This window comes from Felis catus, chromosome E2 (genome assembly GCF_018350175.1).
Source record: "Felis catus isolate Fca126 chromosome E2, F.catus_Fca126_mat1.0, whole genome shotgun sequence".
Classification (NCBI taxonomy): domain Eukaryota; kingdom Metazoa; phylum Chordata; class Mammalia; order Carnivora; family Felidae; genus Felis; species Felis catus.
Window position 1 is genome coordinate 45,295,828 of NC_058382.1, and position 288,358 is coordinate 45,584,185.

General features: G+C 38.6%; 1 pseudogene; it reads right to left on the reverse strand.

Annotated features, from left to right (window-relative positions):
* Positions 1 to 21,943: 21,943 nt before the first annotated feature.
* On the reverse strand, positions 21,944 to 22,942 carry LOC101084155 (annotated as a pseudogene).
* Between the last annotated feature and the right edge of the window lie 265,416 nt (positions 22,943 to 288,358).

Below are 288,358 nucleotides of genomic sequence, written 5' to 3' on the forward strand. Positions count from 1 at the left end.
AAAATAAGCCCACAAAATGGAGAGGGAAAGAAGAACCAGTAAGTGAAGGCTCTAAGAGTTTGGGACTCCCTTGTGGTGGTGGTGGGGGGAGCAGGGGAGTTCATACATATTTCCAATGTAGTTGTAAACCTGTTAACTAGACAACACAGCTTTTATTTGGTATTTCTGAAAAGGAATCCTCTCCCTTCTCACACCAGGGAATTCATACTCTCAGCCCTTTGGGTATGGTACTGTGGCTGGAGAAAGTCCACAGGCAGTGACCCAGGTACTTGTAGTAAGAGGGGCTGCGAGAGAGTGTGTGTGTGTATGTGCATGCATACTTCGGTTACCATATGCCTGTTGGTGGGCGCTGGGGGAGATCTGTAAACACCTTGAGGGTAGATACCTTGCATTTGTAGGTTTAAATTTTACTTGTAAATAACACCTAGTTGATTTTATGCATTCATGAAAGAAACTGCCACAAGGAAGAAGCTTCCTGAATCTTAGGTAGGAACTGTCACCTTATGTTTACATTAGAGCTCTACTTTCAGGTATTAGCTCATCTCAAAGTTGTACATGTTGAGAAAGAACCACAAATCTTCAATTTGTAACCAGACCATCAGCTGCATTATCAGCACACCTTGATTGAAGCCCCACAGAAATACAAAGTGAAAATTTCCTTGATGCCTTTAGCTGCCCAGAAGGGAAATTAAAATCGTATGCCTAAACTTTTCATAGACACAAAGCAGAATGCTTCAGAAGTTCATGAACAATGACAGGTATTAAAAGAAAAGATAGATTAAAAACCAGCAAGCTGTAGGAGTTTCTTAAAACAATGGGCCAATAGACAGAACATGTTTAAATAAAAAAGCAGTGATAAAAATGGAAATTAGTGGTTGCCTGTGGATCTCTTAACCAGCAGAAAAAATTGAGATGGAATCAACTCTCCTCCCTCGGATTAAGGCTGTGTTTTCATTAGTTTGAAAGCAAAGTGATAGCAAAGTGGAGAGTTTTATAAGTTATTGAGAAGTGACTTGTCTATTTGTTAAAGCCATTAACATTTAGGAAGTTTCTCTCCCATTCTTGAATCTAGCCCAAAACTCCCTTGGGGCAGGGCTGGCCGCCGGATCTAAACCATTTTAAAGACTTTTCAGTTACTCCTGCCCCTCCAAACAGGCCTTGGTAATCACTGTTATAGAAGTTAATTACAGAAACTTGACTATCACTGCCTTGACCTCTATATTCTGGGTAGGAAATGGTATTTAATCGTATCTGGCATAGTTTGCCTGTTCGGAAAGTGACAGCAACTTATAGTTTGCACATACCATCTTGCACCTTCTATTTAATGCCCTCAACTCCCCCTGCCCCCCATAATCCTGACTGTTTTTTCATGGACAGTGTAAATTTATGCCAATCTTGTCACCTCTTGGAACCTCAGTCTCCTTGGCTATCGAGTGCAGATAATAACAGTAGCTATTTGGGAGTACTTGGGAGAATGAGATGAGAACATGAGTGCCAATAGCTTCCTGCAGAGGCTAGACACAGTAGTGCTGAATAAATGGCAGCAATTGGGATGACATCCATGTCCTTCAGCTCCATTCATCGGTTCAACAATACTGTGAAAGCCTTATCTGAAAACCCTGGTTTTGAGCTCACCTAAAGAACTTACCACCAGTATTTTGAACGTTATGAAAGGACCCTTGAAAGACTTGCTAGAAAGTCCTCATAGCAATTTTCTCAAATTGTGAGTCAGGGGTGAATGCATGGAGAACGTTCCTCCATTATTTCTCTGGTATTACCAAACAACATGAAATATGCTGAAGCAGAACAGGTGCTGGTGCTGTGGTCAGATGGTTTCTGGTGACAAAAGATTGTTGAGCAGAAGTAATGATTACTATTTTGGTGAGGAATTCATTCTCTGTGTGTAACTGTATCAGTGAAGGGTGTTAAGTGGCTTTGGCTCTTTATAATTATGTACATATTAAAATCAGGATTTTCTGTGGCTGTTAAGGGAGAATTGTCCTGTTGGTGTGAAACTTCATCTTTTTTTTAAGGTTTATTTTATTTTGGGAGAGTGTGGGGGAGGGGCAGGGGGAGAAAGAATCCCAAGCAGGCTCTGTGCTGTTAGCTCAGAGCCCCATGTAGGGTTCAGTCTCACAAACCACGGGATCATGAACTGAGCCGAAATCAAGAGTCCAGTGCTTAACTGACTGAGCCACCCAGGTGTCCCTGGAACTTCATCTTTAAAAAAAAATTTTTTTTTAATGTTTATTTTTGAGAGAGGGAGAGACACAGAGCGTGAATGGGGGAAGGGCAGAGAGAGAGAGAGAGAGAGGGAGACACAGAATCTGAACCAGGCTCCAGGCTCTGAGCTGTCAGTGCAGAGCCTGATGTGGGACTTGAACTCACAGACTGCTAAATCATGACCTGAGGCGAAGTCGGACATTTAACTGACTGAGCCACCCAGGTGCCCTGTTGAACTTCATCTTTTTAAACCCAGTGAAGATAAGCCAAAACTCCTTTATTATAATTAGTCACTGAGAGTTCCTTTCTTATCACTGAGCAACTTATTTTCAGGTTTTTATAAACCAGATTTATATATTGGATCTGGATATTTCATAGTTAAGATTTTTCATTAAAAATTTGATAAACATTTTAGGGATACAGTTATGGCAAGCAAGATTTTAATTTATAATAATGATATGCTTCATTTTGAAATAAATAGAGACAAGTAAAAAACAAAGATGACCTAATAAAATTTAAAATAAAATATAATAAGATTGAAGAGTGGGTGGCTTACAGGTGTGAGAAAAATTGTGAATGGTGGTACGTAACAACTAAAGTTTAGGACCACGGGCCTTACTGCATCCAAATTCCTCAGCATACCTTCTATGCTGAGTTGAAGAGTGTGCCCCAAACTACTAGAACCTCAGAATGTGAGAAAAATAGAGTTGTAGATGTCATTATTTAGGAAGAAATCCTATTGAATTAGCATGGGCCCTAAATTCAATGACTGGTGTTTTTATCAGAAAGGCATGTAACAATAGAGACAGAAACTGGAGTATGCTGCTACAAGCCAAGGCTTGCCAGCAACCACCTGAAGCTAGGAGAGAGAAAAAACAGATTTTCCTTCAGAAACTTCAGAGGGAATAAACCTCACTGACAATTCGATTTCTGCCTACTGGCCTCTAGAACTTCAAGAGAGTAATTGCTGTTATTTGAAGGCACTCAGTTTGTGGTACAGCAGCTTGTAGGAAACTAATACCGTCTCCCTTCTCAGTTATGTTTATCATTACTATTTAAGTTTATTTTATTTTGAGAGAGAGTGAGGGAGCAGGGGAGGGGCAGAGAGAGAAAGGGAGAGGCAGAATCCCAAGCAGGGATTCTGTGCTCTCTGACAGCACAGAGCCCAACTTGGGGCTCAATCCCAAACCGTGAGATCATAACCTGAACTGAAATCAAGAGTCAGACACTCAACCCTCTGAGCCACCTGGTGCCGCCCGCCACCCCCCACCCCCAGTCCTCTTTATACTCATTCTTTCTTTCTTAATATTTCTTGAAGAGGTATGGTGCTTCACGCTTCTGTTCTGGGCCTTTTCCTTTGTTTGGAAGATGCCTTATGCTTTCCTTCTCCTGCTTCTCTCTCACTGTCTAGTGAATTGTGTTATAGGCTTTGCTCTAATTGACTGCTTCAGAATCTTTCTTCCTCCCCCCTCCCACTTCATGTGTACACACTCAACCCTTCATTTGTATCACACTCTTGTATTTTCTCTTCCCACAATGTTAGGGAGAGTTTTTTGTTCAGTGTCTGTATCTCTATTCAGCCATGACCTTCCTGGGAGTTTGTCTGTTTTTTTCAGCTCCTGTACCTTGGGATGTGATGGGCACATAATCAATTTATATTAAATATTTGCTTAATTAATGAAAATTTCTCTTTTTGTTTCTATCTTGTAAAATCCTTTTTAAAGCTTTTGAAAATTCTCTTTGGAGGATGTGTATAAAAATGAATGTTACTTTGGCTGTCAAAACAGGCCATGGTGAGATCAAAAGTTAAGTCTTTTTGCCCTTGCTGTTAGAAATTGCTATTTAAAATTTGTTTAATTTATTACTTATTTTATGAAGAAAAATGGCAGAATAAAAGGAATAAACGAATAAATAACTGTCTTGAAATTCTGGAGAGTGAAAGCTTTGGTGACTTCATTGAAGGCCATTAAGAGTAAGGTCACTGTCAGCAAATTAGAGAAATATTTCCATCCGATTAATTGAGGTGAGTTCATAGTATTAAAGACCTGAAAAGCTTTTATGCCCAGAATTATTCTTCATGCCATCTCCTGCCACAGTGTGTGGGAAATAGTTTAGGGAGAAAACTTGTGGGAAGAGGTAGAAAAGTTTTTTTTATTCCAAAATCAGTTGAGGATGATAATAAGACAGCTAAGTCATTGAAAGACCCAGAAAGAGTTGTCCTCTAAGGAAAGAAAGAGAATTAAAAGGGGAGAAAACCAAGTATTTCAAAGATTCTCTGTCTCTTGAATTCTTGTGTGTTTTTAGAACTATTTTCTGGCATGACAGCATTGACCACTAGTTATGGTGATCTTTTGTTCACAGAACTTGATTCCATCAGGTTCTTAAAAACCATAAATCAAATCCCAATGAGATTATGAATTTGAAAAGGCTACTTGTGGTTGTGTTCTAAAATATTAGTTCTATGTAGTGAAAGAAAAAAAATATTAGCAAAGTGGCTTTTGGTAATAAAGTTTCCTGTAAGACATAATTGGCAAGTTGTTTTTGTGTAATCTTTTCCAGAGAAAGCTTTTTTACAAACATTATTTTATTTGTAGGTGAGAAAGAATCACCCCTCTGGGGCGCGTGGGTGGCTTAGTTGGTTGGGCGACTGACTTCGGCTCAGGTCATTGTCTCATGGTTCGTGGGTTTGAGCCCTGCGTCGGGCTCTGTGCTGACAGCTCGGAGCCTGGAGCCTGCTTCAGATTATGTGTCTCCCCCTCTCTCTGCCCCTCCCCTGATCATGCTCTGTGTCTCTCTGTCTCTCAATAATAAATAAACATTAGAAAAAAAAAAAAGAAAGAATCACCCCTCTACTAGAGGTGTTCTTGGTGCTTTTACTGTCTGGGTCTCTATTTGCGGCCCCTGTCCAGTCAGTTAATCATTTCCCTGCAAAGAGAATGTTTCTGAAATTGCAGCTCTCCCTTCTACTTGTGGGGGTGATGCTCATTTCCAACATTGTCTGAAACTCCTAATACAGACAAACTTCTGAAAATATGTTAAAGGAGAAAAGATAATTTGAACATCTCTGAAAGTCAGAGGCTACAGATAAATACAGTTGATAGTTGGCAGCTTTAGTCTTCGTTTCAGTTCTCTTTTGCCTGGAAGTTAAAATGATAGATTTTTCCCCTTATGTTTCTGTAGGTTGACTGGGCTTACTTAGCTGGGTGGGTCTCCCGCCTCATAGGATGTCAACAACTAAGGTTACTCCGTTGGTTGCATTCATTTGGCATCTTGGTTGGGAGGGAAGTTCCAAGAAACCTTCACTCAAATGTCTCATGTTTTACTGTTTCTCCACATGTTCTCTTCATGTGACTGGCCTGGGCCCCTTAAAGGCTAGGGCTGCATTTACTACAGTGTCACTTCCACCTAAGTTAAAATCCAAATTCAGTTAGACTCCATTTCTTGATGGGGAGAGTGCCTTGTTCATACACAGAGAGTAATAATTGATGGCAGTTAGTTGTTTTGTTTTGTTTTGTTTTTTGAGAGAGAGAGTATGCATGTGTGAGTGGGGGAAGGGCAGAGGGAGAGAGAGGGGGAGAGAATCTTAAACAGGCTTCACACCCTGTTTGAAGCCTGACCTGGGGCTTGATCTCACAATAGTGAGATCATGACCTGAGCCAAAATCAAGAGTAGGACACTTAACTGACTGTGCCACCCAGGTGTCCTGATGGCAGCTTTCTTTGGAGCATACTTGCCACAGCCTCATTATTCACTTTAAATTAGCACTATTTAATTTTGTAAATCAGATTTTTTTTTCATGTGTCTTCAGCTTCTTTGAAAAGAACAATCTTATGTTTACTTGCCAGTGTCAGCCAGCATTTTCTGGTTCTTTAGGGAAGGTAGCCCTAATTATTCTTAGTAATTGGTACTGTTGAGTTAGGCCTTACTGTGTGCTCAGAACTGAGTTTAGTTGTGTATGTATGTGAGCAAGTCCTTATAGCAAGCCTATGAAGAAGGTATTACTTCTGTTTTCTTGGTTTAAAGAACTGAGGCTTTGGACGGATAAGAAACTTGCCCAAGTTCTCAGAGCTTATAATATAGTAGAACCAACTTTGAAAACATAGAGGTGTCTGATTTCAAAGTTGGTACTTTTGTACTGAAATATTGTAGCTCTTTTTTAGGCCCATTATGAAATTTCTTTTAGAAACTGCTGTCAAATTCGTCTCCACTAGACTTGTTGACTTCACTGAATTCTCACAGAATTTCCGTGAAATGGATGCTCCTGTCCTTGGCACGCAGACTAGGACAAAGGTCTGTGAAAGGATTTTATTAAGAAATCCTCCCTCCTCCCCCTTTCTGATTTCAGGCTTGTCTAACAGCAGAAACATTTTTTGGGACTTTGACGGTTTCTCCATACCACCCCTTGACATCTCCTTCCCATGCTCACATATTACCCACCTGAGCAACGTGGGAGACGTTTCCACATCCCCAGGTCTTACTATTTTCTTGTCCAATATTAGCATATTTTAATTACATTTTCATTGCTGAAGTCTTAGACTGTGGCTATCCAGACTGCAGAGAATTTTTCAGTAGGTTAAACAAATATAAGACTGGCTTTTACTATTTTGAGTCTTAGATTCTTGTCATGTTCTCTTGTGAACTTTACAGTCTGTTAAATTTTCTACTGCATTCCTTTAGGCCATTGGTACTTTCTGAGACTTTCTTTATTTCACTTTGATGTTAATATTTTATCTTTCCGGTCATGTATTTACTGTTCACCATCATTAAAAATAGTTAAATTGCTCAGTCACAGGCATGGATTGTTATGAATACCCTTGAATCCCCTGAAACCTGTTTTGGTGATAAAAATGACAAATATATCCAGAAATTGGTCAGATTTGGCTATTGGTTTAAATTTGTTAAGTTTATTAGAATTTTTCTGTTACTTTTTGGAGAGGACATAGAGGTAGAACTAGAAATGACCATAAAAAATTGACTTCCTCTCTTTTGCACCATGACTACAAGAGCTGGGGAGTCATGATGACACCAACTTCTTTTTTTAATGCCAAGGTGAAGATTTTCATTCAAGGTTGAAATTGGTACTGCATCTAAGACCTAAAATACTGGATGAGGTTCCTAAATGTGACCCTAGTTACCTCCATTGTCTTTGGAGAAGTTCTTTGCCTAAGAAATACAATGCAGAAATCCATAAATCGTGTTTTTATTTTTAATTCAAAATACTTTGTAATTTCTGTTTGATTTCTTACTTTCCCCATGGATTACACACCATGGATGTATCTTATTTTGTTTCTAAATATTGGGGGATTTTCCAGATATTTTTCTGCTACTGATTACTAATTTAATTTCATTGTCATTAGACAGCCTACTTTGTGTGACTTGAATACTTAATAATTTTTTAACACTTCTTGTATAGCCCCAATATAGTCCATCTTAGACTAGAGACATATGAGATGAATGTATATTTTTCTCTCTGGATGAAGTATTATATGGATGTAAATTAAATCAAGTTGGTTAATATTGTTTTTCATATCTCCTATCTTATTGATTTTCTACTGTTCTGTCAATTACTGAATTACTTTATTTCATGTATTTTGAAACTGTATTATTAGGTGCATAAATATTTGAGATTTTTATGCCCTCTTAATGAAGTAACCCCTTTATCATTATGATATGACTTTCTTTGATCCTTGACTGTCTTTGTTTTAAAATCTACTTTGTCTAATACTAACACAGCCACTTCGACTTTTTTCTCAATTTGCTAGTACAGAGTGTCTTTTTCATTCTTTTTACTTGAAAAAAAATTATGGCAGCATAGAGTTTGGTGTTGCATCTTTATTCTCCCAATTTAACAATCTCTAGCTTTTAATTAGGGTTTTTAGACCATTTACACCTAATAAGGTTATTGATATGATTGTGTTGGAATCTACCGTCTTGTTATTTGTTTTCTGTATGTTCCTTCTGTTCTATGTTCCCTTTATCTTCATTTTCTCCTTTTTATAAAAAAATATGTTTATATTTAGTTTTGAAGAGGGGAAGGGGCAGAGAGAGAGACAGGGACAGAGGATACTAAGCAATCTCTGCACTGACAGCAGTGAGCTCAATGTGGGGCTCAAACTCACAAACCATGAGATCATGACCTGAGCCAAAGTTGGACGCTCAACTGACTGAGCCACCCAGGTGCCCCTCTGCTTTCTTTTAGATGAGTTTTTTATTTTTATGAATCTATTTTGTCTCCTTTGTTGTCTTATAGGTTAAAACTGTTTTATTGGTTGCTTTGGGGTTTATATTACACAGGTTTAACATAGCACAGTCAACCTTCAAGTGATACACGTACAGTGTAAGAACCTTACAGTGGTATTACTTCCTTTTCTCCTGGCCTTTAAGCTGTTGTCAACACATTTCATTTTTATGTGTGTTCAAATCCCTACAGTAAATTGCTGTTATTTTTGTTTCAAACGGTTGATAATGTTTTAGAGATTTCAGTTAAAAAGCAAGTTTTTATTTTTATTTACCTTTGTAGTTTCTATTTCCAGTCTTTGTGTGCATTGAGGTTTCCATCTGGTATCATTTTCATTCTGTTTGGGGCACTTGCTTCATTTCTTGTTCTGCAGGTCTACTAGTGATTGATTGAGTTTTTGTAGGTCTGGGGAAGGTCTTTATTTCACTTTCATTTTTCCATCTATTTTCCTTTTTTACAAATTTTTAAATTTTTATTTATGTAATCTCTATACCCCTTATGGGGCTTGAACTCATGACCCTGAGGTCAAGAGTCACATGCTCTTCCAACTGAGCCAGCCAGGTGCCCCTCTTTTTTTTCCCCCTCCCAGTTAGTATTTTAAAGATCTTTGTACACTATTTTGTAGCTTATGTTGTCTTTAATTAGAAATGTACTGTCCTTTTTATCTTTATTACTCTGTATGTAATATGTCTCCATTTTCCTTCTGTGGTTATTTTTCACATTTTTCTCTTTATCACTGATTTTAAGCCTGGTGATTGTGGTATGCTTTAGTTTTCTTGTGTTTTTGTTTGTTTGTTTGTTTATTTTTTTGTTTTTGTTGCTTGGGGTTCATGGGAGATTCTTCTATTTTTGTGTCCCTATGAGTTTATTTGGGCAGATGTGGGAATGGGGAGGACCTTGCATCTAAAAGAAGGTGTTGGGGCTTTTGGCAGTACACCTTGGCCTTTACTGTCAATCCAAGACCCAGTGTGGCAACAAAACTTAATCTTGAGGTTGTGGAACTGCTTGACTGGCCATGAACTCCTCCATCCTCATGATATGGATTGTATGGGATTGGGTGCTGTGCTGGGCCCCCATGTCATGATAGCCCTGGGTGACATTGTCCACAGTGGCTAGGTCCCTGTACATCCAGCATATGTGGGTGTCATTACAGGAGTTGTACCACAGCTAGGTGCCAGAGTTGTGTAGCTGCAGGGGAGGTATCTTAAATACCTGCTGCCAGTAGACCACTTTCCTTGAAGACTTCTTAAGCTGAGACAGAAAGTACCAGAAACAGGACTTGGCTGTGACATGATTAGGTGCAAAGATTGGCATGTGGTAGAGTGCAGGGAGTGGCATTTGGGAGTGAGTAGGCAGTACTCCACCATCTTATATATTCTTGCAGTCTATCTGAGGCCTTCATGGTGCCCACTTTATGCTTGCTGACACCCACAAAATGAGCTTATGGTTTTCAACAAACTTGGAAATTTTTCAGTCATTATTTCTTCAAATATGTATTGCTTTCTCATCCCTTTAGGGATGCCAGTTACCTTATATTTGGCCCTATGAGGTTGCCCCATGGTTCACTGATGCTTTGTTAATTCTTTTTCCTGTCTTTATTTCTATCTGTGTTGCATTTTGTATAGTTCTTATTGCCATGTCTTGAAGTTGACTAATCTTTTCTTCTGCTTGGTCTAGTCTCTTCCATACAGGATATTTCTGATCTCCTACATTGTAGTTTTCATCTCTAGAAATTCAGTTGTGTCTTCTTAAAGTATCGTCCAGGGGTGCTTGGTGGCTTAGTCAGTTAAGCAGGTGACTCTTGATTTTGGCTTAGATCATGATCTCAGAGTTCATGAAAATTGAGCCCCGTGTTGCGCTGTGCGCTGACAGCATGGAGCCTGCTTTGGATTCTCTCTCTCAGCTCCTCTCCTGATTGCTCTGTCTCTCTCTCTCTCAAAAAATAAATAAAGAAACTTCAAAAAAAAAATTTCATGTCTCCATTTAACATGTTGGATCTTTCTTCTATCATTTTCCCTTTATAATTCTGTCAGTTGTGATTTTTATGTTTCAAAGCCATGTGTTGGGAGCATACAAGTTAATACTTTGTACTTATGTGTGTATTCATGTGGGCATATATGTACTGTGTATGTACATGTGTGTATATGTATTTTTTCCTGTATCTAAATAAATATTTAACATAAATACTCTAATATATATCTATGTTCTTACATGCAAATACATACATTCTTTCCATGTATGTAATAATACATATAAATTCCATATTTATGTATATAAATCTTGTGATTTTTCCCCCTTTATTTTAAATCCTTTTGCTATATTTTCTACGTTGATTACTAAAATTACTAAAAATCACTAAAATTACTACACTACCAGTCTTCTAGTTAGTATTTGATAAATCTGTTCCCACATTTTTATTTTCAGTCTTTCAAGACCCATTTTTTTAGGTCTATCTCTTGTAAGCACCATAGAGCTGCATTTCATTTTGTTCTTGTATTCTTTGAATTAGAAAGTTTAATATGTTTACAGAGTTTGCTCTTAGTCATTACAAAGAATTAAGGAGTTATAGCTAATACAGGGGGAAGCATAGATGTTTAAGAACTCTCTTACAAAGTTCTTGGTCCTAGACCCACTTTTAATGATTTTTCTGACTTCCTTTCTTGAGTGGAGCCTGGAATTCCAGTAGTGTCCATGACATTATCTTTATTTATGGCATATAAGCCTGAAGATGCTGCTAGAGAAAAATGGGTCTTACTTCCATAAAGTGGGAGACTGTATGCAAGGTACTCTCCTGGTCTCTTGTCTCACACAGGAACTGGTCTCTTAAAGCATTTATGCATAATATCATTTTGTACTCTGCTTGGAAATTAATTTTAAATAATTTCTATCTTTAAAATAAACTTATTTCTTAGTGTTTAGATTTTCGAATTGTCTATCACTGCCATATGATTTAGTTTATGAAGTTGCTTCTTTTCAGATGATCATAAAGTTTACTTGACCCGTGTTACAGTGAAAAAAACCTTTTTTTTTTTCCCCTAATAAACCATGCAGTGTTCAGGGTCGTTTATGATGAATACAAGGTAACATGCCTGTTACATAAAAATAAAATAATTGTTTTTGTAAAATGAATTGGAAGATGTGGCATAATTAGGCAGTAGGCATTTGTATTCTCCTATTATCGCTTTAGAGCTGCAAAAAAATGGAAGTAATTTATTTCATCTTGGTAATGCTCCTTCTTTCTGGTCCAACAATTTATCAGAAATGTTAATCCAGCAAGCAGTAAGTGGGGGGCGGGGGAAGAGGAGGAGAGAGGGGATTTAATATTAGCCTGGAAATATTGCACAACTCATTAAAAATGTAATCATGCGTAAAATGAGATCAATGAAAATTTATCTAAAAGTGCAAGGAAAAGGCATTTTCTAGTATGATACTGGATTTAATAGACTGGATTTTAATTTAGTCAGTTTGCTACAAAAAAATCCCTCCAGGCTAAATAAAACAGTTTTCCCTCCCAGTCATTGTACAGACAGCTAATTTTCAGACCCCTTCCTTCTGATATTCAATCTTATCTCTTGCTGGATATGGGTTTTGGTATATTGCAGAATTTGTTTTCTTTACATTTTCCATTACTGCTTTCATTTGCATGATAAATGATTAGAAGTAGAAACAGGAAAAAAAAAACCATGCAGAACATTTCTTTATTAATTTTGTTTAAATTAGAGTATCTTTCTTATTCACACTTCTGCTGCCCTGTTTAACAACCAGTGTATCTGAGAATTATTTTAATAATTTGTTGTATAGTTAGAGAAAAGGGGTACACACTTTTTACTTTGTTTATGTAACATTTTATTTTGTTCTTACATTTATAGTTTACATTTTGGTTCCTATCTTGTGCTGTTAATGATGAGTTTTCTCTTAAAAGAAACCCTTGTATTAAATGTGAGCCTGAGATGCAGACTTTAAAATATGTTGACATTGATGAATTTAAGGATTTGAAGATTTATTTTGCAGATGATACCTTTGTGATTATTAATAAAAAGGATTTGTAAAATTGTGCTTTACTTGAGGCTTCTCCCCTTTCCATTTTAGCTGTCTTTCTAGTCTGATAATTTAGAAATCTGATATAACTAAACACATCAATGAAAATCGTCTAATGCCTTATGTTCACCTAAGGTTGTAAATGGTTAAAAAAAAAAAAAGGCTAGCTTCATCAATAAAAACTTGCCTGAGCAAAAAATTATGTAAGCTGAATAAACGGTTCCTGCAAAATCTGTCTATAAGAGAGGAATCCTATATGATGATTTTAGGATAATTCACATAGGTAACTTTGTTTTCTATTATACAGATTTTACATAAATACTCTCATGTTGTAAAAAAAAAAAAAAAAAGTTAAGGGGTGCCTGGGTGGCTCAGTCGGTTGAGCTTCCAACTTCAGCTCAGGTCATGATCACGTGGTCTGTGAGTCCGAGCCCCACATTGGGCCCTGTGCTGACAGCTCAGAGCCTGGAGCCTGCTTCCGATTCTGTGTCTCCCTCTCTCTCTGCCCCTCCTCCCACTCATGCTCTGTGTCTCTCTGTCAAAAATAAACGAACATTTTAAAAAAAATTTTAAAAAAAGTAGTACAGTTAATTGAATGTTACATCGGTCATTCCTCTTATCTACTCTTTTCCCTAAAAGTAACACATTGGCTAGCAGCTACTCTTCCTGACATTTTTTTCTGTCAAATAGATATGTACCTCTAGAAATACATTAGTTTTCATTTTTGTTAAATTATTCTAACATAAAAGTATATGTAATAATTTTGTATGAATTAAAAATTTTTTCACTTAATATTAAATATTACCTCTTGAAGAATTTTCCATTTCAATACTTAGAACTGTATTCTGTTGAACTGTTGTGTAATATTCCATAACGTGGAGCTAGAAAGATCTGGAAAGAACAAAGTGTCCAAACAGAGAAATGTTAACCATGACAGACGATGGTGCAATAAAAACCTCTGTGCATATTTCTGTGCACAGTGGAAATGTTTCTTTGGGAAAGATGACAAGAATCGAGCAAGGTTAATGAGTGTATTTCAGTTTTTCTGAAAACTGTTTTACCTGAATCCTACAGGTTTCACTTGGGTCTCAAGTCATTTTAAAATAGTTTACAGGTTCTATACTGATTTTTCTCTTAAATATAAGAGTTATTGTCAAAGGGTTTTACAGTTTCTGAGTCCATAGATATTTTTGGCTTTTTGATGATGAATCTAATTTTATTTTATTGGGTCCAGTCAATAAGCCTTATATGATTTCTGCTTTACGGGAGTTGATGATATTTTTTCTTCATTACCTAATGTGTTATCAATTTTCTTTTGTGAGAGTCCCTGACTTTTTGAGAAAAATGTTCTTTAATGTGCTTAATGTTCTATTTTATATCTGTTAGATCAAACTTGTTAATTAGATTATTTAAATATTCTATATTCTTAGTTTTTCTTCATCTCTTTTATCTGCTGGTTCCAGGTAGCTGTGTTGTTAGACATACCCCAAAGTTGATGTGCTCTTTTTGTTTTTTTAGTGCATTTGGCTAAAATTTTGTATTTTTTTCTGATACTAAGAATTACTTACTATATCTTTTCTTACACTGTTATTGTTACTATTTCTGTGTTGTCTTATTTTAGATATGTGTTTTACATACAACCTATGGAGTTTTTATTGTAAAATGAAAGTTTCTATTTCAGATTTTTATTTTAATTTCAATTAACTAACATACAGTGTTATATAAGTTTCATGTGTACCATATAATAATTCAAAAAATTCCATACTTGATCCAGTGCTTATCATGATAACTGTACTCCTTAACCTCCATCACCTGTTTAATCAATTCTCTCATGCCCCACCCCTCTGGTAACCATCAATTTGTTCCCCATAATTAAGAGTCTGTTTCTTGATTTGTCTTTCTCCTAGTTTATTCCCTTTGTTTGTTTTGTTTGTTAAATTCCACATGAGGGGAATCCTATTGCATTTGTCTTTCTCTGACTTGTTTTCCTTAGCATTATACTCTCTAGCTCCATCCATGTCATTGCAAGTGGCAAGATTTCATTCTCTTTAATGGCTGCATAATATTCCATTGTATATATATACTAAATCTTTACCCATTCATCAATCAATGGACTCTTGGGCTGCTTTCATATCTTGCTTATTTAAATAAGGCTGCTTAAATGTAAGGGGGCATGTATTCCTTTGAATTAGCGGTTCTTGTATTCTTTGGATAAATACCCACTAGTGTGATTGGTGGATCATAAAATTGTTCTATTTTTTAACTTTGTGAGGAACCTCCATACTGTTCTCGAGAATGGCTGTACCAGTTTGCATTCCCACTAACAGTGCGTGGGTGTTCCTTTTTCTCCATATCCTCACCAACACTTGTTTTTGTGTTGTTGTTGTTTATTTATTTTAGAGAGAGATACAGAGTGGGGGAGGGGCAGAGAGAGAGGGAGACACAGAATCTGAAGCAGGCTCTGGGCTCTGAGCTGTTAGCACAGAGCCTGACGCAGGGCTCAAACTCACAGACTATGAGATCATGACCTGAGCTCAAGTCAGACACTTAACCGACTGAGCCACCCAGGTGCCCTAACAGCTGTTGTTTCTTGTGTTTTTGATTTTAGCCATTCTGACAGGTGTATGATTATATCTCATTGTAGTTTGGATTTGCATTTCCCTGATGATAAGTAATGATTGTGTCTCTTGTCCATCTGGGAGTCTTCTTGGAGAAATGTTCATTCATGTCTTCTGCCTATTTTTAATTGGATACTTTGTTTTTTGGGTGTTGAGTTTTATATCTGTATACATTTTGGATACTAACGCTTTGTTAGATAGGTTAATAGCAAATACTTTCTCCCATTCCATAAGTTGCCTTTTACTTTTAATTGTTTGCTACACTGTGCAGAAACTTCTTATTTTGATAAAGTCCATAGTTTATTTTTGCTTTTGTTTCCTTTGCCTCAGGGGACGTATCTAGAAAGAAGTTGGTACAGCCATGTCACAGATGTCACTGCTTGTGTTCTCTTCAAATTTTCTATTTTTAAAATATGTTTGTATTGATTTATTTTTGAGATATAGGGAGAGCACAAGTGGGGGAAGGCCAAAGAGTAAGAGAGAGACATAGAATCTGAAGCAGGCCCCAGGGTCTAAGCTATTAGGACAGAGCCTGACATGAGGCTCAAACCCACAAACTGTGAGATCATGACCTGAGGTGAAGTTGGATGCTTAACCCACTGAGCCACCCAGACACCCCAAATTTTCTATTTTTAATAGAAAATTATTCTTCACCCATACTTACAATGTGTTTGGACTTACCTTATTTATGTTTTTTGTTACAATGTGCCTTTTTTTGTTTTCTTCCTTTCTGCCTAATTTTGGTTGATTGGATTATTTTATTCCATTTTTTTCCCCTCCACTGATGGTTTGTAAGTTATACTTCCCACTTATTTTCTTTTATTAGTTACATTGATAACTTTAACAAACACATTTATTATATATCTTTAGACCATCAGGTAAAGTACCTGTTGTTCCTGAATGAGGTGACTATCTGATATGTTTTTACTTACCTCACTTTCCATCTTCTTTGGCACTTCTCACGTCTTGAGTTCCAAGTTGTTAAAGTATTTTTGTTTGTTTAAAATCAACATGTAGTGACATTTGATTAATTTTGCTGGTGTCTTTGCTCACCCTTGCTTTTTATATCCAACCTCTCTGTCTCTTTTTTTCTGGAGTACCTTTTTGAGAAATTCTTGTTAGAGAAAGTTTGTATATGGTAAACTGAAATCTTATATGTCTGAGAATGTCTTTATTTTGAAAAATAATTAGGCCTGTAGAATTTTAGGTTCAAATCCTTTTCTCTTAGAACATTAGTGATACTGTTTCATCAGAAATCTGAAATAATTTCAGTTTTTACTTCCTTTCAGGCCATGTCTTCATGTGTGTTATTTTTCTCTCTGGAATGTTTAAAATATTTTTCTTATTCTAGGTAATAATAAAAAATTAAAAAAAAATTGCACTTAGAATTCTTCTATCTCTTCTCTCCTGCCTGTTCTCCTCTCTATAGATAAAAATTTTTATGAGATTTCTGGTTATCTCTTCTATATATCTTTATTCAAAGGAAAGGAAAAGCAAAGGTGTATTTCTGTTTCCTTTTTGTTATAGAAAAAGTAGTATACTACATAACGTTTCTGAATAGGATTTTTAAAATATAATTTTAAATTTCATTATAGTTAATACATAGTGTTACATTATTTCAGGTGTACAATATAGCAGATGTGTGTGTGTGTGTGTGTGTGTACATGTATGTGTGTATAATACATATATTGGAATATTATTCAGCCACAAAAAAGAATGAAGTCTTGCCATTTGACACAACATGGATAGAGCTAGAAAGTATAATGGTAGGTGAAATACATAGGCCATTTTATATGTGTACAGTTATATCTGTGGGATAGATTCCCAGAAGTAGGACTGCTGGGTCGAAGGGTAAATGCCTCTGTATTATTAGTAGAGATAGCTAGATTACTCTCCATGAGGGTTGTACCATTTAACTTTCCCATTAGCAGTGTACCCTCTGAGCCTGTTTCACTCCAACATTAACAGTTGTCAAAATTACGGTGATTTGTATGTTTTTTTTCTTTTTACTAAGGACTCTGTATCCTTTGTCCATTTTTATTTTGGATTGTTGTTCATGTATTCTTGAATTCTAGGTAATCTTCATAAATTAGAGAGATCAGGTTTTATAATATAAATCTTAAATTTCTCCCTTCCCAGATTAGTCATGGACTTTAATTTTGCTTATGGTGTTTTGTTGTTGTTGTTTGTTTTTGGGGGGGGGCATGGATAAGGTTAAGATTCTTACTCATTCAAATTTACCAATTTTACATTGCCTTTGGATTTTGCAGTCTAACTTCTAGGGACTTCCCCACTCCATTGAAAAAAATTTTTTCTTAATGTTCATTTTTGACAGAGAGAGAGCGAGTGAGCATGAGTAGGGGAGAGGCAGAGAGAGAGGGAGACACTGAATCTGAAGCAGGCTCCAGGCTCTGAGCTGTCAGCACAGAGCCTGAAGTGGGGCTCAAACTCATGGACTATGAGATCATGACCTGAGCCAAAGTCGGATGCTTAACTGACTGAGCCACCCAGGTGCCCCTTCCCCGCTCCATTTTTCATGTATTTCTAGTATTTCATTTTTTACCTTTAACGCTTGGATCATTTGGGAGTTTTTCTGTACAGTGTGAAGTTGGGAAACAACTTTATCTTTTCCCAAACTGCTACTCAGCTGTCCAGACATTTATTAAAATGTCCTTCTTCATCTCAGTAATTTGAAATGTTATCTTTATAATATAATAAATTCCTGTTTACATTTTGGTCTATTTATTTTTATTTTTTCTTTAATGTTTGTTTATTTTTGAGAGAGAGAGTGTGCAAATGGGAGAGGGGTAGAGAGAGAGGGAGACCTAGGATCTGAAGCGGGCTCCAGGCTTTGAGCTGTGATCACAGAGCCTGACGTGGGGCTGGAACCCACAGAGTGTGCACCGCGAGATCATGACCTGAGCTGCAGTCAGACAGTTAACCGACTGAGCCACCCAAGTGCCCTATTTTGGTCTGTTTGGTCTATTTATGACCATTTTGGCCTGTCTCTTCAGTCACCAGTTACACATTTTTAATTAGTGTGCTAATAGGTCTATTTCTTACATTTCTTCTCTTCAGAGTTTTCCTAGATATTTTAAAATTTATTTTTCTGTATGAATTTAGAATCAGTTTGTCTAGTTTTAGGTAAAAACAAGACAACAAACAAACAAAAACCCCACCTTGTTGGTATTTTATTGGATTGCATTAAATTAACTGAGAGAGAATTGACTTTTAAGTCTTTCTTTCCAAGAATACAGCATCTCTTTTTCATATTACTATTTATCCTTTGGTAGTAGTTCTTTTCCCCTGTCATTTGGTTTTGCACATTTCATATTAAGCTTGTTCCTAGCTGTGAATAGGCTCTTCCTTCCATTATACCTTTTAACTGTTGTTTTATTATATAGAGTGTATTGATTTCTTTTTAATTCTACATACTGCCACCTGATTGAATTATCTTGTATTTTGCTGTGGTATTTTAGTAGATTTACTGGGTTTACAGATACAAAATCATATCTCAAAATAGAGATAGCTTTGCCTTGTTTCAATCTTACACCTCTCAATTCTCTCTCTAGCCTAATTGCGTTAGTTCAAGTTAGTGTTAAATATGGTGATGACATCTTTGTGCCTAACGTTAGCATTAATGCTCCCAATGTTTCTACATTATATCAGAAGTTGACCTTAGGGCTGATTTTATGTGTGTGTAGATAAGCACCTGCATGTACTCATCTACCCAGATCTCCCCAGCTGCCCCAGAGGTCACCTGTGGACAGTTATTTTCCATAAGTCAGGCTTCCTGGCTCTCTCTGCTTAAGCACATTCACTAACTGTGGGAGGGTATTCTTGGTCTTTGTGAAGACGAGACAGGGTATCCTGTGGGACTCTTGGTTCCAGAGTGGCCCCTTCACCCAGTGAGGTTTGGAAGTCAATAGTTCAAATATTCAAGCTTCTTCATCTCTTCACCTCTTTAAGAGATGTGTTCCACAGTCTATCAGAACACTATATTCTAGAAGGTTTAGGAAAAGGAGAGGATAGAGAGTATAGCTGTTACTGTTGCCCAGCATCTGGCATATGTTAGACACTCTGCATATTCTCTCTGTGGAGAGGCTGGTTAGGGATAAAGGAATACAGGTGCTAATCTTACCCAAATGGCCCTGGGTGCCCAGGTTTGTTGAGTCTTGGGTAGTCTTCTGTGGAATCCTTGATCTAAGGGCAAATGGAATGGAACTCCTAGTGCTGCTCTTAAATCAAGGCATCTTCTGTGGCACATGTATTGGCAGTTCTCATAATGGAGGCAGAACTTTATCTGGAATCTTTTAGGATTTGCTTCTTTCTTTGACATTAGGAAAACTTGCCAGAATTTGTGTGTGTGTGTGTGTGTGTGTGTGTGTGTGTGTGTGTGTGTGTGTATTACCTCCCCCACCTCTCTCACTCTTTTCTTCTTTGCCTCCTAGCAGACAAATTTACAGTTACTGGATCTGTCTTATAAATCTTTTTTCTTCCTTAATCTCTGAGGTTTTTATGTTGTGTTTTGAGTGAATTCTTGGGCTTTATTTTCAACTTGAAGATTTTAATTTTTAGCTTTGTCTATTTTGGTTTTAGATAACCAATTGAGGATTTAATTTCATTGATTTTTTTTTAATGTTTATTTTTTCAAAGAGCAAGAGACTGAGCTGTCAGCACAGAGCCAGATGTAGGGCTCTAACTCACTAGCTGTGAGATCATGACCTAAGCCACCCAGGTGCCCCTAATTTCAGTGATTTTTAAAAAGATTTTATTTTTTTAAGAGCAGTTTTTGGTTCACAATAAATGTAAGTGGAAGGTAAAGAGATTTCCCATATTTCCCATATATCTCCTGACCCCAGCATGTGCCTAGCTTAAGCCATTATCAACATCCTCCACCAGAGTGGTACATATCTTACCACCTGACCTTGTAATGACATATCCTGCTTAAAGTCCATAGTTGACCTTAAAGTTCAGACTTGGTGTTGTACATTTTATGGGTTTGGACAAGTGTGTAATGACATATTCATTATTATAATATGTATGTGTAATATTATATGGAATATATTATTGTACGGTAATATAGTATCATCCAAAGTATTGTCACTGCCCTAAAACCCTCATATTCCCCATCCTCTTACCCTCCAACTCCTGGCAACCACTGAGCTTTTCATGCTCTCCAAAGTTTTGCCTTTTCTAGAATGTCATGTAATTAGAATCATAGAGTATGTAGCCTTTTCAGATTGCCTTCTTTCACTTAGTAATATGCATTTAAATTTCCTTAATGTCCTGTCATAGCTTGATAGCTCATTTCTTTTTACTGCTAAATTATATTCTATTGCCTGGATGTACTTAGTTTATTTGTTCATTCACCTACTGAAGAACATCATGGTTGCTTCCAAGTTTTGGCAATTATGAGTAAAGATACTATAAACATCTGAGCGCAGATGTTTTTTGTGTGGATATGTTTTCACCTCCTTTGGGTAAATACCAATGAGCAAGATTGCTGGGTTGTATGATAATTGTATGTTTAGTTTTGTTAAGAAATTGCCAAAATGTCTCCAAAAGTGGCTGTATCATTTTGTGGTCTTAATAGCAGTGAATGAGAGTTCTTGTTGGTCTACATCCTCACCAGCATTTACCGTTGTCAGTGTTGTGGATTTTGGCCATTCCAACAGGTGTGTAGTGGTATTTCATAACTGTTATAATTTACATTGATATAGAATATGATGTGAACATCTTTTCATATTCATATTTTTAATATATGTATCCTTTTTGGTGAGGAGTCAAGGTCTTTAACCCATTTTTAATTGGATTACTTTCCTATTGTTGACTTTTTTTTTTGTAGTTGAAAGTATCTAAATTATTTATTGAAAGAATTTTTAAAAGACAGGTTGAATACAACCTCAGTCTATCATTTTGGTATATCTATGTTCCAGAAAAGGTTTAAGATAGTTAAACTGTTACTATGTTATATTTTGCTGTAAATTGTAGGCATAGAAATAAGTCTTCACCGAGCAAATGAAATGCCACTTATGATAAAATATTACTAGGAACAACAGAAAGTTGTAAAATATGAAATTTTGGGTATCTGAATGATTTACAATCAAGAATGATCCATATATTTACTTTAGCATGCAAAACAGGAATCATGTTCAGCACTCTAATACAGTTATGCAGATAATTGTGGAAAAACAAGGACACTTGATCCTTTTCCTGAATTAGCAATAACAGACACCTAGAAAGGAGTGAGTAGGTTCCCTCAAAAAGGTCTCAATTTCCTTATGAAAGAAAATGACTAATGTGCTAATTAAGGGAAAGGAAAATAATAATATAACAACTCAATGTCCATAATGTCTTTGCTGTTTACAAGGACCTTCCATATATTGTTGATCCTCACAGCCACCCTATGAGGTAGACAGGTTTCAGTTATGCATGTAAAAATTTTTTTAACATATTTATTGTTGAGAGACAGAGACAGAGCATGAACAGGGGAGGGGGAGAGAGAGAGGGAGACACAGAATCTGAAGCAGGCTCCAGGCTCTGAGCTGTCAGCACACAGCCTGATGTGCGGCTCGAACCCACGAACTGCGAGATCATGACCTCAGCCGAAGTCGGACACTCAACTGACTGAGTCACCCAGGCGCCCCTCAATTATTCATTTTAATGAAGTATTTTCTCCATAAACACTGAGAAATGCCCAGAGAAGTTTGCTCCTGGACCCTAGTATCCATGTATTTAAATAAGTAAAGCTTTAAAACAGATGTTTTTCTTACTACCTTTAGTTTCAGAGTTGCATTAAACATTTATTTTCACAGTGTACCCTTTACAAAGATAGTAAGAAATTTCTGAAGTCCACCTTTGAATTCTTTTGGGATTCACTCTGGCTAAGCAACATTTTTTAACTGAGAGAAGTGTTTCTTAGTTTTGCTCGCACTCTTTGAGGAGCAAGTGAGTGTTGAGTGTTGAGATGTCGGTGTCCTGAATATCAAGGTTGGGCTCTTGCATTTGGAACCACACGTATGATTTATGTTTGTAGAACTCAGAGTCTTTCTGGTGTCTTCAGGCCAAGTTTAGTCATAGGAGTGGTAGGACTGCTCTTCAGTGTGGATAGAAAGCTTCTACTTTCACCATGATATTTAACTGTTCTGTTGCATGTTTTACAAGTAATCAACACACTTTTGGGGTCTTTGTATTTTTTTCTCAATTTTTGCTTCTTTAAAACTGAGTGTGTATTTTCTTGCCTCTTGCTAAGAAGTTTCTGTATTTTGGGTGGCAGTTTGGATTTGGGTTTGAGGTACTCTTGAGAGTTATCCAAGATGAGCAACCGGAAACAGTGTGCACATGTTCCTTCAAAAGTGATGTTATCATTGTGTGATGAACTGTAGACCCAGAGGAGATAGTGGGCCTGGCCTGGCCAGCTCTCCTGTAGTTGCCATGCTGTAGCCTCAAAGTAGTGCTTCTGCCTCTTGGCTATAGCTGCTGGAAGCTGCTCCCTGCAAGATAGGAGACTCCAGGATCTGGCAGCCTGCTGGACTTTGACCTCTGAATCCCTTCCTATTGTTGACTTTTAAATTCTTGGTTTATTTTGGACAGTATACCTTTATCAGATGTGTCTTTTTGTTTTTATTTTTTTTAATGTTTATTTACTTACTTTGAGAGTGAGAGAGAGAGCATAAGTGGGGGAACATAGAGAGGAGAGACAGAACCCCCGAGCAGGCTCTATACCATCAGGACAGAGTGTGATGTGGGGCTCGAACTCATGAACCATGAGATCATGACCTGAGCTGAAATCAAGAGTTGGTTGCTTAACCATCTGAGCCATCCCGGCGCTATCAGATGTGTCTTTTGCAATCATTATTCACAGTCTGTGGCTTGTCTTCTCCTTTTATTGGTAAATCTTTCTCAGACCATGAGTTTTAAATTTTAATGAAATTCATCTTATCCATTATTTCTTTCATGGATTGTGGTTTTGATGTTGTATCTAAAAAGTTACTGCCATTCCCAAGGTTATCTAGATTTTCTTCTACATTATCTTCTAGTTTTATAGTTTTGTATTTTATATTTAGGTATGTGATCTATTTTGAGTTAATTTTTGTGAAGAATATAATGTCTGTGTTAGATTTATGTTTTTCTATGTGGATGTTCATTTGTTTCAGCACAATTTGTTGAAGACACTATGGTTGCTCCATTATATTACCTTTGCTGTTTATTTATTTAGAGAGAGAGAGAGAGGGAGGGAGGGAGGGAGGGGGAGAGAGAGAGAGAGAGAGAGAGAGAGAGAGAGAGAGAGAGGAGAGAGAGAGAGAAGGAGTGGAGGAGGGGCAGAGAGAGAGGGAATTCCATTCCTCTGGGCTTGAACCCATGAGTTATGGGATCATGACCTGAACCAAAATAAAGAATTGGATACTTAACCAACTGAGCCATCCAGGCACTCCACTGCTTTTGCTGTTTTTTCAAAGACTGATTGGCTGTATTTATGTAGGTCTATTTCAAGGCTTTTTATTCTGTTCCATTGATCTGTTTGTCTCAGTGACAAATTTTTGCTTATTTCATTTCTAATTTGTTTTTATTCATAGTTGCCTGCTCTTATTTTATGAATGCAATGTTCTGTCAGATGTTTGTGTGTGTGTATAATTTGTGCATGTATAAATATATATCAATTTATATACATTATACACATATATGTAAAATATTAAATATTAAAAAATATATAATATAAAATATTAATGGTGCAACAGTGATTTCAGGAGTAGATTCCTTAATGCCCCTTACCCATTTAGACCATCCTCCCTCCCTGTTTTTATATCCCTCCAGCAACCCTCTGTTTGTACTCTATATTTAAGAGTGATACATGTTTTGTCCCCCTCCCTGTTTTTATATTATTTTTTCTTCCCTTACCTTATGTTCATCTGTTTTGTATCTTAAAGTCCTCATATGAGTGAAGTCATAGGATATTTGTCTTTCTCGAACTAATTTTGCTTAGTGTAATACCCTCCAGTTCCGTCCAGGTAGTTGCAAATGGCAAGATTTCATTCTTTTTGATTGCTGAGTAATAATCCATTGTATATAAATACCATGTCTTCTTTATCCATTCACCCATCGATGGACATTTGGGCTGTTTACAGAGGCTATTGTCGATGGTGTGGCTATAAACGTTGGGGTGCATGTGCCCCTTTGAAACAGCACACCTGTATCCCTTGGATAAACACCTAGTAGTACAATTGCTGGGTTGTAGGGTAGTTCTATTTTTAATTTTTTGAGGAACCTTCAGGCTGTTTTCCACTTTGCATTCCCACCAGCAGTGCAAAAGAGATCCTCTTTCTCTGCATCCTCACCACATCTCTTGTTGCCTGAGTTGTTCATGTTAGCCATTCTGACAGGTGTGAGGTGGTATCTCTTTGTGGTTTTGATTTGTCTTTCCCTGATGATGAATGATGTTGAGCATTTTTTCATGTGTCGGTTGGCCATCTGGATGTCTTCTTTGGAGAAGTGTCTATTCATGTCTTTTGCCCATTTCCTCACTGGATTATTTGTTTAAAGGCTGATTTCCTTTTTTTTTTTAATTATTTTTTAAAATATTTATTTATTTTTGAGACAGAGACAGAATGCGAGTGGGTTAGGGGCAGAGAGAGAGAGAGGGAGACACAGAAGCCAAAGCAGGCTCTACGCTCTGAGCTATCAGCACAGAGCCCAACGCGGGGCTTGAACTCACAAGCTGTAAGATCATGACCTGGGCCGAAGTTGGACCCTCAATCGACTGAGCCACCCAGGCACCCCAAAAGGCTGATTTCTTAATGTAATGTTAATGTTTCCAAGTTTCATCCATGTTGTAGTATCAAAACTTCATTCCTTTTTATTGCTGAAAAGTATTTCATTGTATAGATACACCACATTTTATTTATCCATTCATCAGTTGGACACATGACTATTAGGAATAGTATTGCTGTGAATATTTGTAAGTTTTTGTGTTGACATGTATTTTCAATTTTCCTTTGTATATACCTAGGAGTGAAATTTCTAACTCATATGGTAACTCTAGGTTTAACATTTTGAGCAACTGTCAGACAGTTTTACAGAGTGGCCACACAATTTTACTATGCCACAGTAAAGTATGAGGGTTTCAGCTTCTTCATGTGTCAATTCTTCCCTTGTTTGATGCCTTTTCTTTTGTGATGTTGGTTTTCCTAAAATGTTCAGTGATTCTTGGTTGTAGGCTCCTTATTTTGGAGATTCTTGGTTGTTGCTGTATACTGTTAAGTTTTGGATGTTCTATAATTCAGCAGATAACTATAATATGTACATAATTTTAAGCTACAATTAACCCGAATGCTCAGAAAATGGAAATGCATCTTCCTAATTAAAACAAAACAAATCAAGAACACAAAGCAAAAAACCAAACCCACTTTGCTTAAATTCACGTGTTGAAAATTCTTTAAAAAACATTTACATTTTTGTAAAAGGATATTTACATAAATTTATGTTTTACTTCGAAACTGTGTTTGTAACATAAAATAACACTGGAATTTTGGGGATTTCAAACATCTTAATGTTGGTTATGTGAGTATGAGTGGCTCAGGTTGGAGATGATGATGATGATGATTTTTACAAGTTCCCTTGCTAAATGAACTCTGTCATCTCCCAGCAGTTCACTGAACATGTTAAGTCCCTTCCAATGTTGGAGCATCTTCCATGCTGATGCCTGCCGAGCATGCTCCTGGCCACTTTTTGTGTCTTGATTCCAGCCTGCTCATTTGATAGAGAATAGAGTCAGTGCTGAGAGTATGCAAGGCAGTTTTAGGCATCAGAGAGAGGTACTGTTGAGAACGAGTCATGATGTCTGTGCCTCAAATAGGCATTCAGGAAACAAGGACATGCTCTCAGTGTGGCACATAGTTGTGCAAAGGCAGAAGGCCAGTACAACTTCCTGGACAAATTTGGCATTACCTATGGGTGAGTGCTGTAGACTACAGTTGTACCTGGGTCTGAGAATGGTACCTGGTCCCGGGGGATTCAAGATTAGGAAAGCAAAGTGAATTACAAATATAAGTGACTATGGAGCTGGATCTTAGCTGTGAATCCTGAATGGGCCATACCTAATTTATTGAATTGGTCTTTGTTTCATGTGCATAAAGTGGAGGTGGTGCCCTTCTGGGTGTGCAGGAATAACATACCCTACCAAGGCCACTAGAAAATAGGGTCTGCAAGTAAAGAATTTCCTGCTCAGAAGTCCTACATGTATTCCTATTCTACTCTGAACCACAGGTAGGCACAGTAGCTCAACTTTGTTTCATAGAAGCTGGATCATCTATATTTTTATGCTAACTACATTTCCCACTGTGAGGTTTTCTGCATGAATCCATATGCTACTTTTCTCCCCCAGAGTAAGAACTTCGCTTTAGGTCAGGAAATTCCAATCTTATGGTAAGTTAATGTCACAAAATTTCAAATATTACTACTTAAAAATAGTATTTCCTATGTGGTGGCCATTCCTTGTGGTTACTACAGGAATATACATTACATTGCAGTACATTAAAAAATACATTATTTGTACACCAATATAATTGTTGAACAAAATGGATTCCTCTCTTGTGTGGGTTGATGTGTTCTTTTCTTCCCTGGCATGTTTTATTCCAGTGGTTGTCTTTTAATGTCTAATGAGAGATATTCCACAATGCATGCCTCCATTTGGCCAATTTCTTAGAATGTGAGTGTTTCAGGTCTGTAATACAGGAAAAATAAGAATCATGCTTTTTCACTATCAGTTCTGACTACTGGTGTTTGACCTAGGAGTTGGAAAAGTACTTTGTGATTGTTGGAGAACAGGCCCTTCCTAATATATGCATGGTGTCATTATTGTTATCTTGTGATCTACTTAATGTTATCAGATTATGTCCACCACTTTCCCCATCTGTTCTCTATGTTACCTTTTGAAATATTCCCCTGGGTGGACTATGTGGGATTTGCCTTTATGGCATTGTGTTCTCGCTTTTGTCTATCAGCCCATTTTTCTACAAATGGATTGTGATCTCACTGCTTGTTGAGATATCCAGATTCAGGTTGTTTTTACAGTTACATGTACTAGTCTGTAATAGTCTTGTTCCCAAAAGACTGAAAAATAAAAATTTCCACATTGTACAATTAAAGACAAAATGCTCTAGTGGGAAGGCTTTCTGTTTTTACATGGGAGGATATAGTATGTATACACATAATTTGAATATCTTTTTAGAAAACATGCTGTTGACTTATTAAAAATGCAAATGGGGGACACCTGGTTGGTTCAGAAAGTTAAGCATCCAACTTTGGCTCAGGTCATGGTCTCATGGTTTGTGAGTACAAGCCCTGTGTCAGGCTCTATGCTGACACCTCAGAGCCTAGAGCCTGCTTTGGATTCTGTGTCTCCCTCTCTCTTTCTCTCCTTCTCCTACTCATACTCTGTCTCTCCCTTTTTCAAAGAAAATTATTTTAAATAAATTTTTATTTATTGATTTTTGAGAGGGGGAGAGAGAACAAGAGAGGGAGAGGCAGAGAGAAAGGGGGACAGAGGATCCAAAGTGTACTCTACATGGACAGCAGAGAGCCCGATGTGGCACTTGAACCCATGAACCATGAGATCATGACCTGAGCCGAAGGCAGATGCTTAACCGACTGAGCCACACAGGCACCCCAAAATTTTATTTTAAAATGAAAATGAGGGATGAGATCAGGGATAGAGGAACTTCTATTTTAACAGAACAGCCATAATTTTCTTCGGCTGCTAGTGATGGGAATGTAGATACTCCTTTGTAGTTCTTCTAGAGTAATTCTGTAAACACATTTTCTTTTGGTGGAAAGAATCCTATCTCTCTAAGAGTACTTGTGTATCTTTTCTATGGACAAACTTAGTTGACTTTCATGGACTTTTAATGATTGAAGGATATTACGTTAACATTGTAGTATAAAATGGGATATTTCAACATTTTTTGGTTGCAAGTACTAAAAAACACAAACTAATATAAACAAATAGGGAATGATGTCTCAACTGCCTGAAAAGTCCAAGTGGGCTTTAGTGCAGGTGGATCCAGGAGTTCAGATTTCATCACCAAGACTTACCAAACTCTCTCTGCCTCTTTGCTGTCTTATGTTGGTTTGTGCTCAAGTAAACTCTTACATGTGTTGGCAGGATAGCTCCCAATGGTTCCAGACTGATAGACATTTTCCAGGGGAAGAGATCATTTTTATCTTGAATTCTCCAGCAGCAAACTAGGAATTAAGCTCTATTAGACTTGGGTTATGTGCCCATCACTATTAGGAGGATGTATGCTGATTGGCAAGGCATCACTTGCTCCTGGATCTGGAGGTATAATCCTCTTGAACCACCTGAACCACTGCACAGAGCATTGAAGTAGAGTGATACCTAAGGGAAATCCCACCTGCAGGATGCTAAGCAGGCAAAAATAGCAACTGTTTACTACAAGTGGTGACTTGGAAGACACATAGGATTTTCCCAGAGCACAGAAAAACTTCTGTACACATCAAGGAAAGCAGTACATAGAAGAAACACTGAATTTTTTTAGTCCTAGTGTTGCCTTACAGAATAATCAGAACTGATTCTTTCATTATGATGCACCTTATTCTTAATAATTAAATATATAACAAATAATGACTTTTACACTCAAATATTTAATTTTTGTTCCAGAATATTAAGTATAATTTGTTTAATACCAAGGAAAAATGATTAGCTACCTACACACCAAATCTTGAAACTTGACTTAATTATCATCTGCCACTGAATATTTTATTCTTCAGGTGAGAAGTCTGTGAGGCAGAGAACTATACTCCCCAGAAACAGTTTATGCTTAGAAGCAAATTTTGTATTTGCTGCTATCTGACTTAGAATTGAAAAAGGTGAGCCCAGTAGGGAGAAGGGAAGTACTGACATTTGCAAATTAAGCTGCTGAGAACAGTACTTTAAGTTGATCTGTGAATTTTCCTCATCATGGTGTCTCAACCCACAAACATGGTTGAGAATGACTGTCACATGGTTGATAGTCATTTAGTGAGCAGGAAATAAATGGGAGAGAAACATGGTCAGCTAATACAGACTCCCGTTATTGCGCTCCCCTTGCCACAGGGGGAAGTTGGTTTGCTGTCTCTGGTGTTGCGCAGGTGTAGGCAAGAATCTGATTTCTTGGTGGAAGGAAACATTCCTCATTGTGGGTAGCAACTGCAGTACAACTTGTGGAGGAGGAAATTTCCAGGTGCAGCGGTTGCAAGAATGGGAGAGGACAGTCTGTGCCAATGTAATAGGATCACGGAATCACAGAATGTTAGAGGTAAGAGGGATTTTTGAGATCATCTAGTCCCACATGTCATTTCATACAGGAAGAGAATGAGGTGATGTGACTTATGTAGGGAATCTTTTGCTCAATGTGAGTGGCACATGGCCTAATGGGGAAAGTGTGACCTTTGGAGGCAGACAGACCAGTGTATACTTGCCTTTCTTCTCCTAAGAGTGCAATCTTGAGCCACTGACTTAACATCAAAGTGCTTGGGACATGCAGTTGTTTAGTGGGGCATTAATAGTGATAGTGTAGGTAAAGCACCTACTGGAGTGCCTGGCAGATAGTGTGTGTTCAGGAAATACTAATTGACTTCTCTCATGCTAAGAAACACCTGACTTTTTTTTTTTTTAATTTCCTTTAGTTAAATATGTGATCTCTATCTTGAAGAGCTCTTGTGAGCCTTTACTTTACAAAACCTAGCACAGTGTCACTGATGAGTGCCAATAATCCAATCATATTTTATTGATTTGACTTCTTTGAACCTAAGCCTTTTTCATGAAGCAGGGGGATAGATCTGAGTTCATATTTACTTGATAATATTAGGTGCTTTGTTTCACATCTTAACATGGAAGTCAATGCAAATATAAGTAGAGATGACCATAGTTACATGTAACACAAAATGATTTCAGAACCTGAACCTGGTTTTTCCCTCCTTATTTTTAATCTCCCATCTACCCACTCACCCTCATTGCCAAGTTCCCACCTTACTGGCTTTCAGTACATTCCTCCAGAACTACGTTTCTCCTCCACAACCTTGACGCTCTGCCTGAAATGTTCATTTCCCATTCTGCTTGGCTCTTTGTTGTCATTCAGCTATTTTAAAAGCTCTTTGCTGATCAGCTCTCTGAGATGGCCCTTAGTCCTTCTATATCACATGAATATGTTACATTTTCAGTAGAACACTGTTTGCTTGTTTATTGATACTGTTTGCTCCCAATGAACTATTAACTTATAGTAAGTAGTTACCATAGTTATCTCTGTTATATGAATAACTACATAGTAACTATGTAGTTGTCTCTCTTGCTTCTGATTGCATAATCAGTGCCTAAGGCAAATGCCCAACATACCGACAAGTGCTCAATAAATATCTGTTGGGTTAACAAAGGTTGATTTGAACGACCCATATAGGTGGCACTGTGCATTATTAAAAGAGATCTGGGCCAGTATTCTAAAGCTACTTCTACCCCAGATTATGTAATTTGGGAAGAGAATTCCATCTTTTGAATCCTGATTGCTTTTCTGATAAGATAAGGAAGTTAAACTAGATCACATAAGGTTTCTTTCAGCTCTTCCATTTTGTGATTCTGTGTCTTTTTTCTTCCCTGCTGGACAATTGACAGGGTTCAGAACACACTACCCCAAAATATGACACCAAATTTTAAGCTGAAGTAATTTGAGAAATAGCTGGTACAGAAAGGACTTTGTGACCTCTCCCTTCTTTCCTGAAGAAGGTACTAAGATCCTCATGTGAGAGGTGCCCTTCTTACACCCAGAGGAAACTCTTATCTGCCAAGATGGCGGAATGCTGAGAGGAAGTCCCTACCAACAGGCCTTGCTCAGTTTCCTCCAGTTACTATTTTTAGCTCATACCCTTTTGCCCTATGAAGTATTCCCACCATTGTTGACTTTTTATCAAACCTAGTATAAAAACTCAGGCTTAACTGCTTATTCAGGTCTTTCATTTTCTTATGAATGCTTTAGTGTAGGGCAAAACTTAGATTAAATAAATACTTACATTTTTATCCTGTTCATTTGTTTTTGTCAGTTTATTTTCAGGCCCAGCCAGGAATCCTAAGAGGATCGAGGAAAGTTTTCTTTGTCCTATACTATCTAACAAGAATTTACTTTTGTAAGTACAGGTGATCTTTTAGATGGCTTTTGTGTATCAAAACACAAAGCACATGCCAGCTGGTAGCTGATGAGAAAGAGGTATTATCCAAGAAAGAAAGAGTAGCTTTACATGGGGTGAATTGTTCCAATACTAGTGGAAGATACATCCATAAGCACTAAATAATTTTTCTGATAAATGGAAGAACTGTAATAGAAATTAAAATAAATATACCATTCAAATTATTCCTTACGATGTAATTTTAAGAAGAGTTATATAGGGGTACCTGGGTGGCTCAGTTGGGTGAGCATCCGACTTCAGCTCAGGTCATGATCTCATGGTTCAGGAGTTTGATTTGAGCCCTGCATTGAGCTCTTTGTTGTCAACACAGAGCCCCCTTTGGATCCTCTGTCTTCCTGTCTCTCTGCCCCTCTCCTGCTTGTGTTCTCTCTTTCTCTCTCTCTCTCTCTCTCTCTCTCTCTCAAAAATAAATAAATACTTAAGAAAGAAGAGTTATATAAAATTACAGGTCTTTTGTGATTTCCTTCATGAACAAATACTAACAATTTGTGGAATTCTTTTCCTTTCTCACACCATTTGCCTTTCACAATAGAGAGTACTATTTAAATACTCTATTTAAGTTTCCTATTGCTGCTTTAATAAATTAACACAAACTCGAGAGTTTAAAATATCACAGATTTATAATAGTTTGGGAAGTCATATATCTGAAATGGATCTTATTGGGTTGAGATTGAGGTGTCAGCAAGGCTGTGTTTCTTCTGGAGGGTCAAGGGGATAATTTGTTTTCTTGGACTTTCCATCTTTTAGAATCCGTCCACATTCCTTGGCTCATGGCCCCTTCCTCCGTCTTGGAAACCCACAACGTCCATATATGTCTTTTTCATACCATGTCACTTTGGTACTCACTCTGGGCCTCCCTCATCCACATTTGAAGATCCCAGTGATTACATTGAGAATTCCCAGTGTAATCTCCGTTTTAAGGTCAGCTGATTAGTAGCCTTAATTCCATCTGCAATTTTAATTTCCCTTTTCCAGATAATATGTTCACAAGTTCTGAGAAACAAGACATAGATATCTTTGGGGGCTATTATTCTGCCTGCCACGCACTACTTATGAGAAATGTGGGACCCAAGGAATTTAACAAAAATCCCCTACCCCTGGACAAGCAGAGCAAGACTAACTCCATTTTGTGCTACACCCACCATCTCATGTATGACCCCCACATGACCTACTTATTGCTTAAGACACTCCCCACCCTAGTCAAGCCACTGAGCACACCCTTACTGGAAACCGGCTCATATAGGAATGCGGAACCCCTAAACGCCAAAGAATGTAAACCCTGCCTTTTGCCCGCCAATTCTGACCAGAGTGATAGGCTAGTTCAAACAGTTACTATAGGGTAAATTGTAATTCAATTGGCCACCTGTATGTGAACTGACATGACTATGCAACTTTCTGTGTGTGTTACAATCTCATTGGCCACTGGTCCCTATAAAACTGCTACGCCTCTTGACCTAGGGGTCCAAGTCCCTGCTCCGCTGTGTCAGGTATACTTGGGCCCAAGCTCGAGCTTGCAAATAAACCCTCGTGTGTTTGCATCGGTATCGGCTCCTTGGTGGTCTCTCGGATTCGAAATTGGGGGCATTACAAGAAAAAGAAGAGCCTCTAAAGAAAACCCAATTCCAAGGCATCTGCTGAACTGAAAACAATTTATGTATTAATATGTGAGGATAGCCACATTCTTGATTTAAAAAAAAATTTTGTAATGTTTTTATTTATTTTTGAGAGAGAGACAGAGTACTAGTGAGGGAAGGGCAGAGAGAGAGAGAGAGAGAGAGAGAGAGAGAGAGAAACACAGAATCCAAAGCAGGCTCTACTGACTCCAAGCTGTCAGCACAGTTCAGGGCTTGAACTCACAGGTTATGAGATCGCGACCTGAGTGGAAGTCGGTCGACTGGACTGAGCCACCCAGGTGCCCTGCCACATTCTTGACTTAGGAAGAAAGGTGATTTATGCAAAAATGTACAAATATGACCAACTGCACGATAGCAACTGAGGAGAACAAAGGCAAAAGAAAACAAACTTACTTAGAACTTGCAGCCCATTAACAAGTACTTGAGGCAGGCAGAGTGACCTTCCTCCAGGACCTCAACTGCCTCATTGTAAATACTTTGCTAGACGCAAAAGGCAACCTTAGCTTGGCAGTAGCCGGACCTCCAGGATCCTGTAAGTCTTTAACATAGAAAAATCCCTTTAGAAACTTTTTTATCTCTACCTCCCCAAGATACAGGTGAGCAGTCCTTCTCCAAGTATATGGCCCTCTGATATACATCTGAGGGATCTAATGAACTTTATCTTAGCAGCTAGCCCCTCAAGGTCCTGTAAGCCTTGCTTCCAAATTCCTTAGAGGCTTTAGGCTATCCCTAACCCCCTCCCAACTTGAAAGTGTGCAATCATTCACTCCTTACAATCCCAGGGCAGCTTTTTTTGCCCGCTGGTCCTGTCCCCGTGCTTTAATAAAACCATCCTTTTTGTGCTGAAGATGTATCAAGGATTCTTTCTGGACCATGTTGGCTCCCGGACCCCAACATCTCACAGCAGAATCTGCTAATATTCCCCTGTGGAACATCAAATGTAAATTTCTACTTTGCCTAACCGGTAGCCAGATATACAGAGGAAGGAAAAGTTAACTTCTGGCTCTGATTCATCACTTTTATTGAAGTTAAATTCTTTTGTTTTAATGCACACTTGATTGAGCAAGCATTTATTGAGGCAGTTATGGTTTGTGGGAGAAAGACAGTTGAAGAAAGAACAAATGAATATAATGTAAATCAAATACTTGGCCCTTTTAAAGTAACTACAAAGACTTAAATGTGTGTTCTTAATGGTAATTTTTACAAAACTCCAATAGGAGGCTTTGACAGTGATTGTTTTGGTGGGGAGATGGGTTTTCTTTTCACATGCTAATCACCTGCTCCTGGCGATATTTCTCTCCTTGACTGCAGTCACAGAATTGAATAATTTATGGAGTGAATTTTGTTGTAAATTTATTGTGTCACAAGCAGGTTGTAATTTCACTAACAGTTCACTTAAGTTATTAAGTTAAAAAAAATGTGGTTGATAGGATAGTGCATTTTGAGGTGTTTTTTTTTCCTCCCTGCAAGTTCACATCTTACATATTTTCAAAACAGAGTACTTGCCTAATTTTTATTCAGAATCTGATATGCGAGAAAGAAGCACACATTAACATAAGTGGAATTGCATTTGCACACTGTTGTTGAATTTTAGAAGTCGTAAACAAATTATTGAAGATTTTATGGAGACAGAAATAACATTAAACCCCCAGTGCTGTGGAGCTCCTGCCATTGTTTTCTGAATAACTGTCCCCCGCTTGCTGATGACGAATGAAGAGTTGGTGGTATAAAGGTGAAGATGCTCCTGGGAAGGGAAAAAGCCGCATTAATTCCTTTAAATTTTGCTTCAATTCCGAGGTTAAGATAATGACAAATTATCACTCCCCCAAATCTTATCCAATCCAAATGGAATACAATGGAGAATAGAAAAAAATCTTTAAAAATCTCTCACAGGGGTATCTGATTGGCCTTCATCTACATTCAAGACATTCTTAGGGCTTCTCTTTTAATGACCATTCTGCTGTGATAAGAGGAAACATTTGGCCACTGCAGAAACCTCTGCTTAGTTTCTGCCCCCAATGATTCAGCATTCAGCAAACACACATTTAAGGTCTCCCGTTATTTACATTGAAATTTTTCTATTGACCCTGCCAGTGTGAATGAATTTCAAACAAGTCATTTCTTTCTCTGCATAGATGATTTCCCTAGGTTCCTGGTGGGGGTCACTTTTAATTCCTCTAGGAGTACCCTCTATTCCTGTTAGCACCCTGAGGATTTGCTTTCTGTTTTCCACCCTGTTGCCTGCATGTGGCCCCCCTTTCCTCACACCCTACCCTGAGTATTCCAACTCTTATGTGGGGGACGCTGAATAATAGCCACTATTCTTCAACAGGAATACTTTATAGGCCTTCAGAATAGACATTTTCACCATCTGTTACACAGAATCTGGAAATGTGATGGGAAAACAGGTTATAATTAACTAAAAAGGGGCAAGACTGTGTATCTTAATGCATTTAGAGTTGAGGAAATAGCCTCTCAAATTTTCATGAAAAGAAACGCAGCTTGCACTTTTTTTTTTTTAATTAGTAGAATTTTTTTGGAGCCATTTGTGATTTACAAAAAATTAAGGGGAAAGTACATATACTCCCTCCTCCCCCACCCAGTTTCTCCTGTTAACATCTTGCCTTAGTGTGTACATTTATTACAACAGATGAGCCAATGTTGACACTAAAATCATTAACTAAAATTCATCATTTACATTAGGGTTTACTCTTGGTGTTGTATATATTCTATGGGTTTTGACAAATGTATGACGTGTGTTCACTATTACGGTATCCTCTTGAAGCACAAGTCTGTGAAACTGTTCATCTATTTATCCCTACCCCTAAAGCTTTGGTAATCACTCTTCTTTTTATTGTGAAGGGGTTCAGGACAAGTCTCTCTAAAATGTGCCACTTGGGCGTGTGGAATATCTTGAGTTGAAGATAATCGAGACCCTGTAGACTCAAGAGAGTCCCTCACTTAACTACTTAGAAGACTCTAAATTAGGAGTCTTTCCCAGAGTAAGCATTATCACCAGAGATAAACTTTATCTGAGTCACCCATCTGTATGGTGAGACAAACATTTAATTACCAAACATCTGCTCTTCGTATTGTCCTGTGAATTACCTTCCTCCCCTTGAAGTGCCAGGCCCCTATTCCATTCCTTAGCTCAGGATGGCATATATTCCTCATTTTACCTTTCTGTCTTTGAACTTCTTTATGTGATATTCCTATATGTATGCAATGAAATTTCATTTTCTCTGTTAATCTGTGTCATGACAATTTAATGCTTAGACTAGCTGTAAGAACCTTTGAAGTGCAGAGAAAAAATTTTCCTTCCCAACAACTGTTTCCATAGTTGGGCCTTTTCCAGCATGTCATATAGTTGGAGTCATACAGTAGGTAGCCTTTTCAGATTGGTTTAGCAACATGCATTTAAGATTTGTCTTCTGTGGCTTGATAGTTCATTTCTTTTTAATTGGTGAATAATCAACTTATACTTTTAATTGTATAGCATTAAGTTGGAAACTCAGGTTTTCTGATACAGGTGAAAAGGAAAAAGATTAAACTTTCACTCTCCTGGGTCCAGGTTGGCATCTCATTTAACTGATTTAACAATCCACATGGGAAATAAGACTCATTAATTTGATTAGGCTTCATATATTCATATTAACATTTTCCCTTGGTTAATTAAAAATGGCATACAGTGTCTAGTCTCTTGGTCACTAAGAAAAAGAGACTTGTTTTTAATGCTTTTTATACACTTTATCTGAAGCCAGTTCGGGGAAGTTACAATTCTGTGTGTCTATATTTGTCCCATATGAGGCACATAGTCAATCCACAATTTTTTTTTGAACACATACTGGATATTAGGTATCAGTTTGTACACTGCAAAAAGAATGGTCAGTAAGATTGGTGAATAAGGCTTAAAACATTTTTACTGTAAAGAACACAGAAGCAATAAATAATAATTTAGGTCCTAAAAAGTTCTATGAAGATGATAGTTCAATGGAGTGGAGAGAGCGTATGTGTACGTAGTCTGTGCAGGTATGCATAGGTGTGTGTAGTGTTTGTGTATAGTGTGTGCATTTGTAGTGTGTGTGAGTGTGTGTGTGTGTGTGTGTGTGTGTGTGTGTGTGTGTGTGTGTCAGGAGGCAGGTTGCAACTGCTTTTGCTAGGGTGTTCAGGGAAGGCTTCTAAGGAGGTGACAATTAATTTGATGAGCCACAGACAACCATATGAACATCTGGGGAAGGGCATTGTAGGCAGAGGGAACAGCATGAGCTGCAGCCCTTATTTGGGAGCTGTCTTTATCCTAGGAACTGAAAGAAGGCAGATGTGATTGGAGCAGAGCAAGTGATGGGGAAATGGAGATGTAGGAAAGGCAGGTAGGGGCTAGATCTTATTTGGCCTTATAGACCAGGAGTTTTGGTTCTGAATGTACTGGAAACAGTTAACTTTACCCAGACAGAGGTCTGGCTTTTGCCCTCAGCTCCTGGGAGCTCTACAGGATGCCCTGCCTGATAAGTGTCTTTGTTTACCTGGTGGTCCTGAGTCACACTGGATAGTTAAACACTGTGATTTATTGTGGTTGTTTTGGGCCATACAGTAGCAGCTCAACTTCCAGAGGGACTGGAGGCTAAAGATCAGGCATATAGATAACCAACCATATGTAGATGATTGAACCCCAATAAAAAGTCTGGATACCAATGCTTGGTTGAACTTCCCTGCTTGGCAATAATACCATGAGTATTGTCACATATCATTGGAGGGAAGAGTTAGTTCTATACATGACTCTCCTGGGAAAGGACAACTGGAAGCTCTGTGGAGAGCTATCCTGGACTCTTTCCCATGTTCCTCTTCCTTTTGCTGATGTTAATCTGTATCCTTACTTTGTAATAGACCAGAACCATGAGTATAATAGCTTTCAGTGCATTCTTTGAGGTTTTCTAGCAAGTTACCCAACCTGAGGGTGGTCTTTGGGATTGCCAAACTTATAATTGGTGACACAAGTGAGGGTGGTCATGGGGACACTAGAACTTTGTAGTGGTGTCAGAAATGAGAGTGATCTTGGAGTCTCCTTATATCTGCAGAAGCCATTGGAGTTTAAGCAAGGGAGAATCTACATTTGATTTGTACTTTAAGAGGATGGCTTTGACTACTCTGTTACAAGGCTGTTAGAGTAGTCTGGAAAGAGGTGGTAGAGACTTAACCAGGAATAACATCAGTGGAGATGGTGTAGTTAGATAAGGCACATTTTGTTGATTAAGTTGGTAGTATTTACTGATGAGTTGACCATCATATTTGCTGTCACAGACAAGTGTCTATGACTGGCAAATAAACACCACCATTAAATACCAATAAGTTTTAAGCTGTATAGCAGGAAGACTTTGTGAGTAATCTGGAAAACTGTTGCTGAGTTTTTTAAGCAAGCCCTTTGAGCTCATTGTCTCCTTAGGAGTATATATTTTTTTGTTATTTCAAGTTTTTATTTAAATTCCAGTTAACATACAGTATAATAGTAGTTTCAGGTGTAGAATTTAGTGATTCATCACTTCCTTAGGACTGTATTATAGAACATTTTTAATGCTGTACTATTAGTATTCACAAACCTTCCAGTAACAATTCTCTTTAAGTGTATAGTTTAGGAAAATTGGAAACGACCTGGATTTTATGTATTGGGTGTGCATTTGGGAGGTGGTACTGTTTTTAAGGTTGTTGTGCTATTGTGTCATGCCTCTTTCCCTGGGGCATTCAAGAATTTCATCAATCTTCTTTTCTTCTGCATTGGATATAAAATGAGTGCCAACTTTGAAGAAATGTGTACAATTTCTAGCACTGGGTCTGGCATATAAAAGGTACTAGATAAATATTGGCAGAATGAAGGAAGAAATAAATGAGTGGCATTTTAGCCTTGACCTTCATCCTAATAAGCATACAAAGAGCTCACAGGTCTTCAGGTGTTAAGGTTTGGGAGGGGGGCAGACAGAGGTCCTCACTACTATAATCTACCCTCTGGGTAACAGCCTAAAGTTGGGCTCAATTGAAAAGGATATTATGTGAATAACGCCAATACTTCTATTAGTTCAAACCCATTGCCTTTTTTTAGATTAAAAAAAATGATTTTGTGTACTCACTATATCTTCCTGCTGGGTACCAAGCATTAGGCTGGATCTGGGGATTATAAGAGCAAAGAAGACCTCATCCTTACCTTCAGTGATCTCATGTTCTCAATGCGCAACACTTCCTTAGAGGGTAGGGAGATGGAGAGAATGGGAATAGTTTTACATGGGACAAGATATTTCCTGAGGTTGAGGCCCAGATGGCATGCTTTGGGGAAAAAAATAAAAAGCAAGAAGCAAGAATACTGGAGTTACTTTTTATTTCTTATGTGACTCACTTCTATGTTGGGTAGATAAACAGGATCAAACGTTCAAGTCTGTCACTTCTTTTCCTACTTAAAGACATACATTTCATAGCACTTCTAAGCAGCTAAAAACTCTTCCTAAACATTCTCTATGAATTTTTGTTTTTCTACTCCATCTTGCTCTGGGCCCTGGGGAGTTTATGACCCCTTCCTCGAGTTCTATAGTGTCTGGGGCATCCAGGTGGCTCAACTGGTTAAGTGTCTGACTCTTAATCTCAACCCAGGTTATGATTTCTCTGGTCATGAGATAGAGCCCTGCATCAGCCTCCATGCTGAGCTTGGAGCCTGCTTGAGCTTCTCTGTTTCTCCCTCTCTCTCCCCCTCCCCACTTTTCCACGTGTGAGCATTCTCTCTCAGATAAACTTAAAAAAATTCTACAGGGGTTTTAACAAGGAATAAAACAATGAATTATTTTCAAATGGTTTTTAATCTGTGGGTAGATAAAGCAAATTCTTAACTATATGATGAGGGGGATAATAAAGCAAGTTAAATGCAAAGTGCTCTGAGGGGAGAGGTGGTTCTGGGTGGGGGACACAAATGATATCTGCTGGGAGGGGAGGTGGGAAGATGGGAAGTGGAGGGGAGGATTAGGAAAGGTGCTATGCTACAGAGAGCTATGTTGCCTGTTTGTAGCCTGTTGTGTTTTCTGGAATTTTGCCTGCTGGCTGATGTCAGTTTAATGGCTTGAAATGCACCACAGTGAGAATATTGACCCTGAAGCTGGTAAATGCTACAACTCAGGGCTTCCTCCAACCAGTGCCGATTGTTGTTGTTGATTGTTTATGTTTGTTTATTTTTGAGAGAGAGAAAGATAGAATGTGAGCAGGTGAGGGGCAAAGAAAGAGGGGGACACAGAATTTGAAGCAGGCTCTGCACTGTCAGCAAACTGCCGTTTGCTGTTACAAACTGCTTGAAGCCACAAACTGAGAGATCATGACCACAGTCAGATGCTGACTGAGCCACGCAGACGCCCCAGTGCTGATTGTTAAACATTGACCATCACCCTACTGGGTGTCGGGAAACCTTGGCTCTGAGATGAACCTGAGATGGGAAAGGGAAAACTCTCTAGGTAGAGCACCTAGCTCACATCTAGGCATGGAGGCAAGTAAACGTGTGTGTGTGTGTGTGTGCGTGTGTGTGTGTGTGTGTGTGTGTGTGTGTGTGTGTGTGTGTGTGTGTAGAACAGTGCAACGGTCAGTATGAACGAAGGGTAGGATAAACCTAGAAGAGGATCAAGAATAAGCTGGAAGGTAAGTTAGGGTCTTAGATGTCAAAATACTCAGCTAAAGGGTTTTATAAGTTAATTTGATAAACAGTGAGAGCCATGGAAGGTTTTATATAAAGCATAAGAGTGAGACAAGCAGAGATGATGTTGCACAGTTTATTTAGTCTGTCATCCAAGATCAAGGTCTGAAACTCCTTGTCTAGGGTGCTCCATGTGCAGTCACTTTACAAAGCTTACAGCTCCTACTTTCACAATTTCTGTTCATTCCATCCCCTCCTTTCCATTGAAGGTGAGGAGCCTGGGAAGGGACCTTGGGTGTAGGAAAGAGTTTCTGTCTTTGGAAGCCTTTCCACATCAAAATGACATCTTTGGCATTTGTAGGGACGTGAGGTAAGAGATCGAATTTATTACTCTGTCCCCCAAGATGGTCAGCAAGTTATTTCAATTTATTGACTAGTTCTTCCTTTCCTCATTGATTTTAAAAGCCAGGATACAAACAGCTAATAATGTTACGATCCAGACTTAGATCATCAGACTGTGTGGTGCTTTTCCCAGTGAGTTCCAAGTATACTAGCATCCCTAAGATTATCTAAAACCCTTTTCTTTACTGCAGAGTTTTCTAACCTGTAAAATCAATTGGCTTGTTTTAATTGGGTTCCCCTACAAACAGGCTCTGAGACAGAGTAGGACATTGGGGAACTGAAACAAGGAAGGGAAGGAAGTCAACAAACATTCTTTTATGATGCAAATTACCATTGTGGGTAATTAGTTTTGGTCTTAATCTGTGTAATAAAAATGATAACAGCTAACACTCACATAGTGCTTATTATGTACTAGGTACTGTTCTAAATCCCTCCTAAATCTTAATACATTTATTCTTTAAAAAATCTCTTTTATTGTAGTTGACATACAATGTTACATTAGTTTCTGGTATACAACATAATGATTCAGCAACTCTGTATGTCAGGCTATACTCACCACAAATGTAGCTACCATCTGTCACCATACGATGCTGTTACAATAACCCTTGACTATATGCCCTATGATGAACCTTTCATCCCCTGATTTATTCATTCCATAACCGGAAGTCTTTATCTCCCACTCCCCTTCACCCATTTTGCCTCAACCCCCCTCCCCTCTGGCAACCATCAATTTGTTATCTGTATTTATGGTTTTGTTTCTGCCTTGTTTGTCTGTGTATTTAAATTCCACATATAAGTGAAATTGTGGTATTTTTTTTCTTTGACTTCATGTAACATAATACCCTCTAGGTCCATCCATGTTGTTACAAATAGTAAGATCTCATTTTTTTTATGACTAAGTAATGTTATATATGTATGTACCACACCTTTATCCACTCATCCATCAATGGACTCTTGGGTTGCTTCCTTATTGTAAATGATGCTACAATAAACAGGGCAGTGTGTACATTTTTTTGAATTGGTGTTTTTATTTTCTTTAGGTAAAGGGCCAGTAGTGGGATGGCTGGATCATATGGTACTTCCATTTTTTATTTTTTGAGGAATTTCCATACAGTTTTCCACAGTGGCTGCACCAATTTACATTTCCACCAGCAGTGCACTAGGGTTCTTCTTGGTCCACATCCTCACCAACGCTTGTTATTTTTTGTCTTTTTTATTCTAGCCATTCTGACAGGTGTAAGGTAATATACTTCATTGTGATTTTGATTTGCATTTCCCTGATGATTAGTAATACTGAATATCTTTGTGTCTGTTGGCCATCTGTAGGTCTTTGGAAAAATGTCTATTCAGGTCCTCTGTCCATTTTTAAACAAATTATTTGTTGCTGTTTTTGGTATTGAGTTGTATAAATTCTTTATGTATTTAGGATATTAGTCCCCTTTTGGATATATAATTTGTGAATATCTTCTTCCATTTGGTAGGTTACCTTTTTGTTTTAATGATGGTTATCTTTGCTGTGCAAAAGCTTTTTATTTTCATGTAGTCACAATAATTTATTTTTGTTTTTGTTTTCCTTGCCTGAGATGTATCTAGAAAAATGTTGCTAGGGCTGATGTCAAAGAGTTTACTGCCTATGTTGTCTTTTAGAAGTTTTATGATTTCAGGTCTCACATTTAGGTCTTGAATCCATTTTGAGTTTGTTTTTTTGTATGGTGTGAGAAAGTGGTCCAGTTTCATTCTTTTGCATGTAGCTCCAGTTTTCCCAGAACCACTTAGTGAATGGACTGTCTTTCCTCCATTGTCTTCCCTCCTGTGTTGTAAATTAATTAACCATGTAAGTACGGGTTTATTTCTGGGTTCTCTCTTCTGTTCCATTGATATTTGTGTCTGTTTTTGTGTCAGTACCATACTGTTGCCATTATTATAGCTTTGTAGTATATTTTGAAATCTGAGGTTGTGAGACCTTCAGGTTTGTTCTTTTTCAAGATTGTTTTGGCCATTCAGGGTCTTTAGTGGTTCCATACAAATGTTAGGATTATTCTAGTTTTGTGAAAAACACTATTGGTATTGTGATAAGGCTTACATTGAATCTGTGGATTGCTTTGAGTAGTATGAAGATTTTCACAGTTATTCTTCCAATCCATGAGTCTGGTATATTTTTACATTCATTTGTGTCATCTCTTCTTTCATCAATGTTTTACAGTTTACAAAGTACAAGTCTTTCACCTCCTTGGTTAAGTTTATTCCTAGATACTCTTTTTGGTACAGTTGTAAATGGAATTGTTATTTAAATTTCTTTTTCTTCTTCTTCGTTACAGATGGCTGTATGTTAATTTTGTATTCTAGAACTTCACTGAATTCATTTATTACTTGCAGTAGTTTTTTTTTGGTGGAGTTTTTAGGGTTTTCTGTGTATAGTATCATGTCATCTGCAAATAGTGACAGTTGTACTTCTTCCTCACCAATTCAGGTGCCTTTTATTTCTTTTTCTTGTCCAATTGCTATGGCTAGGACTTGCAGTACTGTACTGATTAAAAGTAGCAAGAGTGGACATCTTTGTCTGTTTTCTCATCCTAGATGAAAACTCTCTGTTTTTCTACATTGAGTATGGTGTTAATTGTGGGTTTTCATATATTACCTTTATTATTTTGAGGTATGTTTCACCTAAACCCACTTTGTTGAGGGTTTTTATCATGAATGGATGCTTAACTCCTACATTCATTTTTTTTTTTAGTGTTTATTTCTGAGAGAGCGCACACACGCATGAGCATGAGCGGGGGAAGGGCAGAGAGAGAGAGAGAGAGAGAGAGAGAGAGAGAGACAGAGACACACACACACACACACAGAATCTGAACCAGGCTCCAGGCTCTGAGCTGTCAGTACAGAGCCTGACACAGTGCTGGAACCTACGAACTGTGAGATCATGACCTAAGCCAAAGTTGGACACTTAACTGATTGAGCCACCCAGGGGCCCCAACTCCTAAATTCTTTATAACAATATTATAATTGTTCCATTTTATAGATGAGAAGACTGAGGCACGGAGAGTAGAGTCAGTGTTCAATGTCACACAGCTTGTAAATGGCAGATTCAGGAATCTTTAGGACTTGCATAGACTATAGGACTGATTATCCAGGGGGAAATATTCTTTATAGTGAAGAGGCTGAAAAACCAGGACAGTTACATCACCAGTGAAAATTGGTGCAAGGTATTGCTTTTGCCTTGTAGTAGTTGAGCTGTTGTGAAAACCCAGGCCTGTCCCTTAGATATGCCATTCTAATGAAACAAAGTTTAGAAAATAATTTCCCAAAGAAAGCCTTTTCAGAAAATACTGATGAAAGGAGAGTGTCCACTTAAATGATATTAAAATGGATTTGTTATAATGCTATATATAGAATGAGGAATGGAGTAAAACACAAAAACAGAAACCTTTTAGTTTTAATAGCACTGGTATATATATCCAGTTGCTTTCCTGATCTCTGTATATCAAAAATTAAAAAGGAGAAAATATTTTTACCTTTTTTTTTTAATTAAAAATACTGTTAGGACTCTAACATTAAGCAGAATATGTTTAATTATTTTTTTTAATTTGAAGACATCTTTATTAAAAAATTTATTTTTTAAATTTACATCCAATTTAGTTAGCATATAGTGCAACAATTGATTTCAGGAATAGATTCCTTAATGCCCCTTACCAACTTAGCCCATCCCCCCTCCCACAACCCCTCCAGTAACCCTCTGTTTGTTCTGCATATTTAAGAGTCTTAGTTTTGTCCCCCTCCCTGTTTTTATATTATTTTTGCTTCCCTTCCCTTATGTTCAGCTGTTGTATGTCCTGAAGTCCTCATGTGAGTGAAGTCCTATGATATTTGTCTTTCTCTGACTAATTTCACTTAATATAATGCCCTCTAATTCTATCCACGTAGTTGTAAATGGCAAGATTTCATTCTTTTTGATTGCCAAGTAATACTCCATTGTGTATATGTACCACATCTTCTTTATCCATTCATCCTTCAATGGACATTTGGGCTCTTTCCATACTTTGGCTATTGTGGATAGTGCAGCTATAAACATGGGGGTGCATGTGTCCCTTCGAAACAGCACACCTGTATCCCTTGGATAAATGCCTAGTAGTGCAATTGCTGGGTCGTAGGGTAGTTCTATTTTTAGTTTTTTGAGGAACCTCCATATTGTTTTCCAGAGTGGCTGAACCAGCTTGCATTCCCACCAACAATGCAAAAGAGATCCTCTTTCTCTGCATCCTTGCCAACATCTGTTGTTGCCTGAGTTGTTCATGTTAGCCATTCTGACAGGTGTGAGGTGGTATCTCATTGTGGTTTTGACTTGTATTTTCCTAATGATGAGTAATGTGGAGCATTTTTTCTTGTGTTGGTTGGCCATCTGGACGTCTTCTTTGGAGAAATGTCTATTCATGTCTTTTGCCCATTTCTTCACTGGATGTGGGCGTTGAGTTTGATAAGTGCTTTATAGGTTTTGGATACTAACCCTTTATCTGATATGTCATTTGCAAATATCTTCTCCCATTCTGTCGGTTGCCTGTTAGTTTTGCTGATTGTTTCCTTTGCTGTGCAGAAGCTTTTTATTTTGATGAGGTCCTAGTAGTTCATTTTTGCTTTTGTTTCCCTTGCCTCTGGAGATGTGTTGAGTAAGAAGTTGCTGTGGCCAAGATCAAAGAGGTTTTTGCCTGCTTTCTCCTCGAGGATTTTGATGGCTTCTTGTCTTACATTTAGGTCTTTGATCCATTTTGAGTTTATTTTTGTAGATGGTGTAAGAAAGTGGTTCAGATTCATTCTTCTGCATGTTGCTGTCCAGTTTTCCCAGCACCACTTGCTGAAGAGACTGTCTTTATTCCATTGGGTATTCTTTCATGCTTCGTCAAAGATTAGTTGGCAGAATGTTTAATTTTTAATCTGCATTTTATTTCTCTGTCCCATCGATGTAGTTGGTGCTCACTTAGCCCAGGATGCAGGTCAATAACTTCCTAATCTGAATACTTCATGGTTTAGGTGACCATTTAAAATGCTATCTTTCTTCTTTCGGTAACCTATTTCATTTCTTGCCCTTTCTGCACATGCCATTTTGTACTTTCCAAAGCTCTGTTGGCCACATCAAAAAAATAGCTTCAAGGCAATGTTTCCAAAAGAATTACAAATGAATTACTTTTTTTAAATGTTCATTTATTTTTGAGAGAGAGAGGGAGAGAGAGAGAGACAGACAGACATAGCGTGAGCAGGGGAGGGGCATTGCGGGAGGGAAACACAGAATCTGAAGCAGGCTTCAGGCTCTGAAATGTCAGCACAGAGCCTGATGTGGGCCTGGAACCCATGAACTGCAAGATCATGACCTGAGCCTAAGTCAGATCCTTAACTGAGCCACCTAGGTGCTCCACAAATGAATTACTTCTAAAAATTAGAACTTGATTTGCACCATAATGCAATAAAATAAAATATTTTTATTTTATTTATTTATATTCAAATTAGAGCATGGTTGTTGGTGATTTGAAATACAAACAAAGGTATTTTTTTTCCTCACACTTTAAGAGCAGTGTTAATGTGCTCCTTAAGCACATTAGCTACTTAGTCTTGTGGAAAATTAGGTAAAAATAATACAAAATTTTAAGAAATGTGGAAAAGTTGTTGGTCAAAAAGTATATGAAACCAGTGTCACTCCCACTATTATGTGTTGTAAATAAACACATCAATGTAACAGCTAAAATTTCTGGCTCAGCAGCATCTGTCACAGTGCCTTGCGTGTTGTAGCATTGAATAAAAGCTTGTTGAATGAACAGATGGATGGATATATGATGGTTAATTTTATGTGTCAACTTAGCTAAGCTATAGTACCCAGATATTTTGTCAAACATTATTGAAGACTCTCTGTGAAGGTATTTTTTAAATGTGATTAACATTTAAATCAGTAGACTTTGAGTAAAACAGATTATCCTCCATAATGTGGGTGGGCTTCATTTATTCAGCTGAAAGTTTTTTTTTTTCTCGAAGTTTGTTTATTTAATGGGAGAGAGGGAGAGAGGGAGCACACAGGGGAGGGGCAGAGAGAGAGGGAGAGAGAATCCCAAGCAGTCTCCATGCTGTCAGTGTAGAGCCTGACGTGGGGCTTGAACTCAAGAATTGTGAGGCCACGTCCTGAACCAAAACCAAGAGTAAGATGCTTAACTTACTGACCCACCCGGGTGCCCCTCAGTTGAAAGCTTTAATAAAACCAAGACTGACTACCCCTGAGAGGAGGGAATTCTGTAGACTTCAGAAGTGAAATACTAATTTCCCTGGGTCTCTAGCCTGCTAGTCTTGGGATTTGCCAGCCTCTACAATCACGTGAGCCAATTCCTTAAAATCACTCTTGATGTTGCTGTTGCTTGATTGATCTGTATCTATCTGTCTGTCTCTACACCCTAATGGTTATTGCTTCTATTTGTCTGGATAACCCTGAGTAATACAGGATGATAGCTATTAAATGTATTGTGACTTACGTCTTTGTATTAGAGAAGCGAAGGCACAGAATGTATCCTTCCAAAATCTTGTGTCAAGATCAATACCAACTTTGTTTTTGTACTATTGAAATATTTTTGAAACTAATTTGCCTTGGGGTGAAATTTTTTCTTTGTCTTTTTTCTTTTTCATTTCGTTACCCAAGCTTCTCATACCTTTCTTCTTTTCCTCTCTAGTTACCCTTTGGATTTATATTGACTTATCCCTTTAAAGGTGTTTCTAGATTTGTACCAGAATTTGATTTGATCTAAGGGTATAGGAATTTCTGTAAGTATTGGGCACATTTTTTTCTGGGTTTTCCGCTGAGTAGCATTGGTGACCTTGGTCACATCACTAAGTCTTTCAGTCTTATTTGATAAATAACAGTCTCTGAAATGTGTTGCAGCTCTAAAAGTTGACAATGGCAACCAATTTACTTAGTTACATTTAAAAAGGAATCACTAGGTCTTTGCGGAATGTAGATTAATGCTTATTTCATTGTGAAAATGATGATGGCAATAATAATTCTGTTGGCTTTTGTTACCTTGTGTTCTAGTGGTCTAGATAGGATTATAAATTAGACTAAATAAGAGGATATAAAGCCCTGTGTCCATCTTATAGGCATCCATGACTATAGAGTAGTGGCAGTCAGATGGCACCATAACAGGACAGAAACACAGCAGCCATGAAGGAATTGTAGAACAACATTTAGGAGAGACCACTTCACTGTTACTTCTGCAAATGTGCCATTGGCCCAACCCCATTAGGAGGCCATGACAAGGGTTTGGGTCCAAGTGAAGGTGAAGATTTAGGGCCAGTCATTCAATCTAGTTTATTCCATATGGTGTTTATTCTGTACTTTTAAATGAAGAATTAAAAAAACTTCATGATGTATCTAGTAAATCAAAAGGAATCATTGTTTAGGGGTCTTCCTTTTAGTCCACTAAAACTTAGTCTGTATATATAAGCATTCTATTGGATGGATAATTAATAAAGTTATTAATTAAAAATTTAGATGAAGAGTTCCTTTTCCATATAGGCTACTGTGATTTCTGATGCTTGATTTGATTCAATGTTTCACAGAGTTGATACCTTCCCACTGAGAGTTATACACATTACCTGAATTCTTTGAGCCAGTGGTTGCTTCTGATGTAGGCCTCTTAACAGTGTTCTTGCAGTTGAGGGAGTATTGATCAGTTCGCCAGCATTATAGATTTTCATCAGCAACAGTGCTTCTGAAACCAATGCAGAGTTGTCTTTGAGAGAAACTCCTGTCCCATAAAATTTTTAAGAACTAGAGCAATGACTATCTGTTTTGATTATTTTAAGTGCAACCCTTTTTGGCAGTCTGGTATAGAAGATGACCTCTTAGAGCCCTTTTCAGTAGTGTGATTTTTAAGATCCTTTGCTGGAAAAACTAACTGAATCTCTTGCAGAAGTAGATCAACTAGGGACTCATGAGTGTTCATTGTTTTTCATTTGAGAGTCTTTTGCTGCATTGAGGATAAAGACTGGCTCATTGCTGGGGATTAAAGGGTTTTGAGGCAGGCCAAATGGTAACCAGCTGGCCTAAAGTAAAGTTGATATTCTAAGCCTTTGTTTTACATCCCCTGAAGATTTTATGTTTACAAAAGAATTCACGATGAATTTTCCATTAGTACAGGTTGGTACCCTCTAAGTCTTATCATAGAGGAAAAGGGAGAAAAAGTTGAGGAAGATAAAAGGAAGGAGGTATCTAACATAGCAAATGTGAGTGAGAACCAAGAAATTTTACAGGCCTGAAAAACACTTGTGGACCTAATAACGTCTTTTTGGAAACACTGAAGGCAAGACTGGTGAAAACTCCATATTTTCACCAATCTAAACAAAAATCCTCAATTAAGGAAAATGGAGCTTGATAGTCTGACTCTCTCTCTCTTTTTTTTTTTTGTCCCCCATAGTAATTCTTTAATAAAAACTGTGTGCTTCAGAGATAGAAACATTGTAATCTGAACAAGATGGCTTGTGCACAGTCCTTTAGACATGGTGCTGTGACATTTAGTTGAGAATCAACATTGCAACAGTTGAGAAAGCACCAATGACTCTCCGTTTCTAAGCAAAGGCAAGGGTTGCTGTTGGTATTTTTAGGAGTGATGTACCCACTGAGATGGAAGGTCAGTCCCATTTTCATGAGGAAGTTTCACTTTGATCTTTACTTTTTACCTCATCATGATTCTGAACAGCATGCCAGGGCAAACGTTGCTTTACTGTGAACACTTAGCTGCCCAGGCAGGGGTAAATGCAGGAGTTATAGGGCCTAAAGCTTACACAGTTTTAGAGCCCTCTAAAGGGCTCTTTTTTTGTGAAGAACACACAAAATGATTGATATAATAAAATTAAGTGTGAAGGTAAATACTTAGATTGAGAAAAGGAAAAAAAAAGATTAAAACATTTAACACAACAATAATGACATGACCCAGGAGATAATATAATGTTTTTATTGATTAATTGCCCACTACACCTCAATGATACTTTTTAATTTATTGTCTGTGGTTATATGGTCTTAATTTTTAAATTTAATTTCAATTTTTCCACCCAGCTTTAATGAGATATAATTGACATATAACATGGTGTCAAGTTAGTGTACAATGTGATTTGATACATGCACTTCATGATAATTTTTAAATTTTGTTTTTCATTTTCATTTCATTTTTTTGTTAGCATGGCTGATTGGCATTTACTTGTTTAGAAAAAATTATTTTAAAGAAAAGTTTATTTTAGCATCCTGAATCTTTATTGGTAGTGGTATTTGGAATTTTAAAATGGTTTGGGATTCAAATTGGGCTAAATTGTCCCCAAGTTTCTTTTCTGTGTGGGCTATGAGATTTCCTTAGACAGTGAAAAATCTTGGTCTTTGAATTGATGACAATCATTTGTTGTCAATGTCCTTGTACATTGTATGTTTTATGTGATTTTCATCAATACCAGAACTTCCTGGCAACTCAGGAAGAAATTTAATCTTTTCCCAATGTGTTCATTTGTGTTTCTCCTCTTTTTAATTTCAGGATCAAACAATCCAAGAATGTATTCATTATGGCTAGTCAACGTTTATCTCTTGGTTTAATGAATTAATGCTTAGGTATGATTTAAACATTTTGGATCCAATTCTTTTCTTGATGTCAGAGTAATTTCTATTGATTTCAACTCCCATCTTTATCTCTTTTGTTACACATTCATCATTTTTTATTGGAACTTGCAGATCTTAAATAAATAAATTGAAAGAAGCCAAAAGGTACACTTAGTATACATCCAAATCAGGGGTCTTTAATTTCTTCCTTATTTGATTAAAATCTTGTAAGACATCTTTTAAAATTATAGTAAAAATGGTGTGTTTAAACGTTCCTCTTAAATAAAGAAATAAGAATGTATGGTATGTTTCGTTGTGCATGCTGTATTGATTCTGACAGGAGAGCATCTATTTTGACTATGCGTTGATGAGAATCAAATCCTCTGCTTGCAATTTTATACATCTGATGATGGGAAGAATTTTTTTTAGACTAGGTTCTGGCTTGATGCCTTTCAAACATCATCATATCAGGATACAACTCATGACCCTTCTCCTTCATGTCTTGTAGCTATGCGAGTGGGCACAGTGGGAAGTCAGGAGTATTCCTGGAAGCCATTCCTTTGGGAAGATGGCAATATTTTCACTCTACGTGGAAGGGACAGCAAAACACATCACTATATCCTATAAACCCCAAATCACTGTATTCCCAACTTCCCCTTTCCAAAACATCAAAAATGCCTGTGGTAACTCTAATGCCACCTGACCCAAGGGGAAGTGTGACAGAGAAGTCAGAGTGGAAAGAGACAGCATTTTAAGTAATTATGGTTAAAAATATCTTGGCTTTGAAAATTTTATAAAATCTAATTGTGAGAGGCCCTCCAGGGCTTTGGAAGGAGCTATGCAAAGGAGAGGCCCTTGAGCTGAAACTTCATTAGCTGCACAGTACAGATGCTTCAGCTACAAAGATACAGCACTATTCATATGTTCCACCAAGGTCTTCTCTTGGTCATTAATAGGTCTCTTTCTGGGGAACACATTTTTTTTTTTATAAGTTACTCAAGTTCTTTTTTGTATCTAAGTAGTTTCTAAAATACTTTGCTTGTTATCGTGTCTTTCTGGCTTTTCCTTTTTCAATTCCTTCTATCCATGTGTTTATCTTGAAGGAAACCTCTATCTGGACATATGTAGTCTTACGCAGTTGTGCAGTTTTAACTCAGGTATGAGGCCAGGTATTTTCCTTGTCTTCCATAGTTGTGTGTGAGAATGGTTCATATGTGCATAGGCTTTGGTTGAGTGTCAGAGGCTCTCTTGAATCTACCTTAAGCATCATATAAATATTGGTTTTCTTTGAGAATTTTCGTCTTTGGATTTTTTTTAATGCTTATTTATTTTTATAAATTTTTTTTAACGTTTTTATTTTTTTTTGAGACAGCATGAATGGGGGAGGGGCAGAGAGAGAGAGGGAGACACAGAATCGGAAGCAGGCTCCAGGCTCTGAGCCATGAGCCCAGAGCCTGATGTGGGGCTCGAAATCATGGACCATGAGATCGTGACCTGAGCTGAAGTCAGATGCTTAACCGACTGAGCCACCCAGGCACCCCAATGCTTACTTATTTTTAAAAGAGAGAGAGCACGCACAAGCAGGGAGGGGAGCCAAGAATCCCAAACAGGTTCTATGCTGTCAGCACAGAGCCAGATGTGGGACATGAACTCATGAACCATGATACCGTGACCCAAGCCAAAATCAAGACTCAGATGCTTAACCAACTGAGCCACCTGGACGCCCCTTGTCTTTGGTTTAAAGATAATTCTTGGGTGCCTGGATGGCTCAGTTGGGTAAGCATCTGATTCTTGATTTCAGCTCAGGGCATGATCTCACGTTCCGTGAGTTCAAACCCCACCGTCATGCTCTGTGCTGACAGCTCAGAGCCTGGAGTCTGCTTTGGATTGTGTGCCTCCATCTCTCTCTGCCCCTCCCCTGCTTGCACTCTGTCTCTTGCTCTCCCTCAAAAATAAATAAAAGTTGAAGATAATTCTTCAAGTTTAATTTTGCACTGAATTTTTGATTATAGCTCTTAGCAAATTAGGTATAAAAATGGCTTGTCCCTATTGTGGGTAGGAATGTGACAACTGGGATGATGGTCCCTGATCAAAGACTTGCCACACAAGCATAAACAAATGGTCTTTCTCCCTATATCATGTGCTTGCATAGCTGTGTGTAAGGAATCTTCCAGAGATTAGATAAGGGCATCAGGAGAGGTTATAAAAGTACCAGTGGTGGAGACCTATGATACTGTAGTGAGCAAAAGCTACAAACTCTAGAGGGCCTTTAGCTGCCTAGTCCTTGGTCTTTCCATCTGTAGTTTTGTGAAATGAATCACTAAGCCAGACAAATGGTGGCTGGAGGTTATTTCCTCGTGAAGAAAGTTTTTTTTTTTTGAGGTAGCAAAGTTAACTCTTGACAGAGATAATTATTTCCCATATATATGAGAAATAATAAAGATTTTTTAAAAATAGATCATTCATAAGTAAGGAAAGCAATATCTGGTTATGGTGGGGTTTTTTTTGAGGTTATTTTCTTAATTAAAAAACTAAAGTTCTTTTATATTGTAGGAAATTCACTGTAGTTCAGATGTGAGAAACCAAGTGAACAGTTTATATTTTCTCACTGTATTATTCTAATCTCTCTTTAGGTCAAGGTTAAGTGGGTCTAGAAAAAACAGACATCTGTGTTTGTAATGCAATAACGTGTAATGAGTGTGGTGACTTTTTCTAATTTACCTCAGCTGGATATGCAAATGGAACAATTAAACTTGTAACCCATAACTCTATGGGGGAACTGATGGGTAACGAAAGTGCAGAGTATTTACTGTAGCTAATGGGAAAGTTGTTGGATGATAGGAATGTAATATGTTCTATTTGCAAAAGTACTAAAGAGCTAGTTAGCAGTGTAAATGAGGATTTGGTTATTTAGGAATAACCTTCAAATTGGCAAAATTAGTCCCAACAGCATGATTAAAATAAAAAAAAAATCAATCTTTTATTTTATGGTGTTTGAATTTGCTAACTACAGCTTGTTATGTGTATTTAGAGATCTAATTTTGGGGATGGGACAGTAGTCTCACCATGGATGTAATGCATCAATGCAGTATATTAGTGCTTTATTTTTCTGTAATATTTTTCTTCAAGGAACTCAGAGTCTTTATAATAATCAACTGGTTACTCTCATAACATGCTTGCAAGACTCAGAGTTATAATAGTAACTGTATAGATACACAAATCAGAGATTCAGTCATTTGCTTAAGTTCTGTCACTGAAGACCCTGGTGTACAATTTAGGTATTTTGTCTCAGCCAGTATTTAAAAATTATTAATGTTTTTAATTTGTTTTTGAGAGAGGGAGAGGGAGAGAGAGAGAGAGAGAGAGAGAGAGAGAGAGAAAGAGCATGAGTGGGGGAGGGGCAGAGAGCGAGGGAGACACAGAATCTGAAGCAGGCTCCATGCGCTAAGCTGTCAGTGCAGAGCCTGATGTGGGGCTCAACATAAACAGCGAGATCATGACCTGAGCCAAAGTTGGATGCTTGACCGACTGAGCCACCCATGTGCCCTTGGTCTCACCCAGTATTTAGACAAAACAATGATTTGCTTCCTGCAGCCAGTTATAAAGTTTTCCATTTTGTAACCTCTTGTCTGTACAAATTCTCTAGCCTCCAGGAGGAGTCAGGAATCCTTCTCCCTTGATACCCAAATGACCTTCCCTGAAATATTCTATAGTCACAGAAACAAATGAGTAAAGAGTTGCAAAACAGTGTGAAAAAGGCAAATCCCTCAGGTTAATGAAGTAGAGACAAGTCCTTCTTCACACACGGCCTAACAGAGGACTTGTGCATAAGGCATTAATAAGAATATGGACTGTTAGGATCACAGGCGGTGTTAGGGCCGATTTAGCCTGCCTTCCTTATGATGACGCGTGGATTGCTTTATACTGCAATGTCCTCCTTGACCAGGGGCTGTCTCACTTTTGGGTACTTGTAATTGCAGAAAGCTAGCAGGTATATGGGATTGCCGATAGACCCCCCCCCCCCTTTTGACCTATAAAATGGCATTATCCTAATTCATCTTACTACCTTCCTCCTTATCATAGGCCAAAATCTAACTTTCGGTCCTATTGCTACTTGGGAATGTTCTAAAAACTGCTCCGGAGAAGAGATTTTAAAATCTGTCTTGGGAACACTGTTCTGCTATTTCACATTTCCTCTGTTTTTACCCATTATAAGTATTAAATATAAGAAAAGCAATTTGAACCTTCATTATTTCAAATTTTTATCTTTGAAAATGATCTATATATCCTAAATAGAATTTATTTTTGTTCTCATTCAGTTTTGTTTATACTCTATTGGTCTGTATACTATTTTGAAGATAAAATGAGGTAGAGGGATAGGATTTCACCATGAAATTATTCCCTGAAATTCCCTACGTAAGAATCCTATTCCCTCAGTATAGCTGGGAAGAAGAGAGTCTTAAATCCCCCCTTTGTTTCTGTACACTGTATTTCTTCCAAAACTATAAAGAGCACCATAAAATCTCAATGAATGTAATACACAAAACAAATCTCATCACTAGTATGCATTAGGATGTGCTGAAATCTTTCTTGAAAATGTTTTACATTCATCCCAGATTCAGTCAGAAATCATCAATGGATGATAAAACTACTGGAAAGTTTGATGAAGAACAGGATATTTAAATGGTCTTAAACTTTGTCCCTACAGATGATAAATGGAGAGCAACTTTAGAGTGAAGAAATCTGATGGATACCACCTTAACCAAGTCCTCAAAGTTAATATTACCCCTAAGGGGACAAAATGATAGCATTAGCCTCCTGATAGGATGGGATTAAACCAAGGACATAATATCACTTCAGTGGTATTGCTGCCCAAAATGTATTCAGTATAACCTAAATCTGTAATCTTTTTTTTTTTATTTTTTTATTTTTTTTTATATGAAATTTATTGACAAATTAGTTTCCATACAACACCCAGTGCTCATCCCAAAAGGTGCCCTCCTCAATACCCATCACCCACCCTCTCCTCCCTCCCACCCCCCATCAACCCTCAGTTTGTTCTCAGGTTTTAAGAGTCTCTTATGCTTTGGCTCTCTCCCACTCTAACCTGTTTTTTTTTTTTTTTTTCCTTCCCCTCCCCCATGGGTTCCTGTTAATTTCTCAGGGTCCACATAAGAGTGAAACCATATGGTATCTGTCTTTCTCTGTATGGCTTATTTCACTTAGCATCACACTCTCCAGTTCCATCCACGTTGCTACAAAAGGCCATATTTCATTTTTTCTCATTGCCACGTAATATTCCATTGTGTATATAAACCACAATTTCTTTATCCATTCATCAGTTGATGGACATTTAGGCTCTTTCCATACTTTGGCTATTGTTGAGAGTGCTGCTATGAACATTGGGGTACAAGTGGCCCTATGCATCAGTACTCCTGTATCCCTTGGATAAATTCCTAGCAGTGCTATTGCTGGGTCATAGGGTAGGTCTATTTTTAATTTTCTGAGGAACCTCCACACTGCTTTCCAGAGCGGCTGCACCAATTTGCATTCCCACCAACAGTGCAAGAGGGTTCCCGTTTCTCCACATCCTCTCCAGCATCTAGAGTCTCCTGATTTGTTCATTTTGGCCACTCTGACTGGCGTGAGGTGATACCTGAGTGTGGTTTTGATTTGTATTTCCCTGATAAGGAGTGACGCTGAACATCTTTTCATGTGCCTGTTGGCCATCCGGATGTCTTCTTTAGAGAAGTGTCTATTCATGTTTTCTGCCCATTTCTTCACTGGGTTATTTGTTTTTCGGGTGTGGAGTTCGGTGAGCTCTTTATAGATTTTGGATACTAGCCCTTTGTCCGATATGTCATTTGCGAATATCTTTTCCCATTCCGTTGGTTGCCTTTTAGTTTTGTTGGTTGTTTCCTTTGCTGTGCAGAAGCTTTTTATCTTCATAGGGTCCCAGTAATTCACTTTTGCTTTTAATTCCCTTGCCTTTGGGGATGTGTCGAGTAAGAGATTGCTACGGCTGAGGTCAGAGAGGTCTTTTCCTGCTTTCTCCTCTAAGGTTTTGATGGTTTCCTGTCTCACATTTAGGTCCTTTATCCATTTGGAGTTTATTTTTGTGAATGGTGTGAGAAAGTGGTCTAGTTTCAACCTTCTGCATGTTGCTGTCCAGTTCTCCCAGCACCATTTGTTAAAGAGGCTGTCTTTTTTCCATTGGATGTTCTTTCCTGCTTTGTCAAAGATGAGTTGGCCATACGTTTGTGGGTCTAGTTCTGGGGTTTCTATTCTATTCCATTGGTCTATGTGTCTGTTTCTGTGCCAATACCATGCTGTCTTGATGATGACAGCTTTGTAGTAGAGGCTAAAGTCTGGGATTGTGATGCCTCCTGCTTTGGTCTTCTTCTTCAAAATTCCTTTGGCTATTCGGGGCCTTTTGTGGTTCCATATGAATTTTAGGATTGCTTGTTCTAGTTTCGAGAAGAATGCTGGTGCAATTTTGATTGGGATTGCATTGAATGTGTAGATAGCTTTGGGTAGTATTGACATTTTGACAATATTTATTTTTCCAATCCATGAGCAGGGAATGTCTTTCCATTTCTTTAAATCTTCTTCAATTTCCTTCATAAGCTTTCTATAGTTTTCAGCATACAGATCCTTTACATCTTTGGTTAGATTTATTCCTAGGTATTTTATGCTTCTTGGTGCAATTGTGAATGGGATCAGTTTCTTTACTTGTCTTTCTGTTGCTTCATTGTTAGTGTATAAGAATGCAACTGATTTCTGTACATTGATTTTGTATCCTGCAACTTTGCTGAATTCATGTATCAGTTCTAGTAGACTTTTGGTGGAGTCTATCGGATTTTCCATGTATAATATCATGTCATCTGCAAAAAGCGAAAGCTTGACTTCGTCTTTGCCAATTTTGATGCCTTTGATTTCCTTTTGTTGTCTGATTGCTGATGCTAGAACTTCCAGCACTATGTTAAACAGCAGCGGTGAGAGTGGGCATCCTTGTCGTGTTCCTGATCTCAGGGAAAAAGCTCTCAGTTTTTCCCCATTGAGGATGATGTTAGCTGTGGGCTTTTCATAAATGGCTTTTATGATCTTTAAGTATGTTCCTTCTATCCCGACTTTCTCAAGGGTTTTTATTAAGAAAGGGTGCTGGATTTTGTCAAAGGCCTTTTCTGCATCGATTGACAGGATCATATGGTTCTTCTCTTTTTTTTTGTTAATGTGATGTATCACATTGATTGATTTGCGAATGTTGAACCAGCCCTGCATCCCAGGAATGAATCCCACTTGATCATGGTGAATAATTCTTTTTATATGCCGTTGAATTCGATTTGCTAGTATCTTATTGAGAATTTTTGCATCCATATTCATCAGGGATATTGGCCTGTAGTTCTCTTTTTTTACTGGGTCTCTGTCTGGTTTAGGAATCAAAGTAATACTGGCTTCATAGAATGAGTCTGGAAGTTTTCCTTCCCTTTCTATTTCTTGGAATAGCTTGAGAAGGATAGGTATTATCTCTGCTTTAAACGTCTGGTAGAACTCCCCTGGGAAGCCATCTGGTCCTGGACTCTTATTTGTTGGGAGATTTTTGATAACCGATTCAATTTCTTCGCTGGTTATGGGTCTGTTCAAGCTTTCTATTTCCTCCTGATTGAGTTTTGGAAGAGTGTGGGTGTTCAGGAATTGGTCCATTTCTTCCAGGTTGTCCAATTTGTTGGCATATAATTTTTCATAGTATTCCCTGATAATTGTTTTTATCTCTGAGGGATTGGTTGTAATAATTCCATTTTCATTCATGATTTTATCTATTTGGGTCATTTCCCTTTTCTTTTTGAGAAGCCTGGCTAGAGGTTTGTCAATTTTATTTTTTCAAAAAACCAACTCTTGGTTTCGTTGATCTGCTCTACAGTTTTTTTAGATTCTATATTGTTTATTTCTGCTCTGATCTTTATGATTTCTCTTCTTCTGCTGGGTTTAGGCTGCCTTTGCTGTTCTGCTTCTAGTTCCTTTAGGTGTGCTGTTAGATTTTGTATTTGGGATTTTTCTTGTTTCTTGAGATAGGCCTGGATTGCAATGTATTTTCCTCTCAGGACTGCCTTCGCTGCGTCCCAAAGCGTTTGGATTGTTGTATTTTCATTTTCGTTTGTTTCCATATATTTTTTAATTTCTTCTCTAATTGCCTGGTTGACCCACTCATTCGTTAGTAGGGTGTTCTTTAACCTCCATGCCTTTGGAGGTTTTCCAGACTTTTTTCTGTGGTTGATTTCAAGCTTCATAGCATTGTGGTCTGAAAGTATGCATGGTATCATTTCAATTCTTGTAAACTTATGAAGGGCTGTTTTGTGACCCAGTATATGATCTATCTTGGAGAATGTTCCATGTGCACTCGAGAAGAAAGTATATTCTGTTGCTTTGGGATGCAGCGTTCTAAATATATCTGTCAAGTCCATCTGATCCAATGTCTCATTCAGGGCCCTTGTTTCTTTATTGACCGTGTGTCTAGATGATCTGTCCATTTCTGTAAGTGGGGTGTTAAAGTCCCCTGCAATTACCACATTCTTATCAATAAGGTTGCTTATGTTTATGAGTAATTGTTTTATATATTTGGGGGCTCCGGTATTCGGCGCATAGACATTTATAATTGTTAGCTCTTCCTGATGGATAGACCCTGTAACTATTATATAATGTCCTTCTTCATCTCTTGTTACAGCCTTTAATTTAAAGTCTAGTTTGTCTGATATAAGTGTGGCTACTCCAGCTTTCTTTTGGCTTCCAGTCGCATGATAAATAGTTCTCCATCCCCTCACTCTCAATCTAAAGGTGTCCTCAGGTCTAAAATGAGTCTCTTGTAGACAGCAAATAGATGGGTCTTGTTTTTTTATCCATTCTGATACCCTATGTCTTTTGGTTGGTGCATTTAATCCATTTACATTCAGTGTTATTATAGAAAGATACGGGTTGAGAGTCATTGTGATGTCTGTATGTTTTATGCTTGTAGTGATGTCTCTGGGACTTTGTCTCACAGGGTCCCCCTTAGGATCTCTTGTAGGGCTGGTTTAGTGGTGACAAATTCCTTCAGTTTTTGTTTGTTTGGGAAAACCTTTATCTCTCCTTCTATTCTAAATGACAGACTTGCTGGGTAAAGGATTCTCGGCTGCATATTTTTTCTGTCTAGCACCCTGAAAATCTCGTGCCAATTCTTTCTGGCCTGCCAAGTTTCAAAAGAGAGATCAGTCACGAGTCTTATAGGTCTCCCTTTATATGTGAGGGCACGTTTACCCCTTGCTGCTTTCAGAATTTTCTCTTTATCCTTGTATTTTGCCAGTTTCACTATGATATGTGGTGCAGAAGATCGATTCAAGTTACGTCTGAAGGGAGTTCTCTGTGCCTCTTGGATTTCAATGCCTTTTTCCTTCCCCAGTTCAGGGAAGTTCTCAGCTATTATTTCTTCAAGTACCCCTTCAGCACCTTTCCCTCTCTCCTCCTCCTCTGGGATACCAATTATGCGTATATTATTTCTTTTTAGTGTATCACTTAGTTCTCTAATTTTCCCCTCATACTCCTGGATTTTTTTATCTCTCTTTTTCTCAGCTTCCTCTTTTTCCATAACTTTATCCTCTAGTTCACCTATTCTCTCCTCTGCCTCTTCAAGCCGAGCTGTGGTGGTTTCCATTTTGTTATGCATTTCGTTTAAAGCGTTTTTCAGCTCCTCGTGACTGTTCCTTAGTCCCTTGATCTCTGTAGCAAGAGATTCTCTGCTGTCCTGTATACTGTTTTCAAGCCCAGTGATTAATTTTATGACTATTATTCTAAATTCACTTTCTGTTATATTATTTAAATCCTTTTTGATCAGCTCATTAGCTGTTGTTATTTCCTGGAGATTCTTCTGAGGGGAATTCTTCCGCTTGGTCATTTTGGATAGTCCCTGGCGTGGTGAGGACCTGCAGGGCACTTCCCCTGTGCTGTGGTGTATAACTGGAGTTGGTGGGCGGGGCCGCAGTCAGACCTGATGTCTGCCCCCAGCCCACCGCTGGGGCCACAGTCAGACTGGTGTGTGCCTTCTCTTCCCCTCTCCTAGGGGCGGGATTCACTGTGGGGTGGTGTGGCCCGTCTGGGCTACTTGCACACTGCCAGGCTTGTGATGCTGGGGATCTGGCGTATTAGCTGGGGTGGGTAGGCAAGGTGCATGGGGGCAGGAGGGGCAGGCTTAGATCGCTTCTCCTTAGGTGATCCTCTTCAGGAGGGGCCCTGTGGCAGCGGGAGGGAGTCAGATCCGCTGCCGGAGGTTTGGCTCCGCAGAAGCACAGAGTTGGGTGTTTGCGCGGAGCGAGCAAGTTCCCTGGCAGGAACCGGTTCTCTTTGGGATTTTGGCTGGGGGATGGGCGGGGGAGATGGCGCTGGCGAGCGCCTTTGTTCCCCACCAAGCTGAGCTCTGTCGTCAGGGGGCTCAGCAGCTCTCCCTCCCTTTGTCTTCCAGCCTTCCCGCTTTCCGAGCAGAGCTGTTAACTTATGACCTCCCAGACGCTAAGTCGCGCTTGTTGTGGGAACACAGTCCGTCAGGCCCCTCCGCTTTTGCCAGCCAGACTCGGGGGCTCTGCTTGGCCGGCGAGCCGCCCCTCCGCCCCGGCTCCCTCCCGCCAGTCCGTGGAGCGTGCACCGCCTCGTAGCCCTTCCTACCCTCTTCCGTGGGCCTCTCGTCTGCGTTTGGCTCCGGCGACTCCGTTCTGCTAATCCTCTGGCGGTTTTCTGGGTTATTTAGGCAGGTGTAGGTGGAATCTAAGTGATCAGCGGGATGCGCGGTGAGCCCAGCGTCCTCCTAAGCCGCCATCTTGCCGCTTCCCTAAATCTGTAATCTTAAGTAAGCATCATTGAAGCCATACTGAAGGATATTTTGCAAACTAATTATTCTATTTTCTTCAAAAATTTCTTTATCATGCAAGATAAAGATGGGTTTCCAGATTCAAGGAGAGTAATGAGGCATACAACCATGTGTAATGTATAGGGCCAGGGTGCATCCCATACTAAATACTATACAGGATAGTATTGGGAAGGTTGGAGAAATATGAAAATGGATTGTTTAGTGGATAATGATGTTAATATTCAATTCCTGACTTAGTTCGCTGTACTATAGTTAAATAAAAGAATATCTCTGTTTTTTAGGAAATATACTCTGAAGTATTGAAGTCCTAAAGGAACATGATGTTTACAATTTACTCTAAAATGGTTAAGGACATAAGAAACTCTTAAATACTGAGAACAAACTGAGGGTTGTTGGGGGGTGGGAGGGAGGGGAAAGTGGGTGATGGGCATTGAGGAGGGCACCTGTTGGGATGAGCACTGGGTGTTTTATGGAAACCAATTTGACAATAAATTATATTTAATATAAAAAAATAAAAATCAAATAATGTTGGATAAAATACAAAAAAATGTTTAAGGAAAAACTTTTTATGGAATCTTTTTATACTGGTCCTGCAAATTTAAACTTAAAATTATTGCAGAATAAAAAGTTTAAAAATGTTCTCCATTAAAAAAAAATCTGTAGACTTGATGGAATTTCTTCCTTTGATTTCATATAGACCTCCCCCCCCCCCCCCCCCCCCCCCCGGCCATAGCCTTAAACAATCAGCATGTTAACTGCTATAATGAAGCATGGTAGCACATGAAGAAATGATCCCAAATGTTCCCAAGGCCAGCACACATTTTTTTATTACTGGGTTTTATTGATTCTAAGATCATATTGGCACATTTTCAAAATCCAAAGGAAACTTAAAACTGAAGGTGTGTATCATAGTTTGTAGCATTTTTTTTTTCTTTCTTGATGCTGCTTAAGGTCGTGATTTGATGAATGTCAGATTTGATAAAATATGGTAGTTGTTAATCCTGTAGGTCCTGGGTTAGTATAAAAGACAGTAAGTTGGTAGAGTTTATTATTTTTTTTTCAAGAAATCCTTGGGAGATCCTAGCCTGTGGAACCTCAGGCTTCTCCAAGATACATGTTATTTTGGACTGAGAATGAGATCTGTAACAAAGATACTCCTTATCCAAGCATAGCATCTCAGTCTGGTGCTCCTTTTAGCTCTTCCAATACAACATCCTACTTAGCCTCCATAACCCGATAGGGGTGAGTGAATGGGAGACCACTGACAGAAGAGATCTGAATCATCAGCTTGTCGCTGCAACTTTCATTTTGAAATTGGGAATATTTGCATATTTTCCTCCCCTTTTCAACTTACTGAATATAACCATGGAAGATTCCAGTGTTACTAAAAATTTTGGTGCTTGAGTCCCTCCTGTAAGTCCAGATTCAATGGATCAGAAACGCTACATATTACTGAGTGCAGTTCTCAAAATGTGTTCCCAGCGTGGCAGCATCAGTATCACTTGGGAACTTGTTAGATACTCCAAGTTCCTGAGGACCCCTTCACCCTGCCACACATCTGCTGAATCAGAAACTTTGGGGCTGGACCCAGTTATCTGTGTTTTTACAAGCGCTCCTATGCTGATGCATGCTAGACACAGTTTGAGAACCAGTGATGTGGGGGAAATGTAAAACACAAAGGAAAACATGTTTGTCACTAGTGATGCTGTTTAATAGTGAAGGAAATGTGAGCATGAGGAAGATCATGATTGCCTATTTCTAAGCAGCTATGACCCCAGACGCTCTTAATTAGTGCTTAATTAGTGGTCCAGTGTGCATACCATCTCTAGAGGGAGAAACAGCCTGCACTTTTTTGCTTGAGTTGATAGCACATCACAGGTGAGCAGAGCGGCAGGTGTCTCAGGAAGCACTGGCCATTGTGAGTCATCCCAGAGTGTGTTGGTCAGCAGTAATTTGAAGCAGCTCTTCCAACATTTGTCATTTTGATTGTAATTGTCCCTTTTTTTGGCGGTTCTTCTATTTTCCAAGGTGTAGGATCATATGCATTATGTAAAGTCAGGGGGTTTGATATACTAGTGATTTTTATTATTTTTTCAAAAAGAAAATTTTAGGCTGTGCAACTGAGTTGGGTGGTGGCACCCTCATGAGAATTTAGTCTCAGTTTAGACTCAATTGTTGTTGCCACACAGAAAGCATTTCCCACTGATTTTACTTACGGGTTGGTTTAACTTGATTGGCTTTCTCTTCATTATGGGTCGTGTTTTCTTTTTGTATAATTTTTTTTACGTTTATTTATTTTTGAGAGAGAAAGACAGAGTGTCGGCAGGGGAGGAGCAGAGAGAGAGAGAGGGAGACACAGAATCTGAAGCAGGTTCCAGACTGAGTTATCAGCATGGAGCTGTACGCAGGGCTCGAACCCACAATGGTGAGATCATGACCTGAGCTGAAGTTGGACACTTAACCGAATGAGCCACCCAGGCTCCCCTGGGTCCTGTTTCCTTTACATGCCTGGTAAAAAAAATTTTTTTTATGGATGTAGGCATTGTAAATTTTACTTTGTTGGGTGCTGGATATTTTTGCATTTCTATATACTTTCTCTGACATTTTTTTTTAAATTCAGTGAAGTATAGTTGACATAGAATGTTATATTAGTTTCAGGTGCACAACATAGTGATTCATCAGTTCTATACATTATGTTCTATTCACCACGAGTGTAGCTGCCATCTGTCACCATACAACATTGTTACAATACCATTGACTACATGCCCTATGCTGTACCTTTCATCCCTGCGATTTATTCGTTCCTTAACTGAAAGCCTTTGCTTTCCACCCCCCATTTACCTCTCTTGTCCATCTCCACCTACTGTCCCTCCCTGGCAACCACCAGTTTGTCTATTTATGGGTCTGTTTCTGCTTTTTTTGTTTTTGTCAATTCATTTATTATGTTGTTTAGATTCCACATATAAGTGAAATCATACTGTATTTGTCTCTCTCTGTCTTATTTCACTTAGCATTATACCCTCTATCTGCATTCATGTTGTTGCAAATGGCTACATCTCATTTTTTTATGGCTGAGTAATAATCCATTCCGTACAGACACGTCTTCCTCATCCATCTGTTGATGGACACTTGGGTTGCCTATCTATCTTGGCTATTAAAACTAATGCTACAGTAAACATAGGGGTGCATATATCTGTTTGGATTAGTGTTTTCATTTTCTTGAGGCAAATAGCTAGTAGTGGAATTATTGGATTGTATGGAATTTCTGTTTTTAATTTTATATATTCTTGAGGTTGGTTTTCAGAAACCGTTAATTATTAAAGGTTGTTTAATCCTTTTGGGTGTTGCTTTTCAGATTGGTGAGGCAGGACCAGTGTTAGATTTAGTCTGGTCTAACTGTTCTCCACGACTGAAGCAAGACCCTCTGAATACTCTGCCCAAAGCCCCTTGAATTAGGAGATTTCCCAGTTTGGCTGATGTGAACAGGCATTGTTGACTCGGTGAGGTCCACGTTTTGTTCCTTCTAATCCTTCAGATGGTTCTTCCTCAGCTATGGTGTGAGGATAGTTTTCTTACACCATGTGCTGGTCAGTTCTCTAATGACCGCTTGAGGGGAGCCTCTGGAGATCTCTGAAATCCTGTCTCTGGCCAGCTCTCTCCTCTCTAGCATTCTAGAGCCTGCTTGGCCTCCCCAGGTTTTTGGCTGTATCTCTTCAACTGAGGGCTTCACTGGGATGTTCCTGGATTCTCCTGTTCATGCACTGTGGCCTGGAAACTCTCTCTTGGCACCTAGCTGGGGCAGTTGTAGGGCTTACCCTGTCTCCCATTTCTCAGGGATCACTGTCCTTTGTTGTCTGGTGTCCAATGTCTTGAACACTCTTGCTTCACACGTTGTGTCCCATTTATGATTGTTTCAGGTGGGAGGATAAATCCAGTCTCAATTACTCAGTCTTGGCTGGAAATAGAAACTTACTGATTTTATATATGTAGTCAAAGCAGTTAAAACAATTCATAATTTTCAAAAGATAGTGTTTCCATTTAAAAATTAACTATAATGCGGGGCACCAGGGTGGCTCAGTCGGTTGAGCGTCCGACTTCGGCTCAGGTCAAGGTCTCACAATTCATGAGTTCCAGCCACATGTTGGGCTCTGTGCTAACAGCTCAGAGCCTGGAGCCTGTTTCAGATTCTGTGTCTCCCTCTCTCTCTGCCCCTCCCCCACTCATGCTCTGTCTCTCTCTCTCTCTGTCAATAATAAATAAACATTAAAAAAATTAAAAAAAAATCCATAATGCTTGCTTAAGCTTAGAGGATATAAGGCAGTTACAATGCTGGAAATTTGTGGACAGTCCAGTGTGTGTGTGGTTGTGCATATGTATGTGTATGTATACACATGTGAAATCCATTGCACTGCTTACATGTTAAAATGCTAGTATGTTGGATTGTATGTTCACTGTAGAAAAAACATGAAAACACATCCCCTCCCTGGGTTCCCTCTTTAGCTTTTTCATTTAGTAATGCTTTCTCCAGGTGGTTCTTTGTTATACAGGTGTGTCAGGTTCATAAAACCAAAGTCAAAGCAGAACAAGAACCACAAGCCTTTAATAATTTTGTTATATCATCAATCTTTATAATCAATCTCAAAATAGCAGAATTTCCTTAGTTTGTTTGTGTAAAGAGACCATACTCCAAATGATTTAAGGCAGTCCTTGAATATAAATGGAGGTCATGGAATAGTCTGGAAAAGTCAGAATAGGGCTTTGGAAATAAAAAGATAAGAAAGAGAAGAAAAAACCAGTTTTTAGTTTAGATGGGCTGAACTCTTAAGTAATAAGAATGTACAGTTTCTATTTAGAAATGGATTTTTCTCTTTGTCTTTCTTTTAATGGGGAATTAAGTTACAAGTAAAAATAGACCTGATTCAAAACATATTGCTAAGTTAGTAAAATGATTTGTTTTTACTGAAAAATGCCTTGTGAGTTGATGGGGTGTTTCATGTATTTCTGCTAGGTTCAGTTATTCATATCTCAAGTACAACTAACCACTGAACTTACATTGTGGTAAATAGTCACTAAAATTTGCCTGGAGGCAATTTCTTAAATACAGATGTGTAGTGGTTGGAGAGAGTTAATTTACTTCTTGAAAGACTCGATTTGAATACTAATTCAGCATGTAAATGTCACAGTTTGCAAGCTTCAAGAGTTACAGTGATTATTCCACAAGTACAATATTTGAATAATCATAATTTCTTTTCATTATGGAAGAGAACAGATGATCATTCAGCCAGTCATAAGCACCAGCAGCGATACTCCTGGTCGCAAACATAATCTGAATTCATTGTTTTCATTATAATAAATGTGCAATTCATAACTAGATGTTAATTACTAAATAACACGGTTTTCCAGTTTTGATCTCTATTTGTCTCCATTTCCAAAGATCTATGTTAATTAAATGATGACTCACTTCCTTAAAACAATTTTTAAAAATGACATTTTGAAATAAGGATTTTAAACAATGTTTAAGACAAATATTGAGTATTCTATCACTGTCTCTTAAGCTAATGAAAGTTTAGTTGTCTAATAAAGGATATTAAAGTAAATCACGCCTGTGACTTACTTCAAAAGCTCATTTTACTTGAACAAAATTATTAACCCAAGATAGGTGTATATCTAAAATGGTATTTCTCACTGTTCTCCAGAATAGCTATTTCACTATCACCTGGGATACCTGTTAGAAATGCAACTTTTCCAGCCCCACCTCAGACCTACCTAATCAGAAACTCAGGGCATAGGGTCCAGTCTTGTGTGTTTTAACAAGCCCCTGGATGATTCTGATCCTTGGTAAAGTTGGAGCACTTGTGATTGGAAAGAATGCTTCTCCAATTGCCAACAGATGACAGAAGTGCTTGCCGCAAGAATTTTCCCCAGTATTCATTTACATCTCTGAAACCCTTGTCATAAATCTGATTTTGAACTGTTAGTTGAAGCTAATTAGGATATGAACCTATTTAGAGTGAATAAGTGCAGCCTTCCCTAACCATTTTTTCAATTTAATGCCCAAATGATCATTTCATTGCTTTAGATGAAAGTAACTAATTTGTCTTCTGATTTCCAAACTGTAACTAACTCAAGCTAACCAGGAGAGTTTCATCTAATTGGATCAGTTCTTGATGGATAAACTCACCAGAACTAATCTGAATGCAGAAATTTAATTTTTCATTTGTCTTTCTCCACCTGCAAAAGGGGGGAAAAGAACTAACTGCTGATAGTTATTGCCGTCATCTGTACCATTTCCACCTTGCATTGAGTCATGAAACACACTAAGACTTGCTTCCATGTAAATCTGTTTCCATAGCTGGACGACTGGCAGTGAGCTCTTACCTCTAGGAGAAACTAAGTAGATAGTAGGCTATTTCAAAGCCAGGAAGAGGAAAAAAAAAAAAAAACTGTTTCATCCTCTTGTCTGCCAGGGGAAAAGAAAGACCTTTGAAAGGTGAGTTTGAGAATTTTTCCAGCCTTGTAGGACATAAGTTTCTTAAATTAAACGCTGTATCACCTTAAAGGGTTGATAGTATTATGAAAATTTATGGCTGTGCACAAGTGATAGAAAATCATCGCTTGTGATGAGAAATTTCTCCTGTGAGTTGCAATGAAGGATATTTGCTCTCTTTCAAACTTGAAATGAGTACTGGGTATTAATATTATGAAATTTAATCTGACATTTAGGCACTTGTCAGGTTCTTTAATTTATTCTTATTTGGATGGCCTCATGAGATTCATGCTCTGATAAGCAAGGAAAGTTAGTGGTGGCTAAATCTTAGCATGAATTTCAGACATATTCATGATTTTTGTCCTCAGAGGTAGCTGGTGTATGCAGGTAGTATCTGAAAAATGGGTTAATTTTGGTAGTCCTGTGCCTTCTGGATTAAGCCTCCCAAAGTAGTCATTACAAAGCAACAAGCTTGGAATAGCAAATCCCTGGTAGATACATAGGAGAAAATGGTTAGGTGATTTTTTTTTCCTGATGATTTCATGTGTGATCATCACTGGATGCTCTATGGGTTTTTTTTTTTTATGTTTTTGTTTTTCCAATTAGATGTTAATCAAACCATTAGTTATGGCTTCTACTCGGATTTCCAGCATACAATCAATACAGTTTTTAAGGGTCTGGATAGCTCTATAGATTTGGAATTATAAATTTGGTCAGTTGTATATCACTGTCCATTCCCTAGTTGCCCCTCTCAAAAGCAGCTGCTTCCAACACTTTCGGATATTTTGTTCAGAATTTTTCTTCTAAATGATCTGTATACATTGCTATTACTTGCTCCCTACCTTCAGACATTATCCTTGACTTTGTAGCAGGAAGATGAGGAATTTTGAGTCTTTTTATATTATTCTACTCGCCATCCCATACTGTCACACTTGGCTTTTTTTAATTTTCCAAATACAGTTATGCCATACTTTTTGGTTAAATTTTAATGTATGTATTATTTTGATTACATAAATATTGTTATCAACTGAGCTTTTAATGTTGTACAGCTTGATTTCCTTCTTGGGGCCAAGGGTTTTTTGCTTTCCTACAGATGATAATTGTCCTTTTTTTTTGCTTGTTGGTTGGCTAAATTTTCTAGGTATATGTCACTAAATCTTTGTTCAAAGTTTGTTTTGGTTACCCTATTTTCTTTCTTCTCTCTTTCATAGCTTTATTGAGATGGAGTTCACATATAGGATGCAAAGTTCAATAGGTTTTAGTATATTCACAGATACATGAATCACAGATGCATGACCACAGTCATTTTAAGAAACGTTACCACACAAAAGAAACCCTGTCTGTTTTGACTGTCACCTGACCCCCCCCCCCCCCACCAACCCGGATTCTTGTCCCTCCTCTTCCTGCCACTGCTAGCTATAAGTGACTCTACTTTCTCTTTAGATTTGCCTCTTCTGGACATTGCATATGATGAAGTCATATAATATGTGGTCTTCGGTGACTAGCTTCTTGGTCTTAGCATGTTTTTAAGGTATATCCATGTTGTGGCATGTATCCCTGTTTCATTTATTATGGCTGGCTAATTTTCCACTGTATGAATATACTGCATTTCTTTTATCCATTCATCAATTGATGGGCATTTGGGTTGTTTTCACCTTTTGGCTATTGTGCATAATGCTGCTGTGAACATTTTGGTACATGTTCTTGTGTGGATATATGTTTTTAATTCTCTTGGGCAGGAGATTCTACATAGGGGTAGAATTTCTGGGTCATCTGGTAACTTTTTGTTTAACCTTTTGAGGAATTGCTGGATTATCTTCCAAAGTGGATGCACCATTTTGCATTCCCACCAGCAGTGTAGGAAGGTTCTGATTTCTTCACATATTTGTCAACACTTGTTATTATCTGAAATTTTTAAAAAAAAGTTGATTTATTTTGAGAGGGAGAGAGAGAGAGAGAGCAGGAGCATGCATGCACACATCCATGGGCGAGGGGCAGAGAGAGAGGGGGGGAGAGAGAAGATCCCAAGCAGGCACTGCTCTGTCAGCACAGAGCCCAATACAGGGCTCGATCCGATGAACTGTGAGATCATGACCTGAGCTGAAATCAAGAGTCAGATGCTTAACCAGCTGATCTACCCAGGCGCCCCCTGAGAACTGTATTTCTAACAAGTTCCAAGGTGATGCTGATGGTATGGTTTGAGGATCCCACCTTGAAAACCACTTTTCTAGACACAATTCCAGCCTATTGCTTGCTGCAAATATTAGTTTTCTAAAACGAATCTGCTTGTGTCAGTGCCCCACGTATACATTTCAGTGATCACCTGGGTCATGCATGGGAGGACAGCCAAACTCCTTGGCATGTCCTGGGAAGTAATATAATTTGAGAAATCAGTATGTCTTTGATTAGCTCCAAACTTTTCCATGCATCCTGTGGGCATGGTAGCCAGACCTCTGTTTTCCTTTGCCTCAGTGAAGGTTGGAGTTATAGGCAGAAAGCAATAAGTATATATATGTGTATATATATTTTTATACATATACATTTATTTATATGTTTATATTTATACAAAAACATTAATAGTTTCGTTCTAGTTTTTGTTTTCCTAAAATGGATGTACTCAAAGAGTATGACAGGGGATGAGAAAGAAAGAATGGGGAGAGAAATTCCCCTTAGCCTCGTAAGATGTTGGGCGGAGGTAGACCTGGGCTTAGGGACCTTGGCAGAGATGTCCAGGTACTCACCATGGCTCACGAACAGTCTGGGAAGAGGCTGGAAGCTCACCATCAAGTTTCTTTTGACACTGAGTGAATTAGAGGAACATTCACTGTGAACCAGTATGCAGTTCAGACTCAAATATTGTGGTTACTAGTATTTGTTGGCTATCTTACAATTTCCAGGGACTGGGGTAAGTGCTTACAGTGTGCTATCTCCTATTATTGATTATCTCTAGTCAAATGAGAAGACATACAGAGAGGCATCACTGGCCAAAGTCACACATTGATGTGACTCATTTCAGCTATGATGTGAAATCTACCTGAGGGAATCCTAGCTCCCTTCCCCCAGCATATCCAAAGGCTTCTCCACCTTGCCCCTACATGAGTCATGCATACATTCTTCCCCATTTCCCTTTGGAAAATCCTAGTATATGAGTTCTATTTGCATATCACTCTTATCAACTGTGAGAATTTTACTTCTAGTATATATGAACTGTGAGTCATTTCTGTTGCTGGTATTTGAAAACGTGGGAACCAAGAGTTGGGATAGAAGCTGGTGCAATAACAATTAGAACACGTAAAATTCTGGGTCTTGTGACAGCATCCCTGATGCTGTGGGAGGAAGGACAGGGAATTAGCAGGGGTGTGCAATTACTGAGAGTGAGGGGAGGGAGGTTCAGAGATACTCTGCCATGCTGGCAAGGTTAAGTAGCATTACTCAAGGTGGTGGTGGTGGCTGCTGCTGCTTTTCTTCCTCTTCTTTTTTCTCCTCCTCCTATTCCTATTCCTACTCCTCATCATACTCTTTTTTTTTAATTTATTTTTTTAATGTTTATTTATTTTTGAGACAGAGAGAGGCAGAGCATGAACGGGGGAGGGACAGAGAGAGAGGGAGACACAGAATCAGAAGCAGGCTCCAGGCTCTGGGCCATCAGCCCAGAGCCCGACGCGGGGCTTGAACTCACGGACCGCGAGATCGCGACCTGAGCTGAAGTCGGACGCTTAACCGACTGAGCCACCCAGGCGCCCCAATATATTCTTAATCTAGTTACTTTGCTCCCTTGGTTTGTGGCCTGGGAAGAAAGAATTTATTTTGAGGCATACAGTGAGAAAGGAACCAACCATATGGGCAAGTGACTGACATAGAAGATAGTTCCTCTTAGTTTATGCATCTGCCAGAAAGCAAAATGAAATGACAGCATAGAGGTTCTGTAGAAATGACACATTGCCCTCAAGGTATTCTTGCCTCACTGGGTCTACTCCTGTCTGGACTCTAGTCTTGGTCATGGGACTTGATTTGGCCAATGAGATAATAGCAAATACTGTGTAGAGGCTGGAAAAGTACTTGTAATTAGAACTTACATGCTCTAGTCATTGAAGACCCTTCTGCCACTATGTAAACAAGCCCAGCTAGCCTCTTAGAGGATTAGACAGATGATGTGGAGTGACCTCCAATCGTCCAAGCCATGCAGTGGAGGCCACAGACATAAGTGAGGCCATGCCACATCATTATGCCTGGCTGAGCCAGCGCGGATCAGAGTTGGGAGAAATAATTAATGTTTAACTTAACTTTTGAAGTGGTTGGTGTTATACCAGAAATTAATAGTAAAGCAGCCGTGAGTATGTACTTCTGCTCTGAGAAATATTGTTCGTATCCTCTTCATTTCATGTGCTACCTTTGCTCTATTTTAATTAAGTTCTGTAGGTTTGTCACAATGAGTGTTGGCTCTGTAGTTGGATTATCTGATTTAAATTTTGACTCATCTGCTAGGTGAACGGCTTTGCACAAATTGCCAAACCTCTCTAGAGTCAGTTTCCTTATCAGTAAAATAGGTTGTTGGGAGAATTAAATGAGAATGTATGAAAGGCACTTTATATTGTTCCTGACCTATAGTAAGTGATGATTAAATATGAACAGTTAGAAGTAGCATGCGATGTTTATAAAGTTTCCCGTAGGTTAACTAAGGCTTTTGACCCTGTTTTTCCATAAACTTGTATAAGGCTTCTTAAATGTCAATTCTATTGTGAAGTGGATTTTCAGGAATAGACTTCAGGGTTGGTGAAGGATTCTATTTTTATTAGCATTCCCTCCATAGGCCATGATTCCCCCAGGGCAAGGGATCAGGAATATAGCTATATTATTAGTATCCAGCACGGTTTCTGGTGTGCTGTAGATAGTAACTGGCAGTTGAATGACTGGAGTCACCAGGAGTTAAATAGATGCTCCAGAACTCCATATGCTTTTGGAAAGACCCTCTGGTCCCAACATTTTACCCCTTGCCAGCTGGGAACTCTACCTTGCGCCATCAGGATTACTCTCATTGAGGCTTTATCCCTGTTTATGATGGTCATAAAGGCAAAACCATGGAAGGCATTTGAGTTTGTGACCCCTGACCCAAACCCTAATAAACATGAAAGCTCAGTCACATCTCTAAGCCCCCTGCTACCTTGTTGTATTATATGATAGCCTTTACATTATTGTATGCCTAAGATGGATGTAAATTGACATAAATCTTCAATAAATCAGAAAATGCTAATAGGACCATGAGTAGAAACTAGGTTTCTGGAGCTGCTGGCCTGATGATGGCAGTTAAGATAGATGGATGAACTTGTTCATGTAGCAGATAAAGTTAATGTTCTGCCTCCTGTTTACTTGGCTTACAACTGAGCCCGCTTGGGGCTACTGTGTCTATAGTTTCTATGCATTGTGGCAGCTTCCGTTTCTAGTCTTGTGTTTCTGCTTCTCTTTCTTTGGGAAGTGCTGAACTAGGCTGTCCAGAAGCTGGGGATTTAACCTTCTATTAAAGTATTCATTAAAATACAACAAAGATAGCTCATGATATGAAGAAAATGTGAACAATATTTCAGATAACAAAAATATGCAATAGCAACCCTTAGCTCCCGGGAGATGGGAGTTCATGAATATATTCTCTAGCCTTCCCATCCTTTGGAAGGACACTTTATTTTAAATGAAGTGTTTTTTAGAAGTTATTTACTTAGAGAGAGAGAGAGAGAGCATGCATGGGGGGAGGAGCAGAGAGAGAGGGAGAGAGAGAACCTCAAGCAGGCTCCACAGTGTCAGTGCAGAGCCAGATGCAGGGCTCAATCTCAGAAACTGTGAAATCATGACCTGAGCTGAAACCAAGAGTCAGTTGCTTAACCAACTGAGCCACCCAGGCGCCCCATAAGTTTTTTATTTTAATTCCAGTATAGTCAACAAACAATGTAACATTAGTTTCAGGTGTACAATATAGTGATTCAACAATTCTATACATTATTCAGTGCTCATCATGATAAGTGCATTCTTAATTATCCATCCTGATACCTACCTCCCCTGTGGTAACCCTCTGTTTGATCTCTGTAGTTAACAGTCTGTATTTTGGTTTGTCTCTCCCCCACCCCTTTGTTTGTTTTGTGTCTTAAATTCCACATATGAGTCAAATCATAGGGTATTTGTCTTTCTCTGACTGACTTATTTTACTTAGCATTATACTCTCTGGCTCCATCCATGTTGCACAGGGAAAGATTTCATTCTTTTTTATGGATGAATAATATTCATATACATGCACATACTAATAAACACCTACCTTCTTTATCCATTCATCTGTTGATGGACACTTGGGCTCTTTCCATAATTTGACTCTTGTAAATAATGCCACAATAAACATAAGGGTGCATATATCCTTTTGAATTAGTGTTCCTGGTTTTTTTTTTTTTTTGGTAAATACCCAGTACAGTGATTACTGGATTGTAGGATAGTTCTATTTTTTTAAAGTTATTTATTTATTTTAGACAGAGAGTGAGAGTGAGCTGGGAAAGGGCAGAGAAAGAGAGAGAGAGAGAGAGAGAGAGAGAGAAAGAAAGAGAGAGAATCCTAAGAAGGCTCCCTACTGCCAGCGTGGAGTCGATGCTGGGCTCTAACTCACCAACTGTGAGATGATGACCTGAGCCAAAATTAAGAGTCGATGCCTAACTGACTGAGCTACCCAGGCGCCTTTAGGGTAGTTGTATTTTTAATTTTTTAAAAACGTTTGTCTATTTTTGAAGGAGAGACAGGGTGTCAGTGGGGGAGAGGCAGAGAGAGACGGCAACACAGAACCTGAAGCAGGCTCCAGGCTCTGAGCTGTCAGCACAGAGCCTGACATAGGTCTTAAACCCACGAGCTGTAAGATCATGACCTGAGCCAAAGTCAGATGCCCAACTGACAGCCACCCAGTTGCCCCTGATAGTTCTATTTTTAAGGTTTTGAGGAATTTTGATACTGTTTTCCACAGTGGCTACACCGGTTGGCATTCCCACCAACAGTGCACAGGGGTTCCTTTCTCTCCACATCCTTGCCAACACTTGTTTCTTGTGTTGTTGATATTAGCCATTCTGACAGGTGTGAAGTGATACCTTATTGTAGTTTTGATTTGCGTTTCCCTGGTGATGAGTGATGATGAGCATCTTTTCATGTTCTGTTGGCCATCTGTATGTCTTCTTTGGAGAAACGTCTGTTGATGTCTTCTGCCCATTTTGAAATTGGGTTGTTTTTTGAGTGTTGAGTTGTATCAGTTCTGTGTTTTGGATGATAGCCCTTTATTGGATATGTCATTTGCAAATATCTTCTCCCATTCAGTAGACTGTCTTTTAGGTTTGTTGTTTTCTTTGGTGTGCAAAACCTTTTTATTTTGATGTAGTCCCAATATTTTATTTTTGCTATTATTTTTGCTATATTTTTGCTATATTTAAAAAGAAGGGAGACTTCTTTTTAAAACTTTTTAAGTGTTTATTTTTGAGAGAGACAGAGAGCACGAGGAGGGGAGGGGTGCAGAGAGGGAGACGCAGAATCTGAACCAGGCTCCAGGCTCTGAGCTGTCAGCACAGAGCCCGACGTGGGGATCGCTCACGAACCCCATGAGATCATGAGCAGAAGTTGGACATTTAATCACCTGAGCCACCCAGGCTCCCTTTGGAGGGACACTTCTTTTTTTTTTTTTTTTTCAACGTTTATTTATTTTTGGGACAGAGAGAGACAGAGCATGAACGGGGGAGGGGCAGAGAGAGAGGGAGACACAGAATCAGAAACAGGCTCCAGGCTCTGAGCCATCAGCCCAGAGCCCGACGCGGGGCTCGAACTCACGGACCGCGAGATCGTGACCTGGCTGAAGTCGGACGCTTAACCGACTGCGCCACCCAGGCGCCCCTGGAGGGACACTTCTGATTCACATGGCAGCTCAGAGAATGTCCACTGGGACTGAGCACTGGTTGCCTATGGCAATAGCCTCTTGTTAACACATCTTTTTTTGGTTGGCTTTTCTCTCCCCATCTCATTTTTCTCATTCCTCCGTTGTGCTTCCTGAGATTACCTTCCATGTAAATGGCCTATGCTGAACTCCTAGCCTGCTCAGGGCCTCTTTCCATACTGGGACAGTGCCTGCCTAGCATTTTCCCAAGGAGCATTTAAGCAGAAACAAGAGTACTGCACTCCTCCATAGTAGAGCCTGAGAAAGATTGGTTTTGTTCACAGAAAAATAAAGAGAATAACTGGCAGTGATTTCTACCACATTTCATGGATTTCAGAAGACTCCAGAGAAATTGCAGGATGGCAGATGTGTTCATTTGTTTTCTGGATCCCCTCCAAGTCTGTGCATACATTACAACAGGTATCCTGCCCATATGAAAAAAACAAACTCAAAAATGCTGCAATGGGACAAAGAAATCTTGAGAAATCTTTCATATCGAAAGTGACTGCTACTAAATGTCAAGTAATGTGCCAACCACCTAGGGAGAAATCTGTCCTTATATTATGCCTTGAACCCAGTGGATACTTCTATATTTTTGTTGAATTATGCTTGAGGGACTTCTAATTAAGGAGGCAAGACATGCACTCAGTGGTTAAGTACTTCTTAAAGGTGTTATTTAATTAAGAATAATAATTAACAGAATAGGTAATAAATGCTTACATTCTTTCCTCTGGGGTCTGGAGTCTGGAGTGAGTAGAAGAAAATTAGAAAAATGTTTAAAAATGATCTAGTCTCTTCTATTGATTTTATAGAGGCTGAAATCAAGAACATATTTGTCAGAGTCCCTTCTCCTAAATATACTTCTGTGAATAAATCTGTATTTAGTGCTGTACTTGGAGCATAAACCTCAAAGAGTGGGATGTTAGTAGGATTAATAGCCTAACCCTCTATATTTTCAGCTTGAAAATTTTTAAAAGTTAATTCTTACTCTTGTACTTGATGTGGGGTCTTCTAATGAGTCAGGAAATTGTTGAAACTGGACTATTAGTGTCCTTTTTTTCTTGTATGTTTGACTCACCAGCAAAACATAAATAAAATAAATAAATAAAGCAATATCCATCCCCTCTGTGCTCTCATTCCAACACGATAGTAAGCTTGATTGTTCTGAAATGGCCAAGCATTTCAGGGGCAAAGAGGGAAAGGAATTAGGGGAAAAAGTCTAGATTTTGAGAGTGTTTGTGACTTGTTTAGTAGTAACTATAATAGGATGGCTTATTTCATGTCCATAATAGGATGGCTTATTTCATGTCAAATCAGGCTCTCCACTATCAGTGGTTGGTATAAGGTTTAGTATCAATTTTTATACAATTTCCCTTGGGGTGAGCCCAGGGCTTATGCATCTACTACAAAAAAGATACACATCTCTGTGCAGGTTCACCTGAGGTACTACTGTGAGACCGTGCGCTAGGGCCATTTAATAGATTAGCTCTCCTGGTGGTGTCCATATCAAGCTTGGCTGTGGCACTGAGTGTGAGTCATGGATTTCCACATAGCTACTGGCATCTGAGGTCTTGTACCTACGAGGTGCTGCCATCCATGGAACCTGCTCTTTGGGAACAAGTTTTCACTTGGGAAAATAAGGCTGGACATCAAAGATGCTTGGACCAATTATCCTCCTGGAATGCAGCCAGGAGAGGAGAAGAGAATGCCTTTTTGTGTTTCTGCTGATGAGTTGATAGGAGGAGGAAAATAATTTAAGACATCCTTTAATTTCTCCATACCTCTGGAATGGGATCCTCTTTTTTTTGCAGTGTAAATAAGGGAAGTTGTGAAGGGGCCAGATTAGAGAAAAACCTGATTACCAGAGTACAGAAAGGTTTGATTGCCCCAATAAAGGTATCTGGAGTTTTTCCTAAAATAGTGCATTTTTGAAGAGGGAGCTGATGTAATGAAATCATTGTTTGAGGTGGTTTAACCTGGTGTTGTTTAGATAAACTAGAAAGCATGGCATTTTTTATTATATAGAAAGGGTTATAGTAACTTTTGAAATGAGATGCCTGGTTGGTAGCAGTATGATTAGAGATCCAGGGATGAATGGATGGATGCCACATTACTAACTTATTACCTACTCTATCAGGCACAGGATGGATAAGACCCACAAGGTCCTGGGGCATCTGGGTGGCTCAGTCGGTTAAGTGATTGACTCTTGATTTCGCCTCAGGTCATGATCTCACATTTTGTGAGTTCGGGCCCCGCACCAGGCTCTGCACTGACAGTGTCGTGCCTCCTTGGGATTCTCTCCCTCTGTCTCTCTCCCTCTCTCTGTTACTCCACCATGTTCGCGTGCTCTCTCTTTCTCAAAATAAATAAATAAACTTAAAAAAAAAAACAACAAAAAGACCCACAAGGTCCCTACTGTCATGGAACTTACCTTCTAGGAAGGAAGACAAATGATAAGCAAAACATGAATCAGTAGGAATTTCTGATGGTGATACATGCTCCAAAGATAAAAAGATGAGGTAATAGAAAGTGACAGGAGGTAGGCGAGGATTTCTACTTTAAAGTTTATTTATTTATTTATTTTTGAGAAAGAGAGAGAATGAGCAGGGGAGGGGCAGAGAGAGGTGGGGGACAGAAGATCTGAAGCGGACAGCAAGAGAGACTAATGCGGGGCTCAAACTCACCAACTGCAAGATCATGACTTGAGCCGGAGGCAAACGCTTAACTAACGGAGCCACCCAGGCACCCTGGATTTCTACTTTATATTTATTGGTCAACAGAGGTTTTTCTGAGGAGGTAACTTTTGAGCTGTCAGCCACCTTCCCCCCTCTTTCTCCTATCCCTCCTCATCATGCATGAACTCCAATGCACAAATGCATTCATATTAGAATCCTCCACCAGGATGCTAACTGACCACATTAGGTGATGAATATGCATTGGCTTACTTATGTGCTCTGCCATACTACTATGAGGGCGAAGATTTATCTTACTTTATAACCCTGGTACCTAGCACTGTACTGAGCACATTGTCCTCATTCACTAAAGGTGAGTTGAATGAATAAATGAACAAATAATTCAATTTACATTGAGAAAGAGTCTAAAGAGAGAGCAGTGGGTAAAGGATTGAGCTTTGGGAATCTTCCATAGTTGGAGAGAAGGACAGAAAGAAGGGGGGGCCAAGATGGGGAGGCTTGTCACCTATTTGTTGCCACGCCTTCCTGGTTAACACGTTATTCTGTGCCCACCTGACATCCTTCTTCCAGTTTCTTCATCTTTGGGGGGCGGAGCTTTTTAGTGTGGTAGCTACCCATTATATGTTACATATAATACGAAATATACAAAGATAATATCTGTCTTTTGTTTTTACTTTTTTTTAATGTGGCTTGTAGAAAATTTAAAATTAATATTTGGGTGACGCATTTCTACTGCACATCACTTGTCTGCATCTTGTGGTAGTTAAATTAGCTTGATGTAAGCCAATCACTTCTCAAATGAGTGGTGCAGAGATTAATGGTAGCTATTACTTTATTTTCTTCCCCGCAATATCAAAAGCTCCACGCATTAAAAAATGGGCATCAAATCAGGGAGGTATAACATACATTTTGCAGCCAAGGAGACGTGTCCCACTGCAAAACATGTTTGGGAGACACTAGTTTATTTTTTAAAAGCATAAGTAATTTCTATCAACTCTATTAGAAGATAGCTTTCAAGTTCTTGGAGAAAAAAAAAACCCTCATAATTTTCAACTAAAAAGTCTCTTTTAAAAATTTCATGTCTTTATTTCTACTCTTTGATATTTCTGCCAGATGATTACTATACGACATAAAGGGATATTTTTCCTTTTTTTTTTTTTTTTTAATGATGGAGCACAATCCCCAAAGATGCAGTGAAGGATGCCCCAGCAGCCCATCTTGTCCTGGCCTCACATAAGTGATATCACTAGGAAGATGCTTAAAGGAGAGAAGCAGATGTTAGACACTCCACTTTTATCCTGCCAATAACATTTTTAAGATGGAGCTCATAGTGCCCGGATGTTAACATTCTTTCACAGATCCCAAATTATGAATGCTTCATGTTGCTTTAATCCATTCCATTGCACTGGCTTTATTAGATGAAACACCCTGTTGAGCATCTGAAGAACAGTGGGATTATCACATTTCCCTTTGAAAATCCGGTAAAGACAAAATAAATGGTTAACAAAACAGAGCGAAATCAGTTTGCAGGTGTTCATAGGCAATGCAACCCCAGATAGAATCCAAGTGTCTCTCTTCTTCCTTGCAAAACGCCTTTTAAGCAAGCCAGAGAAATTCTTGAGGAAAAAGAAATCATGCGGTAGAAGTTGCTTTCCTCTGCTTTTGATGTGTTGCTAATTGCATTGTGTCGACTACAGAGACAGCGTGTCGGAAATCCAAAAACTTTATTTTGTTAAGCTTTACTTTTGACTCTACCCTGAGTGTGCCAATAACAGTTCTTCATCATCTCTATCTCCTAGAGTGTTGACTCAAAGATGGATTTTTTTTTTCTTGGCAAATCTAATTAACTATCTGAAGTATTTCATCAAGCGGTACCCCGTTACTACACACACTTGGTGGGTGGCTCTTCGAGATAATCTTAAAAACTCAGTTACATCCCAGCACTCTAAAACTTCTTGTCTGCCAGGGCAATTTGAATTGTGTTATTAGTGTCTGCTGGAAATCATAATTCAATAAAGACTAACTCATTTAAAAATGTTTCATACTGGGCATGCATCAGGTAACAGGTAACTTAGGAGACGCAGAAAAACACACAAATGTTCAGGTCTGTACAGGATATTGAAGTGGTAGCAAACAATTTGAAGGAGACTTTTTGTTTTTTTTAAGCAGCTGTAGCCAGAAGAGGAAGTGTGTGTGTGTGTGTGTGTGTGTGTGTGTGTGTGTGTTTATGTATGCATGCACACATTTAAATCAGTGAGCCCAGTGTTCTTTGCTTTTGCTCCCCTAATATACTAGAATTTTCCATCAATCCCCAAATGCAAGCTGGTGGATATAAAAAGAACCTCTATCAACATTTAAAATAATAATCAACAAGGGCCCCTGCATATTTCTTTGTGTAATGCTTGTATGACCCTGGCTTCTCCCTTGAATGAGATTGTATCCGTCTCTTGTTCTCTCTGTCTTTCTTTCTCTTGTTCCTTTTATGGACATAGGATTATTGCTATAGAAAATATGGTCTTGCCGTAGGGGAATGTACCTCCTGCTCGGGGTGTTTTTTTCAACTACATCTGCAGACTGCAGCTGCCACAGCCTTTGAAAAAAAAAAAGTCTGGGTCCTTATGAAACTGTAATTCTTCAACAATGAATTCTTCCTCACAGGACACTGTAGTTTTTCACTGCTGTTTAGCACAGTCTGCCATTAGTCTCCCCTGTAGTTTATTTGCTTCCCAAGTTCACCATCTGACATATGTAGGAATATTTAAGCAGTTTTTTTCCCCAGAGAAGTTTGCTTCATCTTTGGAACCATGGGGCTTTCTGCAGACTTCACAGGACCCCTCATACTCTTCTCTTCTTTCTTTTTTTTTATGTCTGTTTATCTCTGCCCACTCCGATACGTCCCTCTTCTTTATGATGAGTCTTCTTGCTCAGTTCTCTGTTGGCCTCCCAAACCGCATTGAGAAAATCCCATCTTTTTCCTCCGTAGGCCCCCGTCCCTTCTCTACCCCAAACCTCCTCATCTTGTGTCAAGCATCAGCAGAGTTGAAATTTGAATTTCTCCTACCTTTTTTTTTTTTACTGCTCCACTACATTTTATCCTTTGACCAGTTGTAATTTCCCTTGCTCTTAAAATTAAATTCTGTCCCCGGAGAGTTTATGAAGTTTTTCTGAAATCAGGGAAAAAATAAAAATATACATATTTTATTTTGGTACATTTCCCTTTTTTGTCCCCTAAACATTATCAGTTACTTGAAATGGAAGAGGAACCCATCCTGATTTGATGAACGTGTGGGGCTGAAGCCTGCATATAAATAAAAAGATAGCTAGATTATGGTTGATGATTTGTCATAAAGAGAATACATTCTTGTTTCTTGAACTTTTCTGTACATATCAAAGGAAATCAAACTTGATTTGGTGATTTTGTGGCTCAACTCAAGGGTTTAGAAAAATGGGTGTTTTTGGATATGGGTTAGTTCTTTAATCCTCAAAAGCAAGTAAAACCAAACTATTGATAGCACTGTAATGATCGTATGGTCTTTTCCCTAAGTCTTTTAAAAATAAGAATCAAACTGAGAAAGAAATGTATACTTGTTGCTTTCTGGTTAGCATAGATACCCATGCTAACATTCAAGATTCTTGTCAGTTAATGTTTTTTAGGAACTTTTGGTCCCTTTTCTTTTTAAGAAAAATACAGAGAAAGCCGTTGGCGTGTTGACATTAAGCTGTATTGGGGAAAGTGGGTCCCTACTCTCCACATCTGTTCAGTGTTTCTGTTGCCTTTCATTTTCTAAAGTGTTACATATGGAATACATATGTCTTTCTGTTCTACTACCACAGGGAAAAAAAAAAAGAAATAAAAAGGAGAAAAATCACAAAGAAATCAATAAACACCTGTTATTCCCAGATCTGCAGTTATTTGGGCTCCGAAGTGCCTGCAGGCAAAGTTAGAACAAAAATCCAGGATGTCTATATGCCTTCATAGATTTCTCTTAGCCTGTATGAGAGTTTTTAAATTTTATTTTATATTTATTGCATTTTGTTTCATCTTATTTTATCCCAGAGTGGATCCTTCACCTTCTGTTATTTTACTGACCTGGATTTGTTCTCTCCAATGTATATTTCCGTTTTCCCTATATGCTATATTTTGTATTCAGCAAAGTGGAGATTTTTTTTTTAACTGGCTCTAGATGTAACCTTGCTTTATCTTTCACCAATTCCACAGCATGTTTCCTACGTTAGATTGCCCCCTGCTGCTTCTGGAACATTAAAAATAAAACTTGAAATAAATTATGTTTGGGGACCTACCATTATAGGAGTATATATTCAGTGAAATACATTGGAACATAATCATTAGGAAACAGGTTCAAATATAAGTAACATTTGGGAGGTGCTTTGGCGGGTCATATGGAGGTTTTAAATTTGAGTGTATGTGTGCGCTGTGTGCACGTGCACAGTGTGCATGTTGGTAGCTAGCTCTCATATTGCCCCTTTCCACTGGAAGTAAGCTATGAATTACAGGGCATTGTTTAAAATAATTATGAATCAGGGAGCGCCTGAGTGGCTCGGTCAGTCGGTTAAGTTTTGGACTTCGGTCCAGGTCATGATCTCAAGGTTTGTGAGTTTGAGCCCTGCATGTTGGGCTCTTAGCTGACAGTTCCGAGCCTGGAGCCTGCTTCGGATTCTGTGTCTCCCTCCTTCCCTCCCTCCCTCTCTCTCTCTCTCTAACCTTTCCCCATTCTCTCTCTCAAAAATAAGTAAAAACATTAAAAATTTTAGAATAATTATGAATCCTATGGTCTACTCTTTCCTTTGTCTTTTACAGGCCATATAATTCCTACAAGTACATTTCTTACTTAATTGTACGATTATTTCCTTAAGAAAAAATACACCTATTTTTTTCTTAAGGACAGGGACCATACCTTGTTTGTTTTGTGTCTTTAGTCCAGTGCCTGATACATGAAAGATACCATTTGTTAATTTCACTGGCTTCATTCATTCAGCACAGAGTAAGATCACTCAGGTTTAAGTCATAAAAATAATTTTTTTGTTGGATTTAGGATCCAGAAGAATAGATAATATAGTTAATATTTTGACAGAAATAACTCCCAGAAAAGGCACCGGAAATTTTTAGTAATCCCTAATGTCAGGGCAGATTCCACGTTAGTGGCTTGTATTTTTGGCTTTCAGACTTTGCTTTCTTTTTATTGCTATTTCCATCTTTCCCAGCTCAAGTTTTATAGATAGACTTGACCTTATCTCCTGGGTACTCCTCCCTGGCCCCACATAAATTTCTAGGATACCTCATTCAATAATTGTGTTACTAGAACTTGTCAGCATTCTCTGCTAAACCTTTTAAGTGGTTTGCAGGGAAGAACTCTGTGATTCATTTCTGCATCCCACAAATTTCCATTTGCTATTAAAGAGTTGACATTGAAATGGGATTCAGATATGCTCCCAAACCCTAACTTTTAAAATAAGAAAACAAAATGGAACAAAAATTTAGATGTGGTGCCTAGTTTTACAGGTGCTCCAACTAAAAATAAAGGAGAGCAGTGAAGTATAAAATGGCTCTGGTGCCAAAGGCAAGGATTGGTTAGTGGGATGAAATTGATCACAGTTGGATGCCATAATCTCTATCCTTCTTGCCCACCTGCAATCATTATAGCATCTTTATGTATACATCGTGACATTTCTTTTTCCCTTTTCCCCCAACAATTGAGCTCCACTGGGCCTGGCATTCCCATTGACCAGAACTATGACAGCTTGATTTTTATAGCCATTTGAGCTTTAAGACTCTAGAGTGGGCACGAGGGATCTTGATGTGTCACTTATGTGGGTAATATTCGCATGTAACCTTGACTGTAGACCTTTTGCTTCCTTCTCATCCTTGGCCTGCAGAGGGGGTGAGTTCCTGGGGTAAAAGTATTTATCAGGATACTGTTAAGGGGGGCTAGTTCCCTCCTGCTGGTGTCTACTCAGCCAAGAAACATGTACCCTGTGCCACCCCAGGGATGTTTTCTACCACCTCTGGTTTTAAGTGTGTGCAAATGGGGCTTATAAACACTTGGATTTTTAACCTTTTGCTATCAAAATAAAAAAGAGTTTTATTTATTCATTCATTCATTCATTCATTCATTTTTAAATATAATTTGTTGTCAAACTGGCTTACATACAGCACCCAATGCTGACCCCAACAAGTGCCCTCCTCAGTGCCCATCAACCATTTTCCCTTCTCCTCCACCCCTCCATCCACCCTCAGTTGGTTCTCTGTATTTAAGAGTCTCTTATGGTTTGCCTCCCTCCCTCTCTGTTTGTAACTATTTTTTCCCCTTCCCTTCCCCCTATGGAATTCTGTTAAATTTCTCATGATCCACATGAGTGAAAACATATGATATCTGTTCTTTTCTGACTGACTTATTTCACTCAGCATAATACCTTCCAGTTCCATCCACTTTGCAGCAAATGGCATGATTTCATTCTTTCTCATTGCCAAGTAGTATTCCATTATATATGTAAACCATATAAATAGGAGTTTATTTTAAAAAATCTCTTTGGGATGCATTCTCCTTTGTTCCCAGACAAAAGTAACAAACATCCTGAAATTTTATTACCTTGTCCCTTAAAAAAAACACAACACTTGTACCACTATGTGAGATGTAGACCTTCTGTCTCCATTAGCAATGTATAATACCTCATTCTTTGATATTCTTGCCAGCCCCTGGAATCATCAGGCTCCCATATTTTTGCCTATCTAGTGACATAAAATTATTGTGGTTTTACTGTGCATTTCCTTGATTACTAGTGAGGTTGATCATCTTATATGAGTATCAGCCACTTGTGTTTCCTTTTGTGAAAAATGCTTGTTAATGTCTTTTGCCCATTTTTTCCTCATACATTTTTTTGTCTTTTTCTTACCACTTTGTATAATTTTCTTAGATGTTCTTGACATTAGCTAGTTGTTAGTTAGGGATATACAGTTTTTTCCCCTCTTCTGTGATTTGTTTTTTTCATTTCTTCTCTGGTCTTATTTTTTTCCTTTATGTTATTTTTTGAGGAAGAATAGTTCTTGATTTTAAGATATTCTTAGGTATCAATCTTTTGCTTTCTGGTTGGGGTTTTTAGTGTCTTGTTAAAAAAATAAATCTTTCCTGGGGCACCTGGGTGGCTTAGTTGATTGGCCAGGAGCCTGCTTCAGATTCTGGGTCTTCCTCTCTATCTCTGCCCCTTCTTGGCTAGTGCTCTGTCTCTCTCTCTTAAAAACAAACAAACATTAAAAAAAAACTTTCCCTATACTGAAGCCGTAAAGATAAACTCCCATATTTATGGGACTTAAGAATTCTAAAAATTTTAAATTTGTGCTTTTCATGGCAAAATCCTTAACCTACTTGGGATTGGTTTTTAGGTATGGTGTAAGGTAGGGATCCAAACTCATTTTTTTCCCCCTACATGGACAGTCGATTAACCCACCATCATTCATAAAATGCTCCATCCTTTCTCCACTGAGATACAGAGCCAGCTCTGACATCCATCAAATTTTCATAAACATGGATTCTGTTCTAGGCGCTCTGTTGGACTCCACTGGTCTATTAAGCCATCTTCTGCCTTTATGGATACTCTTTCCATTCTGTTTTCCAAGACTAAGAAATAATTGGCCTTGAAAAACAGAGCCATTGTTTGCATCCCCTTTTGTAAAACTTCCTTAATGTGTAACTTAGAAAGAAGCAGTTGGGAATCTATTTGTTTATATTACTGTATGTTTGTGGCAGCTTTTTAAAGGCATATTTTCATGTGTCTAGTGCCAGTATAAGTAATTTTTGTTATCCAAATCCTTGTTATCAACTATTCAGTCTCTTGATATTTCAGACTTTTGTTTGTAAGTCTTGAGTTTTTGTCACTGATTTAGTTTCCTAAGTTGGCCTGATAGAACTCTTGGATTTTTGCTTTTTTATATCCCGAGAAGAAAAGCACATAGAAATAAATAATATTGCTTCCCCTAATGAAAACTGAGTACAATCTCATTATAATGCTGATATTGGGGAATGAGTATAACACCTGCTCTTTTGTAGACTTACTGGGTTATGGTGTGATTAGCTATGTGTATAAGGGACACTTGGTGGCACATGATTTGATTCATTTGAATCCTTGAAACAGTGAGATTGTTTTTGTTTTTACCATATATAAAACTGTGGAGGAAATAAACTTGGGATTTATTTTTTTTTAGGAAAGGATTTCCTAAAAAATGGAACTTTCATTATAAGATCCATATGGCTGGTTTCAGCAGTGTTTCTCACTTGGATCTTAATGAAAGTCATATGTTTGTATTTCAACTGTCTGCATACATATACTTGTATTTATTTTAATAAATGATAAGAAAATGGTGACTAAGGGATCCACACATCTTAACGGTCTAATGTAATCATAAACTACTCAGTGTTGACTCTAGCTAAGATAATAAGAACTGCAATTTCATTGATACACACACACATGTGTGTATATGTGTGTGTGTGTGTGTGTGTGTGTGTGTGTGTATGGTCATATTCTCTTAAATCATAGCTGTGTATGTACGATACACCCATACAGATTTCAACAGATTATGGACTCCATGCACTCTATATACTCTATAAAAATTTATGTACTGATTTTCGTGACTTTATGCATCTCTCGACCTAAGAGTTGAATTTAATTATTTTTGCTTGCTGAAGAGAGTAGTTTTTCTTTCAAAATTAGTTTTGTTCCTAATTTTTAAATACAGTATTTGTTACTCTGTTTTATTGATATCACAACTAGCCTTATTTTGGCCATAATGGTTCTTTTAAGAACAGTACCATTAAATGCATGATCTCTGACTTAGCAGCCATCAAAGAAGAAAAATAACCAATTGCTGGGTATTAAGGAATCTGGATTTATATACTTACTAGAGTTTCTGCTCTTCTGGCCTACATCCTTTTCTCTTTTAAATGCATCCCATTACAATAAGGGAATCTAGCTGAAGCACTATTTTGAGTTACTTTTTAAAGTAAAGGACAGCACCAGACACTACTAAAACCATGTCTGAATTACTTGAAACTTAAACTATTAAAGATATTATGTGTCTTTTAAAAGGCTCAGTTTTTCTGAAAGAAAGAATGTAGATGGAAGGAAGTCTGTAGTTGGAAGCTTTGTATAAAGGTCAAGAAACAGGAGCCCAGTCTGGACTGGCATTTCCAGGTTCAGGTTTTGAGGTCCTTTGTATAATTAAGAAAAATGCAGATCCAAACCATTGTTCTCAAGGAGTGGTCTCTAAACCAAGAGGATCAGTGTCACTAGGGAACTTACTGGAAATTCAGATTCTCAGGCCTGACCCTGGACTTGTAATAACCAGTTTATATTCTTTATTTTGAAGCTTTGTACCCTTTTGTTACTTAGTGTCTGAGCTCATGGTTTACCCTCTCCTTCAGGTTTTATCACTGCAGGGAAGTAAGGCCAATTTCACCTTCTGCAAGAGGTTGGAGGACATTGCAGAAAATCTAATGTGACCAAGGTTGTCCTGAGCAGCTGTGAGGCTTTTCCTCCTCCTGTTTCTTATCCTTCTTCTTTTCCCTTCCTCCTCTACTTCTTCTTCCTGCTTCCTTCTATTTTTTCTCCCCCTTTCTCATTCTTCCTCCTCCTGCTTTTATCAAAAATGGTTCTAAACTCTTCCCTAGCTAATCCTAAGGTACAGAAGTCACTTCTTGATTATGAATTCTAAAGGAAAGAGACAGCCAACACGCTAAGTGTCTTTGTAGAATTAATTAGCCAATATATTTACTCTTGAAATTATTTGAGAATTCAGTTTTTAATTAATGGATCTATTCCTTCCTTTCTTACCTATACTTCTAGGCCTTGGATTAGCTATAGACTAACTTCTGTGACCTGCTGAGAAGGCCATGACTACCAATAGGGCTAGGCTTGCCATGAGTTACCACTGGATAACCCACCCCCAAATGTCAACCCCACTAACTTATGCATGGAAAGGACTTGACCCGTGAGAAAAGAAATGGACCCCAGAGTCCAGAGAGCTTGGTTTTATAATTCTTTAAAACTTACCTGGTTTTAATTTTCTCCATTCCTCATCTTAGAGGTATTCATTCATAGAACAGTATTATTATGGAGCACCTACTATATACTGGGTACATTGTTCCCACTAGTCACCAAGACACATTCCTGCCTTCCAGTCTAGTAGGAGATACAGGCAATTGAAAGGACAATTAAAATGCAGACTGATGATTATTACCACTGGGAGAGTTGTGGGCAAACCTAGAGGATGCTCTTTTCAATGGCAATGGTTTCACTGAAATTGAAAATAGGACTCTACTCTTTTCTGAAAGAGCTTATCTACTTTGCTCAATGCTGGATGTTTACAGGATGTCTTTGAAAAGGCCATAATGATATGCGTTCTAAGCTATAGAATGAATTTCCAAGTATTTACTTGGCTAAAAGTAGCTTGTGAACAGATTTTTCTCTTGTCACTTTGGCATACACGGGGGAGTACTCAAATTCTGAAGAGGCATGGAAATGGCAAATAATGAGCTCTGGATGAAATGTTTCATTGTGGTTGAATTTTAAAAGCATTTTGTTTAATTTATTAACAAAGCCTGAATTTCTTCAGAGCCACAAACATTTGTAAGGAGAAGGAAAACTATCTTTGTGAAATAGAGCATTTTTCTGGAACGTATTTTTAAGAGAAAAGGACTGAATCTCATCAAAGCTGGTGCTGGAAGCTCACCCAGTGCTCAATGTACAACTTTTCCCTAACTTATTTACTGTAGGAAAAATAAAATTCTGGACATATTAGTAATGCTGTTACAGTAGTTGGCAGGGTTGTGAACAGTCATGGAAATCAGGGAAGACAGTCTGAAGACCTTTCTTTTTGTGGCTGACACATCTCACATTTGTTACATGGCCCTGCTTATTATCTGTCCTGTGATTTCATGAAGGCTAAGCAACCTGAAGATATAATATCATAGTCAACACAGCAAGATTTTAGAGTCACTTGTTCATCTTTCAACAGAATAAAGAGGGCCCATGCTCTCAACAGAGAAAGCTTTCAGGTTACAACATTGAATGAATTCTTTTATTGACTTTAAAATCTTTGGGATTAAAAGATGCTCATGTTACACTGAAATAGATTTACGGGATGTTTGAGAGACAGGAGGTTAGGACCAAGAAAAATCAGCTGCGTATTTGGATAATTTTCAAGTAAGTGGAAATAATCGTTCTTGGCTTGTTTTGTTTCTGGTGATCATGGTCTTCCATTTTTGAATCTTCTATCCTGTAATTCACTGAGGATTTTACTCTTTATCCCCATCATTTGGACCATTTGTTTTGCTGAACATTTTAGGAAGTAGCTTCTTCATAAAGATAATGCCATTCAAGGTCAACTTAGGCACAGCCAGAGGCAGAATTTCCTGAATAGAGTCTTGAAGGTTCCAGAAAACTCATCTCCTCTAAATAACCCTACTTTATTTATAACATCTGTTATTATTGCCTTAATTTTTCAATCAGTGTGTCCTTCCTCTGGTTTAGCAAATACCATGAGAAAAAATGCAAATTATCATCAGTCACACATGCCATAATGCAGATAATTTTTAAGATTATTAGGAGTAGAATAATTTGGAATAGAAGCTCCCTTTAGAAGAAATCAGGCTGAAGTGGGTGTGATAGGACACTATACTTACTGTAGCATTTGGGAGTGTGGGAAGGGAAGGTAGGAAGATCACATTTCAGTGACTTAATAGTTTTTTTTAGCTTCATCTCATTGAGTGACCTACAATGAGATGAAGGTCATAACCTGTGATATGTGTGTGATAGTATAGTGTGTGATAGTATGATAGTATAACCTCTGTGTGATATTATAACCTCTGATTGGAGCATAAGTTCTGCAGAACAAGTTCTATTCATTCAGTGGCATTTGTCAAGCAAGTGGTATGGTAGCAGCATATCGTATGTGTTCAATAAACACATGTGAATGAATGAATAACCTTGTATACAGAAGCTACCCTAAAAATGTTTCTCTTTATACTGCTTAAGTAATTTTTTCAGTTAATTTTTAAGGTGCTCTTTTTTTTTAACCCCCACCCTCAAAGGACTTTTAATAAGGTTCACTATACCAGGTATAAATAGTTTCTCCTCCTCCCCTTCCCCTCCCCACAAAATAACTTAAAACACTAAATATCAAGTGTTCTAGCACCTAAACAAGCCTATTACAGGAATCAGTCAATCAAGTATTATTGCCTACATATTCTGTGCCCAGGAATTTTTTTTTTTTCTAAAAGAGGCCAATCTGTTAATACATATTTTACTTTTATACTTATAAAAACCCAAGGCAAGCAATTAGGACTTTTACTGTTCAGGGATGCAAATATGCATGATAAATAATAGCCATCATTTTAATCTTTCAGATTTTATTTTATGGTTGCATTATGACCATTTGTCTGATGTATTTAATTTTCTAAATTTCTGTTACATGAAAAATGGAAACTGTATTGATTTAACATCAGAAAAATGTACAGCAGTTAATATAAAAAAGGCAGTATCTAATTTTGTTAATAAACAGTAAATGGTAAAATGACAAACAGTTTAGATTTCAAAGCATTGGGAACCCACATTTTTTTTTTTAACTTTTTTATTTTTTAAATTTTTTTTTCAACGTTTTTTTATTTTATTTTTGGGACAGAGAGAGACAGAGCATGAATGGGGGAGGGGCACAGAGAGAGGGAGACACAGAATCGGAAACAGGCTCCAGGCTCCGAGCCATCAGCCCAGAGCCCGACGCGGGGCTTGAACTCACGGACCGCGAGATCGCGACCTGAGCTGAAGTCGGACGCTTAACCGACTGCGCCACCCAGGCGCCCCAAGGAACCCACATTTTTGAGTAACATTGATGGTGTAGTTTTAGTTTTGGCAGCAGCATAATTGTATAGTGTGATATTTCTACTTTATTGTTTCTCAGAGTTAGCCTGAAATGTTGAGACAATACGGGAGATTTTCCCCTGGTGGTGTGCACGGAGCAAGGGGGACCTGATGTTTGTATTACAAAGGGAAGCCTCACAGAGATTTGCCGACTAGATACTCTTGTCATCATAACTGCCCTTAACCCTGACACTGAAAGGTTATTAACGTCAAATGGTTTGCCATTATATATCGTGAATTCAAATGTATTTTGTTCTTTCTGATTGTCTCCAGAACAATAGTTAAGTTTAGTACTTAACTCTGAAACCTAATGCCCTTGGTTTGAGTCCTGATGATCTGGTTAGGAACCGTGTCATCTTTACTTAATCATCCCATGTCTCAGTTCACTCATGCATAGAATGGGGATAATAACTGGATCAACTCTGGAGTGACTCTGAGGATTACATATGTTAATACAAATAAATGCTTAGAACAGTGAATTGCTATGGATAGATTAGGAATATTCTTGTCTTTAGAAATTTGAGCTCCGAGGAAATAGTAATGTAAGAGTACCATGGACAGGGTTAGCTCAGAAACAAAATATAATGACATGTCTGGTGTGTCATGTCTTGGAAGAGTTATTAAAGGTTGGACTAAGCACACAAGCCTTCAGGGTGAGAAAGAACATGGGTCTCCAAGTTTGAGAGTGCACAGCCTGAGTTGGTGAGGGATGAGGCCAGGTAAGAGAGTGAGGACTGAATCCTGAATGCAACATAGCTTGGCTGTTACCGTGATGATCCCGGGAAGCCCTAAATGATTTTATGTTGGAGAGTGACATGCTGAGATGATCTTTGAGTAACACCACTGTGCCTACAGTTCAGAGAAGGGATTGGAGGGGGCTTGACCTGTGCAGGAAGTGAGTTAAGAGGCTGCTAAGTGGAAAGAGTGATGGTGGCCTGGATGAACCAGGCTGGTGTGCCACTGGGGATAGAGAAATGGACAAATTTGAAATCTATTGAGAAGATGGAATCAGTAGCGTCTAGTGATTGTTTCTACATTGGTGGGTGAGAAAGATGTAAGAGTTGAGGTTGATGGCCACATTCCAAGCTGTGGTTGACCAGAACATTGCCCATCTCCCTGACCGCGTAACCACTGTTGTGGTGGGCTGTGAAGCTTCAAGGAGTCACGTGGTCAGGTGGAGCTGCTGTCAGGGGTGAGACGGCATCACAGGTCAAACTGAAATGTTTGGTCATAGGCTGGAGGTCAGGAGAGGTTATAGAAGCAATGGGTGTGGGATGTTAAACATAGAAAATGAGGGCAAATCTGGGGCCAATGTCGAGAACAGCCCAGGATGTTTCCTTCACACACTCAGGGCTCCACACAGCAGAAGGCAGCCTTTAAAAAAATTTTGTTTTAACCTGATGTGACTGTTTTCTAGTGAACATTGTCCCCAGAACAGCTCCTCTAGGCTTTAAATGCCCTGGGCAATTCCAAACCTGTGTTGACTCTCCTCTTATCTGCTCTGGAGCCTCTTTACTGGCATTTAAGGGTTGTGTCTATCCTTGAGGCAAGTTGGAGGTCACCTTGAATCTGAGATTGTCTTGGGATCTTAACTCCAGGTTCTGAGGATGCTTTTTTTCCCTCTGGGACAATCGGCCCTGAGAAGTTAAAGCTGAGAGTTCTTAATTCTTCTTTGTCAGTGCCCCTTGTGACACTCCCATTTCTTAGTCCTCAAGGTTACTTTTGAGCCATTCTGCTGAAACTTGAACACTTGTGCAGTTTAAGTATGTGTTTCTGCAAGCTTAGCTCTCGAGATGAGTTAGGTTGAATTCAGGTAATTGATTAACTTTCTCATTTCACAAAGTTCAAGTTTGACGAAGCATCCCCAAACTTTTATGATAAAATACATATGATAAGATACATTGGCACACATGGTGAACTGCAGTGCCAGTGGGCAGGAATGAAAAAAAATGAATGTTCAGAAATGAGCAATCTCATCTTTTATGAGCCAACTAAGAATGGTAGAAATGTTAATTTATGTGAATGAAATGCGAATTTTTTTTTCAGTTTGTTTAATATTAGAAATTCAAGAAGAGGAAGATTCAAAGCATTTCAAAATATTGAAAACCTTCTTAAGGTGATGATTACAGCAAGCCTCACTGAAAGTAAACAGAGCTCTCTTGCTGCTGCAGTAGACAAACTACAGTGGAGAGAATGAAATTAACACTGAAAGTATTAAAATATTGATAGCAATCATTCCATGTCCACGCTCTGCCAATTAATAATTAATTTTACCTTGAAGGTAACTGTAAGAGTCAGACTTTTTTTCCCATGCTTTCACTTGGCAAGAATGCTTGCCTTACCCACCCCCCCCCCCACCCCTCGCCAATGTTATCAAGTCTCCAGCAAATAATTCACATTTTAATGTGGTTTGTAGCTGGAATTTCTTTTGTGTGGCTTCATAAGATGAAAAAAGAGTTAGCTGTCAATGGTTTAGAGAAGGCGATAAGTTGGTTGTCTGATTTATATGTGGCGTCGGTGGATTCCGAAAAAAAAATTTTTTTTAAGTTTATTTATTTATTTTGAGAGAGAGTGAGCAGGGAAGAGCAGAGAGGGAGGGAGAGAGAGAATCCCAAGCAGGCTCCACGCTGTCAACCCAGAGCCCGATGTGGGGCTTGAACTCACGTAATGTGAGATCATGACCTGAGCCAAGACGTAGTCAGACGCTTTACAGACCGAGCCACCCAGGTGCCCCCGTCAGTGGATTCTTAATGTATCATTGACACTTAGGTATAATTTCACACTGTATCTGCTATTTTCAAAACTTGCTAGGGTCATATGCAAAAGTGGAAGGGGATGATCTTTGTCCTCTGCATGCTGATGATTACAAAAGGGCTATAGATGATTTGAAAATAGATATTTTCTCACCAAAATAAAGCGACATCCCTCAGTTTTTATGGCTTCTTATTTGGGAAGAGAAGTTTTCATGGAACTTCTCCCCGTATCAGGAGTGAACAACCTTCTTGCTATGATGGTATTTGGGAGTTGAAAGAGGTTGTGCTAAGTGTTGATCTTGCCCTCGTAATTGGTTAGCAAAACTGTGTCCTAATTTGTTTTATACATAGAATAGTTATCTATTCAGAAGTCCGTTGGAATAAATTATGTGTTATTTTTTATTTTGGTAAATAAAAAGCAGCTAAAATATTTGCTTCTTCTCTCAACTGTTAGCTGAATGCGTGGTATGTGCTATTCTAGATAAAAGCAGACTTAAAACTGGTTCATGTCACACTAACAAGGTTATCAAGAATGGTATTGTTTCTCATTTTCTAAAATGGAACAAGGTACTTAGAGCATTTGGATCTTATACCAAAATGTTTCCCCTTTTAAAACCACCTTTCCTTTCAATTAAGAGAATAGACTCAATTATTTTGATTACATATACTTAGTTTTAGAGTCATTGCTTACTCCAGATTTTGGAAATGTTTTATTTAAAAAGTCTTTCTGGGGCACCTGGGTGGCTCAGTCGGTTATGTGGCCAACTCTTGATTTTGACTCAGGTCATGATCTTGCAGTTTATGGTTTTGAGCCCTGCATCAGGCTCTGTGCTCACTGTGCAGAGCCTGCTTCCGATCCTCTGTCTCCTTATTTCTGACTCTTTTCAGCTCATGCTCTTTCTGTTTCAAAAATAAATGTTAAAAAGAATTATATACGTATTAAAAAAAGATCTGCTTATGTGCAGGAACAGGAAAAGCGTAGTTGTCCTGAGTGACCCTGTTCAAATGTTGGCAAACTGCACCCACCGGAGTGCTAAGCCCATGAATTTGTTGATGGGGAGTGTGCTGTCCAGGTTAATTCAGCCCCAGCTTTGTGTAGTCACATGACTTTTCAGTAGTGCTTTCTTGACTTTATTTCAGTTTTGGTGCCTCAGCTCTAACCTGACCCAGACAATTCAATCTGCTTGTTACTACCTAATCTATAACAAGCATTTTTTCAGACTATTAATTGCAATGTTAAGAAAAGACTTGCAACTATTGATTTTTTTTTTGAACAAGAAGTCAGGAACAGATGGGAGTACTTTTATTTGGGTGACTGAATGAAAGTGAGGCTACTGATAAGGCTTCATAAGCCACTACCATATTTATTATTAATAGGATTTATGTGGCTTACAGGGTTTCTACCAGCTCCTGTTCTTCTGATCCAGTGGCGTAAGTGGTGAGACCCTTGCCAAGGATTTAGATACTTCTGGTTATCTGTAGTTACACATGAGATTTATATGGTCATGCCAATAATTTAATTTCTACAATTTTAAGGTCAATAGGCATTGTCACTTGTGAAATGTGAGCCAGAAATTATAATAGCCTTCAGATGGATTTTATTTTGCTCTTTATAGTTACTCAAGGAGAAAGAGAGTATCTGTGAAAACAAAGATGTACCAGCATAGTGTAGTATTTATCATTTTTCCAGATTAGATAGAAAGCATACTTTGAGGTTATTTGTATTGGTCACAGTAGAGTTCCCAGTGTAAGTTGACAAGAAACACTATAATGTTTTATATTCAACCTTTCAAAATCCTGTTAATTATGCATAAGATAATACTCTTCAATAACATCAAGAGTAGACAAATGAAATCATTAGCTTTATATTCCAGAGCCCCATGCACATCTATTATAACTGTGCATTAGAATGCCTCCACCCCCATTTCTCAGAATCACTTTTTCATACATTATAATGTGATATCATAAATGAATATGAACAGTATTATATAGTGGATAAGATTGTGTAAAAAAGACCTTAGCTTTTGAAAATTATGAACCTATTTCATTACTTGGAAGGGACAATTTGCTGACAGCCCATGACACTGGAAGAAGTGGTGTTGATCAACCATTTACCTTTGTCTTCATTTCATCAAATAGTACCTCTGACAAATATGGTGTCCCCTCCAACATGTTTAACATCTACCATGGCAGTGACAATGTAGATACAAGTGGATCTTTGTGACGGTACTGTCTTGGGATATGAACTCTAGGTGGAGAAAGGGTCTCAAGCTTCCTGCAAAGCCTGAGTGTGATGGGATATCCAGGGTGTATCTGCATATTTCTTTAAGTTTGAAGCATTCTAGAGAATTATTTTGAGACGTAAGAGAAGAAATGCACAGAGCACACTTAAAATTACTTTGTAAAATGATATGATTTGTCCAAATGCACATTATTGTAATTTAGCCAAGATAGGTGGCCAATTGAATGTTCCCGGAACTGTAATTGTCTACATGCTATTTACAAGACCCTTTCTGATAGCGCTAGCGAAATGCACCTTTTTTCTTTCAATATCCATTTGGTTAGGAATGCATCCATTACATATAAATGATCTCTCTCTCTCTCTCTCTCTCTCTCTCTCTCTCTCTCTCTTTGGTTAATGTAAATACAGGTGAAGGTAATTTCTAATAATGTTGCTTTTCCCCCTATTTTTGTTCATTTTTTATTTTGTTACAGAAGTTATTTTTAAATATACTGTTGTTTTCTTAAAATTCGTTCTAAACTGTGTATTTGCTTAAAAATGAAAGGCAAATAAAATTTGAGAAAGACAACCATATCCACATGGAGGTAGTTGTAGCTATGCATTTTATAGCCAGAATTTCAAAACATAGAAATTTCAAATTCCAAAGTTTTCATTATTAAAAACTGGTTAAACTTTTAAAAACTTCACTTTGCTGACACAAACCAGAAGCAATTAAAATATAAGAAATAGAATCCTATCTGTTACAAAAATGGTACTTTTGAACTGGAAAAAGTCATGAATTTTACATTGGTAGACACACTTGTACTTTTGTTTTTTCAAGTTTATTTACTTTGTGTGTGTGTGTGTGTGTGAGAGAGAGAGAGAGAGAGAGAGACAGAGAGCAAGGATGAGCAGGGCAGGGGCAGTGAGAGAGAGAGAGAGAGAGAGAGAGAGAGAGAGAGAGAGAGAGAATCCCAAGCAGGCTCGGTGCTGTCAGTGCATGGAGCCCAATATGGGGCTCAACTCACAAACTGTGAGATCATGACCTGAGCCAAAATCAAGAGTTTGATGCTTAATCGATTGAGCCACCCAGTCGGCCCCACTGGTACTTTGTTGTATAGTTCTAGAGTATAAACACATGAACCAGTTTATAGAAAGGGATTTTTCTCTTGTCTATGAATTCAACTATTAGTAGTAAATGTTAAATAATATATCTTTTCATTGAAATATTCTTTAGTGGAAAAATAAATTTTAAAAAAATGAACAAGTAATCTTTGTAAGTTCTGAGTTGTATCATACATATTAGACCTGGATGTAGGTGTCTGATCTCTCTAGTGCATAGAACGAGTTAGATTTATAACCTAATTCTGCCTCTACTAGGTGTTTGATATTAGGCAAGTTACGTAAATTTCTCTGTGCCTCAGCTTCCTCATCTGCAAAATGAAGGAAAAACAGTATTTTCCTCTTTAGGTTGTTATAAAGATTAAATGATTTATTACATATATCTTGTAGGAATTCAAGTAAGATGAAGTGTTGGTTATTCTCAGTTATGCTATGCTACTAAAGTACTTAATTAAAAATGCATGTGTTTTTTCAGATTTTAAAAATAACATTTTTATTTAAAAATTTTAGAAAATGCAGGAAGAGATGAAAAGGTAATAAAAATCACTCATTCCCCACAGAGATGATCACTATTATATTTAATTATAAATCATTCCATTCTTGGCAACTCTACTTTTTTAGAATTTGCCTAACATGCCTTTCTTTATCAGTTTATTTTCAACCTTTCAGTGCCACTCATTGTACCTCCCTAATAAGCAACTTATAACTGGACTTTAATTTTGATACAGTTTATGAGTCTATGTCTTCAAAAAGGCAATCTAAATCCTTTGCATTTCTTGTGGTAATAGATACTTAAACATTTTTTAGTGTCTTTGTTTTTTGTTTAGCATTTTTCCCCGTCTTTCTTGTTGTTAGATGAATTATTTGATTTATCTCCCCTGCACATTTTATCCCATTTACTTGATTTGTAGCTCACATTCTGCCTCAATTCTTGGAATATTTACCCTAAAATATTTGACATGCATACTAAACTATAGATTATCCTAACACAGTGTATAGTTGATGAAAAGGCCTATCCTGTTCTTAAATACAACAGTAATCCTGGAACCTAAACACCTCTTTCCCCTGTTTCATGTTACTATTATCAAGAATTTCATTATGATTGGAAACTCTCCAAAATGAGTTATTTTTGATTTAGATTTACCAACACAGGTTACTAATTTCTTTGCTTGCTATTAGTTCTTGTATCTCATTCATTCCTGTGGCATTCATTTTTCTTCTGGTTGAATCCTTGTGTAGTTTTCTTCAGAGGGATGTGTGCTCAGTAAGCTCTTAGTTTTTATATCTTTGGCAGGTTTCTTTTGTTTGAACTATTAGGTGGTTGTTTAGCTGGGTATGGAATTCTAGGTTATTTTATTTTTTCTTAGTATTTTGAAGTTACTGTTACTGTCTTTGTGCACCTATTGTTGCTGCTGATAGTACTTGTATTGATCTGATTGTCCTTTGAAAGTAGTTGGTCTTCTTTCTTGCAGCTTTCACAATTGTTTCTCCATTTTCTTGGTGTTCTATAGTTTCAGTACAGTTTTTTAGTTGTGACTTTGGTTTTATTTAGTCTAGGAGTTGATGAACTCTTTGAATGTATGCATTCATATCTTTCTTCAGTTCTGGAGACTTTTAAAAGTATCTTTCTTTGTTGTCTTGTAGTCTCTTGTTCTCAGATGACTATCATATGGTGGGATTTTTCATTCTCTTTGCTCTGTTTCAATTTCTCTTTCATACTTTCTATATTTTTAGCTTTCTGTGACACATTCTAGGTTATTTCCTTAGATCTACCTTCCAGTTTACTAAATTCTCTTTCTCCTTGGCTTATGTGATCTTAAACACATCATTGTTTTGTTCTCTATTGATACACTTTTAATTCCAGAATTCTTCTTTAAATTTTTCACTTCTTGTAATACCCTGTTTTTGCCACGTGGAATCTATCATATTTTTTTATCTGCTTGACAGTCATAAATATTTACTTCAAATTTTAAAAAATTACTTTAGTATCTTAAGTTTTTTGATGACCTTTTGTTGGATTTGCAAACTTGCATAGCATTGGGTTTCTTTGCATTCTTTGCAGTCTTTTTCTTGGGGTTTATCAATGGTGATTATATTTTTTATAGGCTATGTGCTGCATTGTAGAAGCATCCTAATGGGGCAGTTTTGTGCTTTACTTTACCATGGATGTATGGGTTCTCTACCTTTGGACCACTTTTTATATTAATTTGTGAGTTTGGAGTTTCCTTATGGCTCAAAGAATTTTACACAGTGCTTGCATACCTTACAGGGTAGGGAGTTAAGATTGTGATGGTTGACTCTGCTTCCTGTCCATACCTGGAAGCAAACCTTGTCTCTAGGCTGTGGGGAGTTTTTTTGTTGCAGTTTGCCCCCTAGTCTAGCTTTATGGAGGAAGCTCAGGACTTAAAATCTTGACTTTCTGTGTCAGTGACCAAATCTAAATCCACTTCCTCCTGAGGGCACAGTGGCTTGTTTTTCTGCCTCTTAGAAATGTGTTTTTCTTATTTGCAAGTCTGGCTGCATACTTGAAAATTTTTCTTCAAATTTTATCTAGAATTGTGTTTGAAGTGGGAGGAGAGATTTCACACTTCAATCTGCTATCTTGGCTGGAATGGCCTTTCTTTTTTATCTTTTCTTTTTATACAGTTGGGATTCTACTCTATATAACCTTTTATTAATTCATTTTTTACCTCTAAGAATTTATCATGAGCCTTTAGCCATTATTTATCTTGTAAACCATGACTCTTTAGTAGTTACTTTCCACAGAATGGATTTATCATTTATCTAGGTACTTCTTGTTGTTGCATATTAAGTTATTTCTAATTTTCTTTGCCATTGTAAATTATGCTTCCATGAACATCTTTATGTATATATCTTTGTGGGTGTCTCTGCCAGGGCTACTTAATTAGAGGTGGAAGAATTACTGTATATAAGGATAGGATCTTAACAATTCGAATGTTTAAAGAGGAATGGGAAGTATAATAGATATAACACAAAATTCTGAGCTTTAGGAAAAAACACAATAAAATGGTAAGAGGAAGAGAAAAGTACAATGGGCTAGAAGTTTTTGCCATTATAAACTTCAAATCTCTGTTGGTTTAGTTCATTCAGAAAACAGATCTTTGTGACATTATGTTGAATATTGGACCTGATGGGATGGGATGAGGGATAAAAACAAGGTGGTTTCTGTTCTTTAGAAGAATGTAGGCAAACTCTTAATGGGGATAAATAGAACTACAAGGAACTCTAATAAAATGGTGGGCCTAAGCAAGTGATATGCTGAAGAGTACAAACTGGAGAATGCTGTGAGATCTCAGAAGGATCTACCCAATCCATTTGGAGGAGCAGACCATATCTGCCTAATAATTTATGACCCTTAAAATGATGAGAAGAAAGTTTGAGCAACGGATGAACGTGTGGTTATAGGAGGAATAGTTATAATTAGTTAATAATTTTGTATGTATAATTATCCCACTAAACATTTCTTTGTGTGAGTGAATTGTCTCTTAACAGTGCTCACTTCTGGTCCAAGTACTTCGTCACCGTGTCTCCAGTCAGAGCAACACTGCCAAGTCTGTTTTTGAGCTTCCTTCCAGTCACATTATAACCCTCATCTCAACTTCCTCCTTCTCACTAGAAACTCATGGTCTGGTTTTCCCCCACCCTCACACATGGCTGTGTGTTGCAAGAGGAAGCTAGGCCCATTCCTGCTCTATGGTTCCAGTTAATGCAAGGTGGTCATAGAGCATTCTCCTTGCCAATGACTGGGTTAGGCACACACAGGTGGTACACAAGAGGGAAATCTTGCTGGGAACTTTCTTGAAAAGATGTATTCATGTTTACAAGGGACAAAAGATGAGATGATTCTTCTTTCAGTGGCCGCTGTTGGGGTCTGGATGTTGTATTTGGAACTACTCCCATCATCCTGCCGTCAGCCTTTGGATGAGGTCAGACAAGGGAGAAGGCAAAACTAGGAGGGAGGGAAACTGAAGGATGTCCTACTTAATGCTGTCGTGATAAATGCCCATATGATTTGTGTTTTCTATTACCTGAAGCAAAAATCTTCCTAACAAATACAGGAGGTAAGATGGGAAGACTTTAGAGTTGTCCTCTGGGACTCTTGTCACCTTGGACAGTCCCTGCAGCCCACTAAAGTGGCTTGTGTAGGGATGCAGACAAGATCCTAGGTGACTCGGGCTGCTTTTCAGTTTGTTGCCTTTGGACAGTTAACAGAATGACTGGATGTTTGTATACCTCATTGTGTGTTTCCACCCCTTTTTTTCTAGCCTAAAAGTAGGCTCTTCCAGTTGATTTTTGAATGCCTTAAAACCAAGGGAACTATTGATGCTGCACAGAATGGATGCATCTATTTCCTATTCAATTCCTTTGCCATGAGAAGTAGGAAAAAACTACACAAAGAAAATTAGTTTCGGCCAAACACAATGAAAAGTAAAAATTTGGCACTTTCAAATGTGATGAGGTAACTTGTATTCATTGTGTCCATTGTACCTTTGCTGTGTCTTGATCATAGTTTGTCATTTTGAAACTTTTTCAAGCATTGAAACTCTTCTTGTTTCCAACTAATTTCCAAACCGTCAACACCACCTCCCCTGACAAACAAGAAGTTGCAATATGTTGATTTTATGAGTTCAAATTTATAATTGGTGATTATGGGTGACAGTTGCAGTTTGAGGTCACCTTGAGCAGGTGACTTGGTTTTAGGTTCCTCTTTCGAGAGAATTCTGATTCACGCTGCCAAGTAGTCAGAAATTTATGGATTTGGTTTGTTGGCTTGTTGAAGCAGCTTGCTTTGCAGTCTCTAGGTCTGAGATCAGGATGGTAAGAAATGCTTCATTCAGTTTTTGTAAGAGCAAATTAACCTGGTTGCACGAGTTAATGTATTGAAAGTTTCAGATGTATTACACTTGGTGTATAATACTCTTGTGTGTCCATGTTTTTAAATACTCATTTTATTTTTTTATTTTTTTGAGTTCATTTGAGAGAAAGCAAGAGCTGAAAGGGCAGAGAGAGAGGGAGAGAGAAAGAATCACAAGCAGACTCCACACCATCAGCGCAGACCCCTATAGGCGGCTCAAACTACGAGCCTTGAGGTGATGACCTGAGCCAACATCGAGAGTCGGATGCTTAACTGACTGAGCCACCCAGGTGCTCCTTAAATAGTCATTTAAAAAATTCATGCTATTTAAATGAAGAAATTAAAATGACATCCTTTTTGTACCCCTGAAATACCCCAGCACAGCTTGAATTTGAAGACCACTGCTTTTTAAAATTATTTTTTACAATATTTCTCCCACCATGTTGCAGTTACTTAGTGAACTGCCTCTCTTGAGCTGTTTGAAGGCGGGAAGGCTTGTATCTCATTTATATCTGTATTCCTAAATTTTGGCACCCAGTTTTTACACAGTCACCTCCTCCTTAGGCCAGCTGAGGGCTTCCCCAGGCACTGTTCCTCCTCCCCACAGCACAGTGTGTATTGTATAATGGACATGTGGAATGGATCATATTACATCCCGGCAAACATTTCTCTACTATGATCTCTGTTTATAAAAGACCCAATTAGAGGCACCTGGGTGGCGCAGTCAGTTAAGCGTCCAACTCTTGATCCCAGCTCAGGTCATGATCTCACAGTTCATGACTTTGAGCCACACATCAGGCTCTGTGCTGATGGCGTGGAGCCTGCTTGGGATTCTGTCTCTCCTTCTCTCTGCCCTTCCCCCCCTTGTACATGCTCTTTGTCTCTCTGAAAACGGATAAACTTAAAAATAAATAAATAAATAAAAGACCATATTAGGGGTTGATGTTACTGAAGCTCCTCTTACAGTAGATGTATGCACATCCATTTGTGGGAACTTCGGTTGCTCTTTTCCTGCATAAGATAAATTGATGCTCGAGGTAGAAATTGAGAAAATACACAAAATGACACGGAAATGACATAGAAAGTACAAAAAATAGCGAAACATTTGCATTCCTTCCAGTCTTTCTTCTTTGTGTGCATTAGCTACAGAAGTGATGTCTACATCCTCTTTTTTTCACTAACATATTATGGACATTTCTCCACACCATTAAGAAGTTTTCATTAACCTAATTTTAATTGCTTTGTGAATGATTCCATCTTGTGCAAGTCCCATGGTTTACTTAACCCATTATTTACTCTTTCTAATCTGCTTTTATAAATTATGTATTAATGCTATGATACTCTTACATATAATGTATCAACTGTGCAAAGATTTGTTTAGGATAAATTCCTCAAGAACAAACACAAGACTGTATCAAAGCTACAAACATTTTCAAGGGTCTTGTTATGTTTTTGCTCTAGATAAATTTGTAAATGGACCCATGCTATTGGAGAAGGAGAAATCGTAACCTGATTGCAGTTGGGTAATTGTTAATGCCTCAGAAAATGAACTCTTCTGTTAAGAAGTGTAGACTTGAGATGACAGTAGAAGTAACAGCTAAGTTTGATTTGTCAAATTGAGCAGATAACAGAACCAGGCCACCATGCTATTGAAGAGAATTGGCTTTCTCTGTTGAGTCTCAGTTTCTCAGGGATACTACTCTCTCAGGGCTTTTTGTAGCCCTGGTTCTTGATGGATTTGCATATTCTAAGTTTGATTTGCATCTGATGTGTCCCCCCACCCCATCCCCCAAAAGAGCAAGGGACAGAGAACCTGGTTAGAGATGTAATGTACTCCACTTAAGAGCCAGCACCCATTTCCTTTATCACAGGCTGACCTTGGCTTCTGGCGGAGCAATACAGTCTGGGTTTCTCTTCTCGATTTTGCATTAACAAAGCTTTTTAAAGCTTCCATGTGCAGAAAGGTTTGATACAGTGGGAACATTATTTTGTTTCAGGGAAAGGATAATATGTGTAAGGGGATACACTGAAACTGAATTCTTATATATTTTAAAAATTTAACATATTTACCCAGAGGCAGAAGTGATTTGGGGTTTAGAAAAAAAATGACAGATAATTTGAAATTCATACATTATTATTTGATTTAAAGTCACCTCTTTCTTGATCTAGATGATACCAGTGTAATTCTAAGAGAAACATCCCAGGAGTTTGAATGAGACTTTTTTTTTTTTTTTGAATGTAAAGAAACGGCACTGTTTTTTTTTCTTTAAAACCAAATTGGCTTTTCACAGTAGCAGACCTGCAGCTGTTAACTAATCCCATAACGAGCAGTATTTACCCACACATTTTCCAAATTAAATGTGGGTATATGCAAGCCTGGCTTCAGATTTTATAATACTGACACTTTACCTGCTAAGGAAAAAAAATTTAAACCCAAATTACCCAGAGGACTAGAAGCACTGATGGGGAAGTGAGAATAAAAAAAGCCAGTGGGGGCGGGGGGTGTATGTGACTTTGTAGAATGCCCACTTAGGGCGGGGGTGGGGGGGCGATTGCAGAGATGGTTGACCAATAAAGCAAGTACCTGAGCATTGCTTAGCAGACGTGATCAGTTCCCCGAACAATTCATGCTTACCTTATTAGGACCTGGGTATTAAGGACTGCCATTCAGGCAAGACCTGGTGACCGTTTTATCCTAGAAGGCATTAGAACTTTCTCCCCCCAGAATTATTGTGTAATTTCTATTGGCCTTTCTCTTTAAAATTCTTTTTCAGATAGTGAAATGACGTTTTTATGACTTAGTTTAATTTGGATTTAGTGCAATACAGTTTTTGAAAACAAATTAATCCTGTACTGAGCTAAAACTTAGGCTTGCCAGAATGGCTGATCGTTGGATCTCCCCCTAGCCTGCAAAATTTTTTGAGAATCCCATTAAATTTTATTCTGGAGTCCCTCACCAGCCAAATGTATTGTTTCCATGGATACAATTAATGGGGAAAGCAATTTTATAAGACTGATGTAAAAAATGAGCACTTCATCAGCCCCCCTGCTGGTCGCATTTAGAGACTGGAGGAAGGAAATCTGCTTTTGTGGGCTTGGCAGAGGTCTGTGGTGTAAAGGGGGCAAAACAATGAAAGCAGAAGTCAAAAGTGTCTTTTTAAGTGTAAGGAATTCCCCCTGAAGACTTTATTAGGAGTTGGACAATGCCACTAAATTGTGCCACTTTTTTACACGCTTTGTATTTATAGAATCTACTCTAGATAACCTTAAAACACACACACACACACACACACACACACCATTTCTTAATACGGATATCCCTCCTCTTTTCATTGCTGGAACAGGTTTTAGGGGATGTGGCACAGGATAGGTAGAGAAGAACGAAAGCCTCGATGAAATAAAGGATTCATTACCTCTTTACTGTTGCTAATTTTCACCACCACATTTAAGTTTGAGGTGTTAGGACTCAATCATCAAAATTTTTCTTGATGAGCATTTTTATTTTCTGAAATACATTCAACGAGGTGAAATCAGTATCGCCTTATCTCATTTTCCAGAATATTAAAGGGAAAATCAGAAAACCACAATGCAGGATCCTAAGTACCAAAGAGTACTTTCACTAGCCCAGAGCGGAAACCTAAAGGGACTTCTTGAAGAATTTCGGGCCCCACTGTACAATGGCCACATGGCATTTGAATGACTATGAAATTTTTGGGCCAGGGTGGGGGGAGTGGTGGTGGTCTACTCTAATTGGGGGAAGAAAGGAGACTGGAACAGTTCTGTGTTCCCTTTAATATCGCTGTGCAGATTGTAGCAAAATGTTGCCTCTTTCCTGTTTCCTGTGGCTGGAAATATGGGATAAGTCAACTTAAAAAAAAAAAAAAAGAATGTGGACAAGTATATTTTAGGATGAATAAATGCAGTTTAATTGGTTGCAAGTAAATACATTGAAGAACCGATTTGTTTATATTTTCAATACCACAGCTATGCTAGGTTTTGTTGTTGTTTTTTTTTTTTGAGTTTGCTCAAAAGGGGGCTGCGACAAAGATGTTTTCCCCTGCAGAGGGCAGTGTGCCTCTACAAAACACACCCGACCTCGGCAGCGTTTGAGCGTAGAGAACAAGTATGTACAATTATTTTCTAAGCTGTAAATGTAAATAATTCTTTTTCTTTCAGATGAGGCTATGGGAAAAAAAATCTTCTATATTAGAAAATTATAGATTGTGTAGAGCTCTATTCGTGTGTTTTCTTCTTGCTCCTTTATGTATTGTTTTGCTGACCAGCTTTTTAAGATTGAAGACATTTTTGAATAAGCATTGAACAAGAGAGATAACAAATAAAGTCCCAAAAGGAGGGGGAAAATGGTAATAAGGAAAATAAGAGAAACATCAGGCTGGGTCATAGATTAAAAATGTATTTATAGTAAGAATTTGAGGTCCTACAAATTGGACCACAGACGCAGTCAAAGTAAAATATACCCACCTTAGGTATATATTTTGTAAATACGGAAAATAATTTTAGTTTAAGGAGGTTTCTATCTGCCGCTGGAGATACTTAATCTGAAAAGTGTGAGAAAATAGGTATTTCTTTCTGTGATATTTCTCTCCTGTTTGATGTACCTCTCCAAGAGAGGAATGGATTAAATAGAGGCAGTATTCCAGAAGAGAATCGGAACCTTTGGAGAAGAGGACACAGAAATGTGTGTAACTGATGCACAGATAAACACGAGGCAACAGAATTCCCAAACAGTTTAATGGCAGGCTTCCTGCACTTTAAAGGAGAGGTTTCACTTTATGTTGACCGGGAGAAAAGTGCTTGGAGACACTGTGAAAGCTTAGTTTAACGGGGGTGTGAGGCATCATGAAGCTGCGAACGATCGTTTCAGTGGATCGGCTTCAACGGGGAAAAAGAGGCCACCTTCCTGGGGTAGATATTTGTAAACACTGAAAAAAAGATTTACATAGTTTTTGTTTATGGAAAAACATAAAAAAGAAATGGGTGAAACACTCCTTAAAAACACAATAACTAATACAGAGAGAAATGCTAAGAAACTTACGTCTTGGGAATATTAGAGGTATCTGCAGCTTCCCCTGATTTTCACGTTGTGAATGCAAGTTTGGGAATACCTTTGAGAATTTCCCTTCTGCTGCTGGCCTGTTTACTTGCCAGCGTGTTCTCGGTTCCTGTTCTAAAGCTGTTTGAAAATGTGATTTCGTGTTGAGCTGCTTTTGTGAAGGGCAATTTATTTGTTCTCTTCTCACCACATGTTTTTATTAATGTGCAATTACTATATAGCAAGATAACGCCAGCGCAAAATTGGTCTCTAAATGAAGAGGAGGGACTGTATGTGGTCTAATTTTTGGAACTTCTATTTTGGGAGCCGGCTCTCAAATCATGCAGCTTTGTAGTCTGGATTTATGACGGCTGCGGTGGAGCCAGGTGGAGCAAAGGCTGCAGAATGGCAGGACGATTACTGGACGGCAAGATCACGGAGGAGTCTTGTCAGTTCCCAACGCGAAATTTAATCAGGTTACATAGACAGTGACGTGATCTATCTTGTTAGCCTGTTCTGAACTATTTGGAAAACATAAATTACAAACCTTTCAAAATTTAAAACACAGGGAGATTCACAACTGTCATAGCTTGTCGTCCAGATGTGCATGTGGCTGCCATGAATTTTTTTATTGGTGAGTCTCTTGTAATCAAGTGGCCCATTCTGTAGCATAGTGATATCGCACATACACTCATGGTTGTGAGTTTCAACCATTTAGAAGGAATTTTACTGTGGCAAGTTTATTATAATCAAATACTCTATTCTCTGTTATATTGACATTGTTCTGTCTTGTCATAGCTGCGAAGGCCAACCTGTAACTCTTCTTTTCTGGAAGTACAGAACAAGTACAAAATGTTTGCATACCTCCTACAAGCTCATCTTGGAGGGGTATTTCTCCCTGTGCTGTCATGAACAGCTGGGCTTACAGCCTCTAATCTAAACAAAATTTCAAAGTTACTTACGTTGGGTCCTTTTATTTTAAAAGAACAGAACTTAAAACTCATTGACTATTAAACATTAAAATAAATAAGATAACAAAGTGTACAAAGTACTATTGAGCCTGACGGATGTTTAAAGAGTTGCAACATTGTATGGATCAGTTATTTTTCACTAAAAGAATGAAGACTTTGAACTTGTGAAATTGGTGTGTTTTGTGGCACCACTATTGGTACAACTTAGGAGAATGATGCTCTCTCTCTTCACTTGCACAAACAGACATAGGTATAAAATCTGTAACAGTGTTTTCTACAAAAAATAGGCCTACTTTCTTCCATGGCTAGGTATTTCTAAATTAGCAATTTCTAAATTAGCACCCTTGCCAAGATATGTTAACTTTTACAGTCTTTCAGGAGCATCCTGTCCTGTCCAGAATCCACGCAGATTTGCCTTGTTTCCCCAGCACCTCAGGAGCACTGCTTATAGAGAAAAGGATTGGTGGCTTTTATGTGGCTTGAAAATTTTAAATAACATTCCATCTTGTATCTCTATTGCTCTTAAGTGATTTTAAAAAAGATGGCCTCAGAATCTTAAGTATACATTAAAATTATGAAAAAAGCATGCTAATTTTTTTTTCATCCACTCCAGAACAAGTCAATTTAACTAACTTTCACATTTGATTTCAAAAGCAGAAGCATCCAACACTCTGGTCACCCCTGTGTCTTGACTCTGCATTGTACTGCCTCTTCCTGCCACCTTCCACAGCCGAGAGCAAAAAAAGAAACCACGGTGCGAACCTTGATTTTTCAGCCATTCTGTATCTTTGTTGCTGTTAGACTCTTAATTCTGCTTGAGTGTATAATATTTGCGTTTGCTCTTATTACAGCAAAAGAAATTCCTTGGAAAACTTACTCACTTTCTCCCCATGCCTTTCATTTGCAGATGAAAGGCAAATGCAGATTTAAAAAAAATAAATAAATACGATGTGGTTAGGACCATTCATCACACTCCCTGTCTGCTGGGTCTTTGTTTCTGTTTCATGCTGCGTGCATCACATTACATTTCTGAACCTGTTGTGAGTTTTTTTTTTTTTAAAGCATTCTTCTTTTGTAGTTTATTAAAATAAAAATATTTTCAGTCAGCAGAAATCCCATTGGTTCTTCTGGCAATCTTGCCCCACAGGCCTTTGCAGGACAAGAACAGATTGTCTGGGGCCTAATTCTGAGCATTGTTTTTATGAGGAAATCAAAAGTATAATTGTTAAAACCCGGTGTGTCCTTTTATGTCTGAAAAGGAGAATTAAATTGCTGGTGGCAAAGCAACAGGGGATAGAGAGAGTGGATGTGAGGCAGGCCCTCTGGAATTGGGGGTTTGTTGTTGAAAGTAAAGGGACAATGCACTTCAGAGTGTACCCAAGTGAGTGAGCATTTCCCAGGTAGATCGTGGGACCCACCGAGTACAATGTGATGGGAATCGAAAAGGAATAACCAATGGAATGGTCTCTCTGGTCTTTCTGTTTGCTGCTGTCAGTTTCTTTCTTAAAATTCCCAATTTACAAATGATGGAGAAACCGTTCTGATTCAAACTTAGAAGATGGGCTGTTAGATACCTCCCAACTTTGGCTCTTTCTAGGATAAAAATCTTGATATTCTTGCGGCCTTTTTACTTAGACATGGGCTTTTTCAGCAGAATTGATAACAGGGGTCCTCTAGTTCTCCAACCTGTGCTTTCATTTTTTAATTCTGCTCAGAAATAGCTTGAAATTTTGATTTTGTTTGAGCTAATTCCACTTTCCGGATCTGATCACTAAATGATGTGTTTTGATTTGCGACTTGGGGCATAATGGTTCTAGGTTCTTAAATTTAGTGAAGTTCTAAGAACACCCCAGGGGTCTTTAATTGGAATATGCAGGCAGTTGTGAATTTTGGCAAATGACGTTCAGCGTGTCTGCGCATTTTAGGGTTCACATTTGAAAATGATCTGTGTTCTGAATTTAATTGGCATGTAACAAAAGAGATAAAAAAAAAAAAGGGTGCAGTGAATTCTGACAGAACCTCAGTGGTGTGCTGTGGTGAACAAATGGTTAAAATATACACTCATTGGAGTATGAAGGCAGTTCCTCTCGGCTGTCAGATAGTTTGACCAGTGTCAGGCTATCCTGACGCGTGCAGCATACCTTCATTGCACCATAAATAAAACAGACAAATTACTTTTTTTTTTCCCTAGGATGGAATAAGCACCATGAGAGGGGAGGGAAAAGGATTAACAGGGGTGGGAGGGGTGATTTGGAGGGTCTGCGGGAGGTTGGGGGGAGTAGTGAAGAATTAGAAGAGAAAGGAAAAAAGAGCGATCCTTTCAGCCCCTCTATGAATCTTGGAATGGCAGCGGAGAACAATGAGAAAACCAGGCAATTACCTAGAATCCTGTTCCCTTATCCAGACATAGAAAATATATTCTTGCACCAGCCTTCCTTCCATCCCCCACTCGCCACCCGCCTCCTCCCCTTCCCCGTCTATCTAATTCAGTTCTTTAGTGGAAGGCCCAGCAGATGTAACAAAGGGAGAAGGGTTTCCAAAGGTGGGACACTCGGGTGTCGAGGACCCAGCCTTCCAGGGATGCTGTGGGAAACGTTTCTTTATATTCTGTGCCTTTAGACGTTTTGGTAACCTCTCACTGCTGCAGCTTCAGAAATTATCAGGAAGGTATTTTATAGGCTAAACTCTTTCCCCGATTCTCCAAAAATCAAGTGGTCAGGATGCTCAAGCATCTGGTAAATGCACCAAGCCAACATAACCCTCCAGTGTTTGGAAATCCCATCCCAAGGTGGGACTAGGAATTCTGGGTCCTGAAACCAGTTTACCCACAAACCTTCTGGAATGCCCCTGAGAAGTTCTGCTTTATTTCTTAAGTTTTAAATATTGCTGTGCTGTAAGAGGCTGGCCCTTGCCCAACTTTTCCCTCCGATTAGGCACTGCTGGAGAGAGATACTGGCAGCATTAGTGATTTGACAGGTTCCGCCACAGTGACTGCGGGAGACTGCCCCTCCTTCAGTCCTGTGCTCCCCATCACCTGGCCAAAGCACACATATGGAAGGATGAGCTGTAAATGACTGCTCCCTCTCTGGCCTTTAAGGTGAGAATGTGTGCATCCCATTGTCTGCTGAACAGGCGCATTTGGTTAACGATCTATCGAAGAGTGACATTTGACTGAGAATGTGTGTCTGAGCTCCTGTCATTTATATCCCAAGATGGCAAGAGTGGACCTAAGTACAATTTCCTGTGCCCTCCATCTACCACCTCCCACAACCAGTAAGAACTACTTTGTGTTGTCTTGAATGGTGATGGTTTCTGATGCACCATCCACACTTCTTGTCGTGACTGGTAGTTCATAAAGCGAGTCAGCTGCCTGGAGTTAGGGTGTGGTTGGCAGCTGCTTACAAAAATTCCTCTCTGTACTCACTACAGTAGCTGTGCAACCACTATAAAAAGTGGAATCCCCAGGCTTTCCCATGGCAACGCTTACTCAAGATAGTGCTTGAAAGAGACTTCAGTTTTTTTTCTTGGAAAAACAATTAGCAAAATCTCAGAGGCCAGGAGATTGCCAAGACCACCTCCCTACATTAGCCAAACAATACTTGTTGGCATTTACTGGCTTATTTAACCTCACCCTTTAAGTCAACAGAGTTGCTGGAAATGCCATTGTTTCCAGTGGAGTGATGGTGTTTGGTTTCAAAGTGGATGCAAAGTGCTTTGACATCTACTGTGCCTTAAAGCGTGATTTACATCTTATGCAGTTGCCGCTGTATTTATTTTACAACTTGGTTGTGATTCTGGAGTGGCTGGAACCCCAGTTTCGACTTCTCTGTATCATCCTGTAGGATCTGAAGGTTGGCAATCGGCATCCGGGGGTTAAGATGCCATTTTTACCTCTTGCCTGGCGTGATGTCAAGGAGACTTGGTGTCTCTTACCTTAGGTTGAGACTCGACTTGCTAGGGGACAAAATTCATTAGCGTTCTTGTGAAGTTTAAGAAAATGAAAATGTATTCTATCACTTGGTAACCTACCAGATGCCTAGAAATGTTAGTTACAATTACTCCAGTTAGTTATTATCGATATTTGTTGATGGAGGCCTCAGTTATGTAAAGATAAGCCTAGACTAGACAACTATTTTCTTAAGGAAGTTACAGTGTTGAGGACAAACTCCTAAAAATGAAGGTGCTTCTGGGTTAAGACTACAAAACATATTGGAAGATGACATTATTCAACTTAAAAAAAAAAGTATTGCCCAAAACAGCTTTAAATTGCCAGATAGAGCTTTTTCTCTTTTTCCATAGAAATCACATCTGAATTTAACATAAGTTCCAAAACTCAGTGCTGAGATGAAACAGAAAATAATCCAATTAATGAGTCCCTCATGCAATTTCTACGTTTATATAGCAGATTCATCATTTAAAAAACCAAAAACCAACCCTGATATTCTTTACTAGTGATTTTTTTCATATGTACACCAATTTAATTAGACCCCTTAACTGCTATGAGCATGTCTTCCTGAGATTTATCTAATACTGACCATTACAGATACTTCTTTGTTAGGTAAGGTCACCTGATTTCTCCAAATTTAATTTCTATAAACTTTGTGTTTTAAGAAAGTGTTACTGCATTTGAGTTTTTCAGTGTCAAGATAATTGTTTCCAACTTCACTGATTTTTGTTTTAATTACCACAAACGAATTCATTCATCATAATGTAATCGCCTTCACTCCCCACATTGACACTGGGGGCCAGTTGCACATGTGGTATGATGAATCCAAGGAGAGCCCACAGAGCTGGTCAGAATCGCTTTTACTTACCAATCTGATGTATGAGTAAGAGTGTATGAAACCCAGAGAAAGTCTTCAAGTCCCACAGAATGAAGCACAAAACCTCTTCTGGGGGATGGCACTGAAACAGCTCACCCCTGTTTGTTTTGCTAGTGATAGGAGATGCCCCGGGAGGATTCGAGCCCACCTGACACCGTTCACGTCCTTACTTGGGTGAATTAAAATGACTATAAAACACTTAATTGAGTGAATAATTTAAAATATTATCTAAAGCAATAACCCCATCTTTAAACTATCTTTACTTTTAAAAGCATGCTATTTAACAAATCAAAGTTTTATTTGAAAGAATGGCTTTAACCTGGGGAGAAGTGTAGAAACAGAAGCAAAGAGTTAAGGAAACTGCGTCGTTTAAATTGACATTAACTCTTTTTAAGATGCTCCTTGGATGTTGAGATTTGTTTTTTAAATGTTGGAGGATGACAAGTGATTCTAGAGGGACATCAAAGGACAGAGGATGTTATATCATATTAAGATCACAGTTTGGTGAATCTGTGCAAGACTTTTCCTTAATCTAATGTAAAGGTTTGTAAGAAACTGTCATCTCACTGCTTGTTGGCTGCGTTGTACATAATACCCTTCAGCATCATTGATACCAACATCGATGGCATTATTATTGCTATTTACAGTTTTGTGCTAGTAATGTTAAACCCGAATGGGATTAATAAAATAAATTGAGTGATAAAGATTTTAACGTTATTAACAATCAGTAATACTTCTTGACAGCAGAAGAAAAGAAATAGCATGCCATTAGCCAGTCTAGATGGACTCTACAGTCTGTAAACACCAAGATTCCTGGTAATTCATGTTGATAAAGCTTGCTTTCTTCAGGTGGCTTTTCCTCCACCTTCATAATCTTTCCCACTTTCTCTTCTTGCCTCTCTTCTGTCTCTCCTTTTCCCTTTCCTTCTCTTTGTCATTTCTCTGTGTGTGGAGATATATTCTTCATGATCTCTCATCTTTACTGCTTTGTGGTTATTCTGCTATTATTGTCTGGAAATTGACCACTGCCTCGCAGTCGTGTGTGTGTGTGTGTGTGTGTGTGTGTGTGTGTGTGTGTGACTTTCGCCTGTAAACCTGCTGGCTCAGCCTTCTTTGCTCCCAGCTCTCTTTGCCTTCCTTTACTAGTGCTTTCCTCACTCCCACAGTCTTCCAGCTTCTACCTCAACACTCTTCATCCTCCCGTAGATGCTTCCTGGGGTTCTTTTTGAAATGGATGCTAGCCTTTTGTTCCAGTCCCACTCTGAGCTGCTAGGGTCAGGCAGCTAGCAGCCTCCCTGGGGCAGTGCTATGATGAATTTTGGCATGGCCAGGCTGTTAAACAACTCCATCATGGAGTGCCAGCGTCCTCAAAGATTGAAAGGAGCTGTGATGAGCTTTTTCCAAAGGCTCCATGCAAGTTTTGAAATGCCAAAGATTCCCGTGGATACTTAAATTATGTTGTAATTTTTGAACCACGCCTTCCCAATAAAAATGCATTTTCTTTTTCCAGGAAACATAGGTACTCTGTGATCTTATTAGTTAAGCACTCAAATTTTCCCTGGGATCCATGCTATTTGGGTTTATTCATTTTTTTATTTAAAAATGTTCAAGTCCTGTCAACCTTTTTATTACTGATTGTCAATTATGTCTCATCTTTGCCATCATTCACATGCTTTCTTCTTTTTAGAGTCATAATTGTTATAAATGACTCCCTTAAATAATTTTTAAAAACCATGGTTATTTCAGAAACATTTAGAAATTTGTTCTAATTGAGGGCAGATTTTTTTCCAGCAGGTAGAACAGTTTATTTCAGCCCAAATTATTTACCTAGGTCTGCATGTATGTGAGAAATGGTTTAAATGAAAATACACTACATTCTCCTTAATGGTATCAAAAATTTATCTTTCAAAGTTACTTAATTTTTTTACTTTTATACTTTTGAGTTATGTGGCCACTAAAAGAGGCAAATCGTGGTCTTTAATTTGGACTACGTAAGTAGTCAGACAAGGAAATACTGCTAAGGACCTTCTGCTGTCAGTCCTAAATGAGAGAACATTTAAACTTAGTTGATGTTGGGGCACCTGGGTGGCTCATTTGGTTGGGCGACCGACCTCGGCTCAGGTCATGATCTCACAGTTTGTGAGTTTGAGCACCATGTCGGGCTCTGTGCTGACAGCTCGGAGCCTGGAGCCTGCTTCAGATTCTGTGTCTCCCTCTCTCTACCCTTCCCCTGTTCATGCTCTGTGTCTCTCTATTTCTCAACACTAAATAAACATTAAAAAAAATTTTTTTTAAAACTTAGTTGATGTACTGTGTGCACAAAACATAAGCATCTCACATGGCCCCGCAGCAAGTCAGGTGTGTCTTTCAGCTGTGTTTCATTGTAGTGACCCATGGCTTTTCTGGAACCCAAGAATGGGGGGAAAGTACATGAAAGGTGCGTGTGTGTGTGTGTGTGTGTGTGTGTGTGTGTCTGCACTGAATGCAATGAGTGCTCTCAGGAAGGATAACTTTGGCTGAGTTAACAGCTCTGTACCCTCCTTCTTATCCTTTCTGGTATTCATTAAGTTAATATACTGTTGCCTGCATGGGGCACCTTCTTTGATGGTGAGTACAGTTAAATGCCTATTTAGACATGTCACACACTAACCAATGCAAGAAGGTGCATAAAGTGTGGCAGAAAGAGAGGGAGAAGGGGGAGAGGGAGAGAAGTGTTGCTATATATTTTTTAACTTAAAAATGCTTCTTCTTAACAATCCTTTGCAGCTGGCAGAGGCTAAGGTTTCTCACACTGTGAAAGGAAGTCAGACCATAAATAAGCCAGTTGAGCACACCTGGAAAGAATAAAATGCCTTTCTGGACTTTACACTGTGCTTAGAATGGATGCCAGCCTGGTGAGTGCATTCAAACGGTATGGAAGAATGTGTAAATGCCACATTAGTATAAAGCTAGGGAAGTGTTTCGATTTTTAATCTCCAGCTTTTAAACTAATGGTTTATGAGAGAAAATAAGGAAAGGCATTTTTCAAAGTTTAATACGTAGCTGTCACGTTTGGGGCAATGGACCTCTTTGAAAAAGTAGTGGCAGATTAAGATAGAAAGATGTGCATTCACAGCCAGATAGAGACTATAAGGAATGTTCCAGAAGTTCTCACTGTTTTCACCCTATGGATCCAATTCAAAGAGCAGAGATAAGCAGTCCATTCTTCATTTGATGTGCATAAAAGACCTAATGTGATCTGGTGATTATTAGCTCTTTTTACTTCATCCCCTTTTAGGACATTACATGAGATTTTAGTATTGTTGCCCTGGTCAGGTATGTGCTGGTGCCATTCTTGGGTTGGAAATTGTGGATGCTTCTGTTTAATCATTTGGTTGTCTGTACTGTCCATGAAGTCCATCCCATCTGGCTTACGCCTTTTGCAAATGTTAAGGTAGGGTAACCCACCTCCCCAGAAGCCCGGCACAGCTGAAACAAGTCAGCAAACTTACGGTTATACTGATTTTGTCTGAAAAGCATGTACTCACAGCCTTCCTTATCTGCACAATAGGGTTCACGTCTAGGCCAAGGGGATGGAAAGGAAGCGCAGTATTTGCCAAACCCAGGCGTAACTGTGGGATAGACACTTCTGAGGTGAAGAGAAAAGAGTTGGTCTTGAACAACCCATTCCTGATTCTGCCTTGTCCCCAGATTCTGAAGTCCGGATACAGGAGTTAACTTTTTTGTTTGTTTAGTCTTCATTAAATTGTTACAGCTGAATGCCAACATCAAGTCATTTTTTGAATACATTTTAAAGTGTGTATGGGTCTATCAGGAAAGTAAAAGCAAGTACATCTGGGTCTAGCTGCCTAGTAGTCGCATTCTTCTCTGCTTCTCAGGTTTATGTCCTGTCACTGCTTCCTTTTAATGTCGGACATTGATTCTTTGTGTCTCTTTGGCTGGTCCACTTCATTAGCTGCCCCTGGTACAGAGGGAAACAGTGAGCAGAGGAGAGCTCCCAAGAGTCAACACAGGGCTTCCCTTTAGAGTGTATTAATATTCTTTACCCAGGTGGCCTCCTCCGAAAACATGGACTCTGCCTCCCCCTGGGAATCCAGAAAGGGATGAGAGGAAGCAAATAATTACTAAGTGCCTGTTTACTGAGTTTTGGAGTCACTGTGATTGTGTGAAAGGGTTTTCCTTGATGGCTTTCAGAACTTTTTGGGGAATATTTATCTTGCTTGGAATCTTCATGGGCTAACGTTCCTGGTGATTATTGTGTGCCAGACACCTTGTTAGACTATGACGTTAGATTATACAACTTATTGTATTTGAGGGGGAGGGGTCTGAATATTTGCCTTTTAAATTTTTTTTTTCCAACGTTTATTTATTTTTGGGACAGAGAGAGACAGAGCATGAACGGGGGAGGGGCAGAGAGAGAGGGAGACACAGAATCGGAAACAGGCTCCAGGCTCTGAGCCATCAGCCCAGAGCCTGACGCGGGGCTCGAACTCACGGACCGCGAGATCGTGACCTGGCTGAAGTCGGACGCTTAACCGACTGCGCCACTCAGGCGCCCCAATATTTGCCTTTTTAAAAACATGTTTATTTTTGAGTGAGGGAAGAGACAGGACGTGAGTGGGGCAGGGGGAGGGACAGAAAGAGAGAGGAGGAGACACAAATCCAGAGCAGGCTCCAGGCTCAGAGCTGTCAGCACAGAGCCCAACGCAGGGCTTGAACCCATGAACTGTGTGATCATGACCTGAGCCGATGTCAGACATTTAACTGACTGAGCCAGCCAGGAGCCCCACTATTTGCCTTTTTAAATACCAACTTAGTCCTTGTGAAAAGAAGACTAGGAAAGAAATGAAAGAGGAAAAACGTTTATTGTTTGTTTGTTTATTCTGTGGAAAGATTAGTTGCATGTTTTGATTTTTGAGTAATGATAATTCCTGCTGATCTGAAGCAAAAAGCCAAGAAACCTTTTTACCTTCAGTATTAAAGTTTCTTGTTCCATTAAAAAAAAAAAAAGAAATGTGTTGAATATGCTTACAGCAATTCTAAAAGAATAGGTATCTTAGTGGAAAGACTAAAAACTTGAGCTGGTACTTTGCTTCAATAATAATTGAAGCCCAGGGTCCATTTTAATGCAAGTCTCTTGTAGACCAATTGCTAAGAATGCTTACCTTCTGATGGAGTTCATTATTCACAAAGTTATTATCTTTCCAAAAGCAGAAGAACTATATTTTTCCTGTAATGTGCTGCTAATATTTAAAGTGCTGCTTTTCTGATATTATTGCTTAAAGTTTCCAGTGGTGTCAGTTAGACCCTCCAATCCCTGTCTTAACAGTAAGCAATAACCGAGACTATTTGATGGTTTCTCGTCCATCTGGTACAATGTACCACATGATTTAAAAGCAGCAGATCTCGGTATTCAGTTTATTTATATTGCATTCTTTTTGGTTTCAGTATTTTGAGGGGAGAAGGAATGGTCAAATACTAATTTCTGAAGTGCCCAAAAACAGAGATAAAGATTAAATAGAGAAATAAATGGGCATCGCCTATATTAATATGCGTTTCTTGTATGTGTGTTCAGGTTATGTTCTCTTCTAGCAGCTATTTTCAACTCTTCTTCCTAAGACTCTTGGCTGATTTTGGGAACATACATCATCTTTCTAATTTTATGATCTATGTCTTTGCTTTTTTATGTCACAACATTTGTAGTTCATCTTGTTTTTCCTTTTTGGCTCAGAATCAAATGGAGAAATCCAACACGAGAGTACAGGGGGCACTATTATTAGTTTGTAAGGAATGTCACATAACATACGTGAGTATTATATGTCCTGGTGTTAAATATAAATCTCTTTACAGGGTTTATAACTTTACTGTTAAAATTCACCTGAGGGGGACGCTCTATAGGTAAGAAATCTTAATTGAGGAGAGATTTATAAAACCAAACTTTAAAGAAAACACCAGAGAGTGTTTCTAATTTTCCTAAGGACAGATTTTATATTTGTGCTCCCTCTAGTATGGCTCTATGATTTTTAACACTATATTTGACAGGCAGTAAATCTAATTATTACTGAGCATATTAAAAAATGTATATATAACGTAGGAGAGTTGGCATCTAAATATTTTGCTTTCCCATTCATAGAATATTTGTTCACAAAGTTTCACAAAGATTTTAAAATCCTTACATATCACAGTTATACCTCTAATAAACTAATTATATATGTTGATTCTACTCTGTAATTAGGTGTAATTACACTAATTGCATAAACAGATGATAATCAACCTGAAATTACTTTATAAAACAAGAACATTTACACAACAATAATGTCATTAAAAAACATAAGCCCCCAAGAATGAGACAAAGCGAGCACCACCAGGAAATTCAGTTAGGGATTAAGCGTCTAGCACGGTAGGTATAATAGGGACGCTGTCACCTTCGCATTACCCTAATGCACTCCATTCCTCTTAGATATAGTATGTTTAAATCCCGAGCTGTGAATTTCTAGGCCTTTGTGCCTTTGTCTCACCACCTTAACATTTTTAATGTAGTTTTTGTTGTGTAAATCTATATAAGTGCCATCACCCGTCAGCGGTGACATCTGATGGCATGAAGCCGACCCAGTCTGCATGTATTAGGGCTTTTTGTGTTTGTGCAGTGGAACCTCCTTAAACAAATTCCAGTTGAAGGAATAAACCTGTAAAAGGAATACATTTTCCCTGTTCTGAAACAATAGCTCGGTTTTGAATGGATGCCCGTGAAAAGAATAAATCACATAGAAGGATAAAGTTCTTTTCCTCCAAAAGGGGAGAGGAAGGTAATGATGATTTTGACCTATTGAGGAAAGAAATCTCTTGATTTATCAGTTTAATGTAGAGACCAATCTAGAACACATGCCAGGAAGCCTCCTTGAAATTATTGCAGAATTTTGGAGGATCCGAAAGGAATTCCAAGTAACGAAAACATGATCAAGAGCTCAACAGTTGCATACAAAAAACGTTGAAGCTCCCTGGGCAGGAAGATACTCGACATTCCTTGCATACCTCTTGAATATTTAGTCATTCTATCGGTACTAGGCACCAGGAAACCAAATACTTGGAGTTCTGTGGTTAGAGTTAAAAATTAAGCCTCCATTAAAATACAGTGTTTACATTGGAACTGCCCTTTTGTGTTGTCTGCAAACAATAGTCTAGGAACTCTAGACCTGTTATTAGATACACTTTGGGGAGGATTTGCTGTGAATTCACAATGAATTTGGGGCTTGGGAAATGCATAGATCTCTGAGTTGTTAGCTTCTAATGCTTGTGGCATCCTGGCTATATAAAAGTTCAGTGCTCGTTATTACCTTAATTTGTAGCAGAGCAATTGAAGTATATTTAAGAGCATTTACGACTTGAGATGCCAACTCAAGTTCAACGTAAGAACTTGAACATGCTGTATTCTGCTTTCATCAATTAAAAAATGTGGTTGACAGAATGTTATAAACATAATTTTCCAAACTGCCGGCTGCTGATGAAGAGTAGACACACACATCTGCTCAATAAATACTTGCTGAACAAGTACCTGAATAGGGGGAAAAATAATATTTGGTAGGTTCCTCCAAAAGAAAAGATAGAATGTAATCTGTGCTGGACTTGGTGATGTTGCTTAAAATTTTTTTTTTTTAACATTTTTATTATTTTATTTTTGGGACAGAGAGAGACAGAGCATGAACGGGGGAGGGGCAGAGAGAGAGGGAGACACAGAATTGGAAACAGGCTCCAGGCTCTGAGCCATCAGCCCAGAGCCTGACGCGGGGCTCGAATTCACAGACCGCGAGATCGTGACCTGGCTGAAGTCGGACGCTTAACCGACTGCGCCACCCAGGCGCCCCTTAAATTTTTTGATAAGACTTTATTTCTCTGATTATAAAATAACATTGACCCTAAGATTTTGGAAACTGTAAATAGGCACAAAACAAGAAATGGAGAGCCTTTGAGGTAGGTGCTGTCTGGTTGCTCTCCAGAAATCTTCCACTCCGACCAGCAAAGGGTATATGAATGCGATTTTCACATACCTTACCATTATTGAGTGTTTTAATGTTTAGATCTGTTAATTTTATGCACAAAGTACTACTCTAATGCATCATCCTCAGTCCTAGAAAATGACTTTTCCTTGGATTTCTGTTTCTATTTCATTCTATTGGATATACTGGGTGTTTTGACAAACATTAATATTTTTTCTGTGTTGGGAGAATTCTGCAGTGTTTTGAGTCTATTGTTGAATTGCCAACTCAGTTGAACTCATTGCCTGTTGTGAAAGTATACTGATGAAAAAAAGTGAAGCCTTGAAATTGAGGTGGAGATACAGTGAAGAATTTGAATGAATTAGCTTATAATGAACTTCCAGCTCCATGAGTCTACTTTGTGGGCTGAAGGAGACTTACTGCCCTGTTCTTGCTTGAAGACTTTGGAATGACCCCTTGCAAAGGGAATGCAATATTCCCTATGGCCATTCTCAACATTATACACTATCCCCAGACTTATATGCTTAAGACTGATCCTAGTGTGCCCTAGAGTATCAGTTATAGAGCGGAAACTACAGGAGTTTGCCAATTTTTATTTGCAAAAATCTGATTGTTTATGGGCAAATGGATTCTGAAGATAAAAGAACAAGGAAGGAGTATAACTTTAAACTTAACTGAATTAATTGATATGGGTATGCTTACTGTAGCTTCCAGATTCAATATAGTAGCTTAAGTTTGAGTGCTCAGTGTCACGCTAGGCATTCACCTGCTCAGAAGTTAGAAATGTTGGAGTAAATTTATCATGTTTGCCTAACTCTAACTATGTCCTCTAAGAGAATTCAGAAGATACTCCCTTTATGCATTTAGAAATATATTAATGAGATTATTCCAGGTCTTGGAAGAGTACTGAAGTGGCCATTCTCTATAAGCAAGTGACACTTGCGGGAGACAGCAGAGTTCCACGAATTTGTCAGCTTACGTGGATTCTGGAGCGGCAAAGTCTGAGTAGCAGCTCAGCATCAGAAACAATAGAGTAGATATGGTTATCATAATATGCATCAAATGTAGTAAGATAATAGTTTGACCAACTCTAGTGTTTGATGATGACTAGGATTAAAATAGATGGGTAGGGGGTACCCGGCTGGCTTAGTTAGAAAAGCATGTGATTCTTGATCTCAGGGTTATGAATTCAAGCCGCATGGTGGGTGTAGAGATTATGAAAAAAAATATATAGAACTTAAAAAATACCAAAATCTGTGAGTAGCCCAATAAGTTTCTATTCAATAGAAATATCAGAAAGATTACATACTTGATGAACTGTAGCCTGACATGAACCATGGCAGTAGTCATGATCCCTTTATAAAAAGTCTGAAATCTCTACGAGTTTATAATTTAGGAACTCTCTACATGCAGGGGAGGCCAGATACCTTGACAGGGAGAAGTCTACAGTACATCTTAATTGGTATATATACATCTTTCTATCCTTTTCCAAGGGACCCGGGAAATTCACCAGAGCAACTGGGCAATCGGGCAATTGGGAGAAATGCCTAGACCTTTCAGAAAGCAGTAGATGTTAGCTCTGCACTAACACAAGTCCTTGGACTCAGAATATGATGTGGTTTTTCTGTCAGAATATGGGATTTATAGAATTCACATGATAGAGATTTGATGTGATCCACTCTGATCCTCAATGCATCACTCATTTATTTAATTCATGAATTTATTTTTGAAATATATATCATCAGGGGTGCCTGGGTGGCTCAGTTGCTTAGGCGTCCAACTTCAGCTTAGCTCACGGTCTTGGAGTTTGTGAATTTGAGCCCCCCCATTCCCATCCTCCGTCAGGCTCTGTGTTGACAGCTCAGAGCCTGGAGTCTGCTTCAGATTCTGTGTCTCCCTGTCTCTCTGCCTTTCCCCTGCTCGCACTCTTCTTCTCTCAAAAATAAATAAACATGAAGAAAAAATAAACATGTATCATTAGCAGTAGAAGAACCCTATAATGGTTTCTGGCATATGAGAAGGGACCAAGTGGAAACCACTGGAATATGTCTTACTACCAGGAGAATAAATGAAAAGCATTACTCCATCCCTGGGGAACTGCAGAAATAAGTATCATCATAAACCACTTAAAAGGAGCAGGGATGTTAAATTGTATTACTTCCTGACGTAACTCTCTAGTATGAATAGGTCTTGAAGAATGCTGGTGAATTATCGCTTGAGCTTAGTAGGTAGGAACTTCCTTCCTTCCTTCCTTCCTTCCTTCCTTCCTTCCTTCCTTCCTTCCTTCCTTCCTTTCTTGTTTATTTATTTTGAGAGAGTGAGTACGAGTGGGGAAGGGGCAGATAGAAAGGGATAGAGAGAGAATCTCAAGCAGGCTCCACGTTGTCAGCATGGAGCCCGATGTGTCGCTTGAACTCACGAACTGTGAAATCATGATCTGAGCCAAAGTCAGACACTTAACTGACTGAGTTACCCATGCACCCCTGGTGGTAACTTCATTTAAATAAAGTGTTGCAGATGTGGTGTTTTTGCTGAAGCAAATGAATATAATCTTATCTACTGATCTTGCGAATATTTTTTCTATCTCAATGTAGAACACCAATAGTATTTTTTTTACACTTGGCATGGATAGCAATATACTTTTGCTACTTTGCCTCAGAATTCAGTACATTCTCTGACCTTGAGCTGTAATTTAATGTGTAAGGACTTTCTTATTATCCCAAAGGACATCAGGCTAGGTCTTGAAATTAATGACTTTATGCTGACATAATCTGGAGAATATTAAGTAGCAGACACTTTAGGTACACATATACCAGAAAATGGAAGCCATATCCATGAAAATATAAGGCCTGAGTTGCACAGTGTAGATGATTCCATGTAGAGGGTCTACTGGTTTGGAAATTTTCAAGATACTTGCTGAAGTTTGAATCTTGTACCATTAAGAAAGAGACACAGAACTTAGTGGATCTCTTCATTTTGAAGGCAATGTATACCACATGTGGCTATGTTGCTTGAAGGTACTTATTAGGTGTAGCAGGCGGCCTCACCCACACCCCTCACGTATATCCCCTTATCTGTACCTCTCTCAGCGCTCCAAGAAAACTTAAAACTGACAACACCTGAATTCTTTGGTCTGAGAGATTTCTGTGATTGCCAGAGCATACTTTGTGTCCATTACTCTGTGTCTTGACAAACTGGGATGCTGTATGAAGACTGTATTGTTTCATTAGGAGAAATCTTGCTAATGCCCCTGGGATTCAGGATTAAAGCCATGCTCTCTTAGTTAACTAACTAGTCTATTGAGAAACTGTTGTCAAGTTGCATTAAGGCCATATAGACTAAATGTTTAAGCATGGCGTGTGTAGCTATTCGACCTGAGCTACTTACGGTGCCTGCTATTTGACCTAGTCAAATATTTGGATGTGCTAAACTGCAATATAGTTTCAAGTGGAGGTGGTATATATGTGATCTAACTCAATTAGATTTTTCTCAGCTTTATACTTAGGTGTCAAGGGAAGGGTTCTATGATCAATTGATTAAGAAGGAAAGAAAAATGAAGGCTTAATTGCCACTGTTGTTGCATGATAGGTTAGTACCAACATGACATGGACAGTTTTAGTTTTACAAATATACTTAGGGATAGTTTGGCCTCAGTTTATAAACTTTATCTCATCAAGGTTGACTTGAGTTATCATCATTACTGAATGCCCAGCCTGAAGACTGTAGTCCCCAATATGGTACCATGCTCAGGGGAGATTAGCCAGATACCTAACATGCTAAACTGTAATATCATGGAGCAAAAGTATTTTGAGTTTGAATTTGCTTTTTCTTGCCTGATGTGATTAGCCAGCACCACCATCCTTAGATCCATTAAAGCCTTTATTTTCCATCATGGTGTCCCACACCATGTAGTTACTGAATATGAACTCACTTTACATCAAAAAAAGTAGGGCAATAGGTATAGCATGTGAGATTCATGTAATCTTCCCGAAAGTGCAATGGAGTTTGTGAAATACAATTTTTAGCTTTGTATTGCCTTGAATCAAGGAAAGCATAAAGAAGAAGGGTAGGAATGGATACTAAGAGTCAATCGACCATTTTCTGAATTTGTATAAATACCCAGAATGGGGGATTGGCCCACTGAAGACTATTACAGCTTCAGTTCAGAGACTATTTGGTGAGGTTGAGGTGCTGTCATAGGAGATAAAATATATAGTTTGAATTAGTGATCAACATGTGATTCTGTGTCTGTCCTATTGAGAATATGTAAGTTTGGGAACCAAGGGGGAGGAAAAAATAATAATACCTCTTACAGGTTCAGCTAATGACCCACTCAAAAAAGTTTTACTTCATGTGTCACTGAGTGTTTATTGCTGGATATAAAAATCACTTCAAGTGTATTAGGCAGAAAGGGCTTTAATGTGAGTAATTAGGTGCTTATGAAATCATTGGAAGGCTGGAAGAGTGAGTATCAGAAGTCATTTTAAGAATAATGGCTTTTAAAAAAACCTCCTGTAGCTGCTATTCTGGAATTAGGTAGTTGAAATGAAGAACATTGGAATGGTGAGTACTTATCAACTGTATATGGAACATTTCTCAGCTCTGGAACTCTGCTGCTTGAGAGGCTTAGTACCCAAAGAAAGATGGCTTCCTTCAGGGAAATAGCAACTATTCCATTGATTTCAGACTGAGCCAACCCACTCAGTCATTTCAGACTTCTTGTGCCACTTGATAAATATGTAAAAGGGTTTAGGGTTGATATGGGAGATTGTTGCTGTCAACACGTTGCTGCATGGATCCCAGAGGATGCTCTGTGGTACCTTGTACCACATCTTGTACAAGTAGCATCTTGTACTGCTTCAGTGAGATACCTTAACAAAAGACTATATTAATATCTCACATCCCCCAGGAGTGAAGGTTTAGATCATTTCACTGGGTAAAGAAACCTGGTCAGCATAGAAGCAGAGTGAAATTGGACCTGGAAGGAGGTGTGGAGGAGGGAAGTAAAAAATAACAGTGATAGCATCGTGCCCATTTGCAGAGAACTGTAACATCTGACATATTTTCATATCTGTTAGGATGTCTCATGTGTATTTTTGTACTTGAACAAATTCTCCTCTTTTTCCCCTATCACTTATGTGTGTGATTTATACATGTGATTTAAGTGTGGGTATACACACACACACACACACACACACATACATATATGTGTGTATATCGGCAATTATGTGTACATTATATATAGGCAATTATTTATATATATATAGGCAATTATGTTAGTGATTGTATGCTAGTGATTAACTTTATGGTTTATAGGTTATTCTATAAACCATATTCTAGATTATGGAATATTGGAAAGTGACAGTAGTAGAGAGAATCTTGGACTTGGAACTGGATGCGTTTAACTGAAAGGTCTTTGGATTGCCCACTGTTGGAGGAGGGAAGGTGCATTTTTACTTTAGATAGGATGGCTGTATTAGGTTAGGCAAGAGCTCCTTGTGTGCATAAGAGGGATTGTATGAGGAAAAAACAATGTAGGTTGATGTGGAACAGTCAAAGGGTGGTCTTTAAGGGAACATTTGTCATCCATTTTGGCCACTCAATATTGAACCACCTCCTTTGTTTTGGGTACTCCCTCCTCCTATGAGACTTGTTGTGGATACTACCTACCTCTTTCTGGAGATGCTGAAAATACCAGTTATTTGCTTTTCTTATCCCCTTTGAGAGTCCCCTTTGACGCTCTGGCAGCAGAGGTGCAAGCACATAATACAAGCTCTAGGGGCAGCTGTCTTAGAGGAACAGGGAAGGCACACCCTCAAGGGCACCACTCTATAGGGCAGCAGCTACAGAAAGAATGCATTGCTGAGACAGCATTGGTGCGACATCATTGAGACCATCTATGCTCCTGCTTGTGTTCTTGAGTGCTCAACAAGGACAGTAGGCATGTTCCCTCTCTACTCATTCAGAGGCATGATAATTGGGAGTCTTCTTGTCTGTATTGCCCCAAATCTAGCTCTCCAGCCTTCCTGGGAATTCTGTGCACTCCCTACTATCACTTTTCTTTCTTATTCTTTATCTTTTTAATCCTTTCCCTTTTTCTTTCTATAACCTATTCAGTGATAAGATACAAAGAGCATTGGATTTGTACACAAGAAACTGGGTTGGAAGCAGGGGTTGCTACCTAGTGACTATATGACTTGGGGTATATTTAACTTCTCAGAGCTACAGTTTTTTTTTAATCTGTAAAATGGGAATAAAACTTCTGACCTCAACCATTTGGCACAAAGATCACATAAAGGTTCTTAGACTTGTGCCTGACACATCTTGTTTTTATTATTGTCTTCGTTTTTTAAAAAGCAGCACAATGGGAAGATCCAGTGTTTGAACACAGAGTAACTGTGTTGTTATTATACTTTAGGACTATATTTAATACTGTTTTCATTAAAATGTCCTGGAAAAGAATGTTTTCTTGCTCCTGAGAGTGCACAAAATAATAGTTATAATTTCCAATTATGAATGCCAGTGTTTTTTACTTTTCATTCAAGCATTTCCACTGCGCATAGTTCAAATTTCTGAGGGTCATCTTGGGAACTGCAGAATAGCAAAATGTGCCTTTATCTCTGATCACTGTTAGAAAGTTTAATAAAGTTGGTGAATGTATTAAGAAGTATGCCATTTGTGGTGGAAGTCATCTTGCTTATTTGTCAAATATTTTTACAAAGGCATATTAGATGTAGAAAGTAAAAATAAATTACACACCTATATACCCATCACTTAACTGAAGCCTCTTGTATAATTCTCTCCATATCCTTTCTTTGTCTTCCTTCTGGAAGTATGCATAAAAGTGTCTGGAATTATATACAACAAACTTAGCAGAAGCAGGAATCAGGTGGTGCTTTCACTTTTTTTCAGTTCTTTGTAGTTTGAGCTTTTTAAGAGTACAGTTTTTTCAATTAGGAAAATAATACACTAAAAAAGAAAAAAGACCCTATTAATTGCATTGGAGCAAAAGACACTAATGAATTAAAGAAACATGACTATAGTAGACTTGATAAATAAAAACATGAAATTTCAAAAGCACATTAGCAATAATTATTTGGGCAATTTTTAATGTGTCTGGTTTAATTGCTCTCTGTGACTTGTAGTGATTAAAAGGGTGGACTTTGGGGCCATTGGGTCTGGTTTCAAACCCAGCTCCGACATGAACTAGCTATGTGCCGTAACATATTATGACTACCTCATGTAAACTGCTTTGTGCCTTAGTTGCCGCGTCTATAAAATGTGGATAGTTACAGAATCAATCTCAGAAGATGGTTGTGAGGATTCCATGTATAATTACCTAGGAAAGTGGTGGGATTCTGGCAAATGTAATCCATCCTAGTCACACTGACAGATGATAACGTCCTCACACTGGAGAATATCCACATTTGCTCTTTTAAAAACTGTTATTACATGGAGAATTCTTCCTGGTCTTCTGATTTACTTACTCAGTTTTCAGCAGTTGGTACTCTGCTCTTCACTGCCTTTGTTAAAGGCATCACCCATACTTTTATTTTTTTAATCGAAATTTTGAAAAATTCATTCTTGTTCTCAAGTAGTTTCTTCTCTCTCTTATCCTTTCTTCCTTTTCTCTATTCTTGGTTTAATGATAAAATAGCCTCTTTAATGCCATTGAAACAGAAAATCAAATACCTTCTACTGTTTTCTGCATTAACATTAGGTCTGATGTCTTAGTTTTTCTTCTCTTTCAATTTGCTCTTAATCTTCATGTGTTGAGTAACTTTGCCATATTGCCCAATCCCTAAAAATTAAGATCGGTAGAGTACGTACTTATTCCCCAAACTGAGTATGCATTAAACTGACCAGAAGGCTTTATTAAAATTACAGACACCTGTGTCTTATTCCTGGAGATTGTCATTTGGAAGATAGGTTGTAAGACCCAGGAATCCTACTTTTAAAAATAAGTATTCAATACTTTGACACCACTATTATGTATAGAACAATATTTGGGAACTGTTGACCTGGGTTATTTAGTATGTATAGCTAGTAAAACTCAAATTAGCTGGAGTTGTATATTTACTCTCTTTACTTTTTCTTGGTAGCATTCTAAGCATAGCAGTTCGTGTGTTTACTGGTAGGTGTTCCTTTACTCATCCACAAGCAGTAGACAAGAGCCAACCATCAAGCATTTCTTCTGTGAATATAAAGGTTGAATATAATGGGCTTTTTAAAAATAGTATACTATATGCATTAAAAATATATATGTATATATATTTGGATTTGAATATTTTAATTTATATATGTGTGAATATATATATAGATTTCAATATTTTAGTTAATTTATTTTGATTCTTTACTGTTAAACTAATAACTAAGACTATTAATTTGCCTTTGGGAATAGCTTTAGGTACATCTTATAAATTGCTGTAGTAGTGTTATTATTGTTACTATTTCCTAAGTGATCTGTGAGTGGTTTTACTTAGGAGACCCTAAAAAGTATTCAGGTTGTTGAAGGCTTTTGTTTTGTTTATGCTTAAAGATTTATTATACTGTAGAAAGATAATGGAGCTTACTGCCTGTGTAATTTTTACTATTTTGATTTTATCCCGTATTTATTTTTAGGTAATATATGGTAAAATAATACGAATGTTCTGTGGATATGAAAATGTTGGCTTCATATGAGTAATCATATGTACTGTTATTTAAGTTTGACTCTTTAATCTGTTAAATTTATACTCTGACATTTCTTGAGTTTCTGGTACTTTTCCTTTATTTCTTTTAGATTTATTTTTCTATTTTGGGGCAATTTATTCCATGTATAAAAGTTAATAGTTGTTAGAGTTATGTTATATGTTTGTATCTTGTAATATATTAATATCCTCTTTATTCATTTAATGCTTGGCCTTCATTTTTGCTTTTACTGATACTAATATAAGAACTATCACTTTGTTGTGGTTTATATGAGTCCATTATATTTTTGTTCGTCCTTTTACTTTTTAACTTTCTGTGTTACTTTGTAAATCCTGAGGCAATTTTAAATCAAATCTAAGAATTTTTGTCCATAATAGGGGTGTTTAACTCATTTATATTGATTATAATTACTAGGATAATCCATATTGCTCTTATTTCTTTCAGAAAAAATTTCCTTTTTGAAATATATTTTTGCTGTCGCTTGTCTTTTCATCCATAAACTGTGCATTCTTTGCTTCTGTTTTTGCCAGTGTTTTGGAAGTTATATATCCTGATTTTAATGTTTTAAATGATGCCTATGCTCTTTCCAAAATATTTATTATTAATTTTTTTCCAGTTTTCAAAGCTGACTGAAATAGTAGCTCAAAACACTAATTGGAAGAATGCTACAGGAACCAATGGGGAAGATAAAACAGCCTCTGAAAATTTCTGCCTCTGAAAATAGTGGTAGGAAACAACTTGAGTTTTTGTGTAGACTTGTATATAGGACTAGTTAAACCATATAGCGTATAAAAATATGTCTTTTTAAAGATCATAATGTATCTGCTCCTAGAATAGCCATCCTTTGTTGCTTCGTTTGCTGTGATTGACTAAAAATGTGGTGGAGCTAGAAAAGATTAGGGGAAAGAAAATTAATACAAAATCAGTGGAGAGGCTTCCATAGAAAGCCAAAATTTAAAATAATAGATCTATAAAAAATGAAATAAAATAATAGGCTTATAGTTCCACAGACAGGACAGAATTATGAACCACAGAATGCTGCCTCAATATGAATTTGTAATTGTTTCTAACATAATGAGTTTCTTTTGAAAATGTTTTTGATTTATTAAAACAGCCAAATCCATGCATATCTCTTTGACCTGTAATAACAGTGAGATATGGAGGTCATTGCCCCTTTTATCAGAGAGATGAAGATTGAGTGGAGATCATTTTTATAATGTTACTACTTTGAACCATGCCTTGGCTGACATACTTGAATTGGAGGATAGTCTTTGGAGTTAGATGAACATGGTTCAGATGTCCACCAAATCTATCACTCTTCTTTCAGTTATATTTACTTTATACAGTTTAGGAATTATTTATGATTTTCTTGGATGCCCAAAGCCCACATTTCTCCCTTGGGGTTGGTAAAGAATAACACAAATAAAGACCTATAACAAAAGAGAGAGAAACATTTAAAGGAGCTTACTGAAAAAGCAAGAGAAATGGAGAGTTGATTAGCAGTAGGTCTGTTGCTCACTTTGATAAGGCTTATCCTGGGAATCTGATAGGTGATAGTCATTTCCCCAGAACTTTTCATTAAGCCAGATTAGTGAGGTTGACCTGGTGGTTTGGGGAAGCAAAAATGACTAATATAAGAAAGCGTGTCCATTGTGGGATCATAATTGACTGTGGTATTTTGTATATGAGGATGACCCAGTGAAAGGCTTAGATTCTACAAGCTTATTGATATCTTCATTCCTCAAAGGAATGTTCTACAAGAGTCCTTTGAAAAAAGAAGTTTAGAAAGCATTATGCTCATGTCAAGCATTTGGTCAGTAGCACAATATCTGTAGCCATGAGGCAATGTTACTAAGTAGATTGCATTGTCAAGTGGTGTATTCTTTAAAAAGTGTTCGTTTCCCAACAACAGTAGGTGAGGATCATCTGATGAGATGACTCTAAGTTAAATATTAAATTAGGAATTACCTGGCCAAGGAATTCTGAATATTTGGTAAATTCATTTGAACCAATTATGTGGAGCATTTGTATAATAGTCACTGTGAAAAAAACCATTTATAAAACCTGTTCGGCAATAGTTTTTCATATTTTAGAGAAAAACGTGGAACTACTATGACCTCTCTGGAATGTAGCCCAGGAGAAGGAAAGCAGACATATGGAAGAGTTTCAGGATATTTATTCCCCATTCACAAACAACACATTTTTTTCAAGTTAAAAGTTCTGACTATGTCTGTGTGTTTTTTGGCATTCTCCACCTTTCCCTAGTAGCTGATGAGTTACATAACTTCTGTCTGCTCCAGTTCTGTATCAGAAAGTGTGTAGCACGCAGATGGGATCGTGTTTCTCAGACAAGGATATCAGTTCATAAGGGAAAGAGCCACATGCCAGACAGCTTTGAAGGTCAAGCTGTTTGCATTGTGTCCATTCTCTTTTTTCTTGTCCAGTTGGTGACCTATTTATAAGAGCAAGTAGGTTGTGTGGTGACTTACCATGGTGTTCTCAGGGAATGTACTGTGTTTTGTTCAGTGTTCAAGAAAGCCATTCCAATGGAACTCGATGAGGCAGACAGAACTGTTATGTGACTGATGAGATTTTTAAAAAACTGAACTGTTATTTTTCTGGGGGCAATAATAGCAAGGGATATCTATTTCTTAAAAAACTTGAGAGACAAAGGAGGGTTTGCAAGCAACCAAATGAACATGGAATCGAAGTGAATGAAAAGAGAGAAAACCAGAATGACTGCAAGTGTTTTGCATGTCTCGGAGCATGTGTACTTATTTATGTTCCATTGTTTGTGACATGGCATATGATGTCACCCAGTACTGGCCCCCGGAGGGAAACCTAAGTGTACCCAATGTTAACCATGGTGGGATGGACTTTGCCAAAAGTTTAAAGAGAAACACATGATTCCTGGATTGTTCTAGTATCTAATTAGATACTGAGTAGTGGGAATGTTGAATAACAAGAGCAGGAAAAAAAAAAACAACCAAACCTGGCATGTCTTTTGTTGAAATTCAATCCTCTCATTTTCCCCCCTACATTCTCTGCAAGAGTCTGAAAACTTTTCAATCACTTTTTTTAAGGATGCAGTGAATTTTATCACAATTTTGTCAATCAAAACCACATGTGCTCGCTCTATTGATGACAGAGAGTAACAGAATCATATTTGTTAAGACCCAAACTCAGGTAATAAATAAGTGGGATGCAATGTGAAATCTAATGTTCTTTAAAAGAAACAATGAACACGACCGACAAATTTTATTTGGAGAGTAAAATGAACTTTTTGAAGAGAAAACCACTCGAAAGTTGGACTTGTGGCTCAGTGACCTTTTTTCCCCCCTTATCAGACCAATTCTATTTTCTGACCTGAGGTCATAATAAGGACTCTCCTTCAAACTGCCCAGCATCAGCGTGATGTAGACTAAACCCCACAAGTATGGGTTATGGTCATGACCGTGTTTTAGAGCAAAGATTGGCAAACTACAGTCTGCAGGCAAATCTGGCCTTTGCTTGTTTTTGTGAATAAAGAGTCACTAGATCACAGCTATGCCCATTTATTGACATGTCATTTGTGAGTGCTTTCATGGTACATAGGTAGAGCTGAGTGGTTGTGGAGGAGATCGAGTGGGCCACAAAGCCTAAAATACTTATCATCTGACCTGTTACTGAAATACCTTACTATATGCTCTTGTATGGTGATCAAGAATATTCAGACAAAATACAATTGGCATAACTCCTGGGGAACAAGGAATAAGAGTTGTGGTCATTTGAGAAACATTTCCTTCTCCTTTTCAGGCTATGATATTATTTTGTTTTTAGTGGCATAAGGAAGACTAATCCTGTGTGTGTGACAGAGGCCACCAGCAGGCACTCAAAGATCTCCATTCTCTATCATTGAAATTGTTAGCTGTTGGCTTTGGCTTTGGCGAGTGGCCACAAGTTCTCTGTCCCCCCCCCAACCCCCCCCCCACACACACCGGAGGAACAGCCCGACCACAGCCTAAATGCATGGTAGCTGCTTTAGGAGTGTGGAAACTTCAAGTTCCTCTTTTGATATCATCACCATAGAATGGTTTGTCCTAACATTTGGGTCCCAGGATAGTTAAAGGGCCGATCATAGCCTTGCCTTTAGAAAGTGATGAATGTGAGAGTGTCATTTTGCCTGTTTTTATTTTTAGCTTTGGAACCCGTTTGATTTCAGGAATGCTATCAATTTTAATATGATTGCGCAAAGAGAACAAAAGAAATGTAATCATATCTTGAACAAGATCTTTGATCACCTAATTGATGAATTAAAGACTCTCAAAGGCTGTGCACCAGGCGGAATGCTTCAGATTTACCGGTAATTTTAGAAGTCCTTTGTTATTAGTTCCTTATTTCCAGCCATCCTGCAAAAGGTATTTCAAAATGTATATGAAAGTCAGAGCCAAGCCGCCTCTCTTCTCCAACAGCTACAGAGCTCCAGGGAACTTTTCTAGGAAGGCAATGTCAGGATATTTGGAAAGATTAATTCATCTCTAGGTGATAGGAACCAGGTTCTGTCCATTTGAAGGGAAAGAAAGGAAGGGGGAGGTGGACAAAAATGAGACACTAGGAAAAAAATACAGGCTACATAACTAGAGAAAATAACCATGAAATGTGTAAGGCCTGTGGGCCTTTGCTTAAAAGAAATCAGGCTGGGGGCAGTTAAGAATTTGAATGGTAATATAAAAGGTCTCTACTCTGATTAGGTATTTTCAGGTGATTAATGCTCTCTGCTGTCCCCTGCATCATTGCTGGTAAGTATGGAGATGGTAATAATTTTAGCAGGCTGGTTTCATTTTGTGTGCAGCTTATCTAACAACGTGGAGATAGCAATTTCTCAGCAGCCTCTTCTAGCTCAAACTTGTTTGTATGTCTGAATTGTAGAACATCTTTTGAGCTTACCCCTGCCTCTCAGAAAACAAGCCAGATCTCTCGTGTCCAGGGAAATCCCTGGCATTGTTGGTGCCTCTGTGCTTTGTAGCATCAAGGGTGAAGGGGAAGAAAACTGGTGAGCCATCACACATCTTGGAGGCAGTGTAATAGAGTTCTTTGTTGTAGAAATTCCTATGGTCAATATGTTGAAATCTTTTTTACTTGGGGGCCAAAGTTAAATTTAATTAAAAGTAAATCTGAAGTCATCACCTGATTTTAGGGAGGCAGTACAAAGAACACCAAATTGTGAGCCAGAGGCTTGCTGCATTCTGTACTGATATTTTATGAGTCCATATTTATATTCTCTCTATTATTTATGACATACTGAATATATGAATGGTTACAGTTACCAGTGGGAGAGATACACAGCTAGCAAATCTTATTAGACCATTTTCTTGGGGTGGTTTATGAAATAGGCTATTTTGATATTAGAAAGGAAAAAAAATTAGATGAACATGGCATACCCAGATGTCTGTGAAAGAGTTAGGCCTCAGCTGGAAATTTGAGTTTAGTTTTGGGGACCACATCTTAAGGTGTATATTACACATGAGAATATGTCAAGAACGGTGAGTGGACTTGACACCATGTATTCATTCATTCCGTGGAGGTTTTGGGTATTTATCATGTGCCACCCACTGTATTAGCTACTGGAAGTACAACAGTAAAAGACAGATCTTGAACCTGCTTTCATGGAGCTTAGTCTAAAGGGGAAAATGGTTAAACATACAAATCAGCTAGCTAACTAACTCCTGAGGGAACTGTGATAAACAGGGAGGGGTAAGTACTTCCTAATTTAGGAAGATTGTCAGAGGCAGTGTCTGTAGGGAAATAAATAGAGGACTGAAGAATGGGGAGGAACAGGATAAGGAGCATTCTAGCAGAGTGGAACAGTCCTCAGATGAGAAGAAATTTAACATGTGCTTGGAACTGAATGCAGGCTATTGTCACTGTAATGTGGCAAATGAGGGGAGAGAGAGAATGTGGTGGCATCAGAGGGGAAGGGCTTGGGTCGAGGAGTAGGGGTAGGAGGTTGAAATTTTTTGAGTGTCATGGGATTTAAGCAAGGGAACGATATGATGTCCTTTACATTTTAGATAGATTGTTCTTGGCTCCCATATGAAGAATGGCTGAAAGAGGGGTGAGCATGGAAGGGGGAAGAGGGCAATTAGGAGACTGCATAAGCTCAGGCTGGAAATGATCATAGCAGCTTGGAGGAAGAAACTTGTATGGATTCATGTACATTGAAAAGGAAAATTAAAAGCTCTTGTGTTGGATTGGAAGCTAGGGTGAGGGATAATAAGAAATCAAATGTGACTTTCAGGTGACTACCATTTGTTCAGATGGGGAAGAGTAGGGAAGAACATGTCTGAGGAGTAGAGCAGAGGAAATAAACATGTATGGCTGGAGGAACTGGAGGTGTTACTTCTGGGGAGATGAAAACTCTGGAGAAGGTGAAGTGCTTCATGGTCCACTTTAAATCAATGGTTATTAACTATTGGGGAGATCACATATAATTTTAGAATACGTTGACAGCTGAGGATTCTCTGTAAGACAAAGGGATTAGGTATCTAAGATTACCCATGATTTTAAGAGCTCCAGGTACCACCCAAAGCTGACCTGGGGGATTGTTCATGGACCCTAGCTTATAAAAACCCTTCCTTTAAATGTGTGAAAGGCTGCCTATATAAAGGGCCTATTATCACCATTGATCATTAGACATTCTGGGTTACAGGTGATGTTGTATCCAAGAAACCTTTGCCTCATCGAACATCATGAAGATTTACTCCTCTGTTATCTTCTCGGAATTTTATTGGTTTTAGCTCTTACATTTAGGTCTGTGATCCATTTTGAGTTAATTTTTTTTGTCTAGTGTGAGGTAGTGATCCAACTTCGTTCATTTTTATGTGGCTCTCCATTGTCCCAGCACCGTTTTTTGGAAAGACTATTTCCCCATTAATTTTTCTTGACACTCTTCTCAGAAATCAATTGACCATAAATGTCAGGGTTTATTTTTGGACTCTCAGTTCTATTTCATTGATCCACATGACTGTCTTTATGTCAATTATCACACCATCTTGATTACTAAAGCATTGTAACAAGAAATCAAAAAGTGGGAGTCCCCAGCTTTGTTAGTTTTCAACATTTTTTTTTGTCTATTCTGGATTTTTTGCTCTTCCATAGGAATTTTAGGATAAGTTTGTAAATTTCCACAAAAAGCTAACTGGGATTTTGATAGAGATGGAGTTTAACTTGTAGATCAATTTAGTGTGAATATTGCTACCTTTGCAATATAGTTTTCTGATTCTTGTTCTTTTTGATGCTTTTATAAATAGAATTTTCTTAATTTCATTTTCATAATGTTCATTTCAAGTGTATGGAAACACAATTTTATTGTATTGATCTTGTATCCTGTCATCTTGCTGACTTTGTTTATTAGTGCTAATATTTTTATAGTGGTTACCTTAGGTTTTTCTATATACAAGATGATATCATCTGTGAATAGAGATAGTTTTACTTCATTTCACTTTACATGCTGTTTATTTTTCTTGCCCAATTGCCTTGTCTAGGCCCTCCATTACAATGTTGAATAGAAGTGGTGAAAGCAGACACCTTTGTTGTGTTCCTGACCTTAGGGAAAAGACATTCAAACTTTCACCATTAAGTTTGATGTTAACTATGGGGTTTTTAGATATCCTTTATTAGGGTGATAAAACTCCCTTTAATTGTAGTTTCTTGAGTGTTCATATCATGAAAGGTGTTAGATTTTTGCCAAATGCTTTTTCTGCTTACACCGAGATGATTATTTTCTTTTTAAGTTTTTTATTTTTTTTAGAGAGAGTGTGAGTGGGAGTGAGGGGCAGAGGGACAGAATCTCAAGCAGGCCCCATGATCAGTGTGGAGCTCAACTCAGGGCTCAATCCCATGACACTGGTATCATGACCTGAGTGAAATCAAGAGTCAAATGCTCAACTAACTGAGCTACCTAGGTGCCCCTTAGGTGATTATTTTTTGTCCTTTATTCTGTTAATGTAGTGTATTACATTAATTGGTTTTTAGATTTTGAATCAACTTTGTGTTCTTGGAATAAATCCTACTTGGTAGTGGTGTATATTTGTATATATTGCTAGATGTGATTTTTATGTACTGTTTGTATTTTGTTGAGAATTTTTATATTTACATTTATAATGGATAATGGTCTGTAAATTTTTTCCTTGTTATATCTTGGTTTTGTTGTCAGAGTAATAGTGGCCTCACTGAATTAATTTGTTCCTTCTTACATCTTTTGGAAGAGTTTGTGAAAGATTGGTATTAATTCTTTTTTGAATGTTTGGTAGAATTCATCAATGAGATGATCTGGGCCTAAGCTTTTCTTTTTGGGGAAGTTTTGAAATTACTAGTGGGCTCTTTTTACTTTTTTAGGTCTATGTAGATGTTGTATTATGTCTCCTTGAATATGTTTTGGTAATTGATGTCTTTCTAGGAATCTGTTTCTTTATTTTTCTATTTTAAAATGTTTATTTACTTTTGAGAGAGAGAGCACGAGTGGGTGAGGGGCAGAGAGAGGTGGGGGACACAGAATCTGAAGCGGGCTCCATGCTGACAGCAGAGAACCTGATCTGGGCTTGAACTTATGAACCATGAAATCATGACCTGAGCCTAAGTTGGATGCTCAACTGATTAAATCAACCAGGTGCCCTGGAATCTATCCCTTTCACCTAAGCCTGCTAATTTGTCAGCATACAGCTGTTCACAGTAGTCGCCTAAAATATTTTTTCCCCTCAAGTTTGGTAGCAATGTCTCATGTCATTTCTGATTTTAATAATTGTATCTTCTGTCTTTTTCTTTCTTGGCTACTCTAGCTTAATTTTGTTGATCTTTTCAAACAAACAACTTTTGGTTTAGTTTTAATTTTTCTATTTTCCCTATATTTTATTAAAAATTTTTTTAGTCTAATGTTTACTGTTTCCTTCCTTTTGTTAGGTTTGAGTTTAGTTTGCTCTTCTAGTTTCCTTCACTTCCCCTCTACCCCCCTTCTAGTTTCTTAACATTGAGGGTTGATTTTTCTTCCTTGGGTACCTCGGTGGCTCAGTCAGTCCAGTATCTAACTCTTGATCTTGGCTCAGGTCATGATCTCATAGTTTGTGGGTTTAAGCCTTACATTGGGCTCTGCACTGCCAACATGGAGTATGCTTGGGATTCTCATTCTCTCTCTCTCTCTCTTTCTCTCTCTCTCTCTCTCTCTCTCTGCCCCTCTCCCCTGCTCATGCTTGTGCTCTCTCCCTCTCTCTCAAAAATAAAAATAAAAATAAAACTTTAACAAAAAATACTTCATAAGTGTTTACAGCTATAAATTTCCTTCTGAATACTGCTTTAGATGCATCCCATAAATTTTGGTATGTTGTGTTTTTGTTTTCATTGATCTCAGAGTAGTTTCTAATTTACCTTGTGATTTCTTCTTTGACCCATTGGTTATTTAGGCATATGCTGCGCACATGGATGCGAATTCCTTAAATTTCCTTCTGTTACTGATTTCTAAATTGCGCTGTGGTCACAGAACATACCATATATAATTTCAGCCTTTTAAAACCTAGCTGCTTTTATGGCCTAGCATGTCATTTATCTTGCAGAATGTTCCATGTGTGCTTAAGAAGAATGTGTATTCTGCTGTTTGGTGGAGTGTTCTAAAGGTGGTTGTTAGATATAGTTGGTTTATGGTGTTGTTTAAAAATCTATTTGGTTATTTATCTTTTATCCATAATTGAAAATGGGGTATTGAAGCTCTCCTTATTGTATTTGAATTGTCTATTTTTCCCTCAGTTCTATAAAATTAAATTTTTTGCATCATGTATTTTGGGGCATTTGTTGCTAGGTGCATATATTATTAAAATTGTTATATATTCATGCTAGAGTGCTTTTTTAAATCACTGTTTATTTTTGAGAGAGAGAGAGAAAGAGCACGAGCGGCGGAGGGGCAGAGAGAGAAGGAGACACAGAATCCAAAGCAGGCTCCGGTCTCTGAGCTGTGAGTACACAGCCCGGCACATTGCTCGAACTCACAGAGTGAGAGATTATTACCTGAACTAAAGTCAGACACTCAACTGACTGAGCCACCCAGGTGCCCCTTTTTTGTTTTAAAGTCAATTTTGTCTAATATTAATATAGCCATTGCAGTCGTTGTTGTTTTTAGGATTATTTTTTCTATCATTTTACCTTCAACCTGTTTGTATCTTTGAACCTAGTGTCTATCCTACAGACAACATATAGGTGATACTGTTTTCTTCAGTCCACTGTGACAGTCCCTGCCTTTCAGTTGGATTGTTTAATCCATTCACACTTAGTGTTGTTAGTGATACAGCTGGAATTACATCTGCTATTTTGTTCTTCTTTTCTACATATCTCATGTGCATTTTTTTCCCTATCTCTCCTTATCGTATTCTTTTGTATTAGTTACTTTCTGTGTAACATTTTAATCCCACTAGAGATTTTTAAATTGTATTTGTTTGAGTTATTTTGTTAGTGGTTGTTCTAGGGTTTACAGTTAGACATTTTAAGTTTTCAGAATCTACTTTAGATTTATACTGACTATTCAATGAAAACTAAAAGCTTTACTCCTTTATTGCTAAATTCCCTCTTCCTTTTTTTGTGCTGTTGTTTTACATATTATGTGTGTACATATTACAAATGCAACAGTGCATTGTTATAATTACCATATTTTAATCCTCTAAAGGAGGTGAGAGAAGAAAGGAGAATGTCCTTTAGTATTTCTAGCAGGTCTGTTTGCAGCACATTACTTGGGATAATTTTTTGTTCATCCAGCAATATCTTGTTCATCTTCATTTTTGAAGTATAGTTTTGCTAAATATAAGAGTCTTGGTTGACAGTTGTTGAGTGTCAGCACTTTGAATATGTTATACTACTGCCTGCTAGCCTACACTGTTTCTAATGAGTAGTCTGCTCTTAACTATATGGGGGTTCCCTTTTACATGATGAATTGTTTTTTCCCATTACATATATGTCAGCGTATTTAATGGTGTCCCACATTTCTCTGAGGTTCTTTTCATTATCTTCGTTCCCTATTTTTTCTCTGGTCTTCAGATAGCATGATTTCTGTTAATAGCTCTTAAAGTTTGCAGATTCTTTTCTTTTGCCAGCTATACTCTTGAACCCCTCTAGTGAATATTTTATTTGGGTTATTATACTTTTCATCTCCAGATTTTCTGTTTGGTTCTTTGTAATAGTATCTACTTCTTTATGGATACTCTTCATTTTATATGTCATTGTCATCTTAACATCTAATTATTTAAGAGTGTTTTCTTTTAGTTTTTGAATGTATTTATAATAGTTGCTTTGAAATCTTAGCATGGTCTACTGTCTAGGACTCTTGAAATCAGCTCCCAGTCCAATCTTTTTCTGCCCTGCTTTGTTTATTGCTGGTCATAGTCCCTCTTCCTTCTTTCCGTATTCCCACAGGAACATGGATGCAGTGTGGGGTGGAATTTATGTGAGGATTTGAAGGTCCAAGAGGATAGTTACATCAGTGGGGGATGAGCTGAAGTTACATACTTAACTCTATCTCTTTTTCAATGTTCTTTGATCACCTGAGGATTTCTCATGGTCTACTTTCCTCTATAAGCCCTAGTCACAGTGCTAACTTACTGCTGCTTGCCATCACTGTTTCTGTCCTTTCTTGATTTCATTTTCCATATTTTCCTCTCTCCATTCCAGGATTCCTTAATCCTGTCTCTTCTCCAGCCTACTTTGTTTTCCCTCCTGAGTGTTGATCTTTAAAAACAATTGCAGTAGACTATACATAACAGTTATCATTTTAACCGTTTGTAAATGTATAATTCATTGGCAATAAGTACATTTACAGTATTACACCACCATTACCGCTATGCATTTCCAGAACATTTTCATCATCCCAAATAGTAACTCTATCCCCATTAAACAATAGTTTCCGTTCTTGCCTTCTAATACCTGATACTAGTACCTGTAGTATACTTTTCTGGGTCTATGAATTTACCTTTTCTAAGTATCTCACACAAGTGGAATCATGCAATATTCCTTTTTTTCTGGATTATTTCCCTTAACATAAAGTCTTCAAGATTCACCCATATTGGAGTATGTATCAAAATGTCCCTTCTTTTTAAGGCTGAATAATACTCCATTGTATGTACATACCACTTTTATCTATTCATCTGTTGGTAGAGACTTGGAGTGTTCCCTTTGGGCTGTTAGGAATAGTGTTGTAGTAAACATTGGTGTGGAAGTATCTGTTTTGAGTCTCTGCTTTCAGTTTATTTGGATATATATCTAGGATTGGAATTGCTAGATCATAGGGTAATTCTATGTTTACCTTTTTGAGGAACTGCCAAACTGTTGTCCACAGCAGATAAACCATTTTACATTCCCACCAGCAATAGATAAGAGTTGCAACTTCTTTACATTTTTACCAACACTTGTTCATTTTCCATTCTTTTGATAATAGCCATCCTAATGGATGTAAAATGTCCTGTCCACTTGTAATTCACCCTTTATTGCTGCCAGCAAATGAATGAATGAAGATTTCTTTTCTTTTATTATGATAAAGCACATTTCCTATGACAAAAGGAAGAAGCTATCTATTATACATTTACCTACTTTTTAATTATGAAATATTTCCAATGTGCAGAAATGCATAAAAGATAATAAACTCATGTTTTAACATCAGATTTATCCATTTTGTCATATTTGTTTCATATTTTACCTTTCATAGTTTTCTTTGCCTTGAGGTGGACTTCCTACCTGACTGGTGGTTCCCTGTTTATAAGCTAAATGAGATGATTAGAATATTTATTCTTCACCAAGTCCAGAGCACATCCGCATTGTCAAGATCTGTTTTTTTTTTAAATTTGTTTCTTTTAAATTCTTGTTCTATCAGCTGTGCCAAATGTCTAATATCTTTGTTTCATGTATATATGGTAAAGAATGTAAAAAAGGTGGAGTCCAGAAAATGAGGTAGCAGAACAGAAAGCAATACCAATGAACCTACTACTTGGTTTGTTCATGCGGGAGTGAGGCAGATTATAATTGAGTGTGTATACAGCAGGTAAGAATTAAAAAGAAAGGATCCCTTTATTTCAGCATATGGAAAATAGCAGAGGTTGTGGGGAGGATGTATTGGTAAATGTGGTAGTTAGTGAATAAGTATTTGAGTGTCCGTAGGATGCTTAGTTCTTTACTAGGTGCTTGAGGGTACATATTAAAAATAGACATGGTCTAGTGCACAGTTTGTGGATCCTATGATTTTTCAGAACTCCCAGAAAAGCTGACAAAGAATTACCTCATGCACTGCACAAGAACCATGCAGATAAAAACCATTCATACCGTCAACACAGTCATACAGAATATTGGCTATTATTTTCTCCCTCAACAAATGTGGGAGATAGATTGCCTCAGGCAAAATAGTATTTTACACATGGTTTCCCAAAAGCCTTGTGCATATTTAGAGCTCTTCTCAAAATGTTTGCATTTGTTCTTCCAAAAAGAAATTTGCATGACATTTTAGAATTGCATTCTGTCTAGAAAGCAAATCCTGGCTTTTCATATTTAAATTCAAAGCTTTCTGATGTAAAATCTGCCAGGAAAATGTATGTTCCAAATTAGTTGTTAGAGCACAGCAGACCTTTTTGACCATTAAAATACTTGGGGGAAAAATTCCTAACATCAGGCCATCCTTCTTTCTTGGTTGAGAAAACCATTGATGGTGGCTCAAGGATCCATCTAGTCTTTGACTTACAGAAATGGAGGCTGGATTTCATTTTGATGGGGCTGCCCAGAGACAGAGTCATGTGCTGTACTGGCTAGCCACTTGATGTCACAGTCGTTCCACATAAAAGCCCTTAGTAGAGTATTTGACAACAGTAGCCCCCCCCCAAAAAAAAAATTCTTAAATTTTTTTTTTTTTGCCATTAGACTAGTTGATCAATGTAATTAACAAAGATTGGTGGATTGTTCAGGTTGAACCAAAGAACTCTTGGTAATCCCTCAAATTCACCTCTCACACTGACATCATTGGACATCATCATCAATGAGCATAATATAATGGCTTATAGCCATGAGCCTTTGAATTTTTCATTTTTGGGCCCAATTTTTCTTGTTTAGTTGTCTGTGAACAATTGCTCAGCACCTTCCTTATACATCCCACAGCATGTTTAAAAATATTCTTGCTCTTCCTAGTTCTTTTCCTTCTTTTTTATACTGTATATTGTAGAGTACTTGTCCTAACAAATCCTAGTGTGAGTAGACACAAACCACATTTATGGTTTGTTGGCAGAGATCAAATCAGTGGGCCAGGTCCAGTAGTATGGTCACTTGGTATGTTAAATTGTTGCAGTGATATTCCTGCCTTCTTGTAGCCATACCCATGTGATGCTGGACTTGGTCATGTGACTTGGCTTTGACCAATGGGACTAAAGTGAATGCAACACAGCAGAAGCTTGAAAAGTGCTTTTGCATTTGAGCTTTCCCACTCATGCTGCTTTTTTGACTCTGAAACCACCATTAGAAAAAGCCTGGTCTAGACCATATGGAACAGAAACCAACAGTCCTAGCTGAGGTCCCATTAGATTAACCAAGATGGCAGCCACTGGACATGTGAGTGAGGCCATTTAGCTTTAGCCACTTCATTAGTTGACTTCAAAGAACAGCCAAGTTGGCCCAAGGTAGCTGTACCATCTGGTTAACCTGTATTCCAAGAACCACCTTTTGGGTTGTTTGATCTCTATTACATGTTTTATATTACCTAATTCTGCTTTGATCTGTATTGTTGCTTTCCTGTATTCTCTTTGGCTTCTTTTTTCCTTTTCCTATTTTCATGATTTGGATGCTTATCTTATTAATTTTCAGTCTTTTAAAGAGGTTGAGAAAACTTGCTTCATAAAATTGAGAGGATTTGGTGGTGAAATGGATGTCAGGACTGAAGGAGACATGAGCATCAAGAGATTCCCAGGTTTTGGAATGTATTTAGATTGACATTTTCTTCACTCTACAGGTCCCAGATGGGTTGACTTTGTTTGTATCAGTTCAGGTGTAATAGAAGTCTCTATGAAATCTCCATATGGTATGACAGATGTAGGTAACTTTTGTTATCTTTCAGTGAGATCAGCATAGCAATAGTACTGATCTACCAGGATTGCTTGAGAATTAAATGAGATAATATGTTTAAAGCATTTGACATGCATAATAAGTATTAGCTATTATTATTCATATTGGCAAACATAGGACAGATCATAGCATGGGAATTACTTTATTAAAAACCATGTTTAATCTAATAGGGCCTCTTACCAAAGTGGGAACCAAAGGCTTAGTGTTGAGTTAACTGAAATGCATCTCCAGCTTATCTTGGGCTTGTAGAACTCATTTGTTCTTCATTCATTATCTTATTTATTCTTTATATATAAGCCATGTCCAGGTCATGTTCATTAGATCTTGTCACTTGATATCACAGTGCAGTAGTTATTCATGATCTCATTCTGTTCTGACTATGAAGAAATGGAGGTACTGAGGTGTCTAAGAGTTAGTGATGACACTGAAATTAAAAATTTGTATTCTGCATTATTTTTTAAGCTTTTGAATACTTGATTTCAACTGAAAATTTCCCAAGTCATTTGAAATATGAAATGAATATTAAAAAAAAAAATTGCCCTTCATTTTCATTAGGTGGGGTTTGACTTGCATCTCTCCAGACAGGTTTTGTCCATCCTGCATGCCTTCTCCACTTGGAAACTGGGTTTCTCTGAGGCAAAGGCAGGCTGCTAATCTCCATTTTGTGGATTTGTGGCACCTGCTTTTTTGTCCCTAAGCAGGCACCTGGGCTCTTAGTTCTTGTATCCCATTTCCCTTCCATTCTGTTAAATTATAATAGAAAGTTACTCTTCCTTCTGTTATAGGAAACTATTTCCCTTTTCCCTTTTGGGATCCCTCAATAATTACAATTCTTTATTTTAACACCTTGAATAAGCATGAGGTCTTGCATTTGTACCAACACTTGGCGCTTTTTACTAGCTCCTTCACTGCTTCCAGCAGGAATGCCCTTAATTCTCTTTGAGGTAGATGGAAGGTATGCCTTGCTTCTGGCCCTGTGGCTGCAACAATATGTTGGACAGTGCTGGGTGCCCTCTTGGGGCCTAACAAACAAGCTCTAATGCTGAAGAGAATGAGCAGACAAGGGCAGAGCCATCCATCAATTCCCTGTCATACAGTATTGAAGGCGAGTGACTGGCGTGGAAGGTGAACCTGTGCAGTCTGCATGGAGGTGTAGGTGGAGTTACTGGGCACAGACTGCATTGGTTCTATCTTGCTGTGAGTAAAATACCACCCCAATCCACCTTTGATGATTGCGTCAGATTATTGCTGTCCGAAATTACAGAGCTCATCTATCCCATGGACATATTACAGAATTCTGGCTTAGTTTTTCAGTCCTTCACAGAGCGCAGAATAGGTGAGTGGCAGGAGACCTCCAGACCGTGCTGGAACTAAAGACCTTCCTGGTCACCTGCCACTTTTGGTACATGCCCTTTATAGATTTTGAAATGGACCTTACCTCAAGCGGGATCTTTTCTTTGCCAGAGCAAAGTCAAAATGCAGAAATACCCAGCGATTTATTTTATCTCTTCTAGTCTTTGAGTAGCAAAGCAACCAACCAACCCACAAAAGGAGATCTTAAACCTTCCAATCAACATTTCTGTGCCTGAATATGGCCTCCTGCCATTTTGAACTTGGCAGAGCACCTAACTGAGTTTCTTTTCCTGGTTTCGTAAATTTCTTCACCTTTGCTGCTCCCTTGATAGAAACTATAAATCAAATTAAAAAACGTGGTTGATTTTATTCCATTTCTGAAAAAACTTAGGTTTTACACTTCACCACTTAAAAGCGCCCTCCTTGTCACTCTCACAAAGCGTTTTGAGTTGAATAGGAAATACTGTGAACTCTGTTTTTTAACAGAGAAGACCGTCTTCTATCCTAACAGTAGCTGCTGCCCCTGAAATAATTTTGAGATGCCAGTCAGCTTTCAGTCTAAGGTGCCATAAATACAAGAACCTTATTCTCCAAGTGCTTGAAGGAGAAACTGTGATTACAGTTTCTTCCATGGCTGCCTCGATTTAGAGCCTGAAATTCTTTAAAAGCACCTTCCAGATTTGAGCAGTGGAGGGAAATTCCATCTGGGCAGTTCTGTGCAGGATCTGGGAGTGGTGCTAATGGGGAAGGGGGCTGGGAGCAGGGGGGGGGGTTCTTACAGTTGGAAGAAATAACTACTTAAAGCAAATGCTAATGATTTAAAATGTTATTCCTTCTGTGCTTTTAGAAAAAAAAATAAAATTAAAGTAATAAAGGCTCACAGCCTGTACCTCATCTCCAGTCACTCCACTGAAATTCCCAAGAGGGTCTCAGCTCCCCTCTCCTCCCTTTAAAAATGGTGGACCTGGAACCACTTACAGGAGAGGTTTAATAAGAGGCAAATGTGTTTTATATTTTGTATCTTGTTAAGTGAAAAAAGATGGATTCTCGCAAGTAGTCTCTTGGTGCAGATTTGAGTGGTCTGTGCATGCAAACGTGGGGATGCTTCGCCAGCTAGCATCTCCGTTCTGGTCCCCCATGGCTACTTAAAATCCCCCCCCTCCCATGCTACTCCCCCAACCCCAGAGCCAGCAGAGATGAAATTGCTTCATTTGTAGAATGGATCTGCAGATCCAGGAAACTTGTTTCTATCTGATTTGCTGATAATTTACTCCTCATTTGATTTAGGGGAGAAAAGAGCGGGGGAAGAAAAACCAGTTTCAGCTCACAGAGCCCTTCCTTAAGGAAAGAGGGATTGCCTTGCAGGTTAGAGAAAATCATGATTGAAAGCAACTGAAAAAATTAATAAAGATTTACGCAAAGGTTGCACATTTATTAGAGGAGAAGCAGGGAAAACCAAGCACCTGTAAGTGACAAAAAAAAAAATCTTAAAGTAGCTCATTGGAAACTGGGCTAGAGAGAATGATTTTAAAAATATATATTTTATCTTAGATATATAATTTTACAATGAGACACATTCCCTTTCTGGCAATTTTTTTTATGACCTTTGGGTGCCAGATAGCGCCATTCCTGCTGTCTGCTTTCACTATTCAGCGTTGAGGAAGCCCATTATATCTGTCTTTGATCCAGAGATCGGGATTGCTAAAACTGATGGCCACAATTAAAGACAGTCCTGTTGAAAAGCTGACCTCTGCCTGCTCTCAACTGCATGTAAACTTTTCAATATGGATGTAATTTGGTATTAAATTACCCATGCTTTATTGCTTTTTAGTACAGCCCTGTCTGTTGCCTTTTAAAGATAAAGGTAACATAAAAGAAAAATTGTGGTGTGTCTGCATAATTATGTAATTATAAACTTGTTTTCCTACATTCAGAAAACCCTTTGTGTGTGTGTGTGCATCTATTGAAAAGTAATAGGCTGGTAGGATTGGAGAGAAGTCTTTTTTTTTTTTTCCTCCTGATCTGTTCAACTTAGACATATGCCATGCAAGATAGTTCACTGTATTTAACTGTTTTAATCTTGGCTTCCAGAAGGGATTCTTGATTTAGAAGTGGGGCAGGTTTGTAAAAGATGTCGTTGCTATGTTTATTCTTCAGAATTGGCCAGACCAGAGTGGAGTTTATGCCATAGGTCTTGGGCAAAGCCTATCTGTTTCACCAAAGATGGGGCCCATCATAGTGACCTGATAGTATATCCAAAGTCTGGAAGGAGCTCTGGGATGATTTAAACCTCACTGTGCTTGAAATTAAAACGATGGCTGTGATTTTCTCTTCCAACATTCTTGTTGGAGGTGAATTCTGAGAGGAACTGAGAACAAGCTGGAGGGGCTGCAGCAGATTCCCTTTCACATCACAGAGCTGCCTGCGCCGCTCAGTTCTACCAGCTACCACTCTGTTATTTCAGCTGCAAAGAGCATAAGCTATCATTAGAGTTTGATATAGGTTTCTAGAATTGCATTTTCTGAATAGAGACAGAATATCTATTTGGAGGGATCGTTGAAATCACAATCCCATCATAAAACTTCGAGGAAGACACACTCTCAGGCCTCTGGAAACGTGCAATAATTCTGGGTGTAAATGGAAATTTTTGAGCTTGCTTCCTCTTCTTGTTAAATGTTCCATGGCAAGATCTTCTAGTAGAATCACATAAAAAGCCAAGCAGATAAAAAGCTGATAGCAAAACAAACAACCCAAGGGAAGCCGAACATTCTGCTCCAGATACCTTAAAATGTAATAAAGCAAAGGTTTCAGGTTGAGGGGAAGCTGTCTGCAGAATGGAGGCCAGTCCATCTCTTCCTTCTTTCCAGACCTCCATTGAGTTATGTGTCTAGTCCACTACCTCCCCCCCCCCTCCCCTCCAGCCTGATCCTCTGGGCACACTGAAGAATTGTGGCCTGACCCACGTTGTAATTTATCTGGTTGCTCTATAAAAATTGCATCCTGTGGAAAACATATGCCATATATACTTTTATTGGCTCTCATGCAAAGAGGTAATACCAGAATATCGAAGACATGTTGAAAATAGATTCCATGCTAGATTTAATCCCCCCTTCCCCATGAGCCCCTCGAGTATAGCTTACTTTAGGGATTGAGACCAAAAGAAGGCTCAGCTTCAAGCAATCTTTTGTCAAGCTACTGTTTGAATAGGGCCCATCCTTTTTCTTTCATTCCTCCACCTTGGATCTTCATTCCTGTGACGTTGCTAGTAGCAATGATGTGATGGCTGGGGCATTAGATAGAGCGTGAGTAGAGGATGGAGCTATGGGGCTAGATCTGAGCCATCCAAGATGGTAGCTGCTACCCCATGTGGCTATGAATATTTAAATTACTTAAAAATGTATTAAAATTTAGTTCCCCACTCATGCTTACTACATTTCAAGTGGTCAATGGCCACATGGGCTAGTGGCTACCATCTTGGACAGTGGAATTAGGGAACATTTCTATCGCTGAGCTCCATCTCCCCTTGGCTAAGCCACTGCACCTAGGCTTATTCATCCATAAAATGGGAATAATAATAGTATCTACTTTTTCAGGTGATTGTTGGAATATTTAAATGAGGTAATAGATGTGCTGTCCCATAGCGTTTTGTGCAGTGATGGAAATGAAATCTTCTGTACCTGCATTGTCCATTAAGGTAGCCACCAGGCACATGTGGCTACTGAGCACTTGAAATGTGGCTAAGATGACAAAGAAACTGAAGTTATTAATTTTTAATTAAGATGTAAATAGCCACTGCAATTGATAATACAGGTCTAGAATAGAGGACTCGCAGTAAACATTAGTTTTTGTTTCTATTGTTTCTTCCACCAGTTTAGAAAAGGTAGATAGTGATACATTACAGGTTTGAAGTTTAAGTGAGAAAATATCCGTGAAAATGCTAAATAAGTATTACTTATTTGATCCTTTTTTTTCACTGTGTATTAAATTTATTTCCAAAGAGAAGGCTTACGGAAACAGAAGGGTGAGGAACAGGAATCACAAGGCATTGTGAAATGTTAAAGGACCAAGTAAATAAATATGTCTTCTGTTTAAATGCTCAAATAAGTTTGGATTCAAAGAAAGTTAAAAAGTTGAAGTTCAGAAGACCAGTGAGAAGGTCATTATTTTTCTTTTTGTCCCCTTAATTTCATGTCTTATCACTAATGTATAGGCCAAAATTGATTTTCTAAAAGGTCATTGGATCAGCTAGTCATTGGATCATACTAGCAAAAATTATTTAAAAAAAATAATAATCTAAAAATAATTTTTGCTAGTATGAATGATTTAATCTGATGGTATTTTTGCTTATTTTTGCATGTGGCCCCAGGTTTGGGGGAAAGCAGGATCCTTTCTTTTTAAATGCAGCTGCTTGAAAAGCTATGCAGTGGAAAAGAGTCTCCATGGTGCTAAAATTTGGTTTCAGCCAAATCTGCAAAGCAAGCAGACCTACTTTTCATTTTGTTCCGTGCAAAATTAGTTTGGAGGAGCATCTACAAAATCTCAGTTAGCGTTTGATTATATGCTCTCTTGTGTTATTTCGTGGGAATTTGTCCCGCTGTCCCAACTAAATCAGAAGCTTCCTGAAGGCAAAGTCCAGGATTTTATATGCAGTCCTCATCTAGCACGACACTGATAGGTTGGTATTCTGTAAATACATGTTGACTTACTATTGATTTTTCTCTACTGCTTTTCTTTTTATATCACCAAATCTTATTATGCGGTTGTGACACAGTGAATACACGTAAGGCCCTCTGTGGCAATGAATAATGATTTTGCATCTATTTACCATCACAAAATCTCTGGTGGTTTTGCTGATGTGTGCCTGGGACTCTGACACTTATGGAGCCCCGATAGTAGAAAAATCAGAATGTTTGGGAGGCATCAGCATTGCCTATAACCGCTCTTCAAAGATCATAACTTATCTTACCAGTATAGAAACAACCTGACCTTTTTAATCTTACGAAAAGTATTCAATTTTATCCTGAAACATTTAGTAAAAATTGCAGTGTCTGTTTAAAAAGAAATCATTATCAATTAAAATTAGATGTGCTAGAGATGTGGCAGTTGGGGATAATGTTGAAGTTAGTTTTATAAGAGATTGAAGAATAGTTGAGCTTCTTCTACCAAAATTTTCACATGAATATCTGGCTCTATATCCACTTTAGCATTTCTTTGCATTAAAAAAAAAGACAACAACAACCAAACTTGAACATTTTGGGGGGAAATTTGCCAGCAAAGCCAACTGTAAGGGAAACGTGTCTACTCAGATAGACCTGGGCCTGCCCGGTAGAATTGAAAAGGCCCTCCGAGCTCAGATGGTCTGGGACCACAGAGGTTAATGAACTGGCTCCCCATTCCACAGAGCCAAGATCAGGTTCAGTTCAACTCTGAAGGGGCCCGTTTTACTTGGCAGTGTAGACGCAAGACATGATTCACTTAAATAAAAATGCATCAGTGCTGGTTTAACCCCAATTGTTACAACTGTGCTACCTGTGGGCCCTGTGCTTCAGTTTTATTAATCCCTAACTCCTCATTGAGATTACTTTATTTAAATGTCATCACCCAGCTCTAAAATATGCTTTCAAAATAACCGTGGTGGCCATGGGATACAAAGTAGTGGGAGAAAAAAAGGAAGCAGTAGAAGCCAACTTCTGTTTGATATGTAGACAGGTTTCAGTCCACTGGGCCCCTGGTGGTGGTACTGAGGCAGGCTTTACAACCAGGCCCGGACATCCCAGCTGTCAGAGGGGGACCGCCATTGCCACTGGTAGGGTTGTGCCTTTGGAGGCACTTGGGTCATTGGTAGAGTAGGATCAGAGAAAAGGTACAAAAAGTGAGATGAAGCAAAGGGGTCTATAAACTAAAGTCTTATGATGCAAGGTGGGGTGGGGGAGGCTCCTGGCATTAGATAGAGAGAAGATCAGAGTCAGTTAATAAGTTTGGGGTGCTGGCGACTGAAACCAGATCACTGGTGGCTGTCAGCTGGAGAGGGGCGTTATCCCAGGTGGATGGCGACCTGGTCATCGCTGTTGCAGCGTGTGCCTTAGTATTCATTTCTCTCCACTCCTGTTCACTTTTTTCAATCCTTTGTCAAAAGACAGTGGAGGGTTGGCCTTTTCTCCCCCATGCTGATACAGGTAAAGGCAGAGACTGATGGTGCCAGCCTTAATTCCCCAAAGAAAAGGAGATCCAGATTTATGTGAATACCTTTAGTTCTGAAACAAGAAAAGATAAAACAGGTTGCATTCATGTATTCATGAAGCAGGCAGTATGTGTATTGGTGAATTCTGTACAAATTCACTTATTGTTCCATCCCTCTTATTTCTGAAGACCCAGTGCTCATTTTCCCTCAATAACATAAAAGCATTTTGAGCACAACTGAATTTTCAGATTTAAAACGAGGTATCCACAGTTTAAAAATGCCTTTGTGTGTGTGTGTTTGTGTGCAAAAAATTGATTAGAAGATCAGTGTGATTCCACTGGGAACAAAACTTTTTTGTTGCTATTTTGTTATTGTTTGTTTGCTTTTGGTTTAGGAGATTTTTTTTTAATCCAAACTAAAACAAGAGGATGTCTTCCAGCTAAGAGAATCGTGGTCACGGGTCAGAATTTTGACATCTTGGTAAAGATGGTGAGCTGTTACAAGCAGCCTGTTTTCCTTTCTTGGTCTGGATAACTTGTCTTGCTTTTCCATTGATAGATGTTCTATCTTTGGTAGCTGAATGACAACTTTTATAAGGATGAGGAAAAAACTCAGTTTAGTAACGGTGTTCCTCAAATTTGTATTTCCATAAATCACCCAGAGGACTTGTTAGAAAAGAAAAAAACAGATTGTGATTCAGTGTGCCTGGAATGTAGTCTAGGAATCTGTAATTTATACAAGTAGCCCAAGCAATTCTGATCTGTGGCCACACTTTGAGAGGTATTGGCCTGTGTTCAGGGTGGGCAGACTATAACCCATTGCCTGTGTGTCCGAATGGAGTTGTACTGGAATTCAGCTGCCCTAATTTGTTTTTATGTTGTCTAAGGATACCTTTGCTCTGTGATGGTAGCAGTGGAGTAGTTGTGACCAAGACTATACGGCCCCAAAAACTTAAAATATTTATTTTCTGGCATTTACAGGGAACATTTGCTGACCTCTGATCTAGGAGTAGAGGAAAAATTCAACTGTTGATGTAGGTCAGTGTGTGTGTGTGTGTGTGTGTGTATACACATGTATGCGTGCATATACACATGTACCTATATATGCTATTTCAAATGTCCTGTGTTTGTTTATGCACATGAAAAGTACATAAAGGGCTGAATGATTGGGTTTGAGGGCTAGAGGTTGAGGGTGGTGGTGTCTGTTACTGTAACAGGAAGATTGCGATGTAGGACTTAGTAGTGTCATCTTTGTGTTCATGCAGACAGTGATCCAAGAGCTGGCTTTGTTATATATTAGACTTGTGATCTTGGACAAGTTACTTTAGCTCCGTAAGCCTCAGTTTCCTAACCTGCGAAAAGGGGTGATAGTAGCACCTACTGATGGAGTTGTGAGGATTAAAAAAGAAAATGTGAGTGAAATGTGTGGTATTATGTCTGGCACGTATCAAGTACTCACTGAGTGTTGGCTTGTAGAATCACCGACATGCTCACCAGTGTTGTTCATTGCCACTTAGCTGCAGGGTATTGAGGTCAATAGATTTTGCTGCCATGCATGTTGTGGCCCCCTGGGCTGACAATGTGGTCCAAAGTTCAGGACTCTGGACAGCCCGGACCCTGTCGATTCTGAACCAGGCATTTTTTGAGGCATGATCTTCTCTTATTACATGTCATTTCCAATTTCCCCCTTGAATACACAACTTCAAAGTGGTGCCTGTACCTTTGGAAGTGGTTATTCCCATCTCCTTTAAAAATATTGCTTAATTGTAGCCATGAAACCCTATTCCCCGTCAAAAATTCCATCAAACAACAGCCAATAAATGGTAAATTGAGATAAGAACTGTGAAGAACCCGTGTGCTTTGTTACACTTTCTTCAATCTACAGTGAATCATTGATGCTGGATATGATAAAAATAAACACTTTATATGCAGTTGTGAAAAGATCTGCCTATGATCCAATGGCTATTTTCTTTCTGCTCTGCTTATTAACGATGGGCTAAGTGGGTTTTAAAAAAAACTGAAGACACAAGACTCAGGTTAAACACTGTCCTATTCACAAAAGAGGCTGAATGAGTCTGTGAGTGAGGAAAAGAACAAATAAAACATCTACATCATTGTCACCACAAGCTCTTTATGTACGTGTTGGGTGCAGGACCATGTGTGGGTCTCTGGACATAGCCCTCCAACTTTTACTCGAAGTCATTGATTATCTTTGGGGAGGGTTTTGCCACCTCACTGAAAACATTTTGGTTGTCATAGTTAGGGGAGGGGAATGCTACTGGCATCTAATGCATACAGGCCTGGGATGCTGCTAAATACCTTATTGAGTACTGGACAGTACTACCCTGTCGCTACTGGAAAATTATCTGGTTCAAAATGTCATTAGTACCACTGTTTATAAACCCTGATTTCTGGGGGGAAAGAAATCCAGATCCTCCACTTCCTGGACCAGTTCCTGGCATAGGTACCATATGATTAGTAATTTTACTCCATTTATTGTCTTGATACCCCCTCTAGAACCTTCTTCCGCCTTTGTAGCCGTTCTGTCATCGACTGCTTTGATATCCCAAGAAAGTATGCTTCTTGATTAAAAGCAGTTTGTAAAGTAAAATGTATTCACCTGGGGGAAGGTTATAACACACAAGGAGTGATTCATTCGGGACACAGTCCCTAGATTTTTGGAGGTAAATGAGTCCTTTGCTTTGTGGTCAGTCAGCATTGTATACCACAGTGATTCATGATGGTTTCAAGTGGCTTATACCAAACACTGACTTTGATTTTAACCACTGTGTATTTATTCTAACGCAAAGTAATACGTATTCTGGTTATTTAAATATTATATTAAAACAAAGATGTGGTTATTAAGAAGAAAATGCCAATAGCTAATAGTATTTAGTAAGATATTAATGAGATATTAATGAGACTAATATTAATATTAGTAAGATATTAATGAGTAAGATATTAATAAGATATTAATTAATTAGTAAAACACACTTGTTCTAACAATTCTAACAAAAAAACTTTGTTCTAACAATTAATTTTAGTAAGCATATTTAAGTTTCAAAATGGAGGTTGTTTTAAGAAGAAACATTAAGTAACAGTCCATTGACACAGGATATCCCCCTTCTTGTGCCCATCAGGATAATATTAATAACGATGTACCTGTTCCACTTACCTGTTGCTGTGAAATGAGACACCCCGGTGCTTGGGGTCTCATAAGAACAGTAATGTTCATTTTCCTCATATACAATACGGGCAGGGCTTCATGGAGACAGCTCATTTCTGCTTCTGTCAGTGTTCGTTGGGATGGCTGGACAGTTGGCAACTGGAACACTTGCTCATTCACATGTCTGGTGGTGGATGCTGGTGTCAGGATCTCAGCAGGGGCTGTGGCCAGAACATCTGCATATGGCGTCTCTATGTGGTGTTTGGCTTCCTCGCAACATGGTTGCTGAATCCCAAGGGTGAGTGTGCATGACAGAGGACAAAGGAGGAAGCTGTTTGGCCTTCTGTCTGTGGAGGAGTGTCAATGCCATATTGTTAGAATAACATTTGGGATGGGATATATCGTTGCTACTCATCTCTGGTAAAAAGACTTTGTCATAAGCACCATCACATATATTAGTGTATTTAAATTTGTGTGATAATTTTGTATGGATCCTTTTATTGCTCTTCTGCTCTGCTGTTTTCTGGATAAGAGAATTGAGGCTCAGAGAGCTAAAATCACATGTCCATTAGCACATAGTTTGTGGCTGAAACAAAGCTGTTTTGGGGTCCAGATGAGACGCTCTTTACCAGGTGGCCAAGTTTACAGAGATCTTTCTTACATTCTTGCTCATCCTTTTACTCGGGATATTGCTTTCCTTCCACCTGGGCCCATTCATTGTAGAGCTCTAGAATACCTCTTAGAAACAAAGATGCCTATTACAGCCTTTCCCAAATGTCATCAAATAAGATATTTTAGTGAGAGGCTGTTTACTCTTTCTTGTTCGAGCAGCGTAATTTCTTTTAGGTGCTAAGACTGGAAGGTCAAAATCTCCTGGTAGCCTAATGGACAGATAATTGTATTGACCACATTTTCTTGAGTCTTCAAAATGTTTTAAGGTTTTTAATTCTGACATATTTCGATTTTTAATGTTTATTCTTGAGAGAGAGAACACAAGCTGGGGAGGGTCAGAGATAGAGGGAGACAGAGAATCCCAAGCAGGCTCTCCACTGTTAGCACAAAGGTAGATGTGGGGCTCAAACCCACAAACCATATCATGACCTGAGACGAAGTCAGATGGTCACCTGACTGAGCCACCCAGGTGCTCTGTGAAATATTTCAAATAAAATACAAAAATAATACTCATTCTCCACCACCTAGCTTTAACAGATCTTTACCATATTTATTGTTTTACTTAAAAAAAATAGGACATTAGGGGCGCCTGGGTGGCTCAGTCGGTTAAGGGTCCGACTTCGGCCCAGGTCATGATTTCATGGTTTGCGAGTTCGAGCCCTGTGTCAGGCTCTGTGCTGACAGTTCAGAGCCTGGAGTCTGCTTTGGATTCTGTGTCTCCCTCTCTCTCTGCCCCTCCCTAGCTCATGCTCACACTCTGTCTGTCTCTGTCAAAAATAAATAAACTTAAAAAAAAAAAAAAGGACATGACATTCTCTACTTTCCGTAGAGGTAACCACTATTCTAATTTTATTTATATCATTTCCAAGGACACTTTCATTGTTGTTTCAAATACATAAATATTTATATAGATAATATGTTCTTTTGAATATACATAAATTCATATATTTTGTTCAACATTATAGGTTTGAGATTTATCTGAATTTAAGCTTTTAGAAATAACTTAATCTTTTATTTGATCCGTTCTGTAGTGTTCCACTCAATACTGAATTTGATGGGCTTAAGATGACATTTTAGTATTGTTTTAATTTGCATTTTTGTGATTACTGGTGAGTTTGCACATCTTTTTGTAAATTTACTGTTCATTTGAAGTTCTCATATTAATTGCCTGTTCATTTTCTCTGCCCATTTTTTCTATCAAGTTTTTTTTTTCCTTATAAATGTGTAGAATTTCTTTATACATTCTGATTAGAATAATGTGCTAATTATATGTGTGGAAAATATCTCCATCTGCTTTGTGATGTGTCTTTTCACTTTGTTCTTTGTGTATTTTGTTACTGAAGTTTTAAATGTTTGTACAACCAAAATTCTCAGCCTTTTCCTTTACTGTTTGTACATTTTGTGTATTGTTTAAGAAATTCTTCCCTAGTGGGATGTCACAAAGATACTCTTCCATGTTTGATTGTCAAGTTTGGATAATTTTGCCTTCTCATGTTTAAGTATATAATCTATGTGCAATATTTTTCCCCATTTGGGGAGAAAGTGATATAGTTTTCTACTTTTCTAAATGGATGGTTGATTGTCCTAGCAGCATTTGTTGAAAAGTCCATCATTTATCCCATTGATTTGCAGTGCAGTTCTGTCATATGCCAAGTTCCCATACATGTATGAGACTGTTGGAAGTTTTCCATGTCTATCTATATGTTAATACTAGATGGTTGTAATTACTGAAGCATTGTGATAAGCTTTGTTATCTGGTGAGTGAGACTCCTTCCCTTATTAATTCTTCTTTCGGAAAATTGCCTTGCCTATTTCTTGACTTTTTGCTTCCATGTGAATTTTAGGGTCAGCTTGTCAGCTGCTAAGAAATGCTCTTCTGGGGGTTTTGATGGGCATTGTATTTAATTCTTAGATTGTTTTAAGGTCAATTACCATCTTGAAATAAAGTCTTGCTGTCCATGCACAATGCATAGCTCTCCACATACTCAAGTCTTTTATTCAGTCTTCAGGCATCTCTCTTCTCGCATCTGTGTGTGTGGATTGATCGGAATGCTTTTCTAGAAGTGTATTCTTGTTCCTCCCATGCCCACCTATCTGCTCAGCCCAGTGAAGAGCCTCCCAGTCAGTGATGATATACAGCAGCTCTGGCAGCCCATGGACAAGGGCACTGTGGTTATGGGGATCCTTGCCCACCCTTCTAGTCAGTCCATTTGCTGCTGGAGTCTGACTTCTGTGATGGGGGCAGGGTAGAAGAAGAGGAGTTGGAGGCTGAGACCCAGGCAGTAGGTCTGAGGAAGGTGTGTACACATTGTGAGTGTACAGTTATTTCCCGGGCCCATTGGCTTTCTGTGTTCTAGCAGCAATGTGCCATTCCTTGGGACATCATCTGAAAACTGCTTGGGTTCACATCACACCTCTGCCACTTGCTAGCCTGGAAAAGGTGCGTAACTTATTCATACCACAGTTTCTTCATATGTTAAGTGGGGAGCCTCATGGGGTTGTTTTGAGGAGTAAAAGAATTAAAATCAGTAAAGTTTTGAGAATCCTGGTATGCTTCTTGAAGGTTACCTCCTTCTCCAGCATCACCATTGTATTGTTTGGATGGTACTGAACCATCTTGGATTTGAACTGATGTTTTCCTGTATGTACTTTCTCTTGAAGTGAGCTTCCTGGGACATACTCAGGTTTATTGGAGGTTTATGGTATCTATTGGCATATTCAAGTTTCTTAAAATATTCGTAGTAAGAAAACTGTTTAGTCTTACTTAAGCCACTATTTTCCAAATCCACTTGTTCATCAAACTTGCTTTTTCCAAAGAGTACCCGTGAACATCAGTGTCATTAGTATTCCATGGAAGACCATTTCAGGAATAGTCCTTAGGGCATTACTTATAGCAATTATCTTTATTTTGGTATATGGTACAGAAAGACATCCCAAGAAAATATATCCTTAGGGAAGGGCTTGAACACAGAGGTTAGCTAAGGAAGAGAGACTGACACTGGTAAACAGTCTCTGATCCGTAAAACATCCTTGAAGTATATTTAAAAAACTATACCATACGTTAGCCAAAGAGCTCCCATTGATTATAAATACATTCACATAACTCAGGCCATCGAAAAGGAGGGGTTCATCAAGGTTTTAAGTAAAAACGTCTTATTTTTGGTGCCCATATTGCAACCTGGTGCCGAGGTAAATTGGATTCATTTTGTGGAAGCCCCATTGGAGTTTCTCTTAAAGGCAGGAAGGCCAATTTATTGGTATTAACCATAGTTCATTTACTGCTTGTTTTTGTTTCTTCAAAGAACTCATGTTGCAATTGGGAATGGCATTTTGGGAATGCTACTGAGATACTCCCCTATCCTTCACATGTGTTTTGTTATTTCCTTCCCATGTTCTCTACCGATAGCCTGTGAAATTGTTTGACTAGTTAATTGCTCTGAATCAGGAACGAAATGCAAAGGCAAAGCCGAGAGGAGGCAGCTCCACACTGCTGCCTCCCCTGTTGCTGTCCCATCACTGCTCTGGCTGCTCTTAGCTGAGGGAGAAGTGGATTATGCTAGTGTTTGATCTAAATAATTAGCTCTTTATCAAGCAAAGCAAAACCAAGTTTAAACATGATCTCCTTCCATTTCCTGGAAGATCTCTTCTTAGAAGAGCTTCCTCCAACTCTTTTCTATTTTTGCCCCCAGGGCACCTTTTATTGCAGTAAGGTGGAATGTGCTTGTCCGCCATGGATGAGTTTGAAAGCTGCTGGGGGCAGGACCTGGTGGGAAAGGTTTAAGCCCAGAGAGAACTGGAACTGAAGTGAGCTTTCTGGCTGTGCCCTTAATTATTCGTCATGCATTCTCGGTAATGCAGATTCCTCCCATTGAAGTGGTCTATCAGATAAAGTCAGCAATAAAAGCAGGTGATTTGCTGGTACCTGTAATACCTCCAGTTCACATATGTCTACTTAGAGTTCTAGGTGCCTCTAGAATCTTAAAAACAGTTATTTTATAGCCTTGGTTTCCATGGCTTGTGTTGAGTTCTTCCAACATGCTCATGCTAAGAAGTCTTGGGTTAACTTGAATTAGGTACATTTCATTGCACGGTTTTGTGAATGAAATTTTATAGATGTTGTCTCATATTTCTTTTCAAACAAACTTAATGTAGGTAGTTAAATATCTATGAATTACTCAGAAATCAAGTTAAACTAATAACTTTTGGCTTATCTGTCCACGATTGGTTTTTATGGGACTTAATCACTCCTTAAACAGAAACATTAAAATACAAAATGAGGCTTGATTTTCATTAAAAAAGAACTGGTAACACCTGCAATATGTAAACATTGTTGCCTAGTAAATTATAATCGGATTGCTCTTGGATTACATATTACATTGTGCTAATGCTAAAAGACCCATTCCCAGTGATGTCATTTCAGGCTCTGAGTAGACAAGATCTGTTACTACTAAAAAAGGCTGTGTTAACAATTTGCAACAGACCAGGAGTAATTTGGGGGTAGGATGGGCTGGAATTGTAAAGAGGTATTTCTTTTTATTTGAGAAAAAACTTTTCACATGCTAGATTTTAACTCTGTTGGGGCAGTATTCATTAGACACAGACCATTTTATTAATTTAGAAAGTATCTTGAGTACTGCCAAATTTATTTCTCTGTGCACAGTTGACTTTCCAATAGGAGCAGATGAAGGAAAAGTGGAGGCTTTCAGAAGAAAGTTTTTCTCTTTGCGCGTGCCTCTCTCATCACTGCAGATAAAATAAGAAGTGAATGGTCACGTAAATGGTTTTTAAGCAGATGCTTTTTATTTTATACTCTTTTTTCACTCCGCGGGGACAGGAGGCAGCTGTGATTCTTGGATGTCCACTAGTGGGTGCTGCAGTGCTTCCGACCTGCTTTATATTGTTATCTGGGCACAGTATTAAAAAATCATACAGTGAATGGTGAGTTTCCCTTTAGAGCTACTGTCCTGTCAAGAAAGACACCAAAAATACATTTGGAAGATTGTATCCACTGAAATTATTTACTAAAATTTTAGAATAATGTGCTTGAGATCGCTGTTGCTCACTTTTTGCAAGAATTCAGGTATATTAGTGAATTGTCACCTCTATTCTTGTTTGATCGGTATATAGGTTGAAGTCCACATTATACAGAAAAGGAAAGCTACTTAATGCCATAGTACAAATTAACAATATTTATTAGAAAATCCTGCCTTTTTCTATAAAAGAAAAACATGTAACATGTTCAGTTTATCTCATTTTGAGTATGAAGCAGTGCCATTGTGGCTAAGATGTCTATTTGATATTTAGGGAAGAATTTGATGCTTTAATAAGGGAATCCTCTGTCTCCCTCATCCATCATCCGCCATCCTCATCCATCCAAACAACACTGTAAATTTGTCAGAGCCTTTTCCATATTCAGTACTTGTATAAATAATGGCTGCTGTGATTTGAAAAAAGGGAAATGTGCACTTTCAAGCTATGTTATATATCTGATCACAGTCATGGCGACATCTCATAGTTTTTGTTTTGCATTGCTCAGCCTCGGTGCATATAATTTAAGCTCCAGAGCCAAAGGACATTTTTGAATGTTGACCCTTATTGTGGTTAGTACTTGCCAAAATGAAATTAGTTTGCAGGGGGAAAGGGGGTGCTTTTCTCCAGCAGATGAAACACAGTCTCTGCTCCATTACTACACTTTTATCATTGCCCATCGCTTCTCCTTCTCTCCTTTGCTGTCTTAGGGATTATTCAGGTTCTGTGCAATATTCTGAAATTAATCAAAGGAAGAAGAACCCCATGCCTTATTATACATCACAGGAAGAGAGTGGTTTCCACAATCCAGACAGCTTTGTGATGTTGTCTAGTTATGTAACTAGAATTTTATTATCTTTAAAAAAAGGTTTTCGTTTTCACACAATAAAACCTTTTCATGTTAAACTTGTGCAAGCAATGGATCACTCCATGTGAGTGTAACAAAGGGTCTGAATTTAACTGATAGGCTGTTTCCCTTATTTAAATAAGGAACTGATCTGTGAACAATGTTCATTTCTTTCTTTGATTTTTTTGACTTAGCAGAACAGCTGTATGTCCTTAATGCATTTTGGGTCATAGAGCCTTTCTATGCATTGAGATAGGAGCAAACTTGCAGGATGCTTATCCTGTCTGGACCTTGTGTTCTATCTCGTCTTTTTTATAATCATGCTCTACAAATTATTTTTTTCCCAGTAAATTAGTGGCCATTGTACAGATTGCAGACACTTAGTTTGATTGAAAGTAATAAAAGGAGATTATCCACCAGGTTGGTTGAGTGAGGTTCTGATTTGACCCATTGCCTGGAGAGAAAAGAATTAATCTTATAAACCAGACTCACTTCTGCCATGCTTTGAAAAACTGCCAGGAATGCATTAGATCCCTTTTGTCTTAAGTCCATTGAGAACTAAAGGTGGAGTGGGACAGATCCGATGTATGAGCCACAGAGACTGTGGCCTCTGTGTTGTGCTTTGTGTGGTATCCTGAACTATAATGAGGGCTTTCCCTTACTCCCTGAATAAATTCCTACCATGATAGTCTTTGAGTTTTGTGGAAGAGGAAGAGAAGGGGAACAGTTTTCATATATTACATAAATTCTTTGTGTTGGGTGTTGTTTTATGTTTTAAGCTTGGAATATATTTATTTAGATGATATATGTGTTTGTATCTTTGTTTTAAAGTTTATTTTGAGAGAGAGAGCACGAGTGAGCTGGCGAGGGGCAGAGAGAGAGAGAGAGAGAGAGAGAGAGAAAGAGAGAAAGAGAGAAAGAGAAAGAGAGAGAAAGAGAAAGGGAATCCTGAACTGATAGCGCAGAGCCTGACACAGGCTGGATCTCAGGACCGCAAGATCATGACCTGAGCCGAAACCAGGAGTCAGACGCTTAACCGACTGAGCCACGCAGGTGCCCCTGTATGTTTTTGTATCTTATCCTCATGAGATAAAGTGCTCCTGTGGCAACTTTATGGGTGTGGGTCAGGTACAGAGAGGTGAATTGTAAGATCCTACAGCTAGTAGGTGAATGATTTGAGGTTCAGACCCAAGCTTTCCCCGCCCCCCATCACTGACACAGCACATGCTTGTAAACACCGTGGTCTCCTGCCTATTCTGAGAGAGCAAAGGAGGAGATCAGAGTTGGATCCTGCAGCATGCCCTGAATCAGCCGGTGTAGGGAGGCATGCAGAAGAAATCAATGAATGAGTCGAGGGGAGAACCTTGTGTCCTTCTTAGCAGATAGCACGGTTTGGAGCTTGCCTGACTTGGGTGCATGCATTCTCTTCTTTTTTTGTTGTTGTGGCTGGGAACACACCGCTAACCTCCCCAAGCCTCTGTTTCTGTCTCCATAGCATCCCTTAGAGGTTGTTGCAAGCATGAGGAACGAAGGCCCGGTGAATGCTGCACGGCTTCTAATAGCCTGCAGGGTTGTCCAAGGATGTGATAAGCTGCCTTGGGTAGGAGGTGGGAGGCTGGGGATGGTATTTAGCACCAAGAAAAAGGTGATGGGAGCTTCCCGTATATCATTTTGGAAGAACCTTAAGAGCCCAAATTCGAATGGAAAATCCCAACTTACAGGTGACACATAGGAGGACTCACACAACCTCGACAACCTTTGAACCCCCAAAAGACAACTGTTCCCGCAGAGGTATTTCAGGATATGCTTTAGGCAAAATGGTAGTGTCAACTCTGACCTTCATTTCAGCTATAATTTCCAGTGGTCATCTGGAACGTTTCTGAGCATTTAGTACCCATTCTGCTTCTTGAGGTTTATGGAGGCAACCATGGTTGACTGGGGTAGGCCCTGCACCAGTCCGTCTCCCCTCCACTTCTCTCTTCCTGTGTATTTTGATTTCTGTCCTATTGTGTGAACCAGAGGAAGGGAGATGAGGAGAAAACAAACACTGTGCTGGAGACAGTTCCTTTCCCTCAAAGGCTCTGGGGCCTTCTGTTGGAGGGTGGTTTCTTTTGATCTTTTGTTTTTTGTTATTGTTGATGGTTGCAGTCCACCCTCCCAGAGTTACCCCCTTTCTAATCTTGACATGTGCTAGTATAGAAAGAAAGAAGAGTGAGAGGCATAGGAAAGAGTGAAGGGGTACGGAGGCCAAGAGGATAAATGACTTGGGACCAGGCTGGGAGGCCACCCAGGGAAGGCCCTTGCTTTGCACGTTAGTGTGCCAAGGGCTCTCTGTGGGCTGTTTTCCCTGTTGCCTTCTTGCCTTTGTGTTAGCCAGAGTCCGCCTCGTGGTCTGCAAGTTGTTCCACAGGTGGTGTGCCAGCAGACTCCCAGCATGGCCCATTTAACCCACAGAGTGATCGTGTTTGTGCTTGATGGCCAAGACAGGGAGCAGGGAAACCATTTTCATTGGGATCGGCTTCAGTCCTTTCTCCCAAAAGCAGCCGGTTGAACTGCTCCACTGTTTCTGGAGCCATTACGCCATGAAGTGAAGTTTGGATGAAGGACAGATGTATTATCTAGGAAGGAATCCTCAGATTTCTTCCAGAGAATGTCCAGTCATTGCCTCTGCCAACGAATGAAACTGTTCTCCAGTGTTCTGTTTTATAGAGGCTCTTTCTGGGGAAGGGAAAAAAAAACAACCCCTATGACATTAATCCTCCTTTGCTGTGAAGCAACTAAGTAGCAAGTGTCAGTTAATATCCATTTTATAGGTGAGGAAATAGAGGCACTGAGAGATTAAATAGATAAACGCTTCTCAAAATTGCATGTATTCATGAAGTGCCTAGGGATCTTTTTATAAATGCAGAATTCGATTCAGCAATCTGGAGAGGAGATCTGGAGACCCGCATTTCTAACCTGTTCTATGAAGGGAGAGATGCTGCCCGTCTGTGATTCATTTGAGTTTCCAAGATGTGGTTCATTTACATACACAGCAAGTTAGCAACTTACTAGATAATGCTAACTGTCTCTGTCCCAAGGTGGCAAAAATGATACAGTCTTCTAGTGAAGACTGTTTCGGGCTTTTTTCAAAATAGTTAAAATATGAAGCCTACCGTTTACGGATTGTTCTGACCACAGGGCATAAAATAACCAGACTGACAGATTTGGTTTTCTTAGCAGAATTAGGTAGTTAGACTGGTTTCTTGCAGCCATAACTAGGGCCTGCCTTAGATAACAGAGGCATTAGGAATTGTATCCAAGCATCAGGAACAAAGTGGTGCTTTAAACAGAAGGCAACTGCTAGCTTATAAATTCATATTTCATTCCAACTAAAGCCCATAAATTGTGCATGTGTATGAGTGTGTATAGGTCCAGTGTTAACTCTAGTTCTAACTCTACTCCTGTCGTCTATTTCCTTATAACATGTTATCAGAGCAGAGTTGGCCTCCGCAAAAGACAATCTTTCCCATGTGCTGCTACTCACTAGGATTCCACAATTTGTTGATGACTCACACATCTGTGTGGAAGAGTACGCTACCACCCTCAGCTGCAGTAGTTGATGCTTTTCTCCCTTCTAGAATATGATTACCCTCAAGTCCGTAATAGTCATCTAATGGGGAGCAGGTGTAAGAAGAAATGCAGCAATTTTGAACAAAAGGAACGGATACAAAATGCAGCATGAAGGATTTAGGTTAGACATCCATGTGTGGGAAAAATTCTCTTCTGCTAGTAATAGCAGTGAAACATTGAAACACAGGATCAAAGCAGAGCTGTGGCACATTCTTAGGACATTTGAAAGAAAAGGGCAGGTGGTTCTGTTTCAATGCTTTTTGTACAGCTCCTCGCAGAGGGAGGCGAATGAATTCTGCAATTGCTGGAGATCATTTTCAGTTCTGTGATTCATGAGAGATGAATTCTGGGGACATTTGATTAAAAACCATGTCAGAGAGCCACATATTCCAGAGGTCTTTTGTGATCATCCTAATTGATACTGGGATGTCATTTTCTGGCATGAGGACAGGAACCCAACAAGTATTTAAGACCAGTTTTTTTCATGTGATGTTGTTTCATTTGGATGATTCTCACCTATACCTTCAGTGATGATAAAAATTACCTTCCCTAGGGGCTTCTAAGACACTGAACAGAGAGTATCATCTGAATACACAAGGGAACAAAAGGGCATCGGATATTTTTCTCCCAGTTTTATTTGGAATCTTCCAAATTCTAATAGTCTATACAATAGTTTAAAGTTGAAATAGTGGTCCTTTATTTTCCTCTCTAATTAGAATTTCAACCAGGGATGCTTACAGGCATTCACTTTCCTCACTTTGAATGATTTGATGCAGTAGGTACTGACTAAAGATGTCCATACATTGGTCCCAAATCGCCATAGTGCTATCATTTTTGGCATTATACCATACTAAAACCCATGGCTTGAGAGAGCATGACAGTGCCTAAAAATAATGGAGATTAAACTTTATCAGCTTTTCAGAGGATCCTGAAAATAAAATACTATGTGTCTTGTAAGTGACTAATGGCACCTTAGTATAAACAGCATCGTGAGATAGCACACACACATACACACACACACAATCACATAAAGATGAGAAATGGGCATTTGAGTTTCTAATGAATATTTCGTAGGTCCATTATATATGGGGTCAGCAGCAGTATACATTCAATAAAATTCACAGCAGACAAATAGGAATGTGGAGGAATTTTCTAGACCTTTTGGAGTTGGATACTTCAAACATCAAGAAAGGGAGCCAACGTGCAGCTTTTGAAAGCAAGAATTAGGAAGGTGGGCAAAGAGGGCAGGGGAAACTGATAACCTGTTATAAGGAAATAGACGACAGGAGTAGAATTAGAACTAGAGTTACCCATATTCACAGCTAGCACCAAACAAATTTAATGCGTTAAATACAAATTTGGAAACAAAATCCAAAGTCAAAATTTGAAGGAAAAAATGAAGAATACGAAAGGGCTCCTTTGAACTCTCAAATCATAAAGAAAAAGCATTGTTTTGTAAAGTTTAAAGATGGCTCTTAAGTAAACTGAACTGTTTTGCCCTCATTTCAGCTCCTCTTTGTTTTAAGAGGAAACCACTGACCATCTCACACATTTGTCTTCTTCCTTTAGAGGATCAAACCTTAATGGTGAGAAAAATAGCTCTGAAAGACACACTAAGAAAGATTTCCTGGCTCACAGGTTACGTTGGTACTGTTGTCTTTATCCCAGTCACAGAATCTACCCCTCAGTGAGGTGACCCATCAACCAGACAGGGTCTGGACAAGAAAACTGAATTCTTTGGTGGTTGTTTTGATTATTAAATTCAAGGTTCTTAAAGCTACACCAACACAATTCATTCTCATCACCTTGTCAGATTACTTTGCCCCTAAAACATTTTTCCTACTCCACAAAATCCCAGAAATTTGAACTTAATGGATTTTTATAATTTTGCCCATTAAAATGTTTCCAAGAAAGAGGTTTCCAAATTAAAAAACAAAACCCAACAAATAGAAAACAAAATAACTGTCACTTGTTATACCCACCATTTCATAAGAGAAAAGACATGAATACTCAGAGTGTGGGAAAGAGATATTTTTGAAAAAAGTACTGCCTGTCTGTTCAGTAAATTCACCTTTATGACAACCTAGTACAAAGCACTGGAAATTTCATCATGGACTAACAGTGGCCAACTGGTTGGGATTTGGGAATCGCTTGTGCAAAAACCCACTGCTTGTTGAGAAGTTGATCTGCTTGAGGGGAATGGGGTGACTTCTGAAGGCCCATGAGCCTTGGGCTGTTGGTGACCTTCACCAATGAGAATATTTGTACAAAAAACATTTTCATAAATGAAAGTACATCATTTTGACTCAGGTGGGCTCGAAGAATTTCCCAGTGCCCAATTTACCTTTTGATTGTTTCACCAAGATTTGGTAACTCTCTGTCCCATTAAATATGGAAAGATGTGAAACCTACCTCTGTTGTAAACCCTTCTCTGTTTTCCATTTTACAAACATGCAATGACTTAGCAATTTCACTGCAAAAGCTAAGGCATTATAATGTTTGAAATGAGAAATCTTCATGTCATTATTGTATAACTCTCAACTCCTCTTACTATTGTGTAATAGGTAAAGCTTTCTGAACCAGGAAGCCTTGCTTGAGAGAAAACGAACACCAAAACCTGAGGTTTGAAAACGAGTTGCTAGTCCAAGTGTTAAATACTTTCCCTATATTTTGTACCCCACTCAGGTATGATAGTCCATTTTTTCCACCCAGATTTTGTGTTTGGAAAAAAAATTCTGAGGATAAAGCAAGTGTCCCAGGACAAGTTCCCTTTAACCATTTTAACTGTTTATAGCAATTGTTTTACCGAAGAAGTCTGGGCCTGACCTGGTAGTAATCACATGGCCTGGTACGGCAGGGGAGACTAGAAGGATACATTATTTTATAGACGAAGGAGGAGTAGAGAAGGGCTCAGGGAGGGATTCAAGTTGAAATGCAGATGTCTGTAAAAAGGTATAACAGGATGCAGAAGTGGAAAATGGAGGAAGATGACAGAACTGAAAGGTACAACAGTATTTCAGATAAAGCTTTATGGATTCCTTCCAGGAGTATGTGGATTTCACTTGGAGCTAAGTCAACGTTTTGTGTATAATGTGTTCCACAGCCGTCAGGAGATGCCAGATGTGTGTATTATGCTCTTTGGAGAGACAGTGCTAATGAGGGCCTGCATATGGTCACTTACCTATTTTTCCAATCAGCTACAGCTTTAGAAGACCCAGTCTCTTAAGGGCATGTCTGGGTTAATAGCAACACGGGCTGTCCCATTGTGTGCTCTGCTAATTTTGGCCAAAAGAAGATTTTGCTTAAAACATTTGCATATTTAAATACTACTTGGACATTATGCACAGGGTCTGCTCCAGTTTTTAGCATTCCTTAAACCTCTTGATGCAGTTCTTCTAGTGTGGACTTATTTGGCTTAAAGGACAATTAAAAAGTCAAGCACCACTGCATTGACCTTAAAGGAATAAACAATTAATCTAAAGATCACAGTGTAGTTCATTAATTAAACTCATTTTTGTTTGCTTTTGTTTTTTGGGCTTTTTGGCCAGCTATACCAAGGCATTCAAGTACTTAGGTCTTCATAAAACTGTTTTCTTTCTTCCACTTGTGTTAATACAGATATTAAGTCTCATAATATCTACTTAGCATAAACAAGAAGATAAAAATGATTTCTATGATTGAAATGTTTGTTATTTAGCATTAAGCATCTTCCTGCTCCCATGCGTTTTGCATTTAATCCACTCGGTGCTTGGTTTGGGGATTGCTAGATTAGTTTTAATCCCCTGTCTAATAGTGGAGTAGTGGTGAGATTTATTACACAGGCAGGGTTTGGTTCTTGGATTTAAGAGGGCTCACGTGCACTCCATGCATATTAAATTTGGGAAACGACCGGTTCAGTATAAAAGGTTGAGGAGACATCCTTTATCTCAGAATGGTTCTCTTTAGGCACACAAAGTGCAGACAGCATTTATTGCATTAATGAAAAGAAAATTGATTACAAGTGTTTCTCTCTTTTGGGGTCAGACTAATGTTCTCAGAATATGTTTTTTTTCCCCTTTTGAAATGTACCCTACCATCATTTCAAAGCATTCTAGATGTTTTCTTTATTTCTTCGGAGGCCACCTCCAGGGAAAAGATAAATAGCTTATTATATAATGGGTTCTTCCTAAGAAAAATGGAAAAGGTTGGGTACTACCCAACCAGGGGAATAAATATTTGCAGAAATTACAGAAGAACGGGATAGCTCACTACTCCTACAGAATCTAATAATTGCCAAATTTTCCCCAAATGGATGTAAAAACCTGTGCTTTTCAAGATGGGAGGTTTATGATTTTAATATTTGCTATATTTCACACGATGCAAAAAGATTCTGGTTAATAGAAAATGTAAAAAAAAATAATCACTATACTGTGACCTGTACATTTTTGTGATTAATGAATGAAAGTCATGCTGGAATAAAACTTGTAGCTTAAGTTTTCTTCTGTTTTGGTCCTCTTAAGTAATTTTACCTTAAGGAAGAGAATGGAGTGTATTATGTAGTCAAGAGATGAATAGACAGGTACTGTGGGCAACAGGATATTGGGTGGAAAATACAGATTTTTATGATGCTAAAATACTGTCTGATATTTTGTTTTTTTTTATATATGAAATTTATTGTCAAATTGGTTTCCATACAACACCCAGTCTGTCTGATATTTTGAATGAATCTTACCCAGAGAACTTGAACTTGAATCTGATGAACGTAACCTGTGACCCAGGAAATCTTTCTTAGTGTGTCTTTCAGAGCTATTTTTCTCACCATTAAGGTTTGATCCTCTAAAGGAAGGAGACAAACGTGTGAGATGGTCAGTGGTTTCCTCTTAAAGAGGAGCTGAAATGAGGGCAAAACAGTTCAGCTTACTTAAGAGCCATCTTGAAACTTTACAAAACAATGCTTTTTCTTTATGATTTGAGAGTTCAAAGGAGCCCTTCCGTATTCTTCATTTTTTCCTTCAAATTTTGACTTTGGATTTTGTTTCCAAATTTGTATTTAACCCATTAAATTTGTTTGGTGCTAGCTGTGATTATGGGTAACTGAAGTTAGTGTAATTGGTTTCCTTGAGAGACCAAAATAAGAAAGAAACATGTTCTTTTGGAATGTTACTACTGCTGTATGATTTTAAGTCCCCCTCAGCATGACTTTTAATGTATACATTTAATAATGTAAATAAATGGACTTTGTAGTAATTTTACCAAATATGGACCCCTAGTTCAGATAAAAACATGTTTTTAATGTTTATTTATTTTTTGTGAGACAGAGACAGAGTGCGAGTAGGGGAGGGGCAGAGAGGGAGGAAGACAGAATCCAAAGCAGGCTCCAGGCTCTGAGCCGTCGGCACAGAACTGTTAAGATCATGACCTGAGCCGAAGTTGGACGCTTAACTGACTGAGCCACCCAGGAGCCCCTAAAACATTTTAACTTTGTTTATTTTGAGAGAGAGAGCACGAGTGGGGTAGAGGTAGAAAGACAGGGAGAGAGAATTCGAAGTAGGCTCTGTGGGGTCAGCGCAGACCCCTGTACAGAGCTGGAACTCATGAACCGTGAGATGACTTGAGCCGAGATCAGGAGTCAGATGCTCAACTGACTGGGTGAGCCACCCAGGTGCCCTTATGTATTGAGTTTTTTTTTTTTTAACATCTCTGAGACTCCAGTAAGAATATGGTGTAGGTTTTGATAGTCTCTAAGGTCCTTTTTGATTCCAGGATTTTGTGATCAATAGAGTTACTTTCAGACAGAAATCTACAAACCTATTAAATTCCTGCTTTGAAACTTCAGCCAAATGAAGTTGTGAAATATTTTTTTCTTATTGAATAAAACATTAATATGGTTATGTATATTTATATATATAATATATATTATATGATATACCTATATATAATATATATTTTATGTATATTTATATATATAATATATATTATATGATATACCTATATATAATATTTATTTTATGTATATTTATATATATAATATATATTATATGATATACCTATATATAATATTTATTTTATATATATATCTGTATAAATATCTATCTATATATAGATTTTCTTTTTTTTGCATTTCATCATCCAAATATGTGCTCCTTGAGAGCAGACACACTTTCCTCTATTTTGTTCACTGTGAGGTTTGCCCCAGAGCTTTGAATAGGGTCTGCAACATGTCATGTTTAATCAGTGAATAAATTTATGGATGGATCTATGATGGGGGGGGAAGTGTCTGAACCTCCTCTGAATAAGTTGTCAGCTTCTTTTGTTTTCCAGTTTTATTGAGAAATAATGAGCACGCCTCACTGTATAAGTTTAAGGTGTACTACAGCATGGTGATGGATTTACATAGAATGTGAAATGATTATTGCGATCAGTTCAGCTAATGTTCATTATCTAATATAGGTACAATATAGAAAAAAGAAAGAAGAAAAGAAAAAAAAATTTCTCCTTGTTGTGAGAACTTTTAGGAGTTACTCTCTTAACAACTTTCATATATCCTATGGCAGTGTTAGCTTTAATTGTCATGTGTGTTAGATCCCTCATACGTATTTATCTTCTAACTGGAAATTTGTACCTTTTGATTACCTTACTCCTATTCTTCTTACCCCCACTTTGCACCTCTGGTAACCATGGTGACCATGTCTGATTTCTTTTTCTATGAGTTTCGGTTTAGTTTTTTGTTTGTTTTTTTTAGACTGTATATATAAGTGAGATCATACAGTATTGGCCTTTCCCTGTCTGACTTATTTTACTTAGCTTAATGCCTTCAGGGTCCATCCAAGACGTCACAAAGAATTACTTATATTTCCTTATTTCCTTACCACATACGTGATATGGTCTTATTTTTTTTTTTAATGGCTGGGCACATAAATGATACATGTAATCACAATTTTTTATCCATTCATCCATACTTAAGGTTGTTTCTGTGTCTTGGTTATTGTAAATAATGCTGCTGTGAATGTAGGGGTGCAGATAGCTTCTCAAGTTAGTGTTTCCTTTTCCTTTGGGTATATTCTTAGACATGGAAGTGCTGTCCTACATGGTAGTTCTATTTTTAATGTTTTGAGGATCCTCCATACTGTTTTCCACAGTGGTTGCACCAATTTATAATCCCACCAACAGTGTACAAGAATTCCCTTTTTTCCACATCTACACTAGCATTTGTTATGACTTATCCTTTTGATGATAGCCATTCTAACAGGCATGAGGTGATATCTCATTTTGGTTTTAATTTGCACTTCCCTAATGAAAATTTGTTGAGCATCTTTTCATTGTACCTGTTGGCCTTTTGTATATCCTTGAAAAATGTCTGTTGAGGATATTTTCCCATTTTTAATTTTAATTGGGTTATTTATTGTTTTGCCTTTCAGTTGTATGAGTTGTTTTTTTATTTTGGATATATTCACCCTTTATCAGATAAATGGTTTGCCTATATTTTTTCAAATTCCATAAGCTGTCTTTTCATTTTGCTGATGGTTCCTTTTGCTGTACCGAAGATTTTTATTTTGATATGGTCCCCCTTGTTTGTTTTTGATTTTGTTGCTTGTGCTTTATGTATCACAAAAATTCATTACCAAGATCCATGACAAGGAGCTTTATTTCTGTGGTTTTTTCCCTAGGAAGCTTATGGTTTCCAGTCTTACAGTTAAGTCATTAATTTATTTTGGGTTAATTTTTGAGAGTGGTGTAAGATAGGAGTCCATTTTCATTGTTTTACCTGTGAGTTTCCAGTTATTCCAGCACTATTTATCGAAGAGACTGTCCTTTCTTCGCTGAGTTTTCTTGGGCCCCTTGTCAAATATAGTTGATCATATATGCTGGCATTTTTTTCTGGACTCTTTATTCTGTTCCATTGGTCTATACCAGTAGCATACTGTTTTTGATTATTCAAGCTTGAAAAGCTAGAAAGCTTGAAAGCAAGGGGGTGTGATACTTCCAGAATTTCTTTGGTATTTGGGGTCTTCTCTGGCTCCATATAAATTTTAGGAGTGTTTTTTTCTATTGCTATGAAAAATGCTATTGGAGTCTTTGTAGAGATTGCATTGAATCTAAATTTGGCTTTTGGTAGTATTGTCATTTTAACAATATTAATTCTTCCACTCCAGAAACATGACATTTATCTTTCCATTTGTATGTGTCTTCTTCAATTTCTTTCATCAATGTCTTACAGTTTTCAGAGTAGAGATCTTTTAATTCTTTGGTTAAATTTATTCCTAAGTATTTCATTGTTTTTGATGATACTGTAAATGGAATTGATTTTTTTTTTCGAGAAAATTCATTGTTAGTGGACAGAAATGCTGCTGGTTTTTGTATGTTAATTCTGTACCCTTCTTTACTGAATTCATGAATTAGGTCTAGCAGTTTTTTGGTTGAGTGTTTAAGATTTTCTCTATATAAAATCATGTTATCTGTGAATAGAGACAATTTCACTCCTTCCTTTCCAATTCAGATAGATTTTATTTCTTTTTCTTGCCTAGTTTCTGTAGCTAGGACTTCCAATACAATGTTGAATAGTTGTGGTGAGAGTGGGTATCCTTGTCATCTTCCTGATCCTAGAGGAAAACCTTTGAACTTTTCACCATTGAATATGATGTTGGCTGTGGGCTTGTCACGTATGGCCTTTATTACATTGAGAAATATTCCTTCTATGCCTAATTTGTTAAGAGTTTTTAATCACAGATGGATGATTGGATTATGTCGGGTGCTTCTTTTTGCATCTGTTGAAAGGATTCTATGATGTTTTTTCTTTCATTCTACTAATACGATGTATCACAATGATTGGATTGTGTATGTTGAACCATCAAACCATCTTTGCATCCCAAGGATGAATCCCAGTTGATTATGGCAAGTGATCCTTTTAACGTGCTGCTGAATTTGGTTTGCTGGTATTTTATTGAGAATGTTTGCATCTATATTTATCAGGGATATTGGCTTGTAGTTTTCTTCTGTAGTAGTGTTCTTTTTCTGGTTTTGGTATTGGGATAATGCTTGCCTCATAAAATGACTTTGGGAGTATTTTCTCTTGCTTGATTTTTTGTAACACTTTGAAAAGGATTGGTGTTAATTCTTCTCTAAATGTTTGGTAAGATTCACCAGTGAAGTTCTCTGGTCCTGTGTGAGTGGGTTTGCTTTCCTTTCCTTTTTTTCTTTTTCCATTTCTTTTTCCTTTTTCCTTTGCTTTTTCCTTTCCTTTCCCCCTTCCTCCCTCCCTCTCTCTGTCTGTCTGTCTTTCTTTCTTTCTTTCTTTCTCTCTCTCTCTCTCTCTCTCTTGCCCTTCCTTCCTTCCTTCCTTCCTTCCTTCCTTCCTTCCTTCCTTCCTTCCTTCCTTCCTTCCTTCCTTCCTTCCTTCTGTGATTATTATCTGGCTTTATTTCATTTTTCAATCAATTTTTAATTTACATTGTAGTTAGTTAACATATAGTGTAACATTGCTTGCAGGATTAGAAGTCATTCATCACTTACATAAAATACCCAGTGCTCATCTCAACAACTGCCTTCCTTAATATCCATCACCCATTTAGCCCATCCACCACCCACCTCCCTTCCAGCAACCCTCTGTTTGTTCAGTTGTACAGTTAAGAGTCTCTTATGACTATTTGGGCTTTTTTCATTAGGAGATGTTTGATTACTGATTCAATATCTGCTAGCAATTGGTCTATTCAGCTTTTTTTATTTCTTTCTCATTCAGTCTTGGTAAGTTTGTGTTCTGAGAATTTTTCCATTTTTTCTAGGTGGTCCAGTTTGTTGGCATATAGTTACTCATAGTAGTCTCTTAGGATCTTTTATATTTCTGTGCAATTCATTTTGTTGATTTGGGTCTTCCCTGTTTTTTCCTTGGTTAGTTTAGCTAAGGGTTTTTCTATTTTGTTTATTTTTCCAAACAATCAGCTCTTAGCTTGGTTAATCTTTTCTCTTGTTCTTCTGTGTTCTGTTTCATTCATTTCTGCTCTCATTGTTATTCTTTTGCCAACCTTGAATTCTGTTCTTTTTCTGGTTTTTAAGGCATGGAATTAGGTTGTTTATTTCTTATCTTTCTTGCTTCTTAACGTGGGCATTTATTGATATAAGCTTCCCTCTTAGAACTGCTTTTGCTGTATTCTGTAAGTACTGGTATGTTGTGTTTCTATTTTCCTTTGTCTCAAGAGACATTTTTACTTCCCCTTTCATTTCTTTTTTGATCCATTTGTTGTTCAGGAGAGTGTTGTTTAATTTCCATATGTTCATGAAATTTTCAGCTTTCCTCTTGTGACTTTAGTTTCATGCTTTTATGGTCAGAGAAAATACTTGGTATGATTTCAGTCTTCTTGAATTTGCTAAGACTTGTTTTGTACCTAAAAAATGTTCCACGTGCACTTGAGAAGAATATGTATTCTGCTGTTGGTGGATGAAATGTTCTGTTTATCTCTCTTATGTCCATTTGGTCTGTAGCATTGTTCAAATCTGCTGCTTGCTTATTGGTTCTCTGTCTGGGTGACCTTTCCATTGTTGAAATTATGACGTTGAAGTCTCCAACTATTATTATATTACTGTTTATTTCTCCTTTTAGCTCTGTTAGTTTTTGCTTTATATATTTAGGTGCTCCAGTGTTAGCTGCATAAAAGTTTATAATTGTATATCTTATTGGAGGGTTGATCGCTTATTATGTAATGGCCTTCTGTCTCTTTTTACCATTTGCAGTTTAAAGTCTGTTTTGTCTGTTACAAGTATAGCTACCCCTGCTTTTTTAGTGGAGTTACCATTTGCTTGAGATGACTTTTTCTATCTCCTCACTCTCAGTCTTTAAGGCTAAAGTGAGTTTCTTTCAGGCGCATATGATTGGATCTTTTTTTTTTTTTTTTAGTCCAACCATTCTCTGTCTTTTGATTGGATAATTTAATCTGTTTATGTTTAAAGTAATCATTGATAGATAAGGGCTTACTTACATTGCCATTTTATTAATTTTGTTAATTTTGTTTGTAGATCCATTTTTCCTTTTGCCTTATACTTCTATTTGTGTGTGTGTGTGTGTGTGTGTGTGTGTGTGTGTGTGTGTGTTGATGTCTTTTGTATTAGCATGCTTTGACTTCTTTGTCATGTTCTCATGTGTAATTGCTACCAATTTTTCTGCTGTGGTTACCATGAGGCTTACATAAAATACCTTAAAGTTAGAACCTCCTATTTAAGCTGATAATTTCCATACATTTTTAGAACTTGACACTTTTTCTTCTCCTCACATTTACCTTATTTCTATTACAATTTGTGTATTTTCATATTGTATAACAGATAAATGTAGTTACAGTTATTTTTACTGTTTATTTTTAAATCTTTTGTTTTTAATATTTGTTTATTTTTGAGAAAGATAGAGATAGAGTGTGAACAGGGGAGGGGCAGAGAGAGGGAGACACAGAATCTGAAATAGGCTTCAGGCTCTGAGCTGTCAGACCAGAGCCTGACACGAGGCTCGAACTCATGAGCTGTGAGATCATGACCTGAGCCAAAGTCAGATGCTCAACTGATTGAGCCACCCAGGCGCCCCTATTTTTTAATCTTAGACTATAGTTTTAAGTGAATTATACACCACTGTTACCAAATTACAATATGTAACTTTGACTATATATTTACTATAACCAGTGAGTTTTTTACTGTCTATTTTTTTTTTTTAAATGATGTTAACTGGCATCCTTCCACTCTAAGAACTCCGTTTAGCATTTCTTGTAAGGAAGATCTGCGGGTAAGGAATTCCCTTAGATTTAATTTGTTTGAAAAAGTTTTATCCCTCTTTTATTTTTGAAGGACAGCTTCATTGGATATAATATTATTAGTTGACAGTTTTTGTCTTTTAATATTTTGAATATGTAATCTCTTTCTCTCCTGGCTTGAAATGTTTCTGTTGAGAAATCCACTGATAGTCTTGTGGGGTTCCCTTATATGTAATTTCTCTTTGCTCTGGTTGCTTTTAAAATCTTAGTCTTGGACTTTTGAGCATTTAAATATAATGAGTCTCTGTATAGTTCTATTTAAGTTCAACCTATTTGGAGTCCTTTGCCTCATGGAACTGGATGTTCATTTCTGTCTCCAGATTTGGAATATTTTCAGCGATTATTCCTTTAAATATATTTTCTGCCTCGTTTTCTTTCTCCTTTCCTTCTGGGAGTCCCATAATGTGAATATTGTTTCTTTTCATTGTGTCCTATAAGTCTTTCTTCACTCTTTTTTATTCTTTTCTCGTTTTGCTCCTTTGAATTGATAATTCCTAATGTCCTATCCTCCAGGTTGCTGATTCTTTCTTCAGATGGTTTCTGTTGCTTTTCAGTATGATTTTTTTCATGCATTGTTTTCTAATTTCATTTAGTTGTCTATGTGTTCATGTATTTCATAAAAATTTGTAAAGAGGATTTCTCTGAATTCTTTTTTGATAGTTTATAGATTTCTGTTTCTTAAAGATCAATTATCAGAGATTTATTAGTTTTGGTGGTATCATTTTTACCTTGTTTTCTGTGATCCTTGATTCTTCACATGGGTATCTGTACATTTGGGTAATCAAATTGCTCTACCAGACTTTACAGATTTGCTTTGGCAAGGCAGAGACAGATTTTTACCAATCAACTCAGTTTCAGTACTGCGTGTGTCTGCTGGTAATGTCTTTGGGCAGGTAGGGTCTTTTTTATTGGTGTGGCAACTGTTAAGTTCTGAGTTTGGTGATGGTGAGGGTGTGCTCTTGCCTGAGAACAGTTGTATAGGACTGGTTGGTTTGTTTTCTACGCAAGTGAGGTTGTAGGTTGAACTTATTTGTTACCTGGATTCTCTGGTCAGGTTTACTAAATAGTTGGGACTAGGTAGTATATTCAGTTGTAGCTGAAGCTATGTATTAGCTTCCCTTCTCAGGCAAGGCATTAGGACAGGACCCAGAGCCTATATGCCTCATTGTTTGGGGACCTGAATCAGGAAAGAGTGTGCAATAAATACCCTGGCCAGGTGAGGCCACCAATTTTGCTCTCCAGAAGGGGAAAGTCACATGTTGTGCTCTCAGTTCAAGTGATACTGTAAGCATGGCTATTGAATGGGTTATGCAGAGTACTGTGTGCTCTGGTTAGGTTACCGGGTTAGGCAGGCTGGAGGCTGTATTCAGTAATGAGCAGGCCTAAAAATTACTTTCCCTGCCAGGATGCTGTGGGAAAGGCAGGTCTGAAGCTGGTAAAGCTCTTTGCTGTGTCAACTCAAGCCAAACCACACCCTAAGTTCACTGGCTTTGCTCTCCAAACTGTCAGCTATCTGCCTCCCATTCTCTCTGCTTAACTGCCATTCTACCACACAGATTCCAGATATTTTTACCCGTCCTTTTGGTCAGATGGGGCCAGGTGCCACAGTAGGTAGGTAGGGCTGTGTCTCAGTTCCCTTGCCTGGGTGGGGAGAGGAGGGCAGGGGCTGCTCCATGCCACTATTTATTTCTCCAATACATCTACATTTGGAGATTATTCCCCAATAATCTCCAAGTATTCATGGTCTCCATTTGAGAGGAACCAGGAGTTACTCTCAGCCTTGGCTATGAATTAATCACCTGCCTATGTGTAGTACAGGAACTTTGCATGGCATGTTGACTTTGCTCTGGGGGATCATCACCTCTGCCCACCTGTCTCTTGGCCTGAGCCCCACTGGGCTACACAGCTTCCAGGTGTTCCTACCAGCTCTCCCCAACACGTGGTCAGATTTGGCTGGAAAATACTCTCCACAGAGGTGGGACTGTGAGTCAGCTCCTCATCTGGGCATGAGTAAGTCAACCTCTGAGGTTGACAAAACTCTTCATTTGAGGAATCAAATCAAACCGATCTGCATCCTGTCAAGTTCCTTTGTCAGTGGTCATCACTCACTTATTCTGCAGATAAACAAAATTGCTGGTTGAGATTACTACTTGGGACTGCAGGTGATGGGTCTTGGTTGTTGCAGGGCCCTCTTCCCTTCTCTGTCTTGGTCAGATTTTTAGTGGTTGAGCCCTTCAAATTCTCCTGAAATCCCAATGAAGTGAGATCAGAGTAGTGGCTCTCACACAGCAACCCACAGTGCTGGGGGATGCTAGTTGTCCCCACCCCTCTAGTTCTCTGTTTGCACTGGATGAGCTGGAAGCTCAGGGGAGACATCTCTTTGTGGTGCTACACTGGTCTATAGTAACAGCGATGCAGTCAATGTATAGCTGCTTCTCTTACCCTTCTGATTTGGACTGTCGTGGTCTCTGTGGTGCAATGGGATGCTTCACCCTTGCCCCCAGGCTCTAGGATTCTCTCAATGGTGTTTTGTTCTTGAATAGTTGTTAGCTGTTCCTCTTGTGATGGGGAGTGAAGTCAGGAATGACCAATATCACCATCTTGGTGACATCACTCCACACAACTTCTTGCTATCTTCTGCAGACTTAGAGAACATGTTCTTTTAAACAGTAGGGAATCAAGGGGCACCTGGGTGGCTCAGTTTGTTAAGTGTCCGACTCTTGATTTCGGCTCAGGTCAGGATCTCATGGTTCATGGGTTCAAGCCCTGTGTTGGGCTCTTGTGCTGACAGAGCAGAGCCTGCTTGGGATTCTCTTTCTCTCTCTCTCTCTGCCTCTCCCTGACTTTGCTCGCTTGCTCATGCTCTCTCTCTCTCAAAATAGACATTGAATTTCCCAAGGTTTATTTTTTAAATCTATGGTTAGCCATACCACACAAAGGGGGATGGGAGTGTATTAGAAAGGAGGGGTTTCAATCTTGGGGCCAAAATGGAGGTATAGCATATTTCTATTAAATACATAAAAAACAGAAAGATGTTATTATGTGATTTATATAATATTGAAAATATGAAATTTCTTTTAATACATAAAATATATTTATAATTAAAATATTATGGTAAATAATATTAATGTATGAAAATTATTGCTTCAACATATAATATAAAGTAAAATATATGAATATATAAAATATATATAATTGAAATATACCCAATATTTTGTTGTCTGACAGGTAGTTTCCATCTATTTTTAGTGTGTTGAGCATTTTAATTATGAAAGAATGTTCCCTTTTGGAATATTTTTTCTCTGCATCAGTTGGAATGATCATATGATTTTTTTTTTCTACCATTCTTTAATTCTTCATGTAGTCTATCCGGTTCTCTAGTGGTTCATATGGAATGGGGCAAGTCTGATTATCAGTCATTCCATCATGGCTGGAAGCCTCAGGATGTTGAAGTATTTAAAAAAATATATTTCTTCATATCCATCAGTTATTAACTATAAATATCCTGGTTTTAGGGTTTTTTTGATAATTATTTGGATATAGTTAAATAATGTACTCTCCAACAAGTCATTGTTTCCCAAACTTTTATACAAACCCTCAAGAATCTTGTACTGTCATTGTTCACTAGTTTAGATCTACTTTTTTTGTTTTAAATAACACAAATTGTGTCCTTGTTATCACTGGTATTATTGTTTTATATAGACAGTATTTGTTTGGATTTAGAGCCATGTTTACCTTTTATTTGCCTACCATTTTTGTATCTCAGATCTCCTTTTGGGGATTATTTTCCTTCTTTCTGAAGGACATACATTTAGTGGTTCTTAGATGTAGGTTTGTGCATAGTAACATTCTCGGTTTCTGTGGATTCATAAATATATTTACTTCACTACTCTTGAAAGATAATTTTGTTTGAATATGCAATTCTGGATTGAAAATACTTTTCTTATCATTCTGAAACATTATTCTAGTATCTTCTTGTATCTACTGTGAGTACTGAGATGTCTGTTGTTGTTTCTTTGTAACCATTCTAGTCCTTTCTCAGTGATTTCTCCTAAAATATTTTCTTCGTCTTTGGTATTCTGTAACTTCATTATACTGTGTCTAGGAATGGGTCTCTTTTTATTTGTCTTGTTTGGAATATGTTATAGTTCTTTGATTGTTGGAATCATGATTTTCGTTAACTCTGGAAAATTCACAACTTTTATCTCTTTAAAGTTTCCTTTGCTACATTTTTTTAAAGAGAACTTTCCAACTTTATTTGCTAAGAATCCCTCCTTTTTTCCCTTTTCCCCCCAAAACTCATGCAAAATACTTTTTATATTTCATTTTTTTAACATTTATTTATTACTGAAAGACAGAGAGAGACAGAGCTTGAGCAGGGGAGCGACTGAGAGACGGGGAGACACAGAATCCGAAGCAGGCTCCAGGCTCTGAGCTGTCAGCACAGAGCCTGATGCCGGGCTTGAACTCACAAACTGCGAGATCATGACCTGAGCAGAAGTCGGATGCTTAACTGATGGAGTCACCCAGGCACCCCTCATGCAAAATACTTTCGATTAATGATAACAATAAAGATTAAGAATAATTTCATACATTAAGAAAGGTTGATATTCTCCAGTTCTTCACTGTGAATTATTTTGTTTGAAGTTTACAAATTTACAAGAGCATTAGGTGGCCATATTTCACTTTTTGTACCAAAATATTCTAAAAAAAAATAAAAATTATATTTGACTGATTTTGGATTGTCTGTTCCAAAGTTTTTAACGAAAGGTCTCCTTGCTATTGTACTGAATGAAAAAGTATTTTTTTTTATATTCAAGTTTTTAAAATTTAAATCCAAGTTAGTTAACATATAGTATAATAATGATTTCAGGAATACAATTTAGTGATTCATCACTTTCATATAACACCCAGTGCTCATCCCAACAAATGTCCTTCTTAATGCCCATTCCCCATTTAGCCCTCCCCCTGCCCACCTCCCTTCCAGCAACCCTCAGTTTGTTCTCTATATTTGTGTCTCTTATGGTTTGCTTCCCTCTCTGTTTTTATCTTATTTTTGCTTCCCTTCCCTTCTGTTCATCTGTTTTGTGTCTTAAATTCCACATATGAGTGAAATCAAAAGATATTTTGTCTTTCTATGAGTAATTTCGCTTAGCATAATACCCTCTAGTTCCATCCACATTGTTGCAAATGGCAAGATTTCATTCTTTTTGATCACCAAATAATACTCCATTGTATATATATACACCACATCTTCTTTATCCATTCATCCGTTGATGGACATTTGGGTTCTTTGCACACTTTGGCTATTGTTGATAGTGCTGCTATATACATTGGGGTGCACATGCCCCTTCAAAACAGCACTCTTGTATCCTCTGGATAAATACCTAGTTGTACAATTGCTGGGTCATAGGGTAGTTCTATTTTTAATTTTTTGAAGAGTTCATGTTAGCCATTCTGACAGATGTGATGTGGTACCTCATTGTGGTTTTGATTTGTATTTCTCTGATGATGAGTGATGTTGAGGATTTTTTTCATGTGTCTTTTAGCCATCTGGTTGTCTTCTTTGGAAACTATCTATTCATGTCTTCTGCCCATTTCTTCACTGGATTATTTGTTTTTAGGATGTTGATTTTTCTTTATCCAGTATGTCATTTGCAAGTATCTTCTCCCATTCTTCCAGATTGCCCAGTTTGTTGGCATATAATTTTCATAACATTCTTTTATATTTTGGACACCTGGGTGGCTCAGTTGGTTAAGCATTTGACTTCAGCCCAGGTCATGAACTTGTGCTTCATGAGTTTGAGCTCTGCAATGGGCTCTGTCCTGACAGCTCAGAGCCTGGAGCTTGCTTCAGATGCTATGTTTCCCTCTCTCTCTGCCCCTCTCCTGCTCATTCTCTCTTTCTCTCTCAAAAATAAACCTTAAAAAATTAAAAGAAAAACTTATAAAAAGCATTATAATTGTTTATATTTCTGTGGTTTTAGTTGTGATCTATCGATTTTCATTTGTGATTTTATTTATTTGGGTCCTTTCTCTTTTCTTGTTGATAAATCTACCTAGGAGTTTATCAATTTTATTAATTCTTTCAAAGAACCAACTCAGTTTCATTGATCTGTTTCTTTTTGTTTCTATATCATTTATTTCTGCTATAATCTTTATTATTTTCCTTCTTCTGCTGGCTCCAGGCTCTATTTGCTGTTCTTTTTCCAGCAAAGACAGATAGTTTCCTTACACCTTCCAGGTGTAAGGTTAGGTTGCATATTTGAGACATTTCTTCCTTCTTTTTAAAAAAACTTTTTAGTGTTTATTTTTGGGAGAGAGAAGGAGGGAGAGAGAGAGCAGGAGTGGGGGAGGGGCAGGGAGAGACAGGGGGAGACAGAGAATCTGAAGCAGGCTCCAGGTTCTGAGCTGTCATCACAGAGCCTGATAAAGGGCTCACACTCATGCACCAAAGATCATGACCTGAGCTGAAGTCAGACACTTAACCAACTGAGCCACCCAGGTGCCCCTGAGACCTTTCTTCCTTCTTTAGGAAGACCTGGATTGCTATATACTTCCTTCTTATGATCATCTTTGCTGTATCCCAGAGGTTTTGGGCTGTCATGTTATCATTTTCATTGGCTTCCATGTACTTTTTAATTTCTTGGTTAACTTATTCATTCTTTAGTAGCATGTTCTTTAATTTCCAAGTGTTCATGGTCTTTCCAAATTTTTTCTTGTAGTTGATTTCAAGTTTCATAGTGTTGTGGTATGAAAATATGAAAGTATGATCTCAGTCTTTTTGTACTTGAGGGCTGATTTGTGTCCTAGTATGTGATCTATTCTGGAGAATTTTCCACGAGCACTTGAGAAGAATGTGTATTCTGCTTTTGGTTGAAATGTTCTGAGCATTATCTGTTAAGTCCATTCCATCCAGTATGTCATTCAAAGCCATTGTTTCCTTGTTGATTTTCTGCTTAGATGATCTGTCCATTGTTGTAAGTGGGGTATCGAAGTCCCCTACTATTACGGTATTATTATCAATGAGTCTCTCTTTGTTTGTGATTAATTGATCTATATGTTTGGGTGTTCTCACATTGGGGGCATAGATATTTACAATTGTTAGATCTTGGTGGATAGATCCCTTATGATACAATGCCCATCTTCATCTCTTGTTACAGTATTTATTTTAAAATCTAGTTCATTTCATACAAGTATGGCTACTCGAGCTTTCTTTTGATGACCATTAACATGATAGATGGTTCTCCATCCCCTTACTTTGAATCTGCAGGTGCCTTTAGGTATAAAATGGGTATCTTGTAAGCAGCATACAGATGAGTCTTGTTTTTGTAACCATTCTGATATGCTTTTTCTTTTGATTGGAGTGTTTAGTCCATTGACATTTAGAGTGAGTACCGAAAGTTATGAATTTAGTGCCGTTGGGTTGCCTGTAGAGTTGGTATTTCTGGTGATGTTCTCTGCTTCTTTCTAATCTTTGTTACTTTTGGTCTTTTTTATTTTGTTTCATCTTTTCTCCTCTCAAAGAGTCCCTCTTAAAATTTCTTTCAGGGCTGGTTAGTGGTCATGCACTCCTTTAGTTTTTGTTTATCTGGGAAACTCTTTATCTCTCCTTCTCTTTTGAGTGACAGCCTTGCTGGATAAAGAATTCTTGGGTGCATATTCTTCTGATTTAGCACGTTGAATATATCCTGCCATTCCTTTCTGGCCTGCCAAGTTTCAGTGGACAGGTCTGCTGTGAACCTGATATGTTTTCCCTTATAGGTTAAGAATTTTTTTCCCTTGCTGCTTTCATAATTCCTTCCTTGTTGGCGTATTTTGTAAATTTGACTGATATGCCGTGGTGATGTTTGGTTTTTGTTGAATCTTATGGAAGTTCTCTGTGCTTCTTATATTTTGATGTTTGTGTCCTTCCCCAGATTAGGTAGGTTTTCTGCTCTAATTTACTCACATAAACCTTCTTCCCCTTTTCTCTGTCTTCATCTTCTGGGTCTCCTATGGTGCAGATATTATTTGTTTTTAATGAGCCACTGAGTTCTCGAAGTCTTGTATCATGCTCTTTGCCTTTGTATCCCTCCTTTTTTCTGCTTCATTATTCTCCATAATTTTGTCTGTATTGCTGATTCGGTGCTCTGCTTCATCCATCCCTGCTGTCGTGGCATTCTACCTTCTTTTTTTGGTTTAACCTCTACTTTATCTGATATAAAAAAGCAGCGGTGACTAAATTTATATCTTTTTCCACCCATTTACTTTCAACCTAACTAACACATTTGAATGAGTTCTTTTTGGACCACATATAGTTGGGTAATTTTTTTTTTATAAACTGCCAATATATTTTTTATTTGATATACATCAAATAGATGTAGATTATTTACATTTGATATAATGATTGATTATGTTAGGATTTAAGTCTGCCGTTTTCTTTTTTGTTTTCTTTCTTTGTTTCTGTTTCCTTTTACTCATCCTGACTAGATTTTACATCTTTTATCTCCACAGAAAGGGATTCTATGTTTTTTTCAACTCCAGCTAGTATTCTTATTATCTTGGTTCTAAATTCTAGTTCAGACATCTTGGTTATATCTGTGTTGATTAAACCCCTGGCTGTCGTTTATTCCTATTTTTTATTTTGGGGTGTATTCCTCCATTTTGTCATTTTGGAGGAAGAAAACACTTAATAAAACTAAAAAGTAAAAAGTAAAAAATTAAAAACAAAACAAAAAAATCAAATAAAGGAAGCTAGATCCTAGGTGTAATTTGGTCTGCTTGTTGAAAGAAACTTGATATAAAAGAGAAAAAAGGGAAAGAAAAGAAGAAAAAGAGGAAGAAAAAGTTAAAAAATTAAAAAATACATAGAATAAAATAGGATAAAATAAAGAAAATGAATGGAATAAAGGGAATTTTAAAAATAGAAAATAAAAGTAATTTAAAATATTGAAACAAATTTTTTTGTATCCAAGAGAAAGGGGGGAAAAAGCCAATTTAAACAAAAACAAAAGCAAAAAAAAAAAAAACCACACAAAAACCAAAACTGAATAAATGAACCAGCAAACAGAATGAAACCCGAAGGAATTACATCCAGTTTTCCCTAGAACTGAAACTATGAAGCACTCTATACTCTGTACACTAAGAAGGTGGAAGGACTTGTGCTGGTCTTCTAGGGGATGTGCTTGGAGAGTACAGTTGGGTGGAGCTTGGTGTAATGGCTCTGTTCTCCACTAAGTGGAGCTGCTTAGCTTACTAGAGTGGATCAATGTGGTGTGCATGCATGTGCACGAGTATGTGCATGCGTGGGAGAGGTGCAAGTGGGTTTACCCAGCTCCCTAGTCTCTGGCACAGGCACTTTGGGCTCTCACTGATCAGAGATCAAGCGCCCCGCCTTTGTCTCAGGCCACTGTCCACTCCCCACCTCTACCCTGTCTGTGCCCAAGCCATCTGCCTGCCATGTGGCACCTCCCTCCAGAGTTTTATCTCAGATGGGGTTGTGTTTCAAAACCCCATACTTCAGAGACCCCTGAAGCTTGGACCTGGATCGTGTTGATTCTCTGGGGGAGGGTCCCACTGAACCATGGCTGGGTGTCAGCTTGCCCCAGAAAACGTTTGTGCAATCATGCAGTGGCAGAGGTTCAGAGATTATGGCAAATCACAACATACATCCGCATCCAGGTTTCAGTGCACTCTGGTATCTTTGTTCCAATACTAGCAAATGTGGCTGCTCTCTGGGGTCTGTTGGGCCCTTTGCCTGTGGGGAAGCTTTATGGCCTCTACCAAATGGTTTCCAAACAGGGGAACTGTTTATCCTCATGTGCCACATGGACCCCTCAGACCCTGACACCCATCCCTGGGGAATTGCCCTACTTCCTCACCAGAGCACTGCCAGGCACTGAGCTCTGGAACTCTAGACCCTGTCTGCCCTCCACTGTTTGTAGATTCCTGGTGGTATTGAAGCCCTTTGCTTTCTTCCTGTCAGTGGTTTTGGGGAACATACTTCTTGTTTAGTCCCCTGAGAATGTTTTCACTTTGTTTCTCTCCAGCTACTTTTGGGGGAGGAGTGTTTGTCCTGCACTCCCAATGTGCCACATTCTCCCCCTTTCTCTGTCCTCTCTTGACAAAAAAAGCTCCCTACTCTCCATGGCTTTTCTCTATCCCAATTCATCTCTCAGCACTGCGTACCTACTGAGTTCTGGGCTCAATTTATGCAGATTGTTGTGTTAATCCTCAGATCAGTTTCCTAGGTGTGCAGATGGTTTGGTGCTGATCTAGCTGCATTTTAAGGACAAGACAGACTAAGGATCTCCATGCTGCTCTGCCATTTTAACTCCTTATTTTCCTCCATTTTCTTTTATTTTTCCCCACAAGTATTCCATTTAAGTATATCTTATTCCATCCTCTCTACCTCTGAATACCTCTTTTATATCCTCCATCTTGTCTTTAAATTCTTGGTAATTTCTTCATATGCATTTTCCATTTCATGAATTCTCCCTTCAATCAGCATGATTCTGGTTTTTAACTCACCCATTAAGTATTTTATTTCAACAGCCACATTTAAAAATCAAGTTCAATTTATTTTTCTTTCAAATTTATCTGCTAATTCGTGATATCTTCTTGTTGCTCTCTTATCAGTGAAGCAGTGTTCTTATTTCTTTAAGCATTTTTGTCCATATATGGCTCTCTATTCTGTATCTGAAAGTACCACTGTTTACATACCTCAAGGGTCGGACTCTTACATTTGCTTTTTTTTTTTTTTGTCTTTCATTCATAGAGTGTTCCCTTTAGATATGCTTATTGATGATTTCCTGGGAGCCCCACTTTTTAATCTTAATCAGTGGGACTCCTTGAGACCTAATTTGTGGATATACTTCTTTAGAAGATTTTTTTTTTTGGAGCCAAGAAATGCAAGCAGTCTCTCACCTTTCTTGTGGGTGTTAGTTTTTCTTTTTCTTTTTTTTGCCCAGAGTCCACTACATTTATTTACTTATTTTTTTAATTCTTTTTTTTTAATTTTATTTATTATTTTTTAAAAATTTACATCCAAGTTAGTTAGCATATAGTGCAACAATGATTTCAGGAATAGATTCCTTAGTGCCCCTTACCCATTTAGCCCATCCCCCCTCCCACAACCCTTCCTGTAACCCTCAGTTTGTTCTCCATATTTATGAGTCTCTTCTGTTTTGTCCCCCTCCCTGTTTTTATATTATTTTCGTTTCCCTTCCCTTATATTCATCTGTTCTGTCTCTTAAAGTCCTCATATGAGTAAAGTCATAAGATATTTGTCTTTCTCTGACTCATTTCACTTAGCATAATACCTTCCAGTTCCATCCACGTCGTTGCAAATGGCAAGATTTCATTCTTTGTGATTGCCGAGTGATACTCCATTTATATATACCACATCTTCTTTTTCCATTCATCCATCAATGGACATTTGGGCCCTTTCCATACTTTGTCTACTGTTGATAGTGTTGCTATAAACATTGGGGTGCATGTGTCCCTTGGAAACAGCACACCTATATCCCGTGGATAAATGCCTAGTAGTGCAATTGCTGGGTCATAGGGTAGTTTTATTTTTAGTTTCTTGAGCAACCTCCGTACTGTTTTCCAGAGTGGCTGCAGCAGCTTGCATTCCTAGAGGGTGTTAGTTTTTCACAGAAGTCTCAGGCTCAACTTCCTTTTTCCTTGCTAGCCCAAGTCTCAGTATGTTGATAGGAGTGCTTCAACCAGCTTTTCTTTCAGGGTAACTTTATGCTTCCTCACTATCTGTTGCTCTGACTTCAGCTAAAGGTTTTTGGTGGACAGCGTTAAATCCTGTGCTTTGAGTTCCTGTAACTTGTGAGACCGATGATGCCTTAAGAATGTGCCGCATTCAGCAATATAGTTGTTCTGAAATAGTGAGGCTCCCTAAGGGCTTTCAGACAGCCATAATGCTAGAAAGAGAAGTCATGTGGTTGCTTTTTAAATATTAATATTAAATGCTAATTGTTTTTAGTGTACATAAATGCATTAAGTTTATCTTTAATTCAGCTATTTTATCTCTGAATTCTTACAGAATTTCTCTATACACAATTATGTTTCTTGGAAATAATGATAGTATTGTTTTTTCCTTTCCAGTCCTTACAGCTTTTAATTCATTTTCTTCTCTTACTATACTGACTAGAACCTTTATTACAGTGATTAACAGTAGAGCTGATAGTGGGTATCCTTTTCTCATTCTTCATCTTCAAGGAAATCCTTTCCTTTTCATCACTAAGTATAATCTTTGCTACAATGCATGTGTGCATGTGTACCTCTGTGTGGAACAATTAATTCTTATTTGAAAAGTTAGAGCTTTGTAAGAATTTAAATTTGATCTTGAAAATGAGTAGGTTGTAATATGTCATAGCTTTATGGCATGTACTAACTAGATTACATTGATTAATGAAAGAAAAGGTTGGAAGAGATAATAAAATTTTTATCTTGTTTGCATATTTTTATTCATTTTTATATCCAAGCATAACAAAGCTAAGCCCCTAATATTTGTTTCCTAGATTTCTTTCTTTCTTTCTTTCTTTCTTTCTTTCTTTCTTTCTTTCTGTCTTTCTGTCTTTCTGTCTTTCTGTCTTTCTGTCTTTCTGTCTTTCTTTCTGTCTTTCTTTCTGTCTTTCTTTCTGTCTTTCTTTCTGTCTTTCTCTCTTTCTCTCTCTCTTTCTCTCTCTCTTTCTTTCTTTCTTTCTTTCTTTCTTTCTTTCTTTCTTTCTTTCTTTCTTGTAATTGATATATGCATGGCCTTTCTCTGTGTGTAATCCTAATATCAGGCAAAATTAGTTTACTAGAACTCAGACATTCATGAAGTTAGGGGTTTCAGAGGGGAGTATTAATGGGGTAGATTTGATTAATTTTTCTGTTCTTTTTTGCAAAGTTTATTCTTTTACTCAGTTACCCTGATCAGGAATGGGTACATTCAGCCTTTAGCAATAAGAATTTCATCAACTCTTGAATTTGATGAGCCTGAGAGATGTTCTTTAGGTGGTATGTGTTATTTGCTTAGCTCTCAACCGCCTGCATTTGAGGATGTACTTCCCTTTGCCTGTGAGCTACCATGTTGTTCTTCATGCTACCAGCACCTTTCTCCCCATGGTTGATAGATGAAGGTGGCCTCTGGCCTAAACATGTTTTCTTTTCTGAAAATTAGGAAGTGGAACCCAGAGAAAGCCAGATATTCTGTCTTTAAATGAATAAGCTTGAAACATACATTTCCTAGCTATGGTATGGCTATCTGTACCCACTCTGGGAATTATGGATAAGAGAAGATGATTCTGCAGAGAATGAGAGAAGAATTCAGAGAGAAGCTGAGTTGAAAGATGGGGAGAAATAAGTGCCAGTGTTACTAACAATATACCTCTTTCTTATTCCAGTTTCTTTTTGAACCCAGCTGCCCTACAACTTTGAGGTTTATGAGACACTTCCATATCCTTAAATGACTTACTTTTTCTTTTTTGCAAAGGCCTTATGGGGCCACAGGCTTAGGCATCTAATACACCTGGATTTAAATTCTAGTTCTAGTGATCCTGAGCAAGTTCACCCCTCTGAACCTCACTTTCTGCATCTGTAAAATTAAAATAGTGACTTCTGCTTTGCAAAGTTCTTATGAGAGTTTGAGCTAATGGAAGCAGTAGAACAACTGGATCAGAGTAGATTTTTTTTAAGTTTATTTATTTATTTTAAGAGAGACAGAAAGTGTAAGTGGGAGAGGGGCAGAAAGCGAGGGGACAGAGGATCTAAAGCGGGCTCCGTGCTGACAACAGAGAGCCAGATGCGAGGCTCTAACTCACAAGCTCTGAGATCATGACCTGAACCAAAGTCGGATGCTTAATCCACTGAGCCATCCAAGTGCCCTGGCTTACAGTGGATTTTTAATAAATAGTCACCAGTTTTACAATTATTTTCCTGGTCCAATATGTTATCTCATAGTGCACTGTTTGCATTTTTTTTTCACAAATCCTATTCTACCTGTGTTATTGCTTCTTGGTTGTTGATCCTGTCTTCCCATTAGATTTCAAACTTCTTGACTGGATGAATTCTAACATGTATATCTTTATACCCTATCAGAAACCATCCTGGAATTTATGTTCAATCAATAGTTATTAAATGGGATTGATACTTTTGGGGTTTCTTGTCAGAGAAAACCAAAAGGGCCAAGAGTAGACCACTTAACCTATTACTTATGATTGCTTCCTTTATAAAGCTAGCCAAGCACAAACTGTGATGACTTCCATTGAAAAGAACTGCCCTTAAGATAATGGTTCTCCTGCCTGGATAGACCCTTGAGGACTCTATGTTGTTTTAGTCATAGCTTTTCTAATGAAACCCTATGAGGAGCTCCAGTGTACAAAACAGATTTAAGCAGAAGCTTTGTGGCTGAGCGGAAGCGAGGAGCCCCAAACCCCGTATCCCATTCTCATCATATACCACAAGGTACCTGAAGGCTCTGTTGAAAAGATTTTGAAAACCATTACTTTGGATTACCAAGGATAGTCTTTGTAACCAGTAGCTATCAGGGGTTTTTACTGAATTAAAAAAAAATGTGGAACCAAAGGAGCAAGATGTCATAACCCTTCCCAGAATGATTATGAATGTTTTAAAAAGCTTTAGGGAATTGTTGTCAAGCTTGTTGAAATTGATGGTGTGGGAAATTTGGGCCATTGTTACAAGCAAGAGTGGTTTTGATGAGATAGGTTGGAAAAGGTTTCCGGCTTGACATCAAAAGACAGGGGTTTGAGCTCTCTTGTTTTTTCTTAGTGACCAGTCACTTGAGGCAACTCTGCAGACTCAGCAACTCTCAACTGCAAATTGGGAATTATCATCCTCACCTACTTCACAGGTCTCTGAGCTCACATGCTAGAGAGGTAAAGCAGTTTTATAATCTGAACAAATAGTATTATGTAAATATGACACATTTTTTAGTAATAGGATTAAGGAACTAAAGAAAAAATACAGTATATATAATTAATGACTGTCTCTAAACTCCCTTGTGTTTGTCTTGTGACTTAGTTTACACATATTTCTTTTTATTTTCACTAAAAGAAAAATCCAAATAATTGTAATATCAATAAAGGCCTTCTTGTTGGACTGGAGGTTTCTTGTTTCTCCAAATCTTTACTTTTTGGGAATATCTGTCATATTAACCAGGCATTGAAAGCACATTATGAACTTCTGCTTCTGCAAAGATGAAGCAAACATGTTTTTATGCCTCCCACTGAGTATAGCTAAAAAGCCTGGACATCACATGTGAAACAAAAACAACACTCTGAAGAGCAGAGGGAATAAGCAGACTGACTAAGGACCTCAGGGTCCAAGGAAAGACATGGTGGTGAGTTTCCTAGGCTTTCTTTTTTGATTCATATATCCCAGACTCAGTACTGGAGAAACTGGCAATCTGGAAATGCTGATGGGAACAGACAAAACAGGACCCAAGAAAAGATTGCTCTTTCTAGCCAAAGGATCCAGAAGGAGACAGTCTAGCACAGCAGAAAACTTTCTGACAGTATATTCATTTGCTTGTGTTGCTGTAACAAAGTACCACAGACTGGGTAGCTTAAAAAATTGAAGTACATTGTCTTAAAGTTCTAAAGGTTAGAAGTCCAAAATCAAGATGTTGGTAGAATTGGTTTCATCTGAGGTCTATGAAGGAAGAATCTGTTCCAGTGTTCACTCCTTGACTTGTAGGTGGCCATCTTCTTTCTCTGTCTATTCACATTTTCTTCCTTCTATGTATACCTCTTTGTCTCCATTTCCCCTTTTTATAATGATCCCAATCACATTGGATTAAGGCCCATCTTAATGACCTCATTTTAACTTGATCACCTTTTTAAGGACCTTATTTCCAAATAAGATGACATTCTGAGGTACTGTGGGGTTAAGACTTCAACATTAGAATTTGAGGATGATGTAATTCAACCCATAATAGTAACTGCTCTAGTCCAGCCAAACATCACAGAAAAGTCCCTGACCTTATCCCATTTCCCATGAGCAAAGGCCAAGTGCAAAGCTTATACTTCCAGTTTTGCCTAGCTGTAACAAAGTACCCCCTCATCCCCAATTTCCCATTAGTGAAGACCATATGGGGAGTGCTAGGACTTTCACTCTTACACAGTGACTTACACAGTGATAAGGAGATACCCTTTTGTTCTCATTATGGTGAGGTCAGAGTCAGAGGTCATAGCTCTGACTATGGTCAGAGAAGTCAGGAAGACTACCTTTGCTCAGGAGAGCAAGATGTCAGAAGGAGCCATGTAGGGAGAAATAATGATCGATCACAGGCTTGGTGGAAAGTGTTAATTCTTGCTCATACCAAATAATAATAAGAAATTCTCTTGGTGTCACTGGAGGCTGAGTGGAGAACCTGGGCTTCTATTTGTACTTGGCAATAATGAGATGGTATTCCCCCTTCCCTGCTGAAGCTGTGTCAGAGGAGCCCTGCTAAAAGAGAAGATTTAAATGTGATCCAGAGTCTTACAGATTTCCATAATGTCCAAGTATCAATCAAAATCACTCCCTTGTACAAAGAACCAAGTAGATCTCAACTTCAATGAGAAAAAAAAATAAACACTACTACTTACATGACACAGATGTTCAAATCACCTCCTAAAAAGGCTTCAGTGAGCAATTAGGAGTATGCTTGAAACAAGTGAAAATATAGAAAGTCTCAGCACAGAAGTCAAAGAGCCAGAAAAGAACAAAATACAAATCTGAGAACTAAAAAAAACAATGGAAATAAAACTCAGTGGATTGGCTCAACAACAGAATGGAGGAGGGAAAGGAAAGAAGAATCAATAAATTTGAAACCAGAACAGTAGAAATTACCCAATCTGAACAACATAGGGAAAAGAGACTGAACAACAATAACTAACAAACCTTTAGGGACATATGGGAGTATAACAAAAGATCTAGCATTCGGGTCATTGAAGTCTCAGAAGGGGAGGAAAATAAGGATAGGGCTGAAAAAGTACTTAAACAAATGGCTGACCATTCCCCAAATTTGGCAAAAGACATGAAACTTAGAGACCCTAGAAGCTGAGTGAACTCACATAAACCCAAGTAAGCTCACATTAAAAGCACATTGTACTTGAACTTTTGAAAACTAAAGACAAAAAAAAAAAAAAAAAAAAGAACTTGAAAGCACCCAGAGAAGAGCAATACATTATTTATAAGGAAATTTATTTGAATGGCAGAATATTTCCCATCATAGACTGTGCAACCCAGAATGAAGTGGTGTGAGGTTTTCAAGTTCTGAAGAACAGTGAATTCAAATTCTATTTCCAGTAAAATATCCATCAGGAATGAAGGGGAAATCCAGATATTTTCAGATAAAGAAAAGCTAAGGAAGACAGGTAAGTTGCCAGAGGTGAATCCTGAAAAAATGACCAAAGGAAGTTTTCTAAACAGAAAGGAAATGAAACATGAAGGAATCTTAGAACATCAGGAAGAAAGAAAGAACAATAGCAGAATCATGAGTATAAATGCAGTAGGCTTTTGAGTTTCTTTAAAATTTGATGGTTGAAGGAAAAAAAAACACTGCCTGATACGTTTCTCGATATATGTAAGGATAATATTTAAGACAATTACTTTATAAACAGGGAGGCTAAAGGCAAGTAGAGTGCCATAAGTTTCTTAAACCACTTTCACTGGTAAAACGTCAGTAGACTGTGATAAATTTTGTGTGTGTGTGTGTGTATAAAATTTAATAGCCTAGAACATACACTAAAAAAAGTTGTACAAAGAGATACACTTCAAAATAAAAAAACACTAAAAATTAATGAAAAGTGAATGAAAAGTTGTTTATAGGAAGGCAAGTAAAAGGAACAGAAACAAAGAAAACAAAAAAGAATATGGCAGATTTAAATCCTAACAATCAATCATTATATTAAATATAAATAATCTACATCTATTTGATGTATATCAAATAAAAAATGGATTGGCAGTTTATAAAAAAAATTACCCAACTATATGTGGTCCAAAAAGAACTCATTCAAATGTGTTACAGTTAGGTTGAAAGTAAATGGGTGGAAAAAGATACAAGAAAGCAGCAGTGATGAAATTTATATCAGATAAAGTAGAGGTTAAGGCAAATAAAATTATCAGATACAGGAGAAGATCAGAAACAGACATAATGATGAGAAGATCAATCCAACAAGAAGACATAGCAATGCTAAATTGTGTATCAAACAACACATTTGCAAAATGTATAAAGCAAAACCTGATAGAACAGAAGGGACAAATAGACAAATTGAAAATTATAGTTGTAGACTTCACCATTACTATCTCAACAATTAATAGAACAACTGGGCAGAAATGATCAATAGTATGAAAAAACAACACTATAAACCAACAGGTTGTAATTGACAGTTATAGAATATTGTGCCAACAATGGCAGAAGAAACATTCTTTTCAAGTGCCAGTGGAGCATATGCCAAGATAGTCCATATCTTTGGCCCTAAAACAAACGTGAACACATTTAAAAAGAATTGAAATCATACAGAATATATTCTCTTACCACAACGGAGTTAAACTGAAAATCACTAACAAAGGTGACAGGAAAATCTCCGAACACTTGGAAACTAAAAAACACATGTTTGAATGATGTGTGGATACAGACAAAGTCTCAGGTAAAGTTTAAAAATACATGGAATTGAATGACAATAAATATAACACATCAAAACTTGTGGGACACAGCTAAGGCAATGCTGAGAGGAAAAGGTATAGCATTAAGCATTTACATTAGAAAAGAGGGGAAAAAGATAACAAAATCAATATTATAAGCTCCCACTTCAGTGAAAAAGAAAATCAAAATCAAAAACAACCTGAAGGAAGGAAATAATAAACAGCCAGAAATCATGGACATAAAAGGCAGTAAAATTGTAGAGAAAATCAATAAAGCGAAAAGCTGGTTCTTGGGAAAGATCAATAAAAATTGACAAACCTCTAGTAAGACTGACAAAGGAGAAAAGAGAACACGCAAATTACTAAAATCAGGAATGAAAACAGGAGTATCACTATACCCCACAGACATCAAAAAGATAATAAGAAAATAGTATGTTAGACTCTATAACCATAAATTTGACACTAAACAACTAAAACTCAAAATAGATAATTTTAACAGTCCTTTCACTCTTAAGGACCCTGAATTTTTAATTTAAAACCTCCTGAAAAAGAAACCTCTAGGCCCTGATGGTTTCACTGGATAATTCTACCAGATACTTAAAGAAGAATTAACTCTAATTCTGTAGTCTCTTAAAGAAAATAGAAGAGGAGGGAACACTCCCCAACTATGAAGCCAGTATCACCATTATATCAAAGACAGTACAAGGAAAGAAAGAAAAAGAAAATTATAGACCAATATCCTTCATGAAAAAAAAAATCTTCAAACTAGGAATAGAAGGGAACTTCTTCAATTTGACAAAGTACATCTATAAGAAATGTACAGCTAACCTCATACGTAATGATCAAAGACTGAATGCTTTTCCCCCTCAGATCAGGAACAGCACAAGGATGCCCACCAGTGGTAGTACCATAAGTTATAGTCAGGGCAATAGAAAAAAGGAATAAAAAAGGCATATTATCAAGTAGAAAGGCAGAAATAAAACTCTTCCTATTTACAGATGACATGATTGTCTAGAGTATCTCAAGAATTGATTTAACAAAACCTCTTAGTACCAGTAAGTGAATTCAGCAAAATCTCTGGATACAAGCAACATACAAAATCAATTTTATTGTATACCAGCAATGAACACTTGGAAACTGAAATTTAAAATACAATACCATTGAGAGATTGAGAAGACAAGCTACAGACTGGGAGAAAATATTTGATAAGCACATGTCTGATAAAGGTCTGATATCTAAAATATCCAACACTCTTAAATCTCAATAGTAAGTAAACAATCCAAGGAAATAATGGGCCAATGATCTGAACAGATATCTCACTGAAGAAAATGTCCAGATGGCAAATAAACATATGAAAAGATGTCCAATGTCATTATCATTAGGGAATTGCAAATTATAATAGTAACAAAATACCACTAAATACCTATTAGAATGACTAAAATCCAAAATGCTGACAATGCCAAATGCTAACAGGATGTGGAGCACAGGAAGTCTCATTCATATGTGGTGGAAATGCAAGACAGTACGGCCCCTTTGGAAGACAGTGTGGTAGTTCCTTTAAAAACTAAGTATAGGTAGGGGAGCCTGGGTAGCTTAGTCAGTTAAGTGTCCAACTCTTGGCTTCTGCTCAGGTGGTAATCTCACATTTCACTGCATTGTGCATTGCAGCACACGCCCTGCATTGGGCTCTGTGCTGACAGTGTGGAGCTTGCTTGGGATTCTTTCTCTCTCCCTCTCTGTCTGTGCCTCCCTTGCACTCTCTCTCAAAATAAATAAACTTTTAAAAAGAACCAAAGAAAAACTTTAGTTTTATTATATGATCCAGCAACCATACTTCTTTGTATTTACCCAAATGAGTTAGAAACTTAAATACACATAAAAATCTACACACAAATGTTTATATCAGCTTTATTCAGAATTGTTAAAACTTTAATGTTCTTCAGGAGGTGAGTGGATAAACTATGGTACATCAATTTGATAGAGTATTGATATTGATATTCAGTGGTAAAGAACTATCAAGCTAAGATAAGGAAAAAACTTAAATATATATTGCTGAGTGAAAGAAGCCAGTCTGAAAAGGTTACTAGTTTATGACTCCAATTGTGTGATGTTCTGAAAAAAGCAAACTATGAAGAAAGTAAAAAGATGAGGTAAAATGGCTGGAGATACTGAGACTAATGGGGCCTCTTTCCCTGTGGTCTCTCATTTTCTAGGAGGCAGATCCAGGCTTTCCCACATGATGGTGTCTGTGCTCAATAGCCAGAAAGGGAAGGTACTTTTTGAGCCTCTAAATGTATCATGTTTTTAATACTACACCAACTCAAGCATCCATTGGCTTGTGTGATGTTCAAGGCCAGATTTAAGGAGAGGAGAATTTGTCTTCACTTTGTATAGGAGAAGCTGCAAAGTCCTATGAAAAGAGGCATGGATATGAGAAAGGAGTAATCTGTGGCTATTTCACAATCTACCACATGGAATTCCAGTGGGAATCTTAGCACATATGACACATATGGTTCATAATCCAGACACTCAGCATGGCTGTGGGTTTCTTGGTGTCAGAGGTGGCCTACTTCACTGGAAAGAAAACTCTTACGTTTCCTGGCAAGCAGAAAATTACCTGCTGTAATTTGCCACTTTAACACTGTCGTTTATTAAACTATCGTCTTTCATCTCCAAACCCAAATTTATATATGCTGCTTTGTGATTCTGGGAGCTGATGCCCTGCACATTCCCTTTTTGCCTTGCTAGCAGGTTCCTTTGAGCTCTGCCAATGGAGACCACTAGAAGGTTACTGAAAGGCTGGAGAGGAAGAAATGACACACTCCTTCGGTCTGCTTCTTAGGGACTTCCTGTAAGCTTTTCTTCCTGTGGGCATCATTCCAGAATCATTTTGTCATTCTGTCCTTGGAAGTTGCTTCCTGTAGTCGCAGTTGAATCCAGTTGCAGTTTTCGTACCATCTTTAGAGCTGGTTTCATCAGCCCCTATTCAGATACACCGGTACCAGCCACTCATCAACCCCTCTTCAGAGACCTGAGTTTGGCGCCTCCTCACAACCCCTTAGTTGTAATAACTGCAGCCTCTTCTCTTCATTCTCTCAGTCTTTGGAGTGGTCAGTACTTATTTGAAAAGTTAGGGTTCTTTTTGTTTTTTTTAGTTAGCTGGTTGGAACTCTTTAACTCTTTAGGAAGAGTTAACAAGTCTTTATATTAAATTTTCTTTGTGAAATTAACTCGTGTAGTTTCTATTTTCTGCGGGAACCTTGACCAGGGAGGAAGAGGAAGACAAGGAGGGGCAACTGGCTTGATATGTACAAGGCACCACTAGTTTTCTGCCATTAGTTTCCTAATTACAATTATCAAATGCTTAGGACATTGTTTATCTTATTTTGTGGGGCTAGCATAACCTTGATAGTGAGACTTGACAAGGATAGTATGAGAAAAGGAAAGTTATAGCCCATCTCTCTAAGAAACAGAGATGCAAAGTATTAGCAAACCAAATCTAGCACTGTGTATAAAATGTTTTATGGCCTGGGCTTGTTTTTGAAGTACTATCTTGGTTTAACATTAATAAATCAGTTGATATATAATGATTATATATTATATAATAAGATACATTATAAAGGGGAAAATGATCATCTTAATCGATTCAGAAAAATAATTTGATAAAATTCATTATATCCAATGTGAAAATTTTTAGCCTACTAGGAATAAAAAGAAACCTATTTTATCTGACAACTAATATCTAAAAAACCTGCAACAAACATCATTATTAGTGGATAAACAATAAAAATCTTTTGTGATCAGGAAAAAAATAGAGGTACCTATCATCACTTCCATTCAACATGGCACTGGATTTCCTAGCCAGTGGAATAAAGCAGGAAAAGGAAATAAATGGTACAGGACTGTAAAGGAAGAAATAAAGCTGTCATTCTTCATAGATGATAGGACTGTGAATATAGAAAACTCAAAAGAATCAATTGACAAACTATTAAAATTAGTAGGAATTTTTAAATATATTTTTTTATTTTAGAGAGAGTGTGTGTGAGTGGTAGGGAGGGACAGAGGGATTGTTAGGATCTTAAGCAGGCTCCTTGCTCATTGCAGATCCCAATGCAGGGCTCAACCCCATGACCCTGGGATTGTGATCTGAGCCAAAATCAAGAGTTGGGCACTCAACTGACCCAGCCACCCAGGGGCCCCTAAAATTAGTAAGAATTTAACAAGGTTTCTGGAAACAAAATCAATATAGAAAGATAAACCACATTTATATATATTAGCAACAAATAGAAAATGCAATTTAAAATATATACCATATCTAAGATTATCAAAAATATGAAAAGCCTAGAAATCTAAAGTTGTATAATGTCGCTAACCTTAAAGTGAAAAACTTAACATTGAAAAGGACTTAAATAGACAGCCATAGCATGTTTATGAAATATACCAGTTCTCCAAAGATTAATATAAAACTTTAATGCAGTCTTAATCAGAATCCCCCCAAAAGACACTTATATAGAAATATAAGGAATGAAGTATTGCCAAGAACCTTTTAAAGGAAAACCTAGTTGGGACAGATAAAATATTGGGCCACAATTATTCAATGTAGTAATGGCATAGGTGTAAAGAGGCCAATAGAACAGAATAGAAAACCAAGAAATGGAATAACCCTTCTATATACATTAGATACATAACAGAAATGGTTTCATAGATCAGTGGGGAGAGGAGAGATTTTCCAGTAAATGGTTTTGGGAAAATTGGTTATTTATATGAAAAAAAGAAATGAAATTGAACCTCTACCTCATAATATACAAAATAATTCCAGGTAGAACAAAGCCCTAAAGATGTAAAAGGGAAAGCAATAAAGATTTTAGAAAGATACTTTAGAAGATAACTGGAGAAAAATTTCTTAAACAAGGCACAAAAGCATTAGCCATAAAGGATAAATACCCTGACTAGACCTGCATTACAATTAACAACTTAAATTTATCACGAGACACCATAAAGAAAATGAGAAAAACCATATCATTGGAAAGACACTTACAACACATATAACTGACATAAGAATAGTATCAAGAACATATAAAGAATTCTGGCAAATGAATAAGGAAAAGACAAATCCAGTGGAAAAATGGATGAGAAATCTAGACCCTTCACACAAAAGAGCAAACAGAGTAAAACATATGAAAAAATGTTCAACCCCATTGTTAAGCAGGCCATGACAAATTAAAACCCTAAAGAGATATCATTGCATACCCATACCCTTAACAACATTTTAAAAAGTTAGCAGAGACAAAGTTTGTTGGCAACTTGGCTGACAAGAATGTTACTTGAGACCACCATATTGGAAAAGAGCTGGGTTTACTTTAGGTTGAGCTCACTTCTATACTAAGACATAGCATCCCCACTCTAGAGAAAATCTTGTTCAAGAGGACTAGGAGCTATAAAAAAGAATGTTCACAGTAGAACTGTTGATAATAGCCGCAAACTAGAAATAAATGCAATGTCCATCAGCAGAAACTAACAAAGGCTGATCTATTCATAAAATGCAATACTACACAGGAACGAAAATGACTGGACCATGGGTATGCATGACACAGTTATAATGTTGAGCAAATGAAGGAAGCTCTGAAGAATAATGATTTTGTTAATGTAAAACAGGCAAAGTTAAAATCTTCTTGGGATTAATATACAGATAGAAAAACTGATAAACACCCAGAGAATGACTACCTTAAAAGTCAGGACGGTGGCAACATTTTAAAGGGTTGTGAGAAGGAAGGAATTATTATGGAGTCCAAGGCAGGGACCCGTGGGCTGGTTTCTAAAGTGCTGGCAAAGTTCTGCTTCTTAATCTGGTTGGAGGTAATGTGTCTGTGTGTGTGTGCGTGCGCACGTGCGATTTTTCTTTCAACTGTATAGGTGTGTATACACTATTCTGCATGTCTACTATATTTTGGTTAAAAAATACGTTTTGTCTCTTATAGTATTTAAGAATTGCAGAAAAGGAAATGTGGGACCTGCAAAAGTTGCTTTGTCTTGAGAGTTGCCCCTTAAAAAAAGAAAGTAGTATTTTTATTCCTTTACTTGTACACAGATGTTGATGTTAATTATCATTATTAATCAATGTTAAGTCGGTTCATTGTAGATTTGGCATGGTGTTGTCTTAAAAATTCATGAGATACCAGTCCGAAAACAGCTATTCTCATGGTTCTCAGAAGCTTAGCTTGTCACCATCATGGAAAACATTGACCATAACCCTTGAAAAAGACTTGTATGGGGCTTAGAATGCCCCAGAATGCATTGCTAGGAGCACCCCTCCGTTTATAACCCCAAGTAGAACTCCATTTTGTCATTGTAACATTGATGCTTTGCTTTGGGGAACAAAATTTCTACATAAAAAAAAGCAACAAAACAGCAATTATGTAAATTGAATGGAAGGAAACCTATAGTGTCCTGTTTGAGGTAATTTTCCTCATAATGACTGTTGGGGAGGAGGAGAATGGGAAAGACTGGAGGTTAAAAATGGGAAATTGTGTATGTGTATGTAATAAGCTTGCACAGAGAGCAGATGCACAGTGTGGAAGTCATGTATAGAGGCAATAATCTGTGACAGAAAGATTTACATAATATTCTTTCAGGGCAAGTTCCCCATTTTAAAAAGATGGTGAAATGCAGACGGCATGCCTGACTGTAATGAATCTAAATCAGGTAAATAATTTGCACTCTCAGATTATGCTCCCCCCTCAATCCACACTTGGCTAAATGGATCTATTACAGCTTAGAGGGTAAAGAGAATTGAAGTTACCTTGAGATGCACGTGTGACCTAAGTGAAAACATTGCATTTTGAAAGGCAGAATTGTAGTGATAGGAATTCACAATTTTTATCTTGTAGATCATAATTAATAATTGGTGAATTTATAAGTGGAAGATAAATATCCCCAAATCATGAAACGATTGCTGTTTTACACACACACACACACACACACACACACACACACACACCCCTCTCAAAACTGGCGTAGAGGACTCTGGGTTTAATGGGATGCTGATTCTTCCTGCACTAGCTTCGTGCCATAAGATGAACATTATGTTAAACATCTATCAGTAACCATTCCTGTTTTCTGCTCCTTAGTAGTAAATTTTCATTAGGGACTGGAATGCCCTTTGGCTAAAGAAGGAAAACCAAGAATGCAAGATGCTGTTCACTTCATGTGATGTCACTCAAAATAGGATAAGAATGAGATCCAACTGCCTTACTTCCTTTAAATGACAGTCCCTACGTTTTGAGCTTTCCTGGCTTTTATTTATAAACACTTCTCTTGTCTGTAATGCTCTCTATTACAATTCATATAATTTGGAGTGACTTATCCTCTGCTTTTAAATTGAGGCTGGATGTCTTTTTTTGTGTGGGTGCATTTGACTCAGGGAGACTAAAAGGCTTGACTCCATCAGCCCCTGATGCCAGGTTTACATTTTCTAACTTTTTATGGTGCGATGGTCATAAGTTGTTAGAAAGTCTTGACTTGGATACTTAATACCCTGTCTGTATTACACAATTTTCAATTAACCTACAAACCTCTTAGTGAAATGCTTAACCAGAGCTAGAGTAATTAACTGCCTATAATTACTATACAAAGCAATTTAAAGTATTGTTTCACATGTGTAGGACTTGGGTTTTTTCCTTTGCGTATTGTACATGAATCATATTGTCTATTTTATGTGCATGGTTATTTCTTTTTTTCAGGTAATTACAAAATACTGAAAGGGGAAAGAAAATCATAGAATGTGCCTCAAATACCAGTGTTGTTGTGTGTCTTCCATATTTTTACTTTCTTTTTTAGGTTATCATTATGGTTACCAGAATGAGGTGGGCAAAGGAAAGAATTCTAATGAGGTTTAAAAAAAAATACAGTTTATTTGGTGGTGTGTCTGATTTGCCAAGACACATCCCTGTTTCAGATGCAGACAGTCATCAATTATTACTACACATTTATCATCATAAAATCCTCATTTTGACTTTTTTTTTTTTTTAGGGAAAGTGAAAATATATGTATGTGTACACACAGACACACATACACATAAAGAGCTGTCTCTCAGGGCTAGGCTATTACTTGCCCCCGCTTGGAAGAAAAGGCTTTCTCAATGGGATTATGTCCTCTGTCATAACCTATCAGTTGTCTGATCAGAAATTCATAATGCAGCCCATCTATTGCTCAGCTCGGCCAAGGCTGTGGGATGGAATTTAAATAGACAAATGCCAGACTTGGGCGTTGACATTCTCTCTGTCTCTCTCAATCTTTTTCTTTCTCTGTTCTTCCTCCCAATCATACTGTCTTTCTTTTCTTTTTCTTACCTTTGTTTGTTTATTTGCTTGTTTGTTTTTAAAGTCCTCCACATACTAACATTTTATATTAGGCATGAATTAACGTGATGAGAAGGTATCAGGAAATGGAGAATGGATGGTGAGTGGAGAGGCAGAGGGAGGGAGAGGCAGAGGGAGGGAGGATGAGAGACTGAGATGGAAAGAAATTGTAAATTATTGCTGTGGTACCCTCGCTGGATAGTAAAACCTGGTTGATTTTTTTCTTTCATTTAAAAGAAAATATTTCAGGATAAATTACTTACCACATACCCTTACTCAACCAGCAAGATGCCTGTGTATAGATAGGGTTTACATCTGTCCGTATCACACCCCTTCTTTTTGTGTGGCTGGTGTGGAGAAAATGCATTTGAATGTGTACCATCTTGGCTTCCTTGGGTTGCGTAGCCGCTGAGGGTATCAGTTCTGTAGAGTTATAACTTGATGACGTTTCACTTTGGTCTGATAAAGTAGTGATCCAGGTTCTCTCTTCCTTCTCATCTTCTCTAACCCCAGTAGAAGTAAATCAGATTTTTCTCTCAGACCACAGTGAAAGGGAAAATTGGTTTAACTGGTAATACATTAAAACTCTCTGTAGAACTTCAGTGTGGAAAGTTGAGGGCTTTTGTGCTCAGGCAGATGGGTGAATGTGAATCACACTGGTCGGGCTCTGCTGCAAATGATTAAAAAATGAAAATCTCTATGAGAAACCTGCCCATTGCCCTGCCTCTCTTCTCCTTTTTTTTTTTAATTTTTAATATTTATTTTTTGAGGGGGGGGGGCAAGGGGTAGAGATAGAGGGAGACTTAGGATTTGAAGCAGCCTCCAAGGCTCTGAGCTGTTAGCACATAGCCTGACATCGGGCTCGAACTCACAGACTGTGAGATCATGACCTGAGCCAAAGTTGGAGTGAGATCTTGACCTGAGCAGAAGTTGGATGCTTAACTGACTAAGCCACCCAGGCACCCCACCCTACCTGTTTTCTTGAAGGAAGGTGGGAACATTCATTCAACTTTGTGTCACATTACTGGCTTTTAAATGTCATGCCTCCTCCTTCGCCCTCCTGGGTATCTTTTCCATGGGCTCAAAGTGAATCCTGAACTATGAGTTTCATTGTGTTGGTGCGGCAAGTCCTGTCCTTGTGGCTACTTCTAGAAAATTTTACCCCTTGATTTTAATGTTTTTGTCAGTAATGTTTAGTTAAAAAGAAACATTTATAAATATTTATTTTTTTTTTGAATCAACATCAATTTTCTGGTATTTAAATTTATTTCAGAGGACAAACTCCCAATAAATTTTGTCCCCATGGGAAAAAATACAGAATGGGGGATTTTGCACAACCTTGTAACAAATACCTTAGCCTTAACAAAAATGACATTCTGCACTATAATAATACTCTTTCTGCCTGGAGAAGGACAGTGCTATATACCAGAAAGTGTTGCTAAATATTTCTATATTTAAAATGATCTCTGTTCAAATGTTACAGCCTTCTTAGGTTTTAAGTGATGAGAGCTTTGGTAGCCAGCAGAAAAAGTATCAGATGAACTGGTGCCAATCGTCCAATTAAGAAACTCACTGACCCACTAGGGGTAGAATTTCTTGTGTTGCCATGTTTGTTTTTGATGTCTTCACTAACTTGTGGGCCCTTGACCCATGGAGAATCCAATTAGTACAGTATTTAGTCCAGTTGCTATAGAAAAAAAAATAAATTTAAACCAAATTCACCGAAGACCTAAGTAAGTCTCCTTCCTTCTGAGGTTTATATTGGTAAATAAGGGGGCCCTTATATTTACCCTCCTTGGCATTTTCTCCATTGCTTCAGAGTTTGATGAGCACTCCCTCCAGTTGTTGCTATTTTTTAGAAAGGTCCAAAGGTATATTTCTGGTGGGTCAGGGTTTTAAATGTGTGTCTTTTTTTTTTTAAGCCAACAGCTTTAATGAGATAGAATTCATATATTATACCATTCGTGCATTTGAAGTGCATCATTCATTGATTTCCAGCATATTCAGAGTTGTGCAATCACGATCATACTTAGCTTTAGAACATTTTCATCATCCCCAAAAGAAATCCCATACCCATTAGCAAATGCTCCCATTTCTTCCTGATTCCCTATCCCCTAACATTTCTAGGTAACCACTGTTCTACTTTTTGTCTGTATGGATTTGTCTGCTCTGGACATTTCATAAATGGAATTATATAATATATGTTGCTTTGTGACTGACAAATGTGGTTCTAAATGTGCTGGGACACTAACTTATTTGGGAATCCAGAAAGATGCACACGATGGGGCACCTGGGTGGCTCAGTTGGCTAAACGTTTGAATCTTGGCTTCAGCTCAAGTCATGATCTTGTGGCTTTATGGGTTCAAGGCCTGTATCAGGCTCTGTGCTGGCACTGTGGAGCCTGCTTGGAATTCTCTCTCTCTCTCTCTCTCTCTCTCTCTCTCTCTCTCTCTCTCTCTCTCCTTCCTTAACTTGTGTTGTCTCTGTATCTCTCAAAATAAATAAATAAATAGATAGATAGATGTACACACACAAATATTGAGACACAAATGTAGAGAACAGTGTTGGGGATGGATTGACCCTCCTCATGTCCATGGACCCCGATTTAAGAGCATCATTCACTGGGCAGAAACATTCTTTGTCTACATGAGCAGGCAGATTTAGGGGAGGAGAGGTAAAAAGATACCCCTTGAGACTGACATAGTGGGTCGCTGTGTCCTCACTGGCCCTGAGGTTTTCCTCTTGTCCAGTACTGCTTATTTTCTTCTTGAGTGCATTTTGGTAAAGACCAGTAGAGTCTATCTATCGCTTTCCCAAAACAGCAAACATTCATTCGGTAATTGCTGGGATTTACATGTAAGTCATATATTCGTTACTGTTAAATAAAATTGTACAACCTAAAAAAAATAGGATGGATCTAAAAGAAATAAAAATTGTGAATATGATTTTATATCTTAACTGTTTTGCTTTATAATTCACCTCTGCTACAAGCCAGGTGAACGTGGAAAAGATGGATGAACGTTCTGGCAGTCCCTTGGATGAATAAATAAATAAGTAAAAGCCACAGGCAGAGCCCCAAAGATGCTTTTTAGGAACCAAAGGCCTTGCCTTTTCGCCAAATGACCACTGGTCACCTTTTTTCTCTGCCTATTTACACACACACGTTTATTTTCTTCCTGCTAGCTTCCTGTAAGCTGGCTGTATAAGTACAAGATAGTTTGTCTTACTCTGTTCAAGCTTGGTATGTATCCAAACCTGCCTCTGTGGCCCTAATTGTTCCATTTTTAGGCGAGCGGCTTCCAGCAGGCACGTGACAGTCTGGTATCTTTTGGCAGACCTTCCGTGCCATGCAGGACATGCATAATTGCAGCCAATCCATTGAGCCATTCTTAAGATCGTTTCCCATGCATGCCTTCCCATTTCCTATTTCAGTGTGTCTGACTTGCTCAGCTTCCAAGAGAGCTGCCTGGAGAGAAGCCCAGGTAGATCACTATGTCTTTCCTCTATGTTCTTTTCCCAGAAGGGAGTCACAATACAGTTCCATCCCATCCACCTCTCTTAGTTCATGGGGCAAAATTTCTAGCCAAGTAATGCATGTTATTTTTTAATAACATTTACTGTTTTTTCTTTCTTTTTTCTCTATTTCTTCCTCCCTGTTTTGATGGTTTGCTCTCTTTTTTTTTTTTTTTTTTTTTACCTTGGGAAACTTATTTTAAAAGCAACAGAATTTGTTGGAAAAACAATTTTACACACACAATGAATATTTATCTCCATGTTATTATAAACAGGAAGTACTGGAGGTACATGGGACAGAAAGCACAATAAATTTATTTCTCATTTTCAGTTATAAGCCAGGATCTAATTCTGTCTTGAGATTAATTAAAAAGAAATACTGGGTTTCGCAGTGCTCAGGCAGGAATGGGCATAAACCTGGGGTAAAAAAAGCTGGCCCTCAGACATCACTGTCATTCCCCTCACTCCCTTGATTTCATAACCTGGGATCTTCCCGGGCACCTTGGGGACAACCAGAGCTTCGTCTAACGGGTTACAAGCCAAGGTCTTGGAAAACTGGGATTTCTCAGTTGCTTGTCATCCCCATGAGTCATTTCGATTACCAGAGGGAATATAAACCAGGCTTTCTTCTTTTCTTTTCCACAGTGTCAGGAAATGAAAACTAAAAATTGGGAAAAAAGAAAGAAATTCACACGTATGACAAGAGGGGAGAGTATCCATTTCAAAATTGACCTCCTGAAATTAGGTCAAGTGGGGTTTCTTTGCCTCAGTGAAGAAGTTGCTGATTCGGAGAAGCCTAAGAGAGGAGAAATTGAGCCATGCAGGGACTGTCAGGCTTATCCACATGTCAATTGACATTATTTTGTCCTTTGAGATTTAAACTGATGGTTAGATAATATGTCCTATAGGAAACCCAAGGATCTTACCAAAAATGCAATTAATTTCTAGGGCCTGTGTTTTTGTGGCCCCTCATGGCGTTAAGTCCTTGATTCTAGTGACTTCCAAGTCCCCACATAAACCATACTCTATCAAGCTTTTTTCTTGGTTGTGTTTTCTTTTCTTTCTGAAGATCTCTGCGTTCCACAGCACCCTACTTAGGGAGGTCAATCCTTGCCTTCATTTTCCTCTAAACCACTTACCTAAGCTATGCTTTAGCAACTCACTTGGTTAAAGGTTTGGAGGCAAGGGGAGTTTCCTTCGCAGTGATAGAAGCAACTTACTATCGAATATTCTATATATTTGTGCAAAGAAGTCTTTGGCCTCTTAACTACAGAAATTTCACTGCTTTTCTCTGGAATCACTTCTTTTTCTATTTCAAGCCTTTCTCACTTCTTGTCTCCTTCTCCCACCTCCTAAATTCTGTGTTTGTGCATGAAAAGCATTTTAGCATTTTCTTGCTGTTTTTATCTTGCAATTGGGTTCATTTTCCGCATGCAAACTGGCATATGAAAGTGTTTCCTGTCCAGAGATGGGAATCCAAAGATACCAGAGAATGAAAGCTACTCCTTGTTGTTAAAAAAGTAAGAAAAAGAGAGAGGGAGAGAGAGAGAAAGAAAGAAAGAAAAAGTCACTCTGCTACATAGCTCCCTGAGGACTGAGGATCATGAAGGCAGAGCAAAATAAAGCCACTCTTTTGTGAAGGAACAGCTTTGGAATAATCCTATCATGTTTTTCTGGATTGTCCTGATGGTGACGCTATATATGACATTTATAGTTTTTGTATTGCATCACTGAGTTGATTTTTAAATCATTGAAATATTTCTGTTTGAATTCTTTAAGTGGAAAAGTAAGATTTGCCTTCCAAGAGTAGGAAGCAGTGGAAACTACAGAGAAATAAGAAAGGAACTGTTTGAAGCTTCCAGAAGTAAATATGAAAAGATTGTTTTGTATCCTGATTACTAAATAAAAATGGCATCTGCTGATATCAATATTAAGAGTTTCTCAGGCTGGTTATGAAGCTTTATAAATGAGTAGGTAAATAAATCTTGTGGATGACCAAAATGAAATAAAAAATCCAAACCCATTTGAAATATAATTTGAAATGAAAGTTCTTAAAAAAATGAAAATTTCAGAGGAATCTATCCAATAGTTGCCTATATAGAGAAGTGATCAATGTTTTTTTTCATTTTTTAAAAATATAATTTATTGTCAAATTGGTTTCCATACAATACCCAGTGCTCATCCCCATCTTCAATGCCCATCACCCACTTTCCCCTCTCCCTCACCCCCATCAACCCTCTGTTTGTTCTCAGTATTTAAGAGGCTCTTATGGCTTGCCTCCCTCCCTCTCTGTAACTTTTTTTTCCCTTTCCCTTCCCCCATGGTCTTCTGTTAAGTTTCTCAAGATCCACATATGAATGAAAACATATGGTATGTCTTTCTCTGACTGACTTATTTCACTTAGCATAATACTCTCCAGTTCCATCCACGTTGCTGCAAATGGCTAGATTTCATGCTTTCTCATTGCCAAGTACTATTCCATGGTATATATAAACCACATCTTCTTTATCCATTTGTCAGTTGGTAGACCTTTAGGCTCTTTCCATAATTTGACTATTGTTGAAAGTGCTGGTATAAACATTGGGATACAAGTGCCTGTATGCATCATTGCTCCTCTATCCCTTGGGTAAATTCCTAGCAATGCTATTGCTGGGTCATAGAGTAGTTGTATTTTTTTTTTATTTAAAAAAAAAATTTTTTTTTCAACGTTTTTATTTATTTTTGGGACAGAGAGAGACAGAGCATGAACGGGAGAGGGGCAGAGAGAGAGGGAGACACAGAATCAGAAACAGGCTCCAGGCTCTGAGCCATCAGCCCAGAGCCCAACGCGGGGCTCGAACTCACGGACCGTGAGATCGTGACCTGGCTGAAGTCGGACGCTTAACCGACTGCGCCACCCAGGCGCCCCGAGTAGTTGTATTTTTAATTTTTGAGGATCCTCCACACTGTTTTCCAGAGTGGCTGCACCAGTTTGCATTCCCACCAAAAGTGCAAGAGGGTTCCCGTTGCATCTACATCCTCCCCAGCATCTATAGTCTCCTGATTTGTTCATTTTAGCCACTCTGACCAGCATTAGGTGGTATCTCCACGTGGTTTTGATTTGTATTTCCCTGATGATGCGTGATGTTGAGCATCGCTTCATGTGTCTGTTGGCCATTTGGATGTCTTCTTTGGAAAAGTGTCTATTCATGTCTTCTGCCCATTTCTTCACTGGATTATTTGTTTTTCGGGTATGCAGTTTGGTGAGTTATTCATAGATTTTAGATACTAGCTCTTTATCCAATATGTCATTTGCAAATATCTTCTCCCATTCCGTTTGTTGCCTTTTAGTTTTGTTGATGTGCCTTTGGAGATGTGTCGATTAAGAAATTGCTGCAGCTGAGGTCAAAGAGGTTTTTTCCTTGCCTTCTCCTCTAGGGTTTTGATGGTTTCCTGTCTCACATTCAAGTCCTTCATCCATTTTGAGTTTGTTTTTGTGTATGGTGTAAGAAAGTGGTCTAGTTTCTTTCTTCTGCATGTTGCTGTCCAGTTCTCCTAGCACCGTTTGTTAAAGAGACTTTTTTCCATTGGACACTCTTTCCTGCTTTGTCAAAGGTTAATTGCCCACACATTTGTGGGTCCAATTCTGGGATCTCTATACTATTACATTGGACTATGTGTCTGTTTTTGTGCCAATACCATACTGTCTTGATGATTACAACTTTGTAGTAGAGACTAAAGTCTGGGATTGTGATGTCTCCCACTTTGGTTTTCTTCTGCAATATTACTTTGGCTGTTTGGAGTCTTTTGTGGTTCCATACAAATTTTAGGATTGTTTGTTCGAGCTTTGAAAAGAATGCTGGTGCAACTTTGATTGGGATTGCATTGAATGTGTAGATTGCTTTGGATAGCACTGACATTTTAACAATATTTATTCTTCCAATCCATGAGCAGGGAATGTTTTTCCATTTCTTTGTGTCTTCTTCAATTTCCTTCATAAGCTTTCTGTAGTTTTCAGTATACAGATCTTTTACATCTTTGGTTAGGTTTATTCCTAGGTATTTCATTATTCTTGGTGCAATTGTGAATGGGATCACTTTCTTTATTTCTCTTTCTGTTGCTTCATTATTGGTGTATAAAATGTTTTTTTAAGAGAGAGAAAGAGTGGGCAAGTGGGGGAGAGGGACAGAGAGAGAAAGAGAAAGAAAGAATCTCAAGCAGGCTCCACACTGTCAGCATAGAGCCCAATGCGCAGCTCAGTCCCACAACCCTGGGATCATGACCTGACCCAAAAATCAAGAGTTGGACACTCAACTGACTGAGCCACCCAGATGCCCCAGTGATCAGTGTTTTAAAATTTACAACTCTTTACAAAAGGGTACTATTTATTAGCTATTACTAGATTCTACAAAGCTATAACATGAGGTATAAATAATAAGCAAAAGTTTAAAGTTTATTATCAGAATTAAATGAAAGCAGATCCTGGGCAAAATTTCCCCTCTGATGAAAATATACTGGTAGACTCATCTCTGCCTTTTGTGTTTTGGCTCTGGCCAACCTGTATCCCAAATTCAGCTCACTGGATTTCTGATTAGGTAAAAATCCAGTGTAGAGAATCAGAATCAAAAATTATGGAGCCTGTAATAACCATATTTTCCTGTGCACTTCAGATTCATTTTGTTGGCCAGAAGTCTGCTGCTTTTCATCTGTATTTCTCTGCTGGTAAAGCTTCAGTCTTCCTTGTTTGTAAATCTTGGTAGGAATTACTTGTAGGTTAGCAGAGTTTTCATGATGTCATCAGATATTTCCTGATGATAACTCCTGGACATCTCATACCCACTCTATCTCCACATGAATATTTCAAATTGGTGGGACTGTGAAGCACAAGGCTTAATCTCTTGTTCAAACATCTCGAAAGGTCTAGGCATTTAATATGTGCACACACTTCTGAGAGGGCTCTGGTGGTGTTGAAAACTAGTTTAGTTTGGCATGCAAAAGGGCTGATGGATATGTACCCTGATGTAAACATTTTCTATTGTTTAGTGGGGTTTCTTTGGAAGGTATCCTGTAAGAGAACACTAAGTGAGTTTCTTCAGAAAGCTTCAGTGCTTTTAACAGAATAAAACAAGAAGGGATGATTTGAGGGCTCATCACTAAACTGAAAACTATAGCAAAGTTGGTTAGGTAGAAATGTACCATTTCCTGTATCTATATCTGGCCTTCAGAACCTTTGAATATGTTTTGTCTGTGTATGTAGGGGTGTGTGTGTGTGTGTGTGTGTGTGTGTGTGTGTGTGTGTGTGTGTAGGTGTTAATTATTGATGATGGATGTTTGTTTAGCTGACACATTCAATGAGTTGAGTTTTATTTATGGTCAGGGAAGATACAGAAGCAACACCAACTGTAACACATGTAAACCAATATTGTATCTGCCATGTCCTATCCAATATAAATACTTCTAGAGACAGAAGATGGAGTGTCAATCACAGGAATTTCCCAACCTTAGTGTGCTTGGTATATACTCACTGTTCATCCCTCATGTCTTTTGGTTAGCTGATAGTGACAGAAATAATGGGATTATTCTGCAGCATTATAAAAGCTAGAAGTCAGGTCCAGTGTTTTCAGTATTATCCTGTCCATTGAGTATGGAGTTCATTCTTTCTTTTCTGCTAACATCCTTCCTTTTGTATTGTAGATTTGAGGTGGCTTTTTCTTGACTGTGTGATGCCTTTCCCCAACCCTTTGGGGTACATTATATATCACAATGTACCTGAATGTATGTATCTGTTTGCATGTTGTGTTCTAATTGGGTAGTTGAGGGGCAGTTTTCATCCTAGTTAAGGTGACCATGAGCACCTCCCTCACAGTTGGTGACCTGTAATTCCAACAAATCCCCTGACCTATAAGGAAAGCTGCAAGGGGAATCATTCAAGGTAGTCACAGTGCTTTTTTCCCCCTGTGCCAAAGGGAGAGGGGTATACAGTGGCTTTAGCCTCTAGGGCAGTGATTCTTTACTTATTTATGGTCATGGATTCCTTTGAGATTCTGATGAAAACTGTGTCCATGTGCACACACACATACATTCTTCCTCTCTCACACACATCCACATATTCTCTCTCTCTCTCTCTCTCTCTCTCTCCCTCTCTCTCTCTCACACACACACACACACACACACACACACACACACACACACACACACACCTCTCAAGTTTTATGCAACATTTCAGAGGATTCTTGTATTCCCTGAGACTCATCAGTAATCCTTAAGCTTAAGGCTTACGCATCCAGGTTTTAAGGCACCCTTATGTAGAGAATCCACATACTGAACATTCTGCATACCAAGATAAAAATCCATTTTGACTTATTATAAGATTGAGTGAATAAGTGACCACTATACCTTGTGTCTCTTGGGATTTCCCCCCTTCTGTATCCTGCCTCTGGGTCTTTTCCATTCATTTTCTGATTTTTGTCCTCCAGTCCCTTTCAGCAGTGCCCCAATCTGGATATTCTATCCAGATTTCCTTCTTATTCGAGTTCTCTTCTAATGAAATCTTTTTTCCATTCCTCCTCCACCAGGCTTTTCTCCATCTGTTTCCCACATGACTTGTTCCTTTAGGGGACTTGACAAATTTGATGGTGATGCTTACAGGAAACGGGCTTTAGGGTGGGTTACATAATTTTGGTAGCAGCCACTGTACAGTATGACAAAAATGTTATGATCCCAGTTTCATTTTGTCAATATCAAAATGCAGAGAAAAAAGTGCGGGGAGAAGATGTGGTGGTGACATTTTACAGACACACAAGTTTTGATATAAAACAAAGGATATTGATGTTTTATCAAAAACGGTTTAATATTTAATAAGTCACTGTGCTACATGAATTATGATCCAGGAAAATGAGGCACTGACTTTGTTTTCAAGCATGTTTAACAGGGGCTTTCAGTTTTAGAAGTGAAGGTCTGATGAACCATAGTTGGTTTTTAAGTAATTTAATTCTGGCCCACATTTTAAGCAGACTTTGCTGAAACCACTGAAAATGAAAACCAATGAAGTGTCCATTTCAAGATACATCTTAGAATTAAGCAAGTTAAATCAATGGAAATCAATAGGATGTTAGGAGAAGCAAGAAAACTACCTAGCAGGTCAGCAGTAAAGTAGTGAATTAACTTTTCATGCCAGAATCAGTGTATTTCCATTGCAGACCTGGGGTTCCATGGGCTCACGTGGGTGAGCATGTGATTTCTTGCATTGTGATTTTCCTGCATATGATTTCTTGATTTAACAATTTGAAGCCCATACTCGTGTGACACTGCTGTGCAATATCATCTGTTACAGGGCTGGAGCTGGAGTAGGGACAGAACTTGTTTTTCGAACTTAGGCTCAATCAGGCCTGAGATCCAGGGATGTGTGAGCTTCCTTAAATGAAAAGAAAGCTCTTGCTTGCTTTCCTGTGAAATGCTTGGTAGAATTCCTGTGTTGAGATTTTGGTCAATGACTGTAGTAGGTGATTATGACTCAGTACATTGAATGTTGTACCTTGTTTTGATAGCATTGATAGCATCCACTATTTAAACAATTATTCAATTATTAGGTTAATGAAATTCTATATGCACTAAACAGCTTCTCATCAGCTATTTATTTTTAGAAGCCTAAGGGTCTACTCCCATTTAATTTAATTCCAGTTCTTGTCCACTAAGAAAACAAATGACAGGAAATTAAGATGATGTAGAACATGAAGGATTTAGGCTAAATATATGGAGCAATTTGATAATAGTTAAAATCACACCAACATATGAATGGTTAACATGAACTTCTTTTTCCTGAAACCATAACCATGGTTTTTCATTTGTCTGGGATGGTTTAAATAAAGCCTCAGTCAAATTCTGAAGAATGTTTTAGTGAACTTTACTGAGAATAATGTATTTTAAAGAGTTGAAAATTGATCAAGGCATTAAAGCATTCTTAGTTAGAGATGGCGATTTCCAGGTTACCTGTGTACATTTTAAAAAGTACATTTAGATGGTTTATCTTGTGCTGACATGAATTCTTAGCAAGTAATTGTATATTTACACAAGATATGCTGTAGTATATTAGATAAGGAGATTAAAGAAGGGGGCCTATGCCCTACATGAAAGTACAATATCATTCATGCTTTTTACTATCTTTGTAATAGTGATGGACAATTTATTGTATATTTCTGCAATTAAAAATCTCAAAAGTTTGGTGCAGAGTACAAAACCCAAGACTTGATTAGATGTAGACGTAAGAGCCAATTCCCCTGTGTTAGAAAGAGTGAGGGTTCTTCGATTTTTGCAGACTTCCTAATTAAGACACAAAGCCATCTTCATCCTCAACCTGAGAATTGTAAGTGGCAGATGACTCTATTAAGAATCCACCAGAAGTTTCTTAAGTTGGTAGATGAACTGGTGACCTGGAAATGGGTAAATGGGGATCTGGTTGTTCTTCACTTCAAGGAATAATATTTAGACTGAACTGTGTCTTGGAAAGTTTTTATTTTTACTGCATTTCAAATACTCTATCGACAATGGTCACTACTCACTTTTGGCCTAAACAGTGACAATTTTGTCTTTGCATCTTATTCAGTGTGTTTGCAAGCTATATGTGTTTGCTGGAAGTTCTCCTTTTAAAAATGGAGGTAACAAAAACATAAGAGACTGCTAAAAACTGAGAACAAACTGAGGGTTGATGGGGGGTGGGAGGGAGGGGAGGGTGGGTGATGGGTATTGAGGAGGGCACCTTTTGGAATGAGCACTGGGTGTTGTATGGAAACCAATTTGACAATAAATTTCATATATTAAAATAAATAAATAAATAAATAAATAAATAAATAAATAAATAAATAAATAAATGGAGGTAACAGTTATACTTGCCTCATCAGGTTTTCTGAGGATTAAATGAGATAATACATACAGCTTGCTCAGAATGATGCTCACGAACCATTTTAACAAGCATTATTGTTACGATTTTTTTTTCCAAAAAACAACCCATTGTGTTTTTTTGGACAGCACCACCACTAAATTTTTTAAAACCTTTTTTTCTTCTTTTAGTGGCTTGAAATACCATAACAGGCACTGGATCGTGAATGAAACGTGACCTCATTTAAAACTGCTTCTGTGTTGTGGCGCGCTACCTAATTTAGCTGTCTATCCTTAATGCTTTGTAAATGTCTTTTACCTAGTAAGTGCTAGTATGTATTGAACCGAATTGCTTTGAATTGAGTTTTCTCTTAGGGTACAGAGCAGTTTCTAATTGCACCTTAGTGTTTTTTTTTTTAAACCTTCATTGTAAGAGGTATAAATTAATTAGGCATAGGAAGTATATTTTGAGATACTTGTAAAAGATAGTTGTGGTAAGAAAATGTCAGAAGATAGTAACTCTGTCGTTACTAGATATGTGGAAACACATAAAATACACAAATGGGATCCTTGGGGGCAGAGGGACACAAGGGGGAGATTTGGCTGTTGGTCACACCGCTAGCTGGACAGCTGAGGAATCATGCTGTGGATGACCTGTAATTAGCCTCCATGAGCTATTAGACGTTCTCCTGTTTGAGACCTTGTCCCAGGAGAAAAGGCTGCCTGATAGGAAGGGACAGTACATGTCCAACTCTTCTCTTAAAGAACCAAATCTGGTTTTTGTTGAAGTGGTGTATTCTCTGGGACTCCTGGTATTGATGGAAATCATTTTTTAGCCATTTCATATGATATATTGTTTAAATTTTGACAAACATTAAATTAGGCATTAATTTCCTATGCGTATAGCTTTTATGCAGCTATAAACCTAAACTGTATTTACAGAGTACTATATAAATTTCCTATAAAAACCATTAAAGTTTAAATTAACAACATTAATTTAATGTTCTATGTGATGTTTTGTTGAAACTAAAGCACGATGATGGATTGAGTCATAGAAAAAATGTACTTGCGTATTTGATACTTTACTTATTAAGTTGATTCTTTGAATTTTGAGCCTGATGGGATTATCACTTTAATAATTTGCAGCATCATGGTTATTTTTTCTTTTACACACTGAGTTCATTTTAAATCACTGATCCATCATTTTGATGACCCATTCAAGTTGATAGTGCTACTCAAAATACAATATTGAAATTTAAAAATACGCTTTAATGAAAAATTCTTTGCTATTATTTTCTGTGCTTCTTGAAAATGAAGTTTTGCAAGTTTCTTATATATAAATATGGTGGTATCACTATTAATTTAAAGTGGAAATCTTACAATGGAACTGTTATGGGATTTGGCCTGTGTTAATATGTGCTGTGTGATGATTCCATTTTCCCACATTTTGTTCCATATCATTTTTTATAGAACTTTTGTTTCTACAATGTCCTATGCAATCTTTTGGCAAGAACCTGGCATATATATGAAATCAGCCTTTGCTTTTTTCTCATTAGATTTAATTTAACTATTTAATTTAACTATTAAAAGGAACATATATATCTACCACATTGTCATTTTCATGATGACAAATCAAAAGCTCAGTTTATTAAGTAGCTTAGGAACCTATGTCGTACACTGCAGAAATAGGTCTCAATAATCACTGCAAAAAAGGTTTGTCTTTATTGTGTAAAGAATTTCACACGACCATCATGACAGACATGGCTTGATAATTTTGTGTTTGGATTTTTCAATTTTGTAAAACTTCAGTGTAGCACATGAATATGTTACTTGAGTACCCTGGGGACAGGGATAAGGAGAACTGAAATGGAAGGAAGTTTCATTGTGAAATAGATGTATCTGCTACCATGACCATACGTAGGCTTGATTTTTCAAAAGAAAGCCATCAAGTATTCGTTACAAAAAAAAAAGTGATTCCCCTGGGGCCGCTGGGTGGCTCAGTCACTTAAGCCTCCAACTTCAGCTCAGGTCATGATCTCCTGATTCGTGGGTTGGAGCCCCTCAGTGCCTGTAGCCTGCTTCAGATTCTGTGTCTCCCTCTCTATCTGGCCCTCCCCGACTCACACTCTGTCTCTCTACATAAATAAAACATTAAAAAATTAAAAAAAATAGTGATTCCCAAAGCATTTTAGAATCGAGATAACACTGCACATTATTCAGGTCAGCACAAGAAACTTCAATGGTTGAACCCTGCTAAATATGTCCATTGATACTTTATACTTAGCTTATTTTATTGCATATTTTAGTTATTTCCTAAGCTTCTCATAAACACCCTAATTCTGGTAGTAAATTTTTACTCTATGGCATTAATTTGTCTTGAAAACAAACTCTGTGTGTGGTGTGTGTGTATATGTGTATTTTAAACAGTAATTTCATTTGAAGGAGTGGCTGGAAGTATCAGAAAGCCTCAAGGCCAGTGCTGGCTCTGCCACTCACCAACTCAGAAATGTTGAAAAAGTCCAGGTGTCTCAGCCTCAATTTCTTTATCTGTGAAGTGGGACTGATACTAATCGCTCTGCCTCATCAGGGGGTTAGTTGTAATGAGATAGAGTAGATTTACTATACTTTGAAAGGGTGAAATCTTAGGTGTATATATGTTATTACACTAAAAAGAGATTCCAAATGCTGATCTAAGGGTTTAAAATCTTACTTATTTGCAATCATTAAGATTCTTTCATTCTTTTTCTTCTATTGGACAGCTTGACATATTATGCCATCCTTCAATCACATCATTTAAAAAGGTATTATAGATCATATCTCAACAAACTTCAGGTTGAGTCTTGCCTACCTATCATGTTTATAAATAAAGTTTTATTGGAACACAGCTGTGCTCACTGGTTTAGTATTGTCTCTGCCCGCTTTGTTTTTTTGTTTTTTGTTTTGTTTTTTTTTTTGTTTTTTTTTTGTTTTTTGTTTTTGTTTTTTTACTACAATGGCAGTTGAATAGTTGTGATGAGACTGTATGGCTTGCAAAACCTAAAATATTTACTGTCTGGCTCTTGGCAGAAAAATATTGGTACACTCTGTGACATAGCACTAAAAGCCTAGAACCGACTGCAATCCAGCCCTGTCTGGAAACTAAGTTTTTCATAGGTGATGTAATTTTGTTCCAAGATCTATACTCTGTGGTAAGTGTCCCTGAGTGGGACCCTCTTGGTAGGCATCAGCCTCTATCTCTCCTCTTCTGATCCATGACTTCAAAGATGGGGTCGCCTTGTGATATTGTTTATTTTCTTGCTCCTTTCACAGGTTGTTTCTTTAAAAGAGTATTCGCAGTGACGTGTATGATGTTGCTGAAAATTTCATTTAGAAATCTATCCAGGTTCATTTTAAATCGAGTTCATTACTAGGGTACACCAGAATACGCAGGCTACTGTCGCACAAGTTTTTAAGCTCAAACGGCACATTGACTAATGTAAATTACCAACCTAGCAAATAATGTGGAAAGATAAGATACAGTGGGTAAGTTCGCATTGAAAATGCACTTAGATATTTTTTCCTGTTTCCAGGTTTTCATATGTTTAAGTTTTTGGACTTAGTATGTTACATTCATGTGACTTTGGAAGAATTAGGAGTGATGGGATTTGGCAGTGTCTGCAAGTTTACATTCCACTAATTTAGAAAAGTCAGAGGCGTTTCATTTACAATATAGAATTTTAGAGCTGAAATAGACCTCAGAGATCAGCATTTCCCAACCTTTTTGACCCATGGATGATTTTCATAGTAATTTGTAATCTTGTCAACCCTCTTAGGAATTTTAAAAATCAGTTCATCATTTTTGTGCGGTATATTATGAAGAGGTAATTTTAAGGGAAAACTATTTCATCTTAGGTTAGTACATTATTAAGGAGTATATTATAAAATTTATTTTGATGCCATCATCAGTGATGTTGTATATAAACAAATACTGCCTTTTTTTTCACTTAATGAGTGGTAAATACTTATTAAATTTATAGAGAAAAGATTATGAAAGGAAAGGGTGACTTGTCAAAAACTGGAAACATGACATTATCTTCACATGTAGTTTTGGAATTGAAGTGTATAAAAGAGGTAAAATTTGCTTTAATAATCCAATATATTGAAATTCTTAGATTTTATACTATAAAAATTAATTTTAAATAATTTTTGTACCTGTGCTTTATTTTTAAAATAGGTTTTAATGTTTATTTTTGAGAGAGAAAGAGAGAGTATGAGCAGGGGAGGGGCAGAGAGAGAGGGAGACAAAGAATCTGAAGCAGGCTCCACGCTCCAAGCTGTCAGCACAGAGCCCAATGCAGAGCTCATACCTACCACCTGTGAGATCATGACGAGAGTCAAAGTCAGACGTTCAACCCACTGAGCCATCGAGGCACCCCTGTATTTGTGCTTTAAATGATGATATCGGGGAGGTTTGGAGTTTCCCATTTCTAAAGAAATCATAATGACAAGAAAGTCCCGTTGGAAAGCCAAATTGGATATAATTGCTTGTATGTATGCACACATATGTACATAAATTTTACTGGAGCATTTTTCAAGTACTAGACATATTTGATGTGCTATATAAAATTTTTGGTCAGGGAAATATATCTTGTGAACTTGAGGCAATTTGGCATAATTATTATTTTTTTCAACATTTATTTATTTTTGGGACAGAGAGAGACAGAGCATGAACGGGGGAGGGACAGAGAGAGAGGGAGACACAGAATCAGAAACAGGCTGCAGGCTCTGAGCCCCAGAGCCTGACGCGGGGCTCAAACTCACGGACCGCGAGATCGTGACCTGGCTGAAGTCGGACGCTTAACCAACTGCGCCACCCAGGCGCCCCGGCATAATTATTTTAATCCCCTCATGAGCTTCATTTCAATCTCTCTCCCCCTTTTTTTGGTCTTTGGCATGAAGCAAAGGCCTGTGATGATTATGCATTACATTCCACATGACTGTGACCAAGACATCTTAAAACCATGTGATGTTCAAGGGCCTTTGGTAGCTGACTGGGTCTAGGTCCAGTGTGCACTCGTCACTGCTGATCTCATGCTCATTCTACATCTGCTTGGAGGCTCTCGAATGCTCTAACTTGAAAGGGAATTTCAATTATTATAGGTCTTCCAAAGGAATGTAAACAGATGTTATTGACAAGAACCCCATAGTCTGCTCATCTTATATATGAGGAAAGGGGAACCAAGAGAAGTGAAGCAGTATTCCCAAGTTCACACAGTAGCCTAGTGGCTGTGCCAGGCCTACAAACAGGACTTCTCACTCTCAGTGCTCCATTCATGTGTCTTGACTGAACCATTTAGCATCTTGCTACCTGAATGCATGTGATTAAATAATGGCACTATGCCCTTCACAAACCACGTGAAGTAAACCTGATTTGATTTTTAATTGGCGGCTCACCAATTACTACACTCTGCAACATGTATTGTGTTATAAAGCTATTATGTAGCAGAAGGAAGCCTGTCCAAATATTTCTAAGACCTCTCTTTTGAAGATGTTGATTCTTAATGTACCTTCCGTTATGGTATACCAGTGGTCTAAAGGTAATTATTTGTGTATAAGTTCACTCACAGCAAACATCTATTCCATGGAAGTCACTTTGTAACAAAGGGTATTGAACCTGAACTAATGAACTATTTATTGGCAGCAAGTCATTGACTGAATTTATAAAATGACAAAAAATTTGGAGGGTAACCTGCTGCAGTAGATTTCAATAGAAACCGATTCTCCTCATAACATTAAAGAATAATTTATTTAGGTCATTTCTCAAAATTCATAGTGAAGATTAAGGAGTGTTTATTGTAGCATATGATCTCTACTGGTCCCATAGAATTCCATTCAAGAACTAACTGTCCATTTGTAAAGTTGCTTTGATCACGGTGGTTTTTCCTACAGATTATAATGAAGGCATTCTTGGGTGTCTTCAACTGATTGATTGTTAACTGTTCATTCAGCATATATTTATTGATTTGTAGTCCTTCCCCTTCATTGTGAAATTTATCAGATTGCATTATCACCCAACTCAAGGCCATACTGTCATCTGGTTGGAGATGATTTTAAACCAATCTGTGACTACCGGTAGGAGTGGACAATTGCCTGTTTGTAAGGTAATATGTTTAGTGGCTGGTCTATACTAAGGTGAAATGCTAACATGAAAGGATACCAAAGATCATAAAGCATTTAGAATTTATTCTGGCCAAAGTATATGTCTTTATGAATGGGAATATACTCTGGTTCTCTGAATTTAGATTTCAAATTTTTTAAGCAAACTTTTAGGATGATGAGGAAAACAAAGTCAACTAGGTAGTCAACAATTACTACTGTGTTTTCCAGCATTTTCTACTATTCATAGCTGCCTGCATACATTCTTGATTAGGTCATGCTGCGCCGGTGCACTTTCCCAAAGAAATACTTCTCAGGTGGAGTGGGAGACAAATTCTGACTACGTTTAAACCTTTATCCAATAGACTGTATTTATTAGCACCACAATTCAAAACAACCATTGTCAAAGGTAATAAAATAATCCTTGTGTCCATTTGCCCATTGTTTAATTCTCTATGATCAATTGTGAACATGATCATTATTTGGAAAAATAATTTTTTTTTTTACCTTGGCATAGTGATATACTAGAAGAAAACCATTTGTGTTAGAAGATTTTTGCCTAAAATCCTAATTAAACACTTATGCTCTTGGGTTGTGTCATGAGGCAATCGTCTCTGCTCTCCATGTAGGGGTCCCTAGACTTGATGGAAGGTGGCATCTCCTGATGCCTTAAAGACTTTAAGACTTAATAACACCATGCTCTTGAAGCAAACTAAGTTGTTACAGGAACATTAAAGCCCATCCTTAAAGTTTACCCCCTTTGTCATGATTAAGAGCCATGAAGTTGTAAGTGAGATATTTGGTTACAGAGTAAGTCCTATTTATGAAAACGTCGTAGGTGATTCCCCAGGGTGGATCACCATGCCATGCTGACCGTACTACCAAAGTCAGGCACCTTTGAATAACACTTGGTATTCTATATGGCCTGTCTCCCCTCCCCCTACAACTGGAATGGGGAAGGAGGAGAATATAAAAATAGAAGATGTGACTTCTTTTCCTGCCACTTTACTATCTCAGTGGGAGTCACCAATGGCAGATTATTCACATGACTATGTTGTAAAATCGTAGGTTTTTAATGTCTGGACTACTGAGTACAAACATAACATTTAAATAAAAATAATGCCGAGTTATTTATCTTCACCAAATCTTCTCTGTCCCATATTGGATGTGAGCTGTCTCTTTAATAATGCAAAGGAGTAGTAAATTTCAAGCTGAGGATGGGCAATAACAAGGAGAGTGATCTGCACGCTGCCCTAATGTCAGTGGAGTGCCTTAGGAGAACACCTTATTAGTTCTAACAGGCTGGTTAGCGCAGGGTCACCTCTCTGCCTCCATCTTTCCCAGCAGGGTCACTCATCTCTGGGCTCTGTTTGGGAGGAAAGAAGTGAGGGGGAGGGGAAAGCATGTATTTAGAGCTTCTCTCATCTTTCCAGCATTGAGAGCTGTTTTTGTTGTTCAATTGTTACTCACCTTTTCTTTCTCTCTCCTTTTCTCCTCCCCTTCTCTCCTCCCCTTTTTCTCTGTCCCTAGCCGCCCCTCCCTCTCCTCTCCTGGGGTGTCTGCTTACATTCTCTGTGTAGAGTTAAAACAGAAACCTCTGTCAGGGTATTTTTTTTCTCATTGTTTCATTTTTAGAAGTCATCTGAAGTAACTGTGGTTTATAAATCTATATTTAAATGAGTATTTACTGTGTTGAAAACATTAACTGGAAGTGGGGCCTAACATAGCTAAGCTTCCAATTAACATGACTAGCCAAAAAAAAAAAAAAAGGAATATAGACATATGTTTGCGCACCTTTTACTGTCTTAAAAAATTGAGAAAATATATATTTTAAATTAATTTCATTTTAGTATTGCACTTAATACATTTTCACAAAAGGAAAGATTAACTCTCCTCTTTTTAAAAATGTATTTTTGTGCTCTTTTTTTTTCATCATAGCTACAAATATCAACCCTTCCTCCTCCCTAGCTCCCGTCCCCATCCCCATCCCCCATCCCAAAATGAATGCAAAGAAATACTATTAGACTGTCTGGTTATGTATTTTTTATGAGGCCATACAAGACGCTGTCTGACCCCTTGCAGCTCATGTTATAAGCACACTGAAGATGCTTTTCATTTGGGTTTTGCTTTTCAGCCTGGATGACCTCTATTAAATAAAAAAAAGGGGGGGTGGGAGTGGGGGGACAGGCCTAATATGTGACCCCAGGGACTAGTCGCTTCAAGGATTACATTTAATTCATATGATAATATTGAAATATAACGTTCCTTGGTCTAATGTTTTGGTTATTTTCTCTTTCTCTTTATTTTGGGGACTCATTGATCAGTCTCGTCATAGATTTTTTTTTTATCAATTTTGGATAGAGAGCTATAATTCATGCATTAGGGTCAGATTCTTAAAATTACATTTTTCCCCTCCTTTTCAAATTCAAGCCATGAATACGAAACATATCTCTCTTTTCATGGTTTCTTTGAGAGACAGAAATTAATTTTTCTGATGTGTGTCTGCCAGGAGTTATGTTTCAAATAAAGAAAGCCTTTTTATTTTGGCATACTTGCTTAACCATCCTCAACAACTGATCCCCAAGTTCTCCATTAGTGGAACACTAACACCTTTTAACCTCCTTCCTTCCTTCCTCTGCAAAATCATTTGTACATGTAAAATGGTGTTCTCTCATATGTAATATGTCATGATCTAGATAAAGATCCACATTTGGGTCCTTGTGTGTGGCACACAAATATGCTATAATTTGTATTTTTACATTGCTTTTATAATGATCTTTGTTTTATAATGCCCCTATTAGTTACTGAATGCTCATATGCACAAATTTTAAGGGACTTAAAACTTCCCCGTGCATCTTTTTTTTTTTTTTTAAAGGGACATATATTGTTCATACCATTTAAGTTTAGGATTAATGTTCAAAACAAATTTGCAAAAGCATCCCCCTGGCCAGTTGGAATTCAATTTCTATTAAAGTTTCTCACAAACCGGATGCCTTTTTGTCTTTGCTAGTTGAAATGAACAGGTTGAGAAAGGGAACTGAACAACACCCTGTTTGTTGTATTTTGAAAATGTTTTTATTCCTTTCGCTTAACAGACTAGCACTTAATTTCTTTGAATCAGCTGCTGTTCATCAGTGCGGTAGTGGTTCACTTGTCTTAGAAGGCAGGTTCCTTGGAGGGACAGTAACATTTCACCGGAGCTAATAAAGTCAATTAGGATAATATTATACAGTAGGCCACTAGAAAATCAGCTGCATTTTGCACGAATCATTCCGTGTTTTTAATTCATACCAATTTTATGCTTCATAAGGAATATTTAAAAAGAACTATTATTATTAGTTACATCGTTTGCACATATATTTAATTGCAATCTTTCTTTCTTTCTTTCTTTCTTTCTTTCTTTCTTTCTTTCTTTCTTTCTTTCTTTCTTTCTTTCTTTCTTTCTTTCTTTCTTTCTTTCTTTCTTTCTTTCCTTCCTTCCTTCCTTCCTTCCTTCCTTCCTTCCTTCCTTCCTTCCTTCCTTCCTTCCTTCCTTCCTTCCTTCGTAGTTGCAGGAAAATTTGTGGACATGTTCACACATTTTTATTACCATAAAAGTACTGATGAAAACTGATCAAAGCTGGGAAATTCATCTCAGTAGCTTGAAACCCCATCTCAAGCCAGTCCCTTATCACCCAGGTATTGCCACAAATGTGATTCAGCAAATAAAGCCCCTAGCTGCCTGGCCCCCTCTGCAATCAGCAGCAAAGTGATTCCGCAATGGGGTTTTCACAATGACTCATAATTTTCCTACATTTGTTTGCAGAACAGTCTTAACATTTTTGACATCTGAGTTACTGGTGAAAACGTTCATATGTCTCTATGTATACATAGAGTATATATATTTTTGTCTTGGTTAGTCACAGTATGTGAGAGGGATGTTTTAAAAACAGACTCCAGGTTCTCCTTTGTAAAGCATTAAGCTGTGACCCTCCCCTCCTCTCTTCCCTCCCCCTGTAGCCCTGGACTTCATGATGCCTTCTTGACTGGTAGCTGAACATGGACTTGTCTTTTTATTTTTTTTTTTATAAACCCAGTCACAACACAGAAAGAGGAGGAGGAGGAAGAGAGAGAGAAAGAGAGAGAGGGAGAGAGAGAGAGAGAGAGAAAGAGAGAGAAGTAAAAACCCTGAAGGATGGTTCTCAAAAATTCTAAAGGAACCACAGGGAATTCCTTTTAAGAGCAACAGAAAGCAAGCTAGCTGAGGTAAGGCAGATGTGGACAGCCTTTCTTTTCTTCTCTTTTCTTCCCTTCCCTCTCTCTGTCTCTTTCTGTGTCTTCCTCTCCGTTCCCCCTTTCTCCTCATATTCTCTCCCTCTCTTTCCCTTTCCATTCATGTGTTCTCCCTCTCTCGCTCCCCCCTCCCCTTCCCCCCCCACCTCCTCCAGAGCTGTTTCTTTCTGGCTCGGGGAGGGTAGTTGGGTGGGGGAGCTACCTAACTTCTTCCCTGCATAAGCAATCTGAGAATGGAACTCATGTGAATATGCAAATAGGACTGCCTGGGCCGCGTTGCTGACACGTGTATGTGTTGTATCCTTCTCCCCACCTCCCTGTCTTAGCGTCTGATCTTCAACAGATTGCTGTTGTTTCTTGTGATCACCAGCACAGCGTGCTGGAAAGAGAGATGGGGGGAGAGGTGGGGATTGGAGGGAGTGTTGTGGGGCTGGAAGGCAGGAAATCAGACATGATTGCTGTGACTTTTTTATATTAATGTGTGGCTTTTTTCTAGCTCATTTGCATGTCAAAGTGGCGGAGGTGTGAGGGCAGAGATTAGTATGGAGATGACAATGAATTAAATGTGATCACTTCTCAGAGCAGGGGGGAAGGGGGGTGAGGGGCTGGGGGGGTGGGTGAGATGGGGGGGCAAGCAAGACAGAGTGAGAGCAAGAGGGGAGCGCCGCTTCTGATCTTCACCACACAGTTGATTGATGTCACCAGCGAACAGAATGCATCTTTTTATTGTGATGATGGTGATGGTGGTGGTGGTGATGCTGATTGCCATGATTACACTTATCGTTAGTGTGAAATTTGAATTTTAAGTGGTCAGTGCTGCAGCTCCAGTGCACGTGATTGTTGGGTCCATCAGTGCAAACCCTTTACTGTCAAAATGTAACGCCGCTCTACGTGTGCTTTTATTTAAAAAGGAGGATACAACATTACTGGGAAAGAGATTACTAATTTGTGATGTTACACAGTAGGCTGGGATACCAAGGTTTTTCCTTGTAGCTTCAGTTCTATTTTGCATGTGACTCCCCCCGACCCCACCACAACCAGAAAAAGAGGGAGGTTGAGATTAAAAACATTTTTATTATTGCAAAAAAAAAAAAAAAAATCTTTCACTGGATCGGTGGGGTGGCAAGGGTTTCAACCGTTGACAATAAAGAAAATGCAATTTCATCTCTGGCATTCGGTGTTATCTCCCTTTAATAACAAAACCAAACCAGACTGATTACTGAACAAAGCAAATTCTCAGGCGGCTAGTTGCAGGTCTGAATGCCGGAGTAAAAACTGCACATTTTTTCCCTTTCCTTTTGGCTATTTTGTACGCAACACCTGCAAATGTGCGCGGAGTAGTTGTGAAAGGATTCGTGGGGGAAGAAAGGGGAGGTTTTTTTTTTTTTTGAAAAAAAAGAACTCTTCCATAATTAAAAGAAGAAAAAGAATATAAACACAGACTACAAAGATTTTTAGACTGCGTTGATTTGTCTTAGAAGTCAAATTCGTTCTGCCAGTGAGTTTTCCTCTGATTAGTCTCCTCTCCTGCTTCTTCAGGAGGACGGACTTCCTATAGTATAGACAAATCAGTATAGAAATTTAGGACTAATTGTTTTGTGTGCAATAACCCTGATGATATAAATGAGCACTTAAGAATCCACAGAACATCACTAACATTAATTTATTGAAAAAGAAAATCCAAAGCAACTCCATTAGTTTTTCCCTGTTATTGTTAAGGACTTTAAATGGATTTCCTAATTGGATAATTTTATTCACAAGAATAATATACAAATGGAAAACAAGCCCTAACTCTAAGGGTGGAGGGGGTGGGTCTGCATGAGGAGGAAGAGTCACTGTTAAGAGTGAACCACTGTCAGCCTCTAGAAAACTGGCTCAGATAGTGCCCTAAAGAGAAAGAGGAGGCATTTGGAGAAGGACACCCATGCGTGAGAATGAGCTGACCAACTTCAGCCAGTGCAGAAGGTGCTTTAAGCCTATTTAAGCAATACAACCGATAAAGCCCCTTGCCTTCTTTTTATGATATTTCAGAATCCTTGTTGCCCCTTTTTGACCATAGGCACTTGACATTCGTCTAAGTTTTCCTAAGATGGAACATCCTATCTCTCCCACCCCCCCCCCCCCCGCCCTTTTACTTGTTTTCTTCCACCTCTTTGGCATTTTCTGTCCACCACCTTGATCTCTTTAGAAGGGCGCTTGGGTTTGCGTTGTTTAGCGTGCCTTTCCCAGGTGGAGGTAGCTGTGCTCACTGAATGCTGTGCGGGGCTACTATTAATAGCAAAGTATCCTGTGTCCTGTTCTTACACCCTTTGCCTGCCAAATGCATAGAGTGAATCAAGACAGTCAGAGAAAAGTTCTTGAATGCTGGTCTGGAGTGGCTTTCCTCCCACACATCAACACCTGTATCCTGGTTCTCCATCTGTCCCCAGGTTGTATGCCTGCTTCTTCTACATCCCGCTTTCTCCTTGCCTTAGTCTTCTAGGCCAATAAAGAAGAAAGGCAGGGATGAGGATTGTTCCTATTGATCTGCCCAAGGGGATCATTAGGCATCTGTATCAATCTACAAATCAGTGGGCCTGTGTTACTAGCTTGGGCAGTCATTGCCAATTTGTTCCTATTAGATGGAGGAGCCTGGAGGTGTTTGATGAGCAGATTGGGTCTTTATCTCAGCACTAGAGAGTATGCAGGCTTGCCGCCAGACAGCAGAGCTTTACGGGACTTTTTTTTTTTTTTTTGTAGAGGGGACAGGGATCCTTATGGGTATTGGTTTTTTATAGCCTGAAATCTGTCTGCACCTTAACTAGACCTCCAAGGTGGATTGCATCCTGTCCTCACTAAACTGTCTGTAGTTATAATTAACCCCCACGTTGCCTTCTCCAGCCCTGACATCTCCTCGAAAAGCTGCCTCAGAAATCTCTTCTGGAGGATTCTTTTGTAATTCTTTTCAGGACCGGCATCTGAAGGATTGAAATGTAAACACTTTTCCCCGTCCTTCCTTCTGTTTCTTTGCTCAGAGGAGCAGAGGGTTTTTACTATTGAGCAGGTGACATTTTTAGCTGTAATTTTCTCTGCAGTTCAGTTAGAGATAGTAAAAGTTAAACTCCAGGTAATTTTGTTGGGGGAATCCTGTTTACCTCTTTGAATTGAACTCGAGATGGAAATGTGTTCCCATTGACATCTTTTTATTTAAAAAAAAATCTTGAAAAATCATCCTCGTATTTAGTCTTTGGCTTTGAAAGAGCAACAGCCATGGCGAAAGCCATGTTCTCTTCTATGCATGTAGATCTGAAAAATAAAAATTATGTTTCCACGGGGGGCTGGGGAGGGGAAAAGGATAATGAGTGAATAAGCACAATTTATGCTGTCACCGCTGCTGGCATGACATTTCTTCTTCATTATTTGGTGAAAACCTCACTTTTAAACCTGGTTTTACTCATTCCTGACGTGAGCATTATTCAGTATAAATATCTGTCCATTGCCAGGCCATGGGGATGCTCTCAGTGACATTTCTGCTTTATAGCTTGTGGTGGGGGTGGAGGAGGGGAGGCCAGGGAAGGTGGACTGATGCAGATGGGGAGGGAGGCGACCAGGCAGGGTTCACTTCGTGGGAGCTCTGTTTTTATCCTGCCCTTGAATTTATTACTTGCCAATAATAAACTGTTTTTGGAGCTGGGGCTCCGGGGAGGTGGGTAAAGTGGTCACCCTGAGCTGTGTACTTAGCAGTTGTGTGTTGCCTTGAAATTTGTTCATCATTCCACAGGGGCAAAGTGTTTTGTTTTGTTTTGTTTTTGTTTGTTTGTTTGTTTGTTTTTTAAGTAGAACCTTTCATATTTTGAGTATTGAAAATGAGACGAACTCTTGGGACTGGACACCAATTTCCAAGTGGTTTTGGCCTGTTTTTAGTTCCCTAACATACTTGAGGTAATTGTTAAAAAACAAAACAAAACAAAACACCCTGCATTTTCCTACTTTGCCCTTAGTGATGATTACTGTTTATTAGTTTGTATTTGCATTATCTCACCTGTGTATCCAGTTCATCCTCTCTAAAGAAGCCCTCATTTTCTCTCATTTGACAAGCGCCTGCTTTTCTTTTTTTTTTTTTTTTCTTTTTTTTTGGTTGTCGAGTAGCTCACAGAACTTTACAGAAAGACATCTGTGTGGGGTATATGATTGCTGGAAGTTAAACCATCTTAATTTATCATAAACCAGACATCCAGTCAACTTTTATCTTTACAGTGCCTGTACAGAAATCGATTTGGAGTGGACTCAGAGGAATGTTTTAAGAGTTTGTTTTGCAAATATTTATAAACCTTTTTCTCTGGAGCAACATCTCTTTTAGAAGAGTCACCCTGCTCTTAAGAGCAGGGCTTATTTTCAGGGAGACCCTGCCAAAATCTGTTGCTTGTTTTATCCTGAGGGTTGGGAGTTCCAATTTATTTCGCCACCGAGGTACTGTGGAAGCTAGATATGCGTGTGAATAGGCTGGTTATTTCATCCATCTTTGGGATGCTCCGCTCCATTCTCTGAGCCCCACAAGAACTTTAAAATGAGCGAAACCACCCAGGTGCTCGGTGGGATTTTCCGCCTGAAGGACAGAAACTGGATCTTTCTTGCGTTTTTCTTCAGGAGAGAAAATAAACCCGTCATTGTCTCCTCGCCTAAACGCTTATTACTTAAGGATGTGGACAGTATGTTGCAACTTGATAGAAACTTTTAATCACGGAGAGTCTGGCTCTTGAGCCTGGGCGTGTGTGGTTTGCAGTTCACCTAGTCCCCGCACGAGGGACACTGTTTTGCCTTCTCTCATAGCGATACAACACGTTTTCATTCCTTAACACGCTGTTTGTTTATCTATCCATATATCTCCCTGGTTTTTCTTGTTTTATTTAGTGTGGCTTCCAATGTGCCATTCTTCCACGAAACAATTGATACATTCTCCGCACGCTGTTGTGAGTAGAAAAAACTCCTAGATTAATGGTCAGTGTCTCGCACACGCACATTTGTGTTGTGATACTATGGAAGAGCTGCGAATTACTGACAAGATCTAGAATAATTCCTAATGCTGTCGAAGGCTTCATTTTCTCCTCGGCATGATGGATGAGGCATAAGAAGTGCTTTCTGAGATCATTATGTGCATCATTCTGTTAAGTGTTATTAAAGTCCGTCTGTCTTAGGCAGCAGAAACAATATCTTTGCCCTTATTTTGCTCGTGTTTTTAAAAACAGCAACTGCAGATTCTTTCCTTCCTAATGGGAGCTTTGCTTTTTTGAGATCATCTGACTGTTAATTTGTGCCATAAAATTATTAAGAATTGTATTTTTCTTTCTACTTAAAATTTGATACTATTATTCCATAAACAAATTCTAGTCCATTTCTAAACCTTGAATTCACAGTGTCTTAGAAATGCATTTTACGAAAAATAGAGATGTGGGGAGTGACTAGAATTTGGGGTGTGAGTTTCAGTCTGTAACCTTAAAGAGCTTTAGTAGCCTTTTATTTTCTGGCCTCCCACTATTTTAAATATCTTGACTATTTGTTATCTCAAATTGATTGTGCAAGAAACAGGGCGAATATGAATTTGACCGATATTTCTTTGAATTCCTCCCTTATAGGCAGATGTATTTAGAGCTGACAATGCTAAGACATGTATATGGGGACGAAAACTTTGCTCTAACACTCGGTCAGGGAAAGTTTGTTTTTATAAAATTGTGCATTTGGAGGGCAAATTTCCCTTAGTTGTTTGGGGGCACTTGAATGGGAGTGGTTCACTGGGGGTCTGGGAGTGAAAGTGGAATGCCTGTTTAATAGGGCAGCCCAGGTAAATTACAGATGGTTCGTATTATATCTCCAGCAATTTCACCCAAACAGAAGAATTTACTTTAAATGTTTGTAACCTTCCTTTAAGCCACAGATTTTTCTTTTTGCAATAATAAAATACAATCTCCTTCACAGAACATTTCCTATATTCCCCAGTTGCCCTCCCCCATCACTGTGTTGGTGGTGTTGTTACTGTTTTTGAAGAGTGTGCTAGAGCATTTTTAGACTCTGGCAGGTTTCATCAAAAGAAAATGAATCAAGTGAAAAGAAGTAGATCTTCATACTTTGTTTTAAAACACTGCTTTGCCTGTTCAGAGATTCAGTGAGATCTAGCAAGGCTCACTTTTACACTTTTAATAGAATTCTAGAAGTTTCTGCACAGCTGGGAGAAGCTCAGCCATCCACAGCATAGCACATTTTTGAACATTTAATTTTATATTTGAATAATTCTCCAGATCAGGCTATAATCATGAATGTCATATAAAAAGATTTTTTTTATAAATTACATTATTTCACAGATGTGCAAATACTTCTGAGAAAAAAATTACATTGATCAGTTTTTAATACCCCCCTGTCTCACCCTTCAGTCAAAGGGAAAAATAGCTTTTTTCCCATCTTTGTCTTCAGAAAGGTGCTAGATTGTAAACATCTGAAGGAAATGAAAGGGGGTTGGCCAGTCCACCCCAAACTCTTTCCAGATTTTCAATCCTTTCAGCAGCAGCCTTCAGTTTTCAGAAAAGAGGGAGGGTCTAGGGGGAAAAAAAAGAAAGGAGATGTCTCTGTTTATTATTAAAATTTAAAATGAGAAGCATTGCTGTAACTGGCTAATTTTGAATATACTAATTTAGAGGGCTTGCACAACAAGAGGCAAAATTTAGACAACGTGTGTACTGTGGTAATTGGGAAAAGATAAGGCATTTGCAGCTAATTAAGATCTAATTCTGGAAAAAGAACAATAAGCAACAGATGGCTATCGTTTCTTTTATAGTTTCTGAAACAATAGCGTGTGGATATTTAATTCAAAAACTCTTCAGACAAACACAGTTATTTTTACTTAGGCAGAAAGATGATTATTCTTTGTATAGTGTTTCCGAAGCATCCGGTATTTATTTTAGTTTAAATAAGGGCATTTCAGAATTTGTATTTTGTAAATATTGGAATATTTCCCGAAGCAACAATTGAAGTCATGAACCGTGGTCATTTTGGGAACAGTCACCTGTGGTTGGAAACACCACTGTTACTCAGGGCTGAACGAACAAGTGCTTTTGAATCTGAAACAAACAATTTATTTAAAAGTCCTGACTGTGTTGTTGTTGTTGTTTTTTGTTGTTGTTTGTTTGTTTCATGTTTCTTTCCTTAACGGCTCTGACTGAGGAGTATGGCACAGCCTTCGAACCCTTATAATATTTGGATAGTTGATATGTTGTCATAAAGATATTCTGAAAATGGAAAAAAATTGCATTAGCATTTGACCCATGGATAGTGCTCTGGTTAAGCTAGCTGCAGTTTTTCAGTACTGTTTTTTGACCCAACATAAGTTTTTTTTCTTTTTGGACCCAAAACACTGAGAATGATATACAAAAATAAAACAAGGTGTATTCAGATCAGTAGGTATGAAATCACAATCGCCTCTTTGTCTTGCAGAAGCCATACATGCCAGACGCACTATGAGAAAAATAATCTAAAGTGTTGGGTTTATTTTCAATATGCAAGTAGTATAAAAATATGCAAGCTCTGATCGCAGTGTGCTGGAAACCACTCCACAAAAAAATGTGTAACGAAAGCTGTTACTATAAGTGCGGTTCATGTATTGGAACAGCTGTGACAGCCTGATACAGTTTAACACTTGTTCAATTATAAGAAAAAGAAATTCAGAAGGGAACTTGATTTAGATAAGAATTTTAAATAATCCTTGAAATTTCCAAAGGAAGTTTTCCTTGCAGTCAAAATCCTATCTTTTCTCCAGTTTGTCTTCTTGTCTTTTCCTATGTTTAGTGTCCAGCCCCCTTCTAGAGACCTTGGAAGGAACAGCTGTGCTTGACTTGACCACCTTCTCTTTCCAAACTCTGCTCATATTTTATGTTTTTTAAGGTCTGGGTTACAGCGATTTGCAAATTATTTCAGGTGTCTGCTTTTTTATATTCACTTGGGAAATTGCAAAGAAATCACTTAGTAGCTGGCCACCCTTTATGTCCACTCCTTTTTTTCGTTTTCAAGTGATTTTACTGTGTTTTTAATGCAGATATATTCAAGTGCATATAAGAAAGTCTGACACTGATATCGACACCAAATCTTTAGTTCTGGAAATTTGAACACATGCCCCTATTTTCTCTTTGTTTAGCAAATGCTTGACTGATGTGGGTGCAATGTGTGTGATGGTTTGAATAGATCATATATATGTTTCATATATGTGTGTATGTCTCTGTAATACATATACATATATGTAATAGATATATAATGTGCTGTAGCTATAATATGCTATATAATCTGCTACATCTAAACTAATTCCTGGAGTAACTGACAGAAGGAACATATGTTCCATGTGTAAAATTTGTTTAGCTAAACTTTTATTTTGTGAGTTGAGGTGTCTCTATGGTTTGTTATGTGTGTAAGGCTTAATTTGCTAATACTGCATATTTTGAAAGTAAAATATTAATAATGTTTGCTTGGTGTTCTCAAAAATCAGCATTTTAATATCATATTGAAATTTCCTTCCTCAAACAACAACAACAACAACAACAAAAGAAACCCCAAACAAACCCAGAAGACAAAGCCAGCCTTTAAGCTAACAGAAATTATTTAGTATTTATAATCTGAAAGACTATTGTTTTCTTAACTTGACAAAAAAATAATACTCTCAGGCATTTTCAAAAGGAGCCCGAATCCCCAATGATTATGGCCAATGCCTGCTGGTAGACAATATGGGGAATTTTGTGTTTGTACCAGGGAGACAGATGGCTCTCAAACCTCCATTTACAGAGACGTCTGTCTCAGCTTCATAATTTCCCCCAACTTTACATTATTAAGTCTCTGAACGTGGACAGGAGAAACAAAATACTGAACTTGTCAAGTGGTTTTTTTGGGATACTTAATGCCCAAGAAGCTTACGAAAGGATCAGTGCATTGTAAGTCTGGCTGGAAGGGGAAAAAATGGTGAAAGCTATCTTTTTTCATCCTGTGGTGGTTGGTATGGGCAATTTAAAGTAGGATCCTGGAATTTCCAGACCCTGACTCTATCTTCTAAGTCATTTCTGTACCTGGAATAAAATGTTGCTGTAGAAATTATTGACATAATAGTCCCCATGAGGACTCATAGCCATCAAAGTGAAATCTCACAATAAATTCAGAGGCCACCTGGAGAACCACCGTTAAAGAGCTTTTTAGAGGAGAAAAAAAAACTTTAAAAGCTTAATTCTTCTTAAATATAAGTTCACTGATCATGTTTCTGTACCACTTTCCTAGAGTTTAGTTCTTTACTTTTAGCTTTGTTAAATAATCCTTTAAAGCTTTTTTGACAGCAAAAATGCTGTGTTTTGTATAGATGACATCACTAGCCCAACTCCAGCCACGTTGAAAGCCAAGGGGTTACTAAGCAATAAACCTCAGTCAGGATTTCTGCGTGTCTCGGGGCATAAAAGCCTTAAAACGTGAGGTGGGTCTTAGTGATCTGTGGGACAAACATTTCTACTATAATACCAGAAGCATTATTGATCAGTTTGGGGGGAACATTTTTTTTAAAAGCTAATTAGTCTTTGCAGAGTTGAATAACTAATGCTGTTTTACACTTAGCACTTAGGCGGTGCTTTTCATCTTCAAAGTGCTTTGAAAACATTAACTAATTAATCATTAGCTAATTTAGCAACTGACGATAAAAGTTAAGAGTCTGAAAGAGGCTGGATTCTACCAGTGTTTTGTGCCAATAGCCCCTCTGTGGAATCAAAGGGAAGCCTCTGTCTGTATGGTAACCGTGGGGGCAGGTTGCCAGGTGTGGGGGACTTTTGGAGTTACTGCTCAGGTAATCTCTATAGAGAACTGAAACAGAACCCTTTAGACCCACACCCCTGAACAATCTTAACAGGTAGTGATCAGCTTTTTTTTTTTTTAACCACTTTTTCTTTAAAGCTACCTTAGTAGCAGGAGCCCTAGAAAATATCCAGAATATGTCGGAATATTGAAAGTGACTAGTATGGCAGTCATAGGCAGAATGGGAAGTATATGTGTGAATGAATGATCTTTACCAGTAAACCTTCCTGGGTCCATTGCAATGTAATCCATGAATGCTACTCTGGAAATCTAGCTTCATTTAGGAAACTTAATGCAGAAACAGAAGAGAATTTTCTTGCGTCTCATGACAAACAGAATGCTTTCTAGGGGGCTTGTCTGCGCTGCACTGTAGTCCCATCCATTATGTGAATGAGATGTGAAAATAGTTCCTTGTTTCCCTGAGATATCAGCAGACCGCACAGGCTGAGTTTCTTTAAAAATACGGAGACAGTTCATCTATAGACTTATTCTGAATGAGTGAGTATGTGTGGTCCAGCTCATTTAAAGAAAGAAACACTTCACAAAGCCACCAGTATTATAGAAAGTGGCACCAATGACTGCAGTTTTGAAGAGTGAATATACTTTGCTTTGCATTCAATTCCTTCTCAATCCCGCATACCATTTTCCTACAAGGAAAAGCAAGATTTCAGAGTTTTAAAAAATGTCAAATGTTAAAAATTTGTTTTCTTTGCTCTTGCTTAGTATCACCAAAGGGTTGGTAAACAGCAAGCAGAAGACAGGTGTTGTTTGTATATATTTTTTCCATTGTGAATGCTACAGAGGGATGAGTATCTGATTGAAAACTTCCAGCCAAATAAACTTAGATGATAAAAAAAAACAATAGACAATGGAGATCTACTGCATTCTGTCAGTTGCTGCAGAATTTCTCGGTTCTGTTGGAAACATTTGGATGGAGACTGTAGATGTGTCCTGGGACAGTACTTAAAAGATTGGATTCCTAGTGAGAGGTGTTTCAGGTTCATACAGATTCTACTTCCCTACTCCTCTTGAATGTTGACTTACGTCGCCCCTGCCCATGCCCCGAACCCACTTTGTCCTCTTAACTTCATCTTAAGCCCATCTTTTCTTACAGAGGGATAATTTTAGAAAATCCTCAAAGTTTCAGGTTATGTTCCTAATTTGAAAATTTCAACAATGCCTGTTAAAATGTTCTATTTGGGAGGAAAAAGACTTCATGTTTAAAGATCACTTATTTTTCAGTTCACTTTTTGACTCTGGATAGTGAAGTCCCTTAATGTAAACGCTGAAAAGAACAACTGCCCATGCCCCCCCCCCCCATTCTCCACCTGAACCCCCTGCTTGGCCGAATACGTCATCAAGATGGCAAGTTTTCCCTCCTTGATTTTGGGGCATATCCTTTGACAGCTACCACACTTGAGCTAGCTCTCCCCTTTTGCTCCCTCCCTAGAACTTGCAAGGGAACCCATTGGAAAGGTCAGGAGCACTGATTAGCCCTGAGGTTAAAGAAATTATTAAATGGAGATTGTCACTTTTCCATTCATATCTTGTATCTTTAAAAAATATTATTTCATGCAACATGAATCATAGCCAAATAGAGAATCATGTGAGAACTAATTTATAGAACACTGAAGTTAGTATCCTACAACAGTTACCAACGCACAGGGCAGGATTTTGTTCCTGAGGTGGCCTCTGGCAATGTGTGTGGACCTTGTTGGTTGTCACAGCTGTGTGTGTGAGGGTGCCGTTGGCGTCTCTTGGGTAGAGGCTGGGGATGCTGTTCACCACCCTACAAGCACAGGACAGCTCCCTGGAAACAAAGAATTAACTACCCTCCTAATGTGAATAGTGTGCAGGTTGAGAATGTCTGCTTTTGACTTATGCCTATATACTGTACTTGGAATATACTTGGTGGTAGCTTTTAGGTAGGAACATCTTTTCTTTTTAATAGTGCTTATGAAATAAATTCTTATTTAATTGGGCTGATAGTCCCTTCTTGTTTCTTAAATATGGCTTTCTTCAACTTGAATAATTCTGCATAAAGAGTGAGAAATGGTGGCCCTGCATCCTTTCTGTTTCTCATTTTTAAAAATTATGGAGCAAGCCAGCCAGAATGAAAGAGAAACGCGCAAATGATGAGCAGAGGACGCGTTGGTGGAAATGTGAGAAACATGGCTTGTGAAACCTGGGCAGATTTTTACCTTCTAAAAACTACCTTAGATTCTATATCTCCTACAGCAGAAGAAGATATAAAAAGGGACTTTTTGCTCATGATGTCAGGGCTCTCCCTGTGTCCCCTCCTCACCCAAACCCTGGCCTTTTCCCATTGTGATTTTCAGGGATAAAAAAAAAATCTTGTGCAGAGAAGATTCTGCCACAAACTGCTTAAAAAAATCACAAGCTAGAGATTGCAGAAAAGAACCCTAAGGTCACTCACTGCTGGTGATTATTTTTCTGGGTGTTGTTAACTTGTTACTCAAGAGTAGTTGGAAGGAGCTGAAGAGAGGCTTTTAGCTGGAAATTAAGAAGCAAAATGCTGGGAGGAGATCCCAGACGAAGAACAGAATGGTCTATAATAAGAACTGATGTTTCAATGACTATATATATATATATATATATATATATATATATATATATATATATATATATATATATATAATCTTTTTTAGCAGTGAAGAATGCAGAACTGGATGTCTCTCCAGTGAAATCTCTCTGCTTTTTAAACTGGCCTTGCTGTTTAAAGTGAAGTTGAACTTCACTTTCCCAGTAGATGGCATTGTAGTCTGTTCAGTGGAAAAGAGCTTCCCTTAACCAATAGGACTTGAATTTTTTTTTCCCTGAGCTTCCTCCTTGATAATGTACCCTCCCTCCCCCTTGCATTAAATACTAGCTTGAGGTTATAAATAAGAATCTTGTTTTCGCTAGTTACCTGTAACTCTCAAAAGATTTGATTTAAAAAAAGAAAGATACAGTAGATAATTTAATATCCCTATATCAAATGAAAAAAATATATAGACTAGATCTGGTATTGTGGCATATGGAAAAAATATGCAAGCATGGAATATTTTCAGACTACACTGTTTCAAAATGAGAGCTTCCTCTGGTCTGCCTAAGTACACTTTTCAGTATTAATCCGTTATACTTATAGCGTTTTGGAGTCAGTGTGAAGAGAAGACTTGAGAAAGTTATTCTGTGTCAAAGATATTCAGACACATTGTGTTCTTCTCAACTGAAACCCTAACACACTTTGAATCTTCTTTAGTAATTCTTAACTAATTACTTAGCCTCTCCCTCCCCACCCCTTTCTGAAGCCATCTTTGTCTGTCTTTCATGTATATTATATGTAAGACAAATAATAGCATATTTTTGGGGGGGAGGTCAAATATAAATATTTTTTCATGGTATTAGGTTTCCTTCTTTTAAACCATTGAACCTAAAAAAATAACATCAGTAATTGATTGAGCTAGGGATAGTTTTCATTGCTTGGTGTGAAAAAGATATGCCTATGTGTGCCTTATTATTATTATTCTGCTTATTATGAAGGTCCCTGAAGAGTAGTCAGAACATTAAACTGGGGTTTTAACCAAAGAGAGAATTGATGATATGAAGAATAGATACATTGTTCTTAAAAAATACATAAAGAAGATTTACCTATGTAAATACCTTTTAAAAATAGATTGTATTGATAATTACAATCAAATCAAAATGGATTTCTTTTTTTTGGATGAACTTTGAAATCAAAACTATGTTTGTGTGTGTCTCTGTGTGTGTTTTTAACAGAATCTGGGTTGACCCTTCAGCGTCTTTATCTCTCTGTGGTTATTATGTTCTCTTTTTAAAAATATGTTGCTAAGACTGTAATTTTTTTCTCCCCAAACAAAATCCTCTTTCCACTGAATATAATCTATATTTTGCTGATAGTCATTTGGTAATAATGTTTGACTTCCATTTATCAATACTGTTTCTTTCCATTATTTTTAATCACAAGATTATAAGCTGTGTATTTAGTTATTATTTAAGCTAAATGGTGTCTTTGGCTGTTAGCTCGAAAAGATAATATCCCAATATCAGGATTAAGTTTTCATCTGTATCAACTGGCTTAAAAATACCCAACTTGATTCCTTTTGAATTAACTGAGTCTTATTTTATTTTATTATTTTTTTCAATATCACCTATCACCATAGTAACCACTAGCTGTCAGTTCAGCTTCTGACATTTTTCTCATTTGGTAAGATTTCAGAATTGCCATCCTCCCTGCCAACATGTCATGAACAAGAAAAAAAAATTGCATGAAAAATCTAATGGGTGTCTGGTCTGATTGTCCTCATTCGTGGCAGGAAAGACAAAAACTGATGAATTGTGAAATGTATTCAGAGGGATTCAAGGAAGCAAGTGCCTGGGACCCCCCTCCCCCCCACACCTCGTTTTCATTTTGTTATGCTTGATGCACCATACATGCTTACCCTGACACTTGGGTTTGTAGAAATTTAAGATGAACAATTTTTACATTCACCCTGCTGATCTCCCTCCCCTACTTTGTTTTTTTTTTTTTTTTTTTTTTTTTTTGTAAAAAGTCATCATTAAAAATAAAGTTACCAGGGTTCATATGTAGCTTGATTTCTCACTCGGATCATAGATTTTTTTTTTAGTAAGTTCAAATTGGCTTCCAGTATTTAAGATGGTGTTCTTGCAAAGGTAAAGCCCTGTTTTGGAGCCACATATGGACCGTGGACGCACATGGTGGGTTATGTGTGTGTGCGAGTGTGTGTGTGTGTGTGTGTGTGTGTGTGTGTGTGTGTGTACACAAGCGGGTGGTTGAGAAAGGATATTAGACCCATTTGAAAAAAGAAACAAAGCTGATTCTAGACCTTTTCTAGGGCTTGTTTTTCATTGCAAAGAAAAGTAGGAGAAATGCTGTATGTTCTAATTCTTTCCAGCCTTTTGGTTTAACAAATGAATGGGGAAAAAATCTTGCTAATGACTTTCTACCCTAAATACCTGTCTGGATAGTGGATGAAAGGAGCTGTTTCTGTACTTATTTCCTTCCTTTTGGTTGCCAAACTTGTTAGAGAAAAATACAAAGACGAAAGGTAAGTGATATCATGTACGTTAGCTGATATAAACATGCAAATTACTGAATAGGTGCTACTGATAAGACACAAATGTATACCCCATATATGGATCCTATCACTGATACTTCTGCAAGACATGTGATACATATGTGGTCTCAGTACAAGTAAACATATATTAGCATGTGTTTGTATGCACACAGATGTTTGTACTGTGAATCTATCCTAAAGCTATCTAGGCGTACATGGGTTTGATAAAACTTACGTGTCTTTCCAGAGGTTTTGTTTTGAGCTAGATCAATCTTACAGGGTATTTTTTTTTTCCATGACAGTCTACAAATTCAGGCTCAGCAGCAGGAACTCATTCCAGAAACATAAAGCTGATTTGATAAGCAGCTGCAGAAACCAGTGCCTTTTTACGAACGGGTGGGCAACTCCAGGATCATGTGTGTAGATGTCGGGATGTTTCCATTGCACATCGCCTATGCTGTGGCTTTAGCTCCTTTAAAAAAATTCACACACTGGATAGTTTGGGGGCCGTTACAGAATTTACTGTAGATTTTTCTTCACAAGTACATTTAAACATTACATATGGGTAAGAAGGAATGGAAAGGCCCAGTGAAAAATATCTCCATTAAGGACCAAAGTCTCTTAATTTAAAAAGCAAAATCACATGTATATTTTTGATGCAATTTATATGAATATTAAAACATTTAATGCTCAATGTAGGTGGATTGATAACATGATTTTGGCATCCATGATTAATGATGGTGCTAGAAATATACATGCATAAGTGCATACATATGTATATGGCTATAATGTGTGTGTAAAATAAGCAATTTGGTTCATCATGCTTTTGCTATTTGATTATTTTTAAATTTAAACACTTTGGAGAAACCAAACGAATAATGCTTGAATGTTTGCTGCTATTATTATGAACAAATATAACCCTTGAGAAATAACTAGAAAATTGATATTGAATCTCAGGGTATATTTCAAACACATACTTGGAAGTGGAAAAATAGAAAGTATTTTTTTTTTGAGTGCTGGCAAATAAATTTACCTCATAAAAGAAAAAAGCTAGAAAAATATAAATCTTTTAATAAGAAATAATAATATTTTATAAGCTGTATTTTAAAATGAATGGTATAAACAGAATACACTTTAATGCCTTTATGCTTTATAAGATTTATAACAATAATCAGCAAAACCTTGTAACTGTGTTTGCACCTTATGTGCCTTCAAGCCATTGGACCTTGCAGTTAATTGTATAAATTCCATACACTATGGGAAATCACGATGTATCATTCATATTCAGCATGTGTCATGTGTATAAATATTAAAATATATTAGCCAAAAATGGCTGATTATTCCTCAAACATTTTGTGATAAATCTTATCTTTTTATGGGTTGGGTGGGGGAAACTAAATATTTTATATTATTTGGAAATATTCTTTAAACAACCTAGATTTATTATTAACATTTTAAACATTTATAACTGTGTTAAAATATTCTGAGACTTAGCTCACTGAACAGCTATATACCCGGGTAAAGTTATTTCTGCATGCAGCGTATACAAATGGGTCAGACTTCACTGTTCTCTGGTAGGGTGCCTAATGTGACTGTCCATTGGTGCCAAACTTCTGCATATAAAACACCCATTGGGAGATATGCTGAGAGTTACATGGAATCTAGGATACAGATCCAGACAGGACCTACCATATGATCTGTATGTGCAGGCTTGTTTTGAAACCTCTGTAATTACAATTCTTGTCTTTAAAAACACTTTTAAATAAGGCAGCTTATTAGTGATTTTTTTTTTGTATGTGAATCCTTTATTTTCATTGTGTATTTAAGGAGATCTTTTTTAAAATGTGGGTTCAGTACACTCAAACATAAACACAGAAAGTCAGATCTACAAATGTCTGATGTAATAGCAAATGTAAAAAATTAGAGTGATACATATTTATTGAGACTGATAGAGATGCCTAATGAATAAACAAACACAGGGTTGAACTGTTTTACAAATGTGTTTGGCAACTGCCCGTAGCAGTGAGTGTGTACATTTTGAGGGGAGGAAATGTCAGAACAGAGTCTTGTAAATACATGCAGCTGGAAAGAATAAAATAAAAAATGATGACTAGTGCTGACAGGCAGACTTGGGGTGTATGATATACTTTGTTCATTTGATTCTTAGAACTCAGTCGGGGGTTAAATTGGAATCCAGACATCAAAGAATTCTTCCACCAGACCCAAATTTTGCCCGTATAATTTTTTTTCTTACAGTTGTCATAATTTTAGCTAATTTCACAGTGCAATAAATTTTTACCGTTTGAAGTCTTTTTTTTCTCCTTAAATATGCACACAGTATGTATGTAATATATCTCATGTGAACTGCACACACACTTGCTATTAGGTACACATACACATAAAAGGGACAGACATACACACATATGTATATCACACACGTGCCCGGACATGCACATTCACGCATGGAGAAAGAAATGGCGCAGGCAGCCCCTGCATTCATCTGAGGTTAATCTTGAAATATTGAAGAGAAGGCTAACTGTTTTCAGTAGCAACGTGTTTGTTTCCTTTTTCTTTCTTACCTATTTTTTTCCCCCTTCCTCACTGTTGTGTCTGAAAATGTTGGAAGCATGTGGTGCTGCATATTTGGAGGTTTTGCAGGTTTCTGTATGATGTTTATCTGAAGGTCAGGGCTGAGGAAATACATCAGGTTGGGATGTTTGCTGGTTGCCATTTAGCCTTGCTCCTCTTATCAGATCGTTTTGTCTCGTGGGCCACAAACAAGGAACTCCTCTGAAGAGAGAGTAAAAAAGAAGCATTATTTTACTTGTATGCAATTTTTTCCTTTTTTAAAGAGTCACAACACCATTTCTGTATATACTTAACTTTCAGGGGTCCTTAGGTTCATTGGCTTATGATTATAATTCCATTTACCATTTGTATTTCTCAAGTAAAAATGTTAAAGGTAAGTGTGCTATTTCCCTTTAAAAAGTAAAAACAGTGATAAATCACATCTACGAGGTAATGTGTCATTTCTGAGCCACTGGGATGCGTTCACTATACCTGGTTTTATCTGAGTAAATGCCACTTCTTCTGAGTCTGGTAAAGCAACACATGGAAGTTGCTTAAGAGGGTTTTCTTTACTTGTGCTTTCCATAGATCTAAGAATCTTATTTTGTTGATGGTGAACCTGCCTGTTTTCAAATGGGCTCTGCTAATGTGGGCCTGTATAATTTGGTCACCACCACCACCAGAGAAGGTAAACAGGCTGTGGCTCTCAGTCCATGAAATTAACATTGTTAATGGAAGCCCCAGGTGGAGAGAGTGTTTCATACTAGGAGTGGTGTAAATTTATTCAAGGTAACTGTCCAATATCCATCACTTCATGCACTATTCAAAGGGCATGCAGAGCCAAGGAAAATGAACTTCTGGTCTCCTGCTATTAAGAAAAGATCTCCTCCTATTTATATGGAGCGTGATTAGATAGGAGCCATATTGGAGAATGAAAGCCATTTACGATTAAGTGTTGGTCATGGCTCTTGGGAACCAGGTAAGGGATGCCTGTTGGCTTTCAAGATTATTGGGCAAGCGATTTTGGTTCTAATTCCAACGAGTCCCTCATCTACAATTAAAAATTAGAATATGGGTCTCAAAGTTGGCTATAAAATCCTGTGTTTGGACCTGTGAAAAATCCTAGATGACCCTCATTATGGTGGGCCTGCCATTTTTCACCAGTACAATTACTCTTTGAAATAATTTCAAAGGAATGGATCTCATTGGGAATTCCTGGAGGAAGCCAAGTTTCATTTCCCTAAGCATTTATCTAGCTCAGGGGTCTCTGAAGCTGCTTGTTGCTTTTCAGAGTGATTATTTATTTTGTTAGCTAGCCTGGCTACAGTCTCACTATTAAACAACTACTGTCGGAGGTATCCATTAAGGACTTGATTTTTTTTTTTTTTTAAATAGGGACTGATGAGAGACTACCATAAGCTTTGTTATGCTGTCCTTTGCAAAAGATAAACATTTGCTTTCCATCTTGATGTCATCTTTTCAGGTTATTATTTGGTCACTAATTTATCTCACCATTAGCGAATTATGGTAGATTATTGCTTGGATGCATTAAAAGCACCAAGGAGCTGTGGTCCTGTGGCTATTTCGGGCAAAGTCATAAGCACACTCTTTTTTTTTTTTTTTTTTTATTGTCCTCCCAGGGAGCAGAATTTGAACTTAATATTCCATGAAATAAGCCATTGTAATCACGTTGGGTTAATAGAAGAAGTAAAATTGCCTCTCCTCTCACAAGACATTAGAGCAAGGCTGCGTTATTAAAGTTTTCTTGCGGACAGGCGGTTTAAAATATATCCTCAGTGGCTGACGCAAGTCCTTTCAGGGTGGATGACAGCTTTTCAGACCTTAATAGGCTGCTCACTCCTGGCCCATGAGTTTCCAACAATTCTTCCTTTCGAGCCAGGCTATGACATGATGGCTAAAATGTGACATAACAGATGACCACGGGCTATGGAAACCCTTCCTCATTAAGGGGCTTTATGCAAATTTGTATCAGTAAGTAAACAAAACTTGTAAACACTATTGATTTAGACCACTGCTTCTCACTTGTCTGACCCGAAAAATTCTCTGTTGGATGGCCCCCTTGGAATCCACAGCCCACTGCTATATACGGTAATAAAAGTCTAGCAAGGATGGATTCTCTATTTGACTGGCCCAGGAATTGGTGAGTCAATGGGCAACATTATTCAAAGCTTTTTTAAAAACAATCTTGCTATGAAGTTGCACTTGGTCTTACTGTGAGCTAAATTTAGGTAAAGGTAATAAGAAGAAAGTAGTGAGATATTTATGTGTCTCTCCTCCTCCCACACCGGGTTGCTACCCGCCCCCCCCCCCCCCACTGATGTTTGTATTCAGGTCCAGCGAATACCAGGAAGGCAGGTATTATAAACCTTCATAAACGAATTCCAACATTTCCACGGTTCTGAATCGACACTGAACTTAATTTGAATTGGGGACTCAATCTCAGGATGTATTTTCCTCTTAGTGACTTTATGAGCAAAGAAAAGGAAAAGGAGTTTGTTCACAAATGCTTCATAAATGCCATTTCCAAGTCAGATCTTGTCCATGAAATAGAATAATGGGCATTCATCTGGGTAGTTTTCAGCTCCTTAGGACAAAGAAAGAATTGTTTCAAGGGTTGGGGTGGACTAGTGTGAAGCTTGCTTTGGCTTTTTCCTCTTGGCATCCTTGTTGAGGTTTCTCTTTCCTCATAGCTTATCTCTATAGGACTGAACAGCTGAGTCACCTGCTACCTGGTGGTGATGCTTCGAGGTTCTAAGGACTAGCTGGAGGCAATTTTTTGTTACTAGCATTGCCTTCAGCCTGCTAGTTGAGAGGGAATACCTACCTCATGTGGTGTGTCCAATGCCCAGTGGTATGGGAGACTGTCTCAAGGTCCTGGTGTTAATGCAGGATACAAGCAGGAAAACTCAGATGTGTCTAAAATGATTATCAGGGAACTATCTTTATCCCTAAATGTGATGGAAAAATAGATACATAGTGAGGGAGATGGAAAAGATGAGATTTTGACCTATTTAACATTTTGATGTATGAGATTTTGACATATTTAATATTTGGAAATAGCTCAGTAAGGAGTCGGATGGTTTATTTTCCAGTGAATCAAGAAGCTTTATGAAACTGACTTGAGGCCCACTTAGAGGCTGGACACAGAGGAGATACAGGAGAATTGAACCAAACCTATGCGCATTGTACATCTGCTGTGTTTCAGGCATTTTCCTAGGCTCCTAAGACTCCAGCTGTAAAAGAAGTGGTCCCTGGCCGAAAGAAACTTGCTGAAGCATAAGACTACTCCCTCCCTCTGAACAAACAGGAAACAGGGTTGAGATATTGTGAGATGCCTTGGCTTCCCTTCAATCCCCTCACATCATGCACAGGCTACCTGTGCTACCTAACTCATCCCACAGTAGCAGGCATCACTAGGTCAGTGCCAGCCCTTGTAGATGGAAACACGTTAATAGCCACCCGTTTTGTCGTTATTTTCTTGCCCCGGTGTATGTGTATGCGCCTGTTTCTGTCCCATGATAATCCTTAACTATAGTCATGCAAATACACAAATAAGTTATGTATGTATATCCCACAAATTCGAAAAGCATTTTTCCCGTTATCTTTTGCATGGGCAAGTCCTTTGTAGTAGCGTGCATTTTATCTGTGGTGCATAAACAGTTAGCCCTTTGTCTGTGTAACTTTTACTTGAAGACAGTTCTCTGCAGATGCTGAGCTTTTTTTCCCCCGGTATTGACATAATTCATCTCAGCTGATAAGTTTTAGTCCCTTTTCCTAGTCAAATGGCATCTAAAATTTAACTAAACATTCCCTCTGTGTTTACTCTTCAAGTTGATTTGGGTGGTCGGGGCTGTTTGCTTATTCATGAGTTATATTTAAAATGCTGTCTTTTCTAAAACAGCCCGTAGGTTGCCACACTCGGAATCCGCAGTGCCGCTTCCGACTGCGTTTCCAAAGTTGTACAATTTATGTGTGCCTTGACCATGATAAGGTTTTTTAAAAAAGTGTTGTAAACATTACTAGCTACTGGGGAGGTTAATGCGACGCATTCTTAAAGAATACTGACCTGGATGAATCTGTCCCGGGCTTTCAGAGAGCACTGGGCATTTCATCCTCATTTAAATTTAATAGGACAACATTCACCATGTTCAAAGGGTAGAACTTCCAAGGAAGGGAAGTGGTATAAAGAAGATTATGAAATCATGGGAAAGAATAAAAGTGTTCTTTAAAAAGCAGATCAATAGCTGGCTTAAAGTCCTTAGATTATAAACTGATAATGCAGAGTATTGAAAGAAAAATATGGAGCCTGGGCATGTGATGGAACTAGAGGGGAAAGCCAGCTCATTAAAAAAGGAAAAAAAAAAAGGATGTAAAGAAACCCTTCAGAGCGCCCTGTATAACGTTTGCACTGGGACATCCTCTGCATTCAAATGAAAAAATAGGCTTTAGTTAATATGCTTAGGTTTGTTAGAGTGTACAAGGAGTTCGCTGTACTGCCAGGTAAATTTTGCGTTCACGTGGTAAAATGTAGAAGTACATACAGTTTCAGAGGGGTCGGAGAAAAGCTTCTGTGGATACCAGTGAGAACCTTTGCATGTGTATAAACCTTACTGTTTTCACTGCGTTACTTGGACATTACTGATTCCACTATAGGTTGTCTGTGGTCTGCATTGGTTATGACTCTTGGTTACAAATATTACAACTGTGGGAAATTAAATAAAGGGGTATTTATTGGAAGGAAAAAAAGGGGACCAATGAGCTGGGTCCGGGCACCAGGTTTAGGGCAGGGTAGGAAGAACAAGGAAGCTACTCAAAGGGCTGGCGGTGTGAAAAAGGAAGCATGGCGTGCCACTCCCATGACAGTGGTCTGGCTGGAGGGCCATTGTTGCTGCTTTGATAAAAGGCTCACCATTTCTCTCTGTTTTTACATCACTTGCTCAAGATGGAAAGTTCTATGAGAGGGTATCATCTTGGTCAAGCTTAGACCACGAGTCCATCTCCGGGAACAATCAGGCCACTGTAGATTCTCAAATGAAAAGCAAGTCCCGGGACTTACCTTCTGAGCATGCTTACACTACTGAGGGAGAGGCAATTGTTCATGAAAGGCAGGGTGCACTTGGGAAATGGGCATTGGGTGCCCAGAAAAATGATAGGTGTCTACTATACCTTCTAATTAAGCAGTGCTTATTAAATAGCACAACTGCAAGGTGTTAAGTACCCTTTGAATTAGCTTATAAAGAAACACAAAGTGGGGTGCCTGGGTGGCTAAGCTGTTAAGCATCCAACTCTTGATTTTGGCTCAAGTCACGATCTCATAGTTGGTGGAATTGAGCTCTGCAACATGCTCTGTACTGATAGTGCGGAGCCTGCTTGGGATTCTCTCTCTCCCTCTGTCTCTGTCCTTCCCCCACTCATGCTTGTGCTCTCGCTCTCTGTCTCTCTCTCTCTACCTCTCTTTGTCCCAATAAATAAGTAAATAAGACACAAAGCTTTCAACACATAACATTTTAAGAGGCTAGACTAACCAAGAAGTAAAAAACTAAAATATAGGGGATAAACTTACCATGACCACGTGTGAGGTTGTGAATGACTCCCAAGGCAAAGGTCATGTCTATGGTCCTTCTGGTATTTTTCACAAAGCTAGAGAGCATTTGTTTTGCCTACAGTTTGCAATCTGTGTTATCAAGCTGCTTGATGGTCAAGTGCATGAGTGAGTGAAGCAGAACCAGATTTAGGATCTGGCTCTGCCTTACTTACTCAGGAGAGGGGCCTCAGTTTCCCCATTTGTAAACTGGAGCTCACAATTTTGGTTTGAACATTTTATGAGATAATTGACATGATGCATCTGATAGAAGACTTGGCTCAAAGAGCATTTTCAGTAAATGTTAGCATACTGGATGCTGTCAATGTGTTGCTTCAAATCCCTTTGACTTGCTTCTTTGTTCACCTATAGTTTTTCTTTTCTTAATGTTTGTGTGTGTGTGTGTGTGTGTGTGTGTGAGAGAGAGAGAGAGAGAGAGAGAGAGAGACAGAGAGAGACAGAGTGTGAACAGGGAGGGACAGAGAGAGAGGGAGACAAAGAATCCAAAGCAGGCTCCAGGCTCTGAGCTCTCAGCACAGGCCCTGACAAGGGGTTCAAACTTGTGAACCACAAGCTCATGAATGAGTTGAGTTTGGACGCTTAACCAGTTGAGCCACGCAGGTACCCCCTTTGTTCACCTATAGTTGAGGTGGACAGTTCCAGGCTGCTGATAACTTCTGCACTCCAGGGTCTCTGTCTCTTAGTCTATGGGCTATTTCCAGACCACAGGCACTAGCCCAGTTCGTGCACTGGGCAGCATGAAGTGACAGGGATATATGCCTCTCGGGACAACTTCCATGCCTTTGAGGACAACTTCAAACAAAGAAGGGTCAAGAAGGGAGTTGGGGGATGTGCAGTTGGTTTCTCCAGCCCTTCATGGGACACTTCTGAGGCTTGTCATACATGGTTTCGTCAGAGATGTCCCTGTAGGACTCAGCAGTCGGTGAACCATTATTGTATTATCTCTTTACCCTGCTCCCTCACTTGTCCTTCCTGGGTTCAATTACTAAATGAGCTCCCTGCAACCAAGTCCTTGAATTGAAGTCTGCTTTTGAGGGAAACCAAACCCAAACAGCTGTCGTGGTCAACTGAGAAATTGTTAAAGGAGGGAGCAACCAATAAATGAATTTTTGACCAAAAAATGGTTTCACTTTATTTATTTTTTGGTGCCTGGAGTAAATAAGGAGAGAGTAAACAAGGATAAAATTAACCTGGAAAGGATAAAATTCACCTTTGAAAAGTGCAAGACTTTCATAGGAGAGGAGCACTTATTAGCATTTGAAGAGAAAAAAATTAAAACTTTTCAGTTTATTTATTTGTTTTGAGAGAGACAGCATGAGCAGAGAAAGGGATGAGGTAGAGGAAGAGAGGGAGAATCCCAAGCACGCTCTGCACTGTCAGCGCAGAGCCCAACAGGGGCTCAAACTCATGAAATTGTGAGATCATGACTTGAGCCGAAACTGACTGAACCAATGTGGGCGCCCCCCCCCAATTTGTTAAGAGAATATGAGTGAGGGGGGGCAGAGGGAGACAGAACCATATGCGGGCTCCACACCTAGGGTGGAGAGTGATCTCAGGACCCACCATGAGATCATGACCTGAGCCGAAATCAAGAGTTGGATGCTTAACTGACTGAGCCACCCAGGTGCCCCACAAATTGAGTTCTGAGAGTAAGAGCATGATGCTCAAAGCTATCACTAGGTCAGTAGTATGTTCTCGGACAGAAGTGGTTGCTTCTCTGAGTCCTAGAAGTTCACGTTTTTCCCAAGTCAGGACCAGGATGCTGTGCCAGTGGCCTGCAAGTAGGAGTGAGTGGGAGGAAGGAAACTGACAGTAAGTGTGTAGTTAGTGAGCACAGCAGAGAAGCTACCTAGAACATCAGACAGTTGGGAGATTGAGGAGCCTCACTCCCAGGAAACAGGATATTTCCTAAATGAACACATGGCATGCAGGCTTCACACAGGTGCCTCATTCCCCCTCACTGAGCTCTAGCCACACCTGTCTTCCAGTTTCGCAGATGTTGTTAGTGCCTCAGGAGACTTGTCTTGTGATTTCCTCAACCTGAGTTGTTCTTAGGCCCTCCAGACCTTTTATTTGTTTAAGTCCTTATTTTCAGATCCTAGTTGTATGAGCTAATATTGGCTGCATAACGTACCAACCCAGAGCAGTCATTGTATAGTTGCTCATGGTTCTGTGGTCAACAGTTTTAGCTGGTTTCACCTAGAATGATTGGTCGCTGGTGTTGACTTTGATGACTCATTTGGGCCCTCAGCTGCGATGCGGGGTGCCTCTCTCATGCAGATGTTCCAACAGCATGAGAAAAGAAGCAGCAAGATCACTGGAGACCTAGGTCCCGGACTCACATAGTGTCACCTCTATGAGATTCTCTTGGTCACAGCCAGTGAGGCAGTAATCATTGCTTCTTCATGAGCCGCAGTGACTGCATGTCCATTACCACTCTGTGACACTGCTAAATAGTGTTTCTTCAGGGCTGCTGGGACACTCCATTGCCAGCCTATGTCACATCACTCTGCACAACGTTTTTAGTCCAAATGTGCTATTCGATTATTTGACTAATGTGTGCCCCGCTCTTCCATGTTTATCATCGTATCTTTAGAATTTAGTGTAGGGCCTGGCACAAAGTAATTAATAACTGTTTGGAAAGAAGAATGGTTTGGGGGACAAGTGTAAAATTGACTGTGGTGGTAGAGAAAACTATTAAGGTGGAGGGGACAGAAATTTGGCTTGGAAGCTGAGATCAGTTGGGAGTAAAGCCATGAAACCAGAAGCAGCAAATTCTGGCATTGGATTGTAAAACGTGCCCATAATCTATTCGGAATAGATAAGACATATACCAAAATAAAAGTAATTCTTTGGAAAGTTTAGCTGAGGCAAAGCATAAAGCAAGAGTGACTAAAAAAGCCTTGCCTTCTCAACGTGAAGCTGGAATTGCTATGTACTGTGCTATCATTTTACTGTCAGAAAAACTGGACCGCATACGTATCAACCAGAGTTTAGTTACTAGTAAGAAATTATGAAATCAAGAAGGCTGTAGGAATATGCATCATTTATGTACTCGTTCACCCTTTGACGAAACATCTCGAGTCCCTCCTGAGTACAGTGCAATTGGCCAGATGCTTTGCAAGATGTAATGAATATAAAAAAGGTCCATGTATTATAGGGTATAGTAGAGATCAAAGATATGCATGCACGCCTAATTCAGGATCTGGAAAGTGATTTATGTTGGGAAGAATCCCTCTGTAAAATGAATGGAGAATTTGGAGAATGCTAAAGGGGAACTTAGAGTCCACATCACTATACGTCTTATTTTATTTTATTTTTTTTTGCCTTTCTCGTAATTTCTCAGATTGAAAACTTAATTGCCCCTCTCGCAGGTACTCTGTTCTCTGTGAGGAAGGTCTCCTGTTGGACTTTACAAAGGCTGGGACTTTGTAAACCACGTCAACCATCTCATGGTCTTAGGCAAAGACCGTGTATTTCTCTTTGACCATTCATGTTCTTCAGCCCGGATACCTTCTGGGTCATCCTCCAGGTGTGGTCTATGTTCTGGGGTCATTGTTCATGATCCCTCACTTTCTATCCATTGCCTACATACTAAAACTTAACTTTCAATGCCTTGTTCCTCTAGGGAGTGCTTCTACTAATTAATCCGTCCCAGCTGTGCCAACCAGGGGTCTTTTGGAGGTAAGAGCTTACTTTAAAGTTGTATGACATGCAGATATCACGTCAGGCTGACAGGTAGCGATTTTGGTCTAGATAGCTTTCTTTACATCTTTCTGTTCATCTCTTGTCTTGCTAGTGAGGATGGGATTCCAGTACCTCTGGGGGTAACAGACAACAGGTACAGATTGTTACTATATGTCAAGCACAAAACCAAGAACTTTGACATGTATTTGATGAGGTTCTTCGTTACAGACAACAGAATCCACTGTAGGAAGTTAAAGTCACTGGAGATTTCCAGTGGTAAAGATAGCTCATAAATTCAGAGAGAAGGCCTAAGGTACAGACCCCTGACTGGGCTTCCAGAAACGACTCCTAGAAACCGGCCTCAGAACAGATTAACCATAGGAACTGTAGCTTTTGCTACAATCAGAAAGCTGGGGACCCAGTTGCGGGTTCAGAAACACATAGTATTTAGTGATCTATGCCCACAAAATGTACATCCAACACTTGGTCTCTCTGTCTCTCCGTGTAACTCATGTGGGTGCTTCTAATTAAAAGAATCTAAATGAGCCGGGGAGGGGGGGGGGCAGAAAATATAGCTTTTAGATTCTTCTCTGGGAGGCTGAGATGGTATGCTGTAGGGAACTATCACATTGTGGAAAGGAGCTTCCAAAATTTTTGGGAAGTGACACTTGCAAATGATCTTTCCATAAATATGAACCACACATTTTGAATATTTCATTTCCGTATGATTGATTTTCTCTGAACTCTGGCAGGCAGGGATTAGTACTTCCTCTTCTAAGGTTAGAGGAAAAGGCACAGAGAACCAAATAACATGTACAAAGGAGGAAATAGAATGGCAATTAAAACCTGGAGTACTCTGACTCCCCAGTCCTCTGATGTCCTTGGCACCATTTTTGGTCATATTAAAGAGCATTTTTCTTCGCTGGCCTCAGAATATTTCAAAACGCAGTGATCACGCTCATGTTAAACAGACGATTTTGATTCTAAGAGTAGAAGTTCTGTAGAAATATTTACAAATACATCAGTAGCCTTATTTCCATTGGAGAGTCTAGCAAAGGGAACTAAGAAAATCCTGCCTGCCCTCCTCCATCCAGAATGTCTAGGAATGTGTGGAGTAGAGGAGGCATGTGGTAGGAGGTGGGGAGTCCATCCCTGACACTTGTTGTTCGGGCTTTTATGGTGAAGCTGTGCTAATGTCTTTAATCACTTCCAAAGAAATGACAAGCAGAGTTCTGCACCAAAAAGGCCTGAACTTTTATCAAGTAGTAGCGTCTTTAGGAGACAGCATGGGACAAATAGAAAACAGGCCCGAAGAAGGTGCAGAGTCTGCTTTGTCTCACTTTTTTCCCCCCTAGCAAGATAGAAGTGAGATCTTTCTATAAAGACCAAAATGGCTCCGTGAGAATTGCCGTATTGGACAAGAGGTCTTTTTACTTTTTATGCGATGCATTTGTATTGAAAACATATGTTGAAAGGCCAGAGTAATTTTCTTTACAGACAATGAATCTTACAACTGGTTTGAACAGTTTTTCAGAACGCAAACTCAAATGTTTTAGCACTCCCTGTGATGGGTTGGACTAGAAAAATTGAAAAATCTGTGAGGGAGAGCAAGAAGACAAGAGAAGCAAATTCGGCATGGAACTGTTTGAGAAGTGGCACATTCTAAGAAACTCTCAAGTGCAGAGAACCTTCAAAAGGCAGAGATTCCCTTGCCTGGGAAACTTTTGGTTGTGGTCGTCGCTCACAATTTTAGGGACAGTTGTATTTATCATTTTTTGAATGTGAGAAATTTGACAAGTCATCATTTTTTATCTAGAAAAGCAAGCAAGCTCTTAGAAAAAATAGCACTTTCGGGTGCTCTTGGTTCGGATGGTCTAATCCTAGGTTCCTGTTTGCTATTGTGGGTTTTTTTTTTTTTTTTTTTTTTTTTTTGTCCAGCAATGATCAAGGCAGTATCTTTAAACAAAAGTGAAAAGTTGTTGTGACCTTCACTGTCAGACTCAATTTGAACCAGGCCACAGGACTTTGCGTTTTATTTTTTAAATTAGCCATTCCTGTCTCTTGGTGTTTGTCTACAGGCTGCTCCTGCTGCATGAAAAAGACGTGCAGTGGGATGCTTTTACTTTCCTTCACATTTCCACCTAAACAGCAGTAGGCTACCTTTTAAAAATGCTCTGAACCAAAGCATGACTCACTGCCATTGTGTGAGTTTTATATTAGGCTTTATTAGTATGTTAATATGCGAAGCGTTTTGTCTTTGAGTCTTCGTGGTCTTGGTCAACTTCTCCCCAGGTTTTCTTCTCTCCGCTAGAAGAGAGCGTGTTTCCCTTGCGTGGCTTCTGTTTTGATGTTTTTGCTTTCTTGTTGTCATCTTTCTCTTGAATTGATGGGTATTGCTTTGTTAACAGATGTTGGAGTTCTACTTTCCAAGTTTAAGAGCAGGACCATACCTTGGGCAGTGCTCCTCAAGTCTTCCTAAATGTGAAGGCAGTTGGGTGCTGTAGAAGTAAAACGACTTGTTCAAGGTCATACCTCTGGTTACTGGCCACTTCAGTCTCTCCCTTGTGCCAGATGGCTGATAGGCAGAGGGGTGGTGACGGATAGAGATGCTGCTTTCCCACTAGTGGGCACATCAGAGGTTGGAAATAGACAGGCTTTGATTCACAAACACAATTTAATTTTGACTCCCCCGCTGCAGCAATGTGACAATAAGAAGATTCAAATTTAGTGGTACCCTTTTACTGTTTTTGGCCTGGTAACATTTATCATTTTATGAAGCAGGAGCTAAGGGTCATTTTGGAAACTTATTTTGGACAACAGGGGACTTCAGTCCTTCCCTGGGACCTGCAAGTTGTTGTCAGGGAAACTTTAAATGTAATTCCTCATCTCAGGCTGAAATCTGGAAATATTTCCTCCCATCTAGCCATACAACTGCTCTTCTCTGGGGAAAAGATAGTGATTTATACTCTTGTTGTCTTCCCTTGGGTATTGTTTTCTTTCTCAATAGATAAATGGAGTGTACACAAATAAAGACTGAGAAAAACAAAGGGAGGAATAGACGGCTGTGAATGGCTAGTTCACTTGGCAAGATCTGGGTCAGAATGAGGTCTCCGTCTCTTTCCTCTGCTTCTTACATGCCCCATAATTTTCTGGAAGTTGTGGATTATTATGGAGCTAAGAATCCCATCATCACGATACATTCCCTCTGGAAACCCTGTATTAAAACCAAACCAAGCTGTGTTTACCTCCTGCTTGCAGGAACACCCTGGACATCTTTTGTGATAGCTTTATATTTTTGTATATCGAAAAGTTTAATGTAGGATTATTCCTCCTAAATCCAAATGCTAGATTGGCCCATATATCCTTTTACAAGAAAGACCCCATGATACTGGTTTTCTTTTATAGTGAGTGAGACAGCGTATGGTAGTGTTTCATCAGTGCGTAACAATGTTGCGCAGTATCCTAAAACACAGTGTGATAGTGTAGTGCAATTCACAAAAACGTTCATTTCCTTTCAAAGTGGCCAATGGGGTTTTGGTGCTAAACAACCCAACTCTGGCCATTGTTGCCAGTGGAAATTGCCTGTTGTCATTGGAACATCCAAGACTCCATCAAGATCAGCAGCCATTCTCCCTAGAATGGTGCATCTTTAGACATGCAGGCCTTCCCGGGAGTTCTTTGATGTGGTCTGAACCTCTTTCTATTTTATTTATCATTCTTGGTCTTGGAACACCACTGTTCACTGGTTTTTACCCACTGAGCTTTTCCTGTGTAGGACCCCAAACTCACATGTACCTGGGGAGGCAGACATTGTAGGACAAGTTCCTTTGCCTGGTTTAGTCAGGGACGTGTTTTCAATTTCGTGTAAGGTGTCAAAAGTTAGTATCCAGTCTCTACCACAGGAATGGGGATCCTGTTTTTTTACAGCCCAGGGAAAGAGAATCTTTACGGAGTCTCCATCTTATTAGAAAGTGCCAAACAAGATTTCTGGTACAGTATATTCAAACTTCTACAGTGTCCAGCAGCTCTGTTGAGGGTTCCTATGTTAGCATCTTTTTCTTAGAAATTTTTGATCCTCGTTTCATGGGGTTTCATCACAGAACACATGATAGGGGAAAATATTGCACCCACACTGCTTTAAACATTTTTAAATATTTTTTTGTCAATGGTTTAGAATAAGGAAATCCAGGAGCAAAGAGGAAACTTAGGAAAGAAGTGGGAGCAATGGGGTTATTTTATCCTAGAGAGGGGACATGGCCCTTCTACCAGAGGACTCAGCATCTTCACAAACAACCACTTTTTCAACTGGTAAATATATTTAGGGAGAAGTGCATTTAGATACCATCTTTACTCATTTATTCTTCAAACTGTAATACAGCACATTTTGGGTTTCAGTATATTGCATTTTAAAACTAATGATGCATTCATTCCAGAGCAAATCTTATTTCTAAGCCCTAATTTAATAGAATTAAACTCTAAGCTGAATTGGTTTTATGAGATAAAACTCTGAAGTTGATAACTACATTTAGGCATAGTTCAGGTATTGAGTTTCTAATTTGCTTCCTGAGCATGGAAATCCCTCAGATAATCAATATTGACTACCTTTAATTGGTAGGAAAGGCTCTTGCTGAGTTTTCGGTCTTCGTCTGAAGGAATTGCCTCTGCACATTGGTTGTCTGTGCCGCTCTGATTGGTCATGACTCTAGAGCCCTGGGCTTGAGTTCATTTGAAGTTGGATATTTGTTTCTAACCATTTGACCACGCTACATTCAGTTCTGTTCAAACCACAATGGGGCGTGGAAATCTTTTTTTCTGTATGCCTCAGAGAGTTTCTTCGTTCACTTTAGTTTTCCTTGAAGGCTGTAAATTTAGTCTTCGTTGCAGACATTATTATTTTTGCTTCATGGGGCAGAAGGCAGGCTGGTCAAGATAAGATCAGGAGCTTTCCCAAGGTTGGGGACGTTTCTGATTATGGCATGACACTTTGTAAATCAGTTCTAATACCTTCTGAAAATGAAAATCCTGCTAATTGTTAGATGAAGTATTCACAGATGCTACAGGCATTTGGAAATGGATTTCTCCAAATCCCTTAAAAATCAGATGGTGGCTTAATTTGGTAAAGGAAATATACTTTACATGTGATTTTAAAACACAGGCAAATGTGTATTTTTCTTTCGAAGCTGAGGGCACCTATTCATCCCATCCTTGATCCAAATCCTTTGAGAAAGATTTTTTTTGTTGTTGTTCTTGCCAATCTGGGAGGAATTTATTTAAAGGAATTAAATGTGAATACTATAGAACTGCTCCTGCATCCAATCTCATTTTTCAGAAATAAGGCAATTTAAAATTTTTATTGTTTCTTTTTTCTTATTATCTTGGTAATACATATTTAGTGTAAAATATTTTTTGAAACTGGAGTATAGCATACAAAATTGGACAAAAATAAAATGTAATCCCACCACCTCACATAATCATTGCCAACAGTGAAGAGTATATATCCTCTTTTGTCCTCCATGCATATACGCTTTTGTACAGTTTATGAAATTGGGATCAAATGCACATACTTCTTTGTAGACTGCTTTTTAAATTTAAAGTTATGTTGGGAACATTTCCTCGTGCTATTAAATACACTTTTACAACATGATTTTTTACTGGTTCCACACTACGGATGCACCGTAATATATTTAACTGATTTCCTGTTATTGGGTATTTATTTTCTTCTACATTTCTGAGCATTATAAATAATGTCATGATAGATAACCTTGAACATAAATCTTGGAAAGCTGTTTTAAGCTCCATACTATTTTGTATGTATAGAAGATCTTGCCCCACGTACCCATTTTGTCATGTTTTTGCTCTGGGTTCTCTGACTTATTTTTTCCTGTCTTTGTCATTTCAGAAATTCTCCGGCATGATGATGAAATGTTTATACACTTAGGTTATTTGTGAAGTTTAGTTGAGCTCTTTGAATTCTGTGCTCTAGTAAACACTTGGTGAACTGCTTGTATTTTCCAGAGATGACTAAATCTGTGTATTTTATTCTCATCGATAAATTTGCACTAATTTCAAGGTATATGTAGCAAGCTGAACTGGTTCTCAAATCAGAAGAGCCTTGGCATTTAAGGTTTGTAGGAGTCAGTGTTCTTCCCCTGTGGAAAAATCCCTGTGGTATGGGTGACTTTGCCAGCTGCTCCCGTGGCCACTCACCCGCCACGCCCTGGATATTTGCAGCCCAGGGAAGTTGGCTAGCTCTCTGCTAGATCAGAGGCCACTGAATATGAAATCCAGACTGAAATGCTGGAAAAGTAAATCATGGATCTGGCAAATTTTAATGCAAGTAAATTACATTTTGTCAGCTTCATTGCCCCGAATTTCATGCACAAATGTGGGACATTGAACGACTGGCATTTGACAAAAAAAAAAAAAAAAAAAAAAAGAAAAAAAAAAGAAAAAAAACTAACATCTTATTAATGCAAGCAATCTCTGATTCAAATGGCTGCAGGCAAGAACTCATTACTGTTTCAGTGGGACAATTGCTGTTTTTCCTTCTGTTCCTATTAATTTATCAGAAAGATTTAAGGAAGCTTTTGTTTTCCAGTTTGCTCCACACTGGACTGGAAGCACCAGTGGCTTTGGAAAGATACTGGTTTTTGGACGCTGGTGGAAACTAGGAGATTTGGGGTCCTCACTCATCCCAGAGTGCTTGTGTGTTGTGATTTATGTAACAACACGTACATCCTCTTGAGTCTGCATCTGGGCACGCCTCCTTCCACTGCAGATCCTTGTTTTTTCTTCTCTGTGGTTAACCTCTCGGAAAAGCTCTTGTTGAAAAACCCAGGTACTGGATCAACACAGCAGGTGCTTTACGTCCTGTACAAAGAACTAGAGGTCTTAGGTTGCCGTCTAGAAATATAAGAATTGGTGTTCCTTTTTTTGGTGAGGGAGGAAGGAGGGATAAATTCCTTTATCTCATCAACCCCAGCAAACTTGGGATTTTGTGCTTTCCTTTCTATTAGATCAGAGAAAATACCCAACTTCAGAGAAGCAAAAGTCCATTCCTGGTTCAGTTCTGTATATTCATTCTTATTTTTATCGATCTAAAATAGGAACACGTGTACTTTTTAAAATAGTAACTTTCCATACCAGAGAGAATGTGACACTCAAAATTCCAGCAAGTTTATGGATGGGTTTGACCTGACACTACCTGTTTGTCTGTGGTAATCCAAGAAAACATCTGTTTTATTTCCTTAAACATCTGGCTTGCCTCTCAGAAACATATACACAAAACATCTACACAAGCAAAAGACCTAGTGTTGTAGATGTGTGTTTCTATGTGCTTTTTTTGTGTTCAGCTGAAAGTTCCTGCAAACGTGTACTCTTCAGAATCAAACAATGGCTCTTTTATTGTAGTCTTGACTGAGGTGCAGAATGGAGACAAATGACCAATTCTAGTACATGTGACAGTAAGAAATCCTCAGAGGTTTTGGGGAACTTTGTCAGTCTTAACAGCAAACTTCACAATGTGCAAAGTTTTAGTCGCAGCCAACATGTTGCGTGGAAATGAAACTTTGACCTCGACTTTTGAGCATCCTGCCATGCTTTCAGGCATGGGCAAGAAGGCCTAGACTTTTAGGAGGAACATCTGACAGAAGGGTCAGGGCTGAAACCCTAGTGGTTGTATTATAGTGGTGATGATGACCAATTTCATCAGCTGGAAGCAAAGAGGGCGTAATATCAGTTCACAATCCCGTGAGACCTGGAACTCCTCTTTCGATAACAAATATTTTATAACTTTCTCTTTACTAGCCTACAAGAAATACATAGGCATTATAACCTACCATTCACATAATTTAAAAAAGTCAATAAAGTGCCCCAATAGTAATATAAAACAAAATTGAAAGGAAAACAATTTATAATAAAACATGCATTTGCATATGAAAATACTCAGGACAACCATACTAGAAAACATAATGGAGAAGTGAATAACTGTACCCGTGTGTAGCCTCACCATGAGTCAGTGACAAATGCAGACTTATAATATGTTGTTTTGGCGATTTTGTTTCATTAAGTGGCTCTATCATGACTTTGACATGGGGGACAACTCTTGGGAGAGTTAGGAACAAAACAGCATACAGTTGTCCCTTGATTTATCTGGCAGTTCTATTCCTGGACAATTGAGGAATTAGGAGAATTCAGGAATATAAACAAACTATTTACCATTCAGTGTGAATTTCTATTCGCACTGAATGGTAAATAGTTTGTTTATAGGTGAAAGTATTTAGGTTCCAGGCTCAGATAACGATAAACAAATTTTTACCTTTGTAAATGTCCAGTGGAGTATTGGAAAGTCATGAAGGAAGTAGGTGAGACTTTGTGAGAGGTTGTTTTGGGTCATGCTAGATGTTTCACATTCCTGGATCTGCCCACTAAATGTCAATAGTGCCCTCCCCATGCTATTGCTGTGATAATCAAAACTGAGTTCAATGAATTCAATTCTATGAATTCAAGCACAGAGTATACCCAGGTAGGCTGTATATTGGTGTGTTTTGACATACAGTGGTAAAGGTTTATTACCATAAGATTTCAGTAGGAGTTCTTCAGTTTGTAGCTCCTTAGTCTCCTGGGAGGTACTTTTTGAAGGCATTAAATATATGCTACATTTGAAAGCTTAACATGTGCCTAGCATTACATGATACAGTATCTATACATTATTTTATTAACCCCCTACCTGTAACTTTTGAAGATGCTAGTGAAAACACAGCCCATAAGAGGAGAAGGCCCAACAAAACTTACCCAACTGACAACTCTCAGAGTAAGATTTGAGCTCAAGTTTGTCCAAAGAAGTAATAGAACAGTGGCCTCAGTGAAGATAACTTCAGGAGAGTACAGTTGTTAGATTTTCCCTCCTTCTATAAACTGCCCTTAAAATATGCTTCAGGAGTGGTGTCGAGAATGTGGCCACACCTTAGCAAAACTTTTGGGCCCTTGATTATCTTACATGCTGTGCCCTGTTGAAGGCTTTCTTATGCACCACGTTCTAGTGGTTAATTTTCCTCTCTCTGAATTGAGTTCTATATTTTAATCTATGTTCGAGCTCTTTGTAGAAAAAAAATAGTTTGTAACCATGTTTTGACAGCAATAAGACAGACTGTAACTCGGAAGTGGAGATGTTGTGGTCTTTTGTAATTGTGCTTAATCACAACACATTTCAACAAAAGGAAAGTTTAGAAGGAGGATAAAAAGTAAGAAAGGATAAAATAATGGAGGCGGCATAGAGCCTTGCATGTTTTGCCCCAGATCACCCTGGTTGGTGGATCCCACATTTTGGTGGAGTGATTGGCCATGTCTCCATGGTGGATGCTGGAGGGGATGTGCCACCTAAATCCTCTGTGGTCCCTTTTACCAGTGGGGTGCCCACTCCCACTCACCCTCAGCTTCTGCTGAGAAGCCTGCTGATTACATGTGCAACCTTCTCCAGAAGGTTGGCCTTGGCCAAGCAGAACTGCTTCTCTGGGAGGTTCTTGGAGTTCTCTCTCTCAACCTGGAGGTGAGACTTCCCCTGAAATTACATTCTTGCTCCCTCCTTCCCCTTCCCCTTCCCCTTCTTGATACCCTCACTCCCCTTTTCCTGAGAGCTCTCACTTAACAACTCTTATGAACGATGACTCATGTGCCTGTCTAAAGGCTCTTTCTGTGGAACCACAACTGAGACCCACCCAGTTTTCAGAAAGTAACCATGCTGATTGCCACCCAACTTCCTGAAAGACTCATTAAAAAAAAAAAATAATGACCATCTTATTAAACATTTTCTCTGCCTACAGTACTCTACAAAACACTTTATATATACTTTCTCTTTTATTCACTCTAAAAATTTTCATAGTTGAGGAAACTGGCTTAGAAATGTTAACTTGCCCCAGCCGCATGCAGGTTAGTAATTGATGGATATGGGCTTTGACTTCAGACCCTGTGGTCTGAACCACGTTATTCTGCCTCCCTGGTTAGTAATCACCCAAACAATGAGCCCTCAGCAAACTCAGCCATGATTTTCAAGATTCAGCATTGTTTACTAAAGATAAGTCTTGCCAAACTAATATTATTTCTTTTTGTTTAAATTTTTTTAATGTTTATTTTTGAGAGGGAGAGACAGTGTGTAAGTGGGGGAGGAGTGGAGAGAGAGGGAGACACAGAATTTGAAGCAGGCTCCAGGCTCTGAGCTGTCAGCCCAGAACCTGATGTGGGGCTTGAACTCATGAACCACGAGATCATGACCTGAGCTGAAGTCGGACACTTACCAACTGAGCCACCCAGGCGCCCTATTTCTTTTTTTATTTTTTATTTATTTATTTATTTATTTATTTATTTATTTATTTATTTATTTATTTTTAATGTTTATTTATTTTTGAGACAGAGAGAGACACAGCATGAGCAGGGAAGGGGCAGAGAGGGAGGGAGACACAGAATGTAAAGCAGGCTCCAGGCTCTGAGCTGTCAGCACTGAGCCCGACGCGGGGCTCGAACTCACGAACTGTGAGATCATAACCTGAGCCGAAGTCAGAAGCTTAACCGACTGAGCCACCCAGGCGCCCCCTATTTCTTTTTTTAAAATGAGTGCAGTGTCACTGGACTAAGGGAACATCCTGGATTTCAGCAAGACTCTTGTTAAAGTCTCTTACAAAATGGAGAAATGTGGGCTAATTGGTGGAATACAGTTAGTTGAATGACCACACTCAGTAAGTTTTCTTAACCAGAGAGAATTACCCTTCTTTTATAACTACTCTCAAATTGGAGGCCCTGTTTTTAAAAATTTTAAATCCATAGCTTAGATGACAGCCCAGAACCTATACTTTACCAGTATGCAAACTGACAGAGAACTAATACATTGGCTATGGTGTTCTCTAGAACATGCTATGGGAAGCACTGCTTTAAAGGATTTGCCAATTTTTGTTTTTATTTGTTAGAGATCAAGTATCAGGCATCATTGGTCTAGTTTCATAATAGCTTTTTGCTTGGGCTCAGGCTCGAGCACAGACCCGGTATTAAAAATAAGACTGGAAATGTAAAGCTCCTGAGTGACCCTGACAGTCTCTCCCTTCTGCTGGCCATCTTCAGTCCTGCATCACACACGATGCTTCAGTTCTGAGATTCAGACCTGTTCCAGCTGACATTTTGGGAAACACTGACTACATTGAAATAATCCCATGTCCAGGCTAGATTGGACATAAACTGTATAAAACAAAACTTACTCTTCCTCTGAGTCTTAGTAATGTTACTAATGGGAACCATCATTATTTATTAAATACTATGTGCTGGATGTAGAACTAGTTATTCCATATGCCTTATCTAATTTAATCTTCACGACAGCCACACAAGGTAGCTTTTATTCATTTTATGAGACAGATGTGTAAACTGAGGACCCAGGAGGGTAACAGACTTGCCTTATGTCACTCAGTTACCAAAGGATGGATCCAGGATTTCACTCTACCTGAGTCCAGTCACACTCTGGAGAGACTCAACTCACCATGCTATATGACTTCATCAGGCCCAAGGTGAGTCTATAGATGCCTTTTGAGGGAGTCCTCTCCTGGCATGGTTCTGACAGGAATACTTTTCCCGGGGACCAAGCAAATCCCCCTTTGACACTGGGGTTGTAGTGTGATACTGACATTACCAGATTGGGATCAATACTTAAGGGCTTTTAAAACCCTAGAATCTTGGAAAACCAAAGAGATGGGTATGGCTCATAATGGGAAAAGAGAGAGAGAGAGGGAGCCAGGGAGAGGGAGAGAGGGAGGAACAGAGAGAGAAATAAGTTAAAAACATTTCAAAAATAAAAAAGCACCTGATGGGAAAGTTTCTACCAAGAAGTCAGTTTACTATTTGTTGGGATCCAAAAACTCGTGGTAGCTCCCCCTTCAAGGCCGAATTTGTCCTTTTTGGGGGGTTAAAATGTGTCTTTTAAAGTATCTGACTCTGGAGGATTAGTTTTCTGTCCATGTTGAAAGGTTTGCCTCTGTGGATGAGAAGCCCCAGCTTCTACTGTAGGAACTTCACGGTCACATATTTTCTCATGCGCAAGTAGGTAGCAAGAGGGCGCCCAGACATTTGGCTTGCTGCTGAGGAATCTGTGCTTATTCATGCATATTTACAAGGTAATTAGTTGTCCATTCATTCATTAGCGTGTTTATAGGGCCACTCGCAAAGCCTCTCAATGCGGAGGGGAGAGACAGCCAAGGCAGGCCTCCGGGGAACACTTGGGTTAAACAGAGTCACAGCTGGATTTAGTGGAACCCACCAGCCCCAAAACCAGAACTAGTTTAGTAATCAAATGTAGCTTGTCAGTCACCCTGAAATGAGGCGTTGAATTGGCGTATTCACATTTCCCTTCCAAAAGTCAGGCAGACGCTCAGGAAGTTTCTGTTTTTCAAGACTTTCACTACCAGGCAGTAATTTCAGTATTTCCTTTTTTTCTTTTTTAAGCAACTCTTACTCAAATTGACATATAATTTGCTTATACTTGAATTCACTTTTTAGCATATGGAGCTGTGAATGTTGATAAACACATATAGCCCTGTAACTGTCACCACAACCAGGGCACAGAACAATTTCCATGTGTTTGAAAAGTAAAGAGTGGTTGCGTTTTATCTTGTTCACAATCATTTGAATAGATCTGATGTGGACATGCCTTACTACCTGGAGCAGGAAAAGATGCTATTTTCAGAAAGAAGGGTCTGTGGTGGGAAGGTTTGGATCCATGACAGCGCAGGATGGTTGCAGGGGCCATTTTGGGGAAATCCTGACGGAGCCAGCCTGTCTCAGTGGAGTGATACATCATCAGAAGGGAGTAAATCGTTCTGCTGACTCATAATTGATTTAGGATGAGTTATCTAGTTTTCCAAAGCTTTTTTTTCTCCTTCCCTCCCTCCCTCCCTCCCTCCCTCCCTCTCCTTGTGTATAAAACAAGGATAATGTTTTCTGCTGTTGTGGCTTGGTGTGAGTTAATAACATTCTCTGAAGGGTTGGGAGTGGTCCTCCGTATATTTAAAAGATGCACTTGAGGCTGGATCCACCGTGGAGGAAGATGCTTCTTGCCCAGGAATCCTTTGCGTTCCTGATGAGCCACTCCTGGGTATCAAAGGGAGGCACTTTGTGGACCCTGTGGTTTTGAAAAATCTGTCCCTGTGTTAGGACTGAGGGGGAAAAAAGCCATCTAGCTCTTCTAATTATCTTCTCCTTTTCAAATCCCCTCTGAATCATTGTTTTCCTCACTCCATGGATGCACTTCCTATGGTCATGGGCTTGCTTCAAGACTGAATTCCTTTAGTAATTTTGAAACACCTTCAAATTCACCTCCTTGAGGAAATGTTTATCCAAACTCACCTTGTGAAGAGTAGAAGGTGTCAGTGCAAGGCTGCTTGTAAGAAAGAGAAGTTCCTCTAGTGCCTCCATTTCCTCAGTTCCTGGTGTGTGTTCCAGCAGCCTTTCACTTCCTGTCCCCAGAGCCCAGCAGGGGGAGCATAGTGTAGGGGCCGGAGCTCCGTTTTTAAAGTGGGGCTACTATCTATTTATCTGTCTGCCTATCCATCTAACCAAGCATCCGTCCATCCATCAATCCATCCATCATCTCTATCATTAATTTGTACCTATCTATTTATCATCTCTATTACCTATCATCTGTCAGCCATTTCTGTATCATCTCTAGCATTTCCTCATCTATCATCTGTTTTTCTCTCCATCATCTACCTAGCTCTTTCTTTATCCATCCACACCTTGGGCATCTTATTTATCCTCTCAAGGTCTCAGTTTCCTCATCTGTAAAATGAGGTGAACAATAATGCCTCCAGGGGTGTTACGAGGATGAAATGATATAACATATACAGCATTTAGACTCATTCCTATCACATAGGAAGGCTCTATCCTATGAGCCTTCCATGTCCTAATTATTTTCAGGACCTCCTTTTCTCTTTCCTTCTCTCCCATATTCCATTCACAAGAGTAGGGCCTCGCTTTCTCATTTGGGACTTTCCTCAAACCCTACCTTCAGTCAAGTCCAAGGGTTGGTGGCAAAACAGCTGTTATTTTCACCCCTTTTTCGCACACTCACTTCATCATCAGGACTGACACAAATAAGTATCAGCACATTTTTATAGCTGTCTTTTCTATTTGTGGTTTGCTCATTTACGCACCTCCCACCCCTTTCTTTCTGCTGTAGTTTTGTGTGGTGACCAGCTCAGTTTCTGCATTCTTGGACATGTGTTCAGAAGTATGATTCTCAGTGTTTAGGTCATTGAAGAGTTTGTAGCTTATGCAGCAGCAGGAGAGCTCTCCTGCCCGCCTCCTAATTTCACATGGCCTGTCAGCTAAGGATGGTTTTTACATTTTTAAATGGTTGGAAGAAAATAAAAAAGAATAACATTTCATAACATGATGATTGTGTAAAATTAAAATTTTGGTGTCCATAAAGTTTTATTAGAACACAGCTCTGCCCATTTGTTTACAAATTGCCTATGGCCACTGTCACACATTGTAATGGCAGAGTGGAGTAGTTGGGATAGAGACAGAGTGGCTTGAAAAGCCTAAAATATTTACTGTCTGGCTCTTTACAGAAAATGTTTGCTGACTTGGAGTCTTGTTCTAAGTAAACCCAACGATTTTAAAAACAGGGAGTATCCGGATAGGAAAGGTAGGAGATTGAAAGCAGATTATTTTAAGGAGAGTTGCCTTTGTGGAGCTGTTGTTTCCCCTTTTTGGGATTTCCTATTCCTTGTATTATGCCCTTAACATACTTGATGGCGTGTGTGTTAAGTCTGTTTGCATAAAACTTTCACATCAAGTCAGTTTCCTGATGCTGTGCCCGCCGGTAAAAGACCCCATCATCTTTGAGAACTGGGTTTCTCAGGACACAATCGCTTTCCTCAATGGCGAAGGCTTTGTTTCTTTGTGAACTGTGGTAGCTCTTCCTGAATCTCTTTCATTGATGTTCAACACCGGGCCTTTTGTGTCGAATATCTTCACACGTTTTAAAACAGTGCAACATCGGGGCTTTTCAGCTGTGCACACGGAAGGAGCCTACGCATTGTCTTTCTATTGGGGTGATTGACTTGCTCTTTAAATAAAACCACAGCCTTTGTTCTCAGTTCCCTACTAACTGCCATATTCAAATTGTTTGTTCTTGTCTAACATCGCTTGTTGGTGCCAGTTTTTCTGCAGTCTTGCAAACAATTAAGTGCAATGTTTACAATGTAAATTGACACCTATTCTGGAAAAATTCTGCAAAAACAAAGAAAGAAATCCAAATAACAAAATGGGGGAAAAAAAGAAATCAGGCAGTCCTTTATTTTGTACATAATGTGTTCCTGAAAACTTGTCCAAGAGTGGAACAATCGACGCCCGCATTGTTAAAAGTGGGGGTTCCGTTTGCAGAGAATTAAAAAAAAAGTCACAAAAGGCCTCATTCAGATCTGGGCAGACTGTGTCTGCCTGGGATCCTCAGAGCCAGGTCATGATTGGTGGCAGTGGGTTAGGGAGATGACAGCATATGCTAGATCTTAGGGAAATTGAACCAGGCTTCTACCCTAAGTGTGGTTGATGGTCAGACAGCCCCTAATCTGGAGTCTCTACAGAAAGATGTGTTAGGTGTCTGGAATAAAAGTACGGGGAAACGTGGGTTGTTGTTTTTCTTAATTCTTCTACCCTGTTACTAGTAACATGGATTCTTATCCAGCCCCCTCCTGTACACACACAGACACACACACACACACACACGTTAACTATCACCTAACTGTTTACAAAGGGAGAACCATTGTAAACTAGGAGGGGACTGATGTGTTGAGACAGGGATGGGACACAGGCTGGAGACTGCCCCCCCCCAATCAAAAATGCTGACTCCAGGTGACTAGCTTCCGGCCATGTGTGGTCTACCTGCTGAGTCAGCCCATTGCTACAGCAGCTCTTGGAGTCTAAGGTTGGCGGGATGCTTCCTCCCTGCCAAGGTCCTGTACAGACACTGGTTTAGCTCTCCAAGGATCTTCCCTTACTCAGTCACCTTTTCTGTTGGTGGCAGCAGTCGTCAGGCAGTACAGTTATGGGGTGGCTTCAATTCATTGTTCTCTGTATAAATCACAAAAGGTCATTGAACTGGATCACCAAGTTATACACTATATACTGATGTACAAAGAAAATGTACTTTTTAAAAACATTTTGTAACACACCTACTCTTCCCTGGTGACCCCCCAAACTGAAAAATAAAATTGGGTTTGATTTGACAATTTGAACAGATACCTTGGGTAAAGCTGTCTTTTGGGTAAAGATTGGTCTTTCATATTTCTTCCTCTGCTTCTGTTGTTCTCCAAGAGAGCCCTTGAGTGGGTGTTAGAGGAATTTCAAGCCATGGTAGGGGTGTGGCTCATGCAGGCAGGTATTACCCACTGGATCCTCCTGTGGCCCAGCCATGTCCTAAATCTGTGCACTTGTGAGGTGCTGGCCCGGGTGCTGCTGGTTACAGCTCTGAAATCTCAGTGCCTTCTCTCTTAGCTTGGGGAAGCCAGGAACCCTCCCAGCCAGCTTGGCCCCTCCTGAGCCCCGATCGTGAGCCACATCATTCATGAGGTGGGGCATCTCCCTTGCAGTCCTTGGCTATCAGGATTACTCAGTCCCTGCTGTGAGCCTCCTCTCCCTACAAGCCCATCATCTATCTTTTGGGTCTTTCCACCTGGTGCCCAGCAAGTAGTAGATACTTGCTGTGTGACATAGAAGCTGAAGGGTTTGCTGGAGAACTAAACTCAGGCTGTCCTCTGCCAGTCTTGCCACCCCCCAAATTTGACTCTGCTATGGACATCCCAGGTTGGTATGGGGTAGGAGGAGTCAACTTGCACCTAGTGCAAGGAAGTCCTTTTTCTGTTCTATGCCTTGAATGTATGTCACATGCCTTTCCCCCTTGAGGATTCTAGCCTAGAGAATAGAGTCAGGACATACAGTTATTACCACCTGCTTTCATGTTGCTTGTCCTCATATTCTGTCAGTTCCCCTGGGGTGGAAGGGATAAGCATTCTCTCGTTTTCCTCCCATTTGGAATATTTTTCTTCATCCAGCCTCCTGCTCCCCAAACTGTTACTCCCTTCCTCCAGCCTATCCCTACCCCTTAAAGCTGTAAGAGTGAAATGGGTGCCACAGGACATGATTTATGGAGAGAAGGAATGGAATTCACATTGTTTTACTATTTTTAAAATATTGTCTTAGTTTTAAGCCTCAGGTTATGATATGAAAAGCAGTTTAGAGTTACACTGTATAATGTGGGACACCTCAGGATATATGGGAATTTACATGGAATGGTTGAGAACCACACCATCGTGTACCCTGTAGGTTCATTAGGTGCTGAGGGCACAAAATGTTTCTGTCCTTGAATGAGACGTAGGGCCCAACACTGTCTGGGACCTAGGGAACATGAAATCCTCTACTGTCAGATGATGTTACTAGAAGGTTCCTATATCAAAGGAAATTGTTGTTGTTGAGAGAAAGCGGTATCAGGCCAGGGAAAATTACATTGTGTGCCCAAGTGAAATTGGGTTGCAATGAATACCCAGGTCATCTTTAAAGGAAAGAGAGTCACATTACTTTCAGCTGAGTATCTGTAGCCTGTTTGTCAGGCAGCCCCACTGCCGTTCTTTCATGTGGTGGTGGGGGCTTTTGGGACTGGGGGAAGACTTTTAGCAACAGCAAGAGGACATGAGTGGACTCTTGTCTCCTCCTACATTTTCTCCTCTTCTCCCTGTCTTCCACGTCCTGCCATTTCCATCTCTACTCCCTACAGCCTTAATAGTAGCCTTACTGTAGCGCGCAGATTACACAGTCTTTCATTCATTCAGCATGTATTGAGTGCCTACTGTGTGCCAGATGCTGGGTTCGGTGGTGGAGAGACCAAGATTAAGTCCCTGTTCGACTCTGATGCTTGGATAAGAAAACTGACTTGTGTGAAATGGGATTTGAGGAAGTTGTTGAACAATGGAGGAAGATGTCTTGGGGGAATGGAGAAGAGTGGGAGGGTCTGTGGAGATGCGATATGGGGAAGAGAAGGGCCACGTCTACAGAGATGGGATATGAGGAACAGAAGGGCTAGGGAAAAAGTTGCTAGCAAGACTAGCAAGAACTGCCTGGTACACTGAGCATCTCCCTCAGAGATTAGTTTGGGCCACAGTTTCCAAGATTAGGGTTAGGGTAATGGACATGGCTGCAATTATGAACTCACGTATCATATTACAGGGTAGGCAGCATGTCTCCTTGGGACTAGCCCACTGGGAGAGGGTAGTAAGGTTCTTGGGTGCTGATGGGCCATTTCAAAGCTATGGCTGTGTACTTCCTCTTATCCTTGACTCAGAGAAGTGGGGAGAGCTTTAATCCTATAAATTTATCCTGACAGACTCAAGATAGAGTCACAATAGTGGACATTAAGCATGCCCTTGAACATTTCATTCCATTTAACTATATATGTATTCTATTTGGCTGAATTTTTAGCAAGATTATTTGATTTTTTTCATTCATAGAATTTTCTTATATAGGTTCATGCAAGGATTACCTTCTAAGCTGTCAACTTCTCATATATTCTTGTGCCCCTTGAAAGGTTCTAAAAATGTACTTGGAGTACTCCAGAGCATGTTTTCAGTTCATTGTCCATGCAGTCCTAACTTTTTCTCTGCTTTCATAAAGCAAAGCCAGGAGAGCCCACCCCAGCCAGTGCAGCCAGGAAGCTACAGTCTATCTGCCAATATTAATTAGAAGCAGTTGTCCTTGAGTAGTGATGTCTCCCATGCCTATTCTTCATAGGATTTTGTTCTTGTGCCTTTCTTACCTGTCTCTGAGACACTGATCCTTCCTTAGTCTTCCAGCTTTGGGATTTGAGCTTTAGATTTTCCCTATGGACTTCAACCTGGACCACTCTTTAAAGTCAGTGAAACATTGTAAGAAGCTTTTTGTTAAACCTCTGGCTTCAGAGAACTCTAGCCCATTCCTGACCTATCAATGTACACCATACACAAGAACACAAACACACAACTACCTGTACAATAACACCCATGAACACACTTTTCCCACAACACACACATACACACACACACACAGGCATATACCACACACATACACAAATTTGTGCATACATAGTAATAAAAGTCAAGCTGTAGGGCTTTACTAAAGCACATACTGTTCTTGCCTCCCTTCTGTACACTTTGATGTTTGGAAACATCTTCAGTGAGACTAGACAAGGCCCTTTGTTGTTGACATCTGACACTCAAATGGGAATGTCCCCATTTAAGAAGCACTTTACACTTTGTATAACTCTTTCAAACTTATTATGTCTCTTAGTTATCTAGAAGCTATATTAGAATCCACTGGAGTAGACTGAGCTGTGGACCTTCATCAAACTGCATGTATGTGATTTTTATGTGATGTAAATTAAATTGGCAACATGTGTTTTTTAATTTTTTTGAGCTGGCAAGTGTGGGAAACATTTTCTCTATTTGCACACATATCTAATTTTGTTAAAATCCATTAAAAATGACAGCAGATAGGCTTATGTAAATAATATTTTATCTGCCATTTTTCCCCAAGAGAACAGAGAGAACCGCACAACAAAACTATGGCATATATTGGCTACAGCTCTGGACAGATCAACCCAAAACAGGAAAAGCATGGTGTAAGTCCTAATGGAAGAAAGGCTCTCTGGGCTAATTTGGAGTACTGCACATGCATTAGCAATTGACTACATTCAGTAAAAATCTGACAACACTCACACATTTCTAGTGGAACAAACACCCAGTGTCAAGTGGTCAAATTGAAATGGAGATCGGGAAATGCTAACAAATAGCCACACATGTCATGTTCAAGTGCATGTAACATTGACACTGGAGCTTTAAGGACAGTTTTTTTTTTTTTAATCCCTACGCCATTGTTGAAAGAGCAATAAAATTTTTTTGAGAATAGCAGAAGTGCGGAAATAGAAGTATAATTCAGCCAGTGTGTGCATGTTTTCAAGAATTCTTGTACCCATTGTGACTCTAGAGCATGGGCATAGATTGCTGCTTGAAGAAAGTTGAAGAGATTTGAAAAGCAAAATAGTATTAAAATATTTCAAATGGTTTGTGTCTTTACCCAAACACCTTTTTTCCAGCAATTCCAGGATTTTTTTTAACCTAAGTAGTTGAATGGGGTCTTGGCCATGGAATGGAACATCACAACATGTTGGTCAAAAGGTAATCATCATCAAGGGGTATGTGGCTGACTCATTCAGTAGAGTATGTGATTCTTGATCTTGGGGTCATAAGTGTAAGCACCACATTGGGGATAGAGCTGACTTTTAAAAAAGGCAGGGGCACCTGGGTGGCTCGGTCGGTTGGGCATCCGACTTCGGCTCAGGTCATGATCTCACGGTCCATGAGTTCAAGCCCCACGTCAGGCTCTGGGCTGATGGCTTGGAGCCTGGAGGCTGCTTCCAATTCTGTGTCTCCCTCTCTCTCTGCCCCTCCCCTGTTCATGCTCTGTCTCTCTCTCTCTCTCTCTCAAAAATAAATAAACATTAAAAAAAATTTAAAAATAAAAAATAAAAAAAGGCAGTCATCATGTTGCTTTGATGAAAGTCAAAGAACTGAAATTGAGTAGAAGAAATTCAGGTTTACGGAGATATTGTACCGGGCAGGTTGGTCTAGATCAAACCACCAATCCATTGATCCCAACACATCGATCGTAACTCCTGCTTACCCATTGTCTTCACCAGCTCAAGAGGCAACAACAGAAGTATCATTTATTGGCTAGCTTAAACAACAGGAATTTATTTTCTCATGGTTTTTAAGGTTGGAAGTCCATGATCAAGGTGCCAGTATGGTCAGGTTCTGATGGGAGCCTTCTTCCTGGTTTGCAGACAGATAGCTGTCTTCTTGCTGTGTTCCTCACACGGCATAAGGAGAAAGCATCTCTCGTTTGTTTTCTTAGGAGGACACTAGTCCCATTCATGAGGGCTTCATTCTCATGATCTAATTACCTCCAAAGGCCCCATCTCCAAATATCACATTGGACATTAGGGTTTCAACACATGAAGAAGAGGAAGAGCACAAACATCCAGTCTGTAGCAGTCATACAGCTCGTTACCTGTGGGCAACGAGGTTCTGTACATTGTCACTCCTAGACCTGTTCTGTTGCAAGCTCCGTTTTGACATCAACAATCCCAGCATCAGGGAAGAGAGAGACTGTGTTAAGCCAGGAATGCTTAAAATTTACACTTCCTTGTGACGAGTCAATGCTGTTCACACCTCATTTGTTAAGTGAGTTGTGCTGCCACACCAGAGTTCAAGTAGATGGAGAAATGTGGTCTTGCCACACCACTGAGAATGTGTACTGGATATTGGTCAATTGCGTCAGTGACTACCACAGATACAATTAAAGATCATTTGTTTTTTATTCTCTCTTGCCTTCTTGAATCCTGAGTCCATCCTATTTGAAGTATAATTTTCCCTTTACAAAAGCTGAATAACGGCTTTTGTGCTTTTTATTTTTTTTATTTTTGAGACAGAGACAGAGCATGAACGGGGGAAGGCCAGAGAGAGAGGGAGACACAGAATCTGAAATAGGCTCCAGGCTCTGAGCTGTCAGCACAGAGCCCGACGCGGGGCTCGAACTCACGGACTGTGAGATGATGACCTGGGCTGAAGTCGGACGCCCAACAGACTGAGCCACCCAGGCGCCCCGGGCTTTTGTATTTTTAAGAACCTCACATTGAATTGATTGGGCCTAGTATATTTGTTCAGTTTTTTCTGTTGTAGGCATTATATTAAATGCCATCCTCAAATTGCTTACTGTCTCATTAGGGGATGGAGTTGACAGACAAATGCTAGCAGTATACTAAGATGACCGTTCCTCTGCAGATGGGTTCATGAAAGTAGTGGAGAAGGTGCTTTTTCATGAAAGTAGTGGAGAAGGTGCTTTTAAGTCTGTTGGGGACACTCGAGGCAGTCTACTTTGGTTGAAAGAAAGTTTCTCATGCTGCTCTCCTCTTCTTTCTTGTTCTGGCCTGAACATTGTTATTGTATCTGAGTGAAAAGCTTTCACATCCTTGAAATTAATACTATTCTACTTTCCTCCATCTTTTCCCATGCAAAGTGAGTGTGATTCTTTTCATTTCCATGGATCGATTTTCTTTTCCTTTGTGGCCCTTTAGAACCCTAACTTGCTCCCAACATAGATGTGGATAAAGTTATGGTAGAGCACAATAAGTAATGCACATTTGGTCAAAGACTGAGCTTCTGGAAAACACCCTTGACTACTTCAAGGGAAAATGGGAAATTAAGCCTAATTTTCTTGACTACCTGGAGGGAATGAGTTCTCACGCATATTAGAACTGAAGATACCCCAGAGCTAGAGAGGGTCTTCCTTTTATTCTTTTGGTTTCCTCCTAGATCCCTCAAGCAAACAAGACAAAGGAAACTCTAGCCCATTTCACATCCGTATCTCATTGGAATCCTCTCTGGGGAGTACTTTGCCTTACGGCTTCTCCAGCACTGCAGAAGTTGCTTCAGATATTGGGTTTGTTTGTTTTGTTTTTGTTTGTTTGTTTTTAATTTTTTTAATGTTTGCCTATTTTTGAGAGGCGGGGGGGGGGAGAGAGAGAGAGAGAGAGAGAGAGAGAGGGAGGGAGGGAGGGAGAGGGAGGGAGGTATGGGGCAAAGAGGGAGGGAGACACAGAATCCGAAGCAGGCTTCAGGCTTTGAGCTGTCAGCACAGAGCCTGATGCAGGGCTCAAACTCAAGAACCATGATATCATGACCCAAGCTGAAGTCAGAGGCTTAACCACCTGAGCCACCCAGGTGCCCCTGTTTTATTTTGTTTTTGATAGCAGGGAAGCCATAACAGAGTTGCACCATTTGTGACTGGAATACCTTTTCCCATCATTTCCGAGTGTAATCTTACTCTACTGTTCTGTCTTCAAGTCTTTCCCAATTTACAAGTAGTCTGCAAAATTTAGCACAGGTCATGTTTATTCATTGTTGAATGTAGTATCTCTGGCCAACCCTGTTGGGAAAGGAAGTATCAGCCAACTGATGGAAAAACCAGCTGATGTTTCCTTCTCTGAGAAGAGGTGTTTGCTAGTATAACTTCTGGCTTCACTTTGACCCATAAACACAGATTTGACTGAGCGGTAAATTTGGGAAGAAAACACAAGACATCTGCTGTACTCTGTGCCTCTTCCTCTTGGGACCCACCTTGCCTTCGAAAGCACTTGATATGCTCTGACTCTGTAGGGAAAAGTCCACCTAATTCCAGGGTTCACTTATCAGACTCTTGGCTCTGTGTCCTCCAACTTGCCTTTTTTCACCAGTAAAGGTGATATCTGGACTTTTGTTTATCCCTCTTATTTTTCCATTGATTCAGAAGCTGAGCGAGAAGGAGGGGTATTATTTATTGAACTTCAATCATATCAGGACATTTTAAAAATTCATTTCATAACAAAAGGCCAGATAGGTAGTACCCTGGGTAGTGAGTAGAGTAATCCAGACAACCCAGAATCAACCCTATTCCCTTAATCCTCTAGAGGCTCACCTTGGCCAGTTCTTCCAGAAAAACTTCTCTAGTGACTCAGACTCCCCACTCACCACTCATCTCTCCTTTCTCCTCCTTTCTAGAACAGTAGGCTATATAGCACATTATAGTGTGATTTGCTTAATTTCCCGGAGTCTTATTTTCTTCATCCATTTTAGATGATAATACTTTCTGACTGTTTATTTTGGGGGGGGGGTGGAGAATAATTGAAATTACACACACACACACACACACACACAATCACATACAGTAGCTACATACATACTAGATGCTCATTACACAGTTATTATTCTTAAAATCTTTGTGATTTTGCATAAGTTGATGTGTTTTAATTAAGATCCTGAGCTTCTTAAGGGCAGGGCCTATACTTTATATTTCTTTTTCCCATCTTCCAAGGACTTGGTAACCACTTTTGGATAAAGTATTGCAAGACTTTCTAGAAGCCTATATAAAGCTGATCTAAACTTATTTTTGAGAACTTCTGAAAGTCTAGTTTGGGCAGGAAATATCTCTCTTCCATTATATTTTCTTGGTATAAGTCTGCATTAGGTAATAGAATACTAAGTTTTGCTGTCATACAGTTTGCTTTCTTCCTTCCAAATTCTCGCTAAGTCTCTAACACTTACATCTGACACTGTATTGAAGAGAATTTATGAGAAAAAGTAGCAGTATTTCTCAAAGAAAAGACGGATTTGTCTATGTCTTTTTCACATGTAATGCTAGTATGTGATCAAACAGTAAAGAAAAGGGGTGCCTGGGTGACTCAGTTAAGCGTCTGACTTCAGCTCAGGTCGTGATCTCGTGGTTCGTGGGTCTGAGCGCACGTCGGGTTCTGTGCTAACAGCTCAGGGCCTGGAGCTTGCTTCGGATTCTGTGTCTCCCTCTCTCTCTGCCCCTTTCCTGCTCATGCCCTGTCTCTTCTCTCTGTCTCAAAAATAAATATTAAAAAAAATTTTTTTAGAGAAAAACAGTAAAGAAAAAAAACCCTAGCTAAAAGCTTAAAAGGAACTTGCTTAACATATTGCCATTTATTAGAAGTTTGATCTCAAAATATGCTTCTTGAATATATTGTATGTCATACACTCACTTCAATCTACTTCTTTTCATAGTCTTAAGGAATGGGCAACTGTGGGCTCTTTTTGCCATTTCTTAAACTCTTAGGTTAACGTTCTTTATACTGTAAGCATAGATGCTTATGTCGAACCAGCCCTAAGTAAACTGGAAGTCTGTTTAGGGACTGTGGGTAATGTCACCATGTATCAGGGACCCAGCGGGTTGGTACCATCTGGAATGAAAACGAATGGCTTCACAGATGCTGCAAAAGCATATGACACTGTAGTCACGGAGGGTCAGTCCTGGCCAGATGGAGAAAATGGACGTCCAACTGCTTGTCCCCGTCCCCGAAGCAAGGTCTACAATAAACAAACTTCCTCCCTCCCTCCCCCCCTCCCCACTTCCCAACCAATTTCCCCTTGGCCCCCTTCTCTTTCTACCTTCCCCCTCTCCCAGGGGAGCAAGGAGCAGTGAGTTGAAAACAGTCACTCTTGGTGGGAGAGTTTCATAAGAGAAAGTTGTGGGATTGCCATGTATTTTATAATCAGGTATCAGATGAACTGTCTTTGTGAAGGAGAGAAGGCCGAGGAATGAATTTTCAAGGAGCTGTAGCGTCTGTACCGCGGCGCTAGGAAAGCAGTTCGCATTACTGTTAACAGGCTCATGTAGACGAATCTGCGAGTGCCGCACACGCTCGTCTGCGGAAACCTCACCCTTCCAGCTGTCATTTTGCCCATTCCCATCTGTTTCTTATGCTCTAATAAACGATTGCACTAATTTATTTAGCACCTCTCATCAGAGCCCCCAGGGCTGCTCCGACCCTGCAGGGATTCTCTGCCAATGTGTGACGACCTCGGAGTGGACACACAGCCTGCTGCTTCTGGACGTCAGTACCAGACTCTGAAACAGGACTTTGCCTTCAGGGATGCTCACCATCAATGGTGTGATTTTTCCATTGCCCTTTTCAAATCCCTTTAGCCTTGAGAATGGAAAATTTGGCCCATTTCTCCAGGGCTGTGACTACCCTGGGAGTTTGCTTGTCTATAGAGAGTCTAGAATGTTTGTAGATATTTATGGTTTGCTTTTGAAAATGTTTATTAGACTCCTATGGAGTCTTCTGGAGGTAACGGAAAGAAAAAAGAAACCTATAACATTTGCATTCTTGAGGAGAGTGTCCGTCTTTGAGCTGGTCACTGGTTGGCCAGATGCCCAGATCTGTTTCTTCAGCCCATTGAGATGGTGGACCCGAGAGCTGTGAGTGCAAGGTGGCTGGTTTGTCCATGACTGATTTCTTTTAGATTCGGAGGCTTGCAGGCTACAGTTCATGTGCATATTAAATGATGGGATGAGAAAGTATCTTTTGCAGTATTTAAAAGGAATTTGGCATACAGGATTTGGGATGCAGTGAGACAGTCAATTCAAGAAGTTAAAAATGCTCATTTCTCATAAACTGATGCTTTGAATTTGGACTTTTTGAGCCACATGCAATTTGTTGATGTTGACACTTTGTGGAAGACAGAAGGGGGGCAAATGCCCGAAGCTTTAACAACTGAGTCAGGGAATCCCAGACACAGGAGTTTTTACAGGAAATGGGAACAAAATATCAGGGTTTGTGTGGGAGGAGTTGGAAAGGTTGAGAACAGAAGAGATTTACTTCTTGTGTATCTACGGGTTTCTAGTTTGCCACAGCTAACCCTTTCCTCTTCTGGCAGTTCTGAAGATATTTTGAAAGGATACTGTTGTGGAGAAAATTGAGAAAAGGAGATTGGCTTTATAAAGTTCAGAGTAGTATTTCCCAGAGTATGCTTGAAGCAACTCTGGGCTGATAAGATGTTGGAAAAGGAGTGTGTGATCAACTAAATTTGAGCTGCGCAGCATGTGTATTTTTTTTTTTTTTTTAAATTTCCTGGAGATTTACAAAACGTGTCGTAAAGCAAGGCTCTGATAAGTCTTGCGGTAAATGCGCTGGCCCACCTTTGGTGATCCAGTGTTCTCAAATTTATAGGAGTATAGTATTTTTGCGTGTTTATTTTCTGGATCACATCTGTGTGTGATTCTTCTCAGGGAACAAACTTTGGGAGATGCCAGTGTACAGTTAACTTTCCTGGAATATAATCATTCTGTGAAGCAAAATATGCCTAAATGCTTGAACCCTGTCTAGTGTGATTTTGGAGGTGTCATCAATAATCTCTGTGATGTGCGCTTTCCCTCTTAGGATTCTTTCAGTCATTCAGAGCATCCACGCTTAAGCTTTCTTCTTCCAGGTGCCCCAGACAGTAGGTACTGGCATACCTTTCCTCTGGTCTCATGATTTCACATTCTGCTCATCCTTTTAGACCAGGGCTCAGCAAACTCTTTGTGCTAAGGGCCAGATAGTGAATATTTTCATCCTGCCAGCCTAATGGTCTTGGTAGCAGCCGCAGAATTCTGCCGTTACAGTGTGAAAACAGCCACAGACACTGCAAATGAATGCGTGTGACTGTGTCCCAGGACAACTTTACTTGCATAAACAGGCAGTGGCAGAATTTAATCAACCACCATTCCAGACTCTTCAGAGGTGATCCCGTTCTTGAAGACTTTTTTGAGGTTCCAGCCACTGTTCCCATGTTAGCACGAACTTTTGCTTAGCACTCACTTTATTCTTTCTGGCTGTGGTATCTGTCACCTGTCATTGACATTATTATGAGGGACAGAGGGACCCAGGGATGGCATTGTGTCTGCATCTCCTCTCTCTTAGCAGTCTTTTCCTTCCTCCCTGCACCATGGCCTTTCTGGCCATCCTTTGATTCTCAAACATGCTGTGCTTTCTCTCTTTGAGCATGCTGTTCCCTCTGCCTGCAGTCCTTTCCCCCCCCATTTCTCCCTGCCTAATTAGTTCCTACTTTGGCATAAGGTCTTAGCCTCCTCAAGCTTTTCCTGAACTCATGGATTTGTTCAAACTCCCCCATGGTAAGAACTCAAAGCTTTGTGCATCTCATAGACCTTGGCTCAAATGACATTTCCTGTTTATTTTTAAGATTAGATAATTCATAGCTGTCTTTTTCTCTAGGCTCTGCACTCCCTAAGTACAGGAATCCGGCATTGTATTGCTCTCTTTTACATCCCTCACATGTGGCCTTGTGCCTGGCATATAGTAAATGCTCAATAAAATTTTTTTGAGAGAATGGATGCATGAACTAATGCTTGAATGGTTGGACTCATTCAGTCATTCGCTTACCCCTGGCTCATTGTTTTGTCTAAAAACTTGCACAGGTGTGCTTAATAGATATTTTAAGGAATAAAAATTAATGACTTTTGTTACCCTCAATATATACAAGGGACTCACTCCCTTTGGCATCAGTTAGGAATTTATAAGTTATGCCTCATGCTACATTTTGGCACTTTCATCCAAATATTAGATTTCTTTTCAAATTGAACTCAGCAACAACTGCCAGGCACAAGCTTTACGATAAATGACAGAGAATGATCCTTTTCTACTTTAGGAACCTTCAGTATCCATGCTGAGCATAACTCAACTGGACATTAGCACCTAAGAGTAAAATGTTACAACGTCCTTTGTTTTTTTTTTTTTAATGAAGAAAAAAAAAAAGACAGCAAATCGTGCCTTGTCAATGACAGCTGACCTGAGAAAAGCCAGCACCTGGAAAATTCTGAGTTAAGATGCAATTGTGTTTTTAATTGTGTTTTAGGGTCGTTTGCAAAAGTCATAACATGGTGAATTTGGGATGAATAGTTGCTTTTCCTTTGAAACTTGGGCTTCTTAGCTGGTAGAAACTTAATGTGACTGAACTATAGTGCATTTCCTGGAGAAGAAAGCCTCCAGCCTGGGGTGGAACTGTGAATGGAGATCATAGCCCCAGTTCTAGGTTCTCATTCCCAGCCCCTCCCCTGATGTGAACAAGCTCCAAAGAGAAAGAGAAAACAGATGCTTGAGGGGCACTGACAGGAAAGAACAATCTCCCCTGGGCTGGCATTGGATCCTGTTGGAAGATTTTGATTCCACTTGTTTGTGCTGATCAGTGAAGATGCCAATGGAAGTGTCTTTCCACCTGCTTAAAGATTGCATGATGGTCCAGGTGTGAAGTGTTCTCAGAAGGCAGCACATCAGGGGTGCGTCGGTGGCTCAGTTGGTTAAGCATCAGACTCTTTTTTTTTTTCAACGTTTATTTATTTTTAGGACAGAGAGAGACAGAGAATGAACAGGGGAGGAGCAGAGAGAGAGGGAGACACAGAATGGGAAACAGGCTCCAGGCTCTGAGCCATCAGCCCAGAGCCTGACGCGGGGCTCGTACTCACGGACCGTGAGATCATGACCTGGCTGAAGTCGGACACTTAACCGACTGCGCCACCCAGGTGCCCCAGCATCAGACTCTTGAATTTGGCTCGGCCTGTCATCTCACGGTTGCTGAGTTCGAGCCCCTGCACTGTCAGTGCAGAGCCTGCTTGGGATTCTCTCTTCCTCTCTCTTTGCCCCTCTCCTGCTCTCACTTGTGCGCACGCTCTCTCTCTCTCTCTCTCTCTCTCTCTCTCTCTCTCTCTCTCAAAATAATAAATAAAACTTAAAGAAAAAAGAAGGCAGCATATCAGCTGGGCTCAAAGATAAATGTAGAGGGTAGATCCCTTTGGAATGGGACTCCAAGCGTCAGGAATTTTCAGGCATGGGATCTTTGGGCTGCATCCATTCTAACACACACAACATTGGATACATGGGTATCTCAGAAGTGGGTGAGCAGTGTGTTGGCAAAGGGCTGCTCATGTATGTGCATTTTAGACTAGAGTGTCTTTGACTTGCCACTGAGCCCACACTCTGACAACTATCTTCTCTCTGTTGCGTGTCTATGTGGGCAGCCCAGTATGGCTCTAAATTTCCAGGCATTAATTTAAGCTAGGTGTTAACATTGTAATCTGACCTCCTCATGCCTCAGACTGCATGGGCCAGACATATGTCCTAGGTAGGTTACCGCTTTCGAGTATCCCTCATGTGGCAGCAGTATGCTGGGCACTTGAATAGTCTGCCTCAAGTTGTAATAGCAACTCTGACAGGTAGGTAATTTCCATTTTATAGTGAGGTCTCTGAGGCTCAGAGGATTTGTGAAATGCCTATGGCCACCCAACAAGTAATAGATAGAGGTAAGCTACAAAGATAGCGGAAAGGATAAGGATCAATTCCTTAAAACATTGTACGGGGTTTTCCAGTCCCGTTGCCCCTTTGCGAATGCTCCCAAAGATAGCACCTGATCTCTGCACCTTCCAAGTGTGCTGCTGGCTACATTTCTCAATAGTTGTCTTCCAAAGAAGATACCTCTATGCCAATCCATGGGGAAGAATGATGGCTGAGTATATTACTCTGGGAATCTGTGATCACAGGATGGAGTTCTCTGATAGGATTCCTTGAGTGGCATTTGACAGACTTTCTGCCCCCATCTGACCTCAGCTCTGGTTGTCTTTGGGAGAACATTTTCGCAGGTCACACTATTAAGAGAGAATCCTAGTTATCGCTGGGCCATTGGTGTTTCACTGCATATTGGCTCCATTACCCTTGGTCTTGTTGCTAGGTGGAAGGAGCACTAATTTCTTGGGAGACCTGAAGAGTTACTTCGGCGTCACCTTTACCGCATCGATTCCCAAAGCAAGTATAGCAGTTGATTATTTCAGAGTCCGTCTCTGCAAGGTTCGTACGCATTAGTCACTGTGTCTAGTCAGCTTTTCTTAGTCATTGTGTGTGTTGTCGTTGTTTGTCTCAATGAAACTCTGAAGCTTCCTGAACTTCTCTGAATCATCATTCTCTGGCTCTTCAGTGCCCAAATTGTGAGCAATTAAAGTTTGAGAACAAATCCAGGGTTCAAGGTGAGAAAGTGCTGCAGAGCCATGACCATTCTCCAGTGTGCATTTTCATCTCCCTTTTCTTGGATGGATTTGGTGTTAATCATCCTTCACTGCACCAGCAGGGACCCCGAAGAATCTCTTTAGAACCTGTTGTGGAATTGAGTGTGGATGTCTGTTTCTTTAATGCTCGGATAGGAAGTTTAGCAGAGTTGCCAGACGTCTGAAACCCCTACTGAACCTTTCTTGAAAGAGCAGGGGGTCTGAGCTTCATAAGAGCTTTGGCTGGTATCGTATAATGATGCTGTGTTGGTGCAAGTGCTTCTTAAACGTGCCATTTGTTCATAAAATCGCTTAGCACGAAATCCATCCTCCTCTGTGGTATTGGGGGAGGGGCTGAGTTAATGTCATCTAACCTGATGAAAATCACCTTGCCATGAACTCCTTTATAAGCTGAAAATTCATTGACATTTTCCTTTTTCTCCCTTGTGGCAAGGGGTGTTAATTGGCTACATTGCCCCGAAATAAGTATTTGCTTCCCACCCCCCCCCCAACATTCAGTAGGATCTCTGTTTTTCTGTAAACAGTTGCAAATGATAAAATAAATCAATATTTGTTAATGTTATGATGCAGCAGCATCCCCCAGATCTGCAAAGAATGATTTATAGACTACAGCATTTCAAGCCTGACCCGTTCGGGTCTCAGAAAGCACTTAAAAAATAAATTTACCCTGGCCTCTCTCACCCCATTTCAAAAAGGGTGACAAAGATGAAGTAATTTATAAGTCACACTTTTATTAATGCTTTTAACTTTCATACACTTGGCTTTGTTGGCCTTCGAGTGGCTTTAGTGCAGGCCCTGGTTGAATGGTAACCTTCGGCACTTTGGGGGGGTTCGGTACAAATGATCAACTCATAAATAGGTGCTGGGCTCCACATTATCCTGCCATAAATTCACCAGACCTTTCAAGTACATCAAGTAAGAGCGAGTTGAACTAGGCGTTTCGCTCTGAGTTTACAGACTAATGCAGTACTAATGAGTATCTGGGCAAAGGGTTCCCAGAACGATGTCCAGCACTTTGCAACGAGAGATGCTGCTTGTCATGAGGGAGACAAGAGCCTTGTAACATAGGAGTCATGGGGAGCAGGCCTGTCTGTTTTCAAGGGAACCAAATGGATGTTCCTGAGCTGTTAGAACTCCTCCCTTGCAGCCTGAGCAGGAAAATGAGGAATTGACTTGAACTTCACAATCTGCCTGTCAAAACTGTGATTTTAAGACTTACTGTTAGGGTGTCTGAAACATGAAAAGGAGAATAGCCTGAGAAACTCCCCGAAAGATGATAATAGCCACCTATTTGCTTGAAGTCTTTAAAAAGGAGTCTGTTGTGGTTTGCAGGATTAGTGATGACAGGGTATTGACCTGTCAGGGTAACTTTGAGAAGCAGCAAACCACTGCTTTTCTCCTTCCCTGGAATAAGGCGAATGAGTCAATGTATTACATTGATTAGAAGGAGTGGGGGGAGAAAAAAAAATCACTGAAATCACTGACCCTGTACTTGAGAATTGCTCTGGACTTGATTCATAGCGTGAAACTTTCAGGCACACCTCCATCTGTCAGCTTAAGAAATCGCATGTGCCACTGCATGTGGCTGCGTGCAAAGTGGTCAGCTCTGTGCTTAACCGGATCGGAACTCCGCTCCTCTTTCCTCTTCTCCAAACCCAGTGGCTACGAAGTCACGGTGTTCAGTCTTTCCTGCTGTCTCCCTTGTTCATACCTTTAAGCCCGGCCCCGCAGCTTGTGGGGCTGCTCCAGACCTCAGTGTCGTGTGCCAAGAATCTCCTACCATCCAGAAAACCACTACCTGCTTGCGTTTCTCTAAATATTCACTTTTATTTTGTCAACTCTCTGCTCTGAAGCCCTCACTAATGGCCAGGTCTCTGCAGAGTCACGTCCAGTCTTCTTGGTCTAGATGTCTGTGGTTCTCTGGCCTGTACAGTATCACCCAGGGCATCTTTCATACTCTCTCTGACTGACCCACCTCGCAGGTCCTGCAATGCCCAGGCCTGTCTCTGCTCAAGTATCAGTTACTTCTCCTGGGGGGGAGCCCTGTGCCCATTCAGTCCCTATCCATAGCTAAAGACAGGCCTTTTTTGTTTCTTTGTTTTAAACTCCCTTTGTGAAGCCTGTTGATGGATCAAGGCCAGATAGCAAGTATTTTCAGCTTTGTGGGCCATGCAGTCTCACCTGCACCTTCTCAACTCTGCCACTGTACAGTGAAAGCAGCCACAGACTGGGCATAAATAGGCGGCTGTGTTCCAGCACAACTGGACAAAAATAGGTCATGGGCTGGACTCTGCTCATGGGCCCAGAGCATGATCTTTGACCTCTGACTTACATACATGGTCACCTTCCAAGAACTCACATGACAAATTTAACCTTTCTGATATACTTTGCTCGATAGCTTCTACAAGATTATGTTAGGTTATTGAATGTTTCATGACTATATTATCTCCATAATTAGATTTTAAATATCTCCTGCACACATATCGTCCAGATAGTTTAAAGTAGAATAATAGAACTGAGGGTCTAGTCCTACCCCTTTGTATCTGTAGCTATACTGATATCTCTATCATTCTGTATCACCTATGTTTATATATAACAATTTATCTCTATCTATATCCCTACATATATATATATATGTGCATATATATATATATGTGTGTATATATATATATATATATATATATATATATATATATATATAGTTTGTTTGCTTGTTTGTTTTTCAGCTAACTGGTCTTGTAGTTCCAGATTCTGGGTCTCTCCTGCCCAACCCATTCTCTACCATTTTATTTTCACAGATGAAGACATAGATATTGAGTCCATGAAAGGCTAGGGTCAACTACTTGAAAAGTAGTAGCTTTCCCCAGGTCCCCTGTCACATGTAAGCCTCAGCATAGTGCCTTGGAAGAAATGCCACAGTCTTTATGAGGTTAGCTTCATTGGGGACTAGAAGATGAATAATCAGTAGATGAGATTTGGGTCCTCATAGGTCCTTGCAGATAAATTCTGCAAAATCGACACAATGTGGAATGTTCTGGTTAGAGAGAATGAGGTGAAAGATTTCCTCTGCAGCTTGGGTGTTTCAGGGCCACTTTTAAAGTTTTCCTAGAGACCATTTCCTACATGGGGTTTCTGCAGCTAAGTTCAAGTTTACGCTGACGGTGGCTTTGCCTCTAGATGCCACCACCTGTGGTGTAATGCATTCTGGTGTATGTGTATCAGAAGGATCAGCTACTCTACTTGGGATTATGAGCTTCTGGATGCTGATGGCATATTTTACCTCAGAGATAAGGAAGTCAAGCTGGATGGGCTATTGTAGGTGGTAATAATGTATTCTATTATAGTTCATATTTTTCTCATTCTTCTGCTCTTTGCTGAGTGCTTGCTATATAGATCAGGCACTGGGCTATGTGCTTTGCACGTGTTTGTATCTGCATGTTAAGAACTATCTG